The sequence below is a fragment of the Podarcis erhardii genome (genome assembly GCF_964252035.2).
Source record: "Podarcis erhardii genome assembly, chromosome: 17".
NCBI classification, from domain to species: domain Eukaryota; kingdom Metazoa; phylum Chordata; class Lepidosauria; order Squamata; family Lacertidae; genus Podarcis; species Podarcis erhardii.
The window spans coordinates 10,406,444-10,664,387 of NC_138515.1; the positions used below are offsets into that span (position 1 = coordinate 10,406,444).

General features: G+C 42.9%; 2 protein-coding genes and 2 long non-coding RNA genes across 22 annotated transcripts; 3 read left to right on the plus strand and 1 right to left on the minus strand.

Moving 5' to 3' along the window:
• The first annotated feature begins 7,847 nt into the window (after positions 1-7,847).
• On the plus strand, positions 7,848-67,858 carry TRPC4 (transient receptor potential cation channel subfamily C member 4). Of its 2 annotated transcripts, none has more exons than XM_081845791.1 (11): positions 7,848-7,961; positions 18,941-19,345; positions 36,353-36,871; positions 51,439-51,775; positions 55,379-55,518; positions 57,858-58,171; positions 60,274-60,469; positions 61,478-61,672; positions 63,388-63,429; positions 64,754-64,843; positions 65,722-67,858. In XM_081845791.1, the coding sequence occupies exons 2-11, from the start codon at positions 18,968-18,970 to the stop codon at positions 66,418-66,420; spliced, it is 2,910 nt and encodes a 969-aa protein (XP_081701917.1). In that variant the 5' UTR covers positions 7,848-7,961; positions 18,941-18,967; the 3' UTR covers positions 66,421-67,858. The 2 variants fall into 2 exon arrangements, with proteins under 2 accessions (XP_081701917.1, XP_081701918.1); XM_081845792.1 differs by having other exon boundaries at positions 51,439-51,607.
• On the minus strand, positions 19,543-21,642 carry LOC309332675. The gene is made up of 2 exons (XR_014152294.1): positions 19,733-21,642; positions 19,543-19,697 (listed from the first exon to the last, which is right to left on the minus strand). It is a non-coding gene; the product is annotated as an uncharacterized lncRNA (long non-coding RNA).
• Positions 67,859-85,224: 17,366 nt separating the features above from the next.
• Positions 85,225-136,890, plus strand: POSTN (periostin). Of its 16 annotated transcripts, XM_081844958.1 has the most exons (25): positions 85,225-85,404; positions 88,463-88,561; positions 91,573-91,637; positions 93,435-93,592; positions 95,597-95,761; positions 96,761-96,907; positions 97,930-98,071; positions 104,181-104,393; positions 104,948-105,082; positions 106,974-107,122; positions 110,145-110,281; positions 112,912-113,042; positions 115,876-116,006; positions 116,301-116,403; positions 117,157-117,224; positions 120,447-120,492; positions 122,122-122,196; positions 124,201-124,245; positions 125,923-126,018; positions 126,680-126,769; positions 128,946-129,026; positions 129,702-129,782; positions 132,572-132,658; positions 134,576-134,617; positions 134,899-136,890. In XM_081844958.1, the coding sequence occupies exons 1-25, from the start codon at positions 85,280-85,282 to the stop codon at positions 134,964-134,966; spliced, it is 2,679 nt and encodes an 892-aa protein (XP_081701084.1). In that variant the 5' UTR covers positions 85,225-85,279; the 3' UTR covers positions 134,967-136,890. The 16 variants fall into 16 exon arrangements, with proteins under 16 accessions (XP_081701084.1, XP_081701094.1, XP_081701093.1 ...); XM_081844968.1 differs by lacking the exon at positions 132,572-132,658; XM_081844967.1 differs by lacking the exon at positions 129,702-129,782.
• A 74,284-nt stretch (positions 136,891-211,174) lies between these two features.
• Positions 211,175-213,647, plus strand: LOC309332583. 3 transcript variants are annotated; one of them, XR_014152204.1, is made up of 3 exons: positions 211,175-211,245; positions 212,380-212,471; positions 213,531-213,647. It is a non-coding gene; the product is annotated as an uncharacterized lncRNA (long non-coding RNA). The 3 variants fall into 3 exon arrangements; XR_014152205.1 differs by lacking the exon at positions 211,175-211,245 and adding an exon at positions 211,678-211,826; XR_014152206.1 differs by lacking the exon at positions 211,175-211,245 and having other exon boundaries at positions 211,939-212,471.
• The last annotated feature ends 44,297 nt before the right edge of the window (positions 213,648-257,944 follow it).

A 257,944-nucleotide genomic window follows, 5' to 3' on the forward strand; every position in this document is an offset into this window, starting at 1 on the left:
AACTTACCAAGAAATGCTGAAGTCTCTGTTCACAGTCGAGTGAAACTGAACTTGCTCCCCTCCAGCAAAGGGATGCATGTCAAAACGGACCTCTTGTTTCGTGGCTTGGAGCGACACACACATTGTTGCTGTTGCTTGCTCTTTTGTGTAAATCTGGGTTTTTGTAAAAAAAAAAAAAAAAAGAATGAGCCCCCCCCCCGCCATCTAAGTATTCATGCACAGGGAAATAAATACCTGCAGGCATGCTCATAATGAATCTCAGGTTTCTGGAAGCTATGGTGGGTTAAAGGTAAAGGTAAAGGGACCCCTGACCATTAGGTCCAGTCGTGGCCGGCTCTGGGGTTGCGGCGCTCATCTCGATTTATTGGCCAAGGGAGCCGGCGTACAGCTTCTGGGTCATGTGGCCAGCATGACTAAGCCGCTTCTGGCGAACCAGAGCAGTGCACAGAAACGGCGTTTACCTTCCCGCCAGAGTGGTACCTATTTATCTACTTGCACTTTGACATGCTTTCAAACTGCTAGGTTGGCAGGAGAAGGGACCGAGCAATGGGAGCTCACCGCATTATGGGGATTCGAACCGCTGACCTTCTGATCGGCAAGTCCTAGGCGCTGTGGTTTAACCCACAGCGCCACTCGCATCCCTATGGTGGGTTAGGAAGTGCTAATTGAAGGGAGAAGAAAACAACACACAGTGTGAATGTATCCCCTCAGGCACCACCCACTTGTGTGGGCAGAAACACCAAATCACATTTGGGAGGGATAAAATTGGAAGTGCTCTCATGTGGACAAAAGGGTGCAGATGAACACACAGAAAAAGCACCCCCATATTAACACCCAACTGTGGACACAGCCTATGGGTCTCAGAATCAGACTTGCCTTTCTTAAAATCCAATATCAATGGAAGTGTGTCATCTTTTCCGAGCACTAGGTAGAGTGAGGTGGCTGCTTTTTTTGGTAGATACAGGGGCTAGGGCAGTGGTGGCAAACCTATGGCACTGGTGCCAGAGAGGGCACTCAGAGTCCTCTCTGTGGGCACGCACACCATCGCCAGAAGCTGCATCTGAGAGCCCCTGCACCACCTGAAGGTATTTATTTTTCCCAATTTGAACTGTATTTATTTTCCGCGATTGAACTGTATTTATCCGCCCTACCCCCAGTGGTGATTTTCTTGAGTCAAAATGAGAGTACCCATAAACATTATTTTAGAAAAAAAGCACTGAGTTATACCATAAGATCATATATCAATGGAAAGATAATTTAATGAAGAATGTAGTGCAATAACGTTTATGGAGGATTATGTATTACAGCAGCAGTCATAAAGAAGAAATGTGAAACGCACAGAAAAAATGAGATATACAGGTTAAATTGCCATGTTGGCACTTTGCAATAAATAAGTGGGTTTTGAGTTGCAGTTTGGGCACTTGGTCTCTAAAAGTTTCGCCATCACTGGGGTTGTGAGAAGTGAGTTGTTTGGACAACAGGAATCCCTGAAGTCCTAAAGAGGCATTGTGCTCCCCTTCTCTGCCGTTTTCTTTCTGGCTAGTGGTTTCTGTCTCTTTGTAATCTCTGTTTGAGATCAGATACTCCCTATAAATTCTTTTCTGCAGATTCTATTATGAAGTGTGGATGGATGCTAATGTTTTTATTTAAAAATAAATAGTTTTCAAATGACTGGAGATTTTGACAGATTTTTCTGAGCACTTGAACACTTGGGGTCAAAAGAAAGTAATTTAAAACAACTGCTGTTGAGACATTTCATTCCGAATCTGCTAGACAGAGCCAAACAGATTATGGTGACAGGTGGGTGTCTTGCCCACCCCCTAACGTAAAGCCTGGATGTCAGGTAGGTTTGACTGAGAATTGTTGACTGGACCAAGATAGAAAGTAAGGAAAAGACAATGATGAGTTAAGTGAATTTAAAATGTGAAACTGCTAATGTTAATAAAGGTAAAGGACCCCTGGACGGTTAAGTCCAGTTAAAGGCAACTATGGGGTTGTGGCGCCCATCTTGCTTTTAGGCTGAGGGAGCCGGCGTTTGTCCACAGACAGCTTTCTGGGTCATGTGGCCAGCATGACTAAACTGTTTCTGACACAACAGAGCACCATGACGGAAACCAAAGCGCATGGAAACACCATTTACCTTTCTACCACAGTGGTACCTATTTATCTACTTGCACTGGTGTGCTTTCGAACTGCTAGGTTGGCAGGAGCTGGGGCAGAGCAACGGGAGCTCACCTCATCGCAGGAATTTGAACTGCTGACCTTCTGATCGGCAAGCCCAAGAGGCTCAGTGGTTTAGACCACAGCGCCACCTGCGTCATAGTGCATGTGTTAATGTAGGTATATTTCAAGAGAACACAAGAAGAGCCTGCTGGATCAGGCCAATGGCCGATCTAGTCCAGCATCCTGTTCTCACATTAGCTAACCAGATGCCTGTGGGAAATATAGATTGTCTGTCTATATAGCAAACTGGTTTTTGCTTTTGTTTGCTATAAAAGAAACAGAAATGAAACATAGCAATCAAAGCATGGTGTGGGGAGGTTGTAGTTTCTACCTGCCCCTCCAAACCTAAGGGATCCCATTAAAGGGATCCAGGAGTTGCCTATGTCCATATGCTCAGATGAGGGCTGGGGCTTATAGCATTTCTCAAGGCAGCGATCTCTGCAGGAGTCCCCCTTTTCGATGTAAGTTTTAGGCACTCCGGTGCTTGGATTGACCTATGGCGGCGGGTTAAAATTAATGGTTACCCAGTGCCTATGCCAAACCTCTTTCATCTGTATTCAATAAAGTTGTGGCCTTATTCGATCAAAAGTCAAGTGTGTGGCATCCTTATTCTACGCAGTCAGGGTGGTGGGAGGCACGAAGCCTTGGCATGCAAGTGATAAAGCTTCATGGCTGGGTGGGGATCTCAAATCCTTTTTTTTTTTTTCAAGAGAAAAAGAAAACAAAAAGTTTTTGCTGTGAAATGTTACAGATAGGTAGCCGTGTTGGTCTGCCATAGTCAAAACAAAACAAATTCCTTCCAGTAGCACCTTAAAGACCAACTAAGTCAGTTCTTGGTATGAGCTTTCGTGTGCATGCACACTTCTTCAGATACCTTTGGTATCTAAACTTTGGTATCTGAAGAAGTGTGCATGCACACGAAAGCTCATACCAAGAACTGACTTAGTTGGTCTTTAAGGTGCTACTGGAAGGAATTTGTGCTGTGAAATGATTACACTGCTTGCTTTTTAACTTTTTAAATCTTGAATTTATCCAAGCATTCTAAACAGACATGCTGTAAATCCTAAGTCATTTTTTTACCCCCTCCACCTGAAATACCATGCCTGGTCTTGCAATGAATGTAGTATTGCTTGCCTAACAATATAAGGTGAAAGACATGCAGTAATGTAACTCATTTACAAGTTAAACCTCATGAAACTTGAGTTCCTTGCATGAATTGGCTCTGGAAGAGAGAATGGCTTTCATGCCTTTAACAGCTATGTGGCAGCCAGATATTAATCAGAGTAAGCTCTTTGTAGTATGGAACTACAATTATGGGCAAAGCTTCACCTGCTGATATTCTATCTGTTGGGCATCTTATCAGTGGCGTAGCATGGGGGGTGCAGGGGGGGCCGGCTGCACCGGGCACAACATCTGGGGGTTAGGGTTAGGGGGCGCAAATCCACGGGTTAGGGGGCGCAAATTACTTGCCTTGCCCCGGGTGCTGACAACCCACGCTACGCCACTGCATCTTATGACTTGTGTGTGACTCCTGATTTATTTTTTGAGTGCTTTACCCCCACTTGTAGAAGAGGGTACAAATTTGCCTGTGACATAAAGTATATGCAATTTTATGCAAATGTGGGTCTTCTTTGGCAAGTGTAGACTGGGCCCAGAAAATCCTGTTAGCACCCTTGGCTACATGGCCTGCCCTTTGCTAGACTCCTGCTTTCAGGTATAGTGGTAGACAATATTCCATCCACCCCTGGAAGAAAAATTCAACTGTCAGTACAGTCACTTTCTGTACATTGAATAAGAGAGGTAACCATCTTGTCCTTTTTTTCAGGTAGCAAAATATCTTGAGCCAGCCCTGGCCCTTTCTATTGCATTTTTTAAATCATAGATTCAGCATTAATATTGATTTTGTTGTTTTATGTCTATGTTTGGGTTCTTTGGTTTAGAAGAAAAAATAGGATAGACCATTTTAAATAACAAGAGTGCAAGTCATAATTGTGAGATGATGGTACTAATGTAATGCCTTGGTGACACTTAAAACAGCTCTGTGGTGCCCACTAGAGGAACTTAATTCTTCAGTTCTGTTTTCCACTCCTGAAGAATGAATTTCCATACACACGCATACAAATACCGGTACATAGCTCAGGTGCGCCAAGTTGCCCCCAACATCGTGTGTGCAAGGCGCCTCTGAGTTAGTTCAATTCCCACAATTACAGCCCTTTTTAGAGTTTGTACTTGCCAGTGATGTATCCCAAGGCCTCCCTCCACCTAGCTGCTCTTGTGAGAAAAAGACAAAATGGGGGAAAAGCAAATTATAAGCAAGTAAACACAACATGGGGCTGCATTTGAAAAGTTCTCAGAAACTTCAGCTGGCTCAAACAGCTGCAGCCAGACCAATGTTTGAAACTCCCATTATTCTAGGTGCACTTTCATTAGCGTGAGCAGTTTCTGAGCAGTATTGTGCCTCAGATATGAGATTAAAACTGCAGAGTGGAAGCTGCCTCCCCACTTCCAGCTACTCTCTGAAGACTGGAGAACAGACCCTCTTAAGAATACTAGGGGGGTTGGCAGGGGACTGACTAGACCATGTGAAAAGCGAACATCATATTTTAGCTGCAGTTCATTCATTTTCAACTTTGTGTCCTTGTTATAAAAGAAATGTGCCTGGACATTCTGATGTTGTGCCCATAACCTAGGTTTAAGATGCCATTTAGCTGCAACCCCATAGTCGCCTTTGACTGGACTTAACTGTCCAGGGGTCCTTTACCTTTTTACCTATATGGAGAGTGTGTGCATATGTGTGTTTTAATCTTATCAATGTTCCACTCAGTGCTGTTTTTTGGGGGGTTATGCAGGGGTAGGCATGCCCCTAAATATTTTGTGAATCTAAGTTTGGCCTCACTGAGGGGCAGTACTTCAATATGAGTAGGAAAATGAGAGTACCCCTAAACTTTTTTTTAGAAGAAAAGCACTGCTTCCATTGCTTTTAAAGTGAGCCCCCCTTTATATTTTCAGTGGGTCTTATTTTCATCTGTAAGCCACTTTGCGTCCCTGTCGGGGGAAAAGGTGGGATATAAAGTAATAACATTAACAACAACTAGGGCCCGATCAATAAATTTTGGCACCCAAGGTGAGCCTCCAAATGGCACCACCTCCTGCCAGCCATGGAAGAAGGGGTGAGCGAATATCTGCCTCAGGAACAAAAGGTGTGTGTGTGTGTGTTATGTACTCAGTTGAATAGGATCCAAAATGCAGCAGTCTGATTGGTCTTAGAACAATAGGATTCAGATATTTCAGGGGGATAAAGACCTACACCGAGGAATAAGGGGGAGGTGGAACCAGCAGCACCTCCTGTTTGCCAAGAGGCCACTTAGGCGGTCGCCTCGCCTTGCCTCAGGGGTGGGCCGGCCCCTGGCACCACCAGCTCTAGCAGCCTGACGGCGGTGCCAGGCTCGGGGGCAGAGAGCTGGCACCCTTCACCTTCCGGGGGCAACAAAGCTGGCATCTCCCACAACTACGCCGCTGTCCAGGAACTGAGAAGTTCCTGCAGAGTGTCATTGTTGAACCTTGCCAAGGTAGCCAGCCACCTCAGTACAGTGGTACCTTGGTTCTCAAATGCTTTGGTACTCAAACGCCTTTGGTGAGAGAGACACCCAGCTCTACCTCTCTTTTAAATCAGAACCAGTGAAGGCGGTGAGTGTCCTGCGTGAGTGCCGAGAGGCGGTTGGAGGATGGATGGCGGCTAACAGATTGAGGATGAATCCTGAAAAGACAGAAGTACTGTTCTGGGGGGACAGGGGGCGGGCGGGTGTGAAGGACCAGGTGCGCAACCTGGGAGTCATTTTGGACTCACAGCTGTCCATGGAGGCACAGGTTAATTCTGTGTCCAGGGTGTTTGTCTACCAGCTCCATCTGGTACACAGGCTGAGACCCTACCTGCCCACAGACTGTCTCGCCAGAGTGGTGCATGCTCTGGTTATCTCCCGCTTGGACTACTGCAATGCACTCTATGTGGGACTACCTTTGAAGGTGACCTGGAAACTACAACTAATTCAGAATGCATCAGCTAGACTGGTGACTGGGAGTGGCCACCAAGACAGTATAACACTGGTCCTGAAAGATGTACATTGGCTCCCAGTACTACTGCAATGCGCTCTACGTGGGGCTACCGTTGAAGGTGACCTGGAAACTGCAATTAATCCAGAATGTGGCAGCTAGACTGGTGACCCGGAGTGGCTGCCGGGACCACATAACACCAGTCGTGAGAGATCTGCATTGGCTCCCAGTACGTTTCCAAGCACAATTCAAAATGTTGGTGCTGACCTTTAAAGCCCTAAACAGCCTCGGTCCTGTATACCTGAAGGAGTGTCTCCACCCCCATCATTCAGCCCGGACACTGAGATCCAGCACCAAGTGCCTTCTAGCGGTTCCCTCATTGCGAGAAGTGAAGTTACAGGGAACCAGACAGAGGGCCTTCTCGGTGGTGGCGCCCTACCTGTGGAACGCCCTCCCATCAGATGTCAAGGAAATAAGCAGCTATCCTATTTTTAAAAGACATCTGAAGGCAGCCCTGTTTAGGGATGTTTTTAATATTTAATGCTGTATTGTTTTTAACACTCGATTGGGAGCCGCCCAGAGTGGCTGGGGTATAAATAATAAATTGTTATTATTATTATTATTAACTTGGAACTCAAACACTGCAAACCTGGAAGTAAGTGTTCTGTTTTGTGAACCTTTTTTCGGATGCCGAACATGCTCCATTTTGAGTGCCACACTTCCGTTTTGAGTGTTATGCTGAGGTCTGTCTGTTTTTGCTATTCATTTTGCCTTTTTGTTTTTGCGGCTCCTTTTTTCTTTTGAGACTGTGCGGAACCCAGTTCAGCTACTGATTGATTGATTGATTGTATAACTGCAGTACATTGTTTCTTGCTTCTGTTTTATGGATCAGTGGTCTCGTTCGATAGTAAAATTCATGTTCAATTGCTGTTTTGGGGGTGATTTTCCCAAAGTCTGGAACGGAATAATCCATTTTGCATTGCTTTCTATGGGAAAGCACGCCTTGGTTTTGGAACGCTTTGGTTTTGGAACAGATTAAACTTGAGAAGCAAGCAAGGTACCACTGTAAAGGCATGTGGGGGGAAGGCCGTGACTTAAGAGCAGCGGAGCCCTCGCCGGATTGCCCTGTCAGCTACTACCGGTTGTAAAGCCTGCGTTCCCTCAGGAACCTAGAGGGGGCGCGCGGAGGCGAGGCGCCAATTCCCGCCTTTCCCAGGTGTTTATGTGTGCGTGTGAATTCGTGCCCGCGCGCGCTCTTGCTGGTACCGGCAGACTGAGGGAGCCAGTCGGGGAGAAGAAACCCTCCTCCGTCTGAGGCGAGCGGCGTTCCCTTTTGTGTGAGGGGAGCCGAAGAGGAGCTTCGCCGCCGACGCTCTGCCTGCTGCCCGCCCTGCCGGAGCCGGCGTGGGTGGGAAGGATCCCCCACGCACGCGCGCGCGCACGCCCACCTCCCGCCTCGCCAACCCCGGAGAAGCCGCTGCTCTCTCCCGGCCCCCCACCCCGCCCGGACCCATCTGTTGCGCCGCGGCGAAGCGGCAGCACCTCCGCCGGGGGGAATCCTGAGGAGATCCTGAGGGGAGCGCCGGGCGAGAGGACTTGAGGGAGAGAAAGAGAAAGAGAGAGAGACCTTCGCTGCCTTCGGGAAAATGCAGCTGCCTCGCCGAGCCTGCCTTTCCTTCTCACGCCCAGTAAGTTCTCCCCGGCTCGCTTGAGGACTGTACGGGTTGTTGTTGTTGGGTGTGTGGGTGTGTGTTTGTATCTCTAGAACGGTTTTTATTATTCTTAGGGGGAAAAGATTCCTGCATTGCAGGGTGGGGGGTTGGACTAGATGACCCTTGGCGGTCCCTTTCCAACTCTTCTGTGGTGATTTATTCCTCATCGTAGATTATTGGGGGTGGGGGTGGGAGGGCAGGCAACCACCACCTCGAAGCGGTTTTAAAACAATCCGGAATGAAACATTGCCAGAGGAAAGTCAAATGGGAAGTACAGTACTGTATAGGTTTTCCATCACTTAGCACCAGGGGTAACTTTTTCGTGCCCTGGCGTGAGAGGCGAAGGGGCTATTTCTCCCCAAGAAGGGGGTGTGAAAAAGGTGGTGCTGGTTAGGGAGACCCATAACTTGGAGGGGCAAACATGACTTCTCTCTCTCTCTCCCCCCCCCCATCCTCCCAATGCTGAGGTCCAGAGAAACTTAAAATCCTCACAAAATAAGAAGGCATTGTTATTACTCCCTTTGAAGGCTTGCAGAAGGGTCACTTCACACGTTGCAGCAAAAAGACCCAGGCCTGTGTCTCCCCTTTCCGGGCTGCCTCGTTTCTGTCAAATTATTTCTGTGTTTGTGAACGGGTCCAAGCACACACCGGCGTCCGTACCTCAGCCAATTCTCTTGTGTGTTTATTTTCCAGACATAGGAGCGCCTTTTAAACACTATAGAATGGAATATAGGAGAGAGGGTCATCGGTTTTGCTAGGTGGCAAAGGGAAAAATTTTTTAATGACAGCACTTTTAATCCTGTTTATAGTGCTGCCAGCGAGAGAAGTTGTTCCCGTTTTTTTCAGATGTAGGATTAAGGTTGTAAGACAGTGGTGTGTACCGTCAAGAGCCGGTTCATGCATATGTGTGTACATCGCTTGAACATGTGTGAACTGTACTCAAGGCTGTTTCTTTTAAATCTCACGCAGAACCAAGATGTGTCTTGGTATTTCACTACTAACTTGTCAGTTGCTGTTTTTTTTATAAAAAAAACCCAACAGCTATCTATAACTTTGCAGTTCTATCCTGTCAATAAAAAAATTGATTTGTTTCTCAAATCTACTTGCTAGATATGAGCACGGCAGTAGCACTAAAGGGAGAACATTACCCTATTGTACAGATGAGTAGCCTTGGTGACCAATGATGCTCCTTTTGATTTTACCCACATCATCATTGGATGAATTTGAATAGATTGGTTCGGTGCTATTGATTATGCAGAAGAAATACAGTCCTGTTCTGTAGAATTTCAACTTTTGCTTGACATTTTTTTCTGTCTAGAAATTGATGAGAAATGAGGGGGAAATACTCAAAGTATGATACAAAAGCATTAATCTGAATTGGTTTATGAGGCAATACGTTCATCAGAGAAGGAAGAGTGGAAACATGCAGTGATATCTAGAAAGAATTTTGGAGAAGTGAGGACCAACAGAAAAATACTATGCTGTATTGAGTTAACATGAAATTTAATCATAATTATTGCAATTAGATGTTGATTTTTTAAAAAACTGATCCAATTGAAACCTTGTTTTGTAGCATAAATGAGAGTATGAGGTTCAGAGCCCCATGAAATTCACATTTCTTCCTTAGCCCTTTCTACACAAAGCTGGCGATTCATTTGTTTAAACCTGGGCCTGTTCTAATCACATAATGCAAGACTTGGGAGGAGGAGGTGCTTTTAAGTGCAGGTGGCCATATAAGTGAGGGGTTCTGAACTCCCCTTCCCTCCTGCAGTTTATGTTCCTACTCCCTTCCACAGTTGGTCTCTGATACCAAAAATGATCCTGGCAGTGCCTAGAGGCAGGGGCGAACTTCAGTCTTTCAAATTTCAGTGGCACGCCAATATTTGGCATCCCTTTCTATTCTACACATGCACTACATCATAGTTACTAAACCCTTTGGCATACCCTTCGGCTCAGTGCCCAATACGGCGGAACTATCCTAAATCTGTCTCTGCTGGAAGAACTGCAGGGAGGTAAGCCATGGGCAAAGGGGGCACTCAGCTGCCCCTTACAATCTTAAAACTGGGCCCTACATTTTTATTTACCATCGCTTTAAAAATGGTTCTGCTACTATCACCTGCAGTTTGAGACTGCTTTTCAAGGTTAAACAGAAAGACTTGCAAATTTTCAAAGGTTCCTCCAAAGAATCTTGTTCTTCTTGTGAACTTTGAGATTACAGTAAAAAGAAATCTTTTTCAGTTCTGAAAAATCAAAGTTGATAAGAACCAGTTAAACATGCAACAGATCTTAAGTAGAATATTGCAGCATTCAGCCCTTTAGGCATGTTCTTTTTCAGTTTGCATATAAAGCCAAGTGCTACAGAAGTCTGCAAGCACAGAGAACGAGTCAGGGAAAAGAAGAAAGTGAGAGGTTGGTTATATGGCAAAGAACTGTGGTGAGAGGAGCAACAGACAGACTTATATGGTAAACCTAGTGACTGAAGGAATTCATCTGTGCATTGTGTTCACTTTTGTAAGCTCCGAGATGGTCTGGCTATATTACAGGCACCATGAATCGAAAAAGAAGTAGCTGGCACGCCATAAAATAGGATAAATCTGGACAAGATGAATTTCAGAACTATGGAATACACTACTGGGCAATTTTGATTTTTACAAGCACTGCCTCCACTAGCATCTCCTCGATCGATTCCCAGCACATCTGGCAACCAAAATATATATTAAAAGGAGACAGTGAAAAAATGCTCAGTATTTAAAAATGGCCACTCCAGAAGAAACTTCTTACACCAGACAGGAATATTAAAGGAAGAGAAAGTAAGAAAGTACAGAGAGTGCTTATCATACACACCACAAAGTAAGATGTGTGTGGCACCCCAGGAAGCCTCTTGGGCTCCCTAGGGTGTAGATAATTTCAGAAGCTCTTTCCTCATCCAAGAATTCCTTCCCCATGGAGGGAACATGCCCAGCACATCTGAAGGCTCAAATGTATACTAAAACTAAATCAGAGACACATTTACTCCAGGGAAGTTAGCAAACTGCAGAACAAAGAGAGACTATGAGCCCAGTCCACAGAAGGATAGGCATAGCAGAAAGCAGTGGGATGTGGAGTGGGATGACTCTGTGGGGGTGGAGCAAGGTTTTCGTTAGGGGACCTTTTACCTTTTACTATAATCATTATTTAATACTGAGGATTCCATCCTCAGGGGGTGATCCTCGACTGTGTCCACATATCAGAAAATTGGACACTGTCCTGGGTCCCATTTAGGAGGTGTACCAAATATAAGGCAACATCACCAAAATATATGTAAACTTCACTTGTAGTGAAGTGGGGCTTGGGGATTTATGTGATTTAAGAACTTGTGGCTCAACTACTGGGCTGCACCAAAGTCAATTTACCAGAATTTTGAAGAAGGGATTTAGGTCAGTTTAGGCCTCTAGGAATGAGGATTTTTGTCAGCAGAGTGGACAGTTGATGATGATTGAATGTGGGCAGTTGAAGCCCCTCCAGAAATGCAAGGATCTGCTTCTCTAGGTTCCCCCCACCAAAAATGGACTAGACTTTAACTGATCTTGAAACAGAATCTTACATTTTGCAACTCTGGAATAGTGGTTGAGTAGTTGCAGAGTGAGCAAACTTCCCTTGCTGATGACAACCACTTGCAGAATGAAAGTAGAAGGTTGCAGAAGAGGCTGGGCATTGTACTACTCATCTGATGAATTCAATAGATCCTGGGTGAACTTCTTGTATTTCATCCTATTCCGTTAGAATCCCTGCTCTCCAAACAAAAAACTTGTATTGCTTGTGAAGTCAGGCCAGCCCTGACAGAGAGTTAAGACAGGCTTCTTTGGAAGAAAGCGGCACCTGCAATGACTTGCGGGAAGCTCTTGGTACGTCTGAGTTATTCCCAGAATTAGAATAGGGCTTCAGGCCCAGAGAATATTTTTCTGACTGTAAGAAAATAGGTTCAGGGTGCATTCATTAACAGTGGTGGGGATAAAGATTGTTTAGATGTAAAGTATTATTTTCATTGCAGGAGTTCTTTTTCTGTGCTTCTTATTTATTCAAAGCAAATATAATCTTGACACCAGCCCAAACTTGCTTATAAGAAAAAGTTGTGATTCATTAGAGCTTGCCATTTGTCAAAGAACACAATCTAACTGGAAATACTTCTGCACCAACTCTACTGAAACTATTCAGAACTATGCTGTGCTCATGTGTAGCTCCTGTTCATTTTAAAGGGGCTCGCATTGGAAAGCTTCATGCTGAATTGGGACAATAATTTTTAGGAAAGCATTTGCTCAGTATTGGCTTTACTGTGTGCCACCACTCTGAAATCCTGCTTATCTCCCACGACTCAGTCACTAAAGGACCAAACTTGTGCTGATGCTGCTATTTGAGGATGGGAGCTTGATTTCAATTCCAAAATGCACTTATACCACAACATGTGCAAAAGAAGATTAAGTGGTGCCACACAAAAACAATTATCTTATACTATAAAGACAACAACAGAAAAGAACCACATGTGACAAAACTAGCACATAGACATAAAAACATATCCATCTCTCTTCTTCCCACCCACCAGCAGTAGCACTCTTGTGAAATCAACACTAATATTTTATTTCATGGAGGTTTTCTGTGGGTGGGTGGAAGATGACTCTAGTTAGATAAAACATATCCTAGCCTGCTTTTTATTTGCTACTTCAGATTTTCATTTGTTTTAAAAATATGGTTATATTCTTTGTTCTGCTGAGTTTAGGGAGGTACGGACAAGCCTCAATACATTATGATATTCATTTGCACTTTCATCTGGTATTTTCCACTCTGCTGCAGTTGGCTTAATTTGCACAAGTCCATGTTTTGTTTCATCATTTGCTGTTGCAGAAATATATGTCTACTTAATGAATAGATATAACAGACAGCTTGCCTCAGCCATCAACAGATATTTGGATTAACTTCCTGGCATGTTCCCTTTCAGAGTTCATAAAGTGGCTAATAGCCCATCATAAATCTAACTATGGCTGCAACCTAACTATGTCTACTCAGAATTAAGTCCTATTGCATTTAGTGGGGTTTACTCCTAGATAAGTGAGGTTGGGATTGCAGCCACTCTTGCTACTTTGGTTTCACAGTTCAGTATATACTTGTCATCCTATCTCATTTTCCTGACTTAGATATCAGAGAGGGACAGTTTAATTATAGGTGAAGAAATCTTTGGAGTGGGGAGGAAAGGAACTGCAAATTCAATATTTTTGTAAGCCACTTTCTGGTTGGGGTTTTAAAAAATTAAACAATGTGTAAATTTTATGAAAGGCATAAATACATAAATAAATAAATTTTGCTTTTGAAACCAGGTTTTAGGGTGGTAAAAAATGGGTGGTCGAAGCCAGATGGTTCTTCCCACTTTGATAAAAAGCTAGAAATTTAAGATAAAGCAGAAATAAAATCCACAGGTAAAAGAAGGGTTCATTATTGACTCTCTGCAGCAGCAAATAGAACGAAACCTCAACAGCAGGGTAGAAGATCAATCTATCCCAGTCTTGGATGAGCTGGCTAAAATCTAATCATTAAGAGGCACTAACTTTTGCCCTGTGAAAAAAATGGAGCAGTTGAACACAAAATTCAATTAAGATATTCCAGTGAATCAAGGCAGATGCCTGGAGTGTATAAGACCCCCTTGAATAAGCAAAGCATGCAATTCCCACATAGCTTCAGAGGGGCAAAACTCGAATAGCCTGTAAGATAACACAAGTTTCAAAGCAGTATTCATAAATTAAAGAGTGAAGTGGCTAGCTGAGCAGAAGTTGTGATACAGCCCATTTTACACAACTGTTGTTAGTTATCCCACTATCTCACAGCTCCTAAGTGGCAAGTGGTTCCTTAGTCCAAAAAAAAGGCCCCGGTGCCTGAGAAAAGGCCTAAATCTTTGAAAATCCAAAGTCAGGTTCCTTATACATAGGAGCACTGTAGGGATCCTAGGTACACAACTTTTTTGAAGGCAACTGTGCTAGCCTCTGCCAACTGAGCCTTTGTGGAGAATAGGTAATTACATCCAGAGCAAAAAAGCAAGGGGGAACAAACAAAAAGGAAATCTCATTGCAAGGAAAAAGAAAGCTGTTTCAAAATGGGAGCCTTTTTATCAGCTCCTAATACTCTTTATAAGGGTCACCAGTGTATGAACCACTGTGGCTGAGTGAGCCCTATTCATAAATGCTAATTGCTGGCATACCAAACAAAGCTGGTAAAAGGCACTCTAAGCTGTTGAAGCCACCTGGACCTCAGGCAACAAAGATTAATTCAGGAGCACACTCACGCGACATGTCTGGTCCTTCAGGGAGAGTGCAACCCTGTCCAGAACAGGTAGTTGACCTTTCTCAAACCTGGAAACCATATACCCACAAGGCTAGTTTTGCTTCACTTTGTTGTTGTTTAGTCGTTTAGTCATGTCCGACTCTTCGTGACCCTATGGACCAGAGCACACCAGGCACCCCTGTCTTCCACTGCCTCCCGCAGCTTGGTCAAACTCATGTTCATAGCTTTGAGAACACTGTCCAACCATCTCGTCCTCTGTCGTCCCCTTCTCCTTGTGCCCTCCATCTTTCTCAACATCAGGGTCTTTTCCAGGGAGCCTTCTCTTCTCATGAGGTGGCCAAAGTATTGGAGCCTCGGCTTCAGGATCTGTCCTTCCATTGAGCACTGCTTCAGTTTATTTGCCCTCAATAGCAAGTCTTGGCCATGTAGGTAGTAGAACTGAGCTGAAAGAATTAAAAACTGCATGTGGAAAAGAGACTTAAACACATAGCATGGGGAAATTACTTGTATGTGTTATCATGTGAAGTTCAGTAGCATTGAGTTACTTTCCAACAAATTAGTTGGTTTAGAATAAGAGTGATAAATCTCTTTGGACCTGAGAATGTATATTTAATAAGAGATGAGTATCTTTTGAAAGTTTGTCATTTTAGCATATTTTAACAGGTTTCAAATGCTGGTTAGAATGATTTAATGATTTGTGTATTATGCAGTTACTAACCATCTGCAAAGCTGAAAAAATGCATATAATATTTGAAAGGAAATGTCACAATTTGTCATTAAAATTTTGGCACCGAAAAGTTTGACCAACTGTTAAAATAGATCATTTTCACTAATGATAAAATCAAATACACTAAATTCCTTTTGCATGTGTGCGTGCACACACACACACACACACACACACACACCACTTTTAGACAAAAAATACTTTTTTCCAGACTGATTCTTTCACAGAGTTAAAATATAACCGCTTCTGAAAACTTCCAAATTATTATTATTAATAACAAACCCTACTTGTTTATTTACTCAATAAGAACTCCCCACTCCACCCTGTTGTATGAATTCTGTTTACTGCAGCTGAGGAACTTGCTTGCAATTTAGTGCTTGATTTAATGAGGTCTGCCAGGATTTACAAAGCCATTGTATTTTGCAATACTGTATGTGCAAACTATCATTTTGTACAATGCAATCACTGTCTTTTAGATTTTGTTACTTTATAAGTGCTTCTATAATAAAGCCCTTTAGTGAAGCTGAGGCCTTGCTTTTCTGCCATTATCTAAAGCACAATTAAAATGGAGATGTCATGTGACTAGTGACAGCTAGTGGGGCTGCTAGGAGGTCACAGGGGTGTGACCAAGTTGTTCTGGTTTTCTCCCTATCCTTTTCCCTTGCAAAGATACTGTAGACACTTAAACATTGCAGTTTTACAAACTGTTACGTTGTTGGCATCTGTCTATCTTGGGACACAGTGAAGGAGTGCACCTTTGTGGGTGAGGTCAAGCTGTTGGAAGGTTGCAGCACCTACTGTGGCTGTAGAGACCACTATGGGAGAGACAAGTTTTGTTATGGCTGGGGCAGATGAAGGCATCCGTTTGTGCTGCTGTAGATGCACTCTGGTGTTTCCTCTCTCTGAGCTCCTCCCAGCAGTCATTCCTCCTCTGGTCACTGCTACGAATACATGACTTGACTGCCTGTTTCCAGGCACTGTGGTCTTCTGCAAGGGATTCCCACATGGCAGGGTTGATGAAGGTTGCCCACCTTCATGTCACATTTGCAGACATCTTTGTGGCACAGAGTTGGTCTGCCAATTGGCCTGGTGCCAGAAGCCAGCTCCCTGTAGAGCATGTTAGCACCTTACTAAACTGAAAGGTGACACATGGTCCCATTGGGTTGCCATGCTTATCCACCTAGCAGCCACATTCTGCACAAGAGGCAGCTTCCAGACTGTCTAAGGGGGTGGCTTCACATAGAGCACATTGAAGTAGCCTAAGCGAGAAGTCACTAGAGTGTGGACAGCTGAGGCCAGCCTATACTGGTCCAGGAACAACCAAAACTGGGAAACAGCCTAAGCTGGCATAAGCACTCCTGACCACAGAAGCCACTTGAGACTCCAGTGACTAACTGGAATCCAGGAGTACTATGATCCTGTTCGTTCAGAGGAAGTGCAGCTGCTTCCAATGTAGGTTGTACATATAATTCTTAGACATGGGAACCACCCACAGGACCAGGATTCAGCCTCATTTTATTGGTCCACTTCCAGTGCTTCACTGCTTCCAGGCAGTGGTCCAACACCTTCCAAGCCTCTCCTGATTCAGATTGAATGGAGAGAGAAAGAGCTACATGTCATCAGCATGTTGATGGCGCCATGTTCCAACTCCACAGATGACAGAGAACAGTTTCATATAGCTGTTGAATAGCATAGGAGAGAAAATGGACCCTTGTGGGAGCCCACAGCTCAAAAGGCACAGAACCAAGCAACAATCTCCTAGTACTATTTTCTGGTGATGACCCTGCAGGTAGGAGTGGAACCAATGTGATACAGTGCCTCCAATTCCTACCCCTCTGAGTCATTCCTGAGTCAAGACTCAAAGGGAATTTTCTTCTCGTGCCTAGAACATTTTGGTGTCATGCTACATGTGGGTCTAATAAAGAAATGCAAGCTACATTGGGCTCAGATCATGTTTCCAGGGTTCTGTTAGCAAGAAGGGATATTTATCCCAGTTATTGACGGGAAGCCACAAAATGCAGATGTTTCCCTCAGATTTGTGAGTTAACAACACCTGCCCACACTTACTTAATTGGCTTGTTACTTTGCAGATATTCTGATTGTCATACAACATTAAATACTGTATAACATTTTCACCAATATGGTGTCTTTTGAGTCTTCTTACACGGTGTAGGGGGGAAGAATAAATCCCTTTACATAGCTGTATGACAGAAATGGATTCAGGTTGTAGCTCCAGTGCAGGGGGCTTGCCTTTAAGGACCCTTACACCAAACTCAGACTGCTTCCTTGGTAATGAACATGGTGTATTCAGTTGTGTTCTATAAAGGTCATTGCAGGCCCATGCCTCTCTCTACTGATATGAACTTGCCACCCTTTTAGCATTAAAATCAATATGGAATAATTATGGGGGCATGTCATTCACAGGGTCTTCCTCATAGACTTATTTCCTTATCTGAAATGGTCTGCATTAGTCCCAAACTACAGTCCTTCCTATTGCAATGCAAGTGTTTGTTCTTATACAGTATCATCAGTGTGTGTGGTGTTTTGAATATTGAAAGAAGGGAGATAACAAAGGGAATCGATGGAAGAGATCAGTATAATGAGGATGTGCAATGTAGTCTAAAGGGTTCAACAAAAAAGTTGGGGTATCATGGAAAACTATGCTGTAATTGTGATTAGTACTGGGTATTCTGAAAGCTGTAAGAGAATGCATAGTGGTAAGCAAGAAATGTGATGGAAGAGGCTGCAGAAGGAACTCACAGTAAAGAGGACATATTCTAAGCTATAGTATTTCCTTGCATTAACATTACCACGGATTCACCTTACTGCACAGTCTCTCTCACCCTTTCAACAGATGTTCTGCAAGATATCATGGCCACTTAAGAGCCCCAAATTGTTTTGTTTTAAATGGCCAATAATGTTTTTGAAAATGTGTAAGATTGATCATTCAAAAATAACAGCGATAGTAACCTTTTCATTTAAAACATTGCACAGTTCAGATATCCCTGCTGCACACACACCTGTTTTTCATTCTAAACAAGAAAAATTATTATTGTGGAGTTTGGTTTGAGTTTAGGCCCATTTTTCTATTATATTAGTCTTTCAACTTCATTCTGTGGTTTCTGGCTTCATTTAAAAAATGACACTTGAGGGAACAAAGGAGAGCAAAATCATAACAAGCTTCCTTTGCTTTTGAGATGCAAGCGAAATGTTTCAGAATTATTTTATTTTCAGTCTTTATTTTTAGGAGGTAAAAATATTGCCCTGAGACTACACAGAATTTGAGGAAAGAAAGGTTACTGTGGTAATGGCCAGGTGCTTTCCTTTTAACAAGGCCAACTTTAAAGGATATAAATTTAGAGCAACAGCATCAGTACCAGTCAGCAGATATTTCAGTACATTAATGAAATGATTTCAAGTGCATCCCAATAGAATCCTAAACTACAATATGGAGCAACCTTGCAATGCTTGAGGGCCTAAACGCAAACCTTATGTTGCAGTCCCAACAAATATTGACTACACGGTGTAAGACTTGGGCTTTTGTTTGGTTCTGAATTTTTCTTTGCAAGAAAAATGTTTGTATTTTCAGGCAAAGGCCACCTGAGTTAACTCTGCATAATACTTATCAAATACTGTTCTTGGTTAAGCTCTCTGGCTGTCTTCGGTCTATTATGTAATTCAATTAAATCATATTAATTCATCTATTGTTTTTCAATAATATCAAGATAATACATAATGCTATGTACATAAATTCATAAAACCAGTTAAGCTTCTGTGATCTAAGTATTTATGCAGTTTTTCGTCTTCCTGTTGCTAAACATGAACACAGCCATTTCTGTGAAATTCCATTGCTATAATAATAGTGTACTCGCTATATTGTGCTCCAGGAATGTTCAACTGATGTGCATTCTCTTTTCTATTGCAGAAAGACATGGTTAGGCTGGTGTGAACTATGGCCCAGTTCTATTATAGAAGAAGCGTCAGTGCCCCTTACCGAGATCGAATCCCGCTACGCATTGTACGAGCTGAGTCTGAACTCTCACCTCCTGAGAAAGCCTATTTGAATGCTGTGGAAAAAGGAGATTATGCCAGTGTGAAGCAAGCCCTAGAAGAAGCAGAGATATATTTCAAGATCAATATTAATTGCATTGACCCCCTTGGAAGAACGGCTCTTCTTATTGCAATAGAAAATGAGAACCTGGAGCTCATAGAGCTACTTTTGAACTTTAACGTCTATGTTGGGGATGCTTTGCTACATGCCATCAGGAAAGAGGTAGTTGGAGCTGTTGAGCTGCTGCTAAACCACAAGAGGCCCAGTGGGGAGAAACAGGTATTTTCCAATGGAAGCTTTTTGTCTGTTGCTAATTGCTGCTCTAAGTCTCTGTATGTGTGGGGAGGGGGCATCCTTTTCAGGATCATGGTTGATGTAGAAAGGCTTAAACCTCCTCCCATCCTGCAGGAAATTAAGGGAGACTGTGCCTCAAATGTATTTTTTAAAAAAAACAAAAACAAAACAAAAAACACACAACCCAATTGCCTCATGTGGATGCATCAAATGGTTAGGCCTTTGAAAGGTTTGTATTCCTAAACTGTTCCGAAAAGGCCAGTTGTAAAGATCCTAACCCTTAGTGGGAGACAGCTGTGCAGTAACTGAAAAGCACCTGGAGGGACGCATCTGATCCCTGACGTAAGGTTCCTGTGTGATAACCAGACACACATATCTGACATACTTGTCTAATTAATGCATGAAAGGTTTTAGACCAAAGATTAAGCTGTCTTGCCAGGCTCAGCTCACCTTTGGAGGAACTAGGTTATCAAGCCTACTGTTCTCTCCCAGCCTACCTAAGAAGAAGAGGTTTTGAGCAGGTTGCTACAGCTGAGACCACATGGCTCTTAAAAGCCATTACTGTGTTCCAATACCAACAATTAGGAACCTACACCATTGGAGCTAAGCCAAATTTTACTGCCTGTGCAACTCTTTCTGAATGCTGTATGGAAAAACACATGAATCTGACCTTTGGAGAGTTTGTAAGTAAATCATTTTTAACTTACCAATTGTGTGGCCTTTTTCTATGTTAAGGCAAGAATTTTGGAACTCACAAGGAAAATTTTAAAGGTCTATTTCCATGATTTGCTTTGTTGCATATTTTGTATTTTTAAATCTCTTTTTGGGTTCTTTCACCAAAGTGTACTTGCCCTAGACTTGGATCTTGGCAACCAGAAAGTCTCCTTTCTATATACAGTGGTACCTCAGTTTACGAACTTAATCCGTTCCAGAAGTCCATTCTTAAACCGAAACCGTTCTTAAACTGAGGCACACTTTCCCTAATGAGGCCTCCCGCCGCTGGTGCCCTTTTACCATTCGGCTTCTATTCTTCGACCAAGGTAAAGTTCCCAAACTGGGACACTACTTCTGGTTTTGTGGAGTTCGTAAACCAAATAGTTCGTAAACAGGGCTATTCTTAAACCGAGGTACCACTGTACCTATATTTTCCCTTGCCACCAGCAGTTCCCAAGCCCTGCTTTAGAGTATCTAGTATCCAACATTTGTCCAGGTCCCCTTGTGCCTCTCTGTTCCTGCTTCTGATGAGAATAGTTTGGATGTCAGAGCCCTTGGGTAAGAGTCAGCCAATGAGGCAGGAGGAGAGAAGAGGCTTAATATGCAGAAGTGGACAGCCTGCTGTGCCACAATGTGTGTATCCAGAATGGCAGTAATATCATAGGTGAAGAGTGGAGGATTATAGTAAAGTGCTATGCAAAGCTGATAGGTGCTCTACTCCCTGAAATGTTGAGAAAGGTGTGGTGAAGGCAGATTGGTAAGTGAGATTACTGCAAAAAGTAGCTCTGAGGTTGCAGCAAATGCTGCTCTGTGTCAGTCAGAAACACTGGGAAGAGTCCTAGCAAATAGAAAATCCGAGCATGTATAGAAGGCAAGAGAGATAATATAAGACCTGCACCCCTGAATGATGTGCTAGAACATTTTTGTGTAGAGATTAGAAATAGATGTAAGTTTCTGGTCTTTTCTTGTCTGCTTTAATTTTCATACATTATCAGGGCACTGTTAAAATATTGAAATGAACAGCATATTGAAATGTCTGGGGGCATTTCACAATGCATAAGGTATCATTTAATTACACTATCTTGTTCTCATTGTGGATTCAGTAGTGAAAGAGAAGTAAAACGTATAATTCATTTCTTCAATAGCATAATGAGAGCTCATTGTTGTATTGTGAAAGCATTCAATGTATCATCCCTGTTTTTGCACTGCTGCAATGCTATGCAGTCTGAATGAAAGGGAATAATCAATTCCCCTTTGGAATTCTCCCCCCCCCCTTTATTATCTTTCCATTTTTGGAAGAGAGAACAGGAGAAATCTCTGTATCCTCTTCTAAATATTATTCATACAGAATACTACATTGCTTGTTTTGTATCCTGTAATTTCAGACCTCATATATTCTTCTGTGACTCAAAATTCCAGTAATAATTCTATATAAGTAAAACCTCTCCCTAAGAAAGACCCCAGAATGAACCTTACCAAAGCTGCAAAATTCCTGAATCACGTTGTTGTTGTTGTTGTTGTTGTTGTTGTTGTTGTTGTTTTTACTGTCTTTTACTTTTTACTTTGCTCTGGAGTTATGAATGGGCTCTGTATATGCCACAATTCTGCAGGAGTGCAGGAAGAGCTCAGAACATGACATTGAACATATAATTTCTTTATGAAATCTCAGAAGCTAGGAGGAAGGACCAATCTGAATAATAATTCCAGTAGATGGAAGAGGGGCTTGAATTATGTAAAAACAGCAAACATTGCAGAATACATTATGCATAAGAGAAGATATACAAATATATTAATTTGCTTATTTAATACATAATATAAAATCCAACTTTCCTTGGGGCACAGTTTGGATTGCAGAAAGTTAATTTTTTTTAAAAAAATACTGAGTTACATACTTCTCGGTGCACAGAAACGGCAGATAATTAAACTTAGTACAAAGCACATAGCGCAATTCAGCCACAGTTAAGCACATTTAAATCATTCCAGTTGGTGCATTAATGTGTGTTTACATGTCTTCCATTGACATCAGACTGACATATAAATGCTTGTATTTGTCTGGATTATGCCCATTTTTTTTTTTAGTAGGATGGAAACAAACTATGAAACTTCTCTCATATGAAATGCATTCTGAACTCCACAATCCTTATAAAGGATGGACCACTCTCTCTCTATATTTTCATCCCTGAAAATTACAGCTCCAAGGTTTCAACCAATCTTAATCTTGCCTGAATATGGGATATTTTGGATGCATAAGTCCGACTTGTGTGAATGTGTGAGTGAAAAGGGGGAAGCGTCTGTTTGTACCTGTGGTCTGTGAGAGGTGTGTGTGTACAAAAGAAATATGAATATGTTAGCGGTGTGTGTGTGTGGTCTGTGTGGGAGATACGCACTTAGGCAGAGAGAAAGGGAGAGATGTATGAGTGATATGTATATACTGTATATGACTAAGTGAGGCATGGATACATCTGTGGTCTGTATGTGAGTAGTGAATGTGCATGAGGAGGTCTGAGGCTCCTTGTGGCGTGGATCCTGGAGCAGCTGCTGTAGTTGCACCATTATAATCCTGATTTAGTCTCATACTCAAAGTCATGCAGCTTCTCTATGTATAGAGAAGGCTCCCTGTTTCAGGCATTATGTTGAATGCAATGACAGCAATAATGGGAGCAGGAAAACCAGTATGAGTTTGAGCATGGGGCTAAGCACATGACCCTGAATGTCCCCTGAACACACTTTCCTTCTACCTGAGAGTAACATGACTCCTACACACCTAATTCATATCAGCAACTCCCCTCACAGGATATGTGTGTCATCCTCCAAACTTCATTGGTCAATATACTTGCATCAAGGGACAGATATACTTGCATAGATATACTTGCATCAAGGGACCATCACAGTTAGTTTTCTATATTGGCAAATAAGTCTTTGTTCGGAGTTTGATTCTATAATGTCTCTGGTATGTAGCTAGATAATTAAAGAAGCATGCTAAAGTTGTAACAAATGCCGCTCTAGAAAAATTAGAACTGGTTCATAGCAAGTGCACATAGAAATGGACTCGGGAACAAACATCCAAGACCAAAATAAGTTAAAATACTTCCCTTCACAAGCAAGAATAACTCAGAGTTCCAGCACAAAGAATGACATGCAAATAGTAGCAATATATCAAATCACAACATATAAACAACACAGAACAAGGCTTTGCAGAACTGAGACACTTGATCTTTACAACAGCTTACCTATCTGAGTGCAAACAAGTTTTGAGTTACTCAGAGAGCTAAAAAAATGTTCAAAGGTGATATATATATTGCACAGTTTGATGTGTACAAAAATGTCTGATTTATTACACATATCATTATTTATGTTCAGAGTTGATTGCTGGCTAGTGCAACTAAATGAGAGAAGGAGGCTATGTAAATCAAAGCCAAAAAAAGGATATCAGGCTATATCATAATACTGCAGTAAATCCCAACTATGAAGTGAGCTACATATTTCCATATGTCATATATACTTTTAAGTGTTGGGTTTGGGCTGGCTGGCACTCCTGAACCCAGTGTTAAGCTTCTCTCTTCCCATTCAAGCAACAAAGCCTAGAAGTCCTACTTGCTGTTGTCACTTGCAAATTTCAGCCTTGTTTGTCCCATTCTTATTAATGGTGGGTGAGGGAAAAACAACCACTTTGTTCTCCATATGCTCAGTTGTCCTTTGTTGTGTGGTTCCCAAGTGCAAACCCCATACAAGGGATTTTGACAGGTGGGCAGCTCCACCTACCTGTCAACTTTATCCTGCAAGGCTGATACTGATAAGGATCAGGCCCTTCAAACCAAAAAGGTTCCCCACTGCTTACACTGAACAAAATAATTTGATTTGTTGCAAACTCTAGGAAACAGTAGTGAATTGGGCTCGGAACATGAACAAGTAAGTAAAGTGTTGAGGAGGTTAGCTCACTTTTCAGTGACTATTTGGTTCTGGATACATTATGGATATCTGTAGGTAAACAAAACAACACAAACAAAACCTTGCACTCCATAGAGAGCTGGACTGAATGTTAGTAAGTTTCAATTTCTTCCAAAACAAAGACACCATCCCAAAAAATATTTGGAGTAGAATAGCCACGTTTTTTCCATTCACTTTTGATGGAGCATCTGCTTAACAGCTCCAAAATAAATGCAAAATTTATTCAGATGTAGATAAACTATTGCACTGTTTTCTTGACCCATAACATTGCTCTTAATCATTTCCTTCTCGGTGACTTATAGCTCCCTTCTAGAAATCAACTTTTGCACTTTAACCCTCCCATTTGAGCGTAGTGCTGATAATGCCAAGGTCATGGGTTTGATCCCCATATGGACCACCTACATATTCCTGCATTGCAGGGGGTTGGACTAGATGACCCTTAGGGTCCCTTACAACTCTATAATTCTATGATTCTATTGCTGTTTTCAAATAGCATTGCCTTTATAGCCATTGTAATCCACTACCTCATAAGTTGCAATGTGGGGAGGAGAAAATTATGAATGGGAGTGCAGTGGAAGGGGGACAGAATAATTAATTCTCTTTTAGCACTACGGTTTCTCCTTTGCCTGCTGCTGCTGCTTTGGTAACATTTTACTCCTTGGCTGCTTCATTCGCTTTCCTATATTTCTCACACGAAGGACCACTACCAATCAGGGATTAAATAAAAGAGGGTAATACCACAATGTGTAAATACACACTGCATTACTGTTTTGTATTTTATTATTGAAAACTTTTAACCATTTTAAAAAAGATTTTTGTCCACCACACAGGCATTCTGCTGGGTCACCTTGCCCAGAATTCCTTGCTCTGAAGGACTCCTGGCCCTTTCTCAGTGAGACAGAGGGAAGAGGGAGCTTGGGGCCAAGGTACAGCCAGCACAAATGCCACATTAGCCACAGCAAAGCACTAAACATTCCAGGGTGTGTGTGAATAAACAGGGTGATGGCATCGATGCTACCTGTCTCAGGCAGACATTCAATGTTTTGTACCAGCTCTGACCTGCAGCTTTGCTCTGATAGATGCCACAGACTTTGTAGACATGATTTATACTTCCTTCTTGTTCTAATAATAGCTACTATAGCTACTTTATTCCCCTGGGTGGGTGCAAGATGGAGAGAGAACAAACAAAACTCAGAAGCATTTGCAGTGATTAAGGTGCTGCACTACTTTGCAGTGGTCTGTACTCCCATGGACTGTTCCATCTTTGGCTGTGCTGCTGCAATGGATCAACTGTTCTGGGGATGTTTTCCAGTCACTTGCTTCTACGGAGTGTTATTTCTATGGAGAATTTCAAAGGCACTCATCTTTCATGGAAACACTGCCCAAACCTTCCCAGATTGCTCAAGCCCAGATTTATTATTTATATTTAGTGCACATGATCCTGGATTTCATGACCCTGAACCTGAACAACAGCCAGAACCCTGGCACAAAGGAGGAGGAAGGAGCTAGCTCAAGAAGACCAGTCAAGCAAGCAGTGAAGATGCTGAACCTGAGCTGAAGTTCTGTGCCATGCTTTGGGAAGCAGGTGTAAGACTCTGACAGGGTCCTAGAGCCCTCTTACTTCCTTCTCAAAGCTCAGTAAGCGCTTGCCCAGCTTTGGGAAAGGAAGCAGGAGAACTGGGAACCAGTGGTGCTGCCCTAAAACCATCTCTGCCTTACATCAGCTGTAAAGAAGCTGGAAAAGCTGACATGATTAGCCTCTTAGCTCATTATTAATGTTCATGGAAGAAGCCACAGAGAGAGAGGTAGAAGGAATAGCTCTTTTATAGTCTGCATCTCTGGTTGTTTTTACTTTCCGGACTGTTTTATTGTCGAACAAAATGAACAAGTTATAACATGCTTGAAGATCTAGGTATCAATTAGTGTTCATATTTTCAGCGAACAATCTAACTTTGTATTGATTTTACTATAGTTTAAATGCCATCTAGTGTTTAAATGAGGCATTTCATTTTTGAAATGATCTTTGTACAATTTAAATCCAAGCCACTAAGGCCAATCTTTATAATGTATTTTGCAGCTATTTCAATTACAACCTATTTTACAGTTTATGATTGGGATTATTTTGCCCTGTAGCATTAATTACCTTTTTTTAGCCAATAAGCCACTATTTATTATAAGTACTTTGCCATATGACCTGGTTTTATTATTTTGGATCTCTATGAAGTTTTTAGTATGACAGAGCCCAGTTTTTTCTGCAGCAGCATTAGAAGTTCTATTCTGAAGGCCCTGGATGGATTTCCATCTAGTTTGTTATCACAACACAGATGACTCCTGCATCTATTCTGTTAAATTATCACTTCATATGTTGCGCAAGCTGCAACACTACATTAACAACAGCAATATTGTAACACTTTGCTACACAAAACTGCCACTAGCAATGACTTGTTAGCCCTCTTTGATAGGTGAGAGTACAGCAATTTGGGCAATGCCCAAGTGGTTCAAAATTTTAATCCCATCTTGGCCACACTTCATTGTGTTAAAATGTGTAGCTTGCCCCCACATGTCTGCCAGCCGAGATCCATTTAGGCAGAAATAACAGGGCGTCAACCTGGGGTCTTTTGCATTCAGAGTTTATGCTCAGTCATTGAGTTATAGACCCTTAGAATCGCACTGTGCCATTAAAATTAGTGACTCATGTCCTGCAGGCATGGTTGGAGTCAGTTCTGGATTGACACAGAAGAAAAGGTTCAAACAAGCAGGTTCAGAATATTGTATTCAGATGCCTATATTTTCTCCAGTAGTCCATTACTTTACTGAAGTATTCTCAACTGGCCTTCTTTATTACTTTACTTTTAAATCTACCTCCCCCCCCCCCCCCCGCCACTAAGGCCCTCCAAACAGCTCACAATAAATATCTACATAATGTCACACACTACCCCAATCTCTGAGTGGTGCAAGATTCCAGGGGTCCAGGGTCTTTGTTTCCTTTGGAAATGAGACACAGCGGAGACTTTGTGGTGTCCTTTTGATATATGGCATATATATATATATATATGCAACCTGAGGCTATGATGTGGGTTGGGAGGGGGCTTCCAGCATTGCACTTTAAGAGGGTCCTGTGTCTTCCATTGCTGCAGCCTTGGATTCAAACTGTCAGTTCATATTGTGTTCTGACCGTCCCCCCTTCAGGTTGCTGCATTTAACAGACTGCAGCCACTTTCCCCCCAGGTCACATAATCACCCCTGCAATCCTGAACTTAGCTCTGCTAACTCCATGGAAGGAGGGGCTCCATCCCCTTGCTGTCTGGCACAGCCTATATCTTCCTAATGGCTCTTCACCTTCCCCTTGTTCTTCCTGATGGTTCTTCTCCCAGGTGATTTCCTGAATGGGAAAGCTAGTTTGGCCTATATTTTTCCTAAATCCAGCATCTGGCAGCCCATTTCAATACTCCAAGCATTGTTTGAACTCCCAACACCAATTAGACCCAGCAGCTATTAGATACAGGCATTTCGGGGAGCCAAAGCACCCACAAACCCATCACAATAACAACAAAACCCCAGTAAAATACAAATCCATTCAGCAGGAAGATAATGTTGCATCCATTTGCAAAATCCCTTGACCTACTGTTCTTATTTTTGAAGATGGGTGAACAACATTAAATAGAAAATTAGCAACTTTGCAGCCAGTCCTCATTACAAATTAAACAGATTCGTTATTCAAGGGCAACATAACAATGGTTTCTATAGTGGTGAAAAGCACAGCTATGATGAAGATTATCCACTAGTTGGCCTCCTGATGAATATGTATTATTTTTGGAATTCTATTATCTTCTCTTTGTTATGCTTTTCGCACATCCTGCTGGCAACTGGAGTTGTGATAATGTAAGAAATTAGCTACTTTGCATGTCAAATATTGCCCAGCTGATCACACATTATTTTTCCCTTGACAGAATCCGTTGCATGTGGCAAAAACAGCAAATTTAGGGCATATACCAACATGTCTGCAGTAGCAGGATTTTTTATTTTTTTTATTTTTAAAGAGAAAATGAGGGGTGTGTATATTCACATGTAAAAGAGGAGATGAGTGCTTGCCAGGAATCTGAAAAAGCTGTAGAATATGCTAGACTGCTGTTGAAAGTCATGCCCAATTACCTGGAACAAGGGTTGCCAACTTTTTCTGGGCAAAAGGGCACATTAGGAATTTTGACAACAACAAGAAGAATCTTTATTACAGCCATAGGACAGCGAATTTTGTCAAAATGTTGTAAGTCACCAAGTGGCTGTCAGAGGCATGGCATAACACAAAATGGCTGTCATGGGAATGTGATGCAACATAAAATTAGAGTACACTTACTCCTGCTGCTTCACTAACCTACAGACAGCCTAATGTTTCCTGTAGAAATTTAGCTGTGTTCTGCTGGTCCTGATTGGGGAGATCACACAATATGGATTTCACACACAAACCCATGAGCGTGTGCACACACAGATGCTGTTACTGTCTGATAACAACAAGGATCATTCCCTAGTTCCAGGAAATATACATGAAATGGGTGCTCCTCCCAGCAGTGGATTTAGAATAGTTCAGGCAATTCCCTCTCACAGGGCACCAAGCTGAGGGGGCACAAAACAACAATAGCAATATTGCCTATATTTACATGGGGACCTACTGAGAAGATCCATAAAAAAGCAACTCTACCAAAGGAATTATTGCGAAAATAAGAAATATTTGGGTGTGAGTGCACAAGATTTTGTCCTTGCTCAGGACCCCATATTACCAAAGTCTGCCCCTGACATCACATGCACATGACAAGGCCCCCAATGTCGGTTGGAACTCTGTGCCTCTGATGTACAACATCCATCAACTGAACTTAACCTTCTCTAACTGAACAAGCTAACAAACAGCCTTGCTTTTAAGATTCTATTAATCTTACAGATACAGTAACATAGATCATGCTGTACGTGAGCAAAGGGGTTGCAGAACAGGAGAGAGAAGGAATAGAAACAGGGATGATCTATGTAGAAGGAAGAGTTGATAAAAGCTAGTAGAGGGGGGAGAAGGGAAGGGGGTGAAAATGGGGGTGCAAAGAAGGTTGGAAAAAGGGAATAGTAGACACAAGAATGGGGGTTGAGATGAAATCAGGGGCATGAAAGGGTCTGCAGAATAGGAGGGGATGGTGACTTCATAATTGGGCAGAAGGTGGAAAGGCTGGTTAGTTTTCATTGCAGTGTGCAAGAAGAGGAAGATGCAGGAGGTCACCATGAAGGTGGCTTGTGTACAAGGAGGTGGGGGTGTTGCACAAAAGATGAGGAAGAAGGAGGGATGGGTTGGTGGGGCAATAAAATAGACATGGCTTCACAAATGGGCTTAAGAAGGTGAAAAGCAAGCATTACAGTTGCATGGGGTGAGAAGGGCAAGCCCTAGGGGTTTAATGTGATGGGGAATGGCAAGAGAATTGGCAAGTGGAGTTGACAGGCATGCGATCTCTAGTATTAAATAAAAATTTACCTATCCTCATCAAACCTGACTTCTGAACTGTCAGGTTTATGAAATAAACTTAACCCCTTGTTATATTCATTAGATATCTGCCAACCTTCTGCAAATTTATCTTGCCTTAGCCTTTTTTAAAGTGATGTCCAAAAACATAGCCACATTAATAATTTAAAAAGCAGCTGGAGGTCAGTTAGTGGCTACTAGCCAGAGAATCTAAATGAATCAATATGCTCAGAAACAGTATACCTCTGGTGCTACTTTTGAGGATGATTACCAGAGGAAAATACTTTGAAAAAAATAGAAATGAAGAAATTTAAGATTATTATTATTATTATTATTATTGTATAGGCACAGTAAACAAAGAGAATTTTCTTCCAAAAGAGCCCTACATTTGCTAATCAATTAAAGGCTGATTTGCACAATACAGTGGTACCTTGGGTTACAGACGCTTCAGGTTATCCGCTAACCCAGAAATAGTACCTCGGGTTAAGAACTTTGCTTCAGGATGAGAACAGAAATCGTGCGGCGGTGGCGTAGTGGCAGTGGGAGGCCTCATTAGCTAAAGTGGTACCTCAGGTTAAGAACAGTTTCAGGTTAAGAACAGACCTCCAGAACAAATTAAGTTCTTAACCCGAGGTACCACTGTATATTTTGGGCTACATGAATCAGCTGCAGTATATAGTTGAAACTGAATAAATGCAGATGTAGACTGGGCAATTATGCATATGGTCAGAAATGATTGCTTTAATCTTAATGGCATTTTTCCTAACCACCGTGAGAAATTGCTGCTGAGCATGTTACCTGATGCACACATAATACAGATGCCCACACAGGCTCCCTCCATAATTGGGATTACCCTCAAATCAGCTTCCACAACCATCTTGGAAATTGCTAGAAAAATTGCAGACAGCCGCAGACACCTTGGGGTGAAAGACTAAAGTCCTATATGTGTGCTTCTGCAGGAATAATGGCATGAGGGAGAACTGGGACAACATTTTGAAGCTCCACCTCCCTCCACCATGTCATGTTCTTGTTTTCAGCCCTTCATGTGCTTGAGGGCAGAACTGTGAAATGGGGCACCTCCTATATTCTTAGAGCTTCCCTCCACAGTTTAGAACCCCTGCTTTAGAGGTTTGCCCTCCAACTCACGGAGGGCTATAAACAGGGCAAAAGGGATGCACCAGAGGGACTGAGGCATAACTCTGTGCCCCTGATCTCCCTTATCATGAATACCAAACAGGGTTTATTTGCTGCTGCCCTCTGTATTTCAATTCAGCCTTCCTTTTTAGAAGAATGTGACTGCAAATATTGTAAGCAAAACAAGAACACTTCATTCTGACAAACCTATCTGAGAATGCTCTCTGGAATGTCAATAACGTTCCCCCTTCACACTAAGACAGATAGGTCTTTATTTATGATGTTATGCCAGGGAAACAATCATAATTGAGGAGACTGTGAGTCACATCCAGATATACAGACCCATTTAAATTCAGCAGATGTATGAACATGGACACATAAATAATGACAATGTATTTGCCTTCTTTCGCTATGCTCCTCCTACAAGACTTTGGGAACAGTCTATATGCTATATACTGCATCACAATCTCCTGGGCAAATCATGACTCTACATTTCTACAGCACCTCTTCTCTAGAAATCTGACCTCTTGAAGCTTGAATTATTTAAATGTCTACTATGCACAGAATTAAAGCACATGGTTCAGAACTTGTATTTCCCTTGCTTGTGGGATTACTCTGCTGCAAGTGACAAAGGCAGAGATGTCAAACTGTTTAGCAACGTTACACAGACAGGGAGAAGGGAAAGTGTTTTCAGTCTTCATTCTGCGCTCAAATATACCTTTAGCTGCCTGTAGCTGCTTTCCTGAAATTTCCAAGATAATGAGAGCTCCAGGGTCTATGTCAGTTTTGCGAGGCGGGTGGACTTGCAAGAATTGCTAAAACTAACGAGTTTCTCTGTATGGGGGAAAAAAAACATGCATAAACCTGAAGCCAATCAGATTAGTACTCTAGTTCTCAGTGTAGTCAGTTGCCTGCCAGAATTACTTCCTAAGATACGGTATCTATGCAAACAATTCAACAAACTGAGCACCTCAAACTAATTTAGGGCTAAACTGTGCCTGTGGTTCTTGTCTACCTCAAGTAAAGGTTTGAGAACCCAGCTATCACTTTGTGACTAAAGATGGATTGTCAAAGGGGATAATTTTTTTCCCTTTTACCCATAGCACTAGTTCATCATGCAGATGTTAGTTAGAAATACTGATGGACCACTCTGGTTCTTGCTGTCGGCTAGTTTTTCTGCTGCCCTGTCTAGTGTGGTGTGATTCACTTCTTTGAATAAATTGGATTGGTTGTACTAACCAGATTGCTTGTCCCAATGTTGCCTTTGCTTGGTTTATGTGGGTCCACTTTGTTCTCTGCTGTCATAATCTCCTTGATGATCTGCATATCCTGAAAGCAGAACTCACACAATACCTTTGATTTATTAGAACCAACCAAACACCACAGTGAGGGAAACTAATTTGCACAAAACTACCCTCAGGCTAAATGTGAAACAAAAATACGGAGTGATCTTTGGTCAGCAGCACCATCTCAGCCTAAATCTAGCACACAAGGATATTGTTAAGATAAAAGAAAGTAAGACCTGTATGCTGCTGTGAGCTCCTAGGAGAATGTACACATTAAATATATGCTAAAAATTAATTTTAGAAAAAACCTATATTAACTCAATGTTAAAGATGGAAGTGGGAGTGGGGGCTGAGAGCTAGTGTCTTTTCCAAGGCTGCTGCTGCTATTGTTGTTGTTGTTGTTGTTGTTATTTATTATATACTGCCCTTCATCATAAGATCTCATGGCAATTCACTAGTGAGTTTATAATTCTGGAATCCCCAATATGGTGACTATGGTGACCCTTTCATTTTTTTAAATCTGAAATTTATTCAGTTTCGCCTTTGGGTGTTGCCCAGGGCTTTTTAGGAGAGGTGGATGACATTTGCTACTATTCTGTGGCGTGCCTGCAACAGTTCCTTAGATTTCTAAATGTGCCCATAAAAAAAGGTTGGAGACTTTACTTCTACTACTACAAAAACTGACATTTCAACCCAGGACTTTCTTGCTTACACCCATGGCAACCACAGTATACCAACTCACATTGCAATGTGCTGACCAGTCTGTAATTTAATACGTTATTATGACCAGAAGGGAGAAAGGAATATTTTATGTTCATACTGGTTGAAATAACAATACACTGAAATGGAGCAAGATAAAGAAGAAAATAATTAGGAATACAATTGACAATGTCATTTACAGTAGTTTATCAAGGTTTATATACTGCTTATATTGGTTTGCTGTGCAAATACTGAGTGATTCAATCCCTTGTCAGTATTATGATTTGCAAAGTTACAGCAGGCATAATACACTAGAAGTCTATATTTTTACAATCCTAAGGTCTTAAATTTTCAACTAAGGCATCACACAAATATCAGATGGTGAGTTCTAAACTTGTAAACCCACATGGAATGTTTTGGTTCCCAACTTAGAATGTTATTCCAAACTAGTCTCAGGGTTCATTTCTGCTCCTATATTGAGTCTAAAACATTAATTGACCCTTAACCTTACAAATGGAAACATCTGTCGTAAGAGGGAAAAGCAAGAGGGAGAAGAATCCCATCATAAGCTGTTGCCAAACAAACATGTTACAACCTGACTAGAAGTATTGCAGCCCGATACTTCAAATCTGTGAAGCAATGTGCTGAACTCTGTGGTACCCAGCCTTGTGCATCCCTCCACAGCTTGTTTTTTTCTCCCAGTTTCTCTTCCCACTCATGTTTCTGCATCCTCCCCCTTTCATTCTTTCTTTTTTAGGCCTCTTCTACTCCTCCTCTTTACTTAAGGATTTTCTGCCTGCCCTGCCCTTCTCTAGAATTAGAGCAGCTGAGCCAGTGACAACCCAAGGCCTTTCTGGCTCCCCAACCTCTCCAATATGCAGGCTTCACTGTCACCCCTACCGCTTATGCCACTATCACAAAACCCCGAGAATAGTGTTTCTCAAACAATGGGCTATCGTCCACTACTGGGCCTCAGCATTGTTCCAAGTGGTCCTTGTTTGGAGTATATTTATTTTTGTTTATTTATTTTGTGCTTTTATCCTGTAATTTTATGTTGTGAACTGCCCCGAGATCTTTGGATAAAGGGCAGTACAGTGGAACCTCGGGATGCGAACGGGATCCGTCCTGGAGCCCCGTTCACATCCTGAACAGAACGTAAGACGCAACTGTGCGTCTGCATGTGCGCGGGTCGCGTTTCGCCGCTTCCGCGCATGTGCGTGATGTCATTTTGACCATCTGCGCATGCACGTGTGTCGAAACCCGGAAGTAATGCGCTCTGTTACTTCCGGGTCGCCACGGAGCGCAACCTGAAAATACTTATCCTGAAGCGTATTTATCCCGAGGTATGACTGTACTGTATATAAATTAACAACTTACTCTAGTAGTTACGTTAAAACATAGAGTGCAACTCTATCCATTCAAGTAAGTGTGGCATGCTGGGTTCAGATGCTACTTTGCTCTGTACTTTCTTCCACCACTAGGGGGAGTGTGTTCTTTTCCCTACAGCTTTACATTTAGGTTGAACACATTGGTTCTTTTTACCATGATTTCTGAAAATGCCACAACAACTTTCTGACGACTTACAGAGCATAAGAGTTGACACAGTCCTCACTCACAGTTTCCCAAAAACATTTCTCTAATCTGCATTGTTTCAAAGGCAAATATAATGAGGAAAAAGACCTGCATTGTTAACTGAGAGGAGAAATTACCATTCTGTGGCTTGGTCAAGGTGCAGTTTTGACTGAGATGAGAATTTCCTTTTGTTCTTTTGTCTCTGTTCCTTTGAGACAGTGAAGAACATGGCTGATTGATGTTCTATGACCTTCAGTGGTATGGTGCCAGAGAAGTTAAGTTTCAAACTTGTAGAGCTTTGAAAAACAAGCCAAATCACATGCAGTGTGTCAGACACCTTCAGCTTTAGTAACCCTGAAGTATGCCATGAACAAGGAAAAAAATGATTCTTTTTGCCTCACAGCAAAGGAATTTTGAACCGAAGTTCATTTCTTTATGTTACAGGTAAAAAGCCAGCAACATTTATAAATTATAAAAATTTACTTTTGCTGACTATGAGCCAACTGTCTTCTTTGAGAGGGCCTGCTTTTATCAAAGAGCTCAGAAGTCTAGAGAAACTGTTGAGCCGTTCATAAGAGACCTTAATTTTTTTCAAGGAGCTCCTCATAGGGACACAATATACAGTGATATGCACCCGATGGAAGACTTAACTCTTTGCAAGACTATAGAGACGTCAAGGAAATCAGGGGCAACCAAAACTCAGGCCAGGGAGAGGATTTTTTATGCAATTGAAAATATATGGCAGCTGCTGCATTTTCTTTTAGATACAAGGAAAGCTTAAGTCAGATTTAAAAGATTTATCCTATTGTAAATGGGTGGATATGATATACACCATGCCAGCACCAATGTTCCTAACAAAAGGGAAATTTTCAAGACAGAAGGAGGAACAGGGCAAAGCTACTCCCTCCCTAGTTCATTGATAGTATTTCTTGAACCATTAGTAACAGTAGTGAGACAAGAAGAAACTATAAGTGGAATAAAGTCTGAAGGTCCTGAATGGAAGTAAATGCTTACAAATATGGAGAAATAGCTGAATTTAAAGTGAATTTAGCTAAGAACTAGCCTAAGTTTAATTGGGAGTGGTTGGGGGATTTTCAGGTATGGAAAAGGAATGAAAGGAATTCTGTCATGACTGGGCAGAGGTCCATTCAAACAAATAGTGAGGGAAATGCAGGATTGTATATATGAGAATCATTTCATATTCACACCATCAGTAAGTGATTTAAAAATAGCACCTGTGCACTATAAATAGCTGCTTCTAAAACGTATCAAGTCTCCTCTGATCTGTATTTACTGACAAAACAAAAACCCTCCTCACACTGTTTTATTTCTCTCATCATTTGTTGGGAGCAATTACTGTAAAAAGGCAAAGCCAGGTTCTGTTCTTCCTTATAGAAATGGTAGGAGCATTACCAGGAGACAATATTTGCTTCCAGACTATATACAGTATTACAGTAGGTAAATAAGAAGTACAAAACAAGCATTTGTCTTTTGGGGGGAGGAAGGTAATGATATCTCAGAAATAATTACAGTGACACTAAGAAGGTGAACAAACAGGGAATGCAAAAATATTGAAATTGAGGAATAAAAGAGCAGCCAGCCTAGTGTTTTTCCCCTCACTCTCTTGTTTCCTTTAAGACTGGGATTGATTCTCTCCAGTCAAAGCAAGCCTTTTAGATGTTAGCAATATATGAAGAGGGGAAGCAGGATATCCCGACCTCAGGGCCATAGATCCTGCCACACATTTGACTGAAGATGTCTGCAAAGGGGAAGCCTCCTTACATAGAGATGAGTGCACATAGGCTTCCATGTGGTCAGGAAACCAGATTGCGCAAGGTTTGGAGTAGATTTGGTATCATCTGCATGTGGATAGCACCCAGCTCTATTTCTCATTTTCATCAGATTTAGGCAGTACATTGGAAGAGCTTAATCAATGGCTGAGTCACTGGAGGGCAGCAAATAAAGTGTAGGTCAGATAAGATGGAGATGTTGGCAGGTAGGTAATCTATCCAGTTCAGTTGTGTTCTGGATTGGTTTGTACTACCCAAAAGGATAAGTCTTCGTATGATTATACCTTGATATCTTGTACCTTGAGCTACAGATAACACCTATTCAGTATAACTGTATTCACTTCCCTTCCCACAGGTACCACCCATTCTTTTGGATAAACAATTCTCAGAGTTTACACCAGACATCACACCCATTATCCTGGCTGCCCATACAAACAATTATGAGATCGTAAAACTTTTAGTACAGAAAGGTGTTTCTGTTCCGAGACCGCATGAAGTCCGCTGTAACTGTGTGGAGTGTGTCTCTAGCTCAGATGTGGACAGCCTTCGCCATTCCCGATCCAGGCTCAATATCTACAGAGCTCTTTCAAGTCCGTCTTTGATTTCCCTGTCAAGCGAGGATCCTTTTCTTACAGCTTTCCAATTAAGTTGGGAACTTCAGGAACTGAGCAAAGTGGAGAATGAGTTTAAATCTGAATATGAAGAACTATCACAGCAATGCAAGCAATTTGCAAAAGACCTCTTGGATCAGACACGGAGTTCCAGGGAACTTGAAATTATTCTTAACTACAGAGATGATAACAGTCTAATAGAAGAGCAGAATGGTAATGAACTTGCAAGACTCAAACTGGCAATTAAGTACCGTCAAAAAGAGGTAAGTGTATAGAAGAATATTTTTCTGATTTAATTGAAATAATGTATGAGATAGATGATATGCCCATCAAATGAGACAAATTGCTGTCAAGGTCTTTTGTTCACCATATTGTCTCAATTTAGAAAAGGTAATGGGCACATTCGGTTATTAGGCTCTTGTGATACGAGAAACTGAAATATTGCATCATATAAGAAATCCAGAAGTACTGCTGCTCATGTTTTCTCATGAAAAAAAAATCCTGTTAGTATATCTGCCTGACGTTAAGCTCTGTGGAAAGACAGAAGTATTTTCTGGTTCATTTTACAGCCTAGAATTCCTCCACAAGCAGCAATGTGCATTACTGCAAATAGTTGCTTCCTGTAAATGTGTGGAGGCTTTCATGATGATGTAATAATGATAATCAAATCAGTGAAGGTATAGAAATCAGACAGATGGCACTGTGTTGGGTGAGGAAATGGAGGCTACTGGTAGGAACCTATCTGACCCAGACACTAGTGAGATCCCTTCAGAGGAAGAGTCTTGGCCCCCTACAGACTCTCTTCCAACTGAAGACTTGGAGGTAGAATCATAGAATCATAGAATCATAGAGTTGGAAGAGACCACAAGGGCCATCGAGTCCAACCCCCTGCCAAGCAGGAAACACCATCAGAGTACTCCTGACATATGGTCGTCAAGCCTTTGCTTAAAGACCTCCAAAGAAGGAGACTCCACCACACTCCTTGGCAGGTAATCCAAAGGCAGCCTGATGTACCCCACTTCAGAGATGTCTAACTTAGGCTACCCAAGGACCCCATGCCAAGCTCTGCCACGATCTCTGATTCTCCCCCTCCAGCTCTCATAAGTGAAAATGGCAGCAGAACCAAACAGGAAGCCCAGAGTCGCAGGAAGAGTGCTTTATTGCCAGGATCTACTTGGGTGACAATCCAGCTTAAAGGAATGACCCAGCAAAGAACCTGTTAGAGGAAGAGCTGGTGGTGACTGTGCAATTCTTTGGGTCTTCTCTGAACCTTCGTTAGGTTAACAGCTCCCTTTTGAGCTCATTAATGTTCTTCCAGCTCCCTCTGTCCTGTTCTGGAACTCCCTGGCTCAGCCCTAGAGGTTCCTGGCTCAGCCCCTGCTTCAGCTACCACTCTGACTCCAGCCTTCACATCAGGTGCTGGTCATGAACAACTACTTAGAAGGGTTACGTTCCTCTTGGTTGAGCCACAATAGTCCAGTAATTCAGTGAGAACAAAACGACTTTGAAATAATAATAGTAATGGGTGGCTTCCAGCAGAATATTAAAAACAAACTTCCCTAAACAGGGCTGCCTTCAGATGTCTTCTATAAGTCCGATACAGTCGTACCTTGGCTTTCAAACAGCTTTAGTTCACGAACAACTTGGAACTCGAATGTTGCAAACCCGGAAATAGGTGTTCCGGTTTGAGAACTCTGCCTTGGAAGCCGAACATCCAGCGCAGCTTCCACTGCTTCTGATTGGCTGCAGGACACTTCTGCAGTCAATTGGAAACAGTGCCTTGGTTTCTGAACATTTCAGAAGTCGAACAGACTTCCAGAACGCATTCTGTTCAAAAACCAAGGTACGACTGTAGTTGCAAGTATGTCTTAGAAAATTCTATGCACATTTAGTAGGAATAAGTGCCACTGAGGTAAATTGAACCTATTTTTGAATAAATAGGCTGCACCAAACAATTTACTTACTGAAGCTGAAAAGCATAAAGAAGAAATATAAAAAATATTATTAGGAATGCAGTAATGCAGTTCTCAAGGGGAGCAATACCTCCTTTATCACCTCTTAGACTCATTCAGAAAGTTCTGATTTTTCTGCTTCAAGCACTGAGTGAGTGAGACTAACTCCAGCCAATTAGTCTATAAAGGGATTTGGATCACCGTGCTAGTCACATGATGCTTGAGATGATAGCCTGTTTTGTTTGATTCAAAGTTATTTTTTTATCATAACTGATGAATTTCCACATGTTGATATTTTAATCACACCCTTTAGCATTGATTTTAATTATTTTTGAATGCTTTTAATAGTTGTTTTTAACTGATAATAGGAGTTTTTTTGTAAACCACCTCGAGGTCTGTTTGCTTTTTATAATCAAGTGGTATATAATTTTTAATAACTAAGTAAAAATAATTCTTTATAACTAGAAAGTCATGTGAAGATAGGTCCAGGAAGATACTGTTCGCAAATCATGGAGCTTCAGTATTGCAATGTAAACACAGGGTTAGGGTATCCTGTTTGCCTCATAGCACATGGTTCTACTCAGATAATTTATTGTGTAACACGAGAATATTTTTAGATTATATTTTAAGATTTTCAGACATTGCAAATAGCTAACATAAATACAAATATTTTTAAAGCAGAGTTCATTTAAAGAAACAGTCCTAAGATGATATTTAGCTATGCGTGTGCATTGCTTATTTGGTTGTGCCACCTTAACATTTTATGCTTTATAACAAAAGTATAACCAAGTTAGAAAGCCATCATAACAAATGTGATATTGCAGAGGTTTCATTTGGTCTTTGATACTTCGTCAAAGCTGAGCAATTTCCTCAAGCTCCATTTTAACAGATGGCATTCTTTGCCTTTTAATTAGGTGTTACCTGAAATCAGACTGTAGGGAGGAGGAAACTAATTATGGCTAAGATTCCAAGAACCACATGACTACCAATTCTGCAGCCCCAAGTGGGCTTTTAGAATTGTACTTTTCTAATGCCACTCCATCATCCCAAGCAATAAAATTCCTTTAAAACTGAGGCATATTCTCACAGCAGTCTGTGATTAACCCGTAGTGGGAAGAGACTGTTCAAAAGTATGTGTGGAGGGAGTGTAAAAAGCTCCAATGAGAAACACACAAGCCAGGAGGGGTGACTGTCTCAGCCTGCATCTCTGTTTGGATTAACCTGCCTGTTTCTATCCAAACAGCTCATCTGTTGCAACAATTTGTAGATCAATTATGGATATGTAGCCATTTTCTGCTTGCACAGAATCCCATCACATGAGAATTCCAGACGAACCCTAGATTATTTTTTGTGGAGTCCGTTCCATCTGCCTTTAATGTAGCATATGAAGAATTTACTTCATAAAGCTTGATTTATGCAATGAAACACTGCTATCCAATTCATTCACGCATATATTTTTTTTTAAAAAATGTTTTCCTCTGTTTTGTAAGAGCACTTCCAGAATATCTGTTTATTGAACATACATCCTGATTTTTTTTGCAGGGAGAGTAGATGATATTGGCCATTTAATGAGTATTCATTCCAATTGGCTTGCGGGGAGGTTTGATGATGTTGTGTCAAAGCAAGTGCCATCCCATTTGCATTATTTTTCTTTTCGCGAGAAGTCTGAATTTGGGGGGAAGCAGACTTGTTGCATGCAACCTCCCAAACAGCTTGAGTTGCACAACCTGAATTTGCCAGTCTGAGCAACTCCAGACAGATGTCTTATGCCAGGTTTATGCAGCAATAAGCACTATACCCTTTCAGTGTGGATTTATAATGTATTTGTCTGACCCTCCTCCTGCTACATTAATGTTTTCTAATACTCCTGCATTATTGACTCTGCACTGGCATCTTCCAGCAATTCCAAGGCCATTTTTGCACCCTCACCATCCACTCTATTGACCCTCCCCCTCTACAGAAGTAGAAGTTAGATGTGCTGTATGATACCATGCTGCCATATCACTGTGCTTTTTCCAAGCACCAGCAGTAGCACAGCTGTTCTTTTCTCTCAGTCTGCAGCAATAAGTCTGATCTCTTCTTCCCTCCCTGTGCCCTGTAGCTGGGCAAAGATCTGGCATCTGGAAGGAAGGGAGCTGGGAAAGAAGGAGGAAAATACATAAATCATCAGTTGCCTCTGTGTTGCAATGGCACACAATCACCTCTCTAGTTTCTCTCTTGCTCTGCACACAAACAGCCACCACATTGTTCTGCGTTTAAGCATACACCCATCTCTGAGCAAAACAAAACCTTAAGAGGCTAAGCCAGTCACAAAGCTTCCCTTTGATCACCCCCCTGACACAAGTGGAGCCACCATAGCTGCCAGCAAGCAGCGAAAAAGAGCAGGTGGGCAGCAATTTTATCTCTCCCCCATCCCCCTTTTAAGTAGAAGTTATTTGCAGAATGGCAGCATGCCAGCACCATACTTCCACTTTTACAGTTTTAATATTCAGGCTGTGATTACTGTGCTAAACCTTCACTCGGTTCCACAAAAACAGCATCAACAGGAAGCATGTGGGAGTAGCTATTTCACAAAGAAGCAACTTCAATTCGGCACATTGCCATAATACCATAGCACATCAGTAGTTAAAAAAGAAAAAAGGGAACATTTCTGGTATGAAAAGTTTAATGATATGTGCCAAAAGTTATGGATCACGCACAGATTGCTACTTATGCCATGTGACCATCTCATCAGTTTTAAAAGTACAAATCAACTTTAATGTGGGAGCACTTGTGACTAATGCAACACCATTAAGAGGACAAATCCTCAATAACAATGACATCAGTAAAAACAGTGCGTATCCTCAAGGGCTAAGGTCCCAATCCCAGGAGGCATAAGCCTTTCACCAAATTAGTCAACAGAATAGTCAGGGTTGGTGGTGCAGCACAGTCCAAACAAACCAAGGTCAAGCACAGGGAATCAGTCTAGGAAACAGTCCAAGATCAGTAGCATAAGTTCATCAAGCCGTGGGAACTAGACTTAGAAACAAGGTTGTGTTGTTTCCAGCAAATGAAAGACTTGGGAAGGAGACATTATGTTCTCTTGCCTCCTGGACCACAGCCTGACCACAGTTGATGTTAGTTGCATACTCATGTGTATACCCCTTGCTCATCAGTAGACCACTGACTTTGGGTCCATAGATGCACACTGTAATGTTTTCTTTAGCCTTGACCCAAATATTTTAGCACCAGTGTTCTTGAGAACTGATGGGTGGTGCTACCTTCTCCTTTGATAGCTCCAGGGGTTCTCCAGCAGGTCCCAACCTGGAGGACCCCTCAAGGAGATACTCGGCATTGGTTTCACAGGACCCTGCTAGCTCCTCAAAGTTCTTGACCGCGTGGAGTGTCTGGTTGATCCTTCAAGGACCTCATGTCTGGTACCAGGTCAGGGCGAGATATAACAGTATGTGATGGAATCCCACCAGAGAATAGCTAATCTGGAAGTGCCCAAAGTCTATGAGTCTGTCCCAGGGTATGGTGGAACAGGGTTGACCTCCTTCGTGCCAATTATTTCACATTTTTGGCTTTTTGCTGTATGCCTTTCTATTTCCAGCCCCATTGTTTTTGTGGGATACTAACAAGTTGTAATAACTTGACCTAGGATTGATTTGCTCTCCTTATCTCCAACATGTTGTCTGCACAAAGAGAATTATGATTTTAACAACACCTACTGGAAGAAAAATCAATATACCGGTAGATAAAAAGCAGCAGCAAATGAGTCAGAGCCAACAGTTTCACCATATGTGGCAATTAGGAAGGAGTTAAAAGTTGGCAAGTTAGGGAAAAATTTGTAAGGATGGTTCATATTCCAATAAATATAGAAAAGTGTCTTCAATGAATTTTCAAAGTGACTGTCGACATGGAAACAGCATATTGCTAATAAAAATCCAGAAATTTTATATTGCATTTACAGCAAAGGATTGAGTTTTCATTCTAGAGTGCAACTGATGTGGATTATCCAGCACCCCCATAAATACAAAGGTCTCCCATTTAAGGATCAGAATCAAGATGCAAATTGAGGAAAAGCTGTCATTGAGGGCACCAGTTAAGAAACAGTTCCTGGGGAGAAGACTGAGCTGAACTCTTCTTTTCTAGTGGTTGCCAAGTTTGTAACAACTGGTTTAGAAGGCATTTTAATCCAGTTCTTACGTGGTAGTGGGCTGGAATTTTATTTCATTTCATTTATTAAATTTGTATAATGCCCTTCCTCCGTGGCTCTCAACATAAAAATATGAGATTAAAAACGAAACAAAATACATAATAAAAACAAGAACAAAGACAATCCATTAATCCCATTCCCCAACTTGCATAGTGATGGGAAATTGTGGAGGAGAGATCTGCAGAACTTGGATTCCAAAATGGACTCACCCAATCTGATTAAAGTGTATCCAGTTTGGATCACAAGTCCACTTTAGAAGAGTGGTGGAACATCAAGCCCTGAGCAACTGGGAGACTTCTGGGAGCCATTATAAGAAGGATCAGTTGCAGTACGCATACATGTTCACCTTTTACTTTATATTGTGCACAAATTACTTTTTGTTGTATCATTTCATAGTGAGAGAGATAAAATGCATAAAATAAGCACAAACACTGCCTGCCTACCCCTCTCTATTTTAAACTTTTTTTTTTTTTCCTTTTTAGAAGGCTGGCTGCATTGTGGTCTTGGAAATGCCTTGCCCATGCCAAGCTGCTTCTCAATTATTGAGGGAGCTCTTTTCAGCTTGCAGACTTTACCCAAAGGAACTGGGAAAACACATAGCCAAATGTGCATAAGAAATAGCCACTTGCCATCCACATCTTTCTAGAGCAGGCATGCATCTGTGCAACTTGAGCAGAGTCTAAATAGCCATCCCACTGCTAACAGCGGTGAAATTAATGCTGACTTGCCGGAAATGTGGATCAATGTTCTTTTTATTCAACAAAAGCCTAAAGAGAAAATAATGCTGTGTAGGAGATATAATATTTAATTACCAGAGAAGTGGATTCAGCAAAGCAAAAGATACTTGTAAATAGCTCACCTCAAGGACTGCATTAGCACATTCTTTATCATTTGCCAGAAGCCTATGCATGGCTGAGTTACTCAGAATTTGACACTAAGCCAAGCTAAAAATGTGATTAGAGGCGGGAATTATTTGACAAAATATTAATACAGTGGTACCTCGGGTGAAGAACTTAATTCGTTCTGGAGGTCCGTTCTTAACCTGAAACTCTTCTTAAACTGAAGCACCACTTTAGCTAATGGGGCCTCCCGCCGCTGGAGCATGATTTCTGTTCTCATCCTGAAGCAAAGCTCTTAACCCGAGGTACTCTTTCTGGGTTAGCGGAGTCTGTAACTTGAAGCGTCTGTAACCTGAGGTACCACTGTAACTAGGTGCTGCAGCTCTGCTTGCCACCCTCACCTACTCCTTTACCCTTCCCCCATCCCTTCCTCCACCCTCCAGTCAGTGGCAGAGCTTCATGCTCTGGCACCGGGGGGGGGGGAGGGTAGAGAACAGGCGGGGGCGGGGCTGGCGTGCATCCTGGGGGCGTGGCGCCCAGTGCAGGCAGGGGGGGGGGCAGCCACGATGGCATTCCACTGGGATCGCGCTGCACTCCCCCCACACTCCTCTTCCTCCGCCAGTGCCCTCAGCCACCCCCTATCCCCCCAGAGTTTGCTCCAAGCCCTTCCTTTTCCCTCTTGAGTTGCACCCCTCCCACCCTGCCCCCCCATCAAAGAATGGGGAGGTGCTTCACAAAGCGGCTTGCTAAACTGCTGTGCGAAATGCCTCCTCTTCCATTAAACCCTCCTGTAGCCACGTTTTGTGGAGGGGGTAGGGCTTCACAGTACCTCCCCTCCATTAAACAGCTCACCTGGGCCAGCCAACTGTACCTATAATAATTTATAATAATAATATTTTTTATTTATACCCTGCCCTTCCCGGTTCCAAATCCGGGCTCTGGACAGCTAACAACAAATTTAAAACACTTAATTGTAAAAGCAGCATAAAATGCAGTATAGAAACATGAATAACAATAATATTCAAAGTTCAGAAATCAATTTAGGGGAAATCCATCTGATAAGCATTAGATAATCACCAGAGCTATTGCCGCAGTTGTTGTGACTCCCTACTGTATGCAAGAACTGCAGAGCATGATGACAAGTTGGAGTTTTTTAAAAAAAATATTAATAAGGGTTGTGTGTTAATTTGTTCAAACCAGGGTCCTAGTTTTGCTCGAACATCAGAAGTCGAATCTTTATGTATTTCATTATATACAAGCAGAAAACATTGAGGCGAGTTAACTGGTCAGCCTCATTCCCCCTCCTTTGGCCTGATTCAGTACCTAAATTAATTTCAGCCTGAGATGGTTTAAGAATGAATTGTGATTCTTAAACCAGGCCTTTCAGATAGACGTCCCCAACTTATTTTTGAATTGGTTGTTTATATTTATAAACTACAGTTCTGGACCATGTACAAAAGGGGATACACACACACACACACACACACACACACACACACACACTCTACTCATTCACATTAATGACACAGATAGTGCAGATCTAATTAGGACAGAGTTGGATGTGGGCATGACTCATGAGGCAAAGCAGAACTAGCAATGTGACTGGAAATTAAATGAGACCCCAAGTAAAGACATTCCCTGATTGGAAACTAGAGCCTATTAATCACAGACCTACACTCACATCCTCTGCTTTTCCCCTCCTGCCTGATGGTTTCCATTTATGGAGACTTTTGGGGAGATTACAAAAACGTATCAAACTAGAAAACAAGCAATTCTGAAGCCTTGGCCTGTTTCTTGGATTTCCTTGGATCACAGCCACCCTGCATTCTGAGGTATTCGGAATATCTCCAGGGCAAGTATTCTCATATTAGCCACATTATCTGAGGCGAATGCATAGTCTTAAACATCTGCCCGTACTGTACAGAGCTCCAGTTTGTTTGCCCCTACCCAGTCATTTCTGACCACAAACTCTATTTTTATACAGCTCTAATCTCATCAGTCTCCCTGGAATACCATGGAAATGAGAGCTAGAATTATCAGTATCTTGGTCACATCAAACTCAAAATCAGAGTACAATATTCCCCAGCATCTTCATATACTATTTATTTAATCTAAAGGCCATCTGTTTTACTTTTCTGCCTCAATGTCAGGTACTCCGGATCATTTACAACAGGATGATACCACAATTGACAATATTCAGTAAAAGAACTGAAACATTCAAAAATACAAGAAGAAAAATTAGTCATAGATATGCATGAGATCCTAATAAATAAAGTAATGTTTGAAGCTTTGGGAATTTGATCTAATATGGAGCTTAAAGATTAATCTTCTCTACTTTATAAGACACTATTGAACCTACAAATGGGCAATGGGCAGAATCTTAAAAGAGTTGTGGAAAGGAGATTTAGGCCAACAAATCGATGAACACAAGTGGGGTTCTCTATGATCTAAACCAACACTGCATACCATTTTGGCTAAACTGTAGGAAGTCATTATAAGATGCCCCTGGGTGCCCCTATGCTTTTTAAGAAGTTAGCTACTGCATTTTCCCGTGTATAAGACTAGGGGTTTCCCCCCCCTAAAAATTTATGTCAAAAATTAGGGGGCATCTTATACGTGGATAATGTCTCTCCCTATTGTCTTAAATCCGAGTCCCCCAAAATAGGGGGTGTTTTATACATGGGGGTGTCTTATAGACAGAAAAATAGGTAATCTCTCACCCTTATGCTGGATAAGATATAAGCTTAAAGGCACATTCCTCCACATGTGGGGGGAGTGTCTCTTAAAGATTTCTGCACCCATTTCCCCCCACAATTATCCACCATTATAGGGCAACATCTTGTACGCTATCCCATGTTAGCCCTGCTGTCAATGGGAAATGATATCATCCCAAATGTCAAACATAAAGAGTATCTGCTTCCAATTGTAATAAACACCCCCTCTCACCACAGAAACTTGGACCCGATATGTGTGTAATATAGCACATATGGAACACTTAACTCACCTTTGGAGAGTGATAAGAGGTTGGTTTTCATTCCCCCCCCCCAAATAATATTTATTACTTTTAAAAGGAAAGAAGACAGAAGAGAAAAAACAAAAAAAGACAATACAATACAATATATAAACAGTACAAAACACAACCTAAACCCATTAAACTAAACCCATTAAACTAAACTAAACAAAACTCACTCCCTGACCCTAACCCTAAATAAAATGAAACAAAAACAATTTAAAATAAATAAATAAATAAAAATACATCCCCCTTTTTGATACTCTTTCTTTCATTCCCTTGTTTCCTCGACTTCCTCTCACCTCCCTTTTTGTATTCCACTTCTACTAGTTATTTCAGCAAATCCTTTCCATCTTTCTCTATTCTCTGTCATATTATACATAACATATTTTTTAAACCTTATTTTAACATTAAAACTAAAATATTTATATATACTTAACTCCTTATAACATTTCTGCTAAATCCATAAAATATCAATCCACCATTTTTCTATCACTCATTAATTTTGCAATATTTCTAAATATAAACTTTAAATTTTTCAATCTTCTTCCATCAACTCCTCTCCCTGGTTTCGGATTCTGCCAGTCCTTTCCGTCAATTCCATATAGTCCATCAACCTGGAGATCTTATGTCCGAGGCTCTTAACTCTTTTCCAGGTCCCTTCTGCAAATCTTCTTCATATTCTTTAATGCTACAGAGCAAATCTCGAGAAAACTCCATCCTAACAATATTTTTATTCCTTCTGGACAGTTCAGCCAAATTTCCATAGTTGAAGCTAGGGTCTATAAAGTGTTTCAGGACGTATTTCAAGATTCTTCCAAATCCAAAGGCCCCCAAAACTTCAATCTCCTCCAAATCCAAGTCCATGTCCCAAAAGTCAATTAATCCCTGGATAGAGGGATCTTTCCAACTTTCCTTCTTCAGTCCAAACCGGGATCCAGATACGAGGTTGGTTTTCAATGTATTCTTCTTTATTAACAGTACAGTAACCTCCCTTTGGTCTCAGTCGCAGCAGCCAGTAGATAAATTATTTTAATGCTTTAGATTAAAGTATACTCCAATTTACATGATTTTACAAGCTTGTTTAGATGTCACGTGTATGACTGCATACAAGACTTAATATCTGTACACATATCTGTCTTGGAAGACAACACTTTGTGTTTGGTAATTTATTTTTAAATATTTCAATAAAGCTTGTAAGTAAAAAAAGCAATGTCCGTAAATAAAAAGAAGGACATCAAGAAGACAGGGAATTGGATCTCCTTGGTTTATGGCATTCTGAGCCTAAATACAGCAAGAGAGAAGGTGCTATTACATGTTCCCACAAATCAAGCCTCAGTTATCAGCAAGATAGTCAGAAGGCCTCCCCAAACTATCTCCAAAATCAGCCAGGTTCATACTGTAGAACAGGAGTGGCTAAACATTTTTTGGTTTGAGGGTCATATTGATGGTCAGCTCACCTCCTTAAGCCCCACATGCCCACGCTGGGAATGGCTAATTTTGTATGTGTGTGAACTCTCTCTCTCTCTCTCTCTCTCTCTCTCTCCCCCACCCCCACCCACATACATGCATATTCACCACACATATACAGTGCACACAGTCACCAGGCATGAAGACACACTCTGCCTCTCTCACAAACGCACATTCTTAAACATGCATTCTCACAATAAACACATGTAAAGACAAGACACACACAACCAGGATTTCCAGCCCTCCACACTCCAGGGCAGTGAAAACAGTACTTTGCATAAATCATTATTTTTTATTTCTTTTTAAATAGATCTGTTTATTTGCAAATACAAAAAGAAAAACGGTAGGCGAGATAACAGCCTTTTCAGCTGACATCATATTTATTTTAAAAAATAATTTATTATTTTTACTCCGCCCATCTGGCTGGGTTTCCCCAGCCACAATAATAATATTCCATCAATTCTTATTTAAATATACAGATTAATATAAGCAATCCATATGCCCAAATAGATATTTAAACCATGTGTTCAGATAAGTACAATCACAAAATCTGCTACTGTCCTGCAGCACTTTGGAGTCTCAGTTTCTCTTATTCCTATCAGCATGAAAACAAAATAAGCCCCTCAAGCATAAGGTAGGGATTTCAGATTTGCCCCAAAAATCTAGTTTATTTACTTATTTTATTTCTGACATTTATATAGTTATCCAAAAACAATTGTATGGATGATAATTCAATGATAATTCCATGCTGATAAAACTCTTAGGGGTAAGGTAATAGCATTCTGGGACTTACTCTGTGCTTTCTATAGATGTTATATTCTAGCACATTGAAGCATGTATTATAAATTGGTAGGATTTAAATAACTACCAACTGACATGTTTAATTAGAAGAGATAATTGAGTTTCTAAAAATACATTAGTATCCGGTAGATTAAATTAAATTCAACCATCCATCATGTTTTAATAGTCTGAAAAGAGCCTTAAGTATTACACTAATGGTTTCCTTCTGTTGGCCATGCTTTGACTGTGTGCAATGACTAGAGCTGCCATTTATTTATTTATTACAGTTATTTGGCACTTCTTCACTAGAGTGTCTCAAAGTGACTTAAAAAGTAAGAATAAAAATAACATGCTACTGCGACTGATCCAACCCACCACACTAAAACGATTAGTACAAAAAGGTGCCACAGACATACCAAATTATCCTTTAGGGCCAAAGGCCTGGGAGAATAAAAATGGTTTTGCCTGGCAGCTAAAAACGCAATAGTGTTGCCAGCTGTGCCTCCTTGGGGAGAGCATTCCACAGTGGGGAGCCACTACTGAAAAAGGCCTGTTATCATGTCATCGCTCTCCCAACCTCCCTTCAGAGGGGCACCCAGAGAAGGGCCTCAGATGATGAATGCAGGGTTCATGTGGAGAGAGGCCGATGGATGGAGTAGTGGAGATGCAATGAAAGCAGAAAAATACGCTTTCTCCACTGCTTTCAATGCTACCAAATTGACATGAAAATGAGCACTTTACTAGCGTTTGGTTCCATTTGTCTGGAGTTTCCTTCCACTTGCATTCAAGCCTTCTCTGGGCTTGCTTCATTGCCCTAAACCATGGGTAGGCAAACTAAGGCCAGATCCAGCCCAATCACCTTCTAAATCCGGCCCGTGGATGATCCGGGAATCAGCGTGTTTTTACATGAGTAGAAAGTGTCCTTTTATTTAAAATGCATCTCTGGGTTATTTGTGGGGAATAGGAATTCGTTCATCCCCCCCCCCCAAAAAAAAATATATAGTCCGCCTCCCGCCCACAAGGTCTGAGGGACAGTAGAAGGGCCTCCTGCTGAAAAAAGTTTGCTGACCCCTGCCCTAAACTCTGGAAGATATTCTCTGCCTGAAATCCTGGAATGTTGCTGCCCATGTAGAAAATGAAGTACTGAGCAAAATGGACCAGTGGTTTGACTCACTATAAGGCAGTTGCCCATGTCCCTATGATTCCTATGTTCCTATGATTATCTTCTGAAGAGAAACTAGAGATTTTTGGATTTAATTTTTACAAATTCCAGTTTGAACTGCCTGATTCGTCCCTTCCAAGCAAATATGCAAATCAAATTTTCTGACTATTGCAACATAATTCTTGACTTAGAAGGCATCAAAATCCTTATTTTTTGAAATTAAAAAGGAAGAAAAGACATTTTAAAATATGTATTTAAATTCAAATTTTCATACTTTTCTTTTTCTTTTCTTTTCTTTCTTTCTTTCTTTTTTTTTTTTTTTTTTTGTTAATTAGTGTAAAAGTGACACAGACTGGAAATAGATCGTCCTGTATATCCTCAAGAGAAGCACTTTAAGATAGTCACAATATTAGAGTTTCCTCGTGCTTTCTTAGCATCAGCACTCCTGAACATCAGAAATGGTGGTCCATCTAGTCGAATGTTCTACTTTCAGCTGTGGCTAGTCATAACCTTCATGATTCCTGTTCTGTTCACATTATATCCTAATTGTGGATATGCCTGTTCTATGTCTATGAAGTGGGGGCAGGGATTAGGCAGGACAAAAGACACTAACTATGGTTTCTCTGCTGCTTCTTTATCAGTGGCTGCTATTGTATGTTGCAGAGGAAATTGCAGGTATTTGTGCAGTAAGTGCATATTCCATTTAGAGTTGCTGCTGTTGTGTCTTTACTAGCAGCTAAAAATGATAAAGATGAAACATTTGCTGGTTTGACGTAAGGGGGAAATTCTACCTGCCTAATTTCTGTGCAATGGATGCAGTGTCAGGGTTGATAAAACAGTGGCAAACCTAATACCGTTACAGAACTTTTGTTCCTAAAAGGTGCGTGTATGCAGTTCTGGGCTAAACCCAAATCTGCACGAATTAAGCCACTTTGGATTCAGTTCCAGGGCCCTATAGATGGACGCACACAGCAGGTTCAGAACATTTGGTGTTCTAAGTCCCAAGAGGAATTGCATCGCAACTGGGACTTTTGTGTTCTTTTAATTTTTATTTGAATTTGAAAGTTGATCTAATGATGGCTGAGTAGTGTTGCTAAGTCCAGTCCTTGAGAGGGATCCAGTAAAAGTTGCACTGAAGAGAACATTTCCTCTAGGTGGGTTTTTCCATGGCTGTACCACTGAGATAAGAAGAAGAAGAAAATGCATTAATGTGACTGGAGGCAATGGATGACAAGATTCTTGTACCTTCAATATTTGGTCATAAAGGGAGTCCATTTCAGATTGTCATATAGATAATTTCCATTAGGCAGGCAGGCGAAACAGCTCGGTACCTGCTGAAATTCCTCCGCCGTGGTACAATGTACAGGTAATGATGTAGTAGGTGGGAGAGATTTGACTGTTCTTTTTCTTTTGCTTTAGTTTGTTGCCCAGCCAAACTGCCAACAACTGCTTGCCTCTCGCTGGTATGATGAGTTCCCTGGCTGGAGGAGGCGCCACTGGGCCGTGAAGATGTTGACTTGCGTCATCATTGGATTTCTTTTCCCCGTCTTCTCTATCTGCTACCTGATAGCTCCCAAGAGCCCACTGGGTCTGTTCATCAGGAAGCCATTCATCAAATTTATCTGCCATACTGCATCCTACTTGACTTTCTTGTTCCTTCTGCTGCTTGCCTCTCAGCACATTGACAGGTCAGATCTGAACATGCAGGGACCTCCACCAACCATCGTCGAATGGATGATATTACCGTGGGTCCTGGGTAAATGTATTAGTAAAGAAAATTCAGTTGACTCGCATAACTCTTCTGTAATTGTCTAGCTTTGCCTAGCATATACAGCAGGGCATTGTAGTTTATTCTATGGTTCTCTTATAAACTAGTTCATTAATCTATCCGCAACCCATCTAGGTCAATAACAGAAAATTCCATTTAAGATTAAGGAATTTTTAAGGAAAGGAATTTCAACTTTAATTTCATTTCAGAATTAAAATTACTTTCAAATTAATATGTTGAATGGTGGGCAGTCAGATCCAGATGCTTTTCTCCACTTGGACAAATAGGCTAAACTAGCATTTTTGCTCTAGATTTTAAAAATGGGAAATGATGTAGCTTAAAAAAAAAAAACATATGGGGAGAGGGGGAATCAGAAACAAAGTTCCACCATTCCAGTAAGGAAAACACAAAGTAGATCATTATGCTTCATTGCCAGCAGTAAATTGTATAACAAAAGTCTGGGCTTCTTCCACCATTCTAATGGAAGTTCTTCAGTCTTAATAGAAAACAATCCATATAAATAAGAATCTGTACCCATAACTCATATCTTTCCACTGAAGAGCCAATAACTGGCTGATTTGTGGCAAAGTCTGATTTTTTGACATTGCATTTTGGGCCAGTTTCTTGAGACTATTACTGCATGTGCTCTAATTTATTAGGGGCAGTCCCTGTTTTCAGGCAGCTTTCTGGGACACCTAATTGTCCCTGTTTTGATACATCTCTATGTTCCCTCTATTTTTTCCTTAGTCAGTTGCATTATGTGCTTAGTGCACATACATATCAGGGTACATGCAATGAACACTAAGGCTGCAATCCTAACACCTGATGTTGATGAGTAGAAAGGTAGACTACAGTACAGGCTCCTCTCTGCTGGCCTTTGATGATGGATAGGAGTGCCACCGATGTGGGGCGGGGCCCCTAACCCAGTAAGCTACCAGCAGAAGCAAGTAGAGAGCCCCAAAACAGGGCATTTCAAGGCAAGGCACTAGAGATTCCCCCAAGGGGGCTGATTCTCAGCCCCCTCAGCTACATCACTCCTAGAACTGGCACGGCAAAGTAAAGTATGTGAAGCCATCAAATATTCCATCGTAGCTTCCCACAATCATGCGTTTATTAACAAACAAACACCCATAAATAAACATCAATCAACTGAACTTAGTATTCTCTTAACAGAACAAGCTGCCGTGCTTGCTGTTAGGATTATAGTCATCTGAAAGCAACAAACGTATATCAGCATGGTGTACGTGTGCAAATTGGGCTGTGCAATAGGAGAGAGGAGATGGCATGGAAATGGGGGTGATTTAAGAAGAATGAGGAAGGTAGAGGGGGAAAGCGAGTGGAGGTGAAAATGGGGTGCAAAGGGGGTTGCACAAAACGAGGGAGTAGAAGGCATGGGAAAGGGGTTAAAAATGAAAGCAGGAACACGAAAGTGTCTGAAATATGGGAGGTGATGGTGACTTCTTAGCTGGGTGGAGGATGATAAGGATGTTTAGTAGCTGCAAGGTAGGAGGAAGATGCAAGGGGAGTCACAGACATGGGGGCAAAGGTGGAAAACAGGTCCAGATCAGGGCTGTAGGGCTGTTGGAGAAGTGGTTGCAGAAATGGAGTTGGTAAGGTGAAAAGTGAGTTTAGCAGTTGCTTGGGGTAGGAAGCAGAAGTTCTAGTGGGTTTATGTGAAGAAACCTGTGACTGGCGTGAGCAGGAATGCAGCCTCAAATATATTAATCATTCCTGTCATTATGCTCCTGGGATTCTTGTCAGATCTTGAACAGTTTGACTTTATTATAAAAGCAGTTTCAAAATGTTTGTTTCCCGTAAAGAGGCTACCATTCTTCTTTGTAAATACCACTAAACATCTTGCGACATTCCCCTAAAATAATTGCTTGTGTCACTGACCTTAGTATTGAGACAATATAGGTTAATGTTTATTGGTTTTGCTAGATTACCGGAGATGAAGGGGAGAGAGAGGATTACCAGTAGAGCAAAAGATAGACTGTCAAACTCTGTGTTTTCGTGCAAGTGCACATTAATAAGGTCTTGGCAAGTTTCTCTTTAGAAATAAACAACAACAACTAAAATCAGCCCCAGTCGGTTGCTGTTTTCAACAAAGTAGTTACATGGAAGGAAGTGCTGACTCCTGGCCTTTTTCTGATCAGAATCTCCTCCAAGCTGCTTACCATCTCATATGTTCTTTCTCACCCACTGATTTCAATCAACAGAAGAGATTTAAGCATGCGCTTAACTTCCAAGTCCTTTTGCTGAATACATTTGGCATTATTATTTTGGCCCTAGCTGCAATGATTCCAGTTACTGCTATTCATGATGATCAAAAAGACCATTAGCAATGTTTTGGGAATGTGTGAATGTGATGGAGAAAAAGCTGGAATTTAATGGCTCCTCCTTGAGAACTCCTAAATGTGCACAAAAATATATAACCAAATCCCATGTTGTGTTCACCCTGTCATCTTGAGTTATGGTATCTCTTTTGGGGAATTATATATGGCAGCAATAGGCTGTAACTGGATTCTGAGTTCACATCCTACACTCTTGTGATGGCACAGGAAGTTGCCTAGTTTTTTTAAAAAAATACAATGGGAGAAAAGTTATTTGCAGCAGGTCTGTGGCTGTTGTAAAATTCTAAGGGTATAGGATTTTATCCAAGTATTTTACTCTCCTGTGCCACCCACATCTCACCCATGTCTGCCCTGTTTTGGCCATTTCACCTGTATTTTTTGAGTGGCATCTACCATGGTTGTCACCAAATCCTTTAGCCCCTCAGCTGAAGGATGTTCAGTACTGGATTACACCCTAAAAGGCTCTTTACATTCTCTCCCTAGAACTATTATTTTCCAAGGTATATCAGCCACACTGAAATTTATTAGCTGCTTGAAATATATCCTGATTTGGTCAAGCAAAGCTGCCTGTATGCATAACATCTGATAAGTGTTTCCTATTAGCTGTTTCCCAGAATGAGTGTCTTAAATCAGTTATGAGTGCTATGGAAAACAAAAAGGTGGTGTTCCTTGCTGTGAATAGTAATAAAACAATTATTTCCCAACAATAAATTTCACTTTAGGTGACTGAGTTTTTCATCACATGCAGTTCCTCTGAAGTGCCATTTAAACAGCAGGTGACCACTGGTGCTAAATTTCAGGAAGTGTTGTTTAAAGGTCAAAAATCAAAGTTTGAAAAGCAGTTATAAATTTGAACCTGAATTCACAGCCTGCCAAGTTCAGAGTAATTCTCCCCATTGCCTTTAGGCTACAGTCAGTGGAACCAAAGTACATGGTGAGCAGAATAGTAACCATTGTTGCTGCAGCTCCTGTTCTCTTCCGTGGGACTGCACTGGAAAATTTCCCGTTGATTATGCCATATATATATATATATATATATATATATATATATATGAATGAAACGTGAATCATAAATGAAAAATAACAATATATGTGACTAATAGATTGTAATGGCTATTATGGTTGTAGCTGAGGATGCTTAAAATGTCTTGTGCTTTTATTTCATTTTAAGTAAATAAACACAACAGCTTAAGCAATTCATACAACTAACTTATATCACTGCTTTCTATATTTGCAGGGTTTATCTGGGGTGAAATTAAACAAATGTGGGATGGCGGCCTGCAGGATTATATTCATGACTGGTGGAACCTGATGGATTTTGTAATGAACTCATTGTACCTGGCAACAATATCTTTAAAAATTGTTGCATTTTCAAAGGTAATCAAGACATCTATTCATATTGTGAATATACTATATACTTGACATTTAGTTTGAATGTGATTTTATTGTTGTTTTCCCTTTCTCAGGATCTGTTCTCTTTATATTGCCTTTCGTTGTTGATTTATAACTGCCAATTCAGTAATCAGTAACTTGGGGATAAGAGATAATCCTAAACAAAAGTTTTGGCTCATTGTGGAAAATGCCCATTCTGAATTAGAATTTTTGAAGTGAACAAATAGGACAAAAGCAAAATGGAAATTCACTGTTAAGGAATTCAAATGCCACAATTTCCTGAATAATTTCTGTGGATTAGTGAAATGAAATCAGATCAGGGTGTACCTCCCAAACAACATACCTGAACTCTCCGAGGGAGAGCAATCCCAACAAGAACAGGAAATCTGCTCATTTCCCAAACTCAAGAGCCTACAAGGCACATCTTGACTGGATTCAATTTCAGGTTAAACTTTATAGGTATCTGAGACTAGTAAAATCCAGGCTGCTTGTGGAGATGAATTATTTCATGTACCAGTTCTGTTCCATTCCTGATGTCTCACTTGCTGGATCATCACCTTGTCGTGGTGATTGGGCTTGCACGTTCCTATGACCCTTGTGAATGAAGCCGTCGGGAGTCTCGTACTCCCAGCAGGGTCACCCAAGGCAGTAAGGTCAAAGGGAGACAAGGAATGATCCAAGACGTCCTCCACGGCAGAACAGGCAGAAGATAACAAGTGGTATGTTACAGTGGCTGTGAAGGCGGATGAAGGCTGCAGCAGATAAGAACCTACTGGTTGTTGTGTTATTCATGCCATCGAAAAAAAGCCTTACTGTGAATACTGCAACATAAAACAAATTCACGCACAGGCATCTTCCAAAAGCCCATCCCGGACGCAAAGAAGTCCCATGGCAATTGACAAATGGTAATGAGGGCAGGACTGTGAAATCTGGAAGCCCCTCGTCATGAACCGGCACATGGGCAGTGAATACAGATTCATTCGTTCCGACTCAAGGAATGAGGCAGTTGAGTAGCTCAGCAGCTGTATCTATGACTGAGCAGTCCTATTTAGGATCCACTCTGCTGGCTCCAAAAAGGGGGAGGGGCTAGAAAAGGTGCCCTAAACCTAGTCTGCCACCATTTTTTCCTGGCTGGATTACTGTGCCCAGTGGGGTCACCATCCAGTGGTCGTAAAAGACAATTGAACTTTGGAACATGGATTATACAGACTTGGTTGGATAGCACAGATAATGAGTGTCCTGAACACAGGACTGCCATCATTGCAAGAGATTTGTGATGTTTTAACTTCGATTTTGCAGCATAGTCTAGGTGATGTTTTAGAAATTAGAGACTGTTCTCTCTTTCTCAATGACTGTAGCGTGTGAAATGTGAAAAGATCTACCCAGTTCTGGCCAGTTAGCTTTTGTGAAGAAGGTGTATATTCTGGAAGGTGTATATTCAGAAACAAAACACAGAATAACTATCTGTGGGGAATTTCCAGGGGAGTGGTCTGGTCACAGTTACAGGCGAAGGACTATTCATCTGTTCAGAATATAGGGTACCTCACAAAATATTGTTTTTAAATGTGTTGGAAGCCACCCACAGTGGCTGGGGCAACCCAGTCAGATGGTCAGGGTACAATTTTATTATTATTATTATTACAGTGGTACCTTGGTTCTCAAACTTAACCCATTCCAGAAGTCCGTTCCAAAACCAAAGCGTTCCAAAACCAAGGTGCGCTTTCCCATAGAAAGTAATGCAAAATGGATTAATCCATTCCAGACTTTTAAAAACAGCCCCTAAAACAGCAATTTAACATGAATTTTACTATCTAACGAGACCATTGATCCGTAAAATGAAAGCAAGAAACAATGTACTGCAGTCATACAATCAATCAATCAGTAGCTGAACTGGGTTCCACACAGTCACAAAAACAAAACAAAAAGCCACAGAAACAAAAACACAAAATAAATGGCAAAAACTGACAGACCTCAGTGTAAACTCAAAACGGATGTGTGGCACTCAAATCGGAAGCATAACACTCAAAATGGAGCAAGTTCGGCTTCCGAAAAGAGTTCGCAAACCGGAACACTTACTTCCAAGCTTGCAGTGTTTGGGTTCCAAGTTGTTTGAGTACCAAGGCGTTTGAGAACCAAGGTACCACTGTATTCTCAAAAGGATTGTGAAGCAGCAAATGAAAGGAGTCATATCTAACAATTACTCATTGAGGGTCTGTCTTGGAAGAGTATGGTCTTGCTGAAATGAAAAGTGATTGCAGAACATAATGGCTTTTGTATTGTTGGGGAAAGACCTTGCTAATTTTGCATAACTCTATTGTTTTCAGTACAGTGGGCTGCTCCCAAGACAGAGCTGGGATATGTGGCACCCAACACTGGTGGCTGAGGCACTGTTTGCTATTGCAAACATCTTTAGTTCTCTGCGCCTGATCTCATTATTCACTGCAAATTCTCATCTGGGACCATTGCAGATCTCTCTTGGAAGAATGTTACTGGACATTTTAAAGTTTCTTTTCATCTACTGTCTTGTGCTGCTAGCTTTTGCAAATGGACTTAACCAGCTATATTTCTATTATGAAACAAATGATGCCAATCGCTGTAAAGGGATTCGGTGTGAAAATCAGAATAATGCATTTTCAACGTAAGTTAGCATTTCCTACTTAAACAATTCATGGTATTCTTTTTTGTATTGCACAGTGCTCTGTGTTGATTTGTTGCTAGAGAGTTGTCTAGGGTGGCAAACTGGTTTCATTTTAAGGAAGGAATTTAAATGCACAACATACAAGGCAACAAACTGATACTCACTAGAACCTATGGAAATCTCATGAAGCTGAATGCTGGAAAATTCAGGACAGATAAAGTACAGTGGTACCTTGGTTTTCGAACGTAGTCCGTTCTGGAAGACCTTTCGAGTTCTGAACCATTCGAAAACTGAAAACTCAATAGCCAACAGCTAGGCCTCAGGATCTTGTACTCAGTGGAAACCGTGTGACATGTTCGACTTCCAAGGCGTGTTCAAAAACCGAAATGTTCGTCAGCGGAGACATTCAAAAACCAAGGTACCACTGTACTTCTTCATGCAGCACACTCGCTTCAGTGGGAGACAGTCATGGTCACTGATTTAGATGGCTTTGCTGAAGCCTGGATACACGGTGCGAGGCAGCGGTGTGGCAGGTGGCGGTGCTGTGTGTGGCGGTCAGCTCAGCAGGATCCCACCTTCATTGCCAGTGAAATATACTCGGAGTCAAGTGTGGATTTCATACTCTTTATTCAGCTCATGGTAGTGAGGAATGGAAGTTCCCCCAAAATGTCTGCTTTATATACATTAGTTACACAATGGGCCCCACATGATTGGTTAATTCTGGGATTCTCCTGTAGGCCAATCAGGTTGTGGATTCACTTCCACCTGGAGTTGGATTGGGTGGCTCCTGCAGACCAATCAGACTGCTGCATTCTGTATCCTATTGTTCTAGGACCAATCAGACTGCTGCATTTTGGATCCTATTCAACTCAGTACATAACAGCTTTAATCGAAGATTAGACAAATTCCTGGAGGAGAAGGCTATTGATGACTACTAACCACGATAATTTATGCTGTCCTTCATGACCAGAGGCACTAATGCTTCTGAATACCAGTTTCTGGATACCACATGAGGGAGAGGGTTCTTGTCCTCAAATCCTCCTTGTGGGCTCCCCACAGGCATGTGCTTGAGCACTGTGAGAGCAGGATTCTGTAGACCGGGGGTGTCCAACAGGTCGATTGAGATCACAGCAACTTTGGCTCATTCTCTCCCCTAAAAAGCCCAACAACTTTGATGGGTAGATCACTGCCAGTTTTTTAATAGTGGGAGTAGATCGCAGTCTCTTGGAAGTTGGACACCCCTGCTGTAGACCATTGGCCTGATCCAGCAGGCTTTGCTTATATTCTTATGAATCATACCTTTAATGCTGCTAAAAAAAACCCCAGATATGAAAGAATCCATATTCCACCTACAGTACCAAAAATTTGACTGAGGAAATGTAATAGGAGATCTAGATGTTATGATGAAATGGAGCTGCCACCCAAAGTGACAGCATTGTTTCAAGTTATTCCTGTCTGTAACATACAGCAAAACTTACATCATGTACAGATGCATTCTCATCCTGTGCGTTTTCCTGCATGGAGACAGCATAATTGGCTGCAGTAGCTGGGGAGATACAAAGCATGATGATGTCAGCACATATATAAGTACGGAGGGGGGGGGACTTCAGTTGGGGGTGATGCTTTTCAGCAGCAGCTCAGTGTTTATTTGTAACATCTAGTTTCACCCTAATTGCAGTACTGAACTGCAAGCCCCAATTTGCATTTCAATACCTAATCTAGTGCCATGTAAAAGCCACCAAGTCCTATATAGCTGCACTGTTTCCACTGGTACCAACGTGCCCTTAGGATGCTATGCCAGGGACGATGGATAGCCTTCCCCACCATCCCTCTTTGCTATTTCCCTGTTATCCAAAATCCCTTTATGATCCATTAAGGCTTTGCAAGAGGACCTGATTTCCCCATGTGCTAATCAATGCTCGAATCCCAGTGAGCACAGCCTAGAACTGGGCTATAACTTAATTGCATTTAAATGTCTCATTTGCTGTTTTAAGTTTAAAGGTTTTAATTAAAGTTTGGGGTGAGGATGTAGTATTTAAAACAAATGAGATGCTTCTGTTTTCTTTTAAGACTTTTCCTTTTCTTTTTTTCTTTCTTTGCAGTTTGTTTGAAACTCTCCAGTCACTGTTTTGGTCCGTGTTTGGGCTCATCAACCTTTATGTGACCAATGTAGACGCACGACATGAATTCACTGAGTTTGTTGGGGCCACCATGTTTGGGACCTACAATGTCATCTCTCTGGTCGTCCTTCTCAACATGTTGATAGCTATGATGAACAATTCCTATCAGCTCATTGCTGTCAGTTCCTTGGTTTGATTCTTGTTCACTTTGAAAGCCGTATCTGTCAGTTGACCAAAATTCCAGCTGTTTGAGAACAATAAGCCCTGTGCTTATGTATGCTTACAAAATTAGGTTCCCTAGAATGTGCTCCAAAGAAGCAGAAATCAGCTACCTGAGCATTCCAGCAGGAATAATTTTTCACCAGGTGCAAAATTAAATAAGCCTGGCTTTGCATACCATTTGGTATTCAGCACCCAGCATCTCATAATTTAATCAGTATTCAACATTGGGGGACATATAAAGAACCTACTTTTCTAAGCAAGAAAGCTGAGATTTCTAGTTTTGCCAAATTATGCCAAAGTGTTACTGACTTTCTGTTCCTAGCCAGCCAAACTTATTAGACCTATATTCTCTTATATACATTTGATTCTCTTCTAGATACTTCTCAGTTTCATCAACTTACATTCATACTTTAATTTTTCCTTGTACTGAGAAGACCAAATCTGTCTGGTTCTTTCTATCTTCTTCCCATTATTCTCATTTCTGTTTTCCTTCATTTGTTCTTTCCTTTTTCCCTACATTCTTCCCCATACCATTCAGTTTGCTTTACTTATCATACATTGAACACACCTACTTTTGTCCTACTTCTTTCTTTACTTTTAACTGCTGTGTCCTTGTTTATTCATTATTTCCCATCCTCCTCTTCAGCAGAAAAGGCTCCTCAAGTAGCTTTACAGATCCCCTAAAAAAGCTACAGGGGATTCTAATTTGGTATAGAGTAACAACTTGAGGAGGTTCCTTTCCCATTGTAACACAGCCATGATCCAAATTGGGTCCAATTTCTAGAATAAAATTAACTCAAACTTTTGCTTTAAAAGCAAAGGAGACAACATAAAAACCGTTATCTGTAACATACCTGATGGACTAAAATGGTTTTCAGCACCTGTGTAAAAACAGGTAGAGAGGGAGAATTTCAGCTCTCTCCAATAAGAAATGAAAATATGTTTCCATATTTCCTGTATTCAGGATCATGCAGACATTGAATGGAAATTTGCTCGAACAAAACTTTGGATGAGTTACTTCGAAGAAGGAGGGACTCTGCCTACTCCGTTTAATGTCATACCAAGTCCCAAATCTCTCTGGTACCTGATCAGATGGCTGTGGAGACAAGTGTTCAGGAAAAAAATCAGAAAGAAACCTGAAAGTTTTGGAACAATTGGGGTAAGCAAAAATTGTCGTTTTCCTCACCACCTGCCTTTCTTTATATTTAGGTGTTTTCATAGATATTAGACACCAGAATGTTAGGCAAAAGCCAGCCTGGGCACTACTATTTTCCATCTATCTCATACCACTGTTGGGAGACAAGCACAAAATGAAAATATCCACCCCTTCCCTTTTCTGGTTAAGGGAAACCAGAACTGATCAGTGTTGCCTATCACCACCAAAATAATGAGTCAGGCGTTACAAATTTGGAAAGACGTACCGTAACTTTGACATCTTAAAATAACTTCCCCCCAAACAATCCCCAATGATGGTTTTCATTACCAAAAAGCTATGGATGAGAACTCCCGACTTACTATCATGTAAAAAGACTGCTGAATTAGTAATGTTTGTGCATGTGTATCATATTAATACACACATCAGGGAGTCAGGATTGGACATTCAATAGTCAGCCTGAGTTAATTGCCATATAAAGTGTGGAATTGCGCACACGCACACACCTGCGCACAGACACACACACACACACACACACACACACACACACACGAGCATGGCTGTAGTCATGGCCCAAGTCACTATTTTGCCACTTCCTTTTCCCTATTACAAAGGATATTTTTCCTAAATGTATATGTTAGGTGTAATGTAAGATGAGCAGTTAATATGCATAAAAACTGACCATTGTGCTCATTCACTAGACCTCCTGAAGAATCTGCCCATGAAGAGGTCAATAAATGCAAACCCCCCACCCCAACAGGCCTTTGGGAAAATTGACTAAATCTCTCTAACTGCATTTTGTGCACTCTCTGGCCATTCTGCACAATCCCTAACAGTATGAATAAATAAATATTTATCTGAAGACCTACCCCCTCTTTCCAACGTTTGGCTAATCACAGGGAAGGCATGTTGTAATCCATGTAAGATTAGGCAGTGGGCCAGAAGCAGAGGGCAGGGGGCCGCAGATTTCACACTTCTGAACAAGAGCTAGATTAAAAAAGACAAGAGCATGTTTCTTGGAGGCTATGCATACTGACTGGAAAATGTACAAAATGCAGTTGATACATGCATATTCCCCAAGGCCTGTTGGTTTATGTTTATGGACCAGGAAATGAACACAATTCCTTCTTCATGGGCAGATTATATGCACATTCTCCATAAGGTCTTATATCACCCCTAACACACACACACACACACACACACATTAAATTTTCAGTCAAAGTTTCTCTCTGTTGACTGCCTCATATCTGCTCTGCCTACACTGTCCAATTTCCATGAGCCAGGGCTAGATGCAATAAGTAGTCTGAATGTGGCCTCTGTTTTCAAAATCCTAATGCCTTTCCTGGACACTGAAGTTGATCCATGTTCATTTCTGGTCACCATTTTGCAGCTGTCTTAAGCAATCAATCTTCTCCTCCTCCTCCTCTTCTTTGACCATCACTCTTAGCCAAGTGTTACTTTCCTTGAAATAAAAGGTTTAATTTGGGAGCTCTTGTGAATGGGTCTTTCCTGTAAAATTGACATGGACTTCACATTAAGATGTAACGCTATTCATATTCTTCCTTGGATATTATCTTTTTGACAAAAGGTTTGCATCACATTAAGCCCAATTTTGAGGCAGACCTTATGTGGATGGCTTTGGCCACGGTGGACATCTCTTCTATTCAGACATAATTGCTTTTCAAATATCATTCCAGCTAATTTATGTTCTTTATTTTCAGAGGCGTGCAGCTGATAATTTGAGAAGGCATAATCAGTATCAGGTAACCAATCTCATCTTTTACTTTTTTTACTGGAAGGAATTGAGCATTTTGCTCAGGATGTCACTCAGGATAGGATACCGATTTAGTTTCCAACATAGATATTGCCGTTCCATTGTTGGATACAATTATTCGAGCTTATCTTCTGCCCAAAGCTGTCCAAGAATAAATGCTTCCAGTTGCAGGTATAAACGTTAGTGCCTGGGGAATTTGCAAATGAATATACAGTGGCACCTTGGTACTCAAACAGCTTGGTTCCTGAACGCTGCAAACCCAGAATTTAGTGTTCCGGTTTGTGAACATTTTTTGGAAGCCGAACATCCGACGCGTCTTCCGATTGAGTGCAGGAAGCTCCTGCAGCCAATCGGAAGCTGTACCTTGGTTTTCGAACCGTTTCAGGAATCGAACGGACTCCCAGAATGGATTAAGTTTGAGAACCAAGGTACCACTGTATATGCAGGTGCACATCTCATTGAAAGCCAGGAAGGCATCCTCACTTGCTTGAATATCTGGTTGTACAGCCAGATGATCATCTCATTGAAAGTAATGGACAGCATCCACCTTTGGGCTAATTCAAGCTACAGTGGTGCCTCGCAAGACGAAATTAATCTGTTCCGTGAGGCTCTTCATATAGCGGTTTTTTCGTCTTGCAAAGCAAGCCCATTGACAGCTTAGCGGATTAGCGCTATTAGCGGTTTAGCGGCTTTTAGCGATCAGCTGTTAAGCGGCTTATCAGCGGATCAGCTGATAAGCGGCTTAGCGGCTTAGGAAAAGGGGGGGAAGGGGGGGGACCGCAGGAACTCGCAAGATATTTTCGTCTTGCAAAGCAAGCCCATAGGGAAATTTGTTTTGCGAAGCGCCTCCAAAACGGAAAACCCTTTCGTCTAGCGGGTTTTCCGTCTTGCGAGGCGTTCGTCTTGCGGGGCACCACTGTACTTTCAAATGTATTTACTTCAATTGCACTGTGAGAATTAATGACATTTTTGCTGATGTCTCAACTTGTGCTAGAGCAAGTCAGAGGCCAAAGCTAAGGGCTGTTGTGGCCCTTCAGCTCAGTTCAAAACATGGCACCTGCACAAATTTAATTTTTCTATAAACAAGGGTCAAAATGAAGACAGGTTCCCCTGGATCCTTATGACTCCTGTGTGGCAGAATCTGTTTCCCCGAAAAGTGACCAGCTGGCAATTACTCTACATATAATGATTTTTTAGTCCTTTTTTTTGTAATTGCATAATTTAAAGCAAAAGGTGATGAAATTTCTGATTGATCAAATGTCAAGCAGCACAGTTAGAAGTGCTGTCAAAATTGGACTGTTCTTATCTTTCAGGAGGTCATGAGAAATCTGGTTAAGAGATACGTGGCTGCAATGATAAGAGATGCTAAAACTGAAGAGGGGTTGACCGAAGAGAATTTTAAGGTGACTGCTCTTATGTTGGACACCTTAATAACAATGAATCAAAACATTAAAGAGCTTCATGTGGTGGTGGGGAATAATCTAAGATATTTGCCACTGAAAGTTGAGTGCATTTACACACAAAAACATACTTGAAATACATTGTAATGCAACAATTTTCACATACAGTGTCTAATATCAAATATGAAAGATTAAAAATAGAAACACAGTCTGTAGGGTTTACTGGATGTAGAAATAAACCAAGACCTAGAAGCATAGCCAACCCATGAAATCTGGATGCCTTGTGAGGAAAACATGACAGGAATCCACACACTGTCACTTAGTGATCTCATAACATAGCAGGGAAGGGTTTGTGAAAAAATCGTGAGAGCTAAACTTTATGACGTCTCTTGCACCTTTCCATAGGCAGACTGTATTCACCTTGCACGAAACAATTCACTAAGTGGGGTTGTGGAGAACTTGGAATACTATAAATGGCCTCAAGTGAACTTTTATTTATTTCCCCCTTCCCCCTCCAAAACCCACACTACATCCCCAAACCCAAGTTTCAATTCTCTCTCTCTCTCTTTTTAAACATAATTTTTATTAAATTTCCCCGTATTTCATTTAATTCAATACACATATTCACAGCTTATATTATTTGCTCAAAGTGAGCTTAGACTTCCTTCTATCTCTCTTTCTGACATCCCTATAGTCAATTCTCAACAGCTGAAAACATTTCTGCTACTCGTAAATCGCAAGATGCTTATTAAAATAGCAATTTAATGATATTCCAGCATTTATCTTGTGAACTGCCCTGAGATCTTCGGATGAAGGGTGGCTATTTATTTATTTACAATTCCTTTCATGTTAAGCATAGCATTTTTCTTCTAATGTTTTAGGAGTTAAAGCAAGATATTTCCAGTTTCCGCTTTGAAGTCCTGGGTTTGTTAAAAGGAAACAAGCTGTCTAATTTACAGTCCTCAAAAGTCAGCAGAGAAGAGTCCTCTTTGCCGGAATCTGATGAAGGAAATGAAAATGGAGGAGACGAGAAAATTAAGAAGAGAAACCTTAGCCTTTTTGACATAACTTCCATGATTCACCCCAAAGCGGTAGCAAGAGCCTCTGAAGCCCACAGCCACAGCAATGGGTCAGCCATGATGACAAGAGTTTCCTCCAAGGAAAAGCAGAGGAAAGTGAATTTTATGAGTGATGTGAAGAAGTTTGGGTTTTTTCACAGACAATCCAAAAGTGCTGAGCAAAGGACGAGTATCTACTCGATTTCTGAAGATGTTTCCCGCCAACAAACAGAAGAATGTGAGAAAACTCCTGAAATGGGAGTGAAAGCATTGGTTGTGAACTGCGAACTCAACGTTCGGGATCTCAGCGAAAGCTGTAGCGTAGGCACTCATAATCAGGCCAGAAATGAGGCGCTGGACTCAAAGGTGGATGAGAAAGTTGCTGCTGCTTCTGAAATGAAGAAGGCTAATTTGCCCACACCAAAGGATTCTCCGGACAATGAGCAGGACTTCAGTAGTAGTGACTCTGTTGTGAAACAAGAAACAATTGTTCAGGACAATTACCTGACAACAAGATTGTGATGAGTGGAGGCAGAAGCCTGTAGAAACACACTTGGCGGTGGTGATGCTTAAATCAGAAAATAAAGAATCAAAGCATTCAGAGGCAACATAGCTGTAACATAGCTCAGTGAAGAAGAGGAAATGGAGGAGCCTTCTGTTTTGTAGCCTGCTTTAGCTTTCACAGCTTCTTTTACATTTTTTATTAAATGGGAGCATCTTGTATTCTTGTACTGTTGCAATAACCCACAGATACTTTTTAGCTATCTTTTTCAATTTGAAATAAATGCCATTTCTCTCCTGTGATAGTTAATTGCCTATGGTAAATATTTTTCTATGCAAATAAATGTAGCTTAACAAAGGTGCGAGCCTTTATGAACCTTTTTTTAGGATTCCTAAAAATGGACGAGAGAGAATCGTCAGTGCTGTCTGTCAAAGGGTGATAGCCAATATTACTCTATGATTAATGTCGGATATCTACTCTGACCCATTGAAAGCGATGGACAACTTTAATAAATTGATTTTGGTGGGTCTGCTCTGAATATGATTTAGCTAGCTTTACCCAAAATTATTTAACTAGTTAGAAATCTTATTTATAAATAAAATTTTAAACAGTGAAATAATTTATTGAAATTGTTAGTGCCTATAATTTACTAGTAATCATTTTGCTATTTATGTAAAATAGCTTAAATTTGTTATTTATATATACCCTATTAGCGATACCATTTCCATACCTAAAAAGTGTTGCAGCCGAATTTTTAAATTTGAAAACTTCAGATATAACCCTGCAGCAAAATAAAATATTAAGACTTCTTTAGTGGAAGATGCCCATGTCAAAGCAACTTTGCATATGCATTTTGCTGGAAAATGGGTTAATCCATCCTTAGCCTCTCTAAGCCACACACATACCTCTCAATGGTCTGGGTTTGAGGGGGGAGCATATTTTATAAAATGTCTCTGAATGATAACCTGGAAGCAGTTGTGACTCTCCACACACACTCAAGCTTGGATTAATCTGTGAGTCGTACACTTTCGAGAAGTCTCTTTTCACTTCTGTATTCATAATCCCAGTGTATTTCACTAGCAACACAAGAGTGCTTCAGAATAATCTAATTGATGTGCTATCAAATTATGACAATCATTCAAAATCTTCTGAAGACAAATCTGAACCGAATCAGTCTCCTTTCCGAGATGTTGGTGGCCTCCTTTCTGACTCTTTGCACAATAAATACGATGGCTGGTATTCAACTAAGTTTTACTTAGAGTAGACCTATTGGAATTAATGAACATGACTGTCTTAGCCCCATTAATTTCAGTAGGTATACTCTGACTAAAACGAAGTTGAATACCACCCATTGGCTTTTAAATGTACAATATTATTAATCTGAGAGTATTTTCATAAACAAGTGTTTTACTGTCAGCCAAAATAATTTTTGAAATTAAACAGTCTGTTTCTTTCTCATCAACGACTGGTGTTTTATGTTATAAAAAGACTAATATACACTACATTCATATCTGAACATTTGTTCCAGTAAATTGACCATGTGATAAAGCATGGCTGCGGTAAGGCAGAGAGCATAGACAACTGAAAGCAAAAATTCCCTTGCAGAGTTGTAGAGTTTCCTTCCAACTCTAAAATTCTGCCATTCTATGAGTTTCTCATTGGTTAGACATTGTGGTTAAGACTTAATGCATTATACTTAATGACATCATGAGAGCCCACCCTATGACATCACTGGGGGCCATCTCCTGTGACATCACCAGGGGCTGACCCTAGGATTCAGGTTTAGACTCCTGATCTGGCAACCCTTTCTGAAATCTGTTCATGTAGTTCTGGTCCACACTACACCTGAGGCAGCACCTTCTATGCTGAATGTTATGATTAACCTGCTACCAGGCCCACACCACATGTAGCACAATGCTCTGTGCTGTTGCTGCAGACTCCCTCTCTTAGAGGAAGGATGGTCTTCCTCATTGGCAGCGTCGCAAATGACTGTGCTTTCTGTGCCTGGGATTGCCATAGCAACACACAATGATCTGATTTACTCATGTTAGTGGTTGGTAACAGGGCATTAGGTCTCAGCTCAAAAATATTGAGGAGACACTTCTCTTCCACCAGACGTCTGGAAATACAATCCCATATAATCTAAATTGTTTTTAGAATGGGAGCACTGAAGTTTATCTCTCCATAGTTCTGATCTCTCTTGAACAAGAAAAGATTCCCAATCTGTGTCACTTGCCAGCCTCTGATATGCCCAAATAGGATATTGTGTCTCTTCAGTGACGAACATCCCGGGGCGCAGTGTGTGTGTGTGTGTGTATGTGTGTTATATGTATAATTGTTCAGAACAAAACCTAATCTATCTTTCTTTCTTTCTTTCTTTCTTTCTTTCTTTCTTTCTTTCTTTCTTTCTTTCCACCCCACCCATGTGGCTGGGTTTCCCTAGCCACTCTGGGCTGCTCCCAACAGAATATTAAAAACACAATAAAACATCAAACATTAAAAACTTCCCTAAACAGGGCAGGTAGTTGTGGGAGGGCATTCCACTACTGAGAAGGCCCTCTGCCTGGTTCCCTGTAACCTCACCTCTCACAGTGAGGGAACCGCCAGAAGGCCCTCGGCGCTGGACCTCAGTATCCTGCCTGAACGATGGAGGTAGAGACGCTCCTTCAGGTATACTGAGCTGAAGCTGTTTAGAGGTCAGCACGTGGGTGGCGCTGTGGTCTAAACCACTGAGCCTAGGACTTGCCGATCAGAAGGTTGGCGGTTCGAATCCCTGCAACAGGGTGAGCTCCCGTTGCTCGGTCCCTGCTCCTGCCAACCAAGCAGTTCGAAAGCATGTCAAAGTGCAAGTAGATAAATAGGTACTGCTCCTGTGGGAAGGTAAACGGTGTTTCTGTACGCTTCTCTGGTTCACCAGAAGCGGCTTAGTCATGCTGGCCACATGACCCGGAAGCTGTACGCCGGCTCCCTCAGCCAATAAAGCAAGATGAGCGCCACAACCCCAGAGTCGGCCACGACTGGACCTAATGGTCAGGGGTCCCTTTACCTTTTACCCCACCCATCTGGCTGGGTTTCCCCAGCCACTCTGTGCGGCTCTCAACAGAATATTAAAAACACAATAAAACATCAAACATTAAAAACTTCCCTAAACAGGGCTGCTTTCAGATGTCTTCTAAAAGTCAGGTAGTTATTTTTCTCTTTGATATCTGGTGGGAGGGTGTTCCACAGGGCGGGTGCCACTACCTGGTTCCCTGTAACTTGGCTTCTCGCAGTGAGGGAACCGCCAGAAGGCCTTTGGCGCTGGACCTCAGTGTCTGGGCAGAACGATGGAGGTGGAGATGCATCTTCCGGTATACTGGACCGAGGCCGTTTAGGGCTTTAAATGTCAGCACCAAGACTTTGAATTGTGCTCAGAAATGTACTGGGAGCCAATGTAGGGCTTTTAGGACCAGATTTATATGGTCTCGGCGGCCGCTCCCAATCACCAGTCTAGCTGCCACATTACTACACTCACAGAAATGCTACACTTTAACCTCAGCACACATTTAAAGTCAATGAGTGTGGTTTTGATGGGGAGCTCATTATGGGCATCATCTGAAGTCTAGTTTTCTTCCCCCAACACCTGTACCTGCCAAGCACCCCGTTTTAAGTGGAACAACTCCATTTTTGAGGAAGGTGCCCTGGGCTTTGGCAGCAAGTAGGTGGGTGTCAGTGGGCAGGCAGCAGCAGCAGCCTGGTGGGGTTTTGGGTAGAAAAAGTTGAAGTGTATACAAATCTAGCGCTCCCTTCTCGTATCATGTACTGTATCCTCAAAGGTTCCGTGTGAATCCACGCTAATGAAATATGTTTTTACAATGCATTTCTAAAAGACTAATTTTACATTCCCATGGTAGTGATACAGTTTTTTCCATATCCGAAAACCACATGAAGTAACAATTACAGTTCCTGTAATGGAAAAAGTGCTTTTCAGCTGTATCACTTGCGACTGTGCTTTGTATTGAAAGGGCATTGTAGTTGTTTTTTTCCTCTCTCTCTCTCTTAATATTTTTCACAGTGTGAACAGAAATGGAATAATATGCATGTAGCTCTAAGGCGGTGAATGAATGAAATGGGCCCATTTCACTGGAGGTGGAAGAGAAAGAGCCATGTTCTTTTGCATCCTCCCACTGCACTGACTCACCCGGTTACCTGTGGTGCTGCAGATCTTGACCAACACACCTTGCAATGTGGCTCAGCAGGCTTGTCCTTTGGGGAGCTTCCAGGGTACAGAATGGCTCATACTTGCAGCAAAAAAAAACACCAAATCATCAGCACCTATTATTTAAATCCAGAGCTCATTCCTGTTGGTGTTTCTTCTATATTTTGAAAAGACTACAAGTTAGGGGGTGTTATAGAAACACAGCACTGAACTGTACCAAGGGTTTCTCTCCTCCTTTTCCTCTCCTCCCCCCCCCCCCTGCACCCTCTGCAAGTGTCAGGCTTAGGGAAATTGGATCCCTCCCCTGGTGGCAGTAATGAGCAGATCAAATGAAAGGAGCGTTCTTACCAGTTAGTTTCTTTAATAATCACAGCAAGAGACAAAGGAATGCATATCTCTAGAAACGGTGTTGCTCCCAGTTAAGGTGCACCCCCTCCATCCCCATTAATCTACATCACACCTATGTCGGGTAATCTGAGCTTGTTGCTGTTGCGCTCTCTGTTCTATCACTCTCAAAGCCCGTCTAGTCTTAAGAGAAGGGTTGGGGGTCAGGAATGCTGTCCAAGGACACTGAATCTGCCAGCTGTCTCCTGGTGTTTTCTCTTCTAGCTGTTCCTCACCCAGTCTTTCCCAGCTTTTCCCCTCTGGGCTATGCCTCTCTGCAAACCACTCTTCTAAATCAATACAGTGGTACCTTGGTTCTCAATCCATTCCGGAAGTCCATTCCTAAACCAAAGCGTTCCAAAACCAAGGCACACTTTCCCATAGAAAGTAACGCAAAATAGATTAATCTGTTCCAGACTTTAAAAAACAACCCCTAAAACAGCAATTCAACATGAATTTTATATTCAGCTGTTGTCCAGTCTAATGGCAGCCATCACTGAGCGGCCATTTTTTATGGCAACAGCCATTTTGAATTTCCCAGCATTCAAACGGGGCTTTTGGGGAGCAGGGGTTAGTAGTCACTCTGATTCTATTCGTTCTCAGAGGGATTTTGCCTCCAAAACAGCTGGGGTGAAACATCTGAGAAATCGTCCTTGTCAGTTTGGCACAGCTGCATGTCATTCATCCTAAAACTTATAAGCGGGGTTGGGGGTTGGACTGACTCTAGGTGGCCAGAAGTATGTTGAACTGAAAGCTTTTTCTTGAATGAGGGCCTTATCACCTCACAGACTTCAGTATCACATTACAAGTTTTGTCTCACATTTCCAGTAACCTTTTTGCTCTATTTCTCAGAACAGTTTAGCACTGCATTCAAGGTGCACTGAAGTGTTCTGGGTTTGATGCAGAAACAGATGGAGCTTTCACAGTATCACAGCTCTGTGTGTTTCAATTTCCAGGAAGACCTTAATGTCTCATCATTAAGATAATCTCATCCGAACACCAGGAATCCTCCTGCTTTTCAGTGCAATATGCCCGATCCAGAAGACTTGACTATATATTGTTTTGTTTGTTTATAGCACATCGAAAAACCAACATCTACCCTTGACAGCTATGATAGCACGAAACTAAATCTGGCAACACCACATGTTTAGTAATGTGGTTAAAATGAAAACAATTTTTAACAGGCCTCCTTTATTACTAGGGGTCTGCAAAGCTTCACACAAAAAAGATGATGCACCCAATCTTGAAAATCAGATCATTGTCAGAGGACTCTGTTCTTTATTTTAAGCTTTTAAGAGCCTATCTTGCTCTTAACAAGAGTTCTGCTGGAACCTGGGGAAGCAGCTCCAATTGATTTTCATAGGAACCACTCTCACCTTGCAGCATTCTTGCAGAGAACATGGCAAACTGATGCTGATTAAAAAGGGATAGCTCAGGACCATAGTGATCTCCACATCAATAGAGCGTGTTCTATTTGAGTGCAACGATCGAAACATATTGACTTGATGATCTTTGATCTGCTAGCTGTTGTTTGATTTTAGATATTTTCTTTTTACTCTTGTAAGCTGAGGAATCAGTCGTCTTAAGGGCAGCATAAAAATGTTTTAAATAAACAAATGGATGACATTTGTCACAGTGCATGTCTGAACTCACACATGTGTCCAGCACTCACATGTAGCCATGCACACACTATCAGGAGGTTGGGGATCTTTCACTAGAGCTATAACTTGTGTCTGTTTATGAATATATGTTTGCTTCTATTCCTGCCTAAGTAAAACTCCTGACACCTGATATGTTTTTTGTCCTGGGTGATCCTAACACCCTGTTAACTATCAGCTGGGCAACCCAGTAATGTTTAAAGCCAAAGAAATAGTTTTACTATTAGATTCTCAAGAGACAAGTGAACAGAGGAAGCTTTGTTTATTATATGAAATGAACATGAGAGAAGACATAAATGCTGTTTCAGACAGTGAAATTACAATTTAAGCAAGCTGTACCTTGGTTTTTGAACCGTTTCAGGAATCGAACGGACTCCCAGAATGGATCACTGTATTTTTCGCTCTATAGGACGCACCCGACCATAGGACGCACCTTGTTTTAGAGGGGGAGAACAAGAAAAAAAAATCTCCCCCTCTCTGCTCAGCACCCCTTCAGCGAAGCGGCAGGAGAAACGGAGCCCCTTCCATTTCTTCTCCCGCTTCACTGAAGGGGCGCTACGCAGAGAGGGAAAGCTGTGCAGCGCCTCTCCAGCGAAGCGAAGCCAGGAGAGCAAGAGGGATCGGTGCGCACCGACCCCTCTCACTCTCCAGGCTTCAGCGAAAGCAACGCAAAGCCTCCGGAGCGCGGAGGGAGCACTCCCTCTGCGCTTCGGTGGCTTCGCGTTGCTATTGCTGAAGCCAAGGAGCCTGCATTTGCACACACATTTCCCCTTAATTTTTGGAGGGGAAAAGTGTGTCTTATAGAGCAAAAAATACGGTAAGTTTGAGAACCAAGGTACCACTGTAGATGCAGGTGCACATCTCATTGAAAGCCAGGAAAGCATCCCCACTTGCTTGAATATCTGGTTGTACAGCCAGATGATCATCTTATGGTTTGGTTTATTATATGAAGCTTGGTTTATTATATGAAATGAACATGACAGAAGACATAAATGCTGCTTCAGACAGTGAAATTACAATTTAAGCAAGCGGCAAATCCCACCATTGATCTAAAGAGTGGAAGAATCCCTATCTAGTCTCAAAAGCAAGTGAGTGTGGCAGTTTTGTCAGCAGGACTCACAATAATAGTAAGCTAAGAAATGGAAGGCAAGAGAGGAAAAGTATACTGATCCTTAAGCACTTGTGTATTCATTCCTTGTGACTCTGAGCTGAATGAAGGTCCTTGTTAAAACTAAGAGAGCCATTGATTACAAATTTTAGGTAGGGGGCTTTGAGATGACCAGTTCCTATAGTTTCTGATGTCTTCCTACAGAGTTCTTGCCCGTTTCTCACCTTGCCTATCTTGCAAATTAAGCATTTGAAAGTCTAGCATTCCAGTGGGCTGTGAATGAACTGGTTACATTTTCTCTGCTCTCTGCCTTCAAATCATCTAACATTATCTTCTTGATGGTCTCCATTCAGGGAGTGAATAGACTTCACTTGGAAACTAAATTTGCATGTGCTGACTTCTATGCAAAATGTGAAGAACTCAGAATTTCCTGAATGCGTTTCAGGAGATGAGGCTAGTGTCTGACTGGTATCAGTGTCACCAAAGTTCGGGATGGGGGGAATCTTTGCTATATTAAGGTTATGTTACTTTTCTTCCCTATGTCATCATCTACAGTAAGAAAACACAGAAAAATTCAGATTGACACATGCCAACTGCAACCTGATCAGTTCAGGTGTGGGAGCGCATAATGACAAAAGACATGACAAAAAAAATGTGACCAGTCTCAGGAATGTTTCACAGCTGTAATTTTAGCTACTTTACAAAGATAATCTGCATGTGATGTATGTCTTACACATACAGAGAATAGTAACTTCTGAAGTTTGTCATTTTTGTTTTGCCTGCCAGGTGCTTGGCACACATGAACACACACTTCTAGACAGACAGGTGCATTCAGGTAATAATAATAATAATAATAATAATAATAATAATAATAATAATGCAGCTTCCAGCATACATAAAAACGTAGTAAAACATTAAACCTTAAAAAGCTTCGCTATACAGGGCTGCCTTTGGTATTATGGTCCAAAATTTGTTCAGGGCTTTGTAAGGTAAAGGTAAAGGGACCCCTGACCATTAGGTCCAGTCATGGCTGACTCTGGGGTTGCAGCGCTCATCTCGCTTTATTGGCCGAGGGAGCCGGCGTACAGCTTCCGGGTCATGTGGCCAGCATGACTAAGCCACTTCTGGCGAACCAGAGCAGCGCATGGAAACACCGTTTACCTTCCCGCCGGAGTGGTACCTATTTATCTACTTGCACTTTGATGTGCTTTTGAACTGCTAGGTTGGCAGAAGCAGGGACCAAGCAACGGGAGCACACCCCGTCGCAGGGTTCGAACCGCCGACCTTTTGATCGGCAAGTCCGGGGCTCTGTGGTTTAACCCACAACGTAGGTCAATACAAAAACCTTAACCCTGTTTATTGGCAGCCAGTGCAACTTCTTTATGTATAGCAGCTGGATTATACACCGACTGCAGTTTCCAATCCAACTTTAAGGGCAGCCTCACACTGAGGAGATTTCAGCAGCCCAGTTGTGAGGTTGCCAGTGCACAGGTCACAGTATCTCTGTCCAGGCAATGCACAATATATGAGGAGAAAGTAAATGCTCAGATTATTCTGTTTCATTTTTTAAAATATACTTTTGTGTGAGAGATTTCAGTCCTTCCTTACTGAAGAAAACGCCCGCCCAGCAACCCCTGTTGCAAAGTAATTGCAATGACACCTTCTTAATATTGACTTCTGAATAGTTGCGCTGCATGATTGCCATTTGTAATGCTAAAAAGAAAGTGGACTTATTTTAGTTGCCTTCTGCTGTTTTTAACATATCCAAATGAAATAGCCCAATTAACTCCGCAGGAGCTCGAACACTGTATGATCCAGATTCTGAACATATCTAAGTGCAGAATACTTAACTTGTCAATAAAAGCGAGAATATTTTCCCATTTTCCTCTCCTCGCAGTTCCCTAAAAGCAGGTGTTTTTTTTCTAATGCCGAGGCATGCTGGGGAAAGCAACCTGTGCATGGAGATCTCTCTGCTGAAAATGCCACTGTGTTGCACACAAATGGCAACACTAATTACCTTGGACAGCAGGCTGCCACCAGTGGAGAAGGAACAGGACAACGTGTACTTCCATTCCTTGCTTGTAACGCGCACATGCGGTAAGAATCAATCTTGAAGAAAAATGCTAAACCTTTTGCCCCAGCCCCAGATATAAATTGCTCTTTTGATCTCATACATTCACCTCCAGAAGCACAAGATTCAGGCTGTGTGTTTTCATAAAGTTCTCTACAAATTATTGCCCCGATCCATTCCATATAAAGAAAATTCCCACTTGCGGTGCAGCATGGTTTATAATGTTAAGGAAGGGTTAAGGAAGGGTTTTCATAGCGAGGATGGACACATTAAGTTCTGCTTTTAACGTTCATAATGCGTTATTTAAAATGTGACACCATAGGGCGCTGCAGAGCAATGCTGTAAACAAAAATTGCCCTTTTCCCTTATGGGGTATCTAAGAGCCCATATAGAGTCCTTACATAAGTTCCCTATTGATAGGAGAGAATAACAGAGGCCAACCAGAGAATATTGAGAAGCAAAGCAGCTAATAAGCTTGATTTTTATTGATCTGTTGCAACAGGGTGCTCCCCTCACCCGCAGGAGAGAGGAGGAACCCAGAACAATGGCGCACAAGGCCTTATAAAGACTTTTGAAATTGCCACCCTGTAGATCAAGACCACCCCCCAGAAACATCATACATACATTACAGAACGGATGTAACCTAAGACCACCCCTCAGATACATCAGAGAAAAGGCGGTCTTAAAACAGAAATTTGAATGTTGTTTTTCTCCTGTCGTTGTTTATCTCCTGTCTGGCAGGTTACTTGATGGGATTTCCTGGGGAGCCTGGCCAGTCTTTTGTAATGATAAATACTTAGTTCCTGGGCCAGGTCACAGGCTCACACACTATTCAAACACAGACATACTTTTAAGACAGGATTTGTGAAGGAAAAGACAATGGGGAGGCTTTTCCATTTTCCTTTGACCTTGCAGAAAAAACATTTGGTCAGTTTGGGACAGTTTGGGAATCAAAATGGTTCCAGGTCGGTCTTCCTGTGCTGATCTATGTATGTGCTTGGTTGGTACACTTATGAACATTTAACATATATCTAAGACCTCAAAATTCCTATCACAGCAACCAGGAACCCGCAGTAGGGGATCTGCCTTTTGACAGACAAAATAAGGTAAGGAATGTTTTCAATTTATCAGTATGCAACATTTTAGAACGATATATCTAATACCATTCTAATAATGTTACAAAGGTCAATGTAGATCCAGCCAGAGTGTCTGTGAAGGAGACAACAAGGTAAGAATAATAAATCTATTTTGAAAGCACACTAGAAAGAGGCTATATATAACACTTTCCATAGCAAATGAAAACAAGCAAGGAAATAAACAACAACAACCACCTCAGAGTGTGTGCACCTATCCATTTGTTCATGAGCAAAATGAGTAGGCAATGGGAAATCTCCCACAAATATATAGTCCATAACACATGGATAAACAAACACTAAGCAAAGCAATCAGGGAACCATCAGCTAGCCAAGCATGAAGAGAAAGGCTGGGCTGGTATTAACTCAGTCAAACTCCATATCACTCCTTAAAGCTGCATGAGTTGATGGAGGAGGCCAGTCATGCTGTTTGACTGAAACATGAGTATTCTTGTCTGGAATCCAATGTTGTTGTTTAGTCGTTTAGTCGTGTCCGACTCTTCATGACCCCCTGGACCAGAGCACACCAGGCACTCCTGTCTTCCAATGCCTTCCGCAGTTTGTCAAACTCATGCTGGTAGCTTCGCGAACACTATCCAGCCATCTCATCCTCTGTCGTCCCCTTCTCCTTGTGCCCTCCATATTTCCCAACATCAGGGTCTTTTCCAGGGAGTCTTCTCTTCTCATGAGGTGGCCAAAGTACTGGAGCCTCAGCTTCAGAATCTGTCCTTCCAGTGAGCACTCAGGGCTGATTTCCTTCAGAATGGAGAGGTTTGATCTTCTTGCAGTCCATGGGACTCTCAAGAGTCTCCTCCAGCACCATAATTCAAAACTGGAATCCAATACTGTATGAGAATCCTTGCTGCAAACGTTTTAGCATTTGCAAACATGCTGTATCACACTTTTCTTTTTTTACTATATTGTATTTTTTTCTTGAAACTCAACTTAAAAAAACTCAAGCAAGCTGGCTTTGTATCTCAATAGATGCAAACTTTTTTAGAAAGGTGAACAAAAATGTTTACAAGATTTTCCCCACTAGAGGTCTCCAGAGAAATGCAAAAGAAGATGCAGTACTTTTTATCCAGAGGAGTGCTGATCTGATTCTTTCCCCCCTAGATAAGCTTTTAAAGGAGACTGGGGGCAGTGAAAAGGGGGATTGAAAATTACTGGCCAATTCGGGAGGAGGTTACAATTTTTTGAGAGAAGGTAGCAAGTTTTCCTTTAAAAAAACAACAAAAACTTTTTAATAGGTTATAAAAACTTCGGTTTCTTAACAGGCATTGCAAATAGCAGTGAAGACACTCCTATAGTCACGTCAAGTCATTTTTTATCGTATATATTCAAAGGCCTTTACAATAGATGGCAGAAAATACAAGGAAAAGTTCAAAACTCCTACAGTCACTTGTCTGCTGTTGACTGACATTGATTTTCCTCACTGTTGTGGTGCTTAGCAAACAACTAGGGTCTTTTTCTTTAATTATTTGAAATTAAGGTTAAAAAAAGAAAAAGCCACTACCATTGTTCCCCATAAACCCCTTCCACAAAAATAGCCGCCCAACCTCTTCTCTGAAGAAATTGCCAGAAATGGTTACCCATATTCACCACCTGAAAAATGGGGTAGTAAATTTATAGCAGCCCAGCTCTAAGCTTGACATTTGTTGAAAGACAGGTGGGGGACAAAATCTAAATCGGAGGTAGGTAACCTAAGGCCCGGGGGCTGGATGTGGCCCAATTGCCTTCTCAATCCGGCTTGCGGACGGTCCGGGAATCAGTGTGTTTTTACATGAGTAGAATGTGTGCTTTGATTTAAAATGTATCTCTGGGTTATTTGTGGGGCATAGGAATTCGTTCTTTTTCTCCCCTTCAAAATATAGTCCGGCCCACCACATGGTCTGAGGGACGGTGGACCGGCCCCCTGCTGAAAAAGGTTGCTGACCCCTGATCTAAATGGTAAGGAATGGATGAATGCAGTTGATTTCCCTTGGTTTCCCTCCTCTCATAGAATGAGAATGTGGAATCCCCAGCTAGGGATGTTAAGAAGGCAGAGATTTCCATTCTGACTTGTATTCATCACAATCAGCGCTCTTTCCACTTTGCCTGCAGTTCAGTTTCTGCCAGATACTACATTATTCCTCTCATTGCCCACTATGTAACTATTTAGCTAACTTAAATCCATTCCAATGGTTGTAAAGCGAATGTCAAAACAATGTAAAAAACCCAAAAGAAAATTATGTATCATTTGCAGAGATGCGAACAACAACTATCAATCATATTGGCTTGACTGATTTCTGTTCCTCACCAGATGCAAACACAGGAACTGGAGCAATTCCCACTTTTTTCAAAATTGTCCAATGTTCTTTTCCCCAGCTATGCTCCAGATGGAAGTTTCTTTGAAAATTTTGAAAATAATATGAATGTATGATAGTTCTATCCCCACCTTAGGAAAACAACCTGCTTTAGAATTAGGTTTGCAATATATTTAGAAAGGGCACTGAAGTTTTCTAAGCAAGATCTTAAGTCTAGTTAAATTAAATTCATAAATGATTAGCTTCAAAATAGGACAGGTTTAAAGGTTCCTAAGGCAAAGGTTAAAAATAATAAGCTTGCATTGTTACTGTTCCATGTATATGTACGTATATCTGAAATTACCATTGCAAAATAGGTTAGCGTAGGCTTAAAAATCAGCAGTTATGTGCTTGGTGCCACAATGTTCTGCCGATGCTAAGGTTGATGCATTCAGGGGCATTTCTAGAGGAAACTGTCTTGCACTTTGAAAAGCATGTACGGCAGCTCATAGGATCCTGCGGGCTAGTCTCACCCCATATGACAATGTGCTCATCGGCTGCTCTCATGACCAAACATATGCTTGGCAGCTGTTGGGGCTATCTTCCAATCAATGGATGTGTGATGGTTGTGTGAAGGACCCCTTCATATTTGTGCCAACTGCAGGGCTTAGCACATGTGTCATTGCACAGGAGGAAGGGAGCCTACCAAATACAACCCCACAATTCCCTCACACCTTTGTGAAGTGTCATGTGCACCCCTCCGCTATGCTGAAGGACTGACAAAATTCTGCAGCGAAGGGCTTTGCAATCTTTAGCTTGGATACTTCCGTTGGTTAGATTAGAACATGGTGCTGATAATGACAAGGTTGTGAGTTCCGTCTCTGTATGGGACAGCTGCATATTGGGTTGGACTAGATGATAGTCCCTTACAACCCTACAACTATATGATTCACAGATAATTCATTGAGCTCATCAATATTTGCATTTCATAGTAAGGTAAAGTGAGGCTGTTGAAATCATGCAGTAAGCCCATAAAGGTCCCAATCCAGGTAATGTTAGCTTGGACTAACACAGTTGGACTCTAGCACTGTGTACAAACACAGCCGTACCTTGATTTTTTAACAGCTTAGTTCTCGAACATTTTGGCTCCCGAACGCCGCAAACCCGGAAGTGACTGTTCCGGTTTGCGAACTATTTTTAGATGCTGAATGTCCAACAGGGCTTCCATGGCTTCTGATTCACTGCAGGAGTTTCCTGCAGCAAATCAGAAGCAGTGCTTTGGTTTCCAAACATTTTGGAAATCGAACAGACTTCCGGAATTGATTCCAGTCTATTTCCAAGGTATGACTGTAGAGGCTCTTCAATAAACTCTATCTTTATTGCCTATTAATGACCCCTAGCCCACAAATAGCTCCATATCTTGACCAACTTGGCTTTTTAGGCTATGTGAATACCACTAAAAACCGCTAAAACTTCTGGTTACGAACTTAATTTGTTCTGGAGGTCCATTCTTAAGCTGAAACAATTCTTATCCTGAGGCACACTTTTGCTAAGGGCACCTCCCGCTGCACGCACGCCTCCAGTTTCTGATAGCTGAGGCACCACACACATATCCCCGGAATTACAATGGAAGGTAAACCATTTGTTACTCTTACAAAAACAAAAGCATCAGCCACAAAACAAGTCTGGAGCAGGGGCTTATGAACAAAGGGGACAGGCAACATTTTCTGAGGGCAGATAGTTCTGCTGTTTTAAAAAACGACTCAGTGATTCCAGATGTAGAAAATGAGGCAGAATCACATGGGCAGGGCAAAGGCTGCGCGGCAAGAAAGAAGGCCAGAACAGAGCTTCCTTCAGACATCTAACAGGTGCCATCCATTGTGGGCAAGCACTGAAGATTGCAGCATCTTGTAACTGATTTCTTTTGGCAGGTGTATTGGCATGTCCATCACACAAACTGAGAATTAGTGGTGTGGATCGATCAGTACGACTGCCGAAAGAATCACAAGAAGGCTTTATGGCGAAAGGAGAGCAACAGGCTGGGTTGGACGTGGTGAGGATTCATTTTTGATTTATCGTGCAGAAATTTATTGCCAATGCTCTGCCAAGGCCTCGGGACAGCTATTCCTCCCCCGTTGCAGCAAGAGCAGAATAAACAAGGCAGAGTCCTATTTAATGAGTTTTAGTCAATCCTAATAGCGAGAGACAAAAGAACGCAACGAACCTTAACAATGGCGTTGCTCCAAACTGGGCTCCTCCTCCCTCTTTCCTAACAACAGCATCTCCCTTTACGGTGGCTGTTGTTGTTTAGTCATTTAGTCGTGTCCGACTCTTTGTGACTCCATGGACCAGAGCACGCCAGGCACTCCCTGTCTTCCACTGCCTCCCGCAGTTTGGTCAAACTCATGTTCATAGCTTCGAGAACACTATCCAACCATTTCGTCCTCTGTCATCCCCTTCTCCTTGTGCCCTCCATCTTTCCCAACATCAGGGTCTTTTCCAGGGAGTCTTCTCTTCTCATGAGGTAGCCAAAGTATTGGAGCCTCAGCTTCAGAATTTGTCCTTCCAGTGAGCACTCAGGGCTGATTTCCTTAAGAATGGAGAGGTTTGATCTTCTTGCAGTCCATGGGACTCTCAAGAGTCTCCTCCAGAACAATAATTCAAAAGCATCAATTCTTCGGCGATCAGCCTTCTTTATGGTCAAATGATTCCGTTGCTCCTGCACCCTTAATGAACGCCGCGTTCTGGGAGAAGGGGGATCAGAAATACTCTCCAGTGACAATGTGTCAGCTGGCTGCCCTGTTGCAATTCCCCCCTCCCTTCTTCTAAAACTTCCCATCTCTTTTGTTTGTCTGTCTCTGAGCTGTGACCTTCCTCAAACCCCTGCTGTAAATGCTGCATTCCTCTTCTACCACAGCATTAGGAGAAGTGGTGGGTCATCTCCACCATTTCTCATCCGTCTTGCCCTCTTGAGTCCAATTCCTAACTTTTATATACCATAACGATTGAAGCTATTCACAATAACTGAGTCAGATTTATCAGTGGGTGATATTGCCCTCACAGTGACAGATCCTGTGAAGTGTCTTCTGGTATTCAGAAGCTACATTCCTAATAGTGGTATCCTGATGGTCTGAGGACATTCCCCAGATGAGAGGAATGAGCCACCTCTATGAGCTCTGTGTCTTTGCAAGACTACGTGCTTTTCATGGTATCAAACAAACCTGGGCTCCAGAATCTGCTTCCCTTCAAATAACTGTGTGGTGTAGTGGTTAAGAGCGGTAGTCTCGTAATCTGGTGAACTGGGTTCACTTCCCCGCTCCTCCACATGCAGCTGCTGGGTGACCTTGGGCTAGTCACACTTCTCTGAAGTCTCTCAGCCCCACTCATCTCACAGAGTGTTTGTTGTGGGGGAGGAAGGGAAAGGAGAATGTTAGCTGCTTTGAGACTCCTTCGGATAGTGATAAAGCGGGATATCAAATCCAAACTCTTCTTCTTCTCTTCTACTGCAGGCCAGATGCTCTTCAGCATCCTCATCCAAGTCTATCAAGTCCCTGCTGCCATTATTCCTGCCACTGCTGTTCCAGATGTTACCAATGGCTCCCAGGCCTTAAAACTTCCAGGGGGCCATGGTTGTTGGAGGCATGGAGGGGACAGTGATCAAGTTCTCTCCCCTGCCCTTGTCGCTGGTGTACCCACTGAAATGCTTGGCAACAAATGAAACACAACACCCACTTTCCATGGGTATTTTGGCTTTTATCTGTGCATTAAACATTTTTCTCAAGATAGAAATACTTTGAGGCACAAATAATTTTAGATAAGCCAAACCTTGTCACAGATTCAGACTGTTCAGGAACTTCTCAGGACAGTTTGTAAAGTGTGAAAGTACGAAAACAAAATGTGTGAATGTTAACCAGATTAAATATACCTCCAGTTTGCTGGAGAGAATTTGCGCTGTCTTGAAGATGAGGAAGGCTAACCACGTGCAAAAGAAAAATGCCCTCTAATAGTAGTAGCTTTGAATGCAATGGATGAGCAACAGGCATAACAAAATACTGCTGGATCACGCCAATGGCCTATCCAGTCCAGCATCCTGTTCTGACAGTGGCCAACCAGCAAGCAGGATCCAAACTCACTCTCTCTCCTCCTGTGGCTTCCAGCCACCGGCTTTCAGAAGCATTGCTGCCTCTGCCTATTTAGGCAGAACTTACAGAGACATCACCTTGCCAACAAAGGTCCGTATAGTTAAAGCTATGGTTTTCCTAGTAGTGATGTATGGAAGTGAGAGCTGGACCATAAAGAAGGCTGATTGCCGAAGAATTGATGCTTTTGAATTATGGTGCTGGAGGAGACTCTTGAGAGTCCCATGGACTGCAAGAAGATCAAACCTCTCCATTCTGAAGGAAATCAGCCCTGAGTGCTCACTGGAAGGACAGGTCGTGAAGCTGAGGCTCCAATACTTTGGCCACCTCATGAGAAGAGAAGATTCCCTGGGAAAGACCCTGATGTTGGGAAAGATGGAGGGCGCAAGGAGAAGGGGACGACAGAGGACGAGATGGTTGGACAGTGTTCTCGAAGCTACCAGCATGAGTTTGACAAACTGCGGAAGGCATTGGAAGACAGGAGTGCCTGGTGTGCTCTGGTCCAGGGGGTCACAAAGACAACTAAATGACTAAACAATAAGCCATTGACAACCTTATCCTCCAAGACTATAAACCAGGCATAGGCAAACTTGGCCCTCCAGATGTTTGGGAACTACAACTCCCATCATCCGTTCCAGAGGTCCGTTCTTAACCTGAAACTGTTCTTAAACTGAGGTACCACTTTAGCTAATGGGGCCTCCCACTGCTGCCGCGCCACCACCATGCAATTTCTGTTCTCATTCTGAGTTCTTAACCCGAGGTACAACTTCCGGGTTAATGGAGTCTGTAACCCAAATCGTTTGTAACCCGAAGTACCACTGTATTGGCTTTCCTACACAGAAAACACTCTATTGACACCCAGTTGTAAACACGTCAGGGAGAAGGCTAGTTTGAATCATCTCTGTGCTGATTTCCCGTGAGCCGAAATATATGATTCCCTTCCTGCAGTCTGAAGTGTTACACACCCAGATAAACTGTATTGCATCTGTCGAGTGTTTAATGGCAATTTCCCTGAGGATGCAGGCAGCACATTAGTTGGGAATAACAAAAACCAAGTCCTTACAAACCAGGGTAGTATGTCTGCCTTGCTGGGGGCAGAGATGGGGGGCACAGTTCTTCTCTTAAACAGCTGATGAGGGGGCGGACATTTTTCCGAAGGTACTGTTCTAGTTGAGATTCCTGCATTGCAAGGGGTTGGACTAGATGACCATTGGTGTCCCTTCCAGATCTACAGTCCTATGACGCTATGATTCTATTTCTTCAGACTGTGGGTGGAGGTCTGCAAAAACAATTGTGCTCATACGAAACAAGTCCAGAAGAAGAAGCTTGGCAAGGGGTGGAAAAAAACTTTCCCTGATATCAAGTTTTCAGAGTACAGACAATTTTTGTGTGTGTGTGTATGTTCCTTCATGTGAAATCCCTAAGCCGGGGGAGTTTTACCTTTTATCTGCTGTTGAGGAGAACTTGGCCCAGGGCCTTTTTGAGCGAAGAACTGGACTAACTTGACAAATTCCAATTAAATCCTAAGGGTGTTGTCATAAATAATAATCTTACATCTACAACACATGGATACTTTCATACAGTTTATCTGACTGCTTAAAATATTCACCAAAGGGGGCTGGGGAACAAGTCTGTGATAAACTATGCATTATATACCTATATTCCTACAGTACAGGTGGCCAAGGGGGGGGGGAGGACAAGCGCTGATATTGAGTGTCTTTTAGGTTCCACTTTCATACTGGGCTTGTCAGATGTCCCTGTTTCTTGGAGGGTGGTTCCAAGGCTCAGGTTGATATGTTTCCCCTCCCACCGTGCTTGTAGCACGTATATAAACGTTGAGCTCTCTGGAGCCTCTTGCCAGTTCTCTTCTCAGACTAGTCAGGAGCAACAGAGAGACAAAGGGATGGAGCTCCTCTGGGTTGCCACAGCCACCGTTTGCTTTCTGTCCATTTTCCATACGGCAGAATCTTCCACTGCTTATTATGACAAGATTTTAACCCACAGTCGGATCAGGGCACGTGATCAAGGGTAAGTCTGCATTTCGTCCTCCTAAAATTCATCACTGGGGTCGCAAAGGTATTGTGCAGCCAAAAGAGGGGTCCAAAAAGGGGATAACATTTGGCAAAGTAATTTTTGTAAGAAATATGTATTTATATATATACACTGGAAGGTTTAAGGTTGCTAACCGAATAAATTAGCTAGCTGTTGGACAGAAAAAGAAAAAGAAATTATCAAGTTTGTGTACAGTATAAAACATGTACATAAAACAGGACATTTCAGGAGGGTTGAACTGTGCCAGAGCTCATCAGAGCTCAGTTTAGACATCTGTTTTCCAAGGGCTCAACTCTGGAATAAATTATGCCTCTGCCCCACAAGCAGATTCAGAGCACATTTCCCTAAGTAATCAAGAACCCACATTCATAAAGGATTGCAGAAAAAGACTGTCAGGAGGGCACAAAAATGTGAGCCCTGGCACTTCTTTTTGAGACATGAAGAACTCCATTTCAGATTTACTCAACCTGTCACCCTTTTAGGTGTAGCCCAGACTAGATAACTGTTACCAATTAATTGCAATAGTATGATATGGGAAGGTTTTTGCTTTTTCCCCCCAAACAAGCAGTTTCTTCATTCACCTTTAACCTCTGAATGTGATAAACATTATTGAATGTTTATGAGATATTCTGCCTAATTAAAATGGTATGTTAAAAGTTCATTATGGACAAACAGCCATATAGATGGAAATGTTAAGGATGGAAATGCTCGTAATACTTAAAAAAAATTAAATGAAACCTAATCTAAAACTAAGCACTGCCGTTCCACAGTTAGCTTTTACATGAACTTTGAAGGTGGAAGTTTTGCATAGCAGAATGCACAAGCAAACCCCATTGGAATGAATGGTACCTGATTTTGCACAGCTATCCTTCATTTCACTGGAGCTTCTGAAGACATTTCCTTTTTCAAATCCAAAGGATTCATATTCAAAAGGGTGGGTTGTTTCACCCCCTTTTTCTCATTTGGTGATGGGATTATTTATTTAGCTGCTCTTGTGCTATTCCAAACAGTGGCAACCAAAATAAACGATTGTACGATGGAAGATGAGAGCTTCCCTTGGGTCAGCAGAGGGGAAAAAATGTTTGCCTTACTCTGTTATCGCCCCCAGCCCCACAACTGCAAATTAAGCTTTGCAGCTGTGCAGAAGATGACACCAAACAGGAGGAAAGTGTGATGAACTTGCCAGTGAAACAGAACAACAGTTCTATCATATTACCTTCCTCTCTCTGAAAAAATAAAGCAAAATCTCTTGGGAACTGATAAGATTTGGCTGTAAAAAAACCAACATTAAATTTCCTGAATTGAAATTCAGAGGAGGCTGTTTGAAATATCATTTGGTGTATGGCACAGCATGTTCTAGATCACAGGTCTTCCAACTGGTGGGTCAGGATCTCCTAGTGGCCTGACCCAAGTTGAAGAACACTACTGCCATGTTGAAAGATTCAGAAATGAGTTCCCAATTGCGTGTTTTGGTTAAAATTGGGTCCTTGGTCTGAGAAGGTGGGAGATACCTGGTCTAGATGCATCCTCACCATAAAATTCCTACTGTGCCTACTTGTGGATGGGAAATCCTATTGTCCATCTCTAGCCTTGGCCATTCAAGTGCGGGGGGGGGGGGAGAGAATAGAAATGAAGTAGGGAAACCATTGGAAAGCAGAAGGAATTCCAAAGGTAGAGACTGAAATTTCTGCTTAGAGACAAGTGTAATGTAAACAAACTCGGGGGGGGGGGGAGACATCAGCCAGTGGACATTTGCAAGTGAAGCTGTCAAATGTGGTTTGAATCGAACTCTCAGTCTCCTGATCATTTTTCATGTTGCAAGCCTTGTCTGTGCAAGTAAACTTTTACACACTTTGGGAGGGGTTTATCAAAAGAGTCCCCTGAAATTGACTTGGGGGGGGGGCAGGTGGGAGAACCTCCAGAGAACAGCGTGCCGTGGAAATAGAGGAGAGATAATTCCATCTGGCAAGCTGCAGTGTTTGTGCTGGCCGGACGTTCACCACAGCCCAGCGTTGAATTTCGCCCAATATTTCACTTGCATGAACTCTCATGAACTTTAATCAAGCTACCATATCGGAAAGAGACTCCAGCCAATTTTTGCTTTTTAAGATGAACGCATTAGGTGCCATTAGGACTTCTTCCCTGAGATTATTTCATTAAATTTGTGTGTGTGTGTGTGTGTGTGTGTGTGTGTTACAAAACAAACAGATAAACAGGGAAAGGTACATTTCAATTCACCGTCTTTTTCACTGTTCGTTTACATATAGTGAAAGACAATTTTTGTCATGGACATCTTGCAGTTGGGAGGAAAGAGGCAGGGGAGAGAGGCAGGAGAGAGATGGGGGTATTGTCCATTTGTTCTATTGCCTATTATTAGTGTACGGATTTCTGTCAGCATCATGTGGGTAGGTTCATTGTTTATGTATTTATTTATTTTGATTGATAATGTGAGAGATTAATGTGTCCTAAGCTTGGTTGGTTGTGTTCAGTGTGGTTTGTTTGTTTGTTTGTTTGTTTGTTTGTGTGTGTGGGGGGGTTAGGTTGCTGGGTCAGTCAGCCATATTGATTTGTATGCTGTTGCAGGGAAATAGGTCATTGCCATGTTGTCCATGTGATAAAGGGAAACCATATTGCTGCGAAGGTAGGGTTGCCATATTTCAAACAGAAAAAATGAAGTTTTTGAGCTATTTTTAAGGGAAATCGCCAAAAACAACACTGCTGACATGGGTTGCCATACGTCTGGATTTCCCGAGACATTTCTAGCAATTTCTGTCCAGACATTGCTTCTGAGTGCTGTACAGTATTCCGGATATGTCTGGGAAATGTATCGCAACCCTAGGTGAAGGTGTTCCCCTTTGCTTGTCCCCATTTGAATTGGTTGGCTAACCTCTCTAGCAGTCACTTACTCGCAGCAACTAGAAATATTGTAAATAGACACTGGAAGGATCTGTCTGAGGTGAACATAGACCACCAGTACCAAAACGTGTGGGGAACCATTAGGACTTCTTAACGTTTCCTTCTTTCTCTCTCCCAGCCCCAATGTCTGTGCTCTCCAACAAGTTGTGGGCACCAACAAGAAATACTTCAGCACGTGCCGGAATTGGTACCAGGGAGCCATCTGTGGCAAGAAAGCGTAAGTCCCGTGCCTTTCATGACTATTAAACCTGGGTGACCAAACCTGTGACATAAGCTTCTTAGGCAACGAGGACATGTGGCAACACTGGGAGCAGGAGTAAGAAACCATGTGCTCCTCGCTCTGGCCTAGAATCCAGACTCTGGTACAGTTCCCTGGCTCGGTAACCTGGAGGAAAAATTACCGTATATTTGCTCTATAAGACGCACTTTTTCCCCTCCTAAAAAGTAAGGGGAAATGTGTGTGCGTCTTACAGAGCGAATGCAGGCTGCGCAGCTATCCCAGAAGCCAGAACAGCAAGAGGGATTGCTGCTTTCACTGCGCAGCGATCCCTCTTGCTGTTCTGGCTTCTGAGATTCAGAATATTTTTTTTCTTGTTTTCCTCCTCCAAAACTTAGGTACGTCTTGTGATCTGGTGTGTCTTATAGAGCGAAAAATATGGTATATGAAGGCAGGGAGGGTTCACATATGCAATGCAGTGTGTGCTAGACTTAATAAAGCACAGAATTACTGAAGATAAGTACACAAATATATTTCATTTGCCATTTTTATAGAGGTCACAGAAGCAATCGCTGAATGGACCTCCTAATGATTATTTCTAGCATATTTCTTGCTGCTATTTCATCAGCAATAGCATTCGCCCTTCAACCCAGGGGGAAAGACAGTGGAAGTGTGGCTATGATGCAATGGAGCACTGTCTGTACTTGAGGAAAGGCAACTAGTGATAAGTTTTTTATTTGGCTGCCAAATTTGCCGTGTGTGTGAGGGTGGGAAATATCGAACCAGAAAACCATAGGCGTCTCTGTGATGTGAACTTTGAAGAGGTGACGCAAGGGGAAAGTGCGCAAGAGATTCCTAAAGTGTGCCATCCAACCCCGTCTCCTGTACACAGGGTGGGGTTTGCAGTGAACACAACATCCCACTTTCTCTTCTCCAGTGCCTGCCTACTTGTATGGGAGAACAGGATGAGACTAGAAGGAATTCCTAGCTTGCTTAGTCAGGACCAAACAGGGTTAAGCTTTAAGCCCTCTCAAACGCCCTTCTTCTTTCGAAAGGAGGAGATTGATGAATGCCTTTCCCATGTTCAAACAGGCTGAAATGTGTTTGGTTTAGGGCTCATGTTTGTGTGCTTACTAGGTGCCGCAAACTGAATCAAACAGAAAAACATATTTTCCCTCCCCGCAAGGACGTTGGCAAAGACTGATGTTCCATCTATCTCCTGGAACTCTTTCTTTCCCGCGCTTCTCAGATATGTGAGGCCTCAGTTTTCTAGATGCACTGAACCATGAGGGAACATATGGCTTTGCATATTCAAAGGCAATTGCTGGCTAGACATGAATCCCTTGAGCTTCCCAGAGGAAGTGTGCTATGTGTTTAAAGGAACATGATAATCGAAAATACACTCATATAACGTTTTAGTGGCAGCCATTACAGTTTGGCAAAATTTATGGCGCATCTGTATCAAATTTGTGTTAACCTAATTCTCTCCCCCACCCCCTTATTTTACTGGATCTGTTGTAGAACACTGCAGGGGGTGAGGGGGTGGTTTACATTTCTGCCTCTCTCTTTTTTTTTATGAAAGGAAAATCAAAGCTGTAGGAGTTTGGCCACTCTCCTGTAGCTCCCAAGGCAAAGTTTGTTAAGACATTGAATTGGAAAATGCAAACCAATTGTCTCATCAATCATGAAAACTGCCATTTTATCCTATAAGTATTTGGTACATAAGGGATGGGGGTGGCACTGTGGGTTAAACCGCAAAGCCAAGGACTTGCTGATCAGAAGGTCGGTGGTTCGATTCCCCACGACGGGGTGAGCTCCTGTTGCTCGGTCCCTGCTCCTGCCAACCTAGCCGTTCGAAAGCACCTCAAAGTGCAAGTAGATAAATAGGTACCACTCCGGCGGGAAGGTAAACAGCGTTTCCGTGTGCTGCTCTTGTTCGCCAGAAGCGGCTTTGTCATGCTGGCCACATGACCCGGAAGCTGTACGCCGACTCCCTCGGCCGATAAAGCGAGATGAGTGCCGCAACCCCTAATGGTCAGGGGTCCCTTTACCTTTACCTATTTGGTATGTAAGTTTAGTAAGGAAGTTTAAAATACCTTTCTGTTGCATCCATGAGACCTTTGAAAAGACCTAGAGCCCAAAGTGGCCTGTCTTATTAGGTGAATTAGATACCTGCATTTTGCTTCTGCTGTGGCTAAGGCGCTGCCAAGTTGACCAGGCTCAACATACCTGGTCCAAAAGGGTCTTTGCAATGCATTCTGAAGTGTCCTGTCAGCCCAGGAATTGGTATCCTTGGCTGACTTGTTCTTTTCCTGTATTGTGCAACTGCCATTGTTTCCAGGGATTGTTTCAGTTGTGTAGCTCCCTCTTTGAGTGCAAAGTCACCCGAGAGGTTAAGCTATGGCTGGGCCACCAATAGTAAACTAGTTTTACTGTGTCTCCTAATAAGTGATAAACTAGTATTTCATGCTTAATCAAATATATGTAGCCTATTGCACAGACTTATCTTCATTCAGAAAGGGTACAACTGTAGCCAGAACATTTTCCTCTTGAAGTTGTTGAATACGGCCATTGCAACCAGAATTGCCTTAACCCTATACCCCACCTTTTCCTCTTGACAAGGACTCAAGGCAGTTAACAAATAAAAAAAGAACACTTTAAAACATAGGGAGGGGATCATAAAAAAGTAAATTTAATATACTGAAAACTACTATGCAGATAATTACAGTAAAAATTACAATAAAAACAGCATGGCACTAGCCCTTTCATTAGGGAAGTTTGGGGATTCAGCAACAAAAACACCAGGTCAAACACAGCGGGCAAATCTCCAGCAATTCTTTTGTATTGTGCATTTTATTTCATTGCATATTTTTTTAAAATATTTTTTATAAGTAACTTTGTGTCTTTTCTGGTAAAAAGTAGAAAATAAAAATGATGAAGCCAGTTTAACAAGTCAACAGCGGGGGAAATAAAATGTTGATATATTGATATATTGTGTTGATATATTGTAGAACTGTCTTGTATGAATGCTGCCCTGGTTATATGAAGATGGAAGGCGAACGAGGATGCCCTGCAGGTAATGTTGGAGAACATAAGAAGCTTATATTTTGCTTACTTTTTCTCCCAAAAGAAGGGGGCAGGTGGGGATACGAGGTAGCTTGTGAGAGATCATCACTATGTTATGAAGCATTGCTTTAAGGAAGAGCCACACATTAAAACTAGGCCTTGTTTTTTAAGGCCACAAGATGGATCTGTTTGTGCATAATACGTAAATGAGGAACTGAAGGGATATTGTGCAAAATGATCAGTCACCTGCTCCCAGGGTGGGCGGCAGTTGCGACCTGTTGCCATCACCCCCCAGCTCCTTGGGACAAAACACTCTCTCATGGCGTGATTTATGACTTAACCAGCAATTAAAGTTCACTTGGGACAATCTGTCAGGATGCTGTCAGCAGCTCTCGGCTGGTTGCCCAGAAAAGTACAAAGACAAGGAAAAGTTTCTTACTGTCCTTTTTTATTTCAATCTTTACAGAGAGAGGCTATAGAACCCAGCTTCTCACATAATGGCCTTGTCCCAAGTGAATCTCCATTCCCTGTCTCTCCCACTTCCTCATTCGTCACTTCTACGGGTGCTGCTACATGCCCTCTGTCTTTGAGTTCTTTGCTCTCCTACTTTTAAGGCTTGCCGGGTTCTGGGAGATGGAGGGTCTGGAATTTGTAATGACAATGTTTCAGCCGGGTATTCCTCTGGCCAGGGGCAGAGGAAGGAGGGCGGTGGGGACGGGCCGCCCTGGGTGTCACCACTGAGGGGGGTGACAAAATGCCGGGCAGGACTCTCCTGGGAGAGACGCGGTGGCTTGGGCGCGCACAGGCTACCCAAATGGTCTGCCTGCTGCTTCCCTCCCCCCCCCCCCCGCTGTAGGGTGGCTCAGTGGAAGGAGGCAGGCAGACTCTGAAGGCCCCTATGGGTGGCTTGGACCGCCGGCGCACCGCCCAGGCGCCCGAGCGGCTTCCTCCGCCGCTGCCTCTGGTTCTCCCATGATTTCCTAGCTTTCCCCCTCATCTGCCTCTGAGCTGCGGCCTCCCTCAAACCCCTGTTGTAAATCTATACTGTCTTCTATTTCCTCCTCCCTGGAAGGGTCAGGATTGGGACGCGGTCTCCTCCATTCCTTCTCTGCCCAGTCCCTGACTTAAGCAAAACAACAACAACAAACCTATGGTTACGTGAAACATACTCAATAAACACACAAGATGTAACCGGCTGTACTTTTGAATGTATAAGTGGATTATTGGACTCTATGAACAGACAGGTGGAGTACATACTTCTACACGTATGGACCTTATGCATGAACTGACTAGAGAATGAACTGATCCACTGGGTCTTCTGCTTTTTTCGTTGAACTTTATGAGACCTCTGTTGAAATCTACAATTTGACACAATGAATATTATACCTTATTTATTCAAAAGTACAGCCGGTTGTGTCTTGTGTGTTTATACAGTCCCTGACATAAGCTGGCTGCTCCCCAAATATGGCAACTACATTTTTCATACCCTTGAGTGGACCATTTGTGTGTGGACCACCTAACTATGCTATTTTCAGTAGTGTCCTTGTGGAAAGTGCACAAGTTCCTAAGCAACCTGAAATGGTGGGTTTCCTTCCTTTGAACATCCTCTTTGTTACGTGGTTTGTGTACTGCTGCATCCTAAGTCAAATCATGAGCTAAATTGGGGGTCCTGCAGCAAGCAGCATTTAATTCAGCAAATCCCATGAATGATTTCCGCCAGATGAAGTGGCACTAACTGAGGTGAGGGGAGGAGGGCAAACCCGTTATAAACAGAATGTACAGTGTGCTTGTTTCTTGTCTTTTTCAGTTGCCCCCATCGATCATGTCTATGGTACTTTGGGCATTGTGGGAGCGACCTCCACTCAACGCTACTCTGACATGTCAAAACTGAGAGAAGAGATTGAAGGACCTGGCTCGTATACAATGTTTGCACCAAGCAATGAAGCCTGGGATGCTTTGGATCGTGTACGTATTTCAGAATGGATTGTTAAAAAATGTTTCAAGTGCTTTTGGATTTATGGATATATAAATCCAAGTTATGCAAGGGACACAGGTGGCACTGTGGTCTAAACCACTGAGCCTTGGGTTTGCTGATCGGAAGGTCGGCGGTTCGAATCCCCGTGACTGGGTGAGCTCCCATTGCTCAGTCCCAGCTCCTGCCAACCTAGCAGTTCGAAAGCACACCAGTGCAAATAGATAAATAGGTACCACTGTGGCGGGAAGGTAAACGGTGTTTCTGTGCACTGCTCTGGTTTCGCCAGAAGCGGCTTAGTCATGCTGGCCACATGACCCGGAAAAACTGTCTGCGGACAAATGTCGGCTCCCGCGGCCAGTAAAGAGAGATGAGTGCCACAACCCCAGAGTTGTTCACGACTGGACTTAACTGTCAGGGGTCCTTTACCTTTTAAATCTGGGTGCTGCTGGGCAATGAGAAAAGGAAACACTGAAAGGAGGCATTATTCAACCTAAGTCCTGTGCAAGGACTTCCGCTTATGCAACAGGGACTTCCACTTCCCCCATCTCCTCAGATTGGCTTACAGGGGGCAGGTGTCAGGAACAGAGTGTGCATGGAGGAAATGAGGAATTGTTTTGTCTGGAAGCCAAACTGCTTGCTCTGATAGACCAGGTGCCTTAGCACAATGTTGCATACCTCCCATGTGGTCTTGGGCATCTCGATCATCTTTATTGTCATTGTCCCATACTGAACAACGAAATTGAAAAAATCTACATCAGACATTCAGAAACCAACAAGCCTGCTATCCCAGCTATCCCAGCCTGGTTAACCCCCTAAAAACCTCTGATACCCCATAATTAAATACAATATACTCCCACAGGGACTACCTTACATTGTGTTTAAAACAAAAATTGCATTTGGATAAAAACTGTTTCTCAGGTGGCTAGTCCTAGTCTTTATAACCCTGTACCTTCTTCCAGAAAGCAGAAGCTGAAAGAGATTATTTCCGGGGTGAGCACTATCCTGTGCTATCTCTGCAGCTTTCTTATGACACATGGAAGCATAGATTTGATCCAAGGTGTGAAGAGTGCACCCAGTTATTCTCTCTGCAGTCTTTACAACCCTGGACAGCATTGTTTTTTCCCTGACTGTGTAGCTCCCAAACCACACACACAGACCATAAGTTAATACACTCTCAGATTGTCCAGTGGCAGAAGAAGCAGTAACACTACTTTGGCTCCCAGGCCACCAAAGTAATACAGTCGTACATCAGAAGTCAAACGGAATCCGTTCCGGAAGTCTGTTCGACTTCCAAAACATTCAAGAACCAAAGCATGGCTTCCAATTGGATGCAGGAAGCTCCTGCAGCCAATCAGAAGCTGCGGAAGCTGTGACTGACGTTCGGGTTCCAAAGAACGTTCACAAACCAGAACACTCACTTCCAGGTTTGCGGCATTCGGGAGCCAAAACATTCAACTCACAAGGTATTTGACTTCTGAGTTATGACTGTAAACGTAAGAACCTGAGCACAGGCTAAGATCAGGAGGTCAAAGATGATAGGCCCAGGATAGGGCTTGATAGAACGTAAGAACGTTGGCTGGGTTGGCAAATGGCAAGCAGTGCTGAAAATGGCCTTTTGATCCCAGAAAGGCTCTGCCAATTTAGTCGGGTCTGAGGAGCAGAATATGCTGGTTGCACAAATAGTGTGGAAGAATGTTTGTGGAATAGTGGGTAACATGTAAGAAAAAGCAAAGGGGCCAAGAAGGCAAGATGTCCAAGACGGCACGAATAAATGAATGTTGTAATTCATGGAGCCGCGGTACTTTCAAATGAAAGAAACTTAGAAGCTTAGCAGCTGGATGCTAAATGAAGTACTGTAGCTTGCCAAAGGAAATATTAGCATGAAAAAAAAACACATTAGCATGGATTATTTCACTTGTAGCAGAGTAATCTGGTGTATATCAGGCTGACTGGGATGATGGCCATGGAAAGTCTAACTGAATCTCTTCCCCTAGGAAATCCACGAAGGCCTGATTGAAAATGTAAACATCGAACTGTACAATGCCCTCCATAACCACATGGTGAACAAGCGCATGTTGACAAAGGACCTCAGGAATGGCATGGATCTGGTGTCTATGTACGACAACCAAAAACTGCATATAAATCACTACCCCAATGGTGTAAGTCTGTTTAGTTATTCTTTTTCTTCTGTAGTACCATGAACTTTAGCCCCTGGAGTAGAGGACATTGTAATGTTGCATGCGATATTTATGTTATAAATGTGGCTCTAAGCTTGGAAAGAGCTGTAAACTTCAACTTTCTAGATAGAATTTCATTTTTATAGGTGTTTGGTGGGATCCAGAGATGCAACACGATTCTAAGCATGTTTGTTGTTGTTTAGTCATTTAGTCATGTCCGACTCTTCATGACTCCATGGACCAGAGCATGCCAGGCATTCCTGTCTTCCACTGCCTCCCACAGTTTGGTCAAAATTGCCTTTGTCCATGGAGTTTCCTTGGCAGGGATACTGGAGTGGCTTGCCGGTTCCTGCTCCAGGTGGATCACGTTTGGTCAAAACTCTCCACTATGACCTGTCCATCTTGGGTGGCCCTGCACGGCATAGCTCATAGCTTCTCTGAGTTATTCAAGCCCCTTTGCCATGGCAAGGCAGTGATCTATGAAGGCAGTCATCCATGCATGTTTACTCAGAAGTAAGTCCCAGTGGGGCATACTCCCGAGGAAGTGGTAAAGGATTACAGCTTCCGTTAGTTGACCTAAGGTTCTGCTGCAATCAAGTCAGACATGGCTATTTATTTATTCTTATTAGTTATATGTCATTTTTTAATCAATGATTTCAAGGCACTTTGCAAAATCCAAAGATGTACCAAACTATCAGCAGGTTAAAAACAATGGCTACTAACTCAGTGTTAAATTTCGCTCTGTATGTTCACCTTAAAGAATTTAAAAACATTATTGCTACCAAATATAGGACATGAAATGTATCTGGTACAAGTTTCATTGCAATGTGTGTTCTAGCTAGATTCTTTCCAGAATGTTTTATAGCAGACATCACATCACACATCCCATAAAGGCGCTAGAAGAATAACGCTTCTCAATAATCTTCTGGTTGCCAGCGAGTTCTGTGCTTAATATTCTCTGGCATCATTCTTCAAATGCAGGTTGTTACGGTTAACTGCGCTAGAATCATCCATGGTAACCAAATTGCTACAAATGGTGTTGTGCATGTCATCGACCGTGTGCTGACCCCTGTTGGAAATACCATTCAAGACTACCTTGATGTGGAAGATGATCTTTCATCTCTCAGAGTAAGCTTCCCTTCGTAATTATGAACGTCCTTTAGCCTTTAGCCTTGATAGTTGCTGCATCCTGATTTAAGCACACATCTAAACACAGTTAGCTTTTTGGTTTTAGCTTTTGTGTTGGACACCTGCCTGCTATTTTTCCATGTTAAAAACTTCTTTATAAAGAAACCCTTCTTCCCCAGTCTCTTCTGGCTTCTCCCACTATTTTCTGCTCTCAGTGTTCTGCCCTCCCAGCTCCCATTCCATGGCCACTGCTGTTGTGCAAATCCTGGATTGGCACTACAAATACTCCAATGGGAGCTGTGCTATGGCAGCCTTAATTTTATTTATATATACACACACACTGGGACACGAGTAGCGCTGTGGGTTAAACCACAGAGCCTAGGACTTGCCGATCAGAAGGTCGGCGGTTCGAATCCCCGTGACGGGGTGAGCTCCCATTGCTTGGCCCATGCTCCTGCCAACCTAGCAGTTCGAAAGCATGTCAAAGTGCAAGTAGATAAATAGGTACCGCTCTGGCAGGAAGGTAAACGGCGTTTCCATGCACTGCTCTGGCTCGCCAGAAGCGGCTTAGTCATGCTGGCCACATGACCCGGAAGCTGTACGCTGGCTCCCTCGGCCAATAAAGTGAGATGAGCGCCACAACCCCAGAGCCGGCCACGACTGGACCTAATGGTCAGGGGTCCCTTTACCTTTTATACACACACACACCAAAAAAATACATGTAAGTATAATATATGCATCTGGCTTTCCAGCTAATTGTTGAGTAGCCAAATGAGCACATGGGGTAGGGGAAGCTTCCTTGCAATGCGGGCATGTTCCTACTTTTGTGAGTATACATCTAGGAAAACAACTCTATAATGCTTACATATTATATTATGAGTTGCCCAATCGGGTGACTATGAAAAAATACCGGTCTTAAGTGACCATGGGAAGAGTATTACTGTACTCGGCTCATTTAAAATATTGCTTTTCTGTACCTAAAATATCAAGGTGCTTAATAACGGCATCTCTTTCTTTCCAAGACTGCTGCCATGGCATCAGATGTGATGGAAACTCTTGGGAAGCCTGGCCAATACACGCTCTTTGCTCCTACCAACGAAGCTTTTGAGAAACTTCCACGTGGAGTCTTAAACAGGATTATGAACGACAAGGTGGCAGCTAAAGGTATTTCTGTAAAGTTGATATTGTGGGAAAAGAAAAAGAGACAGTTTTGGAAAGCAATAGTTAAGAACATGATATGTCTCCCACCATGTTAGACCATTTGCTGTAAATAAGTATGGCAAAATTGTCCATGTGCAATTATTTTGAATCCAGCTCTGTTCCAGGAGGCATAACAACTGCCTCTAATAAGTGAGATAAGTTAGGGTTGCCATATGTTGTGATTTTGCCCAAAAAGCTCAACAACGTTTCTGTCTGGATTTTCACTGTTTGAAATATGGCAACTTTAGAGAAGTAATAAATAGCTGTTGAGTCTGCTGTGTTTGTAGGGGAGCCCGGAGTATTGCCCTCCCATTTGCAGCAGCACAGCCCAACACATTCTTCGGATTGTTCCCCTTCAAAACTCAGGGCTCACTCCCACTTTTGCCTGAGCAGTATTTTGGTTGTATTGTGTACCGATGAATTCCCCAGGGTCTGAGAGCTTTTCTCGCTGTTCCGCAGCTGTGCCTTGCGAAAATCCAATTTTACCTGCTGAAATGAACCTTATCAGATGTGCAAAAAAATCCGAAGGGAGATTTTGCTCAGCCAATCTTCAATTCAGCGGGTGAGATCGGATTTTCGCAAGGCACAGCTGCGGAAAAAAATGAGAAAAGCTCTCAGAACTGGGGGGGGGGGATTTTGCTGGCATACAATACAATCAAAGTAGGGGTCAAATGAAAGTGTGGATGAACCCACTGAGGATGAGGACCCCCCCATAGGGGAGGATTTCTACTACTTATCCTCCTTTCACTATCTTTCTGCAAGCTGTTCCCAAGCTATCAGTGTTACCACTGTCTTGCATCTACAGCTCATCACATAAATGTACAGTGGTACCTTAGGTTAGGGATGCGGGTGGCGCTGTGGGTTAAACCATAGAGCCTAGGACTTGCCGATCAAAAGGTCAGTGGTTCGAATCCCCGCGACAGGGTGAGCTCCCGTTGCTCAGTCCCTACTCCTGCCAACCCAGCAGTTCTAAAGCATGTTAAGGTGCAAGTAGATAAATAGGTACCGCTCTGGCGGGAAGGTAAAAGACATTTTCGTGGGCTGCTCTGGTTGGCCAGAAGTGGCTTGGTCATGCTGGCCACATGACCCGGAAGCTGTACGCCAGCTCCCTTGGCCAATAAAGCGAGATGAGCGCTGCAACCCCAGAGTGGGTCACAACTGGACCTAATGGTCAGGGGTCCCTTTACCTTACCTCAGGTTACATACGCTTCAGGTTACAGACTCCGCTAACCCAGAAATAGTACCTCGGGTTAAGAACTTTGCTTCAAGATGAGAACAGAAATCGTGCTCCGGCAGCGTAGCAGCAGCAGGAAGCCCCAGGTTAAGAACAGTTTCAGCTTAAGAACGGACCTCCGGAATGAATTAAGTACTTAACCCGAGGTACCACTGTATTTCCATTAGCGCATTGCTGCATGATGTGTAAGCCTGTAAGGAGTTTGAAATAAGTTACTAGGTAAATGATGATTGGAAAGTTGGCTTCTCCTTGTCTTCCCACATCTTTTCTACCCAACGTTATGTGTATCTGAAAAACTGGAGCTAGAGCACATGTGGTCAGCTTCAACTTACTTAGAAAGACAACCTTTCATACATGCCCTTTTTAGGAAAATAATAGCAGCAATGAGACATTAATGTTCACAACAGCTTCAGCTCTTGAATATGCCTTATGTACTATTATGCTTTGAGCAGATGAAACTGAGAAAGCTGTATAAGCACCTTTCAGTGTAATTGGTGCGACCGCTGAGGATACAAAACCTAAGCTCTAGTAAATGAAACTTCCTGCATTTGAAATGTGCTCAGAACTACTCAAATGGTATACTTTTGTATCCCATAAACATTCTATAAAAGAAAAGGGAAGTCCCATTAGAATCTTTACAGCTAATGGTTACTGCAAGTGACAGCTTGCATCTGTTCTTCTCATTAAGAAAGGGCAGTTGATACATAGACAGTGTAGGAGTAAGAATTTTCCCTGCTTCATATGTCAAAGGAAAAAGAAAGGAGGATCTCGAGGGAGTCGTGCTCAGCTTTAGCAACAGGATATCTGGAAGTGCTCACTAGAAACCATCTCTCAAATGCTATCTTCCTCCTATAAGCTTACGACAATCTCATTTGACTGAAAATAACATTTCTGCTCCAGTTGTTTTAATCATGTCATAACCTTCACCTTCCCCTGGCGTCTAACTATGTATGTGTAATTTCTTTGTTTATCTGGTGCAGTTGCATGTTGCCCCATAACACAAAGTTTTCTGGGCAGCTTATAATAATACAGTGGTACCTTGGTTCTCAAACTTAATCCGTTCCGGAAGTCCATTCCAAAACCAAAGTGTTCCAAAACCAAGGCGCGCTTTCCCATAGAAAGTAATGCAAACTGAATTAATCCGTTCCAGACTTTTAAAAACAACCCCCTAAAACAGCAATTTAACATGAATTTTACTATCTAACGAGGCCACTGATCCTAAAAATGAAAGCAATAATCAATGTACTGTACTATAAAATAAATAAGACAATATTGTAGATTATAAAAATTAAAATTATTTTTTGTTTCTTACCTGCTCTGATGATAGTCTTTGTTTGGATGGGGGGCTTTTATCCATTTCCACAGTCACACAGTCAATCAATCTGAACTGGGTTCCACACAGTCACGAAAACAATTTACTTGAAAAAGCCTCAAAAACAAAAATGCAAAATTAATAGCAAAAACAAAAGTGCCATATTTAATCAGTTCCAGAAGTTTGTTTGACTTCCGAAATGTTCAAAAACCAGGGCACAGCTTCTGATTGGTGCAGGTGCCCTGGAAACAACAGTCGACAGCCGCATCGAATGTTCAGCTTCCGAAAAAAGTTTGAAAACCGGAACACGAACTTCTGGGTTTTTGGAGTTTGAGAACCAAAGCATTTGAGAACCAAGGCGTTTGAGAACCAAGGTACCACTGTAATAATAATAAAACCTTGAAACTAAAAAATAAGCAACTCAGGACCACAATACCTCAAGGACTGCCTCTCTCCATATGAACTAACCCATACCTCCATGAGAGGTCCCAAGGTGGCAACACAAGAACAGGCCTTTTCTGCAGTGGCTCCCCATTTGTGGAATGCTCTCCCCAGGGAGGCTCACCAGGCACCTTCATTATACTCCTTTAGGCGCCTGGCGAAAACGTTCGTCTTCAACCAGGCCTTTGGTTGATTGACATCCGATGCCCTTTTAAATGAGTTGTGGGAGGGAGAATTATTGGTTTGCTGCTGTTGTTATTTTTACTACAAATTTTATGTTGTGAAGCGCCCTGAGATCTGCGGATGAAGGGTGTTAATTCATATTTAATAAATAATAATAAACCATATCAGCATTAAAATCAAAACCAAATAAATGCAACAACAAAAAGAGCACAATTGTCCCAAAATTATAAACTCAGAGATCCAGGTTACCTAAGTTGCTTTGAAGGCCTGGGTAAACAGAAAGGTTTGCCTGACCAAAAATATGGTGTCAGGCAAACTTTTCTGAGAAGACGATTCCATACCCAGGGTGCCACTACCAGAAAGGTTGTATCGCTCATAATTACCTTCCTGACTTAACCAGGAGCAGGATTTCTTAAGCTTCAAGAAGGTACATTTGGAAGGAAGTGGTCTTTCAAGAAACCGGGTATTTCAAGTAAGACATCAGTTTAGAACTCTCTGAGGAGAAAGCAACCTCTCCCAGGAGAATTCTCTAGCAGAGCCGTTTCCAAATCAAATTGAGGGGTTTTTGACCATGACCAAAGCACTGTCCCTGATAAAAAAGGAATTTTTTGGTAAGGAAGGGAAACTACAAAGTCAGATGTTTAAGTTAGAGAAGTGCCTTGGCAGTTTACCTAGGCATCAGGTCTAGTTGTTGGTCTGGCTGTTGATTTTATAACTCACTCCAGTTGGTTTTTTACCTCAGAGGGACCATGCGCCTATGAAAGATTGGCAGGAAAAGGCTGGAAATGCCTTTAGCCTTACCGCTTCTCTCGTAACACCTTTGCCGCATGCCAGCTGAGAACCGTCTTACCTGGAGGGAATTCCCAACCAGCCTGTTAGATCAATTACCCCACTTGGCACCGCAGAAAATGCTGCATAAAAGGGAGGGGAAGAGTGAAGCTTTCTTTTCCATGTTATCACAGTGCACCAGAAGCACACTGATATTTTAAAGAAAAAAGAGGGAGTAGCTTCACACTAAAATAGGTAGATGTGCTTGGGGGACAAAATTGATTCTATGGTTACCGACTGACTGGCCACTAGCCTATTTTGTCCATCGAAAAGGAATAAGTTGGGGAGCAAAAAGAGAAATGTGACCACTTTTTGGTGTTTGTTTTTTTTAGGGCTGCCTCTATTGTGAGGCAGAGCTAGGTGTCAATTAGTGTGCTTATTACATTTTTACAATTGCAGGGGGAATTTGAACTTCCTTCCTCAAGTACTAAAATATCTTAGATCATCGCTGTCTTTTAAGTGCACTGTAAATAAAAGTTCAGGTCAAATATTGGTCTCCAATTCACATTTTAAATATAGGGATCATATTATTTGATTAAGGGCTCATGAGTTTTGCAGTCATGATAGATGTAATAACCTATTATTATAATCCAGAGCTATTATTATGTTATGATAGTGGCAACGGTTAGAATAGTTTCAACAGCCTTGCTGAGAGACAACCAAGTTTAGAATTCCCTACTATAGGTCTCCCTGTTCAAAGAACCTCATTAGACTGGCTCCCTCACAGTGTTCCAGAAACTGGACGAAGACTTGTTATGCCACACAGAGGCTAGTGGGGTTGTTGCATATTGCTTTCTCCTGTGGCTTCTGCTTTTGAATTCAGATGCTGAGTTCATCATAGTATGTTTGGGTTGTGACAGCTCATTAGAAGAACTGCATTGCTACTTGGGAAACCTGTGGTATGAACGTGTAGGGCATGGGTAGGCAAACTAAGAACCGGGGGTTGGATCCGACCCAATGGCCTTCTCAATCCAGCCCGCGGACAGTTCAGGAATCAGCGTGTTTTTACATGAGTAGAATGTGTCCTTTTATTTAAAATGTATCTCTGGGTTGTTTGTGGGGCCTGCCTGGTGTTTTTACATGAGTAGAATGTGTGCTTTTATTTAAAATGTATCTCTGGGTTATTTGTGGGGCCTGCCTGGTGTTTTTACATGAGTAGAATGTGTGCTTTTATTTAAAATGTATCTCTGGGTTATTTGTGGGGCATAGGAATTTGTTCATTTCCTGCCCCCAAAAATATAGTCCAGCCCCCACAAGGTCTGAGGGACAGCGGACCGGCCCCCTGCTGAAAAAGTTTGCTGACCCCTAGTGTAGGGTTATCGGCCAAATGCGTTTGGGTTTGAGATTCATGCATAACATAGTAGAATCACAGATTCATAGAACTGTAGAGCTGGAAGAGACCCCAAGGATCATCTAGTCCAACCCCCCTGCAATGCAGGAATGGCTAAGAGATTGATATGTGAAACCAGCACCGTTCTGGCAGCTCGGTATGAACTGTCTGAAATAAGTGGCAACTTTTGCCTCTCCCTCTGCCCCCCTCCCACAAACAGCAAGTTACTGATTCATGTCACATATTGCCACCAGAGAGATAATGTACAAGGTTGGGTTTTTTTAATGAAACAGTTTAAATGTATGTTCTAAATATCCCTAGCTATATGTGCTATTTAATGGTTTTGCTATTTTTCTGCTCATGATTTTGATTCTAATGGAAGTGTAATAAGTTGCAAGGTACAAAATAAAATTCACAATGAAATGTACATTTGAAGGGCTAAGCCCTTGTCCAAAGGCATATGATGCTTGTAAAAGTCTTGTTCAAGTGCAGTCCACACTCGCTTTTCTAGCTGGAACAACCACATAGCAAATGTTTCAATATGGGTACTACTAAAGGTGCGTGGGAATCTCTCTTTCCCCCTAAATAGTTAAGAACATTTCTAGTGGAAATGAATGTCAAAAGCAAAACTCATTACATTAACTGTTTATAATGGCATTGTATTTTCTAAAATGTACCAGTTTTAGATGGCTGCAGCATCGCCTCAGGTTTCATTTGAGTCCTTTCTGTTTTTTCCCCTGTTTAGCTCTGATGAAATTCCACATTCTGAATACTCTCCAGTGTTCTGAAGCCATCATGAGTGGAGGTGTCTACGAGACCTTGGAAGGCAATACTGTCGAAGTTGGCTGTGATGGCGAAAGCTTGACAATCAATGGCGTCAAAATGGTGAAGCGAAAAGACATTGTGACAAGCAATGGTGTCATTCATCTAGTAGACCAAGTGCTTATTCCTGACTCCGGTGAGTCTTCTTCTTCTTTGGCGATCACTCGTAGCCGAGTAAGAATGTCTTCCTTAAACACGGTTTTAACAGTGAGTCCATAAGTGACTGTGGAGGCCAATTCTGGATCCTTCCACAGTGGGGACATAGGTTTCTGGGCGGGAGTTGGTCACGGTGAGGGTTTGCCAAGCGTGCCTTCCTCTTAGCACATTTCTCCCTTTCTTCATGAGTTCAAGTGTCTTCAAAGCCCATCACACCTTTTGTAAAGGCTGTCCTCCAACTGGAGCGCTCGCAGGCCAGTGTTTCCCAGTTGTCTGTGTTTATACTACATTTTTTAAGATTTGCCTTGAGAGTGACACACAGGCGACTTCCAATCCTATGCACTTTCTCTAGTAGTAACTGACCCCTGGAATAGATAGGCAGGTAGTCTCAACTAATTCTCTTTTTTGAAGAAGTAACCCATTTATGAACTCTATGGATATTCCTTGTGTATCCTTTTAAAAATATTTGTCTGTTTGGAAAGAGTTTTGGAGCGAAACCTAATGCTTGTCCACCCATTTCTTCCTCAATTTCAGCTAAGCAAGTTATAGATCTTGCTGGTCCTCAACAAACCACCTTCAAAGACCTGGTGTCTCAGGTTGGCTTGGCCGCAGCTTTAAAGCCAGAGGAGGAATATACCTTGCTAGCTCCAGTGAATGGGGCTTTCTCCGGTAGGTAGACCGACAGACTTGGTGGCACTAAAAATAACTCTTAAGAGATATCTTAAATATCTTCTTCAACTTTGTGAAGAAGTCCAACACGAGAGAGTTGAAACTACTTACAATCACTGAAACTGAAATCCCCTTGATAGATTTAGGATGCTCAGACTCAGTGGCGTAGCATGGGGGGTGCAGGGGGCCCCGGCCGCACAGGGCGCAACATCTGGGGGTTAGGGTTAGGGTTAGGGGTCGGAAATCCAGGGTTAGGGGGCGCAAATTACTTGCCTTGCCCCAGGTGCTGACAACCCATGCTACGCCACTGCTCAGACTCTACAAATAAGTCTTGATCAATACAAGAAGATAGCTCTGTGAGACCTGTTGCTGGAAGTCCATGGGACCTCCGTGGCTAGGAGTGAGTGCCTGGTAGTTCCAGCTATGGTTGCTTCACTGTCATGGGACGTGGGTGGCACTGTGGTCTAAACTACTGAGCCTCTTGGGCTTGCCGATCAGAAGGTCGGGGGTTCAAATCCCCACGACAGGGTGAGCTACTGTTGCTCTGTCCCAGCTCCTGCCAACCTAGCAGTTCAAAAGCATCCCAGTATGAGTAGATAAATAGGTACTGCTGTGGCAGGAAGGTAAATGGCCCTGTGCGCTCTGGTTTCCATCATGGTGTTCTGTTGCACCAGAAGTGGTTTAGTCATGCTGGCCACATCACCCGGAAAGCTGTCTGTGGAGAAACACCGGCTCCATCAGCCTGAAAGTGAAATGAGTGCTGCAACCCCATAGTCGCCTTTGACTGGACTTCACCATCCAGGGGTCCTTTACCTTTACCTTTCATGGCTTCAGAGGGAGAGGCATTCCTGAGGAGCCAGTCTTATCAACTGCTGGTGGAAGCACAAATGCTGGAGGAGGAGAGTTGTTGCTCTGTTCTCTGATGGCACACACACATATATATATGCACCAAGACTGGCCTGGCTGAGTTGTCATTACTACAGCCTGTGAGGACAGTAACAGTTAACTCAAATTCCTGATATGGAAGTGTCTGGACTTGCTTTAAAAAGAGTAAGAGCAAGGGAGAGAATTTCCCCTCCCCCAAATTCCCAATTATGTCTATGACTGAACCACATCCACAACCAAGCTTGGAGTGGCTCCAGATGGGTACAAATATGGGATAATGAGGCTTGTCATGACCAAGAGAAAAAACTGTCACTGCATCCCAGCCTGCTACTGCCATCACTATGCCGGAGACATAGTTAAAGGGCCTCCCTCCACACACAGTCTTTCTCCGCACCTATGCATTTATTTGACCACTCAAATAGTTCTTCATGCATCTGAATTCAGTGGAGGACAGTGCATCATGCAAGCTACTGCATGCTTTAAAGGTAAAGGGTAAAGGGACCCCTGACCATTAGGTCCAGTCGTGCCCGACTCTGGGATTGTGGCACTCATCTCGCTTTATTGGCTGAGGGAGCCAGCGTACAGCTTCCGGGTCATGTGGCCAGCATGACTAAGCCGCTTCTGGCAAACCAGAGCAGCACACGGAAACGCCATTTACCTTCCCGCCGGAGTGGTACCTATTTATCTACTTTGACGTGCTTTCGAACTGCTAGGTGGGCAGGAGCAGGGACCGAGCAACGGGAGCTCACCCCATCACGGGGATTTGAACTGCCGACCTTCTGATCGGCAAGTCCTAGGCTCTGTGGTTTAACCCACAGCGCCACCCGCGTCCCCACTGCATGCTTTAAAAAGAGGCAATTGTTGGTTTGGGGGTAAATAACAGATGTGAAAGAATGAGGCCAAAGCTGAATGGAGGTGAATATCATTTCCCATTATATCTGAGATTGTATGTAAAACTACATGAACGAAACCTAATTTAGGCATTATGTTCTATCCAAACTGTTAGATGACGTCTTAACTACGGATCAGAGGGTCCTCAAATTGATTCTGCAGAATCACATTTTGAGAGTGAAAGTTGGTCTGAATGACCTCTACAATGGACAGTTCTTGGAGACCCTGGGAGGAAAGAAGCTCAGAGTATTTGTGTATCGTACAGTAAGTGAATTTTAAAACTCGGGAAATATTTATGACAGCAAAAGATTGCAATGTGTGGGAACTGCTGGAAAAGAGATAGGGTTCTCCACTACACTATTAAATTACTTCACTGTGCCTTATTAAAAAAAGAAAATTCATGTAATTCTTGGACCCCAGAGTTAAATCTGGAATCCTTGCTAAACCATCTCCAACAGTTCTATAGTTAAATATGTGACTGTGCTAGGAACCTGGCAGGTACTAGTTTTGAAAGGTATTCTTTACACAGTACAGTCGTACCTTGGAAGTCAAACGGAATCCATTCTTGAAGTCCGTTCGACTTCCAAAACATTTGAAAAACAAAGTGCGGCTTCTGATTGGCTGCAAGAAGCTCCTGCAGCCAACTGGCAGCCGTGGAAGCCCTGTCAGACATTCAGCTTCCAAACATCGTTTGAAAACTGGAACCCTCATTTCCGGGTTTCGATTGTTCGGGAGCCAATTTGTTCAGGAGCCAAGGCATTCAAGATCTATACGACTGTATAGTTTTCAATATTTACGGTTGGAGAGATCCAATGCCCGTTGAGAATAAGATTAAATTATGTTGCCCTGTTTTAACAGAAATTGGATTTTACCATGGAAATCCAGTATCCAAAGTTGCCCAGTGATTTTCCCTGCTCTGCTTGTGTTCTTAGTATTCCTTTGATTTAAAGTGGGGCAGGAGCAAGCTCTAAGGAGCCAGGATCCGAAATGTTTTTCTTCTGTATCTGGAGGTAAATCTTATAAGGAATGAGTCCATTGTTTCATCTCCCCAGTGTTTCTGGTTAGCAATCTTGTCCATGAGCTTTTGGCAGTGTGTGGCCTTTGGGAAAGAAGGATTGTATATGGTTTTACAGAGAGGTGTAGTGAATTATTCACAGTTGTACTTTTTAATGATGTCTAGCTGCGAGATTGACAGCAGCTGGGAAAGTGCATGATTTAAAGCAAGAATCTTGGGAACCAATACCGACTTTTAACCCCAAAATGCATTTGGGGACCCATTTCTTAGTCTTTTTCCATATATTTGCATTTGGGGACCCATTTCTTAGTTTTTTACCATATATTTGCATAGTGGTAGTGCTATGTGTGAGAGCCAGTGTGGTGTAGTGGTTAAGAGCGGTAGTCTCGTAATCTGGGGAACCGGGTTCGCGTCACCACTCCTCCACATGGAGCTGCTGGGTGACCTTGGGCCAGTCACACTTCTTTGAAGTCTCTCAGCCCCACTCACCTCACAGAGTGTTTGTTGTGGGGGAGGAAGGGAAAGGAGAATGTTAGCGGCTTTGAGACTCCTTCGGGTAGTGATAAAGCAGGATATCAAATCCAAACTCTTCTTCTTCTCCTGTTGTGACCCACCTTGGACAAGCTGTGTCCCGCTAGTGAGTCCCAGTCCACCAGCTGAAGACCAGTGATGTAACAAATTAGAAGAATAAGATTGGAAGGCAGTTCCATGTGTTGAGTACATCAATGAAAAAAAATGATTTCAGAGAGCAAGGATTAATGCCAGCAATCAAATTGACTTGTTGGAAAGGTGACTAGTGAGCCCGATGCTCCTGAGAATCTGAGAACTGAGGCTTTAAACTTGGAAATGGGTTGCCATTAGGGAGGGGGAAGAAACTTGATTCATCTTACATATAAAGGCAAGCCTACCTAACTAGCTGTTTCCCAAACAATACATGAGGCAAAGTAGAGTAATCCTTAACAATTCACACTTTTATGAATTTTGCAGTACAGTTCTCCAGCTGAGTAATGTCAAAAACATGTATGCTAGGCTAACGTTGTGTATACAAAAGTATGCATTAAGAGAATTGCTTTGCAAAAAAAATGTGTATATTTGGGGAAATTGTATACAAGAATGTGTATGTTAGGAGTTCTTCACACTGAAATTCTGGTGTACAGTGGTATCTCGGGTTACAAACGCTTCAGGTTACAAACACTTCAGGTTACAGACTCTGCTAACCTGGAAGTAGTATTAAGTTAAGAACTTTGCTTCAGGATGAGAACAGAAATTGTGCAGCAGTGGCGCGGCGGCAGTGGGAGGCCCCATTAGCTAAAGTGGTGCTTCAGGTTAAGAACAGTTTCAGGTTAAGAACGGACCTCCAGAACGAATAAAGTACGTAACCAGAGGTACCACTGTATCTTCATGTGGATTAAAAATAATAATCACAGACTGATGGGGAAATCAGTAAGAACTGAATTTAAGATTGGAAAAATGAGAACTTGCAAAATTTGCCCATCTCTAGTGGCCTAGCCTGAACCATGAGAGCTGTTCCTTTGCTAGTTGTACTTTAAAGAACGGTACTGAAAGCGAAATCTTTCCAGATTCAGTTTCTCCCATCAATCCAAGTGTTTGATGGGAAAGGCTATCTGGGGAGGAAGTGAGCCTTAAAAGGGAAGGAGACCTTTCAGGATATCGCAACCCTGGGAATAATCTGAGCCAGAGTGCAAAATTTGGGTTCTGAGAATGTTTGAAGACATTTAGATACTTTTAAAACTGTTTCCTGTCCCTGCCTTGGATTTCTTCATATCCATCCAGCTTAGCTTGTAAATACATTCGGGGAGAACAGTATATTTCAAATACAAACAAATGGCTGGCTTTAAGTAAAAAAAAAAATTAAAACATTTCTGTGGTTTCTCCATAGCCACAGTAGGAAAATGTTCCTTCACATTCGCTCCCCTTGTTCCCTTGAAAAGTCGTACAACAGCTCAAAGTTTTGTGGACCAAAGCAAACTTCTTGGTCCTATGCAAACATGATCAGTAAGAGATTCTCTTTCCACTCCATCCATCTAGAAAAAAGCTGTGCCATTCGTTGCTATACTGCACATTTTGTACAGCCAACAGGGAACATTGGTTCCTGAAAAGAGCAGAAATTAAGCACCCACAAGAGAACTGGGTGAACTACATTTTATATAGCACAAAAGTTTGGAGAAGTTGCATAATCCAGAGCTTGTTTAATATGTTTACCCACAAGGCTGCATTTTGTGATACTTCTGTTTATTTTTTCATTACTAGGCTGTATGTGTTGAGAATTCATGCATGGTTCGAGGAAGCAAAGAGGGAAGAAATGGATTTATCCACATTTTCAGGGAATTAATTGATCCAGCAGAGAAAACTCTACATGAAGTATTGAGATCAGATAAACGATTCAGGTAAACCATGATTTTTAACCGTATCAAAACTCCCTCCCCCCCCCCAGCAAACTAAACAGAAAGATGAGATTTCAGTTATACACGCTGATACTGAGTGATGTTGAGAATCATTCTTTTAAAAATTCCCACCCTCAGTTTAACTGTTGTTGTTGTTTTAGGCTTGGAGTGAAAATGATCTAAAAGGACAATAAAATCCGTAAAGTATCGTGAGTGGATGACTCTTGTCACCAGTTTTAGTGAATAGCCTGCCATCTGTAATTAGAGGTTTGGGGGATCATAAAATGAAACGATTATTTTAATACTTAGTAATTTAAAAAGCAAACAGTGGCTCATAAGTCCACAATGAAATTTTAAAAGAAAAGCTGGGGCTAGATTCCAGGGAAACCTCCAAACCTTTCAGACAATAGATAGATAGATAGATAGATAGATAGATAGATAGATAGATGATAGATAGATAGATAGATAGATAGATAGATAGATAGATGATAGATAGATAGATAGATAGATAGATAGATAGATAGATAGATGATAGATAGATAGATAGATAGATAGATAGATAGATAGATAGATGATAGATAGATAGATAGATAGATAGATAGATAGATAGATAGATAGATGATAGATGATAGAATCTTTATTTGCATCAGCCGCAAGCCATAGCAAAGGAATCAAATACAATAAGTTGGAAGGGAGAATTCCAGTTCTAATGCTGTATTGATAGGAGAAGCAGCATCTGTGCCAATTTTCCTTATGAGTAGCGCAAAGATACAGGAACTGTCTTGGTACTTGCATTTTGGAGCTCTAAATATATACTACCTCTAAATGTACTTTGGCAGATATATTGCGTATGCATGCGAATGTCAACTATTATCATGATCAAGTCCACGAAGCTGGAGGCAAGACTGCAAAATATTTTTTTAAAAAAACAACAACTATAATGTTCTCCAGGAAAAAAATCTGACTAGGAGAATGAATCATTTATTGCTTTCCACATTTTCCAGCCAGAAATGTCAGAGGGTATATCAGAAAAAGAGAGTACTATATTTTCACCGCCTTGCTGTTCATATCTTCTTACTGGTTGCTCCTATCCCAGCATGCTTGTGGTGCTTTTTCTTTCTTTAAATTCAAGGAAAAGAGGGAAAAGATGAAAAGCAGCAGCCTTGCTGTTTATGTCTGAAACATCCCAGTAGAATTCAGTCACGTACATTGCCTAAATATAGCCAATATAGCACCCTCTAGATGTTGTTGGACTATCACCACCAGAATCCCTAAAGTTGGTCATTCTGGCAGGGCCCGATGGGAATTGGAGTCCTACAACAAACTGAGGACACCATATTGGTGACCTCCCATCTGGACTGCTGTAATGTGCTATATGTGTGGCTGCCTTTGAAGATGGTCTGGAGCTGGAGCTAATGTGGAATGTGGCTTCTATACTGGTAATGGAGGCAGAACAAAGGGACGTGTCACCAGACCTGAATGTATTGCACTGACTGCCAGTGAGCTACTGGGTCCAATTCAAGGGGTTATTATTAGCATAAAGGTAAAGGACCCCTGACAGTTAAGTCCAGTCGCGAATAACTCTGGAGTTGCAGCGCTCATCTCGCTTTACTGGCCGAGGGAGCCGGTGTTTGTCTGGATTTTTCTGGGTCATGTGGCCAGCATGACTAAGCCGCTTTCTGGCGAACCAGAGCGGCACACGTAAACACCGTTTACCTTCCCGCCAGAGTGGTACCTATTTATCTACTTGCACTTGACGTGCTTTTGAACTGCTAGGTTGGCAGGAGCAGGGACAGAGCAACGGGAGCTCACCCCATCGCGGGGATTCGAACCGCCGACCTTCCGATCGGCAAGCCCTAGGCTCAGTGGTTTAGACCACAGCACCACCCACACCCCTTATTATTAGCATACAGAGCTCTAAATGTTTTGGGACTCAAGCAGCAACTTACCTAGTGTCAACCATCTCAGACCCTACAACTGGCAGGTGGTACCTTGGTGGCGTTGCCACCACCGGGAGCTTCCTAGTTGGCGTTGACCCATGACAGGACTTTCTTGTGGCAATTCCCCATTTGTGGAATGCCATTCCTGGTGAAGTACGCCTTGTTTCCTTCATTACTGACTTCCAGGAGGAATTCAGAAATATCACTGTTTATCCAGGCATTTGATGGCTGAAAAACAGTGTTCCTGGCAATCCCTGAGATCACTAGTTGCGTGAATAGGTTTTAAATAATAATAATAATAATAATAATAATAATAATAATAATAATAATAATAAATTATTTATACCCCGCCCATCTGGCTGGGCTTCCCCACTCTGGGCGGCTTCCAACAAAATATTAAAATACAGTAATGCATCAAACATTGAAAGGTTCCCTAACCAGTTGTAAAAATGTTTTTGAAATATTTTAAACTTGGTCTTAGATATTTTTTGCAGTTTTTTAACGCTTTTAAAAGATCATGATGGTGAATATGATGATGATTGATGAGTTTGCCACCCTTCACTGCTTCATAATATGAATTTGTCTTTAGGGACACTCTTCTGCCTGTGAACACCTTCATCTGAAACAATAGGACAATCTTCATGCAGAAAGTGGGCAGTTGATAATTGTCTTGTGCTCTCTTTTCTTCCTCAGCACATTCCTCAGCCTAGTGGAAGCAGCAGACTTAGAAGAGGTTCTTTCTCAACCTGGTGACTGGACCTTGTTTGTCCCAACTAATGATGCTTTCAAAGGCTTGACTGAGCAGGAGAAACAGACCCTGATAAGTAAGTAGGTCACAAAAAGAAGATCACAGAGCCAGTGGCTTCTTTGCAGTAGTCCTTTTCAATGTTGTGAGCAGTGCTAGATTTACGTATAAGCTAAACAAGCTATAGCTTAGGGCTCCACTCTCTTGGGGGCCCCGAAAAAATGTAAAGGGAAAAAACACTGGATGTACATTTCCAAAATATAAGATAAAAAACAAACTAAAACCTATATACAGCAACAGTGTTTTGTGTTGTGTAGGCTCCTATGATGTAAGTAATGGGCCCCGCCTACTAGCTTGCTCCCTAAAATATCACTGGTTTGCTCATTTATATATATAGGGTTGTATTTCACTATTAACATACTTCTTCTTAATTGGATTTCAGTTCAACAATCACTTGATAAAATACATATTATGTGCAAATGGCTTTAGATACCTATTACGTCCATAAATTACCATATAGCATATATTCAACAACAAAAAACCAGTGACAATTTGTTGTTGACAAAGGACAGCTGGACATATAAAGGGCCCCATTACCTCCAGTAGTTTAGGGCCTCATCAAACCTAAATCCAGCCCTGGTTGTGAGAGATGCTGTGTGATTTCTCTTGGCCACTTTAGCTTCCCGAAGTCTCTAGGACTGAAAAGGGGAAGACACCTCTTTATTCTACCAAGTTCTATAGCAGCTGTGGTTGTCTATTGCAGAATAAAACAACAAAGCTCCTGTTTGGACATTTTGATACTAACCATTAAGCCTTTACAATACAATACGAATCTTTACTGCATTCATAGACCAGAATTTAAGCCTTTAAAGATCCTTGACTGTTCTTGGAAAAACTTCCACTTCCTACAGACAAAGTGTATTCAATTAATAAGTGGATATTTTCTGAGAATACACGCTTCTGACAGACACAGCAGGAGTAGACAGAACATGCATTTTAAAAAACCAGGCAGAGTACACAGCAGAGGATTCCAATACACATGCAATCATGCTGAATTGGAAGGGAATCAAAAAAAACAATGACAGTGAGCCAGGCAGATTTACGACCTTAAGCTTGAAGATCGAGAACAGTGATGAGAAAGGGGTGGTAGTGAAAAGTTTATGAAAAGATCCATATTGAAGACTGCTTGTGAGTGATCACATGCATGGCGGGAGATGATGATGATGATGATGATGATGATTTATTATTTATATCCCACCCATCTGGCTGGGTTTCCCCAGCCTCTCTGGGAGGCTCCCAACAGAACATTAAAAAAAACAGTAAAAGATCAGGGCTGCTTTCAGATGTCTTCTAAAAGTCAGATAGTTGTTTATTTCCTTGACATCTGATGGGAGGACGTTCCACAGCGTGGGCGCCACTACCGAGAAGGCCCTCTGCCTGGTTTGTGCATGAACATTAAATGAACTTCATCACCATACCTACTCCTGAATGATTTGTTGTTGTTGTTTAGTCGTTTAGTCGTGTCCGACTCTTTGTGACCCCATGGACCAGAGCACTCCTGTATTCCACTGCCTCCCGCAGTTTGGTCAGACTCATGTTGGTAGCTTCGAGAACACTGTCCAACCATCTTGTCCTCTGTCATCCCCTTCTCCTTGTGCCCTCCATTTTCCCCAACATCAGGGTCTTTTCCAGGGAGTCTTCTCTTCTCATGAGGTGGCCAAAGTATTGGAGCCTCAGCTTCAGGATCTGTCCTTCCAGTGAGTACTCAGGGCTCATTTCCTTAAGAATGGATAGGTTTGATCTTCTTGCCGTCCATGGGACTCTCAAGAGTCTCCTCCAGCACCATAATTCAAAAGCATCAATTCTTTGGTGATCAGCCTTCTTTATGGTCCAGCTCTCACTTCCATACATCACTACTGGGAAAACCATAGCTTTAACTATGCAGACCTTTGTCAGCAAGGTGATGTCTCTGCTTTTAAGATGCTGTCTAGGTTTGTCATTGCTTTTCTCCCAAGAAGCAGGCGTCTTTTAATTTCCTGACTGCTGTCACCATCTGCAGTGATCATGGAACCCAAGAAAGCAAAATCTCTCACTGCCTCCATTTCTTCCCCTTCTATTTGCCAGGAGGTGATGGGACCAGTGGCCATGATCTTAGTATTTTTGATGTTGAGCTTCAGACCATATTTTGCACTCTCCTCTTTCACCCTCATCAAAAGGTTCTTTAATTCCTCCTCACTTTCTGCCATCAAGATTGTGTCATCAGCATATCTGAGTTTGTTTATATTTCTACCTGCAGTCTTAATTCTGGCTTGGGATTCATCCAGCCCAGCCTTTTGCATGATGAATTCTGCATATAAGTTAAATAACCAGGGAGACAATATACAGCCTTGTTGTACTCCTTTCCCAATTTTGAGCCAATCAGTTATTCCATATCCAGTTGATACCCATGTTGAATTTCAGGGGCCTGTGAATAAGATATGCACAAACTGTTGAAATAAACAAATCAATAATACACTAAAATCCAGCCCTAGTTGATAATCTCTTGGATTATTCACAGTCTACTATGCTTTCTATGAAACTCTGAACACTACTAGAGGCAACAACCTTGTTACTGTGTATTTATTTTATTTTTACTTTTTCAAGGGTGAAAGAGCCCCTGGTCTTGTCAGAAGTTCTTGATCCCAGCTCAACTCACTGATTTTCCTTGTGGATGTGGGGGGGGGACCAGATCTTGAATTTAGGGCATTTTGTTCCGGGATAAGGGATTAAAAGGTAAACAGGTTCTCTGTAGCACAAAAAAATTAAAATTAAAATAAACAGCTCCCCTGTAGGAAACTTTGCTAGCCAGTGGAAAGGCTTGGTGAATCATTGATCCAACCGTACTTACGTCCATCACTGATTTTCTTCCACAGGGGACCAAAATGCTCTCAGGAATATTCTGCTTTATCACTTAACTCAAGGAGTTTTCATTGGAAGCGGATTTGAACCTCGTGTGACCAACATCCTCAAAACTATCCAGGGCGGCAAATTGTACTTGAAAGTGGTGAGTATTGACAATAACCTTTCGACAAGAATGATTAAACCTGTAATTTAAGTTGAAGGACGGAGACAGTATTCTGAGAGATGTGCGAAACCTGCCAAGAAATTTCTCTGATTTTGTCAGAACTCTTTTGGCTTCTCTTGCAGTCCCTAAAGCATTTTGACAGAAGAGGATTTTCTAACATTGCCTTACCATGTGTATTCCACTATATAAGATACTAGACATTATAATAATATTTCAACTGTTTGGAAATGTATTCTCTCTTTTTGTTGTTTACCTTTATTATTTAATCCTTAGGTGAATGACACTCTTCTGGTGAATGATTTAAAAGCAAAGGAATCTGACCTCATGGCGACCAATGGTGTGATTCATGTCATTGACAAGCTCCTGTATCCCGCAGGTGGGTTGTGGATTATTGTAATGTATTCACCCGTGTTCCCTAGACCATTCATGCGCTGTTTTCCAATCAAAAGGGAAGCAGGTTTTCTGTAGCATCTGACCATTTGGTAAATTGATTCAGTCATCTGCACAAATCTCACCTGATGGTAGATGAATGAACATTATACTCGTCTCCTATCTCTGAGTGGTGCCCCAGAAAAGCTTTGCTATTCCCTATGTTATGGTATTTTTAGCACACGAAGAGTTTTTCTATTTCCCAGGCATTTTATTCTTAAATATTTTAGCAGTTTTCACACTATTGTACTGATATAATTCTCTGCTGCTAATTATATTTTAGTTCTTCTTTAGAGCTGGCTTTCTTTTGCTTTCGAGTTCTGTTTCATGTTGCATTTTATGGTTTTAATTTTTACTTTAAAATTACCCAGAGATGGTAATTTAGATGGTATAGAGTTGGTATATAAATATAGAAAAGAAATAAATGAAGCATTTAGCTCTCTGGGACAGAAGTACTTGAAAAACACAATATTTATGTTTATAATTACTCTGAGGAAATGTGGTGCGTTTGAGAACTTTACAATCCCTTTCTCCTGTTTTCCAATTTAAGTTATTCATATATAGGGCATAGCCGAAACATTTTACTGACTTTCCATTTTGAAGAAACCAGAGTATTGCTTAGGATTTTCTCTCTGTGTTAAAATTATCTTTATCTCACCATACTTTTTTTTAATCTTTTTCTTTATAAACAAAAACGTAGATGTACCTGTTGGAAATGACCAGCTCCTCACAATTCTGAAAAAATTGATTAAGTACATCCAGCTCAAGGTATGTTCTATAGATTGTAATTTGTGATAACACATAGAGCCAAATCTGAATCACACCAGTGGGTTAATTTCCACTGCTTTTTGTCCATGAGGCCAGAAAATATGTTTGTCATAGAATAGCAATGTCAGTGAGATGTGGGGCAGTTAACCACCCAGCAGATGCCCAAAGCAGAGACACATCAATAACTCCTATCCCACAAAGCATATCTACTTCACCAAATGTTGATGATCATCAATTCCCTGACGTTCTTTTCCTGTTGCCTACTAAGCATCAATACACTTTGATGGCCACAACCCTGACAGTGAGGTGGAAAGAGGGCTTTGCAAATAGGATCCATGCTCTTAACTCCACTTTGGGACATCCTCCTGGCTATGCAATGAACATTGCCCCATTGCACACTTGCCCCTTGCTTAGACTGGAATTGGTGCACCTCAAGGAGCAAGCTGGGGTGGCTGTCCATAAATTCGACTTTGACATGGGTGCCAAGAGCCCTTAGTAACAAGTAATTCCCCAAATGCTTTTTATTCAGGAGAATAGCAAATATAGAGGACAGCACAGAGATGAACTGGAATGAGTAGAGACCAATGGCAAAGAAAACAGAAATAATTTGGTATGTGGCAAGGTATGTGGTTGTGGACAGAGCCTTGAGGGCATAGCTGTCAACTGTTCCCTTTTTTTTAAGGGAAATTCCCTTATTCCAGATAGGATTCCTCACAAGAAAAGGGAAAGGTTGACAGCTATGCTTGAGGGGTTGTCCCCAATTTGCTCTGTGCTCCAGTTTCTGCACTGCAGGTTTCAAAGGTGGACTTCACCTGTCAGAGATTCTTCAGCTGTGATTCCTGCAATTGCAAGGGAGTTGGGCTAGCTACAGTAATTTTTGTTCTGTAAGACGCACCAGACCACAAGACGCACCTAATTTTTGGAGGAGGAAAACAAGAAAAAAAATATTCTGAATCTCAGAAGCCAGAAGAGCAAGAGGGATCGCTGCGCAGTGAAAGCAGCAATCCCTCTTGCTGTTCTGGCTTCTGGGATAGCTGTGCAGCCTGCATTCACTCCATAAGACGCACAAACATTTCCCCTTACTTTTTAGGAGGGAAAAAAGTGAGTCTTATAGAGCAAAAAATACGGTAATCCTTGGGATCCCTCCCAGCTCTACAGATCTATGATTCTGCAAGGCCTTAGTCAGGGTCTGGGCAGAAGAGGAATGATGGAGACCGCCTCCCCAACCTGACCCTTCCAGAGGAGAAGAAGAAGACAGCTCACAATTACAACAGGGGTTTGAGGGAAGTCACAGCTCAGGGGAAGATGAGGGAGAAAGTTGGGAAATAATGGTAGAGGAGGAGGCGGCAGAGCCAGAGCAGCTGGCTGACACGTTATCACTAAAAAGCATCCAAGACCCACCATCTCCCAGATGCTAGCGAGCCTTAAAAGTAGGAGAGCAAAGAGCTTGGAGACAGATGGCCCTAAGCGACAACCATAAAGGGCTTGCTGCTGTTGACGAAATGGGGAGTGGGTGAAAGGAGGGGTGGAGATTTACTTGGAACAGCGCCATTATTCCAAGAGGCTGTGTTCTCAAGCCTCTCTCTGTAAATATTGAATAAAAAGCAGATGGTAAGGACTTTTCCTTGTCTTAGCCGTTCCTGGCAACCTGCTGTAGGGGTTGGTTCCTCTGCCACCTGACAGCTGTGCACCATAGGTGCCAACTCCCTGGGGCCCTGGGTGTCCAAGCACCCACAAAATTCCCCATGAAGTGGCCAGGCACCCACAAATTTCTGTGCCAGGGCCATGCACACTGCAGGGCGCCCAGAGCCCTGGGCAACCACAGTCAAAGATGCTCAGGAAAGTGGAGGTTTCAGTGACAGCTGTGGGTCAAAATTAATGTCACAATAAACTCAGAGCAGCCGCTGCAGCAAAGAATAGCTCCATATTGAGAGTCTCCCCCTCCCATTTCATAGAGCTTAGTCTGTGCCCTGCTGCCATTGCAATAGCATGTTTCACCCAGTGGCATCGCAAGGGGGCGTGGGGGTGCTCTCCGGGTGCCATGTCTGGGGGGTGAGAAGAAGGCACCCTGTGGGGTGCTCACCCCACTGCCCCGGGCGCGGTGACGCACGCAGCCATTGCGCCGCCGCAGCCGCATGTGGAGGATCCTCCGTTCGCCTCCATTCAGTGCTTGAGCAGCGCATGTGGCAAACCGGTACGTACAACACATGCGCGGTGTTGCACGCATGCGTTGTATGTGGTGACAGTGCACATGCACTGGACATAGCGGTTTGCCACCAGCGCCGCTCAAGCGCTGTATGGACGGCAGTGGGATTACTCCGTCGCCGCTGCAGCCGCACATGGAAGATCCTCCGTTTGTGGCTGCAGCTGCAAGCAGAGGATCCCGCCACCGTCCGTACGGCGCTCGAGGGGTGCCGGCGGCAAACCTCTATGTATGGTGCATGTGCGCCGTTGCTACGTGTGGCACATGCACCCTACCTAGCAACACTGCACATGCCCCCTATGTAGCGACGCCGTACATGTGTCATATGTATCTGCGCAGTGCATGCGTTGTACTTAGCGGCGCCACACATGCACAGCCGATGGTTTGCCCCACCCCGGGTGTCGGTTAACCTTCGTTCGCCCCTGGTTTCGCCTCCTCTACTCCACCTTATTGACTGCTGTTGCAAGAAAATGCACAACGTGGTAAGAATGTAAGAACAGCCCTACTGAATCAGGCCAATGGCATCCTGAGCCAGCATCCTGCTCTCAGTGGACAACCAGATGTCTGTGGGAAGCCTTTGAGCAGGACCAGAGCACAACTGCTGCTCTCCCAACTTGTGATTCCCTGCAGCTGCTGCTGTTCAGAGGGATACTGCCCCCAGCTGTGGAGGTAGAAAACATCAGGATGCAAGCTCAGTTTTGATGACGAGTTTGGTCTACAGGCTGAGTTTTACTAGATGTTTACTAGAGGGGAGTTTTGGCAACCCTGTGTTTTGTGGGAACATTTAGTTCTTGGCCAAAAATGGGATTATTATTTTTTTTTAATGTGAGTCCTAGATTAACTTCCAAGGATCTCTGCTCCTCTGTGTTGCATGCTTCAGATGACATTCTCGCCATGTGAACTTGACCCCATGTGCTGCCAGTGTGATGGTCATTTCTTCCTTGTGAAATGTGAAGTATTGTTTTCCACTTCCCTTTAGGTACCACTAGATTTAACTCATCTTTCTCTCCCCTCCACAGTATGTCCGTGGCAGCACATTCAAAGAGATTCCATTGACATTTTACAGTAAGTATTTTTAAAGGTGACATAAAGGTCGCAAATGTTTGATGGGATGGAGGGATTTGAATGTCCATTTTGGATAACTAGAACTGTCTAATAATGGTCAGGAAATTGGGGGGCAATACTGCATGTGTGGCACAGAGTGGACACTAAAACAAATGGCCCTAAAACTCATTCATTAGCAGATGATCACCCATTTTGAAGCCTGGAAATAACTCTCCATTCACGAATGTCCATTAATGTTAACGGTCCATTCATGGATGTTCATGGCTTGAAGAAGAGTTGCTGTTGTTGCTACTGTGAGATGCAAACCAGAGATTTCAGCTGACTCCTTCAGCAAAATCGTTTCCTAAAAGGTGCAACTGGACTTTTAATGTGGAAAAGCAAAGACAGTCAGAATACATGGGACTTGGAAGTACTGAAATTCGGCAGGATCGTGCCCTGCATTTGTATCACCCAATAATATAGTTATTGTGCTGGTGAAAGAAGCACAAATAATTCTGGAAAATATAGCTTAAATTATTGCTTTCAGTCTAAAAAGAATATATATATATATATATATATATATGGTAAAGGTAAAGGGACCCCTGACCATTAGGTCCAGTCGCAGATGACTCCGGGGTTGCGGCGCTCATCTCGCTTTACTGGCCGAAGGAGCTGGCGTACAGCTTCCGGGTCATGTGGCCAGCATGACTAAGCTGCTTCTGGCGAACCAGAGCAGCGCACGGAAACGCCATTTACCTTCCCGCCGGAGCGGTACCTATTTATCTACTTGCACTTTGACGTGCTTTCGAACTGCTAGGGTGGCAGGAGCTGGGACAGAGCAACGGGAGCTCACCCCATTGTGGGGATTTGAACCGCCAACCTTCTGATCGGCAATGCCTCGGCTCTGTGGTTTAACCCACAGCGTCACCCACGTCCATATATATATATGTGTGTGTGTGTGTGTGTGTGTGTATGGTACGGAGTTGTCTTTCAGTCAGAAAGGAGGTAGCTGTTAGCAAAGGGCTTCATTGGTATAGCATCACAGAATCACAGAATTTTAGAGTTGGAAGGGACCATGAGGCTCATCTAGTCCACCCCCTGAAATGCAGAAAACTTTTGCCCAATGTGGGACTCAAACCCACGACCCAGAGATCAAGAGGCTCATGCTCTAACAACTGAGCTATCACTTTTTAAAAATTAAGAAAGGGACTTTGGTGGCCACAGGTTTACTGATACCACATCAGTTGTCTTGCTAATGGGAGTACCACTGTATATGTGTCAGGAACTCTCTTCACAGATTCTTTTTTAGAGTTTGTTCACGGGGAACTTCCACAAGTACAGGAAGCTCCTTGCTTCAGAAATTCTCCCTCCAGTGTGTGGAGGGTGATCAGAACGGTGGCAGGGAGAAGAAATAGCATGGCTGCCCCCCTCCCCTCCCCACATGTTTAGTTTAACTCTGAAGAAGATTGTTTTTTGTTCTCTGGAACAAAAAGCATGCACAGTCTGCACCTCTTGAGGGCATCACATTCCTGTTTTGGCGATCTCCCATAAAACTCATTCAATCCCAGTAAGTCCCCCAATACCATTAAAAAGGACAGTGTAGGGTATCCGTTTCTAACTCCACCAGTTTTTGCTTTTTCTTACTTTCAGCCACCCGAGTTATTAAAGTTGTTGACCCCGGGACTAAAGTAATTGAGAGCAGCTTTGAGCCCAGCATCCGAAAAGGTAAAAGTGGTTGGTTGGAAGGAGTAATATGAATAATAGCAGATATAGCCAAATAAAACTCAGAAACTTTGAGTTTGCTGAAAGGAAAAAAGCCCACAACGTGTTGAAATTGTGAGGTAAAAGCGAGAGATGCCACCAAAATTTAATCTATTGAAAAAATTAGTGCTGGGTGGGCCTTTGCCTATCCAAATAGGAAAGAGGCCAATTAAAACAGATTAATTTAGAAGAACATCCACTGCCCATTTGAAAACAATCTGTTTTGATTTTGAGGTGGAGGCAACAACCGCTACACTCCCTTTATCTGATGGTATCTATTGGAGAACTGCTACTTTTGCAAGTGGATCGCGTGGGTTTTTAAAATTTGTCAGTACAAATAACAAATGATTATGACAATTGATTGGACTTCCCAAGCCGCAATTCTCAACAAATCCACTTCCAATTTTTACCTTAGAAGAACACTGAGGAAAAAATGTTTTAAATGCTCTAACCTTGAATTCAATGTGTGACTTTACAGACTGGCGATGAAAGAATGAAGGGAAAACTTAATAAGATCAGGGTTACTTAGGCAACCACGTCCATGCTCATTTTGTGTTCTAAAAGGGGAATATAGAGTGGGCTTAATAATACGTTGCCGCAAGCACAGACTGGGTCATATAGAGGTATAACTTAACCGAAAAAGCATGTTCTTTATTATCGTTCTCCTTTAAGTTCTGTAATGATTGTATTTGTGGCTTGAAAGAGTAAGTCTGCTTCATCACACGGTCGCATCCATGCCATGTATTTAAAGCACTCTGATACCACTTTAACAGCCATGGCTTTTCTCCAAGAGTGCTGGAAACTGTAGCTAGTTATGGCGGCTGAGAACTGTTAGGAGACCCCTCAAAGATCTACGATTGTTACAAGCCTTAAATGCAGATCCCAGGATTCTAGAAGGAAGCCAAAAGCAGTGACTCACATTGAGTTATGCCAAAGGCAATGACTAACGTTCAGTAATGCCAGGCTTATAGGTTAGAAAAGCAGTTCCCCGAGTGGAGATTAAATAAGCAGAGAAAATAGTGAGTGCTAATCACGCCCTCTATGCAGCCAACTTGTCATTGGCTGCCAGACTCGTCATCCTACCGCTGGCTTCGCCCCAGGGTATGATTTGTGTTGGGCAGGCTTCTCAACATTGCTCACAATCCCACCTCTGATGACTCAAGAACAGTCCTCTTTAGAAGCCAATTCCAGCTTTTCTTTATATGCCAACAATTGCAACACTGGCAGCCACAAAAGAACACAGAAGCATTCTTCACAGGGCCTCCCAAATGTGTGGAGAGACCAGAAGATACTTGGGCCAGGAAATGTCTTAGGAAGCCATATTCCAATCATTCATTCAAAAGGAAAGGGCTTGTCCACACCAGTGCCGAATGTGTACGTGCTGCTGTTCGCCTTCCCATTTAACTTGTGTTGTGTGCATGATGTTCTCCTCATCCAACTGGCAACCCAAAGAGGGAAAGTAAATCCAATACGAAATGCTACATGGCTGTGAACACACTGTGTAAGGAGGTCCTGGTGATGTTTCTGGGGTGCCATGTTTTCCCTCAACTTTACTTCTGTTTTGTTTCTGACAGCTGAAAGGAAAGGCAGCGTTTATAACGGGACAACACTGGTTTCAGCGGTTGTTCTGCTCTGGATCTGTATTTCAACATGTATTTTAGACACAATGCTGTGGAAACACAGAAGAGATTTTACAGCTAGCATGAATAAGCAAATAAGCCAACGGTGGATACAATTCAAGCATAGTTAGGCACTTTTAAGCACCACTGACTTCACTGGAAAAGTTGAGCATGTGTTTAACTCAACAGGTCCTGGTACTTAAATGGGATTAGATTATGCCCTTAGCTTTTTATCGGAGTTGGTCAAATGTTTTCTTATGTTTAGATTATGTAGCCTAGCACAACATAAAATTGTTTTAAAAACTTCAACCATCTGATTCTCTTGAAATATTTCTTATCATTATCACAGAAATAAAAGTAGTTGGTGGCACCACAGTTCGAAAAGAGATTGAAGGTAATGTATCATGAAAGAGGATAACTAATAGACTTTTCATAATATCCAGCTATGAAGCAAAGCATCAAGCCTCCCCCCCCAAAAAAAAAATATTTTTAGGGCAGAAAAATCACAAAGTCAGGGAGCCAAGGACCAAGAGCAATTTGGTCCTTGAGCAATTTGGAAAACAGAATCTTTGTACTTCATTTGACCTCGAAGAGGGAAATGCTTCCTTCCCTATTTCCTATTAATGTTCTTTAAATGGCTGCTGCCACTTTTGATGTAAGACTTCTGGGATGGCTCAGTCAAGAGAGCACAAGACTAAACCTCAGGGTTGTGGGTTCGAGCTCCACAGTGGGCAAAAGATTCCTGAAGTGCAGAGGGTTGGACTAGATGACTCTTGTGGTCCCTTCCAGCTGTACACTCTATGATTCTATGACATCATCAAGTGGCCAATGTGCTTCTGTTGAGTTTGCAGCCAAAATATTATAGCCACGAAAGAGCAGAGGTACAAAAGCAGCAGATGGGAATCAAAACCTTGAACCCCCCTGCACAGCTATTGCAAACAGATATCTCCCATGTTCCATATATTCCTATTTTTGCAGGCCTACTTAATCCATGACACATTGGATTACACAGTTGCATTGAATGTATATAAATTCACACCAGGATCAAACACTCTACATATTTCGGGACGCGGGTGGCGCTGTGGTCTCAACCACTGAGCCTCTTGGGCTTGCCAATCAGAAGGTCGGCAGTTTGAATCCGTGCGACGGGGTGAGCTCCCGTTGTTCTGTCCCAGCTCCTGCCAACCTAGCAGTTCAAAAGCATGCCAGTACAAGTAGATAAATAGGTACCGCTGCGGCGGGAAGATAAACGACATTTCCGTGCACCCTGGTTTCTGTCACGGTGTCCCGTTGTGCCAGAAGCAGTTTAGTCATGCTGACCACATGACCCGGAAAGCTGTCTGTGGACAAAAGCCGGCTCCCTCGGCCTGAAAGCGAGATGAGTGCTGCAACCCCATAGTCGCCTTTGACTGGACTTAGCTGTCCAAGGGTCCTTTACCTTTTTTACCTTTACATATTCATGCTCTGGAATCCTAACCCAGTCTACAACAGTGGCCTCATATGTACCAGTCATGGCTTCCCCTAAAGAAATCTAGACCGTTAAAGGTGTATGTGGTTAACTGTACATTGTTAAGGGTGTTGAGAGTTATTAGGAGACTTCTCACAGAGTTCCCTGGAAAGAGGGAAATTGTAACTCTGTGAGCAGAACAGGAGTCTCTCAACAACCCTCAGCACCCTTAACAAACTAGAGTTCCCAGTATTCTTTGTGGGAAGCCATCGTTGTGAAAGTGATATAAGCAGTGTTTTTTTCCTTTAAAAAATGTTTAAGGGTACTCTCATTTTCCTACTCATATTGAAATACTGCCCCTCATTGAGGCCAAACTTAAATTCCCAAAATGTTTAGGGGTATGCGTACCCCTGCATCCCCCCCCCAAAAGCACTAGATATAAGAGTCCATTCCAGATATGGCGCATCACTCTGAAGAATTATATCTCAGTCCCAATAGCTTTAGGATTGGCTCTGACACAAATGAGTAGGAGTTAATTTTGTCAGAGGCATTTTCATTAAGCATTGTTCGCTTTGTACGTCATATTTATAACTCACCTTCCCATTTTGAAATAATGCTTTTCAGGGCCCACTATTACAAGGCTCACCAAAGTGATTGAAGGGGACCCAGAATTTAAGCTGGTCAGGGAAGGCGAGACAGTCACTAAAGTTATTCACGGAGGTGAATATGTCTCATGGACTGCACATTACTAACCAGAATGGTTTGGAAGAGGCAATTCCCAGTTTTCTTAAACTGCTGGATTTGTTCTTAGCATGTGTTATAATGATGTATTGCAACTATACGGTTTTATTATTAAACCCTTTGCCTCTCTTTCTCTTCTTCTTGGAATGTATTCTCTCTTTTTTTCATTTTGTGCACTGAATTTTTGCTTTCTCTATTTTTTCACACCTGCCCTCTGAATTGTACCCATGAGATGAAATGTGGAAAAACTATTTTGATTCCTTCGTATTCTAACATAAGTAGCATGTTTCTAAGAATCATGACTGAGCCTCAAGAAACTTGATGTTTTGTCATCCTAGCTGTGAACAAAAAAATGAAAACTACCGGCCAGTCTACCCAAAGGCTCAACTAAATATTTATTTATTTTTAAATAATACATTATGTTCATAGCTTGAGATGGTGAATATTTGACATGGGCATGCTTGGGAATGTAAATGACTTTCTTTGCACTCTTCTGCAAGGCCCTGAGTGAGAACTTTGAAACTAACCATTTCTAACATTGACCCCTCTTGCCCCAATGGCTGCATAACGGAGACAATGGGGAAACATCGAAATAATCCAGTGAATTGACAGTCTCTAACTTTTTAAAACATCTTTATAGAGCCTAAAATTAAAAAATACACGAAAATAATTGATGGTTACCCTGTGGAAGTGACTGAAAAAGAAGTGACCGAAGAAAGAATCATTCAAGGTAAAATAAAAACATGCGCCAAAAATACGCCCAGTTTTGAAAACAATAGCTTTATAACGAAAATAATATGCAGAGTTTTAAAGGTTTCCTGATGGAGTCCACTTCTGATTCTGGGCCATTTGTGATGGTTACAAGAAGCAGAACAAACCTTTTCATAGAATGGCCATATAATCTCAGTTCTTGAGAAAAGACCTTAGGAGCATGAAGAAACAGCCCTCAATCAAGGAATTCCATTCCCACCTTAACGTTCATTGCCATCTTCCATCATTGCCATCTCATGTTCCTCTTATTTGTTATCTGTTTGCTGCATATTTGTTTGTTTGTTTGTTTGTATTAAAAAAATTATATACCACTTGATTGTAATAAAACCTTAAAGTAGCTTAAATTTTTTTAAAAATACAGTTTTTTAAAAAAGATCGTTGAAAACTGATACTGAAAAACATTCAAAAACTAATTAAAAACAACAATAAACTAAAAACAGATGCAAGCACATCCAACTTAGATATGTCAGGAGTGGCTTGCCTAAACAAAAATATTTAAAGTAGGTATTAAAGTAAATATTAAAGTAAATATTTAAAGAGTGTTCAGTGACAGTGCTTGGCTAATATCAACCTTCAAGGAGCTCCAAAGTGTAGGCAGCGCTTCACTAAAAGCTTGATTTCATACTATTTGCAGAACAAGTGTTACGTGGCACCTCTAGCAGTGCCATTTCTGCAGAACGAAGAGGTCCAATGAGCATGTATAGGGTAACGCTATCCTGCAAGTAATTTGGCCCCAAGCTGTTAAGGACTTTATATATGAATACAGACCAGTGCTTTTTTTCTAGGCAAAAAGTGCTGGCGCTCACCAACAAGCAGGGGGAGTGTCCAGCATGTGGGGGGAAAGACCTAATGCCAAGGCTGGGTGGCGAGGGTGGGTTAGCTGCTTGATGCTCCCTCGCCCACTTACCCAAGTATCAGGGCGCTGCTGCCCCGGTGAAGAGGCCTCTCCCCTGCTTTGGGAAGGAGGCAGGAGGACTCCAGGACTTTCAGAGCATCGCGCCTCCTTCCCTAAGTTGGGCAAACACTTCCCGGATTGGGGGAAGGAGGTACGATGCTCTGACAGGATCCGAGAGCCCCCCTGCCTCCTTCCCTCCCAAAAGGTCGCTGCACTGGGTACCATTGCGTACCATCAGAAAGAAAGCACTGATAGTAACATTTTGAAATTGGCATGGTAGTAAGTCAGCAAATCAGTGCAGTTCTCTGAGCAGAGATGTACTATGCTGACAGGACCTTACCCCTGGCGGCAGCCGCCTCATCCAGTGCCAGATTTACGTATAATTGTGATTGTAATTTATTATTTGTACCCGCCCATTATAAGCTAAACAAGCTATAGCTTAGGGTCCCACTCTCTTGGGGGCCCCCCAAAAAAATTAAAGGGGAAAAAACTGGATGTACATTTCCAAAATATAAGAAGTTCAACCATTACTTTGATAAAATACATATTTTGTTACGTGCAAATGGCTTTAGATACCTATTAGGTCCACAAATTACCATATGGCATATTTTCAACACAAAAAACAGCATCAATTTGCTGTTGGCAAAGGACAGCTGGCCATATAAAGGGCCCCATTACCTTCAGTAGCTTAGGGCCTCATCGAACCTAAATCCGGCCCTGGCCTCATCCATCCTACCATTGCATCCAGGCATCAGTTCAGGGCCTGCAGACCCTCTCCTGATCCAAATGTTATTGAAAAATAGAGCTGAGTCTCTTCAGCATACTGACAGCACCTTGCTCCCAAGCTCCCTCTGCATGGCACTTTCAAACCACATCACAAATTCAGGAAAGCTGTGTGAAAAATCAGCCTCTGAGAAGAATGTGGTTGTGTGTATTGGTCGGATACTTGTAGCACTTCTTGCAACAAATTTCCCTGCACTTTCAAAAGCCGCCCTGCTCTCTTTGTTGTAAGCTATGTGTCTGTCAAACCATCCACCAAACATGACACCCTCCTATAAGTTACTCTCAACGCACCTAAGCTTCGACTGAGACCTTATTCCACCATGACTTTTTTTATTACTCTCTGATATCATTACTTTGAACAGGAAGATATGGTTACCTGCAGCACAACAACGATAATTTGGGAGGGTTCCCCCCCCCCACACATCGCATGTACCTAACTGGATCTTTTTCACTTCAGGTCCTGAACTGAAATACACTCGAATCACTACAGGAGGTGGGGCAGATACTGAGGAGACTCTTAAGAAATTGCTGGAAGAAGGTTAGTATTCTATGTCAAAGGGGGAAGTATGGACTGTGATCTGGCACGCTCAAGGGTTTATTTTCTAAGGATAATAATGCTCATTTTAGCAGCTCCATAACATGAATAGCGGTTATACAAGGCAGAGTCTGGAAATGACTAGATCTGAACATTTGATCATGGGAATGATATGCACAAAATTAACAGGATTTCAGTTTCTAAATATGATTAACAGGATTTCAAATGTCTAAAATGAATTTTGTGAATGTCTGAAAACTCAGATACATTTAATGTTGGCAGTCACCTAAACAAGATTTTCAGCATTCATTTGCAAATTTCTGAAGCATTTAGAGATTAGCAAAATCCATCTGGAATTGGCAGTATTCAAAATTGACTTTCTAGTCTGCTATCTGGTTTCAATGGAAGGCATATCTTAGCTGTAATCTGTCTTGAATTCAATATGTACTACATTGATATTTTAATTCTTGTTCAAGTGAAACAGCCAATATACTGTATATTATAGATCAGGAACACACTGCAACCATTTATTTCTTTTAATGAAAACAACCAGATGTTTGGCAGGAGGCTTTTCACTGCAATAGATAATTGTGTAATTATAAAGTAAGCTCGTTAAATGTGCTGCAACTACCAATTTCTCAATGTTCCGCATCATGCCTTAAACATGTATTCTGTCAGAGGTGACCAAGGTGACCAAATTCATTGAAGGTGACGGTCATTTACTTGAAGATGAAGAAATCAAAAGACTCCTCAAGGGAGGTTAGTGAGAGTGAGACAACTAACCTCATCGTAATGAGTGCCAAGAGCTGACAAACTGATCTTTTAAACTTTTTAAAGACTGATTCAATTAAGCCAAATTTATGGAAGAAAAACCAAGCCCAATGCATGAAGTGATGAACTTTGAACAATCCATTTACCTCCACACATGTTGGAGTACAATAAAGCTTTATTTGTGTGAATCTGTCCAGTCTTTAAAAAGTTCCAAATGAGCAATGAAGATTTATTTGCATTATAAATATTCTGTGATCACTTTTGAATTTTAAGATATTCTTCCAAAAGAAGTGCAACACGTGAGAAAAGTCCAAATCTTTTTGCATTGCTCATTTAAAAATGAATATTCATTGCTCACTATTTAACTGTCAAAGGCATGTACAGCATCCTTCTTTTGAAATGACTTTTGGTTCTGTGCATTAAAGCTTTGTAATTATCTTCAAGAGTACAGTGCACTCATCTTTGTACTGATGAGCATGTTGATGCAAACTCATTTCAGTTAATAATAAAAAGGTGCAGAATTCGCAGTCTGAACACCTATTGCAATAATGTGCAGCACCATCTTGACCTGGCGCCCCTGGCCAACTTAATGCTAGCCAGCAAAGCAGTTCTCAGTGCAACTGTGGAAGTAGCAGGTACTATTACCAGATATGGCATACAAATGTCATGCAAAATGGCTATATGGTTGGTTCAAATGAGGAATGACTGCAGTAGAATTGGGCAGTGATTCCTAGAAGTAGGAAAACGTGTGCTACGCTACAGAGGCAACCAATTTAGTGCTGTGACAATCCCATGTGTTTGAGAGATACAAATAACACCTTTCAATGGATGTTCAACTCACAGCATGCTGTTTTGTGCCCAATTTGTAGATGAGGATTTCGCCACCATATGGTTGCCAGCCAGCCAATAGCGTCTGAGCATAATGAACTGCCATACAGTATTAGTCGGGTGCACTGTATTGCCAGAAATGACATTCTGATCCTCTCTATTCTCCTTAATAATCTACTGATCGCCAAGAAATAACCAGAAGAAACTGACGGGCAACTTTAAAAAAATCGAATGCTTATGTTATTAATCTGTATACCTCGATTGAATGGTTTTGCTTGTTGTGGGATATTTAAGAAGTGAAGGGAAAAAAGAATTCAAGTATCTGGACAAAGTTAACAGTAACCCCGACCGCTAAATCCAAACTATATATTTTTATTCTTGCTCAAGTTAAAGTGAGACCACATCAGCTTCTGCTATGATTACCTCACAGAATTACAGTCCAACTGGCTCTACATTGGATTACAGTTTGAAATCCTTATATAATGAAGTTAACCAGGAAAGCCTTTCTTGCATAAAAATTGCCTAAAGAACTCAGAAAGCATTTAGCAAATGTCATCTTAGAGCACAAAAATCCAGCTGTGAAAGTCCCATTGAATTCAATGGGGCTCATTCTCAGGGAAGTGGGATTAGGGTTATAGCTTTAGTTTAATAAAACTATAAGAACAGGTGATAACATATTAATTTTATCTAAGGGACCTAACTGTAGAGAAAAGAAATACTGAAAAGCATCCATTTTTATGGCATTCCACAAACCAAAAGGTGACTCCAATAGTGGTTTCACAATTGTGCATTTGAGAAGAGTAGCATCTGGAAGACTGGAATCTCCCTTTAAAAAAAAAATTCTAAAGGATAAGTAGCTGTAGGTTGCAGGATGTGGATCTAACAGCAAGCAGGCATTTGAAGGCAGTAGCCTTCAAACTGTAACGTAAGAATTGCCTAATCCACTTTTCATGGAGTTGATATGGCTTATTCAAACTTACGCTGTTATTTTTTTTTAAAAAAACAACAACAGTGCAATCCATTGTTTCTAATCTCAATTCTTTGCCATTTTTCTTCTTCAAATATTCCAAGTGATAAATCATGAGTACAATTAGCTCAGTGGGAGAGTGCATGCGATGGATGCTGAAGATCTCAGACACATTCCACAGAATCTCAATTTAAAATCATCTCCAGTAACAGGGCTGAGAAATGGTCCCTGCCTGGGACCTGGGAAGCTTCTGATAGTCAGAATAGGGTCCTGGGTCAGATGGTCAAGTAGTGAGCCACAGACCACACGAAAGTAGCTAGAATCTCTGGCATAAAACCTGAAATATCAAAAAGTGATCCACTGAATTCTTCTTTCCCATTCTTCATGCAATTGTGAAGTGGCTACTGGAAACAGAACCCTTGACTCGTTTATTTGTCTTTGTTTTTATTTTTTATTTTTCTCACTTTGCTTCATTTATTCCAGCCCTTCTTTTCCTTTGACTGCCATGAGAAACCCATATAATTCTTTGAGACTTGCCTAGACCCCCACCCACCCCACCCCCATACACAGATATTAAAAAAACACATGATTTGCACACTGCGATGATGATGGCGATGGCTCCACAGATATTCTGGACATTAACTGGAGCTGTCTTTCCCCAGTTCAAACTGGTACAAAAATTCTTCCATTGCCTATGGTAACACAACAAGCCCTTTGCAAGTTGTGAACCGCACTGTTAAGATTATTGCAATGTAAACTAACAACAGTGCGTGCTGGTTGCACATTTGGGAGAACATCCCAGGTGTTGAGGCAATGCTTGGCTATCAGCCACAGAACAGAGGATTTGTCACTTCTAAGGAAATATTTGGGAATTTGCTCAGGTTGTACCCATCCACAGCCTCTTTCAAATATGGACCACTTTCCTGTTTTTAAAAAAACCTACCCACTCTTAACTGGCAATTGTTTTTAATGCCTGTTGTAGCTGGATCTGAGTACACCAAAGTTACTAAAGTAATTGAGGCAGAGCCACAGATTATCGAGACAGAAATAAAGAAAATTCATCTGGAAGGTTAGTTATGCAGTAATATGGAACCGCCCTCTTATCCAAACAATTGTTGTGAGTGAATTATTGCATGGAAATCAAGACCAGACCTAGAGAATACAGAATTGTTTATTTCCACCCTATACTTTCTAACCCAGTTATTTATGTAGCCTATTGGCATGAAATGACTTTGTTTTGTTCACCAGTTTAAAGTTGCAGTGTTCTGTATATTTACAACTTACTTGAATAATTTATTAGTCATTAACAAACAAACAAAAATCTGTTTCAATGATTCTAACCACCATAAAGGGATGTTAAGCATTTCTCATAGTTCCTTTCCTTTTAAACTTCCAACAAGACTACAACATACCTGTCATCTACTTTACTGTGTATATTAAGTTGTGCTCACTGAATATGTCATGTCACGGATTTGTTCAAGATATTGCATGATTAAACAGAATACTAATTGCTTTTTTGGGGGGGGACCAGGTCTTATTTGAAACTTATGCAGAATGCCTGTTCAAAAATATGCAAGTGTTTCATAAGCCTAAGCCAACTAGAAACATTGGAGCTGGTACCCAGAAAGGATGGGGGGTGGGAATGTGGGAACTTTCACAGTACTGTGAAAGGGGGGGGGAGTCTCAGCATTATGAGTGGGCAGTTGGTATTTTTGACAGCATCACCATTGATAAATTTTTATTTCTAATATCAGCCTGTTAAAACTGTAGCAATCTGCCCCTACAATACTTGGATGCTACAATGTGAAAGTGCATGTACAGTGGTGCCTCGCAAGACAAAATTAATCCGTTCCGCGAGTCTCTTCGTCCAGCGGTTTTTTCGTCTTGCGAAGCAAGCCCATTGACGGCTTAGCGGATTAGGGCTATTAGCGGCTTTTAGCGGCTTTTAGCGGCTTTTAGCGGCTTAGCGGATAAGCAGATAAGCGGCTTAGTGGCTTAGAAAAAGGGGGGGAAAGGAAAAAAAACCCGCAGGAACTTGCAAGACATTTTCGTCTTGCGAAGCAAGCTCATCGGAAATTCGTCTAGCAGGTTTTCCGTCTTGCGAGGCATTCGTCTTGCGGGGCACCACTGTACTCACACTCCTGCCTGCAGTAACTTAAAAGCACTGGCTTCCACTTCATTGTATCTTTTTTTCTTCTTCCAAATTATGGTCTCTTCCATTCGGAGTGATTCACAGGTGTTTAACGTTGTTTGGCTCATAGCTCCGTATCTCAAATTTCTAGGACTGTGGATAGAGAACCCAAAGCTCTGGTCAACTAGTGCCATGTACTATAGTGTGTGTGTGTGTGTGTGTGTGTGTGTGTGTGTGTGTGTGTGTGTGTTTCTGAAACAGCATCCCCTCGTGCCAGGAGGCAGAGACCTATTTTGTTTTCATTTTTTTGAAAAGTGAAAAACCCACCTGGACATGTTGAGTGCTATATTGCTTCACCATGCTTAAAGTAGTTTTTTTGGATCTCAGTCTGTCTCTATAATTGCACACAGTGCCCTACATCTCACTGAGGTGGTAAGTCTATGTTTGGGTGGTACTATGTTTGAATTAAAGGAGAGGCTCAAAATCACTGAGTGTTCCTTGGTGGAGGGAGGGGAACCCTACACGTAGAAATGTTGCTTATCAGGGACAAAACTAGGCTAGAGCTCTTCTGCCTGACACGCCATTTTTTTCTGTGTGCAGATGATAACATGTTTTGGAGAGTACTGTACTCTGATCACTGAATAATATCTGCCATCAAAACAGCAAGTGATCTATAGAGCATGTGAAATATATTGCATAGTAAAAAGCTTTTATTATTCATCCAGTGTCTTAAACTGAAAAAGAATTCTTCAGCTTTAAATTTCTGACATTTCGGAAGATACCTACTGCACTGTTTCAAACCTCTACAATAAATAATGCAAGATCGCAACACTGTTTTCTGTTTCTTCTTTTTAGAAGCACCTGTTAGAAAAGTACAAACATCCAGAAGAACACAAGGTATGAGGAGGAACATAACTCTGTCGTATTTATTTCTTAATTATTTAGGCATTTATACTGTGTGCAATCAATTGTGTCTTTCGGGTAGTTTGCGATGGTCTGTTTTTCCTTTTGTTTTATTGTGTATTTTGTGTTCTCCTTTTGTATTTTTCTGTTGTGAACCCCCTTGGGATCTTCAGATGAAGGGCTGTATGCAAATTTTAAAAATAGCAGCAACAACAACAACATATAGGAAAGGAAAGGTTACCTTAATAACATCAGTTCACTTTTTTGGTCCACAGGCTCACCACGGAGAAGAACAAGGCTCGTCAGACCTGCGAAAAAGCAGACTGTACAGAAAGAGAACTGAAGCTCTGAAGAAAAGCAAAAAGAAAAATCATAAGGGAAAACATTAACCAAATTACTTGTTCCCATTAACATCCTCTACCCCATAAAAGCAGATGGGAGTGTATATGGGAGGAAAGCACTTCCTAAAAGATGCATTAGCTGGTACGATCCTAAAGAGCAGGGAGCAACTCAAAATGTACCCCTTTTCTATGAATCCGAACTCTATAATTTAAATGCATTCCACCTGCAAGTAAATAAGCTGTAAAGTGAGAAAATCCAAGAGTGTAAGCTATGTAAATGTATCACCTTTAGATCAGCAAAACCATGTGATTTATGTTATTAAATACTATTATGGCACAGACGTTACCTTAGAAATCATAATAAACTTTAAGCAATGACATAGGATCTTCGTTTTCATCACTACGTAAAACATTTGCTAGCGAAGCTGATAGATTCTCTCTCCTGCACTCTCCAAAGATAATTCTCTCAAAACGCGAGCGTTCAGGAATGTTCTTGGATCGATTACTGTACTGGCTATCTAAAGTCCCAAATTAAAATAAACTTACAGTAAACACATTAGCTTCCATTCAGAGTTGCTTGAATGAAGAAGCAGACACTACATACTTAAACACCAGTGCTACCGTTCACCTGTTCGAGGTGCAAAAGGTGGCGGACATTGTATGAATTTAAACTCCCCATATTTTCAACTGTGTACATGTGGGGATGTTGAATGTGGGTTCAACCTTTTGTATATTCTTTTGTACTATCATTTTTTGTACATATAGGAACCAGCCCGAAACCAGATTGCAAAATCTGTTTATGAGTCAGGCTAATTTGATTAGAAGCAAGAGATGCTCTTTTGTTTTAAATAGTGTACTCGCATACTGATACCAAAGTATAAAATACATGCACCTTCCTTTCATTGATAAGGGCAGACTGAATTTGAAAAAAACCACTTATTTTTTGTTAAAATGTATAGAAATGGGGGACAGAGCCTTTCCTGACTTACAGAATTCAATGGAGCTTATTCATAAGCAAGTGGGGTTAGCATTGCAGCCTCGTATGTATTTTATTGGAGAAAACAGTTATTTATATGTACGTTCCCCATATCCCCAATGAAGCAACATTCATTTACATTTTGTACTTTCTGTAGCTGAGTACAGAATATGAAGTGGCCCTTCATTCCAGGGATGTTAACCGAATTAGCTTTTAGGCATGCTTATAGTTGACGCCACTTCCCTCTGGTTGAAACTAAACCTGAGAAGCAGCAAGTTTGACCTGTGGTATGATGATTTGATAGCTTTGGATTTGGAAAAAGATATGCTATTGACTTCAGTGGGACTAAAACAATTTATATTTAAGAACTTTGGCTTGTCTGATTTGTGAATTTGACTCTCTTGCTGAAGTCCTCTGCTTTATGGAATGTGTATTCCTGTGGAAATAGTGAGCCCTGGTGAATCCAGCAGGTCTTATTCATGAGCCATTGTACTAAGTAACCCACATGAATCTAAAAATCAAAAGAAATATATCTCCACTATAGTGTATAAGTACAGGAGACAATTGTAAGGTTTGTGAAACATTAGCCTTTAAAAAGCCTGCTCTGAATTGTTGAATTCTAAAACAATCAATGAAATGCATGCAACAAATTATTCTTGTTCAGGAAGATATATATCAACTGGTACGTGGTCCAGAAGCCTTTGCATAAAGGAAGCCCTACCAATTTCCATTATTGATGTGGGCCTTGTTTGTAAATTGTTGTTTTTATAACTAGTTTATTTGCGTCTTCTCCCATACTTGTATGACAACTATGCAAGAATCTTTGTGAAGGGAGTAACAACATTTCATCAAGGTGCCTTAATTTTGCAAAGTGTTGTTTAAAAGAATTACAGTGTGTGCCTTTATATTTTTGTTTTGAAACACATATTCATTAAATAAATTTGGCTGAATTATGGGGCTTTTGTAGTCAATATTTGATGAGCAGGAAAACATTCGTGCTTGAAAAATTGTATGTGCCAGTCATTTTTGAACAGTACTCTGTGAAACCACCAAATTCTTCAGGTAGATCAATAATGACTGACAAACTTCCTAGAAACATGATGAGGCTCAGCAGGCCTAGATAGTGCTTTGCAAGAACTGAGTGCTGCAGAAATCTCTGAAATTCTGTGGCAGGCATGAAGTGGTTCCTTGGTATGGGAAAGGCTCTCTCAACGTTTGAAAACCATTGACATATATTTATTCCTATTCCCGTTGAATGTATTGTTCATAAAAGCATTGTAAATCCAAGGTCCGGTAGGTTAGGGGAGAGCTAGGCTCCTGCAAGCCTTTATGTACTCCTGCCAAATGCTGAATTAAGTTTGGATGATTTTGCTAAAGCCCACCCAAAATGCCAGATACGAACGCTAATTCAAAAGCAGGTCTTGAGGCATATTTGCAAGTGGCCATGACTGACCCCTCTTGCAATCAACCAATGACTACTCTGTCCTGAAGGGGACATGATGCTGTCCTGTTGTTGTTTAGTCGTTTAGTTGTGTCTGACTTTCCGTGACTCCATGGACCAGAGCATGCCAGGCACTCCTGTCTTCCACTGCCTCCCGCAGTTTGGTCAAACTCATGCTGGTAGCTTCGAGAACACTGTCCAGCCATCTCGTCCTCTGTCGCCCCCTTCTCCTTGTGCCCTCCATCTTTCCCAACATCAGGGTCTTTTCCAGGGAGTCTTCTCTTCTCATGAGGTGGCCAAAGTATTGGAGCCTCAGCTTCACGATCTGTCCTTCCAGTGAGCACTCAGGACTGATTTCCTTAAGAATGGATACGTTTGATCTTCTTGCAGTCCATGGGACTCTCAAGAGTCTCCTCCAGCACCATAATTCAAAAGCATCGATTCTTCGGCAATCAGCCTTCTTTATGGTCCAGCTCTACTTCCATACACCACTACTGGGAAAACCATAGCTTTAACTATATGGACCTTTGTTGGCAAGGTGATGTCTCTGCTGACATAATGACATAACCTGACATAATGTCTGCCGTGCTCTCTGCTCACAGTCAAAAGTCATGGCGCTCCAACGCAGTGGTGGTTGGTGCCCAGGGTACTTGGCAGAGTTGCTAGGTAATCCTGGGGGCATGGCCAATGAGTTCAAGAAGCATGGCTATTTGCTCTTGCTCTTTCCCCATCTTCCACCCTCACAAATATACTGTGGATGCAAGCATTTCAGTTGCATGAGTATTTTGCACCTTTCTCTCCTTCATTGGATATTTTTAAAGCAGAGGTTGGATGGCCATCTGTCAAGGATGTTTTTGTTTAGATTTCTGTTTTGCAAGGGGGTTGACCCTTCCAATTCTACTATTATGTGATTCTAAAGCAGATCAGCTGCACAAGTACTTTGGACCCAACTGAACCGAAGTAATTCCCACTGAACTCAACGGCAATTGCTCCCTAATAAGTATGTTAAGGATTGCGGCCAGAACTGGTTAGTCTTAAAGGTACACCGCAGAACTGTTAACTAGGGCCCCCATACATTTCCAGACCTATAGGAAAATATTGTGATCCCCCAGGATGTGAAATAAGGTGGAACGGTGCCAGTACAAAAGTATTCTGTGCCCTAATAAACGCTGATTCTCCAACCCCCTCTTCACTCGTAATATAACACTCTGCACTTTTGCAGAGGAACCACACTTTCGGCTCGCCACACATCCTTCAGGGAAGCTGAGGCCCACTTCAGATTAAGGTGGAAGGAGGTCCATGCCACCTCAGAAGGCAACAGCTCTAGGTCACACCCCACACATAACACCATCACCCCCCATTTTCCTACAGCCCTTTGAAAGGGGGTGAAGGGAGGCTTAAATGGGCCAGTTTACCTGGAGGGAAAGGTGTGGGTGATGGCAGCGTTTGGATCCTGCCTGCTCTTTCCATGCCCTCCCCTCTTCTTCAGTTGCTGCCTCCTCCGCTTGGACAACCCAGTGGCTGCAGCTGCCCAACACCATCTGAGCTTGTGGAGAGCTTGTCTCCTCTTTTCTTGACAGTAGGGAGGTGGCGAGTCATTGGGGTGACCCCAAGAAGGGGTCATTGGGGTGACTGGGCAGGAGCAAAACACAGTCCAGAGGAGTGGTGATGGGGCAGCAGCCCTCAAAGGTTATGAGCGCCTTTCAACTTTTACTGGCCTTCTATTTTGCCATTCTTAAAATGTTGCTGCCCTAGGTAGAAGCCCCGTTCACCTGGTGGTTAAACAAGCTCTGAGATGGAGTGATATTAAGTTGCCTGGGATCTAGGCAAGAACGGTTAAAATCACCACTCAGCTATGGAGTTTGCCTTGAGATAGTCACTGTTTCTCTGCCTAACCTATGTCACAGGGTTGTTTTGAGGATAACATGGGGAAAAGGAGATCCATGAATACCAGCTTGAGATCCTTGGAGGAAAGGTGGAATGGATATAAACTCAGTACTAATAAATAAAGAATAATAATGATAAAAGTCTGCTCTCCCTGGTTTTGAATTGGGGAAGAATCTGGGATACAACCAGGAGAAAATGTACATAGATAGACTAAGTCTGCAATCCGCCAAAAGCATTGAAGGGATCCCATTGAAGGGATGCTGTCCAAACCACACCTGATGTTGGGACTTTGAGTAAACATACAAACAGTAAGGCTGCAACCCTAAACACACTTACCGTATTTTTCTGTGTATAAGACGCCCTTATTTTGGGGAACTCCAAATTAAGAAAACACCCCTCAGCACTACCCGTGTATAAGATGAGCCCCAATTTTAAACCTAATTTGGTAAAAAACAAAACAAAACTAGCCTTATACATGGAAAAATACGCTACCTGGGAGCAAGATCCATTCATTCAATGGGATTAACCTCTGAATAATCATGTTGAGGACTGTGCTGTAACTATGTACCTGCCAAATACATTAATTAAACAACAGCTATTTACTGTGTTGGATAGTGCAACTATGGTGGAATCTACACACATAAAAAAAACACTGTGAAAATGCTTTTAAAAAGGTTTTGAAAAATACATTGAATTTGGCATAGCTTGCTGTTGCTGTCTGGTGTGACATTTGTTATATTGCACTTTACAACACATTTAAAACGTCTTATCTGCAGCTGTCTAGCTGAGTCCTATATGTGCAAAGACTAACCTGAGTTCAGTAGGGCTTACCTCTGAGTAGACATGGTTAGATTCAGGAAGATGGAGGCCTTATATTCCTAGCTTTCGTGCTCGCTTCGGCAGCACATATACTATATTCCTAGCTTTATAGATGTGGACTTCAAGGAAACAGTTCTGAACATGCTCAGAACAGACGTATGATTCTACTAGAGGCTTGTGGTGGGGTGGTGGGCGTTCCTGGATCATGACAACAGAAAGAGTGGGATCCCACACAACCAGGGCTAGTTACGCAGCAATATAACAATTTCACATGGTTTAATGGCTGGAGACAGATGGGAGTAACCTAACTGCTATAGTAGTAGTTTTGGATTGGGATTGGCTGAATGGTGCAGAGAGCTAATTGGCCAGAGAAGATTGTGTGGCTTTGAGATTTGGGGGGTGGGGGTTTGAGGGCTGTTTGTTTGTTTATTTGTTTTTTTTATTAAAAAAAGCTTGACCTTCACTTTGGCAGGGCTCTTCCCCAGTAGCCCTGCTTGAAGAACCTTCCACTGATCCAGTGTGGTCATGACATTCAGAATGAACTGGATCTCTTTAATGTGAGGGAATGCTCTGCGTGTGCACCAAAGCCCTTGGTTTTTGCAAAGAAACTGTTCTACTTGGAAGGACCTCTGAGTGGTGCTTCCAAAGAAATCAAGATGAAAAATCAACTCAATTTGGGCGGTTAGTCTAATGCAGAGTAAACTAGCTTTTAATTCTCCATGTAAGACCTGATTTGTGGAGAAGAACATGACAGCAGGACTACTGCACTTCTTAGAAAACCAGGGCTTGGCTCTTCCAGCTGTAAACTAGTCTGAAACTTCTGGCTGGTTGACCCTGGACATGCCACCTCTTCTAGGACAAGTTGGGACATACTTAGCTGCAGAACAAAATTTGTACTCAAGTGGAAGAATGATTACAGCCCGTTCTAAACAGCTGTACTTTTCATTCTGCCTTTAATTAACCCCAAGTTTTACTTAATTCCTAAAATAACTTCTTGGGGAATATGGCAATTTTACATATAATCATGCCCAACAAGATTCTTCACCTGTTCAAATTAATGAGTTTCATTTTTATGGAAGAAGTTCACCAAATGTCGGGTATTTAAGGTCTTGGTCTTGCCCAATCTCGTCTGAGTCACATGGGTTTGGTTTTTTTGATATTCCCCTGGTCAGGTTACTCTAGCTCACATATTAAAAGTAATCCGTGTCTGTAATGGAAAGAAGAAGAGCCAGATGGTTCGGGAAATGGTGATAATTGAACAATATTCAAAGGTAAAGGGTAAAGGGACCCCTGACTGTTAAGTCCAGTCGCAGACGACTCTGAGGTTGCAGCGCTCATCTCGCTTTTCTAGCTGAGGGAGCCGATGTTTGTCCGCAGACAGCTTCCAGGTCCTGTGGCCAGCATGACTAAGCCACTTCTGGTGAAACCAGAGCAGTGCACGGAAACGCCGTTTACCTTCCTGCCGGAGCGGTACCTATTTATCTACTTGCACTTTGACGTGCTTTTGAACTGCTAGGTTCGCAGGAGCAGGGACCGAGCAACAGGAGCTCACCCCGTCGTGGGGATTCAAACTGCTGACCTTCTGATCGGCAAGTCCTAGGCTCTGTGGTTTAACCCACAGCGCCACTCGCGTCCCTAGCCAAAGAGCTAGGCATCTCTAAAAGGTAGGAGGGGAGGGGGTACCAGAGCATCTGGCCCTTTTGAATTGCTTCACCTCTTATTGCCGACGTGTCGTGTGGTCACAAAGCTTTGAGGGGGATGGCCCTTTTATTGAAAATTGGGGGGGCTGCCCCCCGGGACCCCTACTTAGTGTGCCTGCCTCAGGAAGATAGTTCCAGGCTCTCAGGGTTGGTAAACCCCCCCCCCGGTTGGAAACAGTGTTGGAAATGTGATAAAGCACGCTAGGAGATGGAAAATGCTGATTGAGAGTGAGGGCAAAGAAATTGTCTATAAACCATGAAGTCAGCGTGTTCACTACATAGTAGCTGGTTGGCTGAGCTCTCCAATGGAAATCTTATAGCAAAAGGAGGGTGAAGGGCACACAACTGCAGATGTGACCTTAAGTAACATGAAGATAATCACAAGGGAGAAACACCCACATCATCTCCCCTCATCAGAAACCATTTGTTTCAAGTGGGCCTGCTCTGAGGTAAAGCTGCGGTCTGAGAATTGCAACCCGACTATTCCAGCGCTGTCGGTTTTTGTGAACACCAAGATGGGTATGTCATATAACTTTCCATAATTTATGTTGGATGGGAAATTATGCAAAGGAATTTTGCTTCCAGGTTTTTTTTTTCTTTTGTTTTTGTTTTGAGAAATATGGTTTGCATTAATTCTTGGGTTATGATTCTGTGTGAATAACAGACTGTCAGATATGTCAATTTGCGCCAAAAAGCTCCAACTGCAACGTTCAATTGAGCATCCATGCATGCTGTATTTATTTATGATACAAAAGCCTATCGAAGGTTGATCAATGACTCGTCAATGTCCTTTACATAAGAGAATAATTACCTTGCTGGGTTAGATCGAGTTTTGCACATGGATCATCTCTGTCCAGTCACAGGCTTCTGAGAAGCCCATACAGAGAGCATGAAGGCAACAGTTCTGCTCTCTTTCTGCTCACCATTGTTCCTCAGAGATATAGTGCTTCTAAACATGTAGGTTCCAGTGATAGCTATTGTGAGACTTCTCTTCCACCAATTTCTGGATCTTTGGCCTAGCCCATTCCCATCCGCATGGGCCAGCTTTTACAGGGCCTACTTACCTGTCAGGCACTTGGGAACCGTAGTCTTTGCCAGCAAAATGCCAAGCATATGTCTAATAATTCTAATAATAATAATTTATTATCTATACCCCACCCCAGTGGCGTAGCGTGGGGTTGCAGGGGGGCCCGGCCGCACTGGGAGCAACATCGGGGGGGGGGCGGAAGAGACTTGAGTGCTAAAATCCACGGGTTAGGGGGCGCAAATTACTTGCCTTGCCCCCGGGTGCTGACAACCCACGTTACGCCACTGCCCCACCCATCTGGCTGGGTTTCCCCAGCCACTCTGGGCGGCTTCCAACAGAACACCAAAATACAATAACCTATTAAACATTAAAAGCTTCCCTAATCAGGACTGCCTTCAGATGTCTTATAAAAGTCTGGTGGTTGTTTTTCTCTTTGACATCTACTGGGAGGGCATTCCACAGGGCAGGTGCCACTACCGAGAAGGCCCTCTGCCTGGTTCCCTGTAACTTGGCTTCTCGCACCTCAGTGTCTGGGTAGAACAATGGAGATGGAGACGCTCCTTCAGATATACTGGACCGAGGCTGCCTTCTGCAGGGACTGGCTGTGTGCTTGGGTTCCCACATCTTATTGTTGTACACCAGCTTATGGATAGTGACTCCAACCCCATTCTCTACAGGGATTGGCTGTGTGATCAAGTTTATATCGGGAGGGGTGGTCCTCAAGGTATTGGTCCAAGCCAGGTTTATTGAGCCTAGAAATCCAATCTGTAGTCAATACAGATGGGTCTGGATCCGCAGGAGGCAGTTTCCATGAATCTGTTGCAGCTGTGGGCAGCACACATAAGTATTTTGCAATATCCTATGTGTGAACAGACATTTGAACATGCCTATTGTGCATCCCTGGCACCAGAATAAGAAAGATAAATTGAAATGGCTCGATTCCCCAGCTAGGGAAATTGATGATCTGGAGACAATTTTCAAGTTTGCCCAGAACAATAAAAGTCCCCTACAGTTTTTTAATCAACTCATGAGATAAACACAATAAAAGTTTGTCCAGCCAAACAGAATTTATGCTCAGAAGGCACAACAAAATTACTACGAATGGACTGACATTGTGGATGAACACCTCATCAGGAGACTCAGTACAGGAGAAATTAATAATTCTATTTCTCTCCTGGCGGGCGTGGGGGGGGGATTGGAGGTTTTTTATCCTCAGCTCTGCAAACAGACTGTTCAAGCAAATCTATCAAATTCCACATAAACCGATCTGCCTTCCGATACTTTAGCTTCAGAGCAAGTGTTATTTGTGGGCTAAGACATCTCAATAAAAAAAGATTAAGTGGGCTATGAACACAGCTTGATGGGCAGAGGCAGAAGCCGATTGACACTTGTCAGGGTTCAAAGGAGGTTGCTGTAACCACTGATCAGCTGATTACTGGTTACAGTAACCTCCATTGAAAATGCTCCAACTGGCGCTGGGAGCGTGCCTTCAGAAAGGTTCTATGTCATCTTCTCTGCACCTTCAAACTGGCTCCCAGCAACTGCAGACAGCCGATTGTCACTTACAAGGCGCCCCTTTGAAGTCTCTGCAGAGAGGAACCTGCACCTAAGAGCAGAGCATTTTGCCTTCTGCAGAGAAAGCAGTTTGTATTCAAGGTGCTTCCTCAAGTGCCTTGAATACAAACTGCTTCCCTAGAAAGAATGGGGGGAAATGCTCCATTTTTAAAGTGAATGAGCAGGTGATTGTGTGTTGAATTACAAAACCCATCCCACCAAAGTAGCTGGACCCTTGCTGTCTGAGGTGAGATCTGGCAGCCCCCCTCCCCCAAAAGGAAACAATATTTTGGCCCTTCATTGCCAAGGGGGAATTACAGATGGTTCCTACCAGCAGTGTGCAGGGGCAGGGAGGAAGATGGAGACAGAGGTTCTTCGTTGCACGTCCACAAGTTCAAGTGTTACGAGAGAGAAAAAACTTTTCTTTGTCTACTTCTGCATGCCATGCACAACTTTATAAAACTATATCAGGTCACCTCTTACCTCTTCTGTAAACCAAAAAGTCCCATATGCTTCACACCTGCATAACATACTTGTTTCATCTGCTTGATAATTTTGGTTGCCCTCTTCTGATCCAGTTCCACGTAGTATTCCAAACGCAGTCACACCATCAATTTGTGTACAGTGGTACCTCGCAAGATGAATGCCTCGTAAGACGAAAAACGCGCAAGACGAAAGAGTTTTCCGTTTTTTGAGTCGTTCTGCAAGACGAATTTCCCTATGGGCTTGCTTCGCAAGACGAAACGTCTTGCGAGTTCTTGCGAGTTTGTTTCCTTTTTCTTAAAGCCACTAAGCCGTTAATAGCCGCTAAGCCGCTAATAGCCGTGCTTCGCAAGACGAAAAAACCGCAAGACGAAGAGACTCGCGGAACGGATTAATTTTGTCTTGCGAGGCACCACTGTATGTAACTGCATTATGACAACAGCAGTTTTATTTTCAATTCCTTTCCAAATGATCCCTGACATGGGAATTTGCCCTTTCCACAGCTGCTGCACATTGGATCAACATCTTCAATGAGCTAACCTCTATGACCCCAAGGTCCTGGCCAGTCACTGTCAGTTCAGACCAGTTGTCCAGTCATAAGTGATATGCAAGGCTATTTCCCTGTGTTTCTTCTGAACATAAATTAAGATGGCATCCAGATTGGACGCTAACTCCTACTCATTTTCCTTCTTCTGGCCGGTTATTTATCTCATTCCTTAACAAATACCAGGGACTTTTAAATATGCATTTAATACGCAGGGGGATAGAAATTGCTTTGCCATATATCACAATGATGGATTGCAAAAAGCATCAGTAGGCCGGGTCCTTATCGCAAAGCATGTCTAAATGGAGAATAATCAGATGCTTGGACCAAGATTCCCAGGCGTGTTTCCCAAGAAAACTCCGTGGCAAAGAATCAAAAGGGATCTTGATCATGAAAATGAGGCCTCTTCTGGGCTTCCTCTGGGTGGCTCGCAGCGTTTTCTCCTTTATTCATTGGCAGCTGCTGTCTGTGCTAGAACAGCCTCTGAGGCAATGGCCCACCAGGCTTCAGCTGTGGTTTCCAATATCGTGCTCCTTCCTGCTACCCCATCAACCTCCCTTAAGAGTGTAAAGCTGTTCTCTACTAGATGTCCCGCTCTGCCCTCTCCTGGCTTTCTCTGCTTCTCCTTCTCTTCCTTTACACAGTGCCTTCCTTGCCTTCCTCCTTTTTCTTCCTCTTCCTTTGGATGACTTGAAAGTTGTCCCTTTCTTCATGCATCATCCTCTTTTCATACAGTCCCCGCCTGTGCTGTTAAGTATAGTAGTTTAATTCACTGAAATTGTAAATGCTTGCTTTCATTACTGTGTATTTAAATTTGATTGGTTGGTAATTGAATTCTAGAGAGTTCTCTAGTTGTTCTCATGCGATTGGCATGTTGGTCACATGGCTAATGTTGGTCCATTTTTATGTGAAGCAAGATGACTGTGTTTCAGAGTCCACTGTGAACACTGCTAAGTTGAATAGAGCATTGGAGTGACTCTTCTCTGCTTCAAAGGGAGAGAGAGCAAAGCTGCAGGAAAAGGTAAAAGTGGAAATCTCTCATAGGAGCTGCAAGGCATGGCTTAATTGACATACAGAAGGCTGAGTGCTGAGCTCTGGGAAGGGAGGAAAATACAGTTGTTTGGAAGTTCTTACTAGAGACTGTAGGCCAGGGGTCAGCAAGGTTTTACCTGCTTGGGCCGGTCAAGTCCTATGGAGATCTCTCCATGAGTAGGATTGCACGTGTGATTTCCGGCGTCTGGGCATGCACAGATGCAATTTCCGGCATTGCGGAAGTGAGTCCCCATGCCGCACTGCACTGGTTTAGCACAGCACGCGGGGGCTCGCCGAGCAGGCAGCTCAGTTCGGGGGTGGCTCGTGGGCCAGTTAAACTGCCCCTGTGTGCCCCTTGCGGCCCATGGGCCACAGGCTGACAACCCCTGCTGTAGGCCCATGCTTGAACAAGCAGGTGACTGTAAATATTATGTTTTAATTCATCTAGAACTGTAAATTTTTGCAAGTAAAGTTTTTGAATGTTAAAGCTGGACATTGGTCTAATTTCCAAAGAAGGGTATCAGTCATATATATATATGATTTGAGCTTCTTGGCTGCATATTCGCTACCCTTACATGTGCATTTTCCATCCTCCGCCCCATACTGTCATGGACTGGTTGGACGCAGACAGATGGTGGAAGGAACCAGCTATGGAACCTTCAAGAGAAGAAGGCTCTGAACCTGGGGAGTGGTGGTGGATGGTCACAGGGAGAAGAGGGAAAAGACTGGGGAGAGAAGGTGTCAGAAGCTGAAGAGGTAACAGGGCTTAGGAGAATCTGTTGCATGAGAGTTGGAGGAGGGAGGCCAAGAGGCAGAGATGAGTCAGGCTGGCAAAGAGTCACGAGTGCCCCCCCCCTCCAGCTGCAACATGGATGTGCCCCCCCCCCCGGTCTGCCAGAACCAGAAAAGCCATGGAATAATAATAATAATAATAATAATAATAATAATAATAATAATAATAATAATAATAATTTTATTTATACCCCGCCGTTCCCGGTTCAAAACCAACAAATTTAAAACACTTAATTGTAAAAGCAGCATAAAATACAGTATAAAAACATGGATAACAATAAAATTCAAAATTCAGAAATCAATTTAGGGGAAATAAGCATTAGATAATCCACAGGGCTAGCTGGCTGAATTGGTCCTACTTGGGCCAGCGAGGAAGCCAGGGGAGAATTAGCTGTCTCAGAGCAGATATCTTCATTAAAAAGGGAGGGGGAGGGAAGAGAAGGGAAATAAAAGATCAGGCTGAGTTCAAATTAAAGGCCAGGCAGAATAGCTCTGTCTTACAGGCCCGACGAAAGGAAGTTAGATCCTGAAGGGCCCTAGTCTCATGGGACAGAGCATTCCACCAGGTCGGAGCTATCACTGAAAAGGCCCTGGCCCTGGTGGAGGATAGTCTGACTTCCTTAGGGCCCGGGACCTCTAAACTATGGTTATTCATGGACCTTAAGGTCCTCTGCGGGGCATACCAGGAGAGGCGGTCCTGTAAATACGAGGGCCCTGAGGGTGGAGGAGAGATTGACTGCTCACAGACACAGTCTCTGATTGCTTGGAAAAACTCTGGAGAGGAGGGGACTTAGCAGCTGTGGGTGGTGGAGACCTTCAATCTCAACAACTGCTTTATGGGGGCAAGACCTACCAGAGATGGATTGCTGAGCTCATTAGGCACAACACTCCAATAAGTCTGAGCAGGTTGTGTTTTTGCGAATAAAGAGTTAACTCCAATTTGCACAGTGTGATTTACTGTCAGCTCACGCCTGACACATACCTACCTCCTCCTCTTCCTGCAAAAAGACTGTGTTCCCCACCCACCCATCCCAGTGCCACCTGCCTTCTGACTCAACACTCCCTTCCGCCTCCTTGCCTCTCCTGGTAACTTTCCAGTGCCTCCCCCTCCGGCTTCTTCTGCTTTCCTTCCTTCCTTTTTGGCACCTCTCTTTTCCTTCTGTATTTCATCTCAATCTTAGTAGTCACCACATTAGTGGTGTATGAAATCAACAGAATGTAGAACCTTTTCCCATTTATTTATTTATTTATTTATTTATTTGTTTATTTATAATGTTTAGAAAATGCCTTGCTTCCTGACAATAGGCCTCCATGTTAGCTGACAGTAAGTGCTATTAAATAAACATAATGATATTTATTACATTAATTATAGTACAGTGGTACCTCGGGTTAAGTACATAATTCGTTCCAGAGGTCCGTTCTTAAACTGAAACTGTTCTTAACCTGAAGCTCCACTTTAGCTAATGGGGCCTGCTGCGCTGCTGCTGCACGATTTCTGTTCTTATCCTGAAGCAAAGTTCTTAACCTGAAGCACTATTTCTGGGTTAGCGGAGTCTGTAACCTGAAGCGTCTGTAACCCGAGGTACCACTGTATACATCAGTGGAGAGAAAGTATATCCCAAGAATTCATTGAACAGGAATGTAATTTTACATTCTTTTTGTTTTACCAAATTCAAAAAACCTTGTTGGCCACATACACACAAATACAAATATATGTATATTTGCAGGGAACAGAAAACAAAGGACTGGTATATGTGATAGTGTCTTATTTCTGCACTGTCAAATAAGAATTTGACAGGGAATTTTAAAATCCACTATTGCTCTGAAGGCCAGCAGAATCAATTAACTGTGGTGCAAACATGCCTTGTTTGAAAACTGAGGAAAATAAAGAAGTAACACTTCGAAAAACAGGAAAAATGTCTATTTGCCCTGTTTTTAAAACCATAAAACATTTGTGAGAAGAGTGCCAGATTAGGAAACAAATACTAGCAGTGTGATGCAAGGGGGTAAAATACACAAATATAAGAAACGGAATATTTGTGTTGTATACAAATCAGCATCTGCTTAGAGGTTTTGTTTGGCTAGCACCAGCATGATCCAGATGTTACCCATCTGTGCTGGATGCTAAAGGCCTGTGCTACACTGGGTTTATCCACACTTATTTTTCCAGGCATGGTTCTAAGCAATTTAAAGCACTGTGTTTGAGTGCCCTTTCTTTAATGACTCCGGAGCTTTACCTGTGAAAACTCACTCTTTAAAGCTCAGTTGGAGCAAATGTCAATACACCGAAAACCCAAACTGATGTTTGCTCTGATTCAGCTTTAAAGTGTGGCTTTTTGTGGGGAAGCTCAGAGCAAAAGAAAAAACAAAAAAGCTCAGACACAGAGTATTAACCTCTGCCTGGAAAAAGCGGAGCAAAAGATAAGCACACTTATCTCAGACCTTCTGTTTCTCTGGAGCTACCTCACCCACTAGTGCTTCTCCACCATGCCAATGACTCACAGTGGCTACGAAAATGAGGTGCAGGAGCCTGAATCGTAAATGAGCAGAGTCCCCTAGGCTGTACCTTTTGAGGAAAAAAAGTTTAAAAGAAAGAAACCTTTAAAAAATGAAATCTCCTATGCAGAATTATAATTCTTGTTCCCATGAGTTTTCCAGATACATTTATTTTCCCTGTACAGTGGTACCTCAGGTTAAGTACTTAATTCATTCCGGAGGTCCGTACTTAACCTGAAACTGTTCTTAACCTGAAGCACCACTTTAGCTAATGGGGCCTCCTGCTGCCACCGTGCCACCAGAGCCCAATTTCTGTTCTTATCCTGAAGCAAAGTTCTTAACCTGAAGCACTATTTCTGGGTTAGCTGAGTGTGTAACCTGAAGCGTATGTAACCTGAAGCATATGTAACCCATGCTGCAGGTATTTGAAAACAACTAACCAAAGCTTTTTTCAAAAAAACACAATACAGTGGTACCTCGGGTTACATACGCTTCAGGTTACAGACTCCGCTAACCCAGAAACAGTACCTCAGGTTACGAACTTTGCTTCAGGATGAGAACAGATATCGTGCTCCGGCGGCGCAGTGGCAGCGGGAGGCCCCATTAGCTAAAGTGGTGCTTCAGGTTAAGAACAGTTTCAGGTTAAGAACGAACCTCCGGAACGAATTAAGTACTTAACCCGAGGTACCACTGTATTAGGATTCTTGCTCCGTGTTTGCAGTCATGAGATTGTTGTCTATCACAGGACGGTGTGTGTTTTCATTCCACAGTGTGCGAAGTGACGGAGACAAGATGTTTTGTACTACTGTGTTCTGGAATGTAGGATTATTCGTCCTTGTTCTTTCTCTTTGCTGTCTGATGAGAAGGAGGAAGGAGCTAATTCAGAATGCTCTAAGTGTATTATATGTAAATAAAGTAGATTAGCCAAGATGCTGAGCTATTGAGTCTGTTACACGAACCGCCAATACTCTGCAGGATCATAAGTGTGCTGATGCTTCTTGGTACCAGTCGCTGTGATGTTCGGGCTGAAGAAAGCTTTTGAAGACTTGCTGTTGAAATGGAACACTCAGGATGAAACGGTGAAATCAGCTATGATTAAATGGGCACAAGATGTTGGACATAATATTATGATGGCTGACTGCCAACAGTTATGGACCACAGGTATGAAGTTCACGGCATGCAATGCCCTAAGAGAGAATATAATGAAAATGATATACAGGTGGTACATGACACCAGTCAAGCTTGCAAAAATCTATCATTTGCCCAATAATAAATGTTGGAAATGTAAAGAGACTGAAGGTACATTCTTTCACCTTTGGTGGACATGCCCAAGGATTAAGACTTTCTGGGAAATGATCTATAATGAAATGAAAAAGGTATTTAAATATACTTTTCTGAAGAAACCAGAGGCCTTTCTCCTGGGCATGGACGGCCAATTGGTGTCAAAGAAGGATAGAACTTTCTTTATGTATGCTACAGCAGCAGCAAGAATACTTATTGCAAAGTACTGGAAGACACAAGATCTACCCACCCGGGAAGAATGGCAGATGAAGGTGATGGACTACATGGAACTGGCGGAAATGACTGGCAGAATCCGAGACCAGGGAGAAAAGTCAGTGGAAGAAGATTGGAAGAAATTTAAAGTTTATTTACAGAAACATTGTAAAATTAAGGAATGTTAGAAGGAGGCTGGAATGAAGTTATGTGGCTTTAGCAAAAATATTATAAAGGATTAAGTAAAAATAGACTGTTAATGGATAAAAGGAGGAAAGGTACAGTTAAATTATATTAAGATAAATTATAGGATAAGAATTGGGAAAGATGGAAAGGATTTGCTGAAATAGCTAACCGAACTAGAATACAAAAAAGGGAGGTGTGAGGAGGTCAAGGAAACAAGCAAATGAAAGATAAGTTATGAGAAGGTTCGTTGTGTTGTTTTTTTTAACTGTTTCTATTTTTCTGTTTTTTATAATTATTATTTTTTTCTTTTTTCTATCCTCTTTTTGTGTTTATTATTTTGATGTGATGTTAAGTGTTGGTTTAACTTGGTGTTTTTTCTTTTTCTTTTTGTAACCTTTGAAACTTTAATAAATATTATTTTTTTAAAAAAGAAAAGAAAGCTTTTGAAGCTCCCGAACGATCGACCAGGAAAGAGAGAACATGCCAGTTGGACATGTGTCTCTACCAGGGTGCTACAAAAGAGCAGGACAATCCTAAGAGCCACTGCTCGTGGGGAAACTCCCAAGTGCATTACAGTGCACTCTTAGGTGGTTGTGCACATTTACAGGCATGTGCAGTATGCACAGAACTGGAGCGCTGTGCGACTGAAACCCCCTCCCCCAATTTATATGTATACATGGTTAACTGAGAGGATGCCTTTGAAATGTGGAATTGCTGAAGTCTAGTATTTTCATTTCTTCGGTTGTTTCCACCCTTTCCATTTCTCCAGCTCCCTGATTAAATTCAGCGGAGACTGGTCCAATAGAGCAGTGGTGTCCAAACTTTTTTCAAAGAGGGCCAGATTGGATGAAGTGAAGGGCCATGGGGCCAACCAAAGGGCCAACCAAAGTTGTTGAGCTTTTTTTATGATTTTACCCCAAAGTTGTTGGGCCCCCAAGACAAACCAGGGCTCAGCCCTACCAAGTGAAATGTCAAGCAATTTGGGTTGTCTTTTTTTAAGTTTCCAACAAAATTTGAAAGCCACACTTTTTCCTGTCCCGTGCATCCTTACCATATCTATTTGAATTTAGCAGAGCTCAGGTAGACATTTCAGTCAGTCTCCCATTCTCTGGCTAATCAGTTCTCAGCACCACTCAGCCAATCTCACTCCAAAGGTCTTGCTATGGCCAGGAGGTCCCACCCACCTGTCTCCAGGCAAGAAAATGTGATAGTATATTAATGGAATTCCTGGCTCTTAGCCCTGGTTGTGCACTTTCCCTCTCTCTTTTGTTGTCATGATGGCAATCCCGCCATATTTGCAAGTCTACTTTTATGGTGGACCCAGGAGGCAATACATCTGTTCTGAGCATGCTCAGACCTGTTTCCTTAAAGGCCACACCAACGCAGTAGCAATACTCAGGGCCCAGCTTCCCCGACTAGCCTTTTCATTTGATTCATTACTACTTTTACTATTTGTGGGATTGAGTGCCGCCTGACAGACACTATGAGTGTGTAAAATAAATTTATTTGGGGGAGGGGTGTTTTGTTTTTTACTTACACCATTTCTTCCCTAGCAAGTGATGCTTGTGTATCTATTTCTTCCAAATGCACCATTATAGTTGATGGGGGGGGGGTCATATAATGCCCATATAAACAAGTAAACAAATTGGCACTGATAGGAAATCCAGTCAGATGGGTGGGGTACAAATAAAACAATAATGTAATAATAATAATTATTAATATTAAACCTACTGGTTCTACATAGTGTTCACAGGTTATCTAACATCTTTATTCAATATGTGCCTAGAGTATTTTTAATGGTTGCTAATTAGCTATTAGCCCAGTTACATGCCAAAACCCTGAACCTCATCCAGTCAGCTGGAATCTTAATACATTTTTATTTTCTGTTTTATTAGATTTAAAGCCTGCTTTATGGTTGTACATTGCATTCTGTATATTATGATATATATTATGATATCATATATATTATGATAACCTAATATTTTTTTCTAGCAAATGTTCAAACCTGTAAATTTGTCCTGAGTTTATATTTTACATTACAGTGGTACCTTGGGTTACATACGCTTCAGGTTACAGACTCTGCTAACCCAGAAATAGTGCTTTAGGTTAAGAACTTTGCTTCAGGATGAGAACAGAAATTGTGCTCCGGCAGCGCAGCAGCAGCAGGAGGCCCCATTAGCTAAAGTGGTACCTCAGGTAAGAACAGTTTCAGGTTAAGTACGGACCTCCGGAACGAATTAAGTACTTAACCTGAGGTACCACTGTACTGCATAAATGTCTAATGCTGGTTTTTAAATAAATAAAAAAATCTGGGTTATTGCTGGTAGACAAATCTACCCACCGTAAAATCTTCCCACAGGAAGATGGGATGGGTTTCCATGAAAACTGGAATTTTCTATTGGTGTGGGCCCTTCTCTGCCAAGGGTGGGCAAAAATCTGATGGTTTGTATTGCTCTGCCCGCATGGGCTTCATTTGGGATTCTGGCCAACTCAGTCTCACTATCTCTACATATGGATCTTACATTGGCATGATTTTTACATCAGATCCTCACCAAACCATCATCAAATCACAGCCCATACTTGTCTCAATTGAGTTAAAATAAGCCACAAATGTGGTCCATTTCATGTCACAAAAATACAAACCTGAGTTTTGGGTTCATCACACTATGATTTTTACAGGGAATCAGCCCCAAACCACAATCAAATCACAAATCACATCTGTGGAAACATGTGACCTGTGTTCTGAGTGTGGCTTTGCAGGTGATCCCTAATAAATATCATGAGGATCCATAAGGGTTTATGCTGAATAGCAACATATTCCTGATTTTTATGGCTTTGGTTACATCCATGGAGACAGGTGTGTTCTCTGCTTGGATGATGCTGGAATCCAACAACATCTGGAGACCAAACACTCCCCATCCTGGCTATAAATGCTCGTCTCTGTGTGAAAAACAGCTTTGAAATGCAAGTTTCCTGAATTTCCATAGTGACTTTTTCCTCCACAATAAATCTCTCAAATTTCCAACCTCAAACTGCGCTTCTGGAAATCAAGAGGAAAGCTGCAAAAGTTTCACAAGCAGATTCAATTTTGTTTAATAATAGTTCTCTTTGCAGACTGATGGAAAGCATAAAATTAGTGTGTCATGCTTCTGTGCGACTCACTGCAGATCTGAACATCCTTTCATGGTTAGATGCGCACCACCACCAAGGGCACAAGATTGTATTGGATTCCTCCCCATCCCCACCCCTACCCTGGTTTACAGTTTCAAATGTCCTGGGCTGGTGACTAAGAACAGCCTTGCTGTATTAAACCAAATCAATGTAGTCAACACCCTATTTCCATCCACTTGGCTGTGTCTTGCCATTATAGTGTAACAGCGTATCATTTGCTATGTGGTATCCCAATGGAAGGGTATAACCTATGCGGAAATCGATCTCTGAGCTTGATCGATGGAGCCGCGATCTCAGACAGCTTTACGATCCCAATCAATCACTTACAGCGGTCCGGCACGCTTCCTTCTAGCTGCGCACCAAAGTCACGGCTTTAAGCAGAGTGAAACACGCAGCGTTGTAAAGCAGCCTTACTTCTCCATGCAAGCATACATAGACAGTGTGTCTATTTACAGGTCTTTATTAAAACATTACAACATCAAAGTCCGTCACTGCTGGCAGCCATTGCTGCAAAACATGTCTTCCCTCTCCGGATACACAGAGGGAACAAAACAAGTACAGTCTCCTCCCAGACTCCTCCCAGCTTCCATAGCTGACGTCAGAAAGTGACGCACAGCTCAGAACACTTAACCAGTTAAGTTCTGAACTCCCACACACCCCCTTGCGTTGCTTTCTGACAAAACCTGTGTAACATCTTCAGCAACACCTTGTGAGATCAATCCCTTCCCCAATGCCTTGCGCCCTACCTTGGCGTACCTGTTGGGCATCTGTGGAATCACCTCACAACTCTCAGAATCGCACTGTGCGAAACTTACCCACGTACCTGTGGCCTGGTACCTCTCAGGTGGAATACCCTTGGTTGTGCGACTGGATCGCCTAGGCACAAACTCTGGTGTTTCCTCTGGCTCACTGTCACCAGCAGGTGTGTCCTCTGCATCACAGGATTCCCCCTCTGACTTAACGCGTCTTCGAATCCTCTCCATTACACTCACAGGAGAACTAGGCTCACTCTTGGGCAGTCTCTTAACAGCTTTTGGAGATTCCCTATCCTGCTGCTGACCCTGGTCAGTGACCTGGTCGTCATCAGCAGCCTCAGCCTCTTCTTCCTCCTCAACAGAACTGTCCTCTGGATCAGAGAGACATTCTGAAAGAACATCACGCTGTGCAGAAATCTTTGGCCTTTCATCCTGCTCAAAGAATTCAGCGTGTTTACTGATCAGCACCTTACTCTGATCACCTGACGGGTAAGCAAATCTCCATGCACGAGCGTCTGGCTCATACCCACAGAAGATCATTTTCTGGACTTTGGCTCCATCTGGCCCTTGCAAAGCCTTAGGCACAGGGACAACCGCAGGAGATCCAAACTTGCGCGGAAAATGAACCTGGGGTTTTCTGCCATTCAACAAAGAGTACGGTGTGTCACCTACCAGTGAGTTGTAGACACGATTCCAGGTGAAAGACACACATCGGATTCCCTCCAGCCAAAACTTAGGAGGTAACCTGGCTTCTTTCAGCATCACCTGTCCAGCCTTAACCAGAGCTTCACTTCTCAGCTCTGCCACCCCCCTCTTACTGGGTGAAGTAACTGTGTGACGTATCCCTCTTCTGTGAAAGAACTGCTGCAAAGCAGAACCAGTGTACCTAGCATTTCTGTCACTGATGATTGCTTGCACCTTGGTGGAGAATCTCTGTTCCACCCCCTCAACCCAGCTCTTGATCAGCTGTGCTGCATCCTCCCTGGATTTGAGACCAAGAGTCCAGGTGCTCTGCGAGAAATCATCCAAAAAAGTTAGCAGAAACCTGGCCCCTCCTAGACTCTGTTCCCTGACAGGACTGAACAGATCTATGTGTACCAGCTGAAAAGGTTTAGTGGTTACCCGTTCCACCTTTGGGTAACTGCACCCCCTCACCTTCGCCTGCCTGCAAGTGGCGCAACTAATGGCACGTCCACAATCTCTAATTTTACACCCTCTGGTAACCTCAGGAAGTACTTGCAGTTCTTCTAGAGAACTATGATCTGATGCCATGCACAAGCACATTGAACATGAGTGGGAACTGTAGCACGCTGCGCCTGTGCTCTCTCAACCTTCCCCTCACCCCCAAGAGACGTTTTAAGAATGAAAAGATCATTCTGCCCCTTCTTGACCTTGGCAAGTACCCTCTCCCCTTTGGAGATTGTGCAGACATCATCCTGAAAACAAACCTGAAACCCTTTTTTCAACAAATAAGGCACAGATAATAAACAGTGATGCGCCTCTGGGACAATACAAAACTCCATCCTTTCCTGCAAAACAGAAAAATAGGCATTAGCAAACTTATAAACTTCAGCCCTTTGTCCATTTGCAAACTTAACAGTCTGTCCCTGTCCTTTTGGAATTGCCGTGCAATTCCACATCTCGACTGCAGGGGTCTCTGGAACCATGTTGCGGTTAGCTGCTGAGTCGATTACAAAAGCCATTTCGAAATCTTCCATTCGGCCGTCTTCGAACAATGCCATACTCGCAGAGACTTGATAAGCCTCTTCCTGTTGTTTACCACGACCACCTGGCTCAGTTCCACGCCTGCCTGTCTTCCCAGGCCTGTTGCCATGGAAACCCGCTTGATTCCCATGGGAAGTGTCCTTGCAAACATCCTGCATCGGCTCTGTGCTCCGCTGGGGGCAACTGCCACGCAGATGTTGAACTCCAGTGGAAAAACACTGCCTGGGGCTCCTCCCAGCTGGCCTGGCCATCCTCCTTCTGGAACGGCACCTCCCACCAGCCTGGCCCCCCTTGAAGCTGCTCTCCGCTTCAGCAACAGTGGAAAGTTTCTTAAACTTGCCTTTGGAACTCTTCGCCCCCCCGATCTGCCCAACAGTGCTCCTTGAGACTGAAGTACCGGGAACTGGGGCCGCAGCCATCTTGGGGCTCTCCATTTCTTCTCCAGGGCCCTGGCCTCCTGCTGCAGTTTCACACAAACTTCGCAGCACATTCCAGGCAGCCCCTGGTGTCTGTACACCTTCCAAATGAGGCCTCAGTGAAGCATCAACGCATGCTCTGAGCATATTCAGCTCTTGTTGCATTCTCTGCTTGCCATCTCCAGGCACCGCAGATTCACAGCCTGCTTCAGCTGGCTCTGACTGGCTTCCTTCCCAAAGCCCAGTGACCAAGAACCAACCCCTGACTCTTCTTGACCATTCTTGCCAACTTTTTAAAGTTAGCTTTGCAAACGGAATGTCCACAAGAGCCTGGCTCTCTGCCATGTTCTCCCGTTCTCCCAAGGTGCCCCTCAAGCTGTACTTACTCAGAACTCAGTACCAGCTCCTCCGGGCTCTCCCTTCTCCGTGGAGAAACAATTTTTCAGCTGCCTTTTAGCTTTTAGCTCTGTCTCTGAGCAGCTCTGCCTTCCAGCATCAGGCAAGACTCACTGAAAGCAGCCTCCGCCTCCGGCCAGCTCTCTGTATCAGAAGCTCTCACTGTCTCTCGGAAGCAGGCAATTAATCATTCTTGCTCACCGGCATCCACGCTGACTTCAAAGCGTTCCTGGAGCTCACACCGACTGCTTTACGAGCGTTGTCTGACCTTCCCATAACCTATGCGGAAATCGATCTCTGAGCTTGATCGATGGAGCCGCGATCTCAGACAGCTTTACGATCCCAATCAATCACTTACAGCGGTCCGGCACGCTTCCTTCTAGCTGCGCACCAAAGTCACGGCTTTAAGCAGAGTGAAACACGCAGCGTTGTAAAGCAGCCTTACTTCTCCATGCAAGCATACATAGACAGTGTGTCTATTTACAGGTCTTTATTAAAACATTACAACATCAAAGTCCGTCACTGCTGGCAGCCATTGCTGCAAAACATGTCTTCCCTCTCCGGATACACAGAGGGAACAAAACAAGTACAGTCTCCTCCCAGACTCCTCCCAGCTTCCATAGCTGACGTCAGAAAGTGACGCACAGCTCAGAACACTTAACCAGTTAAGTTCTGAACTCCCACATAACCCAGGGGTTGTCAACATGGTGCTCACAGGCACATATCCATGTGCCCAGGCCTTCCTTGTTGTTGTAAAGCAACCCAACCTCAACTGGCGAAGAAGAAGAAGAAGAAGAAGAAGAAGAAGAAGAAGAAGAAGAAGAAGAAGAAGAGGAAGATCTCTTGGTGCAAGGCTTCACATTCTTCAGAGCTCACAGCGGTTCCTTGGCTGTGAAGAGCATGCCTCCCCTTCCCTTCTGATTGGCCAACAACAATGGAGCTTCCTCCCTTACTGTGTGGAAGAGAGAAGCGGCAGAGAATGCCCTGCTTCCCGTCATCCCATCCACCTGTCTTGCGGCACCTGTGCAGTCCAGAATGACCCTTTCTTTGAATGTGGCAGAAGTGAATAGTAGTGCGGAAGGCCCCCGCTCGCCTGTATCCTGTCCACCAGGCGAGTGGCGGCCTTCCCCTAGAGCAACCTTTCTCAACCTGTGGATCCCCAGATGTTGCTGAACTACAACTCCCATCACCCCTAGCTAGCAAGGCCAGAGCTCAGGGATGATGGGTGTTGTAGTCCAACAACATCTAGGGACCCACAGGTTGAGAACCGCTGCATTATCTCTTTCAATTGTGGGGGGTGAGAGAGAAGTAGTGGGGTGTCAGGGAGCCAATAAGAGCAGGTCATTCACAGATCAGAGAAAGACAGTGAAACACTGGCTAACTTATTGTTAGTTTCGTTATTGAGGAAGCAGAACAACGAACACATGGAGACTTCTAAGGGTTACTCCTGTCTAGATGAAGCAGTTGCCTGGACTTGCATGTAACTCCCCCTTTACTCCCTAGCCCTCTGTGTCAGGCCCTTCCCTCTGTCTATGCTGTGGGAATGTTCAGGGTGGCAGGAGAGGATATATTGTTTATTAATATCCTTTCTAACTTTCCCTAGCAAGTTCCTTTATGTAGCAGAGTTACATTCCCCTTTATATATGCACAGCAGATAGCTGGTTGCAGGCCCGTGTGAGCCTCTCACTATTATACAATTCAATCTGTCTAAGACTGAATTGCACGTTCCTGGTCAGCCAGAATGCGTTTTACATTGTTGGAAAGATCATGTCAAATGAAAAAGTTATCAGGCAAGGAGAATGGAGTCAGGAGAATGGAGTAAAGTGCAGTCTGTATGTAGCCAGAGTGGGTGTCTTGCATCGGCAGGGAATTGGACTAGGTAACTTTTGAGCTCCCCAAACTATGACACGCATGCAGTGGGATGCTCCCCACAGTCTGTGTCAGTGCTGCAGTCGTGTATTGACTCATAAAAGTCTGAAAAGAGGGGGGAGGGAATCCCCAAATCCCATGGCAGTGGCTCGAAATGACTGAATGGCTTCAACCGAACCAAATTATGTTTTCATCATCGTATGCTGTTTGTTATTTCCTGGGTAAGTTGTTTTTATCAGTACAAGGAAAATGAATTAGTGAGTCATGGGATACAACAGTAATTTGGCTTGTGGTTTTCTGCCTCCATCCAAAAGAGAGCTATCATTCAAATCAAAATGCTGAACTTTCCTTCTGAGCTAGCAGGAAACCAGTGGTTCTTTAATTTTTAAGGTAGCTGAAACGATGTTTGGAAGGAAAGAGCAAAGGGAAACCTCTTAACATGATCATATTTAGCATACTGCCATGCAATTAAGTAAATAGTTTATGATATAATGAATTGGTTCTTAGGAAAGAGATAGGTTCTACTTCCTATCAGTGTTATGAAGCAGCTTCCCATAGCCTGGTACCACCCAAATGTTGCTTGAGTAAATCTCTCATCATCCGGGCCCCTTGGTCATAGTAGCTGGGGCTGATGGTAGTTGTAGTCTGAAACATCTGGTTAGTGAAGGCTGTTTTAGCAATACAGTTTTAAAAGATGTTGGTTTGGGATTGGATTTCCACAAACCAACAAGAGCAGATGCTTTGGTCACATTGGAGGCAAATGGGGCACTGCCCCACCATTCTCAGCCTGCCCCCACCTGCCTGCCTTCCTACTTACAACCAGTCTGTTGATCACTAGCTCTGGCCTCACTTGCTGATGGTCTCCTTGTCTTCCCCCCTACCAGTTCCAATGGGCTCCATTGCTTTGGTCACCTCTCGTTCTCACCTAAGAATCCTGGTCCCTTTTTAGTGAAAATAAGTTCCACCTCTCCTCCTACTCCAGCCTCTGCAGCCTCCCAGGGGGTCCTTCAAAGCACCTCACAGGCAACAAAGCACTGTGAAAATGAAGGCATTGTAGAGCCAGTGTGGTGTAGTGGTTAAGAGCGGTAGACTCATAATCTGGTGAACCGGGTTTGCTTCCCCGCTCCTCCACATGCAGCTGCTGGGTGACCTTGGGCCAGTCACACTTCTCTCTGAAGTCTCTCAGCCCCACTCACCTCACAGAGTGTTTGTTGTGGGAGAGGAAGGGAAAGGAGATTGTTAGCCGCTTTGAGACTCCTTCGGGTAGTGATAAAGCGGGATATCAAATCCAAACTCTTCTTCTTAAAAGAATTCTAAGGTCTCAAAGATAAAATAATTCTTCATAAATTTACATACCTAAGTATATAAGCCACATGTTTGAAATAGTACAGGAGAGCAATCCTGAAGACATTTTGACTCTCCCAGTGACCGCAAATATTCCTCTGTAAATGGGGAAAGCCTTCCCATTGTCTTTTTCCTTACAAATCCTGTCTTAAGGGCGCATTGGTGTATGAATAAGGTGAGCCTGTGACCTGGATTCAGGAACGAAAGTATTTACCATCACAAAAGGATGGCCAGGCTGCCCGGGCAATGCAATCAGTGACCATTATCAGGCATTCTGGCAGACAGGATTTCTGCTGTAGACCGCCTCCTTCTGTGATGTATGTATGATGTTTGGGGGGTGGTCTTGGGCTACAGGGTGGGCAATTTCAAAAGTCTATATAAGGGCTTGCGCACCATTGTTCAGGGTTCTCTCCTCCCTCCTGTGTGTGGGGACCCTCTTGCAACATCTTTTCTTTTTCAATAAAGATCAGGCTTATTAGCCGCTTTGCTTCTCAATATACTCTGGTTGGCCTGTTATTTTCTCCTACTGATAGGGAACCCACTTAAGGACTATATACGGGCTCTTAGAAACCCCATAAGGGAAAAGGAGCAGGTTTTTCCCCTTATAACAGCATTTTCCCTTCATTTTAGCAGCAGTTCTAATGCAACCCCCTTGGTAGGATGGCATTACTTGCCCCAAACAGTCTCCTGAGTCACATGGGGAAGGCTGGTAGGCCATATTTTGCCTACAGGCAAAATTCATGTTGTATATCTTCTGGTATTGTCTCTCTGTGTTGTGTATTTTTTTTCCCTATAGTCTGAATGTTTAAAAAAATTGAAATATACTCGGAGTCGAGAGTGGATTTCATGCTCTTTATTCAGCTCATAGTGGTGAGGAGGAATGAAACTTCCACCAGGATGTCTGCTTTATATACATTATTTACACAATGGGCCCCACGTCATTGGCTAATTCCGGGATTCACCTGTGGGCCAATCAGGTTGCGGATTCACTTCCACCTGGAGCTGGATTGGGTGGCTCCTGCGGACCAATCAGACTCCTGCATTCTGGACCCTATTGTTCTAGGACCAATCAGAATGCTGCCTTTTGGATCTTATTCAACTCAGTACATAACAAAAATATTTTTAAGAATAAGAGGCCTGCTTATTAGGCACATTTTACCTTGTAGTGCTTTGGATCAAGACTATCTTAGGATTAGCTGGTTATTAAGACCACATGACTTTTCATTTGCAATCTGGTTGTCTACAGAACCAAGTCCCACTGCATTCAATGAGACATGTGTTGTTGCAATCTGGAATTGCTAAAACATGCTGGAGAGCCAAGATTACTATTATTGCTTTTTAATATATAAAACCTTTCTTTGACAATGGAGAAATATGGCAATAACATCCCAAGCATGCACAAAGAAAAAATATTCAGGGACAAAACTGCCTCTTCTTTCTTTCTTTTTTTGGTTGTTGCTGTTTCCCAGAATTAGCAAGCTGATAAATTGCTAGAGCAAAGGATTTCCTTTTTCTGTATACAGGGGGAGAAAAGAGAGTAGCGCTCACTTAAAATGATTAATTACTAATAAAAGACTGACAAAAGTAAACAAGCTGGGGTGGGATGGCTGTCATGCAAATTCTAGTCTATGGCTAAGCAGATGTTTTTACTTATGAGAAGGAAAACTTGAACTCCTACTGAGTCCAGTGGAAAGAGCTATATTGATTTCAGAGCTGTCTGGATATGAGGAGAATGTAAATTACATGTAACTATGGAAGCAGAAATAAATAAGATATTTGAAGTTAACTCCCCCCCCTTTTGACTCATTATAGGGATGTTTTTCTCTACACCTTGATTACCAACTAAAAGGTAAAGGTACCCCTGACCACTAGGTCCAGTCGCGGACAACTCTCATCTTGTTCTATAGGCCGAGGGAGAAGGCGTTTTTCCGCAGACAGCTTCCGGGGCAGCCGCCGAGACCACATAACACCGGTCTTGAAAGACCTACATTGGCTCCCAGTACGTTTCCGAGCACAATTCAAAGTGCTGGTGTTGACCTTTAAAGCCCTAAACGGCCTCGGCCCAGTATACCTGAAGGAGCGTCTCCACCCCCATCGTTCTGCCCGGACGCTGAGGTCCAGCGCCGAGGGCCTTCTGGCGGTTCCCTCATTACGAGAAGCAAAGCTACAGGGAACCAGGCAGAGGGCCTTCTCGGTAGTGGCACCCGCCTTGTGGAACGCCCTCCCATCAGATGTCAAAGCGATAAATAACTACCTGACATTCAGAAGACATCTTAAGGCAGCCCTGTTCAGGGAAGTTTTTAATCTGTGATATTTTAGTGTATTTCTGGTTTTTATGGAAGCCGCCCAGAGTGGCTGGGGAAACCCAGCCAGATGGGCGGGGTACAAATAATAAATTATTATTATTATTATTATTCCGGGTCATGTGACCAGCATGACTAAGCCGCTTCTGGCGAAACAGAGCAGTGCACGGAAACGCCTTTTACCTTCCTGCCAGAGCAGTACCTATTTATTTGCTTGCACTGATGTGCTTTCGAACTGCTAGGAGCTGGGACCGAACAACAGGAGCTCACCCCATCGCAGGGATTGGAACCGCCAACCTTCTAATCGGTAAGCCCTAGGCTCTGTGGTTTAGACCACAGTGCCACCCGTGTCCCTGATTACCAACCTAGGTATGCCCAAACACCTAGAATTTAAACTGATGGCCCTTGTCTTTCTCTCTAGGTTACAATCCCGGAAAGCCAGCTTAATGTCATGGTTTCTGATGTTTGCCAGCAGAAAGAAATTCCCTGTAATATTGGCTTGGCATGTCTGTGTGAAGCCATAGCTGTATATTTACTGTGTAGGGGATTTTGCCAACACGGTGTGACAGAATGCCATGCATGTGGATTGTCAGTAAAAAGTGAAGCCAGTAGTTACAAGACTCAGTGTGAAGCTGACCAAATAGCTGCGAGAATGCACAACCACAACTATCACATAGCAGTGATGGCAGCGAAAAGGACCCACATCACTGCCCCCATCACATTCTCAAGTAGCTGCCCAGCAGAGCCCTTTGGAGTGGTGAAAAAGTTGGAACTACCTGCCCCAGTGCACGGAGCTTTAGAACAAAGGCTTGCTATGATACGTTCACTGGGAACTTCAAGGACTAAGCAAAGTGGGTCTTACTGGATGTTAATGCATTTTTGCATGAGGTGGGGTAGTCCCAACTTGCAGATGGTAGCCTGCCGTGCTGTTGGGTGAAATGACCTGTAAAAGTAGTGCATGGTATGGGTCAGGATCACACCGACTCGCCCTGCCACCTCCATTAGTTTGAGGTCCTCTCTGCACTGTGTATATGCAGTTCGGGGTGTATGGGCTCTGCATACAATCTCCACTTTTGCAAACCACCCACCTTTTTCTGTAAAAGGCCTTCCACACCGGTGGTAATCCTGGCTGTATAATGGATTGTTTTACTTACCTGGTTCTCCATGCATGGCCTGTACCATGGTGTGGCTTATCACTAGCCATCTCCCAAGAGCATTTCCCAACCAGTTGGCTGGGATAAGCATTCCAACAGCAAGAGCTGTTCAAATGCAAAGCAGATCCTTTCCCCTGCTGTCATGCCAACCATGCTTACTGCCTGTTGTGAACTAAACTGATAAAGTCGTGACCTGTTCATAATCCAAGCAGGTGTTTGGCCTGAGCTTATTCTCTCTGCTCCAAGCAGCCACATCCTACAGCTACCAAGAAATAGATTTCAGTGCTTAATTGTAGGGTGTACTTGGTGTCCATGGCAGTTTCTCTGACTTGCAAATATTTCCAAAGCCCGAAAAAGGTTGGCAACCCTTGAATTATTACATAAGCCCATTAGGGTGCCAACTAAACTATGTACGAATGCACATATAAGTTCTTCAATAAACTTTAATTTTGTTTGTTTCACAAAATTGTAAGGGAGTATGGAAGCAGATGACGGCAGCGCCTGGAGACAGACAATCAGGTTGTGCATTCGTAGCAGTGACGAAAGGATGAATGACCGCTGGAAAGAGCACAGAGAGAAGTAACTCCATGCTGCATCTGCAGCAGCAAAACAGGACATCTTCATCTGCCCCAGCTGCGACAAAACATGACTCTCCTTTATTGGTCTCTACAGCAACAGTATACACTGTAACCTTCCAACAATTTGACTTCACCCCTAAAGGTGCAGGTAAAAATAAAAACCTAAAAAGGTAAAGGACCCCTGGGCGGTTAAGTCCAGTCAAAGGCAACTATGGGGTTGTAATGCTCATCTTGCTTTCATGCTGAGGGAGCAGGCGTTTGTCCACAGACAGCTTTCCGGGTCATGTGGCCAGCATGTCTAAAACGCTCCTGGTGCAATTGGACACCATGACAGAAGCTGGAGCGCACAAAAACGCTGTTTACCTTCCCATTGCAGTGGTACCTATTGATCTACTTGCACTGGTGTGCTTTCGAACTGCTAGGTTGGCAGGAGGTGGGACAGAGCAATAGGAGTTCATCCCGTTGTGGGGATTAGAACCGCCGACCTTCTGATCAGCAAGCCCAAGAGGCTCAGTGGTTTAGACCACAGCGCCACCCATGTCCCAACTCCCCAAAAGTGCACTCCTCCAATGTCTCCCAAGACAGATGGTTGCCAATCAATCAATCAATCAATCAATGGAAGTGGAAAGGGGAGCCACTTCCCCCACTTCAGATTACCCGTGGTGGGATGAATATATATAGCAGGAATGAGTAAACAAATTTTAGCTACTTAAACCCATTTGTATCGAAGACCCAGGTGTCTAACTAAGAAGGTACTGCTTGGGAGAAGAGAACAACAATGGCCAGAGGGCGAGAGCAACTGTTCTTCCCAAGATCCTTATGTGGTTCTATGAAAGAAAGTCATTGCGAGATGCTAGAAAAAGCCAGGAAACTGAGACAGAGCTCCCTGTAATGAGGGGTGGTCTGGCCCTTTATATTGCAAAGGAATTCAGCTATTAAGAGTCAATTCCAAGGGCTGATTAAGGGGTGCACATCTGGGAAAGAACACACAATCTTGATTTTTGCTACATTCAGCAATGGAAAAGATCAGGTCTTTGTTCTCTGAAAAGAGCGTTTTTAGAAACCTTTTAATGCCATTAAATAATGTGGGAAACAGAGAAAAAAATGTGGCTATGTCAAGCTTGGTCCTGCCAATTGCTGTTATAATTACAGGGGGGCTTTATCCAGAAGCCGCTGAAGCCAATGGAAAGACTCTGTCAGTCCTCTTGGGCTTTGGAAGAGGCCCAGGATGCTATAAAGCCCTTCGCCAAGTCAGCCATCTTATCGCTGTATAGTACATTTAGTTATTTTTGCATTTAAAGTAAAGTCAGGAGCTACAAGACTCAGTGTGAAGCTGACCAAATAGCTGCTAGGATGCACAACCACAACTATCACATAGCAATGATGGCAGCAAAGAAAGGCCCACATCACTGCCTCCATCATGTTCTCAAGTAGCTGCCCAGCAGAGCTCTTTGGAGTGGTAAAAAAGGTGGAACTACCAGCCCCAGTGCACGGAACTTTAGAGCAAAGACTGGGCACTTTGAGGACTAGGCACCGTCTTATCCAATTCTGTGGGATAAGTTCAAGCTGTCAAGGCCTGAGAATGTGGACAAGCTGCTTCTGGCTGTCCATTCCACAACTTGCCCTCTCGACTCTTGCCCATTCTAGCTTGTTCGTGGAAGTGGGACTCACTGGTAGGTGCCGAAATCCCAAGGGAGCAGAAAAGACCATTTATGTATGTGACCACGGCTGTGCAGATGCTATTGGCCCAGAAATGAAAAGAAGATAAAGTCCCTACCAGAGAAGAATGGCAGATCAAGTTGATGGATTATGCCGAAATGGCTAAAATGACCGGAAGAATCAGAAATCAGGAAGACCAAAATTTTAATAAGGAATGGGGAAAATTAATAACCTATCTTAAAAACCATTGTAAACAGTTAAAATCTTTAGTAGGATTGGAATATCACTTGTAGTTTAATGGTGAACTTTGGACACAGTGGAGGTGTAAAAGATGTGGATTATCATAAAAGATGCAGGAGGAAATGATTAACAATAGGACCCACAAAGCGTAGGAGGGAATTCAAGAGATTCTTTGGAATCTTGTTTCTGTGATGTATGTTCAATATGTGACTGTAAAATTTTAATCTGAAAAACCAAATAAATAAATGTATGGAAGTTACTGGATGTTAATGCATTTTTGCATGAGGTGGGGTAGTCCCAACTTGCTTGAAAGAAGCAGTTGTGCACTCACTCCTCAAAGGTGCACATTGGACCAGTGGTGGACCTACATTTCTGGTGCCCTGAAGCTTCAACTGTTATGGGGGGCCCTATGCAACCAGCAACGAGGTCTGGGTAACCTCGTTGTTATCTTCTGTTGTTAGCTTCTGGGTCTGTTATCTTCTTCAATGCAATTCTTACATGAAGAAGAAGAAGAAGAAGAAGAGTTTGGATTTGATATCCTGTTTTATCACTACCCGAAGGAGTGTCAAAGTGGCTAACATTCTCCTTTCCCTTCCTCCCCCATAACAAACACTCTGTGAGGTGAGTGAGGCTGAGAGACTTCAGAGAAGTGTGACTGGCCCAAGGTCACCCAGCAGCTGCATGTGGAGGAGCGGGGAAGCGAACCCGGTTCACCAGATTACAAGTCTACCACTCTTAACCACTACACCACACTGGCTCTCATGACAGACCACACCTTTACAACATCTGTGCTACTGACTCTCAAACTTTTGGATTGTTGAAATACATAACCCCCCCCCAAAAAAAAAATCAAATTGAGTTATGCAACTCAGTTTGGGTCTACTGGACCCATTTTTTAAGCAATGTGGACTATGTCCCAGTCTCTTAATACCCACATTTGGACTAAAGTACTTGAAACAGATTATACGCACCTATTTCAATCTGGGTTCAGACCTGGGTTTGGCATGGAATCAGCTCTGGTTGCCCACACAGATTATGTCCTTCAAGGAAGAGACAAAGAGAGTCCAACTCTATCACTGCTACTGTTGGATCTCTCAGCAGCTTGTGATACCATTGACCATGGTAACCTTCTGGACCATCTTTGTGGATTGGGAGTCGAGGCACAATTTTACAGTGGTTCCACTCCAACCTGCATAAGTGGCAACAGAAACTAGGGTTATGAGACTACATCTGGGCTACAGCTATTTAACGCCTATATGAAGCCATTGTGAGCAATCATCAGGGTGTTTGGAACCCAGTGTAAACAGTAAACTGATGTTTACCTCTACGTTCCCATTAAATCCGAGTCAGGAGAATGGTGGAGTGGATGAAGGTCAATCGACTGAAGCTGAGACACTGTGGGTAAGTGGTTCCTAGGACTGAGAATTGGGGTGTCTTCTTGACCTAGGTGGTGTTAACAATTCTTCTGGAAGAATAGTATGCTTCAGCTGATGTGTCAACTGCATCCTTTCCTGGGCAGGGATAACCTTGCCACTGTGACACATGCCTTGGTAACCTCATGTCTGGACTTCTACAATGTGTTGGGGGGGGCCTTTCCTTGCAGCTGGTCCACAGGCTGCAGCTGGTGCAGAATTGGTGCAGAATGCCTAACTTATGTGGTGGTGGAGTTCCTTATCAGATACGTATCCTCAGGGATCTGCACTGGCTGCCTATTACTCACCAAGCCAGTTCTAAGGTTCTGCTACTTACATACAAACCCCTAAATAACTCTGGGCCAGGTGATCTAAAAATAATAATATTTTCTTTACTGTTTGGTAAGGGCACTACGATCACCTTGATGATTATCAGCTTGTGGAAGCATGAAGGCAAGCTGTTTCACTGGTGGCACCAGTTTGTGGAATGCCCTCCCTGCTGAAATACGAGAGGCTTCAACCATGTTCTCTGGCTGCTGTTTAGGCAAGCTTTCCTCTGAGCGGAACTTCCAATTTTATTGTTTCAACTGCTTTTAAACTGCTTTGCTATGCTCTTTGTTTTTATTAAATAGTCTTCAATACATAACAGTTTCAGAGTACATTTTTGTTAAGGAGGTTTAGATTACCCTGTGGATTTCTTGCTATGTGCCAGGGACTGGTAGGACATTGATGGGTGTGCACTGGGGGAAGCAAGGCTGGAGTCTGGTTCAGGAGCGTGGGCAGTGATTTGTGGGGAATTCTACCAGCCAGGAGGCAAGAGTCAGAGGCAGGGGAAGCTTTAGAGCTGGAGGGTAGAATGGGTCAGATGAAGAGGAGGAAGTGGTAGGTCAGGTAAGTGAAGGGCCAGGTGCTTCTCTACCCTCTATGGTGGGTAGCTGGTGGTGGGTGGCACTGTGCTCTAACCCACTGAGCCTCTTGGGCTTATCATTTGGAAGGTCAGCAGTTCGAATCCCCATGTCAGAGTGAGTTTCTGTTGCTCTGTCCCAGCTCCTGCCAACTTAGCAGTTCAAAAGCACACCAGTGCAAGTAGATCAATAGGTACCACTGTGGCGGGAAAGTAAATGGTGTTTCCATGCGCTCTGGCTTCTGTCATGGTGTCCTGTTGCACCAGAAGCGGTTTAGTCATGTTGGCCACATGACCCGGAAAGCTGTCTGTGGACAAACGCCTGCTCCCTTGGCCTGAAAGCGAGATGAGCGCTGCAACCCCATAGTCGCCTTTGACTGGACTTAACCATCCAGGGATCCTTTACCTTTTTACCTCCCTCCCCTCCCCAGAACCAGAAGGGGATTGAAGAGGGATGAGCAGAAGCAGCTTCCATGCAGGCGTAGTCTCTGGCTGCATGTGTGCAGCCCAGCAGGGGAAGGTACATAAACTGGTGGCGGTTGAGTGGACCCATTTCTGTAACTGTTCCACTGAGTACAGACCTGGGAACAGCTGCCTAGATGCTAGAGATTGATGTGCGTGCTGTAGAATGACTGTGTTAGTTTGACAATAAAGAGTTAACTATCTTTATTACAAGAAGAAATGAGATTCTGACAAAATACCAGGAAGAACTTTCTGGCAGTAAGCTAGAACAGACCCCCACAAGAGGTGGTGGACTCTCCCTCTCCTTGGAGATTTTTAAGCAGAGGTTGGAGGGCCATCTGTCATGTATGATATGGTTCAGATTCCTGCATCGCAGGGGGGGTGGACTAGATGACCCTCGGGGTCCCTTCCAACTCTATCATCTGTTGTGTGCATTCCTTTGACCAGGGAGCACCCTTGACACTAAACTTTAGTTAAGTATTGATTTTATCATTCTCAACGACTTAGAAGCCCCTTTGGCATATAAGATGTATGTATGTATGTATTTAGTTACAGATAGGTAGCCGTGTTGGTCTGCCATGGTCAAAACAAAATAAAAAAATTCCTTCCAGTAGCACCTTAAAGACCAACTGAGTTAGTTCTAGGTATGAGCTTTCGTGTGCATGCACACTTCTTCAGATACACTGAAACAGAAGTCACCGGACCTTTCTATATAGTGAGAAGGTGGGGAGGGGTATTACTCAGACTGGAAAGAGAAGCTGCTGAATTGCAACTTATCACCAAACTTAAAACTATGGAGAGACCTGGTTTGAACAAAGACATTGGATTCTTATCTCATTATACATGACAAAGCCATTTTTCACCTTCTCACCCCTTGCTTTTTCCTGTTAGACCTATTGCAGTCGTTAAGAGTCGTCAACAGGCTCATCGCAGCTATCTGCCAATCACCCATTCCCACCACCCTTCTGAGTAATACCCCTCCCCACCTTCTCACTATATAGAAAGGTCCGGTGACTTCTGTTTCAGTGTATCTGAAGAAGTGTGCATGCACACGAAAGCTCATACCTAGAACTAACTCAGTTGGTCTTTAAGGTGCTACTGGAAGGAATTTTTTTATTTTGTATGTATGTATGTAAAATAAACCTTGACTTTTTCATCTTACCTATCCCTGTCTGTAGCAGCAAAGGGGCTGGTTATAAAAAGAGAAGTGGCATTGCATGCCTAGTGCCCCAGTGTATTTTGAATCAAGGAATTAAGCATGCAGGAAACATGGTCTTTCATAACACACAGGACAAAGACCCAGAATGCAGCCACCTCCACCTACAGATTGATATTAACTGAGCTGAGCAATCCTCTTCCATTGCAGCTAGCCACTGATTATACTTAAGTGGGCAGTAGCCATTTCTGCAGCTCTATGGTTAGACTAGAGATTCTTTCCTCACCATCTCCAGTGACTACCTCGATATTTAGCCACTATCTTCCTTAACCTGGCCAAACCCTTCTTAAAAACTCAGTTAAATTGAAGAAAAGAGCACTGCCAATTTAAGTATAGAATTTTGGAGGGTGTGTTGTTGTGTTTTCCAGACCAATTAGTTTTAATTCTTATTTCTTCAAAAAAAAACCTTACCAGGATATTGTAAGATTTTCCATAATGTTTTACATGCATAGGTTTAACAGCTGTGTGCTGTGTTTTATAAATGGAACTGCCAAAAGTTAAATTTTTTATATTAAAAAAGTGTTCAAGTACTGGTGCATTGCCATGGAAAATGTTGTTCCCTGTAAGGGTAACTGGGGGGAGATCGCTCCAACGGCTTCTCGCGAAAACAGTCGCGTCTGGGGGCTCTATCCCTTGGTGTCCCTTCTTCCTTCCCCTTGACCATTCCTCTGTGTGCATGGATGTGAACGTACAAACTCAAGACATTTGGTTGTGCATGTGAAACAGTGTGCACATCCAAGTTAACAGGGAACGAGTAATGCTTCACTCCCCTACCTTATGCATATGCCAAAGCTGATCAAGTCATGTAATGACAGTTCCATGGAACTGGAAGCAGCAGTAGAGCCAGCTGTTTGCTGCACACTGGGGCAGGGGAAAGCGCTGCCAATCTCCCGGGCTGTGGTGCAGGAGGAGCGACAGGGAGCAGCAAAAAGGCAGTTAGCAATTAGTTGACTTCTAGCAATCTCTATAGACCGCTAGGGCTAGCACAACAATGCAGGGAGGACCCTTCATCTTAGGGATAGAGTCCCCACAAAGCAGCACAAAGAAGTGGGAACATAACATATCCCTCTCCCCCGGCTCCTTAATGAGTGCCATCTGCGACTGAGAGTTCAAGCTGTTCAAAAAGGGACAGCAGATTACATCAATCTCTTAGCTGAAAATGTGGTGCGTCCGTTGACAGTACTCACGAACAAACATACGCCCAGAAATGTTTCCTAGATCAAAACTCCAGACTGCAAAGTGTATAAGTGACTTGGCTGCTGTTGTCGAGGGTTTGGGTGCCTTTCCAACAGAGCTGCGCTTCTAACATTCAGCCAAAGATTTGACTCTTTAGTTCAAGTCCATATGTGAAATTCAGCAGACACATTCCTACTTGAGAATCACCCTTTGGCCTCAAGGCTCTCAACCTTCCCAGCTCCCTTGCCTGTCTGCTTCTTCTTGCCAACAGCATACGTCCAGTGCCTGCCCTAATTTTCCTCCTGGAGACCCAGTTGTCTCATTTATGGCTCCTCTGCCGTTCTTGATCAAGATTCTGTCTCCTCTCTGCCCAACAAATTCTCAGTTGTCCGGTGACTCGATTCCTGTGTGCACTTGTACATCCAGAGTAAAATCTTTGCAGGAGTTTGAAAAGGGATTATAGTATGGCGGAGGGGAGGGGGGACTTGGGTAGACATCTGGAAACTGGGGTATTTATTAAATAATCACCGGTCCCAGGCTGTGGAATATTCAACTGGCAGTCTCGCTTTTGACTTTCAAGTATCTCTAGAAGAGTTTTTCCCCCTTGCCCACAGAGAATTATTACTTATATTGTTTTTATGTGTTGTAAACTGCCCAGATATTTTATGATATGGCAGAATAGAAATACTTAAATAATAACTAAATAGGTGATGATGTCACTAGTGACATATATATTTATGATATAAATGCATATGCAGGCACCAGTATTTTTAAACATCATCCAGGAAACATACATCACTAGTGATGTCATTAACTACTAAATGACCCAAATTCCAGATATGTGTGCTAACCAAGATTGTCCGTCTTTCCGCAGGAGACTCTGCAAAGGTTTTCCTCTGGTACAGACTTTCCAATTTTTGGGGGGAGGGGGTGAGTCAAAAACTAGGAAAGGGCGGTTACAGGCCAGGGTTATAATGGTATCTCTGTGGTCTCCCACTATGACCTGTCTTTGAAATTTGTTTTTAGAGTCACTTTAAGATTTGCAAATGTGCATAAAACAAATCGTTGCTGGACAGTCTACATGCAAGAGAATAAACGGACACAGATTTGACATTAATATTAATATTCCAGGCCATTTGATTGCAGGAGTCTTGCTTCTCCTTTATTCAGAAGGCTGACATATCAATATGAAATTATACCATCATGGCTAAAGAAATGGTTGTATTATCTGAGCCAAGGGCTGCATCAGCCGACTGGGCTCCCCCCCCCCAAAGCGCAGGCAGGCAGGCAGCTCAGCGCTGTCGCGCTTTGCTCCAGTGAGGGTGGGGTCACACCAGCGGCATTGACAGTGAGGGCTGGGCTGGCTGTAGGTGCACTTTCACCAGTGGGAAAAGCAACTACAGAATGGGTTTTCTGCTTTCTAATAACAAATCTATCTGTGGTGAATTGGTGAGAATAGTGGACTGAACACAATTCAAGTACAGTGGATGCTCGGATCGCGAACGTGATCCGTGCGGGAGGCACGTTCGCAACCCACAGCGCTGCGTCTGCGCACACGTGGGTCGCGATTCATTGCTTCTGCACATGCACAAAGTGTGATTTAGCGCTTCTGCGCATGCACAAGTGCCAAAACCCGGAAGTAACCTGTTCCAGTACTTCCGGGTTTCGGCACATCCATAACCTGAAGCATCTGTAACCCGAGGTATGACTATCAAATTTCTGCAGGCGTGTTGCAACCATTCTAGGCCCCAGTATATTCACTGATAAAAGAAAACCTGCCAGTTTAACACACAGGTTAAGGCTCATATTGGCTCAAGCTGGCCAGCTGAACACAGTCCCATTAGCTGACAAAAACCCTCTCTCATACCCACTCTTTTAAGCAGTTTGACATTTTTTTTTATTAGAAAAAAATGAACAATTTGCCTCCTCCAGCAGATGTGTGAGTGAAGAATCAGACAAGGTGAACATATAGCCAACTCAACTTCCTGGAAATTCAGTTACAGATCTTAAAGTCATTAAGCTCAGGAACACAAGGGTTTTAACTTCAAAACAATCTCAAGATGCCACATGTCTCCAGTTAGGCTATTTTTTAAAAAAATGAAATAATGTTTGTTTGTTTCTTTGTTTATTGTAAAATCTGTTGTTATTATTTAAAATTCACAGACTCTTTGCTGTTGTTTTTCCATGGTGATTGAGAGACAACCCCTCTTCCCAACCATGACAAAACAATTATTGTCCCTGTTGAAGTCAGAGTAGTGAAAACACAACTAAGAAGCTCAAATCATATGTATGACTGGTTTAATTTCCAAAGAAGGGTGTCAATGTCCAGACTTTAACATTCAAAAAAATTACTTGAAGAAACTTAGTTTATAGATGAATTAAAACATAATATTTACAATCACATGCTTGTCCAAGCATGGGCCTATAGTCTCTACTAAGAACTTTAAAACAACTGTATTTTCCTCCCTTTCCAGAGCTCAACACTCAGCCTTATGTATCTCAGTTAAGCCATGTCTTGCAGCTCCTATGAGAGATTTCCACTTTTACCTTTTCCTGCAGCTTTGCTCTCTCTCACTCTCTCTTTGAAGCAGAGAAGAGTCACTCCAACGCTCTATTCAACTTAGCAGTGTTCTCAGTGGAGTCTGAAACACAGTCATCTTGCCTCAGATAAAATGGAGTCTCTCCTTCACTAGATAACCTCCCATGAGACTGTTCGTCAATCACATGAGAACTACTAGAACTACTCTCTAGAATTCAATTAACAACCAATCAAATTTAAACACACAGTAATGCATGCAAGCATTTTCAATTTCAGTGAATTAAATTACTATACTTAAAACAGTCCCTGTAAAATATTGTTGCGTGCCATTCCAGTCTCCGGGAGGTGTGAGGTCCCAGGGGTTCTAGCAGCTTACCCAGGTTCGGTTTCCTTGAATGAGGAATTTGGAGGCCCAGACTGTGCAATCCCCAGCCCTCCTCCACTCTGACGAGCTACCAATACAGTGGTGCCCCGCAAGCCGAATGCCTCACAAGACGAAAAACCCGATAGACGAAAGGGTTTTCCGTTTTTCGAGGCGCTTCGCAAGACAAATTTCCCTATGGGCTTGCTTCGCAAGACGAGAATGTCTTGCGAGTCTTGCGATTTTTTTTGCTCCCCCCCCCCTTTTTCTAAGCCGCTAAGCCGCTAATAGCCACTAAGCCGCTAATAGCGCTAATCCGCTAAGCCGCTAATAGGGTTGCTTCGCAAGACGAAAAAACCGCAAGATGAAGAGACTCGCGGAACGAATTATTTTCATCTTGCGAGGCACCACTGTATTGTCTTTCCCCGAAAGCAAGACATCCCCCCAAAATAAAACCTACTTCCAGTTTTGCCTCTCGCTGTAATATAAGACATCCCCCCAAAATAAGGCCTCCCCGATAATAAGGCCTCCCTGATAATAAGGCCTCCCCAGAATATAAGGCCCCCAAAGCTACCGTAAGGTGTCTGACTCCTCTGAACCATAGCGGCGGGCGCCGCTGCGCAGCTCACTGATTGGCCGCAGCGCAGCCGGAGCTCTTCAGGCACTGCGAGGTCTCTTTAAATCAGAGAGCCCGCGCCTCCGCCAGGACAAGCTGCCGCCTACTGCTCGCTCTGCCCTGACAGAGTCTGGCTGACTCACAATTAGACAATAAATGTGTACCGTATTCTTCATGGAAAAATAAGACACCCCCTGAAAATAAGACCTAGCACATCTTTGGGAGCAAAAATTAATATAAGACACTGTCTTATTTTTCTGGGAAACAGGGTAAAAGACACCACACAAGCAGACGTCTGGTGTATTTACACACATACACATATATATACACAACCTGAGCCTACAATCAAGGGGCTCACAGTCTTAACATCCCAAGAGGGTCTTGTTTCTCCATAGCTACAGCCTTGGATTACAACAGAAATCAGGCATGGCTCTGTCTCTCTGCTGCCCAGCCTGCAGCCTCCCAGCTTCTTGCTTCTAACTCACACACAACTCTCAACTCTGCCTTTCTCGTTCTAACCCCCAGCGAGTTGAGGGATGGAGGTTTAGCTTTGCAGCCCCTTGGGCCCAAATCAGGCCTTGCAGTCTGTCGCTCCATAGAAAGCGTGTGCAGCCAGCAGATTTAAGGACTAAGCCACTTTGCGATGGCCACAAGCCCTTTAGGGCAGGGTATAAATTCTTAGTAAACACACAAGCAATACCGGCAAACAGGATCAAAGACCTGATGGCCATCTTCAAATAGCTAAAGGGCTGTCACGTGAAGGATGGAGCAGGCTTGTTTTCTTCTGCTCCAGAGGCTAGGATCTAAACCAATGGCTTCAAGTAACAAGGAATGAGATTTCAACAAATTATCAGGAAGAACTTTCTGACAGTAAATCGGGTCCTCCCTTAAAGAGGGCACGTATTGCGGTGAGACCTGGAAAACCGACACCCTGTGTTGTGGGTGGGTACGATTGGTCAGCCACAATGCCCAATTGGTAGGTCCCTCAAAGCTGGGTGCAATCTGGCCAATGGGACACAGTCCAAATGGTTCAAGGGACCTATTTATACCCATGCACGTGACCCAGAGCTTCCTCTTTCGGTGTGTGCATTCAGAACACCCGCCCACCCCTCCCTACTTTGGGGGCTTTGCGCTTGACCTTGCTATGCCGTCGTGTGTCATCTGTCGTTGAGACAGGGGCATGGCAGGAATTTTTCCCACTTGGCTGATTGGCTGTTGCCATTTGGGTTTCGCCTGCCGCGTAGCAAATCGTCACAACTTGTAAGGTTGCGGATAGGCTCTGGTTCAGGTGTTAGGGATGGAAGAACGCTCTCGCCATCCCTATGTGAAGGGTATTCCGTTAAAGGAATCCAGGGACTCAATGGTTTGGTCAACCCCTGAGAGGGGGTTGTGCCTGTGCCTGAGTCCAGGGAGACATTTGGGTGACGGAGATAGCCTGTTCCCAGCTTTCCGCTTATCCAGGTGTTCACCCTTGGCTGACCTATGCTGGAACCCTGGGTCAGTGCTACCTGCATGGCAGGGAGCTAGTTGAACCAGAACCTATACAACCAGTCACTTTCTGTAATCAATAAAGTTGTGGCCTAAATTCTGCCAAAAACCAAAATTTGAGTCAAGTGTGAATTTATTTAGGGGGGAGGTTTCTGGGTCTGAACACACTAGAGCTGTTTGGCAGTGGAACGGACTCCCTCAGGAGGCGGTGGACTCCTTGGAGGCTTTTAAGCAGAGGTTGGGTGGCCATCTGTCACGGATGCTGTACCTGAAATTCCTGCAGTGCAGGGGGTTGGACTAGATGACCCTCAGGGTCCCTTCCAATTTTACAATTCCATGATCTCTCAACTCACAGATGTTTCTTGACCAGCAGGAATCATGCTGCTTAATTCCACACAGGATTCTGGGGAAAGAGAGAAACATCAGGACCAGGATTAAAAGCATGGTCCCTCTCTCAAGTCAACACACCATAGCTCTACCCATACGTAAATCATGTACAAGGCTAATGATTCATACTTATTAGAGCCCTGCCATTGCTCTCCTGGATACTCTGTGAGGACAGCTGAGAGGCCCAATCTGTACAGTGCAGGCCACAGCATTTGCAGAGGAATGTATGTACCAGTAGCCCAGGGTGCTGTGTGGTGGTCTAGTCCTTCAAAGGGACCTTGTGTGAAATGGTAAGTTCCTAGCCATTCTGGGAAGAAGCCACTTTGAGTTCTAGAGTATCTGTGCAGAAACTCAAGCCTTGATTTCAAGAGGGAAGGATTTGTGCATGGATAGATCCTTACTTTGTTTTCACATCAGTAACATTAAAGCTATGAATGTACACCACCATGTATCACTGAAACCAGCAATTTATGCTAAGCAAATATGCACTCAAACTTGTTGAAGCACAAAATGTATTTCTTCTGCCCTCAAATGTTGTGATTACTGGGAGAACATGCAAGCAAACAGCCTAGTTTAACAAACCGTACAGCTTGAGGTTTAGCCTATTTGGTTAACCAAAGCATGTCAATTACACTGTAGAAACCAGCATCAAAAGGCAGCAGAAGCAGACATTTTTTCCCTATTTTGTGACTCACACACCCTTTGCCATGTGGAAGCATGCATGTTTATTTATTTATTTATTTACTTATTTATTTATTTATTTATTTACTTAGTTAGTTACTTACTTACAAAGCTGTTTGGAGTATCGGGCAAAGCCAGCGAACCACATGGGAAAGACTCTCCTCCCTGGAAGAGAGGGGAGTGGTTGTGGGCGGGAGCCCGAGTTCCACCTCCTGGCCAGGGGCCATAGCCCCCGCCCCTCCTCACCTGGCTGGTGCCCACGCCCACCGGAGGCAGCAAGCCAGGTGTCTCCAGGGGGCGTGTTTAGCAGCTTAATGCTGCGGGGCTAGCTCCGCCTCCTCCTCAGTCGTTGTCGTCCCGCAGCGAGTCACCCACCCTCCACTCCCATTTAGCTCAGGGTCTAGGTTTTTGGCCTTGCTATGGACCTTAGGTTGGTCGCCCCGGTTGTCTGGGGGGGCTGGTAGGAATTTTCCCATTTGGCATTAGGCTTTTTGGTTTTTTCGCCTACCTCGTAGCAATCGTCACAACTTTTGTGGTATTGGTGGGTAGGTTAGGCATTGGATTCATGTGTGTCAAGGGCTAGGTGTGGCCATCGCCTATGCTATCTACCGTGGGTTATTCTGTTAAAGGAATCTGGCGGTCGTGTATTCCGTCTGATGCCTGCTTGGCGGGAGGCCATGGCACGACCCTCAGTGACATCAGGGGGTGAGCCTATAGTTGCATTAGCATCAACAGGCTCCACCTACTGTTGAATAAACCCACCTCCTACAGTCATCCAATGCCTAATCCAGTACCTTTTCACTGCTGTAATCAATAAAGTTGTGGCCTTTTCTTGCCCATTAACCTTATATCGCGTGTCCTTGTGTGTTTATTTCACATATCGGGGGTCGGGCCCTCGATCCACAATCTACTGGTGTGGCTAATTCTCCTCAAAGGCTGAAACATTTTACTTTGTAAAGCAAAGAGTGTGTCCATAGTTACTGTTATTGTTCAAGTTTGTGACAAAGAACGTGTGTACAGACAGACAGACACAGACAGACACAGGCACGCGCGCGCACACGCACACACACACACACACACGTGTGTTACTGACCAAATCCATTCTCCCTACTGATCTCCTGTGGATTAAGGATCCTGCCACAATACAAATATTGCAAGCAAGACAACATCACAGCATACACTCCAGCATTTCTCTTATGGAAACAGGAACGTCCTATTCCATAACAACAACAAAACAACAACAACAACAACAACAACAACAACAACAACAACAACAACAACGCTATTATTTATACCATGCCTACCCGACTGGGTTGCCACAGCCACTCTGGGCAGCTTCCAACTTAAGAAAACATTAAAAATTATTATTATTATTATTATTATTATTATTATTATTATTATTATTATTATTTTAAAGCCAGGCAGCGTCCACAGGTTTCAAACTGCTGTGGGCGATTGCAAGATCCAAGCTACACATTGGTCGATGGAACGACTGGGCTGAGCTGACTCAAAACATTAAACATTTAAAAGGTAAACGGTGTTTCCGTGCGCTGCTCTGGTTCACCAGGAGCGGCTTAGTCATGCTGGCCACATGACCCGGAAGCTGTACACCAGCTCCCTCGGCCAATAAAGTGAGATGAGTGCCGCAACTCCAGAGTCGGTCATGAATGGACCTAATGGTCAGGGGTCCCTTTACCTTTACCTTTAGGCAAAAACCAAATGGCCCCAGCCAATCAGCCAGATGGACAAAATTCCTACCGGGCCCTGCCCCAAGAGCAGACAACCCCATGACAGGCATAGCAAGGTCAAAGCGAATAACCCTAAATATAGGGAGGGGGGACGGGCAATCCGATGCACGGGGCGAAAAGAGGAAGCTCTACACCTCATGCAGGGAGTTTTAACATTTCTGGCAATCATCAAATGGCAACATTAACATCTTCCCAACAACAAGGGAAGCCCAATCACAACAGTGGCCAATGATCAATTAGCCCGCCCCACAACTTTGGAGTGTCCTGTCGGCCCCCACCGCAACACGTGCTCTCCATGAAGGAGAACATGCTTTGTTGTTTCTTTTTAAGCAGCCTAATTGTAAGCGTATTCTAATTAAATAAAAAATTCAGTTTCGAGCAATGGTAAAAAAAATGCATATTTGAAAGTAACTCTCATGTTTGCTTCCAGCAGCATTAAGAAAATGAAAGATAGGATGCAGGAGCAGCTCAGATTTTGCCAGATTTATTAAGCTCTTGAGTTCCAAGTTTCTTTGCTAAATATAGAAGCTCTGGTTTTTCGTGCGGATTTTCCATTTGGCAAAACAAAGGCTTCCATCTCCGTTTGGCAAACGAAAACGCCGGTTCAGCAATTTATCACAGGCCTAGCTTATACATGCAGCAGAATGAATGGGGAACTCTGCTTGCATTGAAATGAATGGATTATTCCACTTCAGGCTGTAAAACAGGCCATTCCCTATATTACGGTAAATAAGGCTTCAATGTTAGCTGCTCAAGCGTGATGTAGTAGAAAGGCAGGATATAAGCTTAACAAATAAATAGTAATATACACAAAAGGGATCACCAACCTGCTCAAATAGCATCCAAGGGGCATTACAATCCTTGAAAAGGCATTTGCGATTCCCAAGAAGAAGAGTTTGGATTTGATATCCCGCTTTATCACTACCCGAAGGAGTCTCAAAGCGGCTAACATTCTCCTTTCCCTTCCTCCCCCACAACAAACACTCTGTGAGGTGAGTGGGGCTGAGAGACTTCAGAGAAGTGTGACTAGCCCAAGGTCACCCAGCAGCTGCTTGTGAGGGAGCGGAGACACGCAGCGGCGTAGCGTGGGTTGTCAGCACCCGGGGCAAGGCAAGTAATTTGCGCCCCCTAACCCAGGGCAAGGCAAGTAATTTGCGCCCCTAACCCCTAACCTGCCGCCGCTGCCAGCTTCTTCTTGCTGCTGCCTGGGCTGGGGTATTTACGGTAAGGTAGCCACGGCGGCGGCGGCGGGTCCGTGTCATGTGATCTGAGGCGAGTTGCCGCTGGCGCTGCCGCCGAAACAACGCCGCTTGCCCGGAGGAGGAGGAGGGCAGAGAGGCGAGGAAAATGCAACATGGCCCAGCAGCTGCAGCAGCAGCAGCGGCGGCGGGCTGTGAGGAGGGGCTGCCTGGCGTGCCCTCCGGGGCCCTGATGCGTGGGGACCACGGCGAGCGCTGAGAGCCGCTGCCTGCCGGACGCCTTCAGCCCGGACGCGCGCACAGCTCGTCAGTTCCGCGAGACATGGGGCTCTGCTACAGCCTGCACCCGAGGCTCTTCAGCGACTCCGGAGGCGGCGAGCGCGCCCCCCAGATGTTGCGCCCGGTGCGGCCGGCCCCCCTGCACCCCTCACACTACGCCACTGGAGACGCGAACCCGGTTCCCCAGATTACGAGTCTACTGCTCTTAACCACTACACCACACTGGCTCTCCTCCAAGTGCCATCAGCATTGTACAGCAAGTGTCCTATGCTTCAGTGTTGCTCTGGGACCCCTGGCTTACACCAGCAAATGCCCAAGATGATGCACTCTTCCTTGATACCTTTGCATTGCTGCATCTGTTGCATGTGGCTTGGGCAAGAACAGTATGGACAGAAATCAGCTTCCCTACAAAAACAAATCTGATTTAACATCCATCTGAGTTGTCCCAGAAGGACACCATGGTTAATGGTGTCAAAAGCAGTTGACGGATCAAGGAAAACCAGCAGGGTCATGCTCACTATGTATAACAGTTTATAACAAAATTGTTATAAAGCTGTGACAAAGTAATACACAATACCAATAGTCAGGGCTTTTTCCCCCACCCAAAACTCAGTTCCAGCACCTCTCAGGTGGGCACCGTTGCCATTATAAGATAACAGCAAGGGTGTTCAGGGTGATTTCCAGCACCTCTTTTTCTAGAACAGGGGCCAGCAAACTTTTTCAGCAGGGGGCCGGTCCACTGTCCCTCAGAGCTTGCGGGGGAGCTGGACTAACTGGGGGGAAATGAACGAATTTCTATGTCCCACAAATAACCCAGAGATGCATTTTAAATAAAAGCACACATTCTACTCATGTAAAAACACCAGGCAGGCCCCACAAATAATCCAGAGATGCATTTTAAATCAAAGGAGACATTCTACTCGTAAAAGCACGCTGATTCCCGGACCGTCCATGGGCTGGATTCAGAAGGCAACTGGGCCGTATCCGGCCCCCAGGCCTCATTTTGCCTACCCATGTTCTAGAAAAATAGCACTGCCAGTAGTGAAAATCAAAATAGATAAAAAGTACCCTAAGCAGGGGTCAGGAGCAGGCATGTGGAGGGCCAGGGGGCGGAGCCCCAAGCACATGTTTTTCAGGGGGCGCAAGCAAGGCACCCCTTTGCAGAGAGCCTGCTCTGCCACCATGCCCCCGGCCCCCTTGCTGAATGACCGCTCAGTCAGCGTTGGGGTGGGATGTGCCCACCATGTTCTGCACTGGCTGGCTGGGTTCCCCCATGTGTGGGCAGGTGGTCAGGCACACACAGCCCCGTGAACCCTCACAAACACCTTGTGAATGCTGCACCTGGGGCAGCGAGGGTTGGGCTGACATGCCAACGAAGGATGAACCGCTACTGGGCAGGGGTGGATTTAGGGCTGTGAGAGCGGAGCTCACACGAATGGCAGATGAAGGTGATGGACTATATGGAGCTGGCGGAAATGACTGGCAGAATCCGAGACCAGGGAGAAGAGTCGGTGGAAGAAGACTGGAAGAAATTTAAAGTTTGCTTACAGATACATTGTAAAATTAAAGAATGTTAGAAGGATGCTGGAATGAAGTTATGCGGCTTTAGCAGAAATGTTATAAAGGATTAAGTAATAATGGATTGTTAATTGGTGAAAGAAGAGAGTATAAAATTACAGTATGGTAAGATAAATTATTAGGATAAAAACAAAGATGGAAAGGATTTGCTGAAATATCTAATTGAACTAGAATACAAAAAAAGGGAGGTGTGAGGAGGTCAAGGAAATAAGCAGATGAAAAATAAGTTATGGGAAGGTTTGATTTGTTTTTTTGTTCGTATTTTTCTGTGCTGTTTCTTTCGGGTTTTTTGTCTGTTTGTATCTATTGTGATGTATTGCTTTGGTTTTGTTTTGTTTTTTTTTGCTTAATTTGGTGTGGTTTTTTTGTAACCTTTAAAACTGGAATAAATATTATTATTTTTAAAAAAGAGAGAGAGCGGAGCTCACACACTGGGCGCTGAGCTGAGGGAGTGCCCTCTCTAAGCCTGGTAAGCAAGGCCCAGGACTTGCGGAAGGAGTCGTAAGGCTCTGGCAAGGTCCTACAGATCTCCCACCTCCTTCCCAAGGCCTGGTTAGTACTTTCCCAGCTTTGGGAAGGAGCTAGGAAGGCTTTGGAACCCTCCCATTGCCCTCACGCCTCCTTCCCAAAGCCAGGTGTCTCCTTACCTGCTTTTGGGAAGGCTGCATGAGGACAGGGGGGCATCAAATTTTGGGCTGCTGCAGGACTCCATGGTACAGTGGTACCTCGGGTTACAGACGCTTCAGGTTACAGACGTTTCAAGTTACAGACTCGGCTAACCCAGAAATAGTCTCTTGGGTTAAGAACTTTGCTTCAGGATGAGAACAGAAATTGTGTGGCGGCAGCACGGCGGCAGCGGGAGGCCCCATTAGCTAAAGTGGTACCTCAGGTTAAGAACAGTTTCAGGTTAAGAACGGACCTCCAGAACAAATTAAGTTCTTAACCCGAGGTACTACTGTACCCAAGTCTGCCACTGCCCTAATGAGTGTTGGAAATGTAAAAAACGAACTCTTTGAAAGTGCCCAATTGCAAAGCAACATTGGGAAAAGATTAAAAGGAGAGTGAAAGCCATTTTCAAGTGTGCAATCCTGTTAAAGCTTCTTTTTCCTTTTTTTAAATAGTATAAACCATTACGTCAGTCGATCACATAGCTCACATATGATAATAGTGTCCAGAGTTTCGTATACAAAAAATTGAGATTCTTATTTTTTTACCTCACACCACTGCAGTCACTGCCTTGCAGCCTCCTTATAGTAGCACACAGTAAACTTTTGGGAAACCCTTGAGGTCTTCAGTTTGTTGCTTTTGAGATAAAATAGGTTGTAAAATACACAACAGTGAGTGAAGGAAAGTCTCTGTGCCTGGAGTGGATTGCTTGAACATATACAGGGAATTTTGTCCCTTCTGGCCAGGAGCAGTTGGCAGAAATGCTTGAGAAAAGCAACTCCTATGACTAATCCTGGGAGAAGATCAGGTAACTGAGCAAATGGAAAGAATCGAAGTGTCTTTCATAGTTATATCATCGGTTTCTCCTACATTTGGGTTTGAGGCCAAATCACCTGAAGGGGAAAAGCAGGGAATATGAAGCATTTAACTTCTATACAAATTGACTTGTGCAGAAATTGGATATGGTATTCCTGTTGCTGTTACTCTTCACACCCCCCCCCAAAAAAAACCACCAGTTTGGAACATTAAGTCTTTGGAAGGCATTCTGCAGTCCTTGGGGAACTCTGATGTAAACAGTGATAATGAGCAAATGACCAAAATATGCATTTATAGCTCAAAATTGTGAAAGAGTTGCCCAGTTATTTCATGTGTTTTTACTTTATACCAAACATTTTGTAACTGGTTTGGAAAGTGCCTATGTAGCTTTCCTCCCAATGCCAATAGAATAAATCTGGGAGGGGAAATTTTATCAGGATTACAGTAGAGGGAAGAGTTGAATCCCCTCCCCCCAGTCCTACCACAGTCCTGATTTTGCTGAGGCTGCAGGCAGCAGCTGAGAAATGTATGTTCCTTATTAAACCATGTGTGCTAGTGACATAAAGCATATTTAACATCCTATTGAGTTTAGCCCTTTGAACATTCACATGGTATACAGTATTCCCTGGTCAAGCACTTCTCTGTTTTTTAGTAGCCTCTATAAACAGATAGTTAACACCTTCTCCAAAAGTTCTGAAAGGTGAATCAGTGCTTTTGAAATACAAATATGAGGTATAGAATTGCCAGCTAAAAGCAAAATGATTTTGCTTGCAATGAAAGCAAAAATAATGCTAATACTAGAATCATTTGTTATAGAGGGCTCAAAGCATATTTTCGTTGGGCCAATAAAGGTATTGCCCTACCAGGGTCTTTTGAAACAGTGTGCATCTTATGTGTGCTAACAGATGGTTTTAATTGAAAATTATAAAAATGGGGTCAGAACTAGCAGTGCATTCTGGAGAACTTTGTTGGTCCAAGCAGGAAAAGTGAGTGAGTTGCTGCAATTGTGTTGGAAATAAAAATAATATTTTAAAATGCTTTTAAAAGGACAAAAACACAGGAATTCCTGAGAAATAGTTTGGCCTCGAAATTACCATAATTCTTCAGAAATGAGTAGTCAAATAATGTCACTTCCAATGAAAATGTGATGCCGCGGCAACAACAACAACCCCCCCCCCCATCCTCCCAGGAACCTCTCCACTGGGGACAGAGAGCTTTCTGGTGAAGGGATAGCAAAAGGCAGCTGCTGTCTCCTCCCTCAAGCAGCCAAATTCCAGTAGCTTGCTTGACTTGCTCCTGGACAGCAGACATATATTTTCAACTTCACATCATGTGGCTTCTCTGCAGATGCCCAATTCAGCTGCTAAAGATTTTCGACCGCCACCACTCTCTCTGTCCTCCCCCTCACCAGCAAGTACTCTTCTCGGTTGATGCCTTTCATCAAGCCCAACTATTGATGGTCTCCTGTTACTAGTGCCATCGTTGCCATCCTCTGGTGCCCAGGAAGGGTTGACACCTGCCTCCCCCACTGTAAGGCAGGTAAGCCTCCCCCCCCCCCCACGAACCTAGCAAGTGATTCTAGCCACCTTTCATTCTACCAAGGCCCAGGCCCAACAGCATCAGTCATGGGGCAGGCAGTCTGCCATGCAGGTAGACCACAATCCATGTCACTAGGGCGGTGGCACCACGGCAACACCCACAAGGGACTGCTAGGACTCCTAGCCCTCCAATGGGAGGGCACAAAGCATTCCACCACAACATCGAGACCATTGGCCTGGAGAGGAGAAGCAGCCTTGAACCATGAACCGATCATGCATCCAGTGCCTTGAAAAGGTATCCCACCACCATCCTCCTCATGCCAAAGTAGGGATGGGTGATGCTGTGATAGGAATTTTGAGGTCTTAGATATGTAGCAGGAAACAAACTTCACACACACACACACACTCACACACTACATACGCTACGCTTCTGTTATAAATTCATAGAAAATCAACCATGCATTGGATTTGCACTGTTCTACTTTTATTTTACTCCATGAAGGAAAGACTACAAAATGGGGAAGGTTTGATACAGGGCGCCATAATCCCTTCACCATCCCAGCACATCCACAGGAGCCCTGCCCAGTTGCTATGCCAACCCTGATGGTCCTAGACAGAAGACAATCAAGATCACAAAGAACTTGCATATGGGAATGGATTCAGCATGGACTGGAACAAAGGACAATGATCAGATCTTCCCTCAGGGGGCAGGAAACTGTGACTACCTTTTGTCTTCAGAAAATGACTCATGGGGAGAGGGAGAAGGGAACCAGCCAGGTGACAGGACACTCAGGTTACCACCACAACTCCTCCCTCAACCCCTCCTTTCTGTATTGTATGCATGATGTTTCTGGGGGTGGGCTTGACCTAGAGGATGGGAATTTCAAAAGTTTTTATAAGGTCTTGCACACCATTTTTCTGTGTCTTTCCTCTCACCTGCAAGTGAGGGGAGCACCCTGTTGCAACCGTCAATAAAGGCCAAGCCTACAGGCTGCTGATTTGCTCCAATTTACTCTGGTTGGTGTCTTTACTTTTTGTCCAAGGGAGCCCTCGGATTTTTCCGTTAACAGATATATATAAAATGTTCATAAATGTGCCAACCAAGCACTTACATAGATCAGCACAGGAAGACCGACCTGAAATCATTTTTGATTCCCAGGCTGACCGGGTGTTTTCTCTGCAAGGAGGGAGGGGGGTCAGGGAGTCTTCCCATTGTCCCCAGAATTGAGTAATCAGCATTTTAATGGGTGACAGACTATCAGGAAAGCCAATCAGATAACCTGGCAGACAGGAAAAACAACAACACCTTTTCTGTAATGTAGGTATGATGTTTGTAGGGGGTGGTCTTGGGTTACCCCTCTTCTGTGATGTATGTATGATGTATGGAGGGGTGGTCTGGAGCTCCAGGGCAGGGAATATAAAATGTCTATATAAGGCCTTGCGCACCATTGTTCTGGGTTCCTCCTCCTTTCCTGTGTGTGAGGGGAGCACCCTGTTGCCACAGATCAATAAAAATCAGGCTTACTAGCTGCTTTGCTTCTCAGTATTCTCTGGTTGGCCTCTGTTATTTTCTCCTACCAATAAGGAACCTACGTAAGGACTCTATATGGGCTTTTGGATACCCCATAAGGGGAAAAGTGCAGATTTTTGTTTACAACAATGCCTCCATTGACAAAAGTAACCACACCTACTTCTAGGACCCATGGTGATGGCCTTGTGCTCTGGAATGGCAGGGGCAGGGGTCACTGGAAGGAGCATTACTAGCTTCTCTGATAGCAGCACAGCTTGCTCCCTGTGGACCTCAGCCACAGGAACTTCATCAGCCCAGGCCAGATTCCCACCGTCATCTTCTGCAGTGACTTGGCAGAGTAGAGGTAGAGGCAGGGAGGAAGGAAAGATGGTCAGAGAAGCACCCCTGTCCTGCACCACTAGGAAGAGCCACCTGTTACGTTATCTAATCCCATGCCACACATTGCCTCTTGGGGCACAATTGAAAGAAATATCTATTTGTCTGGTCCCCATGGAATGAAGTGCATGCTGGAATGGGCAAGCTCCCATTGGTTAGATTTGCCCCTGCCCTCATCCACCATTAAACAAACATTCCCCATGGAAATACTTAGGCTAGAATAAATCAGAGACTCTTAGTGAAGATTTTACTCACAGTTTCCAGACACTACCACAAACAAGTCTCCATCTACTGCCGATAAAATTAAGATGAAAAAAATGTTCCAAATGACTTTTAAAAGAAAAGCATTTTGTTTCCTTACAAAAAGGATCTTGAGAGATTGTTCTAAAAAGAATGAAGGGAGACTGAGAAAGGGAGAGCAGAGCCAGCCGACAGCCTGCTAATCCATTTACGACCTGAGCTATGGGCTCAGACTACATCTTTCATCCACAAGTGTGAGTCAGTAACTGTATATTACAGCAGGCCAGTTGTGCCAGAGTAGGCTGCCACCCACCACACCTTCCCAGTCCCCTGACATGCCCCTAACCCTAAACTGAACTACGTTACCAATAGATTCTGAAGGAAGGGGAAGTTTGTTTGTTTTAACGGTGAGAGCCTAGCAGGGTGCTAGACAAAAAACCTGATCACTCATTCTGTAGATTCAGAATTTTCAACTTTTGCCGAGTATCCCTTGTGGATTCCCCTACTCACGTAACTTTTGGGGGAACTGTTTCAAGAATTCTCTAGAAAAGTGAGTTAATATCTTGCCACGCTTAACACACTAGATTTGTGTGCAGTTCAGATGCAGGTGTTTGGAAGTTTCCCAGTCCTCAGTGTATTTATTTCCCAGGAAGACAAATTGAAGAGCTTTGGCTTCTTTGTCAAGGCAATGGCAGGATTTCCCTTGAGATATTATCCGATATTCTCAGAAGTTGTTCCCTGCAGAGAATTTTACTGCAGGTCCCACTCCCACCCTTGGCCACTGTTTGAAGAAGTTGCATGCAACTAAATTCCAAAGTATTAAATGCTTGGTTTGGAACAGAAATGTTTTATTTAGGTTGGTTCTTTCCCCAAATGGCTCCTTTACGTTCATTCAGATAGATTTGCGGACTGTCAGTTGTTCCATGTGTAGCACCACTGCAAAGCAAATTAACACAATGGTTAGATGTGAGGCTCTCCATGGGAAGCAGAACTGGGGATAAATATATCATTTCCAAGAAACATGTTGTGCTGGCCTCATTCGAATTGCCTAATATCCCTTCTGGGCCTAGACATTTTGCTGTCTCTTTTTCTGCTTGACCGCCCTGGGTTGATTCCTTTTCAAATGATCTTCAGTAGTCAGTTTTGTTCTCTCTGTGTCTCCTTTTGAGCAGGTCAAGCCATATTGAATAGGGCCCAGCAATGTTAACACTGCAGGCTAGATCCTAACATAAAATATTGAGTTGAAAGGGAAAACCAAACGGATCAGACAGTACTGTACAAAAAAAAGTTAAAGTTAGACATATGTCTGAGACAGATGTAAAATATTGGCCAGTCAGCATATTAGTTAAACACAGACTGCTGAAGCTGTCAAATGGGAGTTATAGTATGGTATCTCTGGCAAATCTTCAATACGTCAGCAGGTTTTGAAGGGAATGGAGGAATAATGTGTTGTAGAAATACATAATATTTCCACATTTCTTTCTGTCACACACACACACTCTGTCATATTTAAATGGTCTTTAGTTTATTTTTAAACAGGTCAACGTATATGGGAGATTGGGGATATGAAAGATCCTTCTTCATTGCCTGTAGATGGTAAACTACTTCTCAAGAAACCCCCCTGGATTTGATTTGGAAAATCTAAGTAATTACAGGCCAATTTCCCCTTGTTGGGCAAGGTTCTTGAGCAGGTGATTGTGGACTAGATGTAGGTGCTCCTAGAGGAAACTGATTTTCTGAATCCATTTCCACTGAGGTTTAGGCCTGGTTTGGGCACAGAAATTGCTATGGTTGCCCTGTATGATGGCTAAATATTTCAGAATCGCTTCCGGTAGTATGAAGATGTCTCCAAGATGCTTTCTTTACATCATGGGTGTCCAGGTATATGAGTAACTTCCCATTTTCCTTTTCTATAATTACAAAACTGTTTACTCAGTCCAAGGGACTGAAACCCTAGATATCATTCCTGCACTTTCCAACTAACTCAAGGTACACTTTATTGAGTATTGCAAAAGGAACCTTTTGACACTCATTTCTAACAGGAACTACTGCTGGTAAGCTCCATCGGGCTCAGCAAGACAAACAAAAATGTCAGAGTATATAGAAATAGCTACTCCTATGTCAGAAATTCAACCCAATAAACAAGGTCCGGTGTCTCACAAGCTGCCCTGTCCAATATTGGAAGGGTTGAAAAGCTTGTTGTGATTCGAGCACCCGACACCTGCTTAGGGATAAATAAGACACAAGGACACATGTATTTTAGGTACAGTGGTGCCCCGCAAGACGAATGCCTTGCAAGACGGAAAACTCGCTATACGAAAGAGTTTTCCGTTTTGGAGGTGCTTCCCAAAACGAATTTCCTATGGGCTTGCTTCGCAAGACGAAAATGTCTTGCGAGTTCCTGCGGGTTCCCCCCCCCTTTCCCCCCTTTTTCTAAGCCGCTTATCCACTAAGCCGCTAAGCCGCTAAAAGCCGCTAAACCGCTAATCCGCTAAGCCGTCAATGGGCTTGCTTCGCAAGACAAAAAAACTGCTAGATGAAGAGACTCGCGGAACGGATTCTTTTCGTCTTGTGAGGCACCACTGTAATGGGCTAAATAAGGCCACAACTTTATTGGTTACAGCACGTGAGTGGTATTGGATCTAACAATCTATACATGACTCCACCCCGCTCAGTGGGGAGTCATTCGAGGGTTAACAACCAGTGGGAGGAGCTTGTTGATGCAAATACAACTGGAAGCATCCCCGGACGTCACCAGGGACCGTGCCATGGCCCTAGCCACCAACAGGGCATTGCACAGGATCCACAACCACTGGATCCCTTTAATGGAATACCCAACAAGGGGAGGGGTAGGTGATGACCACAACCTGCCCTCTGACACCACACATATTCCAATGCCTAACCGCCACCCGAGCCAAAAGAGACTCACCGCCAAATACCCTCACAGCTGCAACCAACCCCTAATGCTTCTGATGATATAGGCCAACCACACATCATTTTCTTGATCAGAAAAATGAACGCCATTGTGGCGTTTGCCCTCGTAGGTGTGTGACATCATACTGGGTTCATAAGGAAAGGGTCAACTAATTGTAAAATGACTAACCAATGGGAACCCAAGAGAAGGGAGTTAGAGTTAGGGTGGTTGAGAAGACAGTGTGTGTTAGAAGAGACAGAGAGGAGAAGTCTGTGGGTTGGGCTAGTCTGATGTGAGAGAGAATTTATTAAGAGGAGTCAGTCAAACAGTTGAGATAATCAGTCAGTCAGAAGGTATTAGGAAGGTATAGGCCGGTAGAGAAACTAAAGTTAAGATACAGTGGTGCCTCGCAAGACGAAATTAATCCGTTCCGCGAGTCTCTTCGTCTAGCGGTTTTTTCGTCTTGCAAAGCAAGCCCATTGACGGCTTAGCGGATTAGCGCTATTAGCGGCTTTTAGCAGCTTATCGGCTTATCAGATAAGCAGATAAGCGGCTTAGAAAAAGGGGGGGAAAGGAAAAAAACCCGCAGGAACTCGCAAGACATTTTCGTCTTGCGAAGCAAGCCCATAGGAAATTCGTTTTGCGAAGCACCTCCAAAACGGAAAACCCTTTCGTCTAGCGGGTTTTCCGTCTTGCGAGGCATTCGTCTTGCTGGGCACCACTGTACTGACAGAAATATTATCTGAGAAACCATAAACTTGTTAATGTTTATAAAATAAACTTGTTTATTTGGTATACTTTTAACAACTGTCTGGACTCGGTGTTTTACCCGAGAGTAACGGGTTGGTGGCAGCGGGGAAGCGAGCACAGTGGTGGCACAGGGATCAATAGACCGTTAAACGTCCGGGGACCCTGTGTGATTGCCACAGCCATCGTCTCGAAACAGCGCCACCTCGCTGAAGCAGAATGGGGTACAGAACTGCCATGGCCACTTAAATGCGGCTAAACCCCACCCCTAAGCCAGCCCTATTGGCTGGCTAAAGGGCGCGGCGCGGCAGCTGGGATAAGTGACACAGGGAGCCAAATCAGGAACCGGCTCCCGCCCACAACCCCTCCCCTCTGGTAGGAGGAGGGTTCTTATAAAAAACAGTAGCCTGGCTGTTTTCTGTAGAAAACAAATTTAAGAACGATGGTTCCCAATGACTGTATCTGAGGTCCAGCATAAGCCACAAGGGTTACAGCATTCTTAGTTAATTCTTTCCCACCAGATAATTATCAAAGGGTTTAACAGGCAAAATATTCCCCTCTGCTCCTGTATTCAGTCAGAATTTCACTGGAAGTCTCTGGAAGGTTAAACCAGCACACTGTCCAACCCCCTTGGCTTGCAGGCGGCTAAGCGGTATTATGAGCTAACTCGCAGTAAGCTACTGTTGAAATCAAGCTCTTGATCTTGAGTTGACATTCTTGTTTTTGCTAGAACCTAATGGCTTTAATTGCCTTACCCCGGTATAATAGTTTTTCATGGCACATTTGTGCCAAGTCTTCGCAAATGTTAGTTTTATACTGCATCACAGTGGGGGCACATATCCCCTCTGGTTTTGTCATATCTATATTTAGGTTGTGACTTCTCAGATCCCAGCGTCCATGCAGGAAACCCCTAATTACTGGATGTGGCTCCTTGCCAGATATTAAAGAAGATGTCATGGTGTTCAGTTGAACTCTTGCTACTTCTGTTATGTTGCACTTTTCAATTGTTCCAGAGAAAAATCAGCGTCCCTTGGAAGCTTTTCCTCCTTCACACTGAAATAATCTTATCCTCTGTGTATCATTGACTGCAGAGCCAGATCAACCATTACTAGCACTAAGTCTGAGTTCAGTAGCAAACTGTTCAGTAACGTCTGCATGAGGCTGCATATGATTTCAAAGGAAATATTGCTCAAGCACTAGATTATTGCAAGGAGCGTAGCCTATACTAAATCCTGCAAGGACCTCTGTGATATTTTTTCAGCCATCAACATCAGGAAAAACTAAGGTATTGTCCCCAACACAGCTCAACAAAATGTCTACCTGCCATTCTTAGGTGCCTTATCAACTCCGGTAACAGTGAGATATTGAGGCACCTAACCATAAGCCTGCATTTTTATCAAAGCTTCTATATATTTCAATCAAGGCTTGTATTTAAAAATGAGCTTAAAAAGGATTTTCAAATGTTTCATGCCAGGCAGAGAAAACCTTGGCCATTCTCCTAAGACAAGAGGGCCCCATTGATTTATAGTAGAAAAACAATTCTCAAAGTCATAAAAAGGGAGAATTACATATGCTGCCCCAAGGCTGAAAAAACACTATTAAGAATGGGTAAGATAATACCAATGTGCCTCCCAGTAAAATGAGCCAGATCTTCTTTCTAAGGTTGAAAGGCCAGGAGCAAATGGGGAAAAACATTTAGCTGACAGAAAAAGAGAACATTTTTGAAAAGTCTCTTCTAAAGCTGTTTCTTAAACTGAGAGAGTTAAAAAGGTTAAAATGTGTTAAATGTTGGAAAGGCAACTGGCTTGGCAGAAGAAGAAGCTTCTTCCTATTTTATTTTGAGGCTGGAAAGGGGGGTGAAAGGGGGAGGTGTACACTGAAGAGGTTTCTGTTTAAAAGCTGTGTTTTACTGAGTTCCTTCCTTTTTACTTTGAAAAGCTTTATTCTTTTAAGAGGCTACCTATGATAAATGTATGAAATATATTAGCTTAAATATATTGGCTTAAATGTAATTATGCAAAGGATTTAAGGAATGCTAGATTCTTATTTCATATGGTTGTAAGAGTTGTATTTATCCTGAAATTAAGTCAGCCACCAGCCTAGCCCCCCCCCTGCCAGACAGAAGACGCCATCCAAGCAGTCTTGATATATAGTTGTCAGGCATTTTGTTTAGAAACATTAAATGAAGGAAATCTTTCAATGTTGATGTGAAACTCAAGATCCTTGACATCTGTTGAACATAAAAATGTAAGATTAAACATTTGTTTTAGAAGGCAATAGGGCAAGGAGGGCAAGAGGTGAGCTGGTAATTAAGATTCCATGTAAGATATATTATTACTTATATGTCATATATATAGCTCTTTGTCTCCCTTATAAGGGCAAGGAAATGGGTGTATCTTTTGTGGGTGTATCTTTTGTGATTGGTTCTAGCAAACAGCCAATAGGAATTTCAACCAGGCTGATTGGACAGAGGCAGCCACAGGAGGAGCAAAGGGGGCTGGATTAAGGGAATATAAGTGCTGGCCAGAATGGCAGGAGGCCAGGCCAGAGCTTGGTAACCATGTACCACTGTGCCTCTTATTTATTTGTCTGACAAATAAATTACTATTTTAATTTCTCTATTGCTGCGTTGAATATTTCATTCCAGCTAAGCGTTAACCACAAGCAGGGTGCTACATTTTATGGTGCCGTGACTCGGATAAGTGGTCTGCTGGAACGCAGCCCCTTCGCCCTACTGGGCAGGGTACAAGAGAGAGGACAACTGCTTACCCAAAGCGCGCACTGGTAAATTTTTCCAGGGGGAACGCAGAAGACTCGTCTGTCTGATACCCTGCTCACTGGCGGCGACGGACCGGGGGAAACAGGGAACCAACCAAGGGTAAGTGCACAAAGGGATTTTTGGCCCTCCAATTAATTAGGAGGAAGAGAAGTCTTGATCAAACTTCTGCGTCTCAGTAAGGGGAAACTGAGTACGCTAGGTGGTTGGGTACATCAGATGGTGATCTGGTGTAGGGAAAGGGAAGGATTGGGAGGTAGAGTGTGGTGAAGTATCCAGCGCATTGTATGTGTGAGAAAGTACAGAGCAATCTGTAGCTGACCTGAGTGTGGAGTGGGCAGTACTTCGGTTCCTAGTAAGGCCGACTTCACTAGGCAAGGAAACCCACAAAGCGCGTCTGTGAGTGACTGAGTGGATACTTCACAGGGCCATACAATGGGAGTTGGGGGTTCAAAGGGGGAAAATACACCTCTTGAGTGTATGTTAAATAATTTTAAGAAAGCCTTCTCAGGGGCATATGGAGTCAAAATGACGCCAGAGCGCTTGAGAACGTTATGTGAACTAGAATGGCCAAAACAAATTACTGGATGGCCATCTCAGGGAACTTTTGATATAAATTTAGTAAGCAAACTTTGGACTGATATCGCCAAAGAAACTGGAGGGTGCCCAGAACAATTTCCATATATAGATTCCTGGCTGAGCACATTAAATAAAAATCCTCCATGGATAAGGGAATGCAAAGTCAAACGATGCAAATTATTGGCTGTAAAAGCCGAAGCTAGGAAAGGAATCTTGCCAAATAAACTCAAACCCATTTTTGAGGGGCCAGAGGAAGAGGTGCTTCCACCTCCACCCTATGCTCCACATCGAAGGGAGCTTAATCCAAACACTCCACCAGTTGTAACCCCAAGGCAAGAAACTGGAATGAATAATGGGAGTGGAGTCACAGAGCTTGATTCCTTGATAGATTATGATAAATATCTTCAGGAGGCATTGGAGTCCTATAATAAAGCCCAAGCAGAAGTGGTTATTCCACCTGTGACTCCTAATAGACCTCCATCTACAGTCTCCTTTAGTGGAACAACTGATTGCCCACCCCAAACCCCTGTACATCCAAGTCCCAGAGAAATATTACAGAAGTTACAGGGAGACCTTGCTCGGTCAGCAAGCAATACAGCCAGGCGTATAAAGCTGCTAAAAGAACGCCTTGCGACAGATACCATCCCCTATGATTTGAGGCCCCTAGAGCAAAGTGAAGAGAAAGATCACGTAGTAGCCCCTCTTAGAAGAGTATTTGATGCACTTGAGGAGCCTGCGCTGGTTAATGGGCAACCCGGACCACGGCCACCTCGAACTTCGACCCTGCAATATATTCCATTCACAACTACAGATCTGATGAATTGGAAAACACACACCCCATCTTTTGCAGAAAAACCTCAGGCTATGATGGACTTGGTGACTTCAATAATAAATACTCATAGTCCTACTTGGACAGATTGCCGCCAGCTCCTGAATACTCTGTTCACCACTGAGGAAAGGAGAGACATAATTGAAAAGGCACAGATATATTTGCGTGAGCAGGCCAGAGTGGGAAATATTTATAATATTGACCGTCATCTCCAAGATAACTTTCCCTTGGAAGATCCTAATTGGGATCCAAACAATGCAATTCACCTGGCCAGACTCACCACCTACCGCCAGCCACTTGTGCAAGGTATCCGCAGGGCATGCCAGAAGCCCACTAATATGTCTAAAGTCTCAGAAGTAGAACAAAAACCAAATGAGAGTCCGGGAGACTTTTTAGAGAGGCTGCAGGAAGCCTATCGTATATGGACTCCTTTTGACCCTGAAGCCCCTGAAAACAGCAGAATGATTACTGCTACATTTGTGGCCCAGTGCGCTTCTGACATTCGTAAGAAAATTCAGAAATCAGAAGGATGGGAAGGGATGCTGATGAGCCAAATTATGGCCATTGCACGCCGAGTTTATCGGAATAGGGATGAGGCTGAGAAGCAAGAGAAGAAGAAGTGGCAGAAGGAAAAGATGGTAATGCTAGCCACAGCAGTGAAGCAAGACCACCGCCCCTTAAATGGAGGGCGAGGGCGAGGAAGGAATCCACCACTGGGAAGGAATCAATGTGCAAATTGCAAGAAGGAGGGTCATTGGAAGCGGGAGTGTCCTGAACCCCTGAGGTTGGAAGAAGTACGCCCAGGCCCAGGCCCAGGCCCAGGCCCAGGCTCCGGCCCAAGAAACCAGGGACGGGGACGGGGAATGATCCGAGATGGAAGATATCAGAGACCAGGACAGGGACGGAGTAGAGACAATTTCATTGGACTGGCAGAAGAGGATTTTACTCAAGACTAGGAACGACCGGACTCCATAAAGTTAGGCTTCCAGGAGCCCACGGTCACGATTCAATTAGGAAGCCATTTAATAGATTTTATGATTGATACTGGGGCTGAATACTCAGTACTCCCAGAACTATTGCAGAAAAAGGCATCCAAAAGTGTAGTCATTAAAAGTGCCACTGGACAGTCAGCTAAGAGGTCTTTCCTCCAACCTTTGGAATGCCAGATTGGGGGACATCGTTTAACCCATCAGTTTTTGTATATACCTGAGTGTCCAATACCTCTCTTAGGCAGAGATATGCTGTCCAAATTGCAGGCCCAAATCACTTTCACTCCTCGAGGTCCAGAAATGAAACTGCCATCAAAAGCAGCAGGAATAATTACCCTCTCAGTACCTAAGGAACAATCATGGCGCCTAATGTCAGCCTTGCAAGTCCAACCCACATTGGATACAGAATTAAACAAGCTCCTCCGAACTCTACAGGTGCCACCAGGAGTATGGGCCGAAAATAGCCCACCAGGAATGGCTAAGAATATAGCTCCAATTGTAGTAACCCTAAAACCTATGGCTACCCCTGTATCTGTAAAGCAATATCCCTTACCCCGGCGAGCAGCAGAGGGCATCCAGAGACATTTGGACCGCCTATTAAAATATGGTCTGCTTAAGTCTTGCCAATCAGAATGGAACACACCCCTTTTGCCTGTTCGAAAACCTGGGACAGATGAATATAGGCCAGTGCAGGACTTGAGGCTCGTAAACCAGGCTATCGAGACCTTGCACCCAAATGTACCAAACCCATATACCTTGCTGAGTTTGATCCCACCAGAAGCAACATTTTTTACTGTACTGGACTTGAAAGATGCATTCTTCTGTTGCCAGCTGGCACCACAGAGCCAACCTATATTTGCCTTCCAGTGGGAAGACCCTTTGACAGGAACAAAAGGCCAGCTAACCTGGACAAGATTGCCCCAAGGATTCAAAAATTCCCCAACTTTATTTGGCACTGCCTTGGCGAGGGATCTAACAAGTTACCACTCAATACCGGGAGAAAAGGTGGTTCTGCAATATGTGGATGATCTTATACTAGCTGCAAAGGATTTTGATACCTGTAAAGAAGGGACAGAGGAACTGCTCCATTTGCTGTGGGAAGCTGGCTACCGAGTTTCCCAGAAAAAGGCACAGTTATGTTTAGAAAAGGTCAAATATTTGGGCTTTGACATCTCACACCAACAACGAGCATTGAGACCAGAGAGGAAAGAAGCTATTTGCCTTATCAAGGAACCTACCACAAGAAAACAACTTAGGGGATTCCTGGGAACAGCAGGGTTTTGTAGACTATGGATACCTGATTTCAGTAGTCTGGCCAAGCCCTTACATGAAAGCACTCGAGGTGCAGAAAAGGACCCATTCGTATGGGGACCTGAGCAGAAACAAGCCTTTTTAGTTATCAAACAACGACTTATGGAGGCCCCAGCCCTTGGATTGCCTAATTCGGAAAAACCCTTTCAGCTGTATGTACATGAACAGAATGGGATTGCAGCGGCAGTCCTGACCCAGAGATTAGGAAGTTGGAACCGTCCAGTAGCTTATTTGTCTAAACATTTGGACTCAGTAGCAAAAGGATGGCCTCCATGCCTAAGGGCAGTAGCAGCCACTGCGAGCCTTGTCAAAGAAGCTGATAAATTTACCTTTGGCCAGACGATGTATGTGAATGTACCTCATGCTGTTCTGACACTCATGGAATATAAGGGTAGTTATTGGCTAACGAACCCAAGGATGGCTAGATACCAAGGCCTATTGTGTGAAAATCCCAGGATTCATCTACGAGTAGTGAATATGCTCAATCCAGCGACTTTGCTGCCCCTACCAGAGGTAGATGATGAGGAATCACATGATTGTCTCCAAGTAATGGATGAAGTTTATTCCAGTAGACCTGATCTGAAAGATGAGCCATTGAAAAATCCAGATGTTGTATATTATACGGATGGTAGCAGTTACCTGCATGAAGGTGCCAGACGAGCAGGATATGCTGTGGTCACCAATGAGGAAGTTGTGGAAGCTGAGGCTTTGCCTGCTGGCACCTCAGCACAAAAGGCTGAACTTATAGGTTTAACTAGAGCTCTGCAATTGGCAGCCGGATGTAAGGCAAACATCTATACTGATTCAAAATATGCCTTCTTAACCCTGCATGCACATGGAGCTCTATGGAAAGAAAGAGGTCTAATCGGAGCCCACGGGAAGGCTTTGAAATATGGACCTGAAGTAGAAATCCTGTTAGAAGCAGTATGGGCTCCAGAACAGATTGCTGTAATGCACTGCAAAGGTCATGGACGAGGAAGGGATCCAATAACCAGAGGAAATCATGCTGCTGACAAAGCAGCCCGAGAGGCAGCCCAAAAGCCTGTGGGAGGATTTATAGCAGCCCTCATACCAGAGGTAGTTCCAGAAGATGTTAAACCTCACTATACCCCAGAAGAGAGGAAGTGGGCTGATCAGGAAGGAGCAGTTGTGAAGGACGGTTGGATGATCCTGCCGGACAATAGGATTTATGTACCTCATCATCTAGCAGGCACAATTGTAAGAAATTATCATGAATCTACTCACCTTGGCGGTACTGCAACTAGAGAGAGTCTCAGTCGGAAGTTGTATATTATTAATCTATCACAATTAGCAACTTGCATTTCACAGAAATGTGTTCTTTGTGCTAAAAACAATCCCAGGCAGGGACCGGTACAACCTCCTGGAATTCAGCATGTGGGATACGTCCCCATGGAAAGCCTAATTGTGGACTTCACAGAGCTGGTCCCTTCTAAGGGATTCAAGTATCTCCTTGTGTTTGTAGATACTCTTACCGGATGGGTTGAAGCTTTTCCCACCCGAACTGAAAAGGCACGAGAGGTAACTAAAAGACTCCTCACTGAATTGATCCCAAGGTTTGGATTACCTAGATGCATTGGAAGTGATAATGGGCCAGCGTTCATTGATCAAGTAGTACAAGATGTATGTCGAGTCCTACAAGTAAAATGGAGACTGCATACAGCATATAGGCCTCAGAGTTCAGGGAAAACTGAAAGAATGAATCGGACTCTGAAAACCCAATTGGCAAAATTAACCCAGGAAACGGGATTGGGATGGGTAGATGTGTTACCCATAACACTGTTTCGTGTTCGGTGTGCACCCACAAAAAGACTTAAGTTGTCACCTTTTGAGCTCCTGTATGGGAGACCGCCCTCCTTTGTTCAGGATATTCCAGCTGACCTTAAACAAATAGGAGATCATGTGACACAGGGACAAGTGCAATCTCTCTCCCGTGTTTTTGTTTCTCTTAACAGGTGGGCCCTCGAGCGCACGCCGTGCAGCATTGCCGAGCCGATTCATCAGTTCCAGGCTGGCGATAGCGTATGGGTGAAAGAGTGGAAACGTGATCCACTTGCACCTAAGTGGCGTGGACCTTACACCGTCTTGCTCTCTACTCCAACAGCGGTGAAGGTAGCTGAGGTGACCCCCTGGATTCATCACTCTCGTTTGAAGAAGTCCGAAGGCAGTTGGACGTGCAAAGGTGACCCCTCTAATCCTTTAAAACTAACTCTCTCCAAAAACCCCTGTATCTAGCCCTACCGGGAACGGGCTAGGTCACGGGCAACATTTGACGACCGGCCTGCTGCAGCCACAACCTGGAAGCTGGCTGACCTGCGCACGCCTGAAGCTTGAGGAGCGTCTGAACCAGCGACTGTGAACGGAAAGATTCTCTAATACAATTGATTGACTGCCCCCCTTGTGGAACAATTATCAGAGATATTACTCATTGGGGATCCTCGGGATATATGTTTTGGTCTTGGTGGTTCCCCATTTCTGTCACTGGGGGAATTATATTGGGGCTAATAATTATTTGCTATCACAATAAGGTAATCTTTTGTGGAAGGAATGCATATACTAGACATCAACATGATTTTATTATTAATCCTGATCCCTTGGGAAGGGGAAGGGTCCTTGAATCTGACCAAATTGGCTAAATATGGATTCAGCCATGACCACAATATGTGGGTAGGTTTAGCTGAAATAGTAGCTAATGTTGCAAATAGGACCAATTGCCTTGTTTGCTCTCTTGGGCCAGATGATTCAGAGGGAGGTATGCCCTTATTACCGATACCATTAGATGCCATTGGTATGGTAAGCGAAATGCCACACCAAACTGAAATACAGAATTTCCCCGGATGGAACTCAACTAAACCATTACGAGTTATACCTGTACAAGGGGAATTCTGTGTACATAAATCATCAGATGCAGCTGATTCTCCCATGATAGGCTCTTCTCATTGTCACTATACTTGGGATTATATTAAGAATAGTCATACCTGGGCACACGGTACTACCTATCGAACTCGGAATACCTTGCCCTGTGCACCTCCTTTTATTCACGCATGGAAAGTGGTGTGGAACATAACTGTGACAGAAAAAGGCAATCTAACATACTGCACTGTGAACTCTCTACCCCTTTTGGTATTTCGCCTTCTGTATTCCACGTACCAAAAACCTCAGACCCGATGGTTGTGGTGGATATGTGGAGAATGGGCATACAAGAAACTCCCTTCCAAATGGAGTGGGACTTGTTTCTTGGGTTGGGTATTACCACCAATGTGGATTATGCCCACTAGTTCGGCCAGGCGAACACGAAGGAATGCTGATATTTCTCATATAGCAGGAGGAAGTACCCAAAGTTGGAGCGGTACTGATGATTGGCCGCCAGAGCGCATTATAGCCTATTATGATCCTGCCTCCTGGAATCCTGGTGAGCTCATACAAGGGGCACGGGATCCTATTTATAATCTAAACAGAATAATTCGATTGCAAGCAGTAGTGGAACTTGTAACCAATGCAACGGCCCAGAGTTTGAGACTTATTGCACAACAGTTGGATGAAAGTAGAGCCGCCATTTTGCAGCTGAAAATGGGAATGGATTATGTACTTGCCAGGCAGGGAGGCCTATGTGGAGTCTTGAACTTGACAGGGAATGCCTGTTGCTTTAACATTTCTGATAATGGTGAGGCAATCCGTGTGTTGGCCACAAAGATGGAGAATATAGCACATGTCCCAGTACAAACATGGGAAGGATGGGATATGGGATGGCTCACCAATTGGTTACCTAATGTCACAGGACTCAAAGGGATACTATTGTCTTGCTTGTTTTTCTTGACAGTAGTAGTATTGGTTTTATGTATGATGCCATGTATCATTTCATGTTTTAGAAGTACAATTAGCAAGATGGTTTCAAATGAAACTCTACCTCATATCATGGCCCTATACAGAGCTTTACCTCAGGAATATGATGAAGGTCAAGCTATCAAGGACACTTGGGATGAAGGTCCTTGAGCTTGAAAGGGGGGAATGAGGCACCTAACCATAAGCCTGCATTTTTATCAAAGCTTCTATATATTTCAATCAAGGCTTGTATTTAAAAATGAGCTTAAAAAGGATTTTCAAATGTTTCATGCCAGGCAGAGAAAACCTTGGCCATTCTCCTAAGACAAGAGGGCCCCATTGATTTATAGTAGAAAAACAATTCTCAAAGTCATAAAAAGGGAGAATTACATATGCTGCCCCAAGGCTGAAAAAACACTATTAAGAATGGGTAAGATAATACCAATGTGCCTCCCAGTAAAATGAGCCAGATCTTCTTTCTAAGGTTGAAAGGCCAGGAGCAAATGGGGAAAAACATTTAGCTGACAGAAAAAGAGAACATTTTTGAAAAGTCTCTTCTAAAGCTGTTTCTTAAACTGAGAGAGTTAAAAAGGTTAAAATGTGTTAAATGTTGGAAAGGCAACTGGCTTGGCAGAAGAAGAAGCTTCTTCCTATTTTATTTTGAGGCTGGAAAGGGGGGTGAAAGGGGGAGGTGTACACTGAAGAGGTTTCTGTTTAAAAGCTGTGTTTTACTGAGTTCCTTCCTTTTTACTTTGAAAAGCTTTATTCTTTTAAGAGGCTACCTATGATAAATGTATGAAATATATTAGCTTAAATATATTGGCTTAAATGTAATTATGCAAAGGATTTAAGGAATGCTAGATTCTTATTTCATATGGTTGTAAGAGTTGTATTTATCCTGAAATTAAGTCAGCCACCAGCCTAGCCCCCCCCCTGCCAGACAGAAGACGCCATCCAAGCAGTCTTGATATATAGTTGTCAGGCATTTTGTTTAGAAACATTAAATGAAGGAAATCTTTCAATGTTGATGTGAAACTCAAGATCCTTGACATCTGTTGAACATAAAAATGTAAGATTAAACATTTGTTTTAGAAGGCAATAGGGCAAGGAGGGCAAGAGGTGAGCTGGTAATTAAGATTCCATGTAAGATATATTATTACTTATATGTCATATATATAGCTCTTTGTCTCCCTTATAAGGGCAAGGAAATGGGTGTATCTTTTGTGGGTGTATCTTTTGTGATTGGTTCTAGCAAACAGCCAATAGGAATTTCAACCAGGCTGATTGGACAGAGGCAGCCACAGGAGGAGCAAAGGGGGCTGGATTAAGGGAATATAAGTGCTGGCCAGAATGGCAGGAGGCCAGGCCAGAGCTTGGTAACCATGTACCACTGTGCCTCTTATTTATTTGTCTGACAAATAAATTACTATTTTAATTTCTCTATTGCTGCGTTGAATATTTCATTCCAGCTAAGCGTTAACCACAAGCAGGGTGCTACAATATACCGTAGCTGAACTTTTCAACTAAATTTCATTGTAAAAGTAGCAGAGGCGAAGGCTGTAATATCTACTAAAAATGTTGGGGGGGGGGTACATCAATAATCAAATAATAGATCTTATTCTAACTGCCCCTGCTAAAACCTTGTAGTTTTTGATGTCACCTGATCATCTTGATCTGCTCAAAGAAAGGACACAGTAGCAATGGTTGAGCGACCCAGCATGGATAATAATAGAAGGTTAATCACCTCATTCCTCAAATCTTTATAAAGAGTGCAGGCCAGAAGCACATGAGCCACTGACTCAATACTGCCATTTCCACAGGGACATAACCGTTTTTCTAGTGAATTTCTTTGAAATCGACCCTCAAGTACAGCCCAAAGGCAGTATATTCAATCTAGTGAAAGTGAAAGCGCATCTGTATTTTGGAATTGTTAATTTTGCAAATAGGGTGCCAAAGGGTCAAAATGACTAGGTGGCCTGACTTCCAGTCATGTGTTATATCTTTTCCCTCAGCTGATATTTTTGTCCATTACCCTTCATAGAGCATATTTATGAGATTTTCTCATTCTTTTTTTCCATATTTCCCCATTACATGGTACCTTGGGTTACAGACACCTCAGGTTACAGATGCTTCAGGTTACAGACTCCGCTAACCCAGAAATAGTACTTCGGGTTAGGAACTTTGCTTCAGGATGAGAACAGAAATTGTGCGGCGGCAGCGGGAGGCCCCATTAGCTAAAGTGGTACCTCAGGTTAAGAACAGTTTCAGGTTAAGAACAGACCTCCAGAATGAATTAAGTTCTTAACCCGAGGTACTACTGTACTACATGGGTTCAGAAAAACAATTTTTTGTCCTTAATCAATCATGTCACTCTTTTTCTACAGCTGCAACATACATGGAAGTCTTTACAAAGTGTAGTTGGAAGGCTCATTGGTAGATATAACTGCAAAATAATTTTCTATTTTCTATTATTGCTGCTGTTTGGCAAGATTAGACGTTTACAGCCAGCTTGGGGGAGGGGTGATTGCGGTCTGGCCTCAGCCTCAGTTGACTTTGGATTACCCACCCACCCCACGACATGCTTTAGTGTGGTCTGCCCATAGGTAAGTGCATGAAATCTTGCTATGGAAGCCTTGGCTGCCGTATTCAGGACAAAGAAGGAATTTGCCTTCAGAATAATTTGGCTTGTCTGGGGTTTTGCCTACCTCATAGCAATTGTTACAACTTGATGGCGGATAAGAAGCCTTATGATGCCTTATGAGGAACGGCTAAGGGAGCTGGGCATGTTTAGCCTGGAGAAGAGGAGGTTAAGGGGTGATATGATAGCCATGTTCAAATATATAAAAGGATGTCACATGGAGGAGGGAGAAAGGTTGTTTTCTGCTGCTCCAGAGAGGCGGACACGGAGCAATGGATCCAAACTACAAGAAAGAAAATTCCACCTAAACATTAGGAAGAACTTCCTGACAGTAAGAGCTGTTCGACAGTGGAATTTGCTGCCAAGGAGTGTGGTGGAGTCTCCTTCTTTGGAGGTCTTTAAGCAGAGGCTTGACAACCATATGTCAGGAGTGCTCTGATGGTGTTTCCTGCTTGGCAGGGGGTTGGACTTGATGGCCCTTGCGGTCTCTTCCAACTCTATGATTCTATGATTCTAAGACATCGGGTTGGATCCTCAATGTAGATGGACATTGAGCACCCACCACCACAAGGAATCAGGGTATCCTACTAAAAGGATCCAGGGGAGAACGCCCAGATGGTGATCTCAGTGGGATGCCCCAATTTGATGTACGTCAAAGGGTGATCCTTAACCTTGGTTAACCCTGCCAAATAATCAGCCAGCAGACGGGCTGGTTGATTCAAGATGCATACCCAACACTTGTACCAAAGCCTACTGACATCTGTAATCAATAAAGTTGTGGCCTGTGGTTGTCCTGTGTTTATTACTAATTCACCATGCCTTGGCCCTACCGCCCATAGCTTCACTGTGCCTGGAGCCGCAATCTTCTTCAAAATGCAACTTATTCAAATCTTGTAAATTCCAGGACTATCTCTTAAAATGAGATCTGGATTGTAGCGAGTATGAATGGTTGTTTTACCATAAAACTGTAAACATGGTTGCACTGTTCAGCTGATTCTCCCAAGCCTCTTATATAATCCCTTACATCACTCCCATGTCTCCAGGTTTCATTTTTCACTGCAGTTTCTTGTATGCTATTTTGGACAGTGTCCTTAGAATCCCTGTAAAGCAGCTGGAGGTTCAGCTGGTGGGGCCTGGCTCAAAGTTGCTCAGCAGTGCAAACAATTTCTCTGTAGATTGGGGTGCATGTAGCCCTGAGGATTTTTAAACCCATCTATTCAAATACTGAGGGATGCGGGTGGCACTGTGGGTTAAACCACAGAGCCTAGGGCTTGCCGATCAGAAGGTCGGCGGTTTGAATCCCCGCAACGGGGTGAGCTCCCATTGCTCGGTCCCTGCTCCTGCCAACCTAGCAGTTTGAAAGCACGTCAAAGTGCAAGTAGATAAATATGTACTGCTCCAGCGGGAAGGTAAACGGCGTTTCCGTGTGCTGCTCTGGTTCGCCAGAAGCGGCTTAGTCATGCTGGCCACATGACCCGGAAGCTATACGCCAGCTCCCTCGGCCAATAAAGCGAGATGAGCGCCGCAACCCCAAAGTCGGTCATGACTGGACCTAATGCTCAGGGGTCCCTTTACCTTTACCTTTATTCAAATACCACCACCTACAGGATCAGACTCATGTATGAAATGAGTTCAAAAGCTGGATGAACCTTGGAATATTGTAACAATTCAGCTGAATCCAGAATCAAATTGGGCTCATTCAGCACCATTTGGATCTGGTCCAAAGAAAGTCATCACATCTCCAGATCATTCCTGAGCAGGTTCCATGAATCTGAATTTATTCAGAGTGCTTTGGACCGATCCAAAGCTCAAAACACTCTCTAAGGAAGCCAGGAAGGCTGTCTCCAGAAATAGCCCTCTGGGCCCCCCTCCCCAGTTGACCAGCAGTGCTATTAGAAGTGTGAGCAGACTCCCAGCAGGGCTGGGAGGAAAGAAAGACAGAGAGTGTGGTTGAAAGTTGCAGGAAGGGGGGAAAGGGAGGAAGGGAGGAAGGGAGGAGGCAGAAGGAAAAGCAGTGAGTGGAGAGAGGGAGGCATTAAGGCATACTGACTGACAGACCGATGGAGGAGGGAGAGGAAGAGGGGATACAGAGCAGAACAGACTCGACCCTGATGGTTATGGAGGAAGTCACTAGCAGAGTGTGAAAGGTGACGAAAAGCAAACTTTTGAGCTTCTGGTCCATGGTCTCTCCTGGCTTCAGAGGCGCTGATACTTCTCCTCGCCAAAGGTGCAAGGGAGCCTCTGAAGCATCCTGTAATTTGGCAGGATCCATTCCATTAAACAACACCTTGTAGATGACATGATATTGATGATGTGTCAGTCATCATTTCTGCTACCATGTAGGCTCAATAATGAGCCCTTCTCTGGGTTCATTGACACTTGTGTTGTGCCTAGAAAGCATGTGTCTGAATGTTTTCCTGCTTGGTCCACGCTTTCTTTTTTTTTTTTATAAATATTTATTAAGGTTTTTAAATATAAATGCACACATAATAAACAATCTTACTTCTTTCACAACAATTTCATCACTTCTTTGAGCTCCCTCACGTCTCCCGCTCCCATTTACATCGTTAAAAAAATTTTTTCCAAACAAATTATCAACTTGTTTACAATCTCATGTCCACTCATTCACATATAATCTAGCGCTTCTTCCAAAAAATTTTATATTTTCTTTAGTCTCACTTATCATCAAATTTAAATCTAGTTTAGTGGTGACCAGTTTTTTATAATCTAGCATCCTTCTTAACATTCAACCAAATTACAATGTTTTTGTAGATACATCTTGAATTTCTCCCAGTCTTCCTCCAACTTCTCTTCTCCCAGATCACGGATTCTGCCGGTCATCTCGGCCAGTTGCATATAGTCCATCAGCTGCATCTGCCACTCTTCCAGTGTGGGTAGATCTTGAGTTTTCCAGTTTTTTGCGATGAGAATCCTTGCTGCCGTTGTTGCATACATGAAAAATGTTCGATCCTTCTTTAACACCTTCTGGCCGACAATGCCCAGAAGGAAGGCCTCTGGTTTCTTTGTGAAGGTATACTTAAATACCTTTTTCAGCTCATTATATATCATTTCCCAGAAGACCTTCACCTTAGGGCATGTCCACCAGAGGTGAAAGAATGTTCCTTCATTTTCTTTACATTTCCAACATTTATTATCAGACGAATGGTATATTTTGGCAAGTTTAACTGGGGTCATGTACCATCTATATATCATTTTCATAACATTTTCCTTCAGAGCATTACATGCGGTGAAGTTCAGCCCAGTGGTCCACAACCTTTCCCAGTCCTCAAACATAATGTTATGCCCAATGTCCTGTGCCCATTTTATCATAGCCGATTTAACCATTTCGTTTTGTGTATTCCACTTTAGCAGCAAGTTATACATTCTAGATAATACCTTGGTCTTTGGTTCTAACAATTCTGTTTCTAACTTCGATTTCTCCACCTGGAACCCTAACTTTTTGTCATTTTTAAAAACTTCTTTAATCTGAGCATAGTGTAACCAGTCTCGCACCTTATCCTTCATTTTCTCCAAACTCTGCAATTTCCAATTGTCTCCATCTTTTTCTAATATTTCCCAATATTTTGGCCATTTGGCCTCCATATTGGGTCTTTTTCGGGCCTTAGCCTCCAGAGGTGAAAGCCACCTTGGAGTTTTATTTTCCAATAAGTCTTTATATTTTGTCCAGACATTAAACACTGCTTTCCTGACAATATGGTTCTTAAAGGCCTTATTGATCTTAACTTTGTCATACCATAAATATGCATGCCAACCAAAAGCATTGTTAAAACCTTCCAGGTCCAACACGTCAGTGTCTTCGAGAAGTAGCCAGTCTTTTAGCCAGCAAAAAGCTGCGGCTTCATAGTACAACTTTAAGTCTGGCAGGGCAAAGCCCCCTCTTTCTTTCGCATCTGTTAATATCTTAAACTTAATTCTGGGCTTTTTGCCCTGCCAGACAAATTTAGATATATCTTTCTGCCACTTCCGGAAGCACTCCGTTTTGTCCACAATCTGTAATGTTTGAAACAAAAACAGCATTTTTGGCAATACATTCATCTTAATAGCAGCAATTCGGCCTAACAAAGAAAGCTTCAATTTTGTCCAACTATCCAAGTCTCTCTTAATTTCAGACCAACATTTTTCATAGTTATCCTTGAATAGACTCAGGTTTTTTGCTGTTATGTTTACCCCTAGGTACTTTACCTTTTTAACCATAGTTAATTCTGTTTCTCTCTGAAACCGTTCTGACTCTATGTCTGTCAAGTTTTTTCCCAACACTTTGGTTTTCTGTTTGTTTAATTTAAATCCCGCCACCCGACCAAAGTCCTGTATCAATTGTAATACTCTTTTCGTACTAGATTCTGGCTCCTTGGTCCACGCTTTCTAGGTATGGGTTTGAGTGGTTTTCCCTTGCCCAGCTCTTTTCCAAGGGAAAACCTGAATTGCAGTTCCATTCAATTGAATGCTAAAGAGTGGTTTTCCACAGGGGAAAACAGTGGGACAAGGGGAAGTGTGGATAAACTGATGTGTTCCTAGAATTCATATCTTCTATAGTAACACTCTCTCCCTCTGCTTCCATCACTGTCCCTCTCTTTCCTGGAAAACCAGTTGGCTGAGCTGGATCTGCATCGTGTGAGAGGCGCTTGGGAGAAATCATGTCACCTAAGTAGCCCTCAAGCCATCTAGAACATCAGCTCCCATAAGAGCATCAGGAATCCCTCTGATTCTATTAGCCTTCAGTGGAGGACTAGCTGAAGTCGTCAACACACACAAAGAAAAGAAGTAGCTTCTACTCTAGCATGGCAGATTACTGTTGTTAACTGTAGTTACATAAAAACCTGCATTCAGCTAATAGTTGTCCGTGTGTTTTAAGCCAAACCTCACTCTGTTGCAGTTGCCTGTATATTAATCAAATTCCAAGCATGATGAGATAATCAACTTCACTTCCAATGTATTGGTGCAATCCAGCTGCTTTTCTTCAACTCATACACTTGAGATCTGGAGCTGGCACTCCTGCAGAAATCATTATATATGATTTATATATTGCCCTTTGCTGGCAAATAATCCTACCCATTCATTCGAGGTCTAAAATTTTCACCCCAAATATTGAGGACATTCCATCCTAACAGCCTATGGAGTAGAATGAGGACATCTCCCTCAATAAAAACGATCCTCCTCTCCTCTTCATGGCACTCTGTTAGAATTAAAACATTTCCACTCTTCCACGCCAGATGACATAATCTGAAGGGACTGAGATTCTATAGTCCAAAAAAGTAGACTAACATGTTTGTAGTTTGTTTGTTTCTTAATGAATTCTTTTTTTCTGGCAACGTAAATCAGCGGGACTCCGTAAGATGTCGCTTGTGCATGCACTGCATGGAAAAGGTAAAAGGTAAAGGACCCCTGGACAGTTAAGTCCAGTCAAAGATGACTATGGCGTGCAGCACTCACCTCCGCTTTCAGGCTGAGGGAGCTGGCGTTTGCCTTTATTTTATTTTATTTTATTTATTTTTTAGAAGACTACTACAAAACTTTATTGATGCATAATTCACAAAGATGCTGTGGCTTGGCTTACTTCAGAGAAAATATAGGCACAGTCATAACACTGAAAGGATTCAGTCAACAGAAATTTAGGTTGCTTATATATAAAGGGGTAGATTGGAAGTCACAGGGGCTAAAATGTAAATCTCCTTCTTTTGAGACACAGATGCAATAAAAATGCTCAACTCCCTTGGTAACATTAGGGACCACTGAGGAATGGCAGGGAAGACAGCAACCTCCAAATTGAGTTTCACATACTAGTTTCTGCAACAAATTTTAAGGACTAAGAACAAATGAGCTGCTTTCCAGTAAGATGGTAGTTCTTTTTAAAAAAAAGAATCCTTGCAGTCTCCAGCAAATGTACCATGGTGGAGATGGGATCACCTTTTCTTAAAGCCATACTTCTTTCGCTCATAGAAGAAATCTGTTTTTGAGCTGCCCAGATTGACGATCTTGGGACAGCCATCTCGATTTTTCACATAGTCATCCAATAGCCACGCTTGGCCATCCCTGAAACCCTTCGTGTTATATACTGAAGTTCTCACCCTGGGCCAGCAGGGGGATACTGTAGATAGTTATGCAAATGAAGGATCAAAAGTGATGTTCAGTGATTGGATTGTTTTTATGCAAATGAAGGATCGAAAGTGACGTTCAGTGATTGGATAGTTTTAGAAAGTTGCTACTCTATATAAGCAGGCTGACTGAGCCCTTCAGTCAGTTCTGTTCTGGCCTCTGAATAAACAAGAGCTGTTTGAAGAATCGCTGTGTCGTCTGATATGTTCACCCACAACTTAACACTTCATCTCGCCCTGGCGTTTGTCTTTAGACAGCTTTCTGGGTCAAGAACTGGAGGAGGGAGAAGAGGTACTGAGATGTATTTATTCCATTTAATTAACTCATCTTAGGGCCACATTTGTGGGCCTGTTATTAATGGGGTTGGTTGAACCACTTTCTTGGCATTCCAATGAGAACGAGATTCTGGATTTCCTTTGAGAGGAATAGCAGATTATAAATTTAATAAACAAATAAGATGACAAGTTTGCAATCAATCAATGGATTGGCTTGAAACTTGGCAGTGCAGGAAAAGAAGCTTTGTGGGTGGTATGTCACACATGGGTTAGAAAATATTTTCAAAATTGCTTCTTTGGAATGAGTTTAACATTTGATGAGAGACTTGGGCATGTTGACAGGTGCAGGGAGAAAAAGATTATGGGAAAGTTATCCATTTCGTACCATGCGTTTTGGGAAATGGGTTGTAGTTAAAGGGGGAAAGCTAGTATTTACTTTTGCCCATCAGTTGTGTAACTCGTTGGAAGCTTTTATTTAAAAGGGATTTATTTATTTTTCTGGTGAATGTTAGTCAATGGACATGCTTATTCTGCTGTTGCTAAGCAATGGTTTCCAGGCAACGATCTGATAGACCAGTCCTCAGCCTCGTAATTTAGGTAGACCCAGAGATTAGAAGTTAGGCCTGAAAGGAGACAGAAAAGAAAAAACCCCACAGCAGATGAATAAAAATAGTTTTTTATTCAGTAGGTGGATTTGTGACAGGAAGCTTCTGAAGTGCCTTCAGAAACAAGCATGAGGGGAAGGGAAATTTGGGGGGGGGCTGTGTGTGCTTTAACCTGTTGAATTTCCTCTTTTTCGTTGATGCCATTAAAGGCTAGGCTTGCCAACTGACTTGAAAGGCTTGCTCCTATGCATTTAACAATTATGCAACCTGCAGAAATCAGCTGGGGTGATTATAGCGGCATATGAACCCCCTGCTAATGCCACCCGATCAACCCATAAAAGTTGGCAATCCTATGAAATACACATAAGCCTGCTTTGGGCGGGGGAGAATTGCAACCTTTATTTTTAACTTGACTTGACTTGCTTAGCCACTTAATAGGCATTCTGAGTTGACTGTGAATACGTGTGCTTCTAAATCATATGATTTCTTCTTTTTCAAGTATTTCCCCCCCCCTTTATTTCTGCATTGAATTTCAAACCCTACAGTTGGCAGGCGGTGGTGATACCAGTTTGGCATTGACTCTTGTCAGAGCCTTTCAGTGCTGGTTCCCAGGTTATAGAATGCCCTCCCTTCTGAGGTGTGTTTGTCTCCCCTATTATTTAACTATAAAGAAGGAATTTTAAAACATTTACCAAGTTTACCACGGCTGAAAGATACTGTTCCTGGCAACCTTGAAATCACTGGCTGAGAGAATATGACTTTTCAAACTTAATAAACAAATTAGGGCAACATTTGTGGGCCTGTTGTATAATGTTTTTAATTATATTTTTATCGATGTGTTGGCCGCCCTGATAGCCTTTGGGCAGAATGGTGGCTATAAAAGAAAGAAAGAAAGAAAGAAAGAAAGAAAGAAAGAAAGAAAGAAAAAGAAATTTCAGTTTCCAAGGCATAGGTAAAGGTAAAGGGACACCTGACCATTAGGTCCAGTCGTGACCGACTCTGGAGTTGCTGCGCTCATCTCGCTTTATTGGCCAAGGGAGCCAGCGTACATCTCCCGGGTCATGTGGCCAGCATGACTAAGCTGCTTCTGGCGAACCAGAGCAGTGCACGGAAACGCCATTTACCTTCCCGCCGGAGCGGTACCTATTTATCTACTTGTACTTTGACGTGCTTTTGAACTGCTAGGTTGGCAGGAGCAGGGACCGTGCAATGGGAGCTCACCCCATCACGGGGATTCGAACCGCCGACCTTCTGATTGGCAAGTCCTAGGTTCTGTGGTTTAACCCACAGCGCCACCCGCATCCCTTTTCCAAGACATAGCCTTCTCAAAACATAATAAAATTCAATTAACTAACAAAAAATATTCCTGCTTAGCATGCTGTATTGAGGGTTTTCCATGTTCACTATAGCATAAGTCATGTCCTTGGACTCAGCTACATTTGTAAAGATAAAACGCTTTATATGCATTATAACACTGTGACACCAGATAACGTTGTGGAGTCCCGTTTTTTGCCAACAGGATTTCCCTGTATGAAGTTTACAACGCATTTAACGGATGTAAAACATAAATAAATGTAAAACATAGATAAAAACATCAGGGCAGTGTTCAGAGTGCAAATGTCTCGTGAAATAAACAGATGACAAATTTCATTCCCAAAACTCCAAACTGAAAAAAATGAATTTTCATCCCGTTTAGATATATGCATAACCAAGAAGAGAAAAGAATGAAACATGTAGTGGTGGAAACGCCACCTCTTGTATAACATCCAGTTCAGCCCTTGACCAGCTTCTAAATAAAGCCAAATGACTAGTACTAGCAATGTTGTTGATACCCAGCGTTGGACATCAAAAAGACATGAGGGTGGAGATGGAATACATCTGGAGCTTGTGCATGATTCCTGGACGGACATATGTGAGTAATGTATTTCCACATCTGTTCCTCAGCAAATAAAATGCTAGAGAGCATGGAAACGCTGTCAGCCCTTTAAAAATTCATGGGTCTATTTTCTGTCTGGAAGAGGATGCAGCACAATTGCAGGCTTAGTATTTCTGTGCCAGTTCATTTATATTTGCTTGTGTTTCATAGATGCATTTTTAATAGTTACTGACACTCTGTGCATCTATTTAATAATGCATTTACAACTACCGGTTGATTACATTCTGTAGCCTAGGGTAGGCAATGGAATTAAAATGGTTTTAAATTGCAGTAAAACTGCTGTTATAACTTTGAATGAACCTTTCTATGAGTCTCATAACTATGTATTCCTGAGTCTGTTGTATCTCACCATCTTCCTTTCTCCCCCTCTTTGTCACTCAACATTTATACAGTGGTACCTCGGGTTACATACGCTTCAGGTTACAGACTCCGCTAACCCAGAAATAGAGCTTCAGGTTAAGAACTTTGCTTCAGGATGAGAACAGAAATCGTGCAGCGGCGGTGTGGCAGCAGCAGGAGGCCCCATTAGCTAAAGTGGTGCTTCAGGTTAAGAACAGTTTCAGGTTAAGTACGGACCTCCGGAACGAATTAAGTACTTAACCCGAGGTACCACTGTAATCCTATTCTACGCATCTCACAATCTTCCTGCTTAACAAAAGAAATAAAATCAATCCAGATTGTTGAGAATGAGTATGTCTTCCTTTGGGCTTCTTAGTGCCTTAAGGTGGCATGTTAATTTCTCCCATTATTGCAGAGTTCCAAAGCTTGCAGACCCTCCAAGTGTCCCTACTTCCCAGGGACAGTCCCGGATTTACAGAAGACATCCTGGTTTCTGATTTGATTCCGGACTGTCCTGCTTTTCCTTAGGATGCCCCTATTTTCATCAAAGAAACGTCGGAGGGTGTGAGGCTGCCAGACTTGTTCTGAATATTCCATCTTGAAGCATTTTTCCTCAAAAGGCATTTGGGAGCAAGGCTTAACTGGTGCCACTAACAACAATTAGGGTTGCCATACGTCTGGAATTTCCTGGACATACCTGGAGTCCTGCAGTCGGAAGTAGAGTCCGGGAAAACCAGAAAGAAAGAAAAATTTCAACAACCACAATCGCTCTCAGAATTCCCCATCCTGAGGGTCTGTTTATAAGAACAGCTGAATGAAGTAGTAAAGAGTTTCATTTTCTTTGAAAAAAAAAAAACAAAAAACAAAAATAGCTTACTGGCACTGAAAAATAACATGTTAGGAGAGAAGCCTATACAGTACTGATCTTCCCTCCCAAATTAAGCTAATGTTCCATACAATTTTACCAATATGAATAGATTTTTTAAAATGTTTTATTCCCTATTTTCCATTTTTGTGTGTGCATTAAGTTTGGTTTTGTAGTCAAGTATTTTTATTTATATAGCCAACAAAACTCTTCCTTGAAAAGATTGCTTGGTGCTAATTAAAAGAATTTTCTCAGTGAGCAATGTTCTGAAAGTAAGCAGAACAATTTGGTATGACTCATGGTTTTGGTGGGAAGGACTGATTGGGTTTCCCACTTTTTCAGATGTGTGAATGGCTATGAATAGCATTAGAGGAAGTCTGGATGGGTAGCTGTATTACTCTATTGTAGCAAACACATGAAAAATTAGTCTCATGGCACCTTTAAGGCTAACAGGGCTTATGGCAAAACAGAAAAGGTAGTCTCAAACATCGGGAGGTCTTTAATCATTTAATGCATTGGGGGCCATTTGGATAAACAAACAAACAAACAGTTCTGTCCAGAGAAATGAGAGGGAATAAGTTCATCTCTCCCTTAAAAACTTGGGACCAGCTTACCTATGAAATTCTTCTCTCTGTAAGCATAGTAAATATTTATGGCATCCTTTTGCACACATGACACTTTTATGGCTGTTTAGTTGCCCCAAGAGCCTTGAACTGCTGCTGTCGTTATTTATGTGGAAAACAGGTATGATTGCTCTTTCTACATGGAAAAAGTCTCCGTTATGCATGCTTTTTTTCTCCACAGATGGAATATTTTCAGACCTCACTTTGACAATTTTATGCGTTTGCAGCATAAAATGCCCATAACACTTTCTTGCAAAGAGAAGAGAGCCATATTTTTGCTGAGAATGATTTTTTCAGCAACAAAAATTGCCACGATTAGTCTATTGCCAATATAATCAGACACATCTTCCTACAGCCAGGAAAGTTATCATTACCAGCATCTCTCCTTCCCAAAACAGTGAATGAATTGTCAAGTGGCTTCAGAAATTACTCTGCATAAATCTAAAGGGCTGCTACTAAACAAAGTGTGTCTGACACATTGTGGAAAGATACCTGCAGCAGGTAGTTATTAAAAAGCAGTAACAGCAATAAAAAGTCAAGACTATAAAAATTTTGTAGGCAACTTATCAGTGGTTTGGCATGGATAGATGAAGTGAAATACCCAAGAGTTACAAAGGAGCATAAGATATATTACTGAAATGAGAATTCAGAAGGAAGCTGGGTTATAGAGCATTAACAAAATTGGGGAGGGGGGTTGACATCATCTGTTTAATATGATGGCTTAGCCCAGAACTTGTCATCCAGCTGCTAGCCAATGGCCATGATAATTACCATATACCAAAATACAAACTTAATAGTAAAGGTAAAGGTAAAGGTAAAGGTACCCCTGAGCGTTAGGTCCAGTCACAGACAACTCTGGGGTTGCGCGTTCATCTCTCTCTACAGGCCAAGGGAGCCGGTGTTTATCCACAGACAGCTTCCGAGTCATGTGGCCAGCATGACTAAGCTGCTTCTGACGAACCAAAGCAGTGCACAGAAACGCCGTTTTCCTTCCCACCGGAGCAGTACCTATTTATCTACTTGCACTTTGACGTGCTTTCACACTGCTAGGTGGGCAGGAGCTGGGACCGAACAACGGGAGCTCACCCCATTGCAGGGATTCGAACCACCAACCTTCTGATCAGCAAGCCCTAGGCTCTGTGGTTTAGACCACAGCACCACCATAACTGTCAACCGTCCCTTATTTGGCGGGAAACTCCCTTATCCCAACGCCGTGTCCTTTATTGATGATGTCCCTTAAATTTCCCAGGTTTCAAAGGAAGCAGCTCCTCTCCCTCCCTCCCTGCCAGCCAGGGAGGAGGGAGGCTCCAACTGTGTTGCTTGGCTGCGTTGCTCACCCAGTAAGGAGTCTAAGAATGACTGGGGGGTGGAGCTTGCATGCCTTGTGCCGATCAAATCGGCCGCGTTGCCTGGGGACTCACCTTTGCTCAGCGCTTCCCAGCGGAGAGGTGATGGTGGTTTTCCTTGCTGCATCCCCTTTGCCGGGTTGCTGCGCTGTGGGAACCACCGCTTGAGGCTTCGTTTGGCTGCTGGCTGGGCTTTCTGCCTTTGGCTCGGAGGGGCTCAGAAGTTGAACATACCTGCACCAAGAAAATCCCTTACTTTGGCTGCTGATCCCTTATTTTCGAGGTTGCTGGTCCCTTATTTTCAGATCTGTAAGTTGACAGCTATGAGCGCCACCCGTGTCCCAAATAGTAGCAAACGTCAAATGATATAAGGAAGAGAAAAAAATCAGAAGAACCATCAGTTAACTCAACTTCAGATTAAACCTCCAAATCTCCAAAACCATTTGTAGCAGTATAATCCAATTCTCTAGTCTTTTTTTATGGCCGCTTCAGCTGTTTTACAGCCGAAAGAGCCAGCGTTATGTGTCACAAAACTATTAGTGTCACTCAAGAGAAGTTGAACGATTTCTGCCAGGGCGGTCCTGCTGCCATATGTCAACAAGAGTTTCAGAAATCTCTCTCCAAATACATAAATGAACAAGTTTGTTCTATAATTTGCTGATCTGAACTCCATTTATACATCGGGCTGTGTCTGAGAAAACTCACAATCATAGTTTTGGAATTATAGATAGACCTTCCGGTTTGCAGATATACTAAATGGATCAAAAATATTTTTAAGCTCCAAGCAGAGAAGAGATATAAGTATGAAATCATCTGCGTACATCAATATAATATTTCTGTTCCTGATTAGTGAGGAATGAGAGTTTAATAAAGGTAACTATGATAGCTAATTAGCATCCTTGTTTCACTCCTCACAGTGTTTCAAAGGCTTCTGCCATACCACCTTATAAACCAACTCTAACCCTCATTTCTATATTACTGTATAATTTTTGTATTACCAAAAGTCTGTGGCCAATGCTGGAGCTTTGTAGTTTCGCTCACAATCTATGTTGATTCATATAGTCAAAAGAAATGGAGAGATCAATAAAGGCTACAAAAAGGTTATTCTTAGTGTTCTTACTATAGTATCTTATGATTCAAAGTAAAATGTTCATCAATAGTGCCATATTCTCTTCTAAATCCTGCTCGTTCTTGATGAATAATGTCATTAGTTTGCATCCAGTCTAATAAAGAGAATACCGGGCATATAGCTTCAAAGAAATATCTAGCAGACTAATTGGCTGGTAGTTTTGTGGGTCATTCCTATCCTCTTTCACATAAATCAGAAGGATGATACTCGTTTTCCACTGAGGCAGCGTGTCTTACACTGTTTATTGTGGTAAACAAGCCAGCCAGAATTGGCATCCACCATGGTGAATATTCTTTGTAAAGCTCTGGAGGAAACAGGTCTTCCTTGGGAGCTTATGGGATTTCAGGCAAGAGATAAGAGTCTTTTATTTTATTGCCAAGAAACTGGATGCTCCTCTGGTAAAATTGAGAAATCCTGACACCCTCCCAACTCATGCCTAGATTGGTGCCTAGATTAGCCACCAAATATATTAGAGAAATAATCTAGAGGCAGGAATTGAAGTTTCCAGCACTGATCTCACTTCTTTTAAAGGAGTTCCCAGAATTTGTCTTCCTTCTGTTATATTACTACAAGAACTGAATCATGCCACTGGGTTTTAATGTATTCATCTTAAGCAATCTTTTATATTCCATCTTAATTTTAATTATTTTTTCTGCAGATTCCTCAGTTGGTTTCTAAACGCGATTACTTTCCTAGCCAGATATTTCTTAGTCACTTTGCATTCAGCATGAAACCAGCATTGGCATTTTGACTATTTGTGGGCAAAATTGAGCAGGGCCTGAGCTCTGAAAGAATTTGCTGGAAAACACTTACATGGTTCGGATATTTATCCAAAAACAATTGGCACAACTTAGAAAAAATGCCACATGGTTTCTCTTGAATGTCACTACTCAGTATGAAAGTCCATTTCAATCTATTCACACCTAGCAATTCTCCAGTCAAGTTTACCATTTCATTTAGTAATGCATATTCAATTAATGGACATGGGGACATATTGGGAAATGATAATTTTCAAACACTTCAGAAGTATTAGGTAGCAGAAATAATGATGAGGCTATTATCTGGTCAATAGCGCTACCTCCACATTTGTTCAGTTATGTATGATGTCCATGAGAAAAGTCTACATGGCTGCCATGAAGAATATAAAAAGTTACACCCTCCAACATTTCTCCGGTGAAAATAGGTGTGTCCTATTCAATAACAACAACAAACAACAACAACAACAACAACATCCCACCCATTCGGCTGAGTTGTCCCAGCCACTCTGGGTGGCTTCCGACATATATAAAACACAATAAAACATTAAACATTTAAAAACTTTCCTATACAGGGCTGCCTTCAGATGTCTTCTAAAGGTTGTACAGTGGTACCTCAGGATGCGAATGCAACCTGCATCCACGCGTCTTGCAATTCACCGCTTCCACGCATGCGCATGACATCATTTTGACCATCTGTGCATGCACGCAGGGCAAAACCCAGAAGTAACACGCTCCATTACTTCCAGGTCGCCATGGAGCGCAACCCGAAAATACTTAACTTGAAGCACATTTATCCTGAGGTATGACTGTATAGTTATCTCCTTGACTCAGGGTTCACATAACTCCGAACCCTCCAACATTTCTTTGATGAAAATAGGGGCATCCTAAGGAAAAGTGGGACATTCCAGGATCAAATCAGAAACCAGGATGGCTTCTGTAAATCTGGGACTGTCCCTGGGAAATAGCGACACTTGGAGGGTCTGCAAATTCTGTTGCTATGCTTCTGAAAGAATTGTAAGAGCCTCACAATCATTTTGTTAATACCCCAATCAAGGAGGAAAAGGTCATGTTAAAATGTAACAAATCCCCAGGACTTCATGAGCTTGTGGTGGAGTTTTACAGGACTTTGAAAGTTGTTACTGTCTTCACCTCAGCGCTCTGTTTAAAAGCATTTTTGATGGAGAAGCTCGGCCAGGCATTTGGTTGGAGGCAAAGATCACAGCAGTTTTAAAGCCCAGCAAGAAGCCGGGGGGGGGGGGGATGATTCCCACCAGCCTTGTTAAACCTGGATGCCAATAATTTTTACTCCAGAGCTTGCCTCTCATATTGAAAGAATAATTAGCTACCATTTAGGTGGGCTTCATTACACAGAGGCAGGTCACTGACTCCATCAGAATAATACTGAATCCTATTCATTTTAGCAAGATAAATCAGAGGCCTCTTGGTGTGGTGTCCCTCGATGCTCTCAAGGCCTTCAGTTACCTGAATTGGCACTTTTTGCTACATGTTCTAGAAGTCATGAACTTTAGGCAATGATTCTTAGCAGCCATAAAAGTTCTTTACAAGCCTTCCACAGAGTCTACTCTAGACAGTTTAAAATGAACAGAGGGTCAAAACAGGGGTGTCCTCTGCACCCTCTTCTTTTTTCACTTTCCTTGGAACCATTGGCAGAAGTTATCCACAAAAACAATGCAACAATTGGAGTCAAGATATCAGCAGGAGAGTAAAATCAGCCAATTTGCTGATGATAAAGAACTTAAGACTCCAGATCTAATTGCCCAATCATAGCAATTCCTGTAGCCATGGTAGAAATTGGGGAATATGGCAGAGTAGTCCCAAAACTTAAAACGGCAGCAACTAGATTTATAACCAGTAGAGAGAGTTTAAACCTTGAAAAGGAACTAAACCCGCCATATTAGGTCAGATTAATGCAATCAAAATGATCCTGCTTCCCAAGTTAAACTTTTACTTCCATGTTTTACATGTTGTCCCCACCAAGACATGGGCTTAGTGGCAGGGTATTTTAATTCATCCATCTGAAAACAAGACTCAGACCGAATAGGGGTTTGTTTGGGGGGGGGGGGGGAATGAAATACAACAAGAAGAACGGAGTGAGCCTGATTTACTTCAATATTACAAGGCCTTTCATCTTCATAATGTAACAGCATATCTTTATGAGACAGATAATAGACCTTGGCTTTCTGTGGAAGTAGCTACAACAAAACCAAATGTTTCATTCTGGGGTCTTCCCTTAAAGGGAATTTTGACAGGATTTCAAACCCTTTTACACAGGCCACATTATTGCTTTGGAAACTGCGGAGATACAAACTTAGGAAAGAAACCTTACCTCTGGTCCCATTACTGCTACATTTGTAGTTTTGTCGTAATGTGAAATTGGTGCATTATAAAGCTTGGAAGGAAAGGAGTCTTTTTCATCTCATAGATTTTTATGAATGCAAAGTGTCTGTAACCCGAGGTACCGCTGTACAGGCAACTGTTAACGCTGGATAAAAGACAAATTATAAGACATGCCCATTAATTGGATATTTACACCACCTGCTTTATCTTAGTACTAATCCAACTAATAAAGGAAATGTTACAAGGAGTATGATGCACTTTGAACATTTTAACAGGTGAATATAAACACACTGAAAAGAATAGTGTCATATTTATATTAATAGATACACCAATAAGATCTAAAGTGATCTTGGGGTGCAAATAGTGATGAGCATTGGAACAAAATATGGGACAAGCAGCCAATTAAATCTATTTTTGCAATAGTGAGGGAAAGCTCACTGAAGCAGATTTAGCACTGGCATATAGCTCCCTTAAGGCTGGGTCCCATTATGGGAAATAGAAGTTATTATTCTTGGTGGAATTGCTCAAAGGTAGCAAATTAGCCAGGCAGTGACACCTGTGTTAGCACTATGGAAAATGTAGGGAGAAGAAAATGCATCACTGCTATGCTTAAAAAGCCTTTGATCCCCTTTATGCTAGCTGCTGCTAGAATTCAAGATGGCAGAGGAACTGACTTATTGGAAGGTGGGAGAGACATTAACTTATGAAGTCATGGCAGAAAAACTGGTATTTAAGGAAGAATGAGGAAAGGGTATATTGAAACCAATGGATTATCAGCTGCATTTCTCAAACTTTGGGACCGTGATTAGTGTTGTTGTTGTTTAGTCGTGTCCGACTCTTCATGACCCCATGGACCGGAGCACGCCAGGCACTTCTGTCTTCTACTGCCTCCCACAGCTTGGTCAAACTCATGCTGGTAGCTTCGAGAACACTATCCAACCATCTCATCCCCAGTCATCCCCTTCTCCTTGTGCCCTCCATCTTTCCCAACATCAGGGTCTTTTCCAGGGAGTCTTCTCTTCTCATGAGGTGGCCAAAGTCTTGGAGCCTCAGCTTCAGGATCTGTCCTTCCAGTGAGCACTCAGGGCTGATTTCCTTAAGGATGGATAGGTTTGATCTTCTTGCAGTCCATGGGACTCTCAAGAGTCTCTTCCAGCACCAGAATTCAAAAGCATCAATTCTTCGGTGATCATATAGCTACCATTTAGGTGGACTTCATTACACAGAGGCAGATCACTGATTATATGTACCGTGATTAGTACATATGCGCAAAAACAAACAGAAAGAAATATTATTTCAAAGCTGTTAACAATACTCAGATCTCAGTGGCAGTTTCTACAGGTGACCTCTAGGGAAGGGAGGGAGCAGGGAACTTGTTGATCTCTGATTTATTGATATTTGATAGGAATTGTTACACTTATTAATCCTGAATGTGTATTGTATTAATTACACCATGGGCTTAGCTGTATATGGCTTGTAGAAAATCCAATAAAATAATTTTTATGGAAATAAATCTCCTTTAATTAAAAATAAATAGACCTTTTTTGTATTGGCCAGAACAGACTATTATGTCACATGTAGGACTGCTGCATTTGTTCAGTTGTTCTTAGGGAAGTGGAAGTAACTTACAATTTCAGATAATAACACATGTCAAAGACTTGTTTTAATGGCATCACGTCATCATGTTTTTATAGGGATTACTGTATTCTTTGTGAATGTATTTTGCTGCCTTTATTGTCTGGTTGACTAAAACAATAACATTTGGATTTTAGATTTGGAAAACATTGAAATGGACCTTTAAAACAAAGCCTTTTGGGCTGTTATTGACTCAAGCCACATTATCCTCTTTCTGCAAGCATGAGTGCAGACATCTCTTTCCTTTCTAAACAAGATAGGTTTTTCAAAATCTGTAGCAGGTGCCAATTAAAGCTATGCAAACAAGGAAAGCTTCAAAAAACAACAACAATAAAAAGCCCATATATTTATGTATTTAACATCCTTTCTTTTTAATGGAATTTTAAATTATCAGAATCCTAGCAGAATCCATATGCAAGGGTTCACATGAGACCAATAGCCACGGTTTCCTTTAATGACATAGAACAGAAAACATATTCAAGCCAGCCTGTAGTTCCATAATATAGTTGTGGCATTTGCCTCCTAGGTGGGTCATAAGGAAAGGGTTAAATGAGTGTGATGTGATTGGCCAGTGGGTATGCAAGGGAGGAGTAAAAGTTAGAGTGGGAGGTTTTGAAAGTCATTTGAGGTTGGGAGTTGGAGAAGGAAGAGGAAGGATAAGTCTGTGGGTTGGTCAAGTTGTGTTGTGAGAGAGTGAGAGGAACTGTTAGGTGGAGTCAGATAGATAGTTGGGATAATCAGTTTGAAGTTGTTAGGAACATATAGGTCAGTAAAGAAACTAATATTAAGAAACTGACAAGAAAAATTAACTGAAACCTTAAACTTGTTCATGCTCATAAAAATAAACTTGATTATTTGTTAATGTTAACAACTATCTGGACTCCGTGTGTACCTGAGAGAAATGGGTTGGTGGCAGCGAAGAGGCAATCACAGTGGTGGCACAGGGATCAATAGACGGTCAAACGTCTGGGGACCCTGTGTGATCGCCACAATAGTCTATTATTTTTTTACTGTCTCTCTCTTCTCCCCCATTGGTCAGTCAGTGGACCAAGATCTAAAACTCCATTACCCTTTAGTTTGCTGACAAGACCAAATGCTATTCTCTGCTTTCTATTGTGTCAGGGGGTAAAAGTGATGACCCTTGGTGAGATGGATTTGGAAGTCTCCTTATTATAGGACCTCTAGTTCCACAAACAGAAGCAATGTACACATATAGAATTGAAGAGTATATGAAAATTGCTATACAGATTTTATTTTAAATTACAGCTAAAATTACAAATCAGTAGAAGGACCAATCACATTTTAGTAGTGGGGAAGAACTCGGAATTTTTGTCAGACAATTTTTTTTGTTAGCTGTAGCAGATAAAAAGTGCATTGGTGTCTAACCTACCCCATTTTCTTAGCTTGGCTCAGTTCTGCTGCATTGCAGAATTTCTGACATTCAGTCCATGATTGACTTGCTTGGTCCTCAGAAAAGTAATTGAAAGGGTTATTCCTGCAGCTGTTTTAGCTCTTTGGTAATATTCTCCAGCTGTTGCAAATAGAGCTTGAAGGAAGAAATGATATATGTGGACTCCCTGGCTACAAGGGGTTTGAGGGGATGCAAATCACACTGATTACATCTGAAATTCAATTTATGGTGCCTATCTCTTTAAAAGCAAAGCCAAAGGTCTTCATTTGTTTACTAGCATGTATGAGTATATCTGTTCGCTATTAAATAAAGACCGAAATGCTCATAAATGGTTTCACCTTTCTCAAACTTCTGTTATGGCAATTTACATGGTAACAGAGGACCCTGCTGTGCTTCACAGGACAACTATCTTCATTGAAATATGTCCTTGTCTCCTAGTTGAGCAGGAGAGACTTACTTCCAAAGGTATTTTTCCAAATGAATTTCCCATCAACATTACTAAGCATCAATCTTTCCTTTTCACATCATTCAGATACTGTGTTCAGTGGGTTGCTTTTCATGACTTCCAAACCCAACACTTACTGTATATGTGATTTCTCCTGTTCTGGGTTATTTTGTGGGGTGAGATGGAGATAGCATTCCAAACTAAAAAAAAAGAAACATGGCAGCGTCTCCCAGAAATATGTTCAGTAGTACTGAAAATCCCCATATACTTATTTTAATGACAATCTGCTTTGAACAGATTGTGTATGTGTTTGTACTAAAAATAAAATATTCTGGTACTTCCAATTTCCTGTATATTAATTAATTACAAATATGCCAGACTTTGCCTTTCTTGCATTAACTGAAGAGTATATAATGAAGGATATTACAATATATCATCATATATAAATAAACAACTGCCTTGTTTGTTGTTTTATTTATAAAAATATTTATATACTGCTATTCTTTTTAAAAAATCAGCAAATAATACAATAATACAACATTTATACAGTACAAAAAATAAAGATTGAAAATATGTTGGACATCTGTGGATATGAAGGCTTGCCCTGAATCGATTTGTAGAGCTTTGTGGCAATGTATAGCTCAAAACAGACTCTCAGAATGCCAGACAGAGTATCTCTGAAATATTGCAATTATTAATCACAACACCGTATAGTACAGACTAAGACAGTCTCATATAACTAGCATGCTTGAGTCTAATTAATGCATGAAAGGGTTAATGCCATAGAGTAAAGCTGTCCTGCCAGGCTTAGCCTATGCTACTTCCCGTTACCTTGGGGGAAAATAGGTAACATATGGACTTCAGTGTGCGAGGAGCTCTTTGCTGCTTCCTCCAGCTGCATGGCTTTAATCAGCCTCTTTTGCGCCCATGCCTGTGGGAACAGTGGTAGCCTTGAGATGCTCCCTTGACACTCACATATCTTCTGCTACCCCACACTGACTTTCCCCGTGTTTATGAGGTGAAAAGAGCAATTCCTTTTGCTCTTCCTTTTGCTAAAGAAGGAACTTAAAAGAGATACTTTTCTCACATCATCGTTCTGTTCTATGTGCTTGTCAAAGTTCAGGTTCATTCTGTGGGATCCAACTTTTAACCAGATCCTGTGGGAAAGTGTGTGTGTGTGCTGGCATGTCCATTCTGTGGGAGGATCCAAGAGGAGGGAGAAAAGTGACCGGAGAGGGAGACGCCTATGGCACCTGCTCAAAAATTCAAATCTGCCCTCCCATGTTCCTAAAAAGGATCGTGACCCCTGTTGTAAATGAATTATAAAACTATAGAATTGACCCTTGCACGGGGCATCTGTGGCTCAGAGTTGTTTTTGCAGCAAGCAGCAAGATGGCTTTTCAAACTTTATTTAAAAATCATGTACTTATGAGCAATGGGGAGGAAAACTGCTAACACATCAAATGTTTAAGCCATTAGCTATTCTTCTGGATGAAGTCTGTCTCTGTTTTTTGTGTGTGGAGAGTTTGCTTGGCAAGTAGAACTGCTCCCATGCAAAAAGACGATTTTCCAGCCATGGTTTGAACACAGTCCAATAGTTTTCATATCATAATTTTGTCACTTTTTTTGGCAGATTTCCAAATTAAGTGTTAGATACCACCTTGTAGGGTCTCTTCTAGAGAGAGCAAATAAAAAATATGATTCCCAGCCACATATACAGGTTTCTGGTGCTACTGAGTATCCATTCCAGAAAAGTCACTTCAAAGGGGATGTTGTTAACTTTGAAGAACCTGTAAGGGAAAATGAGGATGCAAGATAAGATTCAACATTACAAAGAAATGTTCTCTGCTCAATTAAGAGAAGGAGATGGTCAAAAAAGCCCATGGAATACTTGCTAAATTTGATGGATAGACTTAGTGCTGCTGGATGATCTCCTGATAATAAACAAAAAAATAAATATTGGTATCTTTACCAAAAGAATATTCTCCATTTGTTCCAGGCATTTGTGCAAAGTTAAACCCAAAGTTGAAAATAGTTCTGGCAGATTTTAAAATGGATAGACATGTGCTCTGTACTGATCAAAGCTCTACTGGATCAAATTATGCAGCCAAAGAAAAACAAAGCGAAAGGAAATTTGTATGTGGGCCACCTAAAGGTCAATTAGGAAAGGGAGCTGAAGCTTAATTGTGGTCAGAAAGGACATTTTAAAAGAAACTTTTCAGCCAATGGGCTAGGAAGCAAGAAAGGCAGAGAAAGAATGGTTCTAACATTTCTAAGCCCTTTCCATTGTAAAGGTGTCTCTGCAAGATGAAATAATTCAGGATCTAATTTTTGGATCCTAGACAATGGGGCCAGTTCCCATGTGACATCCGATATTAGATATCTCCAAAAATCTCACCAGAAATGAAAATGGAAACATGCTCTCAGCAGATGGAAACTCTGTAGCCATTAACAGGTGTGGAGAAGGAATTTTGATTTCTAATACAGAGCGTCATGTGAGTAGCCAGAATTTTTGTTAGAGGGGGCAGGACTTTGATAGGGGGAAAGAGTCGATGTGATTGGTCAGTTAGTTAAGTATTTCTATTGTTTTACTTGATTTAGGGGGTGCAGCTACGCTCATGCAGAGCAAAGATGTAGGGGGACAAAAGTAAGAGGTGTCATGTATGTTCCGGAATTAGATGCAGATGACATACCCTCCAACATTTCTCCGATGAAAATAGGGATGTCCTAAGGAAAAGCAGGGATGCAGGTGGCGCTGTGGGTTAAACCACAGAGCCTAGGACTTGCCGATCAGAAAGTCGGCGGTTCGAATCCCTGCGACGGGTGAGCTCCCGTTGCTCTGTCCCAGCTCCTGCCAACCTAACAGTTCGAAAGCACATCAAAGTGCAAGTAGATAAATAGGTACCGCTCTGGTGGGAAGGTAAACGGAGTTTCCGTGTGCTGCTCTGGTTCACCAGAAGCGGCTTAGTCATGCTGGCCACATGACCCGGAAGCTGTACGCCAGCTCCCTTGGACAATAAAGCGAGATGAGCGCCGCAACCCAAGAGTTGGTCACAACTGGACCTAGTTGTGAGGGGTCCCTTTACCTTTACCTTTAAGGAAAAGCAGGACATTCTGGGATCAAATCAGAAACTGGGATGGGTTCTATAAATCCAGGACTGTTCCTGAAAAATAGGGACATTTGGAGGGTCTGAGATGTATTGAACATTTCTACATTAACCAAAAAGGGCTTTGATATGGACTTTTGTGATAACTTGTACACAATAACCATGGATGGAAATCTTTGAACCTTCGAAAAACAGGGTGTTTTTTAATTCGACTGTGCAAGAGAACAGGCAAACATCATAAAGTGCTGTGTAAGTACATACTGTCTTGAGTTATGGCAAGCTGACTTGGTCACTGCAATGCAAACACCACATTTGATCTGAAAGGGATAAGAATATTGCAAAAGGCGTAAAAATGAAAGTGTGCAATAGTGGCAAAGGCAGGTGTATGATTTGCATAAAGGGAAGAAGTGCAAAGCCCTCATTCCCAAAGTGAAATGTACTCAAGGAAGTGACTGGACCGACTACACACTGACCTGTGCGAACCCATTCAGACACCTTCCAAGCCAAGAAATTGCTACTCATTAAGTTTTATAGATAAATATTCCAGATACTGTGTGGGCTACCTAGTGAAGGAGAAAAGCCAGTTTTGTGCAACTGGTTAAAAGAATATTGTTGCAAAAGTCGGATACCTGCCCCTCTCTCTGCCGAGTGGTGGCAAAGACTCATACTGTGGTCCTCTGAAGAATTGAGATGGTGGAAACTGTTGTGGCTTTAAGAAATATGGTTTATTCACCTGTTTACACCTTCAGTCTGCAGGGAGGGAGTCCAGATCTTACAGCATGGTCATTTCAAGAGGGGTTTGTTCCCACAGCAGTGCAGCAATCCAGTTCAAGGCAACTCCTAATCCTGCTGTTCCTAAACACTCAGCCTCCTTTATCCAGTCAGGAGTTCCCCTGAGTTCATCAACACTTAGACTGAGTAGGATTAAGGACTGGTACACACTTAGGGCATTTGCATCGGCTAATTAACTCATGCTAATTGCTGATGCTCAGAAGTAGGTTACACACATACCAATACTCATGGGTCTTGATTACATTCTTAAAGTCCGGCACACAGTCTTTACACATAAACACTAATTAAACATCTCAAACCCCTTTCTAAGACTGTCTTATAATGTGTTCCAATTATAACATACAAGTTCTAATTAAATCCTAATATTTACTATACCTAATCGTTTAGCACCACAGATCTATTGCAATCTGTTACCACTGTGAGCAACAAATTTGACATTTGGTATTAATGAGAGGAAAGTCTCTATTGAAAACAGCTCCAGGAATAAAAAAAATGAGTTACGAAGATGACTGTGTGAATCGTTTTTCAGTTATTCTTGAAACTCCAGTGTACAACCTAAATCAAACACCTGTCCGAGCCGAAGACCCAGTTGGCTCCTGTCTGCTAGCAGCTGGGAGAACGCCGTGTTAATAGGTTGAAGCAAAACCTGATGGAACAAAAATACTTGGTGATTGAATTATATTCATTTTAATATATCTGAGGGACGTCAGTAAGGGAATGATCAGACATGTTTCCACAACCCAGACTGCCCTGGTAATGAAATTATATTCTTAGAAAGCTATCTTAAGTCTTTGAGCCTCAGCAAATAGGACATGGAAGAAAGGAAACTAAATCTCCTTCTGAAATCAAAAGCATATGTTTGCTGAGCAGTTTGCCATCACTAAACCCGCTAGCCATATGTGTAGTGTGAGAGATGTGGGCAAGACATAATTAACCACAAGGAAGACTTGCTAATGACTTCCACCAAAACATATGAGGGGAGGTGAGAAAGCAAAAATTTCTCCCCTTTTTTTGGACAACATATTGTCATTATTATCTAAGAATTATCACCCTTGTGTAGATTACATCTCCATAACTGAAGTAAACTGTGCATGGTGGGCTTGACCATAAAGAAGGCTGACTGCCAAATAATTGATGCTTTTGAATTATGGTGCTGGAGGAGACGCTTGAGAGTCCCATGGACTGCAAGAAGATCAAACTATCCATTCTGAAGGAACTCAGCCCTGAGAGGTCACTGGAAGGACAGATCCTGAAGCTGAGGCTCCAATACTTTGGCCACCTCATGAGAAGAGAAGACTCCCTGGAAAAGCCCCCGATGCTGGGAAAGATGGAGGACACAAGGAGAAGGGGACGACAGAGGACGAGATGGTTGGACAGTGTTCTCGAAGCCACAAACATGAGTTTGACCAAACTGCGGGAGGCAGTGGAAGACAGGAGTGCCTGGCGTGCTCTGGTCCATGAGGTCACAAAGAGTCGGACATGACTAAATGACTAAACAACAACAAACTGTAGAATTGTTTGGGATCCTGAGAGTCATCAATGCAGGAATCTCAGCTAAAGCATACATGACAGATTGCCATTCATTGAATGTCTGCTTAGAAACCTCCAATGAAGCAGAGTCCACCACCTTCTGAGGGGGTCCATTCCACTTTTGAACAGCTCTTACAGTAAGAAAGTTCTTCCTTGTGTTGAGTTGGGATCCAGAAGAGCTGTTTGACAATGAAACGGACCCCCTCAGAAGGTGGTGGACCCTCCTACACTGGATGTGGGAATTGAATGACCCTGCTTTATATTCTACATGCTGTTGCATTCATCTGTCTCAAGATACAGTACAATGGAGTATGCCTCTGTGAGTGAAGTCACACTGTTGCATTAGCATCACTGAAGTGTCCTCTCTGGGGCTCAAGCCTGAGCAGTGTGTATGGAGGTCCTGGGCTTCCCAGATGACAAGACCCCCACCCCATCCTTTTGGCCTTGTTGATGTGGTCCAAAGGAGAGCAGAGCAATACTATTGCTGCACCAGCTTGGCTGCAGGGGTTGCCAAAAGGAGACATGCAAACTGCCATCCAACAGCCTTGGAAACTCTGCTGTGGATTTGTGTAGGGTTTACTCCTTTCTGTCCTTCTCCCAAAGATATCCCACAAGCCAGCAGAGGTTTAGGATCAGACTTTTCATTCTTCTAGATGGGCTGCCTTCTCAGGTTAACAAGCCCCATTTCCCCCTTACTTCCCTCTACAGCATTTATTTAATGTATTGAGTGTACCCTATTTGTTACAGTCATCTGCACAGGGCATTTCCCATGGAGAAGTGAAACAGGTTAAGGACTACCTAACATGGTCTTTTTCAACCTTGGGTCCCCAGATATTGTTGGACTACAACTCCCATCATCCGTAGCTATCAAGAGAGGTGATCAGGGATGATGGGGGTTCTAGTCCAACCCAACGTTGGACCCAAAGTTGAGAAAGGCTGAGCTATGCTAGTTGTACTCACTAAACAGCTGCCATCTCGCATTTGGAATTTTTGTGTAATGGGGAGAAAAGTTGTTCCTCCACTGTTCATTAGCAATCCATGAAGAAATATTACTCATTTCCTATGGAGGGCCAGATATGTCTGGAAATTTCTGCCAGGAAAGGGTACTTCACATGCAAAAACTGCTTCAAAGTGCTGGATGCTCAGATACTTTCTCACCATAGAGGTCTTTACTGCACCATGTGGCCTGGAAGCACAACTTAGAGCTGCAGTGTATGGGATTGGCTGTGCGTTGCCAGTGAGCTCATTTCAACTGCGCAAACTATTTGTGTCTTGTGTGTTTCAAAAGGCTATGAAGTCACATGCAGAGCATTTCCCTAAGATTAAAGAAGGACTTACTGCCCCCAGATGTTCTGCACAATCTCTGAAGAGGCATCATGGAAACATTGGAGCTGCAAACTGGGAAGGAATCCAGGCTTCAGCCCTTCGTAAAGGCAGATCAGCTGACTGGGAACAGTTTTCTTTCTGGGTTTTTGGCATCAAACTGTTATAGCCTTCTGGTTTCACAGTAAACTGAATGCCACTACTACTGTCAATACTATTGCTGCTCCTGCTGATATTTTTGTAGGTATAAACCATACAACCACCATGTGCAACAGCAGTGGAACATTCAGGGAAGAACACCATAAAGAAGACAGCAATACCAGTATCTGTGCCCTAGTAAGGGGAATCATGTGTTAATAACAGTCTGAATGTGAAATCCTAAGCATGTTTGTATATAAATGTTTTAAATTAATTAGATTTACTCAGAAGTAATTCCAACTGTCTTTAACAGAGCTTAATTTTAGGTAAGGTACAAAGTACTGCAGCCTCAAATAGGAAACTCCAAGTTACCAGCTTCATTGCAGATATTAAAATTGTGCAGTTTGAAGCAACTAGGTGGATAAAAACTTACTCCTTTTGGAATAAAAACATTGCCAAGGCCCATAAGTTTGCTTCAAAGCTTTTCTTGCAGAACTTTCTTCAAAACAGAACAGAAAAATCAAAGATACATCAAAATAACGCCATACAATATATTGTGCAAGTCCAACACAGGTTCATTTTCTTAGAAATAAAAGATAATTCCAAACAGACCTAGAAGCAGAGGTTTCTGTCTTCCTACAGCCTCCATTTTGCCTGTGGCTGTGTGCTCCCGGAGTGAGCTCCATTATCACATCTTACTCTCACAGAGCCTGAGAGCAAAGACTCAGCCACCACCCTTCCAAGATGGCAAATTTGCAACCAAATACCTTTGTCACCTGATTTAAGGTTAAACACTCACATGTTAGCTAGCAGAAAGCAACGATAGTTTTTCAACCCAACCAGATGCTCAGAGACCACTTAGTATAGCCCCATGGAAAATCCCCATGTTAAAGTCTTCAGTAATACACATTTAGGCATTCTCCATTTCAGTTTCAATTAAACAGACAGTGTCTAGGATCCTTCTAGGGACTTAGGGCGGCTTCCGCTGCGTGTTTTTCAATTTTCTCAACTGAATTTGCGGAAAGCCCTTTGCACCTCTGTTTTCGAACATTTTGGAAGTCGAATGGTCTTCCGGAATGTATTACGTTCGAGAACCAAGGTACCGCTGTACTGGATCTTAAGCCATTTAAGGCTTTATATGCTAGTACTGACTCCTTGAACTGGGCCCAGTAACTCACTGGCAGCCAGTGAATGACCACCAACTTAAAAGGTAAGGGTACCCCTGACCATTAGGTCCAGTCATAGACGACTCTGGGGTTGCGCACTCATCTTGCTCTATAGGCCAAGGGAGCCAGCGTTTGTCCGCAGACAGCTTCCAGGTCATGTGGCCAGCATGACAAAGCCGCTTCTGGAGAACCAGAGCAGCGCACAGAAATGCTGTTTACCTTCCCGCCGGAGTGGTACCTATTTATCTACTTGCACTGCATGCTTTCAAACTGCTAGGTTGGCAGGAGCAGGGACCGAGCAACGGGAGCTCACCCAATCGCGGGGATTCGAACCGCCGACCTTCTGATGGGCAAGCCCTAGGCTCTGTGGTTTAACCCACAGCGCCACCCACGTCCCTACCACCAACCTAGAAGGCTTTAAAAAGAGGATTCGACCAGTTCATGAAGGATAATGACTTGGCTGTGCTTTTTCTCTACGATCAGAGGCAGTATGACTCTGAATACCAGTTGATAGGAAGTCTAAGAGCTGATAGTGCTCTTACAATCATGTCCTGCTCATAGCAGAGGCAGTTTTAGGGCAGCACAACCAGTTCCTCCACACTGGGCACCAAGTGGAAAGAGCACCCAATAAGTACTTGCTTGGCTACAAGAAGGATGCATGAGGGCTCTGTCAAGGTCCTAGAATCCTTACCCCTGACCACTACACTGGTCGAAGGACACCGATTGGAGTAAAATTGGAGGGGAAGTTATGAAGTGCTTTCAGCTGTTTGGTTGTGGGTGCCAGTCTGGAAGAAAGTGCTTTATCTAAATTGCGGCAAATAATGATATCCTGATTAGCTAGGTGTTTCCATTCACCAGGAAACAAGGCTTTTGGGAGGATCCGTGGGTTTCTTGTCACCCTTAACAACTTGGGACCAGGGTACAGTGATACTTCGGGTTACAGACTCTTCATGTTACAGATGCTTCAGGTTACAGACTCCACTAACCCAGAAATAGTACCTCGGGTTAAGAACTTTGCTTCAGGATGAGAACAGAAACCGTGCGGTGGCAGCAGCGGGAGCCCCCATTAGCTAAAGTGGTACCTCAGGTTAAGAACAGTTTCAGGTTAAAAACGGACCTCCAGAACAAATTAAGTTCTTAACCCGAGGTACCACTGTACTTTCTTTTTCTAAATATGAAGTGGTAAATAAATCACTATTTTAAAATGGGGAAATCCTTGAAAAGGGAAGTGGACTTGAAATGAAGCCGAATTTTGTCTCGATTATTAAAAACATGGGATAAATATAAAACAAAATTGAGCTCCGATATTTCACATATAGCATCTGTGGTATTGCATCATAGGTTTTCTGTGAGAAATCAGGATATGGATTTTATTAGCAGGCAGAGAAATAGGATTTCATGGTTTGGAGAACTAAATGAAGACGAGCTTTTATTTGTGACAGTTCTCTGACTACAGCTGGATGGCAATCACCATGGTTTCAATACTTTCAAATTAGGAATTTCCTGTTGGAGTTAATGGGGCCAAGGAGGAAGCTTCTGCAGGAGACAGCTTGGAGAAAGGTTATGAATGGGATACCAAAAAAGTTATTGGCGGATGTGGGGGGGGAGAGATTAGTTAGCATATTGAGATTTATTTGTCTATTCAAATTCTACACTGCCCTTCATCAGAGGATCACAGAAAGGTTTACAGTATAGATAGGAACAGGTGTGGTGGGTGGTGAACACATGGATTCTTACAGAACTATACAAGTCTGGTAAATCAGGATGCAGTTTTCTTACAAATATTTTAGCACAAAGCCCCCAGCATATTCAGACCCATGAAGGAAAACATCAAATGTGGTTTATCATATTTTAAAAAATTAAAATCTCAACAGTATCTGTGTCTCTTATCTGTAGATGCATCAAAACATCAAAACAACATGCTGGTTTTGAACTATAAAGCCTTAAATCGGCTCTGGACCTCAATACCGCAAGGACCGCCTCTTTCCATATGAATCTACCCAGACCCTGGTATAATCTTTTGAGGCCTTTCTTCGTGAGCCTTCTCCTCAAGAGGTGCGGAGGGTGGCAACACGAGAATGGTCAGGAGTGCCTGATGTGCTCTGGTCCATTCGGTCACAAAGAGTCGGACATGACTAAACGACTAAACAACAACAAAATATATGTAACACGTACTTGGAGAACATAACTCAATGCACCTCAGACATAACTGGATGTGTAATAGGTAAAGGACCCCTGGACGATTAAGTCCAGTCAAAGGCAACTATGAGGTTGTGCCTCTCATTTTGCTTTCAGGCCGAGGGAGCCGGGATTTGTCCACAGACAGCTTTCCGGGTCATGTGGCCAGCATGACTAAACCGCTTCTGGTGCAACGGGACACCGTGACAGAAGCCAGAGCGCATGGAAATGCCATTTACCTTCCTGCCACAGTGGTACCTACTTATCTACTTGCACTGGCGTGCTTTCAAACTGCTAGGAGCTGGGACAGAGCAAAGTCAGGGATTCAAACCGCTGACCTTCTGACTGGCAAACCCAAGAGGCTCAGTGGTTTAGACTACAGCACCACCCCCATCCTACAGCATTGCTGATCTTGTTTAACATTACTGAAGAAGAAAAGAACAAGAATTTAAACCGTTAGTCTCTATCCTAATACTTGCCACAAAAAATCCTATGTCCAACATTCCAGCCAACAAGTCCAATACTATAACCATTATTTCACACAGGACACCTAAGAAGTAGTACGTAGTAATTATTACTATGTAATACTTTGTCATTTGTTTATTCATTTTTCTTTTCATCCCACTGTTTGTTCTCCAAACAATTGTAATTGTACTGAATGTTCAAGGGAAAGTTTTTAAATGAAGGGAGAGTTGACCACAGGCGCCACCCGGTGGCTTGACATATGGTTAGGCAAGAAATTGAATAGAAAAGAAAAAGACTACAATGTAAATAATTAGGAAAGACAGGCCATTTAAAAAGAAAGCAAAACAAATATAGCTTTGTGTCGTTGCAAGAGGACAGCAATTGAATGGAAGAAGCCCACTTTAATGAAAACATGTCGGAAGAGAAATTGAAACCTTGCTAATGGTGTTCAGGCAGCCTGCGCTACTATTGCCCAAAACTAGGTAGAATTTGATTCAATGGAATATCTGGAGTTTGTAAAAGGAGTGCTACAAATACAACTGTATTTTGACATCCAATGATAGATGAATCTATTTAAATTGAGTGCTAAACTTGAACTCTGGACTATTAAGGGATTAAGTATGTCACACTTTAAAGCCAGGAAAACATGGATCACTATAAACTCAACTACAAATGAGTCATACAGAACTCAGGTTTGGCTTCAAAGGCATTAGAAAGAGTTGTTGCTTGATTGCCAGATAACAAGGTTTCACATTCTCTTTCCTTTGGAATGCCAAATCTGCATGGGCCAACAAAATTATCTGAAAGGGCAAATTCCTTTCTTCTCACTCAGTTCTTCTTCATAATGCTGTTGGATGCTCAAAAAAACAGCCCCCGAGCTGGGTGGTGCTTTGTCTAAGTCTTGAGACAGTGTTGTCACAGCATTATCTCTTGACCTTATCTGCTTTGTCTTAGGCATGATTCACAATAATGTGGTCACCATCACCTCTTCAGTCTAGCCAGACCTGAACTAAAATTAGTCTGAAAAACAAAAATCAAATATAAAAATCCATAAATATTTGGAAGAACACTCAAGCAGAGGCTGCACCACAGATGGGACGGTCCCAATGGTGGAGCTTCATGCTCTGGCACCCGGGGTGTGTGGAGAGCAGGCGGGGGCAGGGCTGGTGCGCCACCCGGGGGTGTGGCGCACCACCCGCAGGGGCATGGCACTGCCCCAGGGGGGCAGCCGCGATGGCACCCCACCGGGATCGCACTGCTGGGGGCGGTGCGCTCCCCCCCAGTCCTCTTCCTCTGCCAGTGGACAGTCCATAACAAATTGTTGTTGCTGCTGTTCCATTTACGTATGTCTTAATTGCAAAGAGTGGCTTCTAAGTGGGTTACAAGGATAGAACCATAAATAAAATACACAATAAAGCTTTCCTCTTTCAAATCTTGCTTCAGTTGAACTGTGCTAGCATTTTAACCAGGAGATCTGAATTGCCTTATTCAATATCCCTTTTTGTGGGTTTTTTTGCAGTTCTTGCTGCCATAGTTGGTCCACCTATATCACCCTTGAGGCTTTCGAGTTCTCTGCCCGAAAACATTCTGTGCACCTGCTGCATGCAGGGAAGTATCCACGCACTTGAAGCCTGCTTTGATTTGGTTTCCCTGTACTTTAGTGGCTGCACAAGCTGTATTTGCAATGGCTACATGCGATGTCACACACAGAGAGACAGACACCAGACTCTCCAACATTTCTCCGATTAAAGTAGGGACGTCCTAATGAAAAGTGGGAAATTCCAGGATCAGATCAGAAACTGGGGTGGCTTCTGTAAATCTGAGACTGTCCCTGGAAAATAGGGACACTTGGAGGGTCTGAGATACACGCAATCTCTGGTTTTCTTTCATTAAGGAAATGCAGTCCTTTTTTTCTGGGGGGACGCAGGGGGACACATACCCCTAAACATTTTGTGAATCTAAGTTTGGCCTCATTGAGGGGCAGTATTTCAATATGAGTAGGAAAATGAGAGTACAGTCATACCTCGGGTTACAGACACTTTGGGCTGTGCGTTTTCGGGTTGAGCACTGTTCCAAACCCAGAAATACTGGAACAGGTTACTTCTGGGCTTTGGCGCTCGCACATGCGCAGAAGCGCTATATTGTGCTTTGTGTATGCGCAGAAGCGCCAAATTGAAACCCGCGCATGCACAGATGCGACACTGCGGGTTGCGAACACTGCGGAATGCAAATGTGCCTCCCGCATGGATCACGTTTGCAACCCAAGCATCCACTGTACCCCTAAACATTTTTTTAGGAAAAAAGCACCGAGAAAAGGTAAAAATGGATGAGCTCCATTTTTGAAGATTCCTTCAGATCCCTCCCCATCTGTTGAAAAAATGTTGAAGGGGAGCTATGTGAATTAGTCTTGCCCCCACAATAGCTGACACACTCGGGGACCACACTATTTGCTCATTCCACTGGCATTAGAAAGGGGCACACATGAACATCTTCTCTACATGAGGAAGCGGGCCTATTTATGCCAAGTTCCACCCTCACACAGAGGTCCCATGTAGAGTTCCATCACACACTAGCCCAAAGTGCAGAGGCCATTGCTACTGCACACAGCAGTGGGGTGCAGCTGGCCAGTGCAGACCCACAACCACCCATGCATTCTTTCAAGTGGAGGGGGGGTCACCTGAACATCCCCAAGGTACCTAGGCAGCAGAGGGGCCTCTGTCCAAGCTTGAATGCAGATCATTGGCACCCATGGTAGTTGCAGTTGGTGAAGAAAATCTCCGTTCACTAGTAGTCTGGCTTTAGGGGCAAGTGGTTCTGTCATAACTGAAGCATTTCCTGGAGCAAGATCATCTGGCTGGTTGATTGATCACTGCTCAGTCTGAACAGATAACTACAGCATATGGAAAGTCCATAAAACGCCTAGTGCCAGACCTTGGAAGACAGGCAGGGCTTCTGAAAACATTCCAGTGGAGGATCATAGAACAGATGCAAGTTCAGAAAAGTTCAGCCAGTGTGTGTGTTGCAGACCAGCCGACATCTTAGCAGTCGCTAGCAGGCCTATTGCACGGATTAGGCTAGGCTTACACTCTGTTATATCATGCAGAGAGTCGGAGCCAAATGTATGCAAGGAGCACACCAGATGTTCGGAACCTGCCACCCTCTGAAAGACCATGGCTAGCAAAGTAGACATGATGAGACATACAGGTCCGCTCCAGTTCAACCCATGTCTGCTATGAGAAATGCTTGAAAAAACAGAATGTAAAAGCCTCCCCCCCCCTTTCATTTTTCGAACCTACATTTTAGCTGTGCTATTTCTGCTTCATAGTTAAATTCTGAGTTGCTTGAAATGTCTGGTGCTCTGGTTCTTCTGACATGGCATTATTCATTGGCAAAGAAGAAAAACGGGGAGAAGCAGAAATGAGCTCATATTGAAATAATACAGGAAAGTGCAGACGGTCAAAATAAGACTCCTATGGCTGACCCATTAATTTCAAAACAGAAAGTGTAATGTGATCTTTTCCCACTTAAGATGTAGCTCTTGATTCTCATCATCTGGATTGATCAGGGGCCTTTAAAAAAAAAAAAAAGCACTTTGTGTCAAGAAGCAAGCAACTTGTGTTGGACATAAGCCATGTCAAATCCATCAGTCTGCTATGTATATCCTACAGCTTAACGATATAAAAGCTGAAGCTTAGTGATCATTCAAAACATAAGTTACAAATCCACTGATTGGACTTTTCCTTCCTGCCATTTTCACGATCCTTGAAGATGTTGTGATCTCCAAAAAACAGTTTTTATTGGATTTTATACCAAAATTATATAAGCAGTGTCAAACTGCCACGAACTTGAGGCACAAATCCATGTTGTCATACTGGGGAAATTGTGGCATGAGTCTCATTGAGGGAAAAGACTTGAGAATTTACCTTCTGTTGGATGCATTTTTCTGCAATTTTCACATGATCAAATTCCCCTTCTGTTTCCATTTCTCTGTTTTGAAGAGGAGCTAGTGGGCACTGCAAATTGTATAGATTTCTCCCGTGTACTCCCACTAGACGAAGTGGGTTGAACGCAGTAAACTACGATTTACTTTGCTGTTTCTAGAAAGCATGCAAATTGCTTTTTGCATATGTTTTTTCACAACAGTTTAAAAGACATTAAAATATAGGCATTTTAGGATATGCAGTTTCACAATACCTTCTTTTCTTCTTGTTTAATTACAGTGGTATCTTGGTTCCCAAACGGCTTGGTTATTGAACAAATCGGTTCCCAAACACCACAAACCTGGAAGTAAGCATTCCGGTTTGTGAACGTTTTTCAGAAGCTGAACGTCCAAAGCGACCTTCTCAGCTTCCGATTGAGTGTAGGAAGCTCCTGCAGCCAACTGGAAGCTGTGCCTTGGTTTTTGAATGGTTTCGGGAGTTGAATGGACTCCCGGAACAGATTAAGTTCAAAAACCAAGGTTACCACTGTATATGAAAGTTTTAGTTAATACTGTTGCTCGTCATCCCAGTCCATAGCTGTCAACCGTCCCTTATTTGGCAGGAAACTCCCTTATCCCAGCGCCGTGTCCCGCTGCTGTCCCGGACTGATGATGTCCCTTAAATTTCCTGGGTTTCATGCTCGCCCGGCTCGGAAGGGAAGCAGCGGCTCGGGGTCCTCTGCCGAGAGAGAGAGAGAGAGAGAGAGAGAGAGAGAGAGCGCACACACGAGCTGCCGCGTCTCTGTCTCTCCCTTTCCCCCCTCAGGTGCGCATTTTGAAAGACGGGTGGCGGTGGTCAGGCAGGCAGCCCCTCTCTTGCGAGGCTCCCGCTGTGCTGCCAGGGGAATCTGGAGACGGCAGCGGCGGCCTGAGGGAGGAGGAAGAGGAGGGACGCAGAAGGGTGGCACTTCAGCGGCCACCATGGCGTCGCAACCACCTCATGCCGGGCTCGCGGGCGGTGTGGGTGAGAGTCTCTCTCCCTCCCTCTTGGGTGGGGAAGGGCCAATGGAACTCATAAGCTAAGCAAAACCCCTTATTTCGAGGCTGCTGGTCCCTTATTTTCCAATCTGTAAATTGACAGCTATGCCCCAATCTCGAAGCAATCCAAGAGTCCAGGGATTCCAGGTGCTTACCTAGGGTTCATGCTTTCTTTTGGAAAGGATCATATTTATACAACCTCAGCCTGCAATTGAGGGGTTCTTGTTTCTCCCATAGCCACAGCCTGGGATTCAAGCAGAAAAACATTAAGCTCTCTCCCTGCCTTTTCCAGCCTACAACCTCCCCACCCCACAGGTCACATCACAGCCAACCCTCAACTCTAAAACACAGGCTTTTGTCCTTCTAACTATCTAAGAGCAAGAGAAAGGGCCCCAGCCATTTTCTGTCTAGCACAGAGCCCCCTCTCCTTGGCTTTCTTAATGGCCCATCACTTTTGCTATCTTCTCTTAATGGCCCATCACCCAGGCAATTACCTCATCAGTAAACTAGCATATGTTATATTTTAGCACTTGCTAAATCCAGGGGTTCAGTGTCTGGCACCCAGTTTAACACTTCAAGCCTTGATAAAATTCTTACTGGATCCAGGAATTATACATATCTGGCATCCCTGAAGTCACAACAACCAGTTTTTCTGCTTGCACAGTGGTTCCCACAGAACCTACAATGGAGGTGGATTGGATTGGATTGATCTTTATTACGGCCATTGGCCCGTTACACGACAGTTTCCCATACCAACATATTATACTTAGACCTCCAGATTTAAAATCGCCTAAACTTACAAAAGACAAACAGGAACCGAAGCAAAACAAAAACAAGGACGACCATCATACATTACAATAAATTTGTAACCTATACATCGCCCACTGCTCATAAATTAATCACGGATATCAATGGTGATATCGCTTAAAACATAGATCATGGTTTAAAACAATGGTGATATCACCTAAAACATAGATCATGGTTTAAAAGGGTTATCCGAGCCACACAGGAGACCGTTTCTCTTCTTTAGGGATAGGACACTGATCAAGAATCTGGCAACCATGAGTGATCTTAGGGGGTCATCGTCAATTAGTAGATATCTCAGTTTGGCTTCAATCGTATCATCGGCAATTCCCTTAAGATATTGAGCAAGAAACTTGCTCCTAGCCGGTAAGTGAAGAGCACAGTCAAAAATTATGTGATGTAACGATTCCGGTGCCCCACAATTACAATCACATAAGAGCGATATCTGTCCATTGGAGAATCTATTTCTCAGCACGTTCGATGGGAAGGTGTTGAATCTTGCCTTTACAAAGGCATATCTATGAGCTGAGGAAGTTAAGGAATTCAAATAGTTTGGGAGCCTTAAGAGGGGTAATAAACCAAGATTTAGAGGTGAGCAGGTACCATTGCCCAAGACCATTTTCTGCTGTAAGTCCATCTCCTCTAGCTTACAGGTTACTGATCTTTTAGCTGGGACTATGTCCTGCTCTAGTAATTTGGATGGGGAGATTCCCATTGCCGTGATTTTCAACTGTAAATTTTTTACCCATGGGCTCTGGAAATCATCTCTCCACATACATTGTATCAAGTACAAGTTTGGGAGATTGTGCCATAGAGATAACCAGTGACAAAGTATGTGCTTCCACAGAGCATTTTCCAGGGATACAATATTAAGTTCCATGCGTAACGCTGTATTACTTACACAGTTGGGCAGTTTCAATATCCCTCTTAAAAACTGATTTTGAATGATCTCCAGGTGAGATAGGTTGACAAAAGTCCCCCAAATAGAGATGGCATAAGCAATTGTCGGGATCACCTTGGCCTTGAAGACTTTCAGCGCCGATGGGATATGAAGGGCCCCATTGGTGAAGAAGAATCGCAAGATCGCCAAGGAGATAGCTTTGGCTCTATTTGTAACATAGGCTACATGGGCCTTCCATCTGAGGTTATGTTGTAACCAAACTCCCAAATATTGGAATCTGTAGACTTGTTCAATGACTCTCCCATCAATTCTCCAATTATGGAGTTTCCGGCTCTTTGAGAAAATCAGGATCTTAGATTTTCCATAATTAATTGTAAGGGAATTTGCGTTACAGTATGATCCAAAAAATTTTAAGGCCCTCCTGAGACCTACTCTAGAAAAAGAAAGAATGACTGCGTCATCCGCATATAGTAACAAGGGGCAGCGATAAAGTGCTAGGCGGGGTGCATGAATCCTTTCTTGGGCCTCTATTAGGGGAGTCCTCATGTCGCTTATGAACAAATTGAACAGGAGTGGAGCCAATATACAACCCTGTTGGACACCTCTGTTAATGGGAATTGAATTGGTGAGATCACCCTCGGGGGTGAATCTCACTCTAGCCGCTCTACAATGGAGGTGCCATTAGAGGCTTATAGATGCCAGTCTCAGAACAATGCACAGCTAAATGATTATTTTGCAGTCCATTTCTGTTCAAATTTTCCTCTGAGAGAGGTGGAAATCTTTCTCATGTGTCATGTTTGTGCCAGAAGGAAGGACTAGGGGAGTACCATTTCAGGTTCTATTTCTGGATTTTCAAACTTTTTAAAAGAACAATGCGCAATTCTTTGTGTTATGGAAATAGAAGGGAAAATATGTAACCAGTATTTTACCTAACTACTCGGTAAGATATCAACCTGCTACTATTTCCTTTTATACTGACCAGTCACTTGGAATGCATTGGACTGCTTGATAAAACTTTGGCACATGTTTCTTTAATTTCATTTTGGACTGCAAGTCAAAGGAATTATTATTATAATCCAGCTTATACACCGCCCTATACCCGGAGGTCTCAGGGCAGTTCACAACAAGACCACAACATATACAATCAAACCAAAAGCAGTATCCCAATAATGTTAACTTATATATTTTAATCAATTAATATATTGATTAAACATGGTCAGATTTGCATATGTGTAAAGAGAATTTCTGATGCAAAACTCACTTTGTTTTTAAGCATAGCACACATTAACAAGGAATGAGAAAGATGCAGAATACATCTTAGGACAGTGCTTAATAATTTGCTTATAAAAAACTCTCCTGTCTGATGGTGCCTTTTTAGTTAGTTAAACACTTTTTAATTGATTAATATAGGTGGTGAATTAAATACTGCAGCCCTAGTTTTATTATACAATTTAGCACTGATCATATTAGCACTGATCATTATTTAGGCCAGGGTTGGCTAACTTATGGCTGTAGGCTTTGCTAATGTGATAGGAATTTTATGGTCTTAGATATATGGTAATGTTCATAAGTGTACCAACCAAGCACGTACATACATAGATCAGCACAGGAAGACCAACCTTGAACCATTTTGATTCCTAAACTGAGCAAATGTTTTCTCTGCAAGGTCAAAGTGGGAAACCTTCCATTGTCTCTTTCCTCACAAATCCTGTCTGAAGGGCACATTTAAGATATGAATAGGGTGTGAGCCTGTGACCTGGCCCAGGAACTAAGTATTTATCATTACAAAAGGCTGGCCAGGCTACCCAGGCAATCCAATCAAGTAACCTGCCAGACAGGAGAAAAACAACATTCAAATTTCTGTTTTAAGACCACCTTTTCTGTGATGTAGGTATGATGTATCTGAGGGGTGGTCTTAGGTTACACCCCTTCTGTGATGTATGTATGATGTTTCTGGGGGTGGTCTTGATCTACAGGGTGGCAATTTCAAAAGTCTTTATAAGGCCTTGCGCGCCATTTTTCTGGGTTCCTCTTCCTCTCCTGCGGGAGCACCCTGTTGCAACAGATCAATAAAGATCAAGCTTACTAGCTGCTTTGCTTCTCAATATTCTCTGGTTGGCCTCTGTTATTCTCTCCTACCAATAGGGAACCTATGTAAGGACTCTATATGGGCTCTTGGATAACCCATAAAGGAAAAGGGCAGTTTTTGTTTACAACACTAAGCTTCAGGAAGCAGTCTGCCAGCTAGTGGCGGAGCTTCATGCTCCAGCACCAGGGGCAGAGAGCAGGCGGGGGCATGTCTGGGGCACATGGTGCACATGGTCTGGGGCACATGGTGCGCATCCCTGGGGGCATGGTGTGCCACCTGCAGCGTTGTGGCTCGTGTCCTGGGAGCATGGTGCATCACCTGCAGGGGCATGGCGCCCAGCGCATGGGGGGCAGCCACAATGGCACCCCACCGGGATGGTGGTGCTGCGGGTGATGCGCTTCCCCCACCCCTTCCTCCACCAGTGCCACCAGCCCCTGACACTCCCAATGTTACTCAGCTACCCAAGAGAGGTGGGGGCAATGCTTAGCACCTGAGGACGTAGCATAATATTTACTAAGGTAGCACTCTGATAGGCTTTCTAAGTGTAAGGGGGGCGTTTCTTGGGGAGGTTTGGTTTAACTCCTCTCCAAAAGCAGTACCCCTCAGTTTCTTTCTGCTCAAGTTGTAAACTGTTTTGTTGTGTTTCTTCAGTAAAGATTTTATCTCTTGGTCTGCTTTCTTCAAGTGCCTCTGTTAACAACAAGAAGCAGAAGCCCTGTGTTCTTTAGAGAGTGATCTCTGAAAAGCCAGAAGAGCCCTTTATCTCCTGACTGGGAGATAAAATCCCCCTGACTCTGAAAGGATCTAGAGTTCCTCTCTAATGAGTGAGCAGAAGGATCTTTTATCTCTGATCTCAGGGTTAAGCACTACAGCTCAGCGATTAATGTTAAGCCCCTTGGGAGATGCTCACCATCCCTCAATCAGAGGGTTCTTTTACTCAGCTCACATTGACTTACACTATCTACCCAACCACAGAATATTTCCTTACAGCCTCTCCATCATGCGTAAAATGACTCCATTGCTCTGCAACCTTGGCCACCTATTTTTCACATTGCCTTATTCCCTTTGCATTCCATATAAAGTGGTCCCTTGGTTCTCGAACTTAATCTGTTCTGGGAGTCCATTTGACTCCCAAAACTGTTTGAAAACCAAGGCAGGGTTTCTGATTGGCTGCAAGAGCTTCCTGCACTCAAGCGGAAGCCGCGTCGGACATTCGGCTTCTGAAAAACGTTCGCAAACTGGAACACTTACTTCCCGGTTTGTGGCATTTGGGAGCCGATTTATTCAACAACTAAGCCGTTTGAGAACCAAGGTACCACTGTACTGACTGCTTGTTGCCTCTGCCTCTGCCTCCCCTACCCAAACCAATCCTGACTGAAAATCTATCTTATAATTTATTACTTATACCCCGTCCATCTGGCCAGGCCTCCCCAGCCACTCTGGGCAGCTTCCAACAGGATATTAAAAACACAATAAAAGATCAAACATTAAAAACCTTTCCCCCACCCCTGAACCCGCCACACAAAACCCTGTTGTAGTTCTGCCCCCTTGCTAGTACTAACCATAACAGAGTAAAAACTCATGCTTAAGCATCACTTTTATCCAACTTCACATCCTGACTTTCTCCAAAGACCACTTAATGCCCACTGACTCAGGCCAGAACAAAGAAAGATGTTTGACCCCTCTGGATCACTTCCTATGCAGCAAAGGACGTCCCAGAACTGGGAAGTGGATTCAGCCTGCTTGCACAATTGGCCAGTTGTGAGCAGGTTGGGGGATGGGCACTCCCAGGGGATGAAACTGGCTAGGCCTGCTGGCTTTGCTTGGGTCCGCTCCCTGAGGATTAAAAGGGGCATCGTGGCTGCTCTTATCAGCCACTTTGTCACTGCTCCTGCCATCTGGTTTCCACCATCCTCATAGCAATCGTCACAACTTTGGTGGTTGAGTAGGCATAGTCTTGGAGGGAGGGAAGGTTGTGGCCTCTGCTTACCCCTCCAGAAAATGGGGTGTCCTGTTAAAGGGATCCAGGGGAGGTGCTTCTGTCTGGGTGCCCAGGTAGGGTGGAGCCTCAGCACTCCCCAAGGGCAATCCAGAGAGGGAGCTACTCTTTGATGTAGGTCAAGAACTCCCTCTCTTCTGGTTGACCCCATCTTAAGTACTTCCAGCAGGTGGGTCGGAAGGGGCTGGGCCTACCCAATGCCTATGCCAAACCTCTTACATCTGTAGTCAAGGTTGTGGCCTGATTTGACCCAAAAGTAGAATTTGGGTCTTATTATTTATGGTTTAAGATGGTCTGTTGGGCAGGGCATGCAATAGGAATAAAGTAAAGAGACAAGAGGAGAGTCAAGAGAAGAGGCCAGTCCACGCTGTCCTTTGTGGACTGGCTATGTGGTAGTGTGACTTTGAGTCCGAAATAGTTTAACAACAACAACAACAACAACAACAACAACTTCTTCTTCTTCTTCTTCTTCTTCTTCTTCTTCTTCTTCTTCTTCTTCTTCTTCTATTTATACCCCGCCCATCTGGCTGGGTTTCCCCAGCCACTCTGGGTGGCTCCCAACAGAATATTAAAAACACGATAAAACATTAAGCATTAAAAATTCCCTTCATGGATCACTGCCTTGTCGTGGCAAAGGGGCTTGAAGAACTCCACGAAGCTATGAGCTATGCCGTGCAGAGCCACCCAAGACAGACAGGTCATAGCTGAGAGTTTAGACTAAATGTGATCCACCTGGAGAAGGAACTGGCAAACCACTCCAGTATTTTGCCAAGAAAACTCCATGGACATAAAAAAGGAGAAGCCTTGAGAAGAAAGTGAGAGTTCCCAAGGCATGCTCTGGTTCATGGGGTCAAGAAGAGTCGAACACGACTAAGACGACTAAACAACAAATTAAAAACTTCCCTAATCAGGGCTGCCTTCAGATGTTTTCTAAGTCAGATAGTTGTTTATTTCCTTGACATCCGATGGGAGAGTGTGCCACTGGGTGGGTGCCGCTAACAAGAAGGCCCTCTTGCGTGGTCCCTTTAACCTCACTTCTTGCAGTGAGGGAACCGCCAGAAGACCCTCAGCACTGGACCTCAGTGTCCGGGCAGAACAGTGGGGATGGAAACACTCCTTCAGGTATACTGGACCGAGGCCATTTAGGACTTTAAAGGTCAGCACCAACACTTTGAATTGTGCTCAGAAACATACTGGGAGCCAATGTAGGTCTTTCAAGACCGGTGTTATGTGGTCTCGGCGGCCACTGCCAGCCACATTCTGGATTAGTTGTAGTTTCCAGGTCACCTTCAAAGGTAACCCCACATAGAGCGAATTGCAGTAGTCCAAGCGGGAGATAACTAGAGCATGTATCACTCTGGCAAGACAGCCTGCAGGCAAGTAGGGTCTCAGCCAGATGGAGCTGGTAGACAGCTGCCCTGAACGCAGAATTGACCTGCACCTCCATGGACAGTTGTGAGTCCAAAATGACTCCCAGGCTGCGCATCTGGTCCTTCAGAGGCACAATTACCTCTTTCAGGACCAGGGAGTCCTCTACACCTGCCCACCCCCGTCTCCCAAAAACAGTACTTCTGTCTTGTCAGGATTCAACCTCAATCTGTTAGCTGCCATCCATCCTCCAACCACTTCCAGACACTCACACAGGATATTCATCACCTTCACTGGTTCGGATTTAAAAGTGAGGTAGAGCTGGGTGTCATTCACATACTGATAAACACCCAGCCCAACCCCCCTGATGATCTCTGCTTATGAGACTGATTCTTTTAAGGACTATAGCTGATGTTCACAGCAAGTTCTTCTGCGATGTACAGATCCCACTAGGCGGAGATTTGAAAGCTAATCTCAACAGGAAAAAGTAACCTAATGTACAAAAATAATACTGGCTTCTGGTTTGGAAAGGTTTGCTTTGGGGGACAGGGATAAGAAAAGTTCAGGGTAGATCCCATTTCATGTTAACTGTGCCAGCTGTGAAACTTGGCCGCGGCACACATGGCAGGCTGCCAGTAGATAGAAAGGCTGTGCTTCAAGCTGGGATGCCCTTCTTAGGATTTCTTCGTGGCCTTCTCATGAGCAAACAAGATTTCCAGGTAAATTTACTCATAAACACAGCAGCTGTGAATAATCACTGAAGACCGGCTGGTGGAAGACTGGCTGGTAGCCATATCCTCTTAGTACAAAACAGTGGAAGGATGTCCATAGTGTTTCTTACACCTCATACCATTAAAATGAATGAGTACTGGGTAGCTATGAGTCATGATAATTCCATTTGGTCACTGAGCACACTTTGCTGTCTGCACAAAAGAGGGTGAACAGACTTGGTACTCTTCATTTTGCCTCTGAGGTTGGCCTAGCCTACTCATTAATGCTTCAAATTTGTACACAGCTTTTAAACATCTGTTCACCAAGTGTCCTAAAAAAGAAACAGAAAACAGTTTTGTAATAACAAATCCAATGCTAGCTATCTTATCCTTTTAACCAGTTGGTTAAAACCAGGAGCTGTGATAAATCCAGGGTTTTTCCATCTGAAACTTGCCGGAACTCAGCTCCAGCACGTCTCAGGTGGGCACCATTGTTCTAAGACAATGAGGGAGGTGTTCATGGTGAGTTCTGGCACTTCTTTTTCTAGAAAAATAGCACCAGATAAATCACTTCACTTTTCCAATTATCATAGCAAAGGCCCAGAGATACATGGGGTGAGAGGGACCTGCCATAGCTATGATTTTAGATTAGGACTGGTTAAGTGCAACAGAGACCTCATTGGCCAGAGCAGATTGAAAGAAATGTTTGTGGAGCGTTTCTGAATTCCAGAAGTATAAAATGTCTGTGAGTCAGGAAAGAGTGTGTGACTTTGAGATTTGGGGTGGGCTTAGATGTTCTTCTTGGGAGGGCTGTGCCCCAGTAGCCCTAGTGGACCAGTTTCCTTTGCTTCCTGGTCAGGAAATAGCTCTATCCATTCCTTAAGTTGTTACCTTAAGCACCCTCTCATGTTCAGTCATAATTGCTAGTGGTTCGTTCCACCAGTGTAATGGTGCTAGTGACCTTGAAAAATCCACCGAGGGCAATTTCTAAAGTAGTAAAGTCCAGGGCAGCCTGTACAGCACAGCTTCCTTCTTGAAAGTAGAGATTCAAGAGATGCTATGTCGTTTCATAATAATCTTTTCAGTTAGCACTGTAGGTGGATTTTACTGAGGTGCAGAAACAAGAATGTATGGATAAGCAATGCTAGATTCATAGGCATGCATAGGGTGTGTGTTGCGTGTAGCCTCACACACCATTTTTTAAATTAAAAAAAAAAACGGGGATCATGGGAAACCAAGAGAGAGAGATGTAGGCAGAATACAAAGGCTAGAAAGGATCTAGAATGGATCTGCAGTTTCTGCCTGTGTCTCTCTGGAAGTTGTGAGGTGATTTGCTCCAGCAGCACCGATAAGGGAGGAGGAGGGACTCTCTCTTCTGCAAACAGAACCTGCAGATCCATTCCAGTCTTTTTCTTCTGCCTGCTTCTGTCTCTGTCTCGTGGCTCTGTTTCTGTCTGAGCTCCACTGGCCATCTTTTGTGGAGAGACATCTATGAGGATGAGGAGCTGCTTTTGTGGTTCGCAAGCAAGGTGGAGGAGAGGTCATCTCTGCAGGGAAAATCTCCTGTTTTGGACTTCTGGACCACTCTTGTCGTAGTTGTTTTGTTAGTTTTTTGCCTCTTACTTCTTCCTTCCCCTTACTTGTTTGCCTTAGCATTCCCTCCACACACACCCCACACCCTATCTTCTTGTTTTGTTGAAATAAATAATCACTGTGTGCACACCCAAATTAAATTTGTTGCTCAAGCCTATGACTTAATTCAAAAAAAGCAGCACCCCATATCTGCACCCCTCAAGCTGCTCCCAGTGACAGAACTGAAGGCATCTCACTCATAAAAACACAAAGGTTCAGGGGTCCCACGGTAGAAAGTGGGAAATTCATTGTTTGGCTGTATTTGTCATAGTGTCAATGGAATTGTTTTACTGAAGTTTTTAAGACAATGAACAACATTTATTTTAAATAAACTTTTATTTTTGACTTCCAGCCCAATGTAGTTTTGTATGTCTGTAGATCTGCTCCATAAATTATAACGCAGTTGTTGCACATATGTTGATTTTTTTTACAGCAAATTAAAAACATGTGTGACTAAATGTGTAATGTTTAATATGAAAAGTGAACAGATTTGACTTAGCACTTCTCAGCACATGCCAAAACATTCCAACAGTATTAATTCACCGAGCACTTGGCAGTAAGGAAGGGCTTATAATTGAAAAAGGCCACCCTTTAATTTTCAAGTGATAAACCTGCAAACATTGCTTTCAATTGATAACTGCTGGACATATTTTTTTCTTCCTTAGCTTTTATGCCAGAAACAGGATGTCATTGCATTGATGTGGATAATGGCAGAAGAACACACTGAAGCAGACTTTGGTTGGTGACTTGTTGACTGAAATCAGCTTAGAGAATTGGACATTGGACATACTTCCCTCCCTACCCCCCAAGGCCCTCTGCTATGCTTTACTATAAGCTAACACTTTTACTACTTTATTGATTTATTGATTTATGTGTTGAAGGGCAGATGGGGCTCATCAGCCTGGGAAGGTGGTCCCTCTAGGAGAAGGAAAATTCTGGTCCTAAACCTCCATTGCTTTGTGGGGTATCTTTGGGAGAAGAAAAGGCTAAGGAGTGGCATACAAAGGGTGAACAGGTTAAATCAGTGATGATAGATTGGGCAAGAGATGTGGGACATAACATAATGTTTGAAGACTGGGAAAGACTGTGGAAAAAAGGGGTCAAGTTCACTGCATGTACAGTGTTAAAGGAAAATATAATGAAAATGTTGTATAGATGGTATTTGACTCCTGTAAAATTAGCAAAGATTTATCGTAACAGTGATAACTTATGTTGGAAATGTAAAGATAAGGAGGGTACTTTTTAATCACATGTGGTGGACCTGCCCCAAGGTGAAAGACATCTGGGAGAAGATTTATAATGAACTTTTAAAAATGTTGAAATATACATTTAGTAAGAAACCAGAGGCCTTTCTTCTTGGAATAACAGGTTTGGAATTGCCCAAGAAAGATGTTAAATTATTTTTGTATGCCACAACTGCTGCTCGAATTTTATTAGCTAAGAACTGGAAAACACAAGAAGTACCAACAGTGGAAGATTGGCAGATGAAGATGATGGACTTTTCGGAGCTAGCTGACCTGACTGGAAGAGTCCATGACCAGAAGAAGGAAGACTATCAGGAAGAATGGATGAAATTTAAAGACTATTTAGTTAAATATGTTAAGTTAAATTAACTGGAGAAGCTTGCAAATAACAGATAGGCTTGGGATATAATTAGGTAATGAGATGAATTAATATGTTTAATACTGAATTGGAAAGGAAAATAGAATGATGTTAAGTGATTAAGTTAATTTTATAAGAATTGCGGTTTTGGAAACCATTAAAATGATATACACTGAAATTCAACCGGGGGATATGAGGAAGTCACTTAACAATGTTATTAAGCTTGGTTTAAATATGGTTGAAATTTATGTTTGTTTGTTTGTTAAAAAAATTCTTTGGAAAATCAATAAAAAAATGAGGGGGGGGGGAGTAACCTGTCCACAAATCTGGAGTGGAGTCCCTAAGATGGCTGGATCGTGTCTTGTACGCCTCCTTCCAGCAACTCCTGCAGCCAAGCTGGTACCAAATGTCTTGCTCTGCTTTCCTCTGGACCACATCATCAAGGCTGAAAGGGAGGTACCCTATTGTCATCTGGGCAGCCCAGGACCTCCATACGCAATGCCCAGGCTTGTGCCACTTTGAAAGAAATATGGCCTGGTTGTCTTGGCCCCAGTGGCTAGAAACTCTTCCTGTCAACATCCCAGTTTGAGACAGTAGCTTTCAGAGAAGTGGCTTGTGAGGGATCAGTTCCAACAGCATTCTTCTGCACTAAGGAGGATTTGAATGACACACTTCCTTCCCCTGCAACCTTCTGCCCTCTTCCCATGGGATTTCTATAAACACATGCTTCCCACATATGATGAGCATGAGGCTGACTCCAGATGGCAAGGGGTTGGGGTTGGGAATCACATAAAAGCCATCCATGTCAGGGAACTCTTCCCTGGGGGTTCTGTCAAGACCACATGTGAGCTGGGAGTTTATTCTTGTTAGCAAAGTTATGGGTGCTGGCAGGGGCTTTGTTTTGCTCAGCATAGTCTCATTGGTTGCCACCTGGAAAGTACATAATTGCCAAAGTGTTTATCATCTGGCTTGGAAAACAAACAAGAGAGGAACTCTTGAAGCACACCATGTTCTAAGTTCATCACAAGTTGGCTTTTATAGCAGATCCAGTGGTGTCTTTTTTCGATGGCTACAATTAGTGGCTTAAAACAGGGGATTGGGCTACAAGCTCAAGTGTAGAGACTGGAAGCCAACTTTCATGCACACCTCTGAATGATACATACATGTGATGAGAAAAGGAAAGAATCTCTCTATTTCACATGCTGTGATCAGTTACCATTGGAATTTTGGGAGCTTGACCCTTCAGAACATCTGAGATGTGCCAGTTAATAGATTGGGTGGTCCGTAAAAGCAGTATCAGCAGTTAAATTTTTCCGGGACAAAGGGCATAGAAATGAAAACATGTGTATGCAATACTGTGGGTGTCTGAGTGCCCAGATTCCTTCCCCACTCCCCAATCAGCATGAATCACCCTTATTGCAAATTAGTGTTTCTTGCTTTGCATGACAACATGTCTTTTAAGAGCAATGCGTCTGTGTAATAGGATTATATCACAATATTATATAAGTTTATTGCTTTGGAATCTCATTTATATGGGACATGCACTTCTGATCAGACTGCAGGACTCACTCTGTGAAGGAAAGCATGAAGCAATCACATCAGAAAATAAGCTATGCAGGGGCTTCCATTTTTCCATGTTCCATCAGTAGTGAAATGCCAGCGTAAGCTAATTCATTGACTGTCTTCTGATTCAAATTATTTTCCATGGGCAGCATGGACCAGTTTTGGGCGGGCCAGACAGAAAGGATGACTCATGTTTGCAGGAACAGAAGAGTTATAAGCAATGCTCAGCTTTGTTTATTTATAATATGAATATCCCATTGTTCTTTCCTCAGGCTCCTCAGGGTGCCAACAGTTAATATGCCACACTTTCAAATAACTAAGATTTAACTTGACCTCTCACTTATTGTACATCATAAGTTAGCCTTTCCATAAGGACAATAAGGTGCCATATACGTGGGTGGGGCTGTGGTCTAAACCACTGAGCCTCTTAGGCTTGCCGATCAGATGATTGGCTGTTCAAATCTGCGCGGCGGGGTGAGCTCCCATTGCTCTGTCCAAGCTTCTGCCAACCTAGCAGTTCGAAAGCACACAGTGCAAGTAGATAAATAGGTACTGCTGCAGCGAGAAGGTAAATAGCATTTCTATGTGCTCTGGCTTCCCTCGTGGTGTTCCATTGTGCCAGAAGCAGTTTAGTCATGCTGGCCACATGGAAGGAAAGCTGTCTGTGGACAAATCGGGTCCTCCCTTAAAGAGGGCACGTATTGCGGTGAGACCTGGAAGCCGACACCCTTTGTTGTGGGTGGGTACGATTGGTCAGGCACAACACCCAATTGGTAGGTCCCTCATAGCTGGGTGGAATCTGGCCAATGGGATGCAGTCCAAATGGTTTGAGTGACCTATTTATACCCATGCATGTGACCCAGAGATTCCTCTTTCGGTGTGTGCATTTGGAACACCCGCCCACCTCTCCCTACTTTTAGGGCTTTGCGCTTGACCTTGCTATGCTGTCATGTGTCGTCTGTTGTTGGGACAGGGGCATGGCAGGAATTTTCCCCACTTGGCTGATTGGCTGTTGCCATTTGGGTTTCGCCTGCCACATAGCAAATCGTCACAACTTGTAAGGTTGCAGATAGGCTCTGGTTCAGGTGATAGGGATGGGAGAACACTCTCGCCATCCCTATGTGAAGGGTATTCTGTTAAAGGAATCCAGGGACTCGATGGTTTGGTCAACCCCTGAGATGGGGTTGTGCCTGTGCCTGAGTCCAGGGAGACATTTGGGTGGTGGAGATAGCCTGTTCCCAGCTTCCCGCTTATCCAGGTGTTCACCCTTGCCTAACCTATGCTGGAACCCTGGGTCAGTGCTACCTGCATGGCAGGGAGCTAGTTGAACCAGAGCCCATGCAACCAGTCACTTTCTGTAATCACTAAAGTTGTGGCCTAAATTCTGCCAAAAACCAAAAATCAAAATTTGAGTCAAGTGTGAATTTATTTAGGGGGGAGGTTTCTGGGTCTGAACACGCAAACGCTGGCTCCCTTGGCCTGAAAGCAAGATGAGTGCCTGCAACCCCATAGTCACCTTTGACTGGACTTAACGGTTCAGGGGTCCTTTACCTTTACCTTTTACCTATTTCATAAGCAACTACGGGATAAACACAGGATAGATTGTGGCTAACATCGTGTGTACACTGTTTCCCAGCTCAGCAGTGGGAGCACACTGGATGCAGAGTAGACAAGAGTGTGTGCCCAACCATTGATTCTTGGACAGAAAACATGTAATAGGATCTTCACCATAGTAACGAGCGTTGTTGGGTTTTACAGTGCTATATTGTGGCATGTTGCAACACCAGTTAGATTCTACCTCCAGCTGATTGCAGAAAAGTAATGGCTGAGGAGTGCCTTAGTGTGAAAGCAACCCAGGAGACAAGGACTGCTGTCATAATCCAGAATCCAGACCTGAACCAGTTTCTTCATGTGCACTGCCCAGCATCCGATTCAGTGAGACCCAAGACTTTGGAATGGTGTGTCCAGGCTTAGTGTGGACACCAAAGGGAACTGCAATGTGCAGCCGTTGTTCACACATTCCTTGGCTTTTTCTAACAAGGGAACACATGGCACCTCACCTTAACTCTTTGGCGTGTTCACTGTGATAAAATATCCTGAAGGATACCTCCTTGCCAATTTTCTGACTTATCTAACTTGCTGGAATCTTACGTGCTATGTTCATTCCAAAAGAGTTAGTGCAACAGTTCTGAATGCTTCCATATGTGAGTGATTTCAAAGGCTTAATACACACACACACATTGTCAGCGCAGTTTAAGCTCCCTTTCTAAGGCATGACACAAAGCAAATATAGCAATTTGAAAAAGAGGAGAAATGATCAGAGACTATAATCACGAACAGCTGTACTATTCAGCATTTCAGATCAAGGGTGGGTGGTTAATTTATGAATTTGTCATCGTCGAACTATAAAACAAAGTTAGGAGTTGTCTGTTGATAAGTGACAGAACCAGATTTGTCATACACATGGTCCTCAGGGCTCTCAAGCTTAATTGGGGGGGGGGGTCATGTTCATCACCTGTACTTTTTCTACATGGTTGATATAATAACCATGTCAATTAAAAAGCACTCAAACAATCAAGGGCATACATTTAATTTTTTGATTTGAGAGAGTCTGTGCTCTTAATTGTGTCTCTTCTAATCTTCCTAGCTCCCAGGTCAAAATCTGAAGATGTGCACAGGTCTTTGGCTTCTGGCTCTCAAAGGAACTGAATAATCTGTTCCAGAAAATGGTCTGAAAGCACTTCACACAGTCTACTACTGAACCTGTACAGATCTGAATGCAAAGTTGCCTTGATGGTGGCTGTTCTTAAGACGGAAATTATTCAGAGAAAAAACAAATTTTGATGGTATGGAATAGGAAGGCTCTCCCCACTAATGGACTCCCCTTTTATCATAAGGGTCCACACCAATGTCATTGATGGCTTATCCTTCCTTCCTTCCTTGCAATCTCTCATGCCAGAAGTCTGATTTTGCATTCTATGTCACAAACAAGGGTGAGGGTCACCGAGGGCCGATACCATAATGCAACACAAACTAGACTGATGCCTTATTCCATCAAAATGAAAGGTCAGGTCAAGCATTCTCCTATTACAGATCTTTTAATTATCGCTAGAACACTCTTCTGGCTGTAACATAAATAAAATGCATTATTGTTACTATGGTGTTATAGCACTGTGGCACAGTAATAAATTAACATTATACCAGCATGGTATTCTAATGCTTTACTTCTCTTTCACAAAGGAAAATAAAAAGGAAGAAATGTGTTTTAGCTATAATTACATGTTTGCTTATGCCATGGGGATCATAAAATGGAACCTACCACACGGGTGCTTATGTGCTGAATTTCAAAAGGCTGCTCAATTGGCTTGGAGATCCCACTTTCTCACCTGCACCAGCTATGTTACAACCACTGGTGTTGACGGGATAAAGAGAAATGTACAAAGAGGTCTGCCAAGTGCTAGGTGAATGGGCATACCCTCCAACATTTCTCTGATGAAAATAGGGACGTCCCATTTCATAATGATAATTTTACTATTTATACCCTACACATCTTACTGGGTTGCCTCAGCACTCTGGGCAGCTCCCAACATATATAAAAACATAATAAAAGATTTTAAAAACTTCCCTACTGCCTGCAGAAGCCCCGGGGGTTGGATAACTCCATACCCTCCAACATTTCTCCAAAGAAAATAGGGACATCCTAAGGAAAAGCAGGACATTCTGGGATCAAATCAGAAACAGGTACGGCTCCTCTAAAATCAGGGATGGCCCTGGAAAATAGGGACACTTGGAGGGTCTGATATAGTACTGTTACTGTAACATGTACTACATTGGTTGCTAGAGCACTTCCAGACCCAATTTAAGGTGCTTTCAAAACCCTAAATGATTTGGGCTATTTAAAGGACTATACCCATATAGTCCTGTCCACCCTCTAAAATCTGGAACACAGAGCTACGCCTGAGGCCTTTCTTTATTGCCCTCCTGCTAAATAAGGGAGATCAGAAAGAGCAAAAGCTAGGGGGCTTCTGTGGTGGCCCCATGTCTCTGGAAAAAACAAACAAACCCTTAACATCTAGAAGCCCAGCAAAACTCCAAACTTTCAAGAAATCTGTTTCAGGTGGCTTTTATTGTTCAGCTGTGGTGATCTTTTACAGCTGATTTCATGAACAATGTGTTACAGAAAGATGGAGAAAACACGTGCATGAGACCCTTGGGGAGCTGCTGACATTCAGCACAGGGATAGACAGTGAGGTAGATGAAGTAGAGGCATAATTTGTGTCCTTCTGTCCCAAGTGAAAAACTATCTCCTACAAAATTTGTATTAATTGGAACAAACCAAAATGCAATCCTGACATCTAGTGGGCAGAATAACTTGTCAAACTAGTCAGCTGGTGGCTGAGCACACCCATCAATGAGGATTTGTTGTAATTGATTTCGGGGGGGGGGGGGATTTCTGAAATTTGTCCTGGATCTTAGGCAAGTCAATCAAAAAATTGTGGGTTTTGGGGCGTTTTTGTAAAAAAATAAAATAAAATAAAACTGGAGCCTTCCTTAAAAAAAGGCTTGTTTGGGGTGTCCTGGTTTTTACTTATTGAAGTATGGCAACCCTACAATGATAAACTGACTTTATGGGATAACCTGATTGAAGATAGGGAGGCAAACATTATCATGGAAGAAACCTCATGGTGCAGTGACTTGAATGCCTCTGTGTTGAGCTTTTAAATGCCTTATTGTTTTCTTTGTTAGCACAAAATAAGAGCCAAGTAAGGAAGATAATGGAACTCCTCTCTTATGAGGCAGTGGTTCTCAAAGGTGCCATGCTGGTGTGACAGGGAAAGGATGGCAAGTGTGGCGGGAAGATTCAAGGCCAATAAAGGAAACCTTTAAACATTTCAGTGCAGCGCAGCATAGTATCCTACCGAAATATATCTATTTTTTAAT

Excerpts from the sequence above, each read along its gene's own strand:
- TRPC4 (XM_081845791.1), top strand. The coding sequence starts at position 18,968 with ATGGCCCAGTTCTATTATAGAAGAAGCGTCAGTGCCCCTTACCGAGAT. Across the intron at positions 19,346-36,352 it reads GGCCCAGTGGGGAGAAACAG|GTACCACCCATTCTTTTGGA; the intron begins GTATTTTCCAAT and ends CCCTTCCCACAG. Across the intron at positions 36,872-51,438 it reads TTAAGTACCGTCAAAAAGAG|TTTGTTGCCCAGCCAAACTG; the intron begins GTAAGTGTATAG and ends CTTTTGCTTTAG.
- POSTN (XM_081844958.1), top strand. The coding sequence starts at position 85,280 with ATGGAGCTCCTCTGGGTTGCCACAGCCACCGTTTGCTTTCTGTCCATT. Across the intron at positions 105,083-106,973 it reads AGTGAATGGGGCTTTCTCCG|ATGACGTCTTAACTACGGAT; the intron begins GTAGGTAGACCG and ends CCAAACTGTTAG. Across the intron at positions 117,225-120,446 it reads TTAAGTACATCCAGCTCAAG|TATGTCCGTGGCAGCACATT; the intron begins GTATGTTCTATA and ends TCCCCTCCACAG.